Below are 288,358 nucleotides of genomic sequence, written 5' to 3' on the forward strand. Positions count from 1 at the left end.
ATTTCATTGGCTATACATATTTTCTTACCGCTTTCGCGTCGAATTGACTGCAGTACCTTTTCGCACAGTGACAAGATCGGACGTTTTTTTTTTTTTTTTTTTTTTTTTATTCTGCGGCTGGTCGCTACACTACTTTCTCTGAATTTACAACCAAACATTGTGTTACGCATTGTAAGTGACTTCATTGGCCAACCGATATTTTACACTTCTGTCTCTATTCATGTGAGTGTGCTTGTCAAAATGTTTGAGTAAGATTAAAAATGTTTGTCAGTTTCAAAACGCGAACCAGTACTGTGGCCGTTTAGTATTTGATCTGGTAAGAAGAAATGGTACAATACGCAACAAAGGGTTTGTACGTTTACACTCTCCAATCTGTCTGCACTGCAATGGTAACAACGCTCTTGCGTTGGCATTATTTTGCCACACTACTTAAGAAAAAAACAATGCATCACTCATCATAAACGATTTCATTGGCTATACTTATTTTCTTACCGCTTTCGCTTCGAATTGATTTCAGTACCGTTTCGCACAGTGACAAGATCGGACGTGTTTTTTTTTTTTTTTCTATTCTGCGGCTGGTCGCTACTCTACTTGCCCTGAATTTACAACCAAACAATGTGTTGCACATTGTAAGTGACTTCATTGGTCAGTCGATATTTTCCACCGCCTTAGCTTCAGATTGGTTTCACTTGTTATTCGCACCGCGAGATGATCAGACGCGTTTTTCTGTACCTGACCATTAGCAGCGGGGGGGGGGGGGGGGGGGAACAGACCACTTTAGGGAAGGGTCACCCTTGTTATACAAAAAAAAATAGTGACCCTTCATAGAGGTCAATACCACGTCTACGATTATTGTTTGTCCCCAACATAATTGTAGACAAGCCCCCTCTGTTGCTATAATTAAATCATTATGTTATAATAAAATGGTACATCCGGAATCTCATACTGCAAGGATAGCTCGAGAACGATTAGAAGCAATTAAAAAATTTCTTCCTGTTAGAGATTCATTTAGAAAAAATCTACAAGCGCAGCAAGAAGCACAAGTTGAGTACGAAGAGGACACTAAAAAACTGTTTAAGCCCGTCACTGCAGCTACTGAACAAGTTGCAACAGTCATCAAAGAAGATCTTCTTCCGGTACCAAAACAAACTGCGGCGCAGACTAAAAAAATAGCAAGAAGAACTAAGCAGACAAAAAAGATTTTACGAGATCTTCCAACTGATATAGCTGCAGCTCAACCTCCACCTGTCGGTGAAGAAATACTTGAAGGTATTGGAAAACTTCGTACTGAAGTCGCCGATGTGAGAAAAAAACATGCATCTGAATCCAAACCAGTAGGAGAAAACTTAGAATTAATTGCAAGATTTAACGAAGGGGTTGTTGAAGATATTAGAAATATTGAAAGAGAAAAATTACCTGAAATGATATTATTTGGTATATTTAATAAATCTGGTATTTTAAAAACCAGTCATGAAAAAGTAAATGATGATAATTTTATTAAATGGATATATCGCGTATATTACAACAAAAAACAAGCTAGAGGTCCAGAATACGAGAGTCTTCATGAAGAAGTAAAAAGACTTTATAAAGAGAGAATGAAACAACTAGAACAAGAACAACTCTCTCAGTATCAACTTCCTCCACCTCTGCAACAGATAGAGCAACAACAGTCTTCTTCACCGCAGGAAGAGATGATGTTGAAATCACCTATGGAGAAAATAAAAAAGGTGGCGAGAGAAGTAAAGCAAAGAATGAAGAAAGGATTGAGAAAAAAAACTAAACAGACGGGGCAATTACGTTCACTGGGTGAAGAAAGAGATCCTGACGATGATCCTCCTGGCGCTGTAGGAAGTGGTTTTTTTGACTGCATCAGGAGAAAATAATTTTGTTTGTCCTGATAATATCCTCAATGAGGTGTCACGGTTAGAAGTTCTTATAGGGGGAAAACGTGCAGGAAATAACTCAACAGAAATAACCAATGAAGCAGCTGATATTTGCCGGCGACTATTTCAAGGTGGCATCATGGATATCGGCGTTTACCGAGAACTTATTGATGAGCTCGTTGATGATTAGTCACCGCGATTAGATAAATGGTAAATAAAATAAGATGATCGTACACAATAATCATCGTAAATCCGTATCGGTCAGAGCGGTAAACTCACGATTACCAGTCTATAGGGTTATTTACGGAGATGGACTTGGTGATGTCATTCAGGGATTATTTACAAGGTTAGCCCCAAAAGCAGCGCCTATTGCAAAACAATTATCGATGAAAGCTATTGATATTGTTCGTGAAAAAGCTCCTGGTGCAATTGTCAATGTTGCTGGTAAGGCGTTCTCGGCGATCAAAGATAGACTAGCACGATTATTGCGACGAAAACGACAACCATCAGTGAAACTGGCAAGTACTGATATTATGCCCGCAGACGTAAGTAAAATAATAAATCAAGCTGCAAATCAAAAACTAGCAGCGTTAGCAGATCAGGGACTCGGTGAATTGGGAAATAATATCTCAAGTTTGATATCCGGAAGTGGAATTTTCCGAACGCGGTAATCAACGTGTTAGACGAAATAATTATAATAAAATGTTCAAGCGCGTATCCGACACAGCATTTGACATGGAAGCACCTGTCCTTAAAGATGAATCGGTACGTGATTATCAGTTTTATTCTTATGACGCACGATCACCAGATCAACGTGGAAGAATTGAACTACAAGAACATGACACAAGTAGATACTTTTTACCCGCTGAGGCCTTTATTGAGGTAGAAGGTACAATTATAAAAACGGATGATACTAATTACGCAGGTGCAGTAAAAGTTGGTTTTGTCAACAACGGGATCATGGCATTATTTGATAGTGCCACGTATATGATTGATGGAAAAAATATTGAATCGATTGAGAAAGATGTAGACGTTGCTACAACAATAATTGGTCTAGCAAGATATTCTGATGATTATACAAGATCAGCAGGTCCCACAATGATGTTTGTGAAAGATAACTCCAATAACCCTGAAAGCGATCCGTATAATATAAGACGACCAAGAAACTTCGCCGATAACAATGATGCTGATGTGGCACCAGTGGTTCATGGTTCTAGTGAAAATTTCAACTTGGGATTTGCAACGCGTAGAAATATGTTGTCAGGAGACAATAGAGGTTTTTCATGTACAATTCCACTGTCGCACATTTTTGGATTTTGTAGGAATGTTAAAGGGTTATTTTTGGAGCTAGACACACGGTTGTTCTTGTAAGAAAGGTTAATGATAACGACGCTCTGTGGAGACCTGTTGGTGATGCTGGTAAAGTAATATTATCGAAACTTTCACTGTGGATGCCGGTAATGACTCCAATGATCGCAGAAGAACAAAAATTGATTTCTTTCATGGACACAGGTGGTAAATCCTTGTTGTCATGGTTGATAACAAGCACAGATAGTATGCAAAGTAACGTTAACGGTCAGTTTACATGGCATATAGCATCACAACAAGGTGTTTCTGCACCACGGCATATTTTTATTGCGTTTCAGGAAACTAATCGTTTAAACTCACAAACTCACTCTCATATGATATTTAACCAACTAGGTCTCACAAATATTTCCTTGCGGATAAACGGACAACAAGAACCAACAGAAAATATACAACTAAATTATGCACAAAATCATATAGGACGTGCATATCATCGTTTGATGTCATTTATGGGACATGATCAAAATGTAGATACTGGGTTGCAAATATCACAATATGATTTCAGAACCTTGTATCCGATTTATTATTTCTCACTGGAGCATCTTGATCTATCAAAACAATCTGTCGTTGATATACATCTTAAAGCAACATTAGATACAGGTGGTGTTGATTATAGAGCAATCGCGGTTATTCTCAGCGATAAAGCCATGTTACTTGAAGGTGGTAGTGGTCGAATGAGAGTCGTTGATGCACCAGTGGAAAATCTTTAATCGTGTTATTTAAAAACACGAGTATTATCATAAAATGCCATATCAACACGTTAGTGTCAGTCTGACTCACGGTCAGATTAAAAACCTTCAATCAAATTCAGCAAAAAGCTGCGGAATGAAAATATCACTAAAGCGAGATCAGATCACGGGTAGTCAAAATAAACTATCATTATCAGAACGCCAGCTTAAACATTTCAACGACGCTAAACAATCAAAAACAGGCGTCAAACTCAATCTCTCTGCGGGTGCGGTTAAAGACTCAATTAAAACAAGCGGTATTTTTCCACTTCTCGCGGCTATTCCAGCGTTAATAGCTGCTGCCGCGCCAGCCGTAGCAAAGGCAGCCGCGTTAGGTGCTGTTGGAACAGCTGCTGGAATGGCTCTAAAGAAAGCAACAGGGCAAGGATACAAAAAAAAGGGACGCGGCTTAAGATTGCCAGGATCTCGTTGGGGAAGAGGTCTAAGGCTTCCACGTTAGACGTTCCAGCATCAAATTTTGATTTACTTGATGCCGCTAAACGATTAAAAATAAAAGCTTTTAGAGGTGTTTTCATGCGAGATCAATTACCAAAACAACCAAACAAACTCGAAACAGGTATTATTAATCTCGACGAACGTTCCGGACCTGGTACTCATTGGGTATCATACGCGGTTGATCCACGTGGAATTGTTTATTTTGATTCATACGGGTTAGCTCCGCCTGTTGAATTTATCAAGTATGTTGCACCACTTCACGCAAGAACCTCTGGTTCCAAAGTTTGGTATTCAACGCTACCCACACAAACAATGACAGATCCGCCAATATGTGGCCGTGAAGTAATTAATGTACTTGACGCTATATCAAAATCATCCAGGCCGCCACATAAAGTCGTGCATGATTATACAAGCAACCGATTCGTTTTAAACAACAGGTCTTATTATAATGGTTGATATTTACGGAAGATCTTCTTCACGTGTTAAGAAAAAGCCCGGCGACGTTGATCTATCGAAGTACGCGACTAGGGATGACCTCGCTGATATTATGAACCTGGCTGGAGTTGACCCAGATGAGGTTGTTATTTTTCAGGATCGACATGGTAAACTAAAAAGCAGCAATATCAAATGGAATGATATAATTCGACGAGTACTTGGTGCAGTTACGGATAATATACCCGTGTTTACTGACAGCGGCAGAATCAGGGATTCAAGTATATCGTTTACAACCATCAGAAATCAAATTATGGCAGCTGCTGCTAATCGCGTAAAAAATACCAGTGACACAATGACAGGTGAACTTAGCATGAACGGAAATAAAATAGTAGTTTTAGGAGATCCAACATCCGGTGAAGATGCTGCAACGAAAAATTATGTTGACACCGTAGATAATAAATTATCCACGTTGCGAGCCGAGTATGATGTTCACGTAGGCGCTTTTGGAAGATTTCGAAGAAATTTTCAAAAAACCGACGAATCCATAGATAAATTCTTCGGTACTCCGCACGCCGTTGACATGAAACTCGTTGATATCAAAACTAACCTAGACACGATCAAACAAACACAGCAAAACATCGTAGCGGGAATTCCTGAAATCGTTAATAAAACCAGTCTGATTAAAATTCCAGCCGGAATAACTTCCGGGCATATTACCAACATCGTATGCACGGTATCATCGGGATTTGCAACATGGTCGCAGCAAAATAATACTATCAAATATACTGCAACAGTCACTGGCGTGTACAGGCTGTCTGTGTTTAGTGCTGCAAAATTTGAAATATTTACAACGTTTCCATGGCGTCATTCAACCGATAGGTTTTCCGGGGTTGTATCTGTTATATTAAATAGCGGAACCGAAGAAATATTTATTCTCGAGGCAGCTGATAAGAAATTAACCGCAACATCCTTCTGGTGGTGTTTGGAATTTGTAGCTGAAACACCTCAATTGGTTACGGCATAAAATATAATGAGTGCTATCGACGTTCAAGGATTTAGGTACAATCAAGCGCGTGAATGGCAGGCAGCGTTGAAAGATCGAGTCGAACAATGTACAGTAAAAATAAAAAAGTATCAACGACGATTAGTTATCATCGACGTTGTTGTTTATTCGGTATCCGCTGTTGTTGCCGGAAGCGGAATAATATTATCCGCGGTAACAATGATGGCACCAGTAGCTGTGACTATTTGTGTTTGTGCAACTACGACAATTGCAGGTGTGCTTAATATCGTTGCAAAAAAAATATGTACTTGCACGAATGAAAAATTATCCGATTACAAGATAAAATTACACATAGCAACTGTCGCATACACGAGGTTATCCTCGTTGTTATCAGCGAGTCTCAATGATGGAATTATATCCGATTTTGAGTTTTCGATGATGATCAGCGCATACAATTGCGCTGGTATTAAAGGTACGAGTATCAATAATGACGGAATTACTGCAGCAGATCGTGACGAACACAACCCCGCACAAGACCACGATGATCTCGCTAAGCTCGATTAATCCTGAATTTAACATCAATTTTCCAACTGCAATTCGCGCGAATGAAATTGCACTAGCACAATTACGAGTATATTACAGCTGGCCAAACAGCAGATCGAGATCGTTTAATGGTACACCAGCAAATAATTCGCTTGTATTTGCTGATAAAAACAAACCCGATGGAACACCTGATTGGGTTGTTGTTGGAATACCAACTGGTAGTTATGAGGTCGAACAAATCAATGATGAATTTGCTCGTAGAATAAAATCAATAACAAGAAAAGAAGCAAAAATATCAATTAATGTTCATGAGCCGACCCTGTCCTCGACGATTGAAATAAACTCTCCTGATTACGTCGTTGATATTTATCAGTCCACGATAAGATCCGTACTAGGTTGGCCTGATATTGCGCCAGTGTATGAAGGACCACAAGAACCAAAATTAATTAATTTTATCACTGACAATGCCGGGTTTATAACAACTCCAAAATACCGAGATTTGTATCCATGGACTGATAGGGATTTTCGTATTACTCGTGGTGATGGAAAATATTATCCTATGACACCGTTTTCTATCATTGATGTTGATGTGAAAACATCAACTAATATTGTTTATGAAAGAGATTTCAGATCAAAGGCTAGCGAAATTAAAACTGAATACACAACTACATTAACGATACTAGCACAGTTGTTTAAAAACTATATCCTGGAGTATCCTAATGACGATCTAAGACATCAGATCATTGCAACGATACAACATATAAATCAAATTGTATTGGATCTTAAATATTTTAATCAGACCATTATTGAGGTAATAAATGCTCTTAATTTTATAGATACAGGAGAAAAAAAAAGTGTCAAACAAACATACATTGATCATTATAAAATAACTGAAGCAGATTTATTAAATTTTACACTACCAGGATTTGAAACTGAAGAATTGATAGGATCACTCAATGATCTTGTCGCGAAAAACTTTTCTGAAGTACTAGCTGTGTGGAGAAAAATAGCCCCACCAGCAACTGTTCTCAGACATAATAATGATCCACTCAGCGGCGGTAGACACATATCTCCGGGAATCGTTAATATAACGTCGACGATCGCGGTTAATCTAGTTTGTGACGTAATCGAAGGCAATTATCAAATAGATCTTGGAAAATCAAATCAGGCTCAACAAGGATACATCCTATACACGTTCACACCACAAGTCCCCCCTGGTGATTTGATCGTACAAGTACCAACCAATCCTGTTTATCTACGCACACATAATCAGTATTTGTCACGAATAAATTTCAAACTCACGGACCACCTTAATCGCTTAATTGACCTACTTGGAGAAGAGCTTGTAATAAATCTGTATGTGAAATCGTAGAAAGATCCAGCACGTGAGGGTTTTTATACACTTGAAAACGCGCGTTTTCACAAAACATAGAACAATTTAGCCATCGATGAACACGGAAACGAGGATTTCTCATTAACACAAGAACAGTTAGATGAACTCCGTCGAGAGAGATCATTTGTAGCAGAGATCAGGCACATTCCTGCATTAAAGTCGATCAACTTAAAAAAATAATATTCCAGAATGAATAAAATAAGGAGCGGATTAAGAAATATTTTATTTTATTTTATTTCATCAGAAATATTTTTTTTATTTTATTTTATTTTATTTATTTTATTTTATTTTATTTTATCAGAAATATTTTATTTTATCAGAATTATTTTTTTCTTCTGAATTTCAGTGAAAAATCAACAAATTTCGTGTTTTTGATGGGTATTTTAGTCGATTTGTCAGGGAAAATTTGTCAAATTACAGTTTTTCGTCAGGTCAAACCTCAAGCGGTTCTCTAATTGATTTATCGATAAATCGTCAAAAACCCTCATTTTTTTCGAAAACTACCAGAAAAATTAACAAAAATCGCATGAAAAATCTCATTTTTTGAGCTAATTTTACTGATTTTTGACGATTTATCGATAAATCAATTAGAGAACCGCTTGAGGTTTGACCCGAATGATAATGGAAAATTCATCAATTTTCACTGACAAATGTTGAAATATTTTATTTTTTTTTTGAAAATTTGATCATTTTACATAAATCTGAGTACCAAGTAACCCATCAATTTCAGAAATAAATAATAATTCAGAATAAATAATAATAATTCAGAATAAATAATAGTAATTCAGAATAAATAATAATAATTCAGAAAAAATAAATAATAATTCAGAATAAATAATAATAATTCAGAAAAAATAAATAATAATTCAGAAAAAATAAATAATAATTCAGAAATAAATAATAAATCTGACTACCAACTAACCCATCAAAATTACGAAATTGATCATTTTACATAAATCAAGTACCAACTAACCCATCAAAATTACAAAATTGATTGGTTTGCATGATTCTGAGTACCAACCAACCCATCAATTTCAGAATAAACATAATAATTCAGAATAAATAAAATAATAATTCAGAAATAAAATAATAATTCAGAATAAATAAAATAATAATTCAGAAATAAATAATAAATCTGAGTAACAACTCACCCATCAGAGTTATAAATTGCATAAATCTAAGCACCAACTCACCCATCAAAATTGCATAAATCTAAGTACCAACTAACCCATCAAAGATCTCAGTCATCTTCATCGGAATTACTACTTTGGACTAGGTTACTCGCTAACATAATTTTTCTTAATAGTCTTATGCGAGTACTAATTGTTTTCTTTTCCTCGTACTCGTGGGATAACAGCGATCTAATTTTTTCCACTGCGGCAGAGAGAGGAACGAATTCCTTCACCTGATTATCTTCTACGGTAGCTAGCGACTGAAACATTGCCGCCTGAATCCGTTTCATGAGCTTATATTCAGATGATAGTGTGTGTATTCCTTGGTTTTTACGTTCTTGTAAAATCTCAAAATCAGAAACTATTTTTTCAGGATTTAGTTCATTAGATACATTAATTCCATCTTTTTCCAATTTTTTAATAGCAGAAATAATGTCTTCGATATTTTCATGGTTCATTATTTAGTATATAAATCTTTAAAATAAAAAAATTTATCCCTACAGAACCCCTATCGAGTGTTTAGAGAGTTCGTCGGGATGTTTCAAGGACAGCACAAACATATATTATGAAATGTGAACCTCTGTTCGAGTCTTTTAGCAGGTTTAAGTATGCAATGAATGAAAGACAGTACAGCCAAGAACTCATAGCTTGCCATCGCATTCTATCAAGTTCACCAGGCACATGAAATATTCCTTCTACGAGAGCTTCTAACCCGTCAAACAACGGTCTAGAGGCCCAAGAAGGGGGACGGCACAAACATATATTATGAATGAAGAGCCCCTATCGAGTCTTTAGCGAGCTCAGATTATGCAATGAATGACGACACAAACATATATTATGAATGAAGAGCCCCTATCAGGTTCAGTAAATATGTAATTAGATGTAATGAATGAATGAATGTAATGAATGAATGAATGAAATGAGGCCATTTTCTCCGCTGTCAGAAACACCCACCCACCAAATAATCAACCCGTGGGAAATACAAAAACATGTATCTACCACGTTTGACATGGTAGGATGGTGTTCTGACAGCGGAGAGAGGGCTGGCGGTGCCCCAATTAATTATAAAAGTCGCTAATATGCGTAACCACCGACCAATTGTCAGTCATGGGATTCGATCCTGGACCGCGAGCGTCACAGTCCAATTCGATACGGATTGAGCTATCAAATCTTGTTACAAACATGTTTCGGAAGTTAATATATAGCTACAGCATTTCTGAATTAAAACAGCGGAACAGTTTCTACATTTAAATAACTGTTTCTACATTAAAATAACGGTTTCTGAATATATCTGTATTATAACAACGGTTTCTGAATATAACAGTGTTTTTCGTAACAGACTGTAAATACAAACCTGCGTGCAGAATACACCTGCATATCGATTTGTGCATAACAACGGTTTGTAAATGCAGCATATACAGCTACTTGCGGATCAATAACAACGGTCAAGTTACCTCAGTTTCTCGCTATGTTGTATGATGGGAAATTTCTATTTTGTAAGTTAGAAACCATAAATATACTTCTACGAGTAATTAATTACGACGTAAATGGTTAATCTGACCATAAAAATCGGAAATTTACGAAGAAAACTATATATTACAAAGTAATCTCCCTTTTGCATAATTAAAAATTCAGTAGTATAAGGGGGACATACAGCGACTAATATAATTCAATGTGGTGATGATACTGAAAGGTGATTTTCTGCTTATATTTCTTTGAGAAAGTAGATTTGGTTATATTTTCTGCGATGTATTTTACCACACGCGAGTTAATATCAAAATATTTCGCAGCCGCGTTCATAGACTGAAATATAATTTCTTTGCCAGTTTCTGTGTTTGTGGCCTTGATCACCCTTCTAGAAACTGTCTTACATCTTCCAGTATTACCACGCGCAGAGTTCACGCCTTGCGTGACAACACGAAGGTTGGATAAGGAGTTGTTCTGAGGATTCCCGTCAATATGATCAATAACAAAACCATCTTCGATCAATCCGTTATGACACTCATACGTAAATCTGTGACACAGATAATGTTTCTTTCCAGCAGTAAACATTAGATAACCAGTATTAATGACAAAACCAACCGGTCTTTTAAGCATACAATTTCTGATCATACCATAAATATTTTATTCGTAGTTTGTTATTGTAGGATGTTGGACAAATTCATTTTGCTCCATATATCATAATATTATTTGTTTAAATCATTGTTTGTCTGAAAACTTAGTTAGATAATCCTCCACGGATTTTATAGCATTTTCACTATTATTATTTTTTTTGTCATAATATCTTTTAAGCTCTCTGAACCGTTTCCCCCCGCACTTTCCACATAATTTTGTTTTTCCTCGCACTCCAGTACCACATCGCAGACATGGTATTGGTCCTAAGCTTCCACGGTTAACGCACTGCATGTGTTGTCCGCAGAGCACCTTTTTACAGGATTTATTACAACGAGTTAATGAACCCACCATGAGCCATCTGCATTGAGACATTGTATACATAATATTTTAATTTAAATACTTGTCTGAAATATAGTATGAACGAATTCGATAGATTATCCCGAATAAAGCCCTGGAGCGTGGATAAATTCAACCTCGACAGAATATCTCCAGACTTACCAGTACGAGATCTGGTTGATCCGAAAAATAAAAGTTTGATTAATAAAATTCACGACGCCAAGAAAGAATTTTACACAGATGGTGCATCTCATGTCTGGTCAACGTTCAAGATTATACGCAACGGCGCCATTAACGCTATGATGAACGACAAACGAGCAGCAATTATCATTAACTACCTCTTTGATATTCATCAAGGTAATCGCAAGTATCTTTTCAGAATAAAATTCGTGGTGTTGACAGAAACAAATGATTGGATTATCCGTGACAAATATGATCCTGTCCATGGTAATAAAAAAACTGTCGTACTAAGTAAAGATTCCAAACCAGGTCTATTGACAGGTATTGACAAACCGTATTATGAACGAGCATATCCTGTGACCGCGGTTATTTATGGAATCTATGTGATAAATGAAAAACCTAGCGTCGATAAACTAGCGCCGATGAAATTTTCAAAAATAAATTGTGTATCTGAACGAGTAACAGAACATTTTACCGTTTTGACTCGTGGAAACGGTCTAACGGATAAAAGACGTAAAATAATAAACACGTGGGGAGAAATGGTTAAAGATACTGGTGCGTCTATTAAAGATGTCGCTGAGTTAGGAAAAAGATTAAAATTTCCAATAACCGTAGCGACGATAACAGGAGAAATTTTGTATGAATCAAAATATAGATCAAAAGGAGCTTCGATCGAAATTATTGATCATAACTCACACGCGTGGACTAACGCAGTAACAATATTTCCACGAGATCGAACTGTTAAATGTTATCCCGGAGGCATGTTTGATTTTATTAACGAAATAAGTAAAAACGATCCTGTGTCAGTATGGTTATTTCATTCTTGCGTGGAAGAAAATAATCAATTTGATCAGTTTGTGAGACCAAATGGTGTTATTTATCGAACAAATCATCTTCACGAGAAAATGAAAAATCTTGCACTGCAATATACTGATGACACTGACGAATTATTGAGCAACTGCTTTACTGTTCCGTCAGTTGCGGCTCATTTTGCTAGAAAGAAAAATTCGTGGAAACCAACTCGGTTTGATTTTCTCAATGACATAGTATCCAGTTGTGTCGAATATGGACACGGCGGACTATGGAATACTAAATACGATCACAGAGATGTTATTTCAGTTGATATGGTTGCGTGTTATCCGGGAAGTTTTCTTGGATACGGAGATTGTTCTGTGTATTTTGAGCGATTCGGTCATCCCACGCACGAAATGACGCGAGTATCGATAAATGGACCATTACCGGATTTTGATCTGACTGGATTTGCTCGTATCGAGTCTTTCGAAATGTCTAAAGGACTCCATGCAATTTGTTATGTTTGGTTTGGAAAACATTTTTCAGAAAAGATGTGGACACCAATAGTACTATTACGGTATATGCTTGATTGCACGATGTTAATATCGCTGACGATCAGCGAAGCAATTATATCATATCGAAAACAAACCGAAGTTTGGTTACCACATTCGGATGAAACCGATTCGAAGGATCTTGGTAGAAAAATAATTGGCAAATTTACCCAAGGAGCAGCATATGATCACAGACAACATTGTACAAGATTGATCATGGACGACGCTGAGTTAGATTTTATAATCGCTGATACAACGAACAAGAACACGTTTGTAAGTCGAGAAACAGCTTTCTTGTCAAATGGAAATAAACTAGGTACCATTGTGAACTACATGGACGGTGAGTCACCTCAGTATACTCATTTAAGATCATCGATGCTCGCGTATGTTTCAATAAATCTATTATCGATGATAAATAAGGTTTCTACGCATGCCGTCAGAGTTGCTACTGATTCGTTTTATATAAGTAAAAAACATTCAATACAGTTAGAAAAATTAAACATAGGCCATTATGCATCGTGGGGTTCGTGGAGAATAAAAAAGGAATATATGCTCGATTATTCCGAATCCGCTGATGTTGCGGTTAAAGATATTTACTGTAAAAAATATCAAACGTTGACAACTTCGTTGTTACCATCGGTATACGATCCAATAACTAGACACAAAACGGTTTATCTAAACGGACCTGGCGGCAGTGGTAAAACCACTCGAGCTATCGAACTATTTCAGAACTCGGATATGATCGTGCTAACACCCACACATAGACTCGCGCGAGAGATGAAACAACGCGGTGTTAATTCCTGTACTTATCACAGCTTTTTTCGATGGAAGGGTGATACATAGACATCCTTAAGGATGGGCGAGAAATACATTCCAAGGATTATAATATGGGATGAAATATGCACTGTACCGCTAGAAACATTAAAAACATTTCTTGATTGGTTGTTAACAAGAAATACTGCTGTGATAATGTGCGGCGATCACGGTCAACCACCACCTGTAGCTGGACCATCTCCACATGATTGGCTGAAAAGTTTCGTTGATCACGCTGAAGAAATAACTGATGATCATAGAGCACTTGACGCAGCGTTGAAGGAATTTAAAAAATTAATCAGACTGCAACCGAATAAAATACAGTGTGAAATAATGCGCGAGATAATTTCAGAAACACCCATGAAAGACTTTATGCAAACGTGGCGACCAAACGATTTGATAGTTGCAAGTAGAAAGACAGTTCGTGATACACTTCAGCGGGAGTTGTTTCAGTTACAACGAGAAAAGTTTCCAACGTTGTCAGTTCCACTCTGTTATCGACCAGCAGATACGCGACGGCAAAATATCGACGTTGATATACCAGGAGAGTCAAAGAGGAAACAGAATCTTGTATTGAATGATATTGTTGCCGTCGACGTTGATGTTGTTGAAGATGCTCTACGTGCTGATAAATCCCCGTGGACGCTCGGATACGCGATGACGATTCATTCATCTCAGGGATTAACTATTACTGATACAGTTGTTTGGATCGTTGATGATCACATCGAATGGTCGAACTTGGTTTATCTTGCAGTGTCTCGAGTTAGAAAAATATCTCAATTGAGACGGATCGTCATGGACACGTCAGTGATTAGTGATGATGATGTTGACGGTGATATAATAAGAAAAAAATTATCTGGTTATAAACAGTGTGATAAAAAAAATAAACGCAATTTTGATCTTGATGTTGATTTTATTAATGCGCTAAAACAACAACAGAATAATCATTGTGCAAGTTGTAATTGTATAATGTTATGGCGGTATCTGAAAAATGATCCAAGACAATTTACCATAGATAGAAAAAATAACAATCTTGGTCATACACGAGAAAATATCATGTTGACCTGTCTTGAATGTAATCGACGTAGAGGCGCCAGCGCCTTGGGTGCTAGTTAAGTGATTTGGGTGGTAATTGTGTATCCGTGGGGATTACTTGTAATTGTTCACGTACAAATCCGCGTTGAGGAGCAGCCGAATATAGTCTGTAGATTGCGGGTCTACCTGGCGATCTTGTCACGGTGGATATCTTATGCGTGGTAACACTCCAAATAGGATCAGTCGCTCTTTTTTTACCGCCTTCAAGTTCGCCGGGCTCATATAAATACCTTGCAGTGATATTACCTAATAATGGTTGTGCTAAATCACGTCGTTGTGTAGGTATGTGCGCGCTTGCAATTGCATTAATAGGTTTCATGTTGGTCGTTCGAGTTACTTCATTATTTAACGCTGCTATCACATTTGATAATCTTGCCACCCATTCACGAGATCTTTTATCCTGAATCAATTCCTTCGCGTATTGATATCCAAATAACCGCTCGGCAAGTGTTCGATTAAATCGCTCAACAATTGCCTGATCACGATGAATTGCAGTATGCCCTCGTCGTATTTTGGTATTATGTTGTTTCATCAACGATGATACTGGACCAAGAAATTCCTTGCCAGGATCAACCTGTAGCAGCTGTGGCCATCGTAATGGTCCTCGTTGATAAATTCGTTTAAATGCGTCGGCTACTTCAGCAGCTGTTTTAGTCGCTAACGGTTCTGCTTCTTTATATCTACTTGCAACATCAACAACAGTTAGCGCGTATTTGTACGTTTTTCTACGTACAGTATCATATGGTAAAAATAAAATATCAGCTTGATGAACTTCATTAGGAACACTGACACCGAAATACGCGTACTGAATTTGTTTAGGACGTGGTAGATAAATTTGCCATATTGCCTGCCTGGACAACCACGTTTTAGCGGCAGAATGTTTAACCGCTGCTGCATCAGCGAGTTTACTAATTGCTGCTTTACCCTTCCAGTATCCAATTGGTGAATAATAAATCGATTCCATTATATATTACCAGCCCCTAGCGCTAATTTACTTTTCATCGCAGATCTTACTAACCAATTAGCTAATGATTCTCTGATATTTTTATTTTTTACGGAATTTAATGCATGAATTAATTTCACATCTGCAATATGCCTATCTTGTAGATGTTTACTCTTATAAGCTACATCATGAACATGACAAGCTCGATCAATGGCGTTTATTGGTTCCTCGCCTGGTTTTGGTTGATCCTGATTATCAAGCCTGATATCGAGTCGAGTACCAGGACCGCAATAATTATATCCTGGTAGATGTTTTTCTCCGCTGTATTTAGCCCATGGAGCACCTGGAAACTTTGACATCAAATTAGCAATATCACCACCGCGCCTATTAGGTAAAAACGAAAATTTCTTTCTACCGCATACAGAACATTTTCCACCATACGCTATTTTTTTATTTTTTGTTTTAACCGTAGCTAAATCAGTGGTTGGAGTTTTAACTTTACAGCGTAAACAATATAAATTCATGTTATAATATATATGGATATAATTGATTTCTCAGCAACTCGGCAGCGAGAGCCAGTTAAACACCATCCTGCACTACCGAATTCCATCAGAATGATTATCATGGGACCATCTGGATCGGGTAAGACGCAATTATTACTTAATCTGATAATGAGATGGTTGAAATGGGATAAGTTGTATTTGGTAGCACCATCCGCTGATGATCAACGATGTTATGAAGTACTTAAAGATTTTAACGAAAACGCGCGATTACTGGACGAAAATAATGATGTTATAGAGTTTATAATAGATATTGATGAAGCACCGTCCGTTGATGTTTTAAACGGATTTATTAATAATTTAGTTGTGTATGATGATGTGATGCTAGATAAACAGTCAAATCCAGCTAGGATTTTTTCCCGTGGTAGACATAAAAATACCGATGTTATTTATGTTACTCAACGATACACACAAATACCAAAAGTGATCAGAGATAACTGTAATATTTTAGTTGTGTTTAATGGCGTAGACACACACACGTTGCGAAATATTCATCAAACCTGGTGCAGCGGTGACATGGATATAATTAAATTCAGAAACTTCTTTTCACGAGCGCAAACTACTCCGCACGGGTTTATAACAATAAATTTGCACGATCCTAGAACAAGATATCGTATTGGACTTGATAAAATATTTGGATAACAGGGTGATGCTAAAATTAAACTGATATCATTAATATAATGAACAATTGTGCGTGGCTGCGTCAAGGAACCACTAACAAATGTGATAAAAATGTCGTGGAGAATATTGCAAAAAACATAATTATCTTATAAAGAAAAACCCTCATGCTGGTCCACGAAGATGTGTTGGATGTAACAACGGCGTTAGAGGATTATATCAGATTTGCAAAAATTGCGGTGGAGATCGATACAGAAGTTTAATGATATATTACAGAAAAAGAAAAAACATAAATCCAAAAATAGAAAAAGCACCATCAGAACTTGAATATTACTTGAAACATGGAACAAATTCCCAGGATTCAGATGAAGATTCCCCAGATTATTCAGAATAACATAGCAGCAGAGGGGCCTTGTCTACAATTATGTTGGGGACAAACAATAATCGTAGACGTGGTATTGACCTCTATGAAGGGTCACTATTTTTTTTGTATAACAAGGGTGACCCTTCCCTAAAGTGGTCTGTTCACCCCCCCCCCCCGCTGCTCCATTAGTCACTTCACAAACAATAAAACTAACACACAAATGATCACGCCATGGGCGACTCATGGAAATTATGTTAGTCATGTTACGAAATATATCACGACTTGTTTGGATGTACTTTTCTGTGGTCACTCTTTAATCACATGCGTCTTCAGTTCACTCTTGTGATATTTTTTAAAGGGTGTATTTTTTCTATGGATGTGATTGTTATGTTCTATATGTTCTTTTATGTTTTCAGTGATTTTACTTTATATCTGTATTTTAATTTAGATGTATAGACTATGTAGTCTGAAATAAAGAATTCTTATCTTATCTTATGTAAGTGGAATGAGTTTTTTCATAAGGAAAATATACCGTAAAAAAACAAACGTACGTGTCGTGATATTTTTAAAGTAGGAATACATGCTTTCTCTCTCTCTCTCTCTCTCTCTGTGGTTTTGATTTATACCCTAATGAAATATGTTCCCGTTTGAAGATATCTCTCCAAAAATTGTGATCAGTGGTCACCATAATTACGCGAACTGTTCCGTTTGTCATCTTATTTTTTTCAAAAGTTTACACTCTAAAAAATTGGAGAACGATTTTTTTTCTTCCATCAGTAAATCTTTGGATAAAATAAAAGCTTGAGTTTGCACAATTCTGGTATCTTAGGAGGATAGGACGAACATTGTTACATTTTTTCCTGAACCCATGTTTTGACTTTAGAATTCAGAGTTAACCATAGGCAGGGTTATACAGTGCAATGTCGCTTGCTTCATTCTTGAAAAAGCCGTGTGATTGTCTTTTTTTTTCTGAAAAACTGTATATCTAATGTTAGAAGAAAAAAAATTCCGTGACATGTTGCAGTTCCAAAATAGAATAAAGTTAAGATACCAGAATTGTGCAAACTCAAGCTTTTATTTTATCCAACAATCACATCCATAGAAAAAATAACCCTTTAAATAATATCACAAGAGTGAACTGAAGACGCATGTGGTTAAAGAGTGACCACAGAAAAGTACATCCAAACAAGTCGTGATATATTTCGTAACATGACTAACATAATTTCCATGAGTCGCCCATGGCGTGATCATTTGTGTGTTAGTTTTATTGTTTGTGAAGTGACTAATGGTCAGGTACAGAAAAACGCGTCTGATCATCTCGCGGTGCGAATAACAAGTGAAACCAATCTGAAGCTAAGGCGATGGAAAATATCGACTGACCAATGAAGTCACTTACAATGTGCAACACATTGTTTGGTTGTAAATTCAGGGCAAGTAGAGTAGCGACCAGCCGCAGAATAAAAAAAAAAAAACCACGTCCGATCTTGTCACTGTGCGAAACGGTACTGAAGTCAATTCGAAGCGAAAGCGGTAAGAAAATAAGTATAACCAATGAAATCGTTTATGATGAGTGATGCATTGTTTTTTTCTTAAGTAGTGTGGCAAAATAATGCCAACGCAAGAGCGTTGTTACCATTGCAGTGCAGACAGATTGGAGAGTGTAAACGTACAAACCCTTTGTTGCGTATTGTACCATTTCTTCTTACCAGATCAAATACTAAACGGCCACAGTACTGGTTCGCGTTTTGAAACTGACAAACATTTTTAATCTTACTCAAACATTTTGACAAGCACACTCACATGAATAGAGACAGAAGTGTAAAATATCGGTTGGCCAATGAAGTCACTTACAATGCGTAACACAATGTTTGGTTGTAAATTCAGAGAAAGTAGTGTAGCGACCAGCCGCAGAATAAAAAAAAAAAAAACAAAAAAAAAAAAACACGTCCGATCTTGTCACTGTGCGAAAAGGTACTGCAGTCAATTCGAAGCGAAAGCGGTAAGAAAATATGTATAGCCAATGAAATCGTTTATGATGAGTGATGAATTGTTTTTTCTTAGGTAGTGTGGCAAAATAATGTCAACGCAAGAGCGTTGTTACCATTGCAGTGCAGACAGATTGGAGTGTAAATGTACAATCCCTTTGTTGCGTATTGTACCATTTCTTCTTGCCACATGAAAATATTAAACGGCCACAGTACTGGTTCGAGTTTTGAAACAGACAAACATTTTTAATCTTACTCAAACATTTTGTCAAGCACACTCACATCAACAGAGACAGATGTGTTACAGTACCAGGTGTCAGTTTTTTGTTATTTTTTTCCCTTCAAGCTAGTGATTTTGGGGTTTGTATGAAGTAAAGAAACTAAAAGTACAGTGAACCTCAAGGATGATAACCCAAGCTGTCTATCCATTGATGTATGTATTTACATCAGAAGAAATATGATCCTAAAACAAAAAGATATAAGGCAAGCATGATTAGAACGAACACAAAGACAGCAAATTGTAGTAACAAAGGTATGTTTTCCTTCACGTCCGCGTAACTTAAAGTTTCAATCCCCTTGCAAGACAAACTTGGTACCTTTTGTAGACCTTGAAATAAAAAACTGAACAAACTTAAACACTTTGCTATAGATACATGCATTTTCTTTTTTGCAGCAACAGACTAAACAACATAAATAAATTAAATCTTCTAGCAGAAAAGAAATACATCATAAAAATAGAATTAAAGATTAACGATGACTAACCAACAAAACCGAATTTAACAAAGGCAATGACATGTGTAGAAATGCCTCTCAGTTTGAGAAAGTATTTGGATGTCATATGCCATGTACCAACAGCTTGAAAAAAAAAATGTATAAACAGAGAGAAACCTTAATTCAAAATTTAATTTTGTTCCAAATTGTTTGTGTTTTTAGGGAATAAACCTAAGCACTAATAAAGAGTGGAACAGGGAAGATACACATAAAAGCTTTGATATTTCTGAAAAAAATGAGGTGATATTCCTACAGTTCTTAACCAGCTATATATGCTGGGACGGGTCTGTTGGATATCCACAAATAAAGAAGTACAGATTCTGGTCACGTTGCAAGTGTGTGGGTGTTTTGGAAAATGGTAAAACTCGGATACACTATTTTCTCGTGACACTTATAAAGTGAAGAGTCTGTACAACTGTCAGAAGCCAAAGTCATATAACTTTTGTACGGCTTGTAAAGATTTCCACTTTAGAAAATGTGAAGTATCACAAGTTATTATCACAAACAGAAATGGAACATAGGGCTTGACAGTTGTTGTTTAGACACCTCCGCTCAACTTCACAACTTACTTGCTCTGTCTCATATTTTGATCTTAAGGAAAGATCATCTTTGTGCAGCAACAGTGGTAACAGCAGGAGGAGACGCCGTCACTGCTGTCGAAAAAGGGTAGTTCTTTTAAAAATGCGTTTAGTATATTTTTTTAAAATATCAGATGAAGAAACGTGTGTTAAAACAGGGTTGGTAGAATGTATTCAGCGACAAAGTAGAAGTGACTGAGAGAAGGAGACAACGTTGTCGAGTGGCGTAGTTTTCTGGAGTACGTACGTGTCCCAGCGACACAGTGCCGGCGTCTCTAGCTCTCTTGAAGACACCAACTGTCTGGGTTTTTTTCTTGCAACTTTTTTCTTTTGTGGTAGGGTTTGAATCGAAGGGTCATCAAGATGCATGAGGTGTTTAAGACGCACCGCTGTCGTTGGGCTCCTATATGCTTGGCTTTCACTTGCCCTTGTGAAATATACCAAGTCATTGTGACAACAAGAGGTAGAGAGGGTATATACGGAGAGAATGAACTTGGTTAAATCATTTCTGAATCAGCAATCGAGATGAAACGATCGCACGATTTCAGTGAGAGAGAAGAAGAACGTAAGAGGCAGCGAAGTGACGTATCGCCTCACACACGAAAAGAAGTGTTCGCTCAAAACGAAGACATGAGCAAACCTGAACCAACACCTTCCACGTCTGCGACCAGACATAGAGAGCCCACTCCAAACCAAAGTCCACCAGTTAACCCTGAAAAGTACTATCACATTCGAGAGACGGAAAAGCGACCCTCTAGAAAATTTAGAACCACGACTTACACCTACACGGTGAAGTTTAAAGATTTCAAGTCTGACGTACCATTGGAGAAAGCAGAAGGGTTTATCACCGAGATGTGGGATTCTTTGCTCACCACACTAAAGCGACAATGTCAACCCAAAGAAGACGATTTCTTGACACTATCCATAGATCACGACAGCTTGAAATCCCCTGTTTGGATCGAGTTTAGCAGACCCGCAGAACTAACCCCTTCCAACGTCATGGACAAGATTCAACACGTACAACAATCTAATGATCAGTTTGACATCACCGATGGTAAAGCCACACTGAAAATGGCCCACGTCTCTCCTCCTCAAGGGACTGGACGCAAAAAGGTCTTATTGGTGGACGACCTTCGCAACACCAAAACAAGTCTCGTCCGAATTAACAACCCTCAAGACCAGATGTGTTTAGCCCGTGCCATCGTGGCGGGACGAACCTATGCCAACAAGAACGACACGGTAGAATGGAAAAGAACCTGGAAAACTATTTAACGATCCGATCGAGCCACACAACGAAATGAAGCAGAACTCCTGTTACAACAAGCCGGACTGTCCAAAGACACACCCTGTGGCATTCCTGAGATGCAAAAATTACAAGATGCCCTAGCTCCACGATACACCTTGAAAGTGCACCCTCAAGAAGTGCGCGGACCTCTGTTGTTTCGAGGCCAAGACTTTAAGGACGGAAAATACATTCATGTCTATTATCACGATGAACATTTCGATACCATTACCGCCATCCCCGGATTCCTGGGATACAGATATTACTGTGAGAAATGTGACCGTGGTTATAATAATCGAGAGCAACACAAACATTGTGGATCGAAATGCCCAGGATGTTTGGCCTCTCCACCCTGTCTGAGCGAAGGGCAAAAACCATTGCATTGTCCTGCTTGTCTGCGCACGTTTGTCAGCCCTGCCTGTTACCAACAACATCTGAAGACGCAATGTTCACAGCAGAAATGTGCTTGTCAACTCCTGAGATTGTGCCCTACGTGTGGACAAGGCATACGTACCAATAGTACCAAGGCACACGTATGTTCAGGAAAAAAAAATGTCACATTTGTCATCACATCGTGGACTTGAAACACCAATGCTACGTGCAAAAATACCAACCCCAACCAGAGAAAGAGGATGGTCACAAGAAGAAAAGCAATTTCATCTTTTTCGATTTCGAATGCATGCAAGAGACTGGCATTCACATTCCTAATTTCTGCGTAGCTCATCGAGCGTGCGAGAAGTGCATTCAAGAACCTATCTTCAGTCATTGCCCTCACTGCAGCAAGATTCCTGGAGGACGTGAAAAAATCTTTCGGGGACCGAACACGCTAGCCGATTTCGCTCGATGGGTCTTAGACCCCATCGACAAGACGTGGAGCCAAGAGGACATCGAACGTTACGGAGATTGTCATCGTCATGCCATGGTGATGGCTCACAATTTCTCCGGATACGATGTACAGTTTCTTCTCAGATACTATACGGAACATGGCACCGAACGTCCTAAAGTGACTTTGAACGGAGCCAAAATTATTTTCATGCAAGTGGGACAAGTACAGTTTAAAGATTCGATCAGCTATTTGGCCATGCCATTGAGTCGAATGCCTAAAACGTTTGGAATGACAGAAATGGCTAAATGGTACTTTCCACACTTTTCAATACGGAAGCCAATCAACACGCCGTTCTACCCCATTTACCTGAGACTCACTATTACGACCCCGACAACATGCGTACCGAACAACGAGAAGCTTTCTACGCTTGGTACCAGGCTCACGCCTCGGACCCTTTCGACTTTCAGGAAGAAATACTAAAGTATTGTCGTTCCGACGTGGACATTTTACGGCGTTGCTGTGGAAAATTTCGAGAACTGTTCATGGAACACGGAGGGGTCGATCCTTTGAAAGAAGCTTGCACCATTGCCAAAGCGTGTTCCTTAGTGTATCGACAACGATTCATGCCTGAAAACACCGTGGCTGTCATCAGCCCTCAAACGACCAACTTTGTCAAACGTCAATACTCGGTCAAAGCCCTACGTTGGTTGCATTACTTGTGCGACAAGGAAAACAAATGGATTCAGCATTCCCGCAACGGAGGGGGTGAAAAGACCATCGGAACGTATTCGGTAGATGGCTGAGACTTAGAAAACCCAAAGATCGTGTACGAGTTTAACGGTTGCTTATTTCACGGATGTCCCGTCTGTTACCCTGATCGTAGCACTAAAAATCAGTTGTTACAACGAACCATGGAAGACTTGTACCAGGACACTTGTCAGCGGCGCCTAAAGTTGGAATAGGAAGGATACCAAGTGGTGGAAATGTGGGAACACGAGTACGATCACCGTATGAAAACCGATCCCGAGTTTAAACGCCTCGTGGAAAGTTACCAGTTCATGGACCCGCTGGACCCGAGGGATACTTTGTACGGAGGAAGGACCAATGCCACCTGTTTGCTGTACCAAGCCGACGAAGAGAAAGGAGAAGAAATCAAATACTTGGACGTGTGTTCGCTGTATCCCTACGTGTGCAAATATTGTCGCTTTCCTGTAGGGCACCCGCAATTGTTAACGGAACACATCGACCTGAAAAACATTCGACAATACGAAGGCTTGATCAAGTGTAAAGTTTTGCCTCCCACGAACCTATACCATCCCGTCTTACCTCACCATTGTCAAGGCAAACTGATGTTTCCATTGTGCCCTACTTGTGCCGAAACGTGCAACCAAGACCAACCTTGTCAGCACACCCAGGAAGAACGTGCCTTGACGGGAACCTGGGTCAGCGTAGAATTGTTCAAAGCTCTGGACATGGGATACCAACTGTTAGAAGTGTACGAAATTTGCCACTTTCCCAAGACACAACAATACCACAAGGGTGATCCCAGTCAGAAAGGCATTTTCGCTGACTACGTGGATGCCTTTTTGAAACTGAAACAAGAAGCCAGCGGCTATCCTTCCTGGTGTCACACTCCCGAAGACCAAATACAATTCAAAGAGAAATACTATGAACAAGAAGGCATCTCTTTAGACCACATCGAGAAAAACGAAGGCAGGCGATCGTTTGCCAAAGTGATGTTAAATTGCTTGTGGGGTAAAATGGCACAACGACCGTGTTTACCCAAGACGGAATATTTGACAGAACCTTCCCGCTACTTCCAGATGATTCACGACAAAACCAAATACATGAAACACGTGGACGTCGTTCGAGAGAATTTGATCTTGGTCAATTACGAAGAAGATCTGGACTTTGTACAAGACGACCCTTTTGGAAATGTCATCATTGCGGCTTACGTGACAGCTCATGCTCGCTTAAAATTGTACGAAGCTTTAGAACTGTTAGGGGAACGCGTCCTGTACTTTGACACGGACAGTTGCATCTACATCGATCGACCGGGTCAGCAACACCCTAACATCGAAGAAAACCGTTTAGGAGCCTGGACAGACGAACACCCCGACGACAAAATTCTAAGTTTCGCGAGTGGCGGTCCTAAAAATTACTGCTACCAATACCGGGACAAACAAGGAGAAGTGCACACGGAGTGCAAAGTGAAAGGACTGACTCTGAATTATCGTACCAGTCGAGTGGTCAACTTTGGGGTATTGAAAGAAGCCTTGCAATCGGGAGAGGATGGAAACTTTAAAGTGACCACTCACCAACCGAACAAGATTGTACGTTTACCCACTCACCACATCGTCAGTCGACCCCTGGAAAAAATCTATCAAATCGTGTACCAGAAGCGAGTGAGACTTCCCAATCACTTTACGTTGCCGTACGGTCACATCGATATTGGTCAGCATATAAAAAGGGACAACGTCCAAGACCAATAGTTCATTGTCACTACCAAGGCCAATCGACAAAAATGAATCCTTTCAAACAGCAAGTATAGAGTGTAAGACTCAAGTCCAACGAGAAACTCGGGTGTGATTCTATGCTTCACGATCACATCACCAATGCAATACCACATCTTAGTTGTTATGTACTAATGCCATGATAAACTACGTGCAACCAGTGAAACTTCCAGACCACAAAACTTTACCTTATGGACATGCTGATATCACCCAGTATAAAAAGGGACGACTTCCAAGAACGACACTTCATTGCGAGGACAAGCGACGAGAAAGATGAATAACTCTACGCAGAAGAAAAAAGAGAAGGAACAAACATCATTGACCTCTTTCACCACCATAACGTCACAGCAAAGTGCGTTCAAGAAGGGAAAGGATTCAATAGACCTAAAGGAGTATTTTAGCATCCAAATGACCCAGACAGCGACCTCGAGAAAATTTAGAACGACAACTTACACCTACACGGTGAAATTTAAAGACTTCGCGTCTGACGTTCCAGCCGAGGAAGTATCAGGTTTCATTACGGATCTACTTGACTCACTGTTAGAGGAACTCAAATGTCATTGCCAAGTCAAAGATGAAGGTCGTTTGAGCCTATCTATGTATCACGACAGTTTGAACTCGCCTGTATGTCTCGGATTTAGCACACCTGCAGAAATAACTTCTTCCAAACTTTTGAGGGCTATTGAAGACGTGCGGTCGTTAAGAGAAAAATTTGACATCACCGATGGAAAAGTGACTATTCATATGGCATATGTTGTACCTCCATGGGAAGAAGACGATCACTGCTCTTGATCTGCTTACCGGTAAGTGTACCTAGCACGATGAACGTAACAGCAGATTTACGACTGACAGAGAATACGAGATCGGAAACATCTATGCTGGGACACAAGTGGTAGCTGACCAGATTTTAAACAACGTGTGTAACGGATAGAGAGACAAACACGAACTTTCTCTTATTTGATTGTTTGTTACATGTTTTGTTTTAACTTTTTCTTATAAACGAACATTTAATGTAAATTCGTTGCATATGAAGTGATTTTAGAAAGGAGTGAACGTTAATTTTAAACATTAGTTTACTAGAGTCAATAACTAAACAACTCGTAAATATGTTTTTTTTTATGTTCAAATGTTTATGTATTTAATGGATAGTGCTTAGACCAAAGCACAGGCCAGAGAGCCCATGTATATATGTACTTGAATAAATGTTTTGAACCCATACAACAGACTTTTCTTTATCGAGTCTCTATTCTATCTGTGAGTCTTTCTTTAGAATATTTCTGTCCTCTTTTCTGTGTGTTTGAATGTGTATTTGTTTGTTTCTGTATGTCTATGTTTGTCCCTATCAACCCTTTGTCCCTACAAATACATTTCACCCTATAAAAGGTTTTGACCCTATAAACCTATGACGTTACCAATGTTTAATTCCCACTGATCCCCAGGTGACATTCCCATGTTCAATTTCCATGTTCAATTCCCCTTGTCGCTAGAGTGACCCAGGGCTTTTCTCCATGTTAAATTTCCCTTGTCGCTAGAGTGGCCCAAGGGGTTCTGTAATGCTAATTCCCATTGTCGCTAGGGTGGCCCCATATACTACTAATGATGTACATTTAAAACGGTTGTTTAACGTTGCGTTATTTAGCTTCATTTTGAACGGATGCCAGTGAAGATGTTGGTTAGTTTTAAGTCTATAATACAAAACAAAAAAATCTGATTTGTTTGTGTTTGTAAACGATGATTTTGCAGCATTTCGGAATTCCAGATAAACAAAATTGGAAAGAAACTGTACGTTCGAAACTTTCTGGTTTTCGTTACTGTATATATTAGTGTTTGTTTGTTTATTTTTGGTGGGGTTTCATATTTACTTAATGCAAGTGTTACGAGTCTATGCTCTTAAAATAGGTAACAGAAAAGAGTGAAGACAACACGCTTTGTAAAATTTAACAAGTTTATGACTGTAAATAAGTGATTTATTGTATAATTATTACACCAAGTACCACGTGCTTGGTAGAGCCTGCGTAAGGTCAGTGGTAAAAGCAGTTAGATCAATGGTAAAAATAAACATGGGTCTAGTTCCTGAAAAAACAAATATGTCGCATGGACGTGTATATTTGGCTTGCAAGTACTGAACAACCTTGCGATCAGTAGTTGCATGTTGTAGAGCGAGTGCGGTGTATATTTCATTGCGTGGGAACATATTAAGCAAGCAATAGAAGTCACTGGCAGAATGAAACTCGCTAATACTTCCGTTTGATTTCTTTTTCTTTGTTTTCTTTTTTATGTTGGTTTAACAGCAGAATCTCTCTCTCTCTCTCTCTCTCATATTACAATTCCGATAATTAAACTTTGTATATATTGTGACACCCCTAAGCAGTCTCAGCATTCTTTGCTATGAAATCTTTAATCTCTCGCAATACATGTACGTGATTGCGTTTTAGTGTGCAAGTCTTTGAATATTAAATGGCAATGTGTACAACTTAAAAAGAGCAATCTGCACTGTGTACTGCAGCTGAGCCGACATATACGTTCCACGAGCCGTAGTGTATGTCCACGATTACATAATTATGATGTCCACGATTACATAATTATATTGATGTCACTTCTAACTAGCGCAATACAATTCAATTCGCCCGTAACAAGCCATAAAAAGCATGAAAAGACGTAAGGCCCACCGTGGGAACGTGGATTTTCCGTAAAACACGAAGCGTGTACTGTACCTAGCAACTTAGTTACGATGTCGTAGCCTCAACTTGATTTGTTGTGGTTGAGGCTACGAAATGATCCCATATCATGTAATGGAGCAAATAAAATCATCACCAAAGTCAGATAAACAAACAGTGCAGAAATCTACTACATAAGTATAATCATGTTGTGAAAGAAGTTTAGCTTGATTTGAATTTCTTAAGCCCTTACACGATAAAATAAATTGGCATGGTTACACTAACCTAATCGTGTCCGCCATGACAGATAACGCGAGACTCTCGCCGTGACCCCTTTTCTCCTTAAGGCTTGCCAAACCATTTTTGGATATTCTACGCTATGTTTTTATCAATCAAGTGGCGAATAATGGCTTGTTGGTGGAATTTCAAAGTTGCCGATAAACCGTATTTACTTTTAATGCTCAGAATTTCCGACTCAAACCGCGCCAAATTGTTACTACGATTTGTTTACGTTTCCAAATAAGGCCCCAATGTCCTTATATGGCACACAAACGAACGAGGCCGAGAACGGAAGTCATTATCTGAACTGATATGGCGGACGAGCTAAACGAAAATATCGGATAAAAAATGTAAACAAGATTTTACAACTATTTCTACAATGATTTTCGATACTTCCGGTATTAAATAAGAGGACTACTCAATTTACTGGGTTATATCCAAGGAATATGTTCAAATTGAGGATATTAGGCTATAAGAGCGCCGGGTGTGATTCACACGCGGCTTGCTCCATTAACACGTATATGCTCATGTTAGTATCCTGTCCACAAAGTAGGAGTAAGGGTACTAATATTAGTACTACTAGCAACCTACCTACCTACTACCTGCATTCATACATAAATATATACTTGGGGTAGATTTGTTCAACGAAGCGATATTTTCACTGTAACATTCTGATAAAATTATATTGATAGGACACATGATATAGGAATACTTGTCTTTTTCATTAATACAATATGGTATCCTATCGGAACAAACATCATTACATCATCATTGGCTGCTCAGTCTCGAGAGACCATATGCGAATAGCGCCCTTGGAGTGTCATCTGTCTCTGGGTTGTTGGCATCGTCTACTGAGGCTGTGCAGGCCTATGCGCGAGTGACAGTCCCTATTGCGCTCTTCTTTCTCTCACGTTTCTCTTCCGCCAACAGGCCTCTTCTATGCCCTTGCTTAACGTCAGTCTCCAGATGCCACGGTCCTCGGCCAGCATTACCCAGCCGTCGGGTGAAATGTCGCATGCCTTCATGTCTCTCTTGCACATATACGGTGTGTTTTAGGCACGGTATATGGAAGGAGTTGAACCGGGCTCTTGCTCCATCCATGTTATATATATATATATATATATATATATATATATATATATATATATATATATATATATATATATATATATATATATATATATATATATATATATGTGTGTGTGTGTGTGTGTGTGTGTGTGTGTTACACAGCAGAGTAATGATACATGCGTTATACAGCTGAGGAATGCAGTATTTGTGTTACATAGCAGATAGTCTGTGAAAGAGCTAACATCGACTACAAGGGTCTACATTAGATGTCGCTAGTTTTGTGCCAGATTTCCCTTAGTATTACAAAACAACACTTGAATACAAATCATTGGGTTTCTCAGTAATATGAAAATTGTAATAAAACATGATTTACCCAGCTATTCCACTTACAAATGCTAATATGACTATTCGCTAAAGATAAAATTGTGACATTGTCTCTCTTAGAATGAGAGAGGGGATAGAATTTAGCGGCTGGCAACATTAACTCGTATCCAGATGATAGTTTCAAAACACTCGTACGGTTTACCATTGCATAACAGTTTGAGTAATATACCTATGACTGAAACAATAAAGCAAATGTATTGGGGTGCTTCTGCTGTGGATAAGTTGTATACATAGAGTGACAATATCATGATTGTTACTACTAATGCAGCTGTAGCCACCATTCATCTTCCAGAAGAGGATATCATTACTTCAGCTTTGGCTGATTTCCTATTGTTTCCGCAATAATCGCTGCCTGTGACATTAGTGCTACTTTCATCTTCCCCATCATTACAATGGGTGGATGATTTCAGATAAGACAGAAGGAATAATTGTAGAATTTTTGCAAAGACAGAAATAAGCAGAACAAGCATTTATGCAACAAAACAAGAAGCGGCAACGGAAACTAGAAGATCAAGCAGAGAAAAGGAAAACATTGAATTGTGAAGGACATAAAGAAGGGAGAGAAAAACATCTGGTCGAGTTTAAGTGTCTGAGACAAGTATATCAGAGTTTTTGAGGTAAGCCAAAGAGAAAGAGACATTTACATGCCAGGATAACTAATCCTTTCATCGCTACATCCACTCTCATCGCCACTGAGATGCCAGCAGCAGCAGGAGCTGTAGGTAATACTACCACTACTAAAGCAACAACACTGCAACAAGAGGTAGAGTAGAAATTGGTTTAAGCTGATGATGTCAAGTCAATGCGTTTTTGTTTTCCTTTACAGGACCACCTATATTTTTAGAAAAGAGATACTAGTCAGGGATTGCCGAAGTCAAATAAAACTGAAATCTCTTTTTCTCTTAATTCGAATGTGTGCGTGTCAGTGCGTCTAAGTATCGTGCTGTTGATACATTTACCTGTCTGATATGTTTTCTTTGAATCAGAATTACAATGAGAATTCCATAACACATGACAAAACTCAATTTTCTTCATCTTTCTCTCGTTCACCGTCTGTCTCTCCTTTGAATTTCTTCACTGTTATGGGCTCTTCCTCAGCACTGTAGTTTAGATGTCTTGCATTCGTACATTTCTTGATGGGTACTGGTTCTGTTTCTGAAGAACACTCACTTTGCATTCCTTCTGCTTGTCACCTTTTTCTTAGGACACTCTCAAGCCCAAAGTCTTTTGTTCTCCTCACAATGATAACATGTGTCATTACGTTTGTCTCTTTTATCTCCTGTTGTTTCTTTGCTTTGACGTTGTGAACATTTTGGAGCCAAATGTCTTTTCTCTTGACAAATATAGTAAGCACCTTGATTGTTACCCAAAGTACATGCAAGTGGTTTTGAAAATGACATGAGTGATCCTGAACCTGTACCCTCTACCTCCTCTGCCACTAGACCATGTGAGCCCAGTTAAACCGGCGTACATATACACGCTGAAATTTAAAGATTTCAAGTTTGATGTTCCACCAAGAAAGCAGCAGGCTTCATTACAGATTTGTGGGATTTCTTTTTAGAGAAACTCAACCAAACGACAGTGCCAAGCTAAAGAGGAGTCGCTTGAGACACTCTATCCAATTATGACAGATTGAAGTGTCCTATCTGGATCGAGTTTAGTACACGGGCAGAATCAACACCGTTCAAAATCATCAACAGAATTCGAAACGTCAATTACTCCAATATCGAGATTAACATGACCGATGGACAAGCCACTCTTTACATGACCCACGCTTCACCTCCTAGAGGTAGCGGACCACGCAGAAAACTTTTATCGGTTGACAAAATTCGTAGTAACAAACTTAGTCTCGTCCAAGTTAACAACTCATACGATCTTGTATATGTTGCCGTGTCATCATCGTGGGTCGAATGTATGCCGAAAAAATGTGACCCAAGAATGAGAAAGATCATGGAAGACCATTCAAATATCGGACAGCTCCAAAGAATGAAAATAAGCAGAACTCTTTTTGCAGCAGGCATAGATTTCCAAAGAGATTATTTGTGACATTCCTGAGATACAGAAATTTCATTATTTTTTGTCCCCTCACTACACGTTGAAAGTAATCCCCGAGTGGATCGTTGCGATGTCGTTTTCTGAGGACCCGATTTCCCAGGCGGAAAATATACTCACGTGTATCATCATCAAGAGCATTTCATGTATCACATGATCTCTTTGATATGGAAACTGTGGCTGTAAATGTGGCAAAGGATATTGCCATAAAAACCAATACGTTCATTGAGGATAGAGATGCCGGGGCTGTTTAGCGTCCAAGCCATAATTCCTGAAGGAAAATAATGAATTTATTGCTAGACTTGCAAGTGAACAATACATCGGCCCCACTTGTTGCGAACAATATTTCAAAAAACAAGTTCAACAACATAATGTATTTGCAAATTATTGAGACTGTGCTTCACTTGTGGACATCTTATTCGAACCAATAATCTAAAGGCACAAGTTTGTCCAGGAAAGAAACTATCCAGTTTTTATGACAAAATCGTGAAATTTTAACATGAAGAAAGACCAAAAGAAGAACAAACAAAAACGAAGTTAATTTTATCTTTTATTACTTTGAATGTACACAGAAGAATGACATCCACGCCCCATATTTTTGCATGGGTTATTGTGCTTTCGAGACGCTCAAAAATGTATCTCTATTTTGTCACTGTCCCAACTGTAGTAAGATTCTTGGAGTACGTGACAAAATCGATTGTGGGTCTCATAATCTTAACGTTTTTGCCAAATTGATCTTAGACCCTATCATTGACACTTGGAGTGAAAAGGACAATCGGCGTTACGGGGGCTGCCTTCGACATGGTATAGTCGTGGCTCACATTTTCCCGGGATACTACGGATTGTATCTTTGGAAATATTATTTAGGATAATGCACCGAATGTCCCACAGTTACAATGAACTAGTCTATAGGAGGTGGGACATGTACATTTAAAATGTTCCAAGAGCTATATGGTCAAGCCCTTGAGTAGCATGTCTAAACGACTTTGAATGACAGGAATGGCCTAAGGTTCTTTTCCACACTTTTTCAATGCCGAAGCCAATCAACACAATGTGCTCAGGCCTTTATATGACGTTCACTATTAAGGCCTCGACTTTATGCATACGGACCAAAGAAGGGCATTCAACGACTAGAACCAAACTCACTCAATCGGTCTTTTGAAGAACGCTTCTACAGCAGCTTACGTGACAGCCAATGTCTATTTAAAATTGTATGATTCCTTCAAACGTTTTGGACACTGAGGTCTTTACTACTTTGGCACCGACAATTATACGTACATCCATCGCCTCATAGCTATCACCAAAATTCGAAAGGAGACCGTTTAGAATCTTGAACTGACAATCATCTGATTACCCTATTTTCAGGTTTGCAGTGGTCCCAGCTATTACTGATACCAATACAAATGTTGACAGGGAGAAATTCACACCAACTTCAAAGTCAAAAGGACTCACAGTGAACTATTGATCGAGCCATGTAGTCAACTTGGATGTCTTGAAAGAAGCTTTACAGTCTACACAAAATCAAGACTTTTGCTTGAATACACTGGACTCACACAAAACTGTGCGTTTGCAAGAACACGACACTTTACCGTACGGACACATAGACCTCCAGCAAAAAGAAGGAAACGTTTCAATAGCCAATAATTCATTGTGAATACGAAAGTCGACAGAGAAAGAAGATGATCAATTGAACACAGAAAACTAGTGAGTGACCCACCATGTGGTCCAAATAATTTCGAGGCCAACACACTTTCACCGATACTAATGAACTCGACATAGAAACCGAGTGAGCGACCCGCTACACTCAAAGATCGATAATGAACCCTTCAAAGAAGAATACATGTTTCATGTGGCTTTGCTTAAAGATCTGGATGGAATGTTCAGTACCAAATCGTTAGCCAGAATCGAATTTGTCTACTCGGGACGAGGAGACTACGTACATTGTTTCATCTGAGGTTTGATGACTCATGGCGTACAGCCACATACCAGATGATCTCCATGCTCTACTATCTGTAACATTTACCTGTGACTTTACGACAATACAGGACATGCTGTAATGTGCCTTTCAAGTCATAGATAATGATAATGTATGAAGAAATAAGCATTTTATATCGTAATTATCGGTAACTTGAGTTAGTTTTAAGACAATACCTTGCATCATATATGTTTTTACGTTACGTCCTATTTGAATATTTCAGATGTTATTTAACTTATTTAACGCAACTGCAGAAAGAGTAGTTGATGTGAGTTTTCTACAAAATTTAGTGAAGGCAAGTATAGACATGAGCAGCAAGCTGCTTTTGAGCAAAAGTGTACACGCGGCGAAATGTAAAAAAACTGAAATGAAATTTTCCTGAAATAAAGGAACTGAGAATTGTCCGAAAATGGCAGTAGTTAACATGGAGTGATCTCCCTTTCCTGGATATATGCATACTTTGTAGAGTATATGATTGTATCTCTGTATCTATTTATTGAATTATATACTGCTACTTTACATATGTCGACAAAGTTAAATCAGAAAACAAATTACATCACATGCATACAGTAAAAATATCATTCTTTTATAAATAACGGAATATGTTGAGTCTAGTACACTGTACAACATTAAATTTCGTCAGTCACGTACATGTTGATTAACAAATTACCTCCGATCCAAATGTTCATCTTGGTATTTTAATGTATGGGTACTGTGAGGGAAGAGTACATACCTCACAGAAAACGAACTCTAAGCACCTAAATCAAAAACACGTTTTCATATTTTAATCATTAAACAAAAATAGCTGAAAATGATTACTTGATAACATCATATCAATGTACGAAACTTTCCCATGCTAACTATTATACATGTACATGTTTCAGCGCAAATCCCTCGATTCAATTATAGCTTGACCTAATATTTTTTTAAAATAAATTATTGCCTCGGACCTAAAAAAAGAAACAAATTGTACTTCCTCCTTGGGCCACGGTGGTGTAGACAAAGGAATGTTCTTTGTGCGAGTAAAGAATTTGTTGAAGTAGACTCCAAGGTTAGTCTTTGTTGCACTGTATACATGTTATGTCATATCCTGGATCAAATAGATGTTATATTGTGTATCAAACGATATAATTGACCAGATCTTCGAGACTGACCCTTAGATGAGGTTACATGGATGAACGTTTGACAGTTATAACCGTAATCAGTGCATAATAACCGTACAGGAATGTCAGTATTTCACAATTTAGCCAATCTTAAATGTTGCTAGTTGTTTGATTAAACGTTGTCTGGAAAGGTGACTGACAAAAATAGTATATTTCGTGAAAAGTTTCACTCCCTATGCAAAAACTTTCCGGTTTTCACACGTCATACCCGGGGGGGGGGGGTTGTTTGATAAATCTCATTTACATTAGGCAGTAGCGTCACTGGGAGGGTGGGTGCGGACCGCACCGGGTGAGACCATCTGAGGGGGTGACACCAAAATGATTGTCTATAAAATGTTTGAAATTTTGTGCAGGAAGGAGGTCCATGGAGTTGACACCATGAGTCACAGGGGTTTGTTACAAAGAAAACCAAGGGATGGGGATTCTAACCTGTAATAATATAACACAAGGGAAGAAACTCGAGTGCGCAGTTGAGCACTAAATACGAGCAGACGAGAGCAAAGAAAGAAATGGACAATTTTATTGTGCCATGGTAAAATTAGATTAGTAGCGTAGATACTGCTAATTATCTAAATGTAAAAGTGTGTTCAATATTTTACAGACTCGAGTTTGTTCGGATCTTACCTTTCGGTCAATGGTGAAATCCAAGACTGTCCGAATGCAAAATTGCACTTCTAGTCGGCCTGTTGTCCAGACGTTAAGATCGTACATGACTGTTTATAAAATGTTTGAATTTTTGTGCAGGAAGGGGGTCAATGGGGGGTGACACCGTGAGTTACCACACATGACTATCAATACAAAAAATAAGAATTTTTGTTCTAGGAAGGAGGTCCATGGGGGTGACACTATGAGTTACCGCACTGGGTGACACCAACCCTAGTGACGCCACTGACATTAGGTGTGATTATTGTATTCATCAGTTTATTTCATTATTTTGTAAATGATGCATGTGCCATCTTGTAGATAATATATTTCCTCTCGAAAATGTGTCTAATCCATGTACTCTTGTGAAATGCTATCCAGTCTTTACTAATATATGCTTTCGCAAATTTTTGTGAGAGTTGTTTTCTGTTTATATTTAACATATGAGTGTTTTCAAAACAAGGATTTAAAGGTAAGATCAGTTTTTGCACGAGTTGTCTTCCTTACATACTTAACCTAGTAATGCAATTGAAAAAAAAAACTTGAAATGTAACGCCACTGCCCGTCTAAGTCTGAAAAGATACATTGGATTTCATGCATGTCAGTGACACATGAAATGATACAAAATCGTTACTTTTTCTTGTACTATTATTAAAAAAATAATGAGTTATAGCATTGACCTTAGTAATATTCTTTCTTTCTTTTTTCGTTCATTCTTTATTTTAATTGATTTATCTACTTTCACACAGAAAAGGAGTTACCCGAGAGGTTGTAAAGCAGCTCCTTCAATCTTCTGTGACACTAACACCAAATCATGGATGGCCTAACTGATTGTACAGGATGTAAAAGGTTTGATGAGGTGCGATTGATTTGCGTAAAACAAACATAATAATAATAATAATGATAATAATAATAATAAACAAGAGAAAGAAAACAAGTTTAATACACAGATATGTGTCTGCGTGTGTGTACAAAGAAGTATTAACAACGTGGTATAAAATGATTTCTCAAATATTATAAGATCTTGCACAGTTCTTGTAAATATAAATAATGTTGTGCATACCTTAAAAATGCTTGTTACTCAATTGCTTATTGCAATATATGTTTATTGATCTTTAGTCTCAATATATTTTCGTCGTATGCAATATTTTCATTTTTAAATATTATAATGAAACATTTTGTATTACTACTACTAGTTATTATTATTATTATTATTATTGTTATTATTAGTATTATTATTATTATTATTAGTATTATTATTAGTATTATTATTAACCTCAATCCTTAAAAGTATCTTGTGCATAAGCAGAAAGGTTCTCTGAATAATACTTTATAAATACATACTCTAATGACAAAAGTGAGAGGATGATAATTCCCACACAGCAATGAGAATGCATTTTTGTCTCATCCGTTTTACTTATAGGAAATGAAGAAACTTTCAGCCAAGGTCGAGAGCATTGAAAAATATTTGTAGCCAGGGTACAAAATATGGAACAAACATTTCTTAAAGCTACACAAGAACTGCATACCAGACTGAAGCATTCTATTGTATACAGGTGTCATGAGAGTTCGTCCAGTAACTCAGAAGATATAGGCAGTGATCCAAGAAAAAGAAAACCACGGAGATTAAAGAGACTCCCTCAGAGCTGTTATCGCTACAAGAAACCTGTAGAGTTTTCTAGCCGCCGTAAAGGAAAGAAGCAAATAATGAAAACCGATGCTGATGCCACCGAGATCGTAAATGGTAGGACAGGTGACTTACATGGGGTTATGGGGTTGGTGGGGTTATAAATGCAATCCTTCTGTTCCAGATGATAAATATTATATATAACTATCATCGTGAAGTGAAAGTGAAAGGAGTAGGATTATTTTTCCAATCACCATCTCTCATTTCAAATAACAACGATCTTTCATTAGTAATGAGATGATTGTCATTTACACAAAGAATGCCCACCTGAAGATACGGAATAAAATTATACCAAGGATAGTAGAAAACTCATATGGTACAAATATGTAAATTCCATATTTATAATTCCTGCACATGGCGTATATATTGAGTTGAAAACTATTATTTGGTTTTTTCTTGTTCATTCAGATGGAGCAGAATGCGAAATCCTTGGGACTGACAAGTGGTGGTTACTTGCAGAAGCTATACGGGAACATTCTGTGCCTCTTGTAAGTCAGCTGCCATTTGATGAAAGTGAACTTTCTGACATGCTGATACCAGATTGCTTGACAGAAGACGAAAATCAGTCTATTCGAAAATTGCCCAATAGAAGAAGCAAAATACGATCACTACTTTGTCTCTTGGCTGGTAGGGACTATGATGTTTTAAAAAAATTTCTTTCTCATGCCAAGCGTTTTGACGAGGCTCTTGTAGAAGCAGTGTGGAAGACCTTTGACGAGAAGGTAAACATGGGAAATATTTATCCACCAATTTGCATTTTATGCAGCATAAAAAATAACGTTGAGGTCAGCTACGTCATTGACCATCTATACAGCAGAAATGTTGTTACGAAAAAGCTTCTTCAAAAGACTGCATACAGCAGGTCACGGATCAATGAATCTTTGTGGGATGAACTTTATGAAATTTGTTTGAACAATAGCGACAAGCGGGCCGCATTTGCATTTCTAGCTGAAGCTCTCGAAGCAAAGGGACATTATAAACATCTGTCTGAGAAATTAAAGAAATCTGAGGCAATAGACCAGCGATGTATGTGTCCAAAATTACCGTCTGTCTACCTATTTGCCCCTGTGGGAAACTCCTCTGCCCCAGACAGCTCTGACTCTCCGTTTACCTCCCTCTCTATCCAGAGTACAAGCTCATTCGGAGAGGACACTAGCAACGAGGATATTATGGATCCAGCTGTGTCAGCCACAATACGTGAAAAACATCAGGAAACGATCATTAATGGTCAGAACTGTTTTAGTAACGGTAAGTCTGGGGTGACATCAGAGAAGGAAAACATCAAGAGAAGTGACACTAAACAGGAAGAATTGATAGTCCAGTCGTTAGATGAGACAAATATTGCTGTGATTGAACCAAGCCACTCAACATTATATAGTCATACGGACATTGTTCATGAAGGATGTCGTAGCGTTCAAATGACACTTGTTGATGAAAACCCAGAAAGAGAATATCCGCTAAAAGATGTAACTGGTCAAGGGTCCATTAGCTGTGATAAAAAATGTTCAGGAGAACATTATGTTGAATTTTCTTCGCACGCTTCCAAAGGAAATCATGAAAAAGAGGAGATGATGGGAATGTCTATTTGTCAAGATGTAGCAAATGGCTCATCGTACGCAACCAATCTGAAAAAAAAAATTATATCTACGAAGATGCCCACCTCAGGACCAAAGGTGAAGATAACAAGTACTTCGAAATCAAAAGGATTGGAAATTGATCCACGACTTCAAACATCCGATGGCACTAATGCTAGAAGAACAGAACTATCTGGTTCGAGCCCGGTTCTTCCATCCTTACATCCGTCCTCGGAAGCATCGTTTCATGATAGAAGAACTAAACGTGTAAAAATATGTGATGAAAATAATTCGAATCGTCTAAGATGTAATGGGCAACACAAAACACAGAGAGGTGACATTTACAGGAGGAATACGCTTCTAGGAAGCAAATCAGCACCTGGTTCTTTAGAGAACTTACAATTGATTCGAAGTAGTAATGTAACAAAAACTGATACAAATACTGACAGTGAGAACGCTCGATCGAGTTCATCTAAGTCGGAAACAAACAATCAGACCGTTACCTGGAAGACAGACACACATTTCACAATTTTATACAGAGATGCACATCTTGGAGAGGTGACACAGTGTCAAGAAGATAAAAACAGTCAATCGAGAAAACCAATGAAAAAAGAGACAAATCATCAGTTAATTGACGAGGCCACTCAAACATTATCAGACCAAAGTAGTCAGAATCAAAGTTTTTTCAATAATAATTTTAATATGTGCCTTCAATTTTTGATTGCTTTCATTTTGGCTACACTCCTATTCATAATCTAGTTGTCTTAAGATTAAAGAGTATTGCCCAGCGTTCTCCAAACCTCTGGTCTTAAGAACATGAAGTCTCTATTGAACACTACTCTATAACGAGATGTGCGTGTGTATGTTTACCAATATTCTACACCATGGCAAAAATGCTTATGGTACATATATAATGGAATGTTTAATACTTTTTTTCGCAGCACTAAGAGATACAGTTGTCAGGAGGAAAGATCTTCTGGGAAGCAAATCAGTACCAGGACATTTGGAGAACTTTCATTTGATCCTAAATGGTAATGTCGAAACACTTGATGCAAATATTGACTGAGAGTACGCTCGACCGAATTTTTTTTAAAGTCTGCATCACTTGCACATTAGAATATATGATATTGTCTTGTTTTAGTTAAGTGTACGTGTGACTATATGGACTGTACATGTTCACCTAATCCATCAGGGATAACCATACACGTTGAAGACAGAATGACTGCGCGCTGAATATACTCAAATTATACGCTTATAACGTTCCAACACATTGCAAAATGCCCGTCATACCTACGCTGTGGTTATTTATGTTCTTTTTGTAGAAATGTTGTAGCCCATCTGATGTTGATCAGATAGTATTCGATTTTAAGATCTAGTCGACATACTTCGACAAAGAAACACTGATTATAACCATGTTATGATGCAGATCATTAGGAATATGTCCGGTCGTTGAGGGAATTCGGAATATGATGTTACATTTTACGGTTCGTAAATGGCAACAGTGGTCGCTGATCTGTGGGCTAAGAAAAGAAATCGCAGAATGAAAATGCAGTTATCACATATTAAATCAAAACCACATTTAAAATTACATCAGTAAACAAACATGCAATTATTTTTCTTTACGCTAAAGATTAATTACGATTTACCAGCTTCATTTCTTTTCGTGTAATTTCCGTAATTTCCGTATTTAAAATATATTTAAATTCTGAACACGACTAAATAAGCAATTATCTAAAAGGTAGGCATGGTACTAGAGTTGCCGTAGAAGACCAATATTTATGAATAATTCTCAAACCACAGTATGTATTCAAATAAATACTAAATTTCAGATGTAAGACTAGTAATGCCTGAAAAATCAAGGTTAATACTTTTAAAGTATGAAAACTTAATTATTAAAAATACTTATAGCACATTAATGTAAGTAATAATGTCCAAACTTAATCAAGAAAAAGTTTCTCTTGCTAATTAATCTTCCTTATAACTAGATACAAATTTCTAATAAAAGTTAATCAATTCGTGACACTCACAATTGCCGTATGAATATACACGGTGTTGCTATTATTGAAAACCTTAAAAATATACAATTAAATCGATGATGGTATAGTTTATTGACATTAAGCACTAGATAATCAGCTCACATGTTTTTAAAAAATATAAAAGATCTTATCATAGTATTGAAACAAATATATAAATTCTACCTCATGAAAAGTTTGTAGCTGTCGTTACAACTCATGTACCCAAAAGACAAGTGATTTCAAAAAGTTAGGACGGTCAACAAGAAGGGTGGAGTAGGTAGTGGATGGTGGGAGGGAGTAAGATACATTGCTTTAACGTTACCTTGCAACTCTTTCTAGAGACTTTCCGCTTCCTTCAGCTCAAAATCATCACACCATATGGCACAAATAAGAAACAAAACGGTTTTGGAAAAGAGGCAATATATTCATTTATTTTATTATTATACCTCAAAATATATATGAAACTATAACTGATTCAACAACAAAATTTAATTTTTAAGTATCTCATCCAAATTTACTTTCTTGCTCAAAAAGATAATATATGTTAGGTCCAGAATTGATGGCATATATATTTAGTAAATGAAATTTTTAAAAAAAAGTGAAATCTGTTTTTCTTGGAGTATTTTTGCAGTTGTTCACCAAATAATACAATTTACAGAATATCTGCTAATAAGGTAAAGAACACGGACAAATTTGGTCGGGTTGTTGATGTGTCTTTTTCATGATGAATTAGCAAAACTGAATTAACTGAAACGAACTGCATAACGATTGGACTGTATTACCGTAATTTCAGAGGCACATGCACTTCTGTGCGCAAGCCTCTTTAATTCCATTACTTAACTACCGTAATTCAAAGCATTTGACAAAATCATTAGAAAAGGGCAGACAAAATTCGAAGAAATTATGAAAATGCTCTTGACAAGTCTGAATTACCTCCCAGTAGCTGTGACAGTCAGTTGCCAACGCATGAAATAAGAACAAATGACTGCATACCACAATCACGTTGTGTCGAAGTAATTGCATAAACACAATATATTTATTACAAAAATCGATTTTTACTAGATCAGACTGACGTATTGTTTCTTTAACGTACAAAAAATAAAGTTTAAAGGAGAAAATAAAGAAATCTATCTTTGTTGATCATTTAACTATGTATTTGAACGTATTCCGTCATGTTCATTGTGACCGATGACTATATTGTTACTCCCACTGGCCAATGTGTTTATGAAGTATTATGTAAGCTGTTCTGATTTATCACTACAATGTCATTTTTATTTGGATTAAGTGTTTCAAAATCCTACGATTATATTCTATACCTATTTTTTCGTCGCAATAAGTGAAATAAATACGGTTTTAACTTAAATGACAGGATACGTACTGATGTCACTTCAACTACAAACATACAGGACAGTGCAGAGCGTCTTGCTGAGGGAGTTCTTTGTGATAATTTTCTTTTTGTTAACATTTATGTGAGTAATACCAAAGTAAATATGAACAAATTCCTTATATTCCATTAACTGTACAGGAACAGTAGTTCATTTTGATTGCTTTGTTTTTTTTATTAACACTGTTTTTACTTTTCACGGCTTTTCGTACATTATTTGTGAAAAAAATTGTTTTCAATGGCCAATTGCAAATTTCTAATAAATAAAAATGTCTGGTATACGTTTCGATTAATTCATGTATTCTTTTCTGAAGTAAGCCTTAATCCTGTTTACCTCAAGTCTCTCCTGTCTTCCTCAAGTCCTTATTTCGTTATCCTGTCATTATTTCCAGTCACCTTGTCCTCTTGTTCCGATATATCAAATGGACCTGTTCGCACAATCTTACATTTTCTCTACTTGCGTACATTTTCTGCTCTGCTCCATGCATTACAATATTCTCCCTGTCCGAATATTAATAAAATTTGACCATTATTGGCCTTATCTTCGTCCTATCAGTAACATCGTCGAAATCATCGCTCGGTTCGTCATTAATATCGCCAGCCACTGTTGTCTCCATCCGTTTATTCGGAACTTCACCAGAAACCTTCTCATATTCTGTGTACCAGCCTTCCGACCATATGAGCGCGACCGATCTACAGTTTCTTTACTTCTTTGTGCTTAATCTCTTAAACGGTTCAATAAAACCCTCTCACATCGACTGACTCTCTAGCCAAAGCAATACAGTTTTCTCCATCAATAGGTTCTCTCTCAGAGACCTAGTTTTATTTTAATCCGGATTACGTTTGCATCTAATTTTGATTTCTCGTTCTGTAGCTCTTTTATAGCTGAGTCAGTGTAAATAGTAGATTTTTACCCAGAGTAGAGAGTTTGGATTTTATTTTACTGATTAAAGACATTGAACACTCTTTAAGAGCTTGGAGTAAGCATGTAGACTGGCTTCGAGTGAGTCGAGTCCTGAAAAAATATTATTTATGCAGAAAACTTTGACTATTTACTTTCAAAGTTTAAACAATTTCATCAGAATAGAAAGAAACCAACAATAACACTCTATTAATGACAGTATCATTCTCTAAACTGCATTTTTAATATTCTGGACATTTATTTTATGAAAGCTTGCAAATTTTAACTTATAAAACAATTTCTGAAATTGGTCAAATTATATGTCCAAAATCAAGACTGAAGTTCAGGAGTTACCGGAAAATTACACATTCTATATACACGATTGTTTGATGTATTCACATATGATCACAAAATGGAAAGATAAACACTTGTGAATTATGATTACCTTCCTTGTTTTATTTAAATTGAAAATATGTACTTATTAAAATGCAGTATTTTCAAGGCAATTCACTGATATATTGGCTTATTTTGCAACTTATAATATTTTTTAAAAAGAATAGTATTTTTTTTGTTTTCTTGATATTAAGATGTGTTTCGACTGTGACATCATACCGTATTACTCTGTCTCATTTCTATTGTATAGTGTAGGAATCGGATGATATATAACTGGATGCTGAGTAGCAGATAACTCGGTAATCGTCACTTTTAAGGGAGTGTTGGTATTGAACAGTAAATCACTGGGTGCTGGAAAGTAGATATCTGGGTGAAGGTCACTGCAGATGGAGTGTTTGTAGCGTAGACTGAATATGTAATAGTAGATGACTCGGCGCTGAATTGCTTATAACTGTGTAATGGTCACTCAAAATGGCGCGTTGCAGAGTTGATGGCCGGGTGTTTGATCGTAAATAACTGGGTGATGGTCGCTCCAAATGGTTTATTGAAAAGTAAATATGGGTATTAGATATTAGATAACTGAGAACTGGATTATAGAAAACTTGGTGTTGAATAGTAGAAATGTAAAATTCTCTTTTCTTATCTAATTAATTAAATTGTTGTATTCTGTATACGGGGGCTTTTGTTGTTTTATTCTCTATCTCTACTCCGATCTCTGTTATGCCATCCATAACTTCGCATTTTAATAATAGCTGGATTCAGGCTATAACACCGAGGTCGATCATCCTCTAGATATAAATAACCACCATTTAAAGAAAAGCCAAGACACCCATATAGACCGCCACATGTTAACACAAGACGCAACGTTAATTCATCGTTTGATTTCGTTTATACGCACACATATTAAAGCTACAACCTAACGGTGTGATATTAAATTTTCTATAAATTCCGTAAAGGACTCCAAATGCTAAACATATGAACTAAATGCGTAATTTTAAATTCCACTAAACTCTATACAGGCCAACACCTTAAACCTATAGGTTTTGTTAACATTATGTTTGTCAATGCGCTTAATTGTTTTAATATTATTTGACTAATTTTTAAATGAAGCATTGTAAATTCAGTCCAAAAATATAGCAAGTGCTTCAGAATTTTCCATACATATCTTTACTGGCTTGAGAACAAAATAAATATGGAGAGAGAGAGAGAGAGAGAGAGAGAGTTTATACTCTATATCTCTCAAAATCCTTCTCAGACACCTACAAGCTCCATGTTATATTCTCTTCCCACCTCCCTCCCTCTCTGGAGGTATGAACACTGACAGATACATGGAAAGCTACGGTTAAGTCCTGCCAAGACTGTATACGATTGTCAACAACAGAACAAAAAGAGAACATACGCGATCACTCATTTCTGTTGAAGATGTTTGATCTGCTATTTCATTTGTATCAAACCAGGTTGTCCCGCCAGTTAAAAGTGCATATGTTCAAATACAAACAAACTGCGCGAGCCGCGTTGAGAGACGCCACATCATCGATATACTTTAATGCAATATATTTACTAAGCAAAAAAATTTAAAAAATTAATAACATGGCAACTACTGCTTTTAGGGAAAAATTGCTGCCAATGAAGTGGCTAAAACAGAAAATCACTCCATCTAAACAGATAGAACATATTAGGCTGTTGCAGTTCCAGGCAGATAGACTCGCCACACATGATAAATCTACAACGCAGTTTTAAATTTAGTCAGAAGACAGACAATTCTGACTGATCACATATCCAGTAAAGCAAACGTAACATATTACGCTGTTCCATTTCCAGCTAGGCAGACATCCCTTGAATGAATCAATTTTAGACAACATTTTGTCCTTGGCCGGCCTAATTTTAAATTAACATTTTGTTATCTAAAAGTTTTATCTTGTTTGACATGGGTGTCCCGTTTGGCTCTAAAGTGTCGCACTCTGCTGCTGTACTTTAATCGGCAATTTTAACTGAATTTAATTGTAAATGTAGGACTAAGTCGTATTTGAGACCCTTTTACTTGCAGTGCCATTTTTGTCACGCCGAATGTAAAAAAAGGTATTCTTATTAAAATTCAATATTTCAGCAGCTCTATTAGTAACATGTCTCCCTAAATATCGGTCAGTCGTAAATTCGAGCGCATAAATATCCGATTAGCGATTGTCGGCTTTGAAACTAGATAATTGGAATTAGTGAAGTTTAGAGATGAGAAATGTACAATTTTTTTCTCTCAATAAAGCACTTTTGATAAATATTACATTTTCCACGTGTTTCGTACCGGGTACATCTATTAGGACTAAACTAGAACACTGAAATATTATGGTGCCCCCCCCCCCCCTTATACAACTCAAAAAGAAAAGAAAAAATTAAAATACCAGTGTTGCCATCTTCCCAGATCAAAATGCTCGTACATGTAGATCAAAATGGTCATAAATACTTCGTTCAATTTTATCATCAACAATTAATCTGATTCTTTTTTTTTTTTTGGTGCCCTAAGCACGTGCTTAGTGTTCTTAATGGGGTCATCTGGCATTGTCACTATATAATAGGTATCGTATCTTGCTTCTGTAACGTGGCAATTAATTTGTGAAAATATGTCCTCTGTTTTTCTGTAAATTTCGTCCATTTTCTCAACTGCTTGGCAGATTATATTACATGTGGATCTCTCTCTCTATCTCTTTTGCTAGGGCACAATGACTCGAGTTCGAAAACGTTGTTTAACAAACGTGGTGAACACTGAAGTCTGTTATACCAATGTTTTAAGCAAACTAAATATCGTTTGGTAATATTTTCAAAAACGTACATAATCTTTCATATCGATTGCAAGCTATATAACAATCAGGTGATTACCTCCCATTGTTAGAATAGTGTTGCATGATGGGTTTGAGCCAGATACTGAACAGGCCATTTGCTTGAAAGTCTATTTATGAACATAAAACCTCATACGAAAAAAAAAAATGAAAAATAAAGGTCAATAACGTCAAACCGAAGCCTCTAACTGACCAAGAGATTTTCTAATTGCGTTAGTTTTTTGTACTTTGTCGTTTGTGTTTTTCAAAATTTGTGTGTTATTGTTTACCTTTGTGACACTTATTTGTGGTCGCACCCTCTCTGCTGCTGCCTTTTTATCCAAAGATTTTATAAAGACCCATACGATATCGTGATCAAGGATCATGTAAATGTGTTGTTGTAAATCTTTGTGTAGCAGATTGTGGTTTTGAAAAGAAGTTTTTAACTTAAACATGTCCCTATCATCACTACACCAAATCTGATTAATATTTCACAGAGTATGTGTATCAACTCCATTAAACACAACTGAAATATTACTGTTATCTCTGATCAATTTAGGTATTTGTGTATATCGTTGAGTAACATAAAATCACGTCTGTATTTTTATGTCTACCTTGAGAAAATATTCTTGTTGGATTTGATTGTTTGTACAGCATTGCATTATCGTATACTACGAGGTTATTAATAAATCCATCGAGGTCATCTACGGATGTAGCTTCATCAATATAGGTTATAAAATAAATGATATCATTACAATCCTCGTCCAACAATTTTGCATTTTCATTAAAATCTTTAAGCACATCGTAGCATCGCTGATCATCTACGGATGGTACCACTAAATTCAACTTATGCCACTTGAGCCATCTCATTATGAAATTATGCAGTAATTATGTTTTACCCGATCCGGATGGACCTATTATTATCATTCTGATGGAATTCGGTAATGCTGAAATATGTTTTACTGGTCTTGCTTTTGTGTTGCTGAGAAATCAATGACATCCATGTTTTACAAATATAATAAATAATATGGATATATATTGCGTTTGATGTAGAGCATCCACACCCTAAAGTGGATTAACAACAATAATAACAAAAAATAAAAGGCGTGCACTTACAGGTAAATGTGTAAAATGTGGTACATAAAATATAAATTTCTTTCCAATAATAAAATTGGCGGTGATATCGCTCCTTCATTAGGAAAATTACCAGGGACTCCATCGACTAAATATCCAGGAGAAAAAACATCTTCCTGGATCATTGTGGTCCTGGAACTAGACTTTATTTCCGACGTGACGAAAGAGATCAACCAAGACCTGGAGGGTATCCGATAAATGCAGTTGATCATGCATATCAAGTTCGTGATGTCGCGTATAAAAATTCAGACTTAAAACAACGACATACTGCACATGTAAAGTTGATTCACTAGTTAAATTCATAAAAATAAATCTGTTAGAGAATCATTAGCTAATTGGTTGATAAGACCTGCCATGAAATGTAAACTAGTGCATGGGGATAGTAATTAATCATCCAATTATTAAAATAATGGTATCGATTTATTATAGTCCAAGAGGATATATGAGGGGTAGAGAAGTGATTAGTAAACTTGCTGATGCAGCAAATGTTACACGTTCTATTGATGAAAAATGGTTAGCACGATAGGAAATATGGCAAATTTATTTACCACGACCTAAAAAAATTCAGCATGCACATTTTGATGTCAGCATTCCTAATGAAGTTCATCAAGCAGATATTTTATTTATGCTACACGATACTATTAAAATTGGTAGACGTCAATCACGTACATATAAATACGCGTTATCTGTCGTTGACGTTGCAAGTATATATAAAGAGACAGAACCGTTATCAGCTAAAACAACAGCTGAAGTTGCATCTGCTTTTGAACGAATTTATCAGCGAGGACCCTTGCAATGGCCACATGTACTACAGGTTGATACTGGCAAATAATTTATTGGTGTATTATCATCTTTGATGAAAAAACATAACGTCAAAATCAGACGAGGACATATGCAATTCGTCGTGATCAGGCAATTGTTGAATAATTTAATCGAACAATTGCTGAGCGGTTATTTGGATATCAATATGCAAAGGAAATAATTCAGAAAGATATGTGATCTCGCGAATGTGTGATAGCTGCATTAAATAATGAAATTACTCGAACAACTGCCATGAAACATATTAATGCGATTGGAAAACAACACATACCAATACAACGACATGAATTTTCAAAACAACCAGTATTAGATAATGAGACTGTAAGATATTTATATGAACCCGGTGAACTAGAAGGTGGTAAAAAAAGAGCGACTGATCCTATTTGGAGTATTACGACACATAACATTTCTAGTGTGGAAAGCTCTACGGGTAGACCTGAAATCTACATATTAGAATCAACTGCTTCTCAGCGTGGATTTGTACGCGAAAAAATCAAGTAATTCTTGAAGACACACAACTGCCACCGCATTCACTTTTGTGAACTAACACCTCGACGTCGATTACATTCAAGACAGGTTAACATCACATTTTCGCGTGTATGACCACGACTACTATTAATTCTGTCTATGGTAAATTGACCTTGAATATTATCTAAACACTACCACAACATTACTGTGTAACAGCGCGTACAATGATTATTTTGCTGTAGTTTTAATGTCATGATAAATTCAGCATCGAAATCAAAGTCGCGTTTTTTTGTTGTTGCTCATACTGTTTATAACTAATTAATTTCTTCTTACAATAACATCGTTAGTTTCCTGACTTTATTCTTGTTTCTGTGAAGTCTATGACAATTCTCCACAGCTGAGATATTCTTCTGACTCGAGACACTGCGAGATAAACTAAGTTTGACCATTCGATACGATCATCTACGATCCAAACATTTGTACCAGAGATGGTTGATCCTTGTGACGAATGAATTGTCATTGCGTATCCTAGCGTTCACGGAGTTTTGTCCATAGTTAACGCGCTCTCAACAACACTGACAGGAACTAAAACAATATCATTTGATATAATATTTTGTTTCTCTGACTATTCTGGCATATCAACGTCTATATTTTGTCGCGCGTATCTGTTGGTCAATAACACAATGGCACGGGTAGATTTGAAAATCTTTCTTTATGTAACATATATAATTGTTGTTGAAGTGTATCACGAACTATCTTTTTACTTGCCACTATCAAATCATTTGGTCTCCATAAATACCAAATATTGTTAATAGGAGTTTCTAAAATTATCTCACGCATTATTTCACATTGAATTTTAAATTAAAATCGAGTCTTTACCTGAACCAGCTGAAAAGATTAAGTCTAACAACGGAATTTGAATGTTTTGACGTCATTAACGTGTCTGAGTTGGCGTTCACTTAATGATAATTTATTGTGACCGCCTTTGAGTTGTTCTTTTTTTAGTTAAATGTTAAATCACAATTTGTATTTGCTGATGCTTGAATATTTTTATCGGACCAGGAGTCATACTTACACTAACATGATGATATGACGTTTGTATAAGTATCGGTGCGTCAACAACTCGCATTCTCCCGCCAGTGCCTTCAAGTAACATTGCTTTATCGCTGAGTATAACTGCAATTGCTTTATAATTAGCACCAGCTTCGTTTACACGAGCTTTAAAATGAATATCAACAACAGACTGTTTTGATAATTCAATATGCTCCAATGAAAAATAATAGATCGAATATAGATTTCCAAATCTAACTGTGATATTTGTAAACCAGTGTCTATATTTTGATCACGCTCCATAAATGTCTTTAATGATATGCACGTGCTATATGATTAAATTAGAAAATGTAACAATATATCTTCAGATGGTTCTTGATGTCCATTTATCCGTAAAGAAACTTCACTAACTCCAAGATTGTCAAATTCATTTGACTAGATACTTTGGAATTTACTCGATCTGATCTTGTAAAGCAATAAAGATATGCCTTGGTGCAGAAACTCCTTGTTGTGATGCTATATGGCATGCAAATAACCCAACAACATTACTTTGAACGCTATCTGTAGTCATTATCAGCCATGATAACAGTGATTTTCCGCCTGAATTCATAAAACTAATTAACTTTTCTTCTTCAGCAATTGTTGGAGTCATTACTGGCAGCCACAGTGAAAGTATTTTTCGTCTTACTTTACCAGCATGAGCAGCAAGAGCAGCTAGTCGCCAGATTACATCATTATCGTTAGCTTTTCTTACAAGTACAACTGTATTTTTAGCTCCAAAGATAACTTTTCTGACATTTCTACAAAATCCAAAGATATAAGATCGTGGAATTGCACACGAAAATCTTTTATTATTATCCTTTTACATTGATTTACGTACAGCAAAGCCTAAATCATATTCTGGATTGGTGATAATAATCATGTTTTCAATATCAGCGTTAGCAGCGCCTGCATTGTTTCTTGGTTGTCTGATAATCTTTAACAAACATCATTGACGGACCATCTTATCGTGTATAACACTGGACAACAAATTTTTACAAAAGTCATGTTACTGAAATAAAATTAGTCAATTCTTATCAATTTTTATGTGCTGAACACGAATATGACAGTCAAATTGCAAAATTGGCTCTAGTTTTTTTGTAATCTGCAAGAAATTAATGTTTACATAACGAAATGCATTCCAATAGTAAAAGGTCAACTGTAATAGCCTACCTATAAAAAATCAAGTCATTGGCTACATCTTAGATTTCTTCGCCTGTCTCTTGTACAGCTGTTCGGGAGCATCTCTGAGGAGTGTCCAGCAGTAGTCAGCCAGCATTGTAGTGGACCATTTTCCCTGGTATCTTTGTTCCATTGTTGCGATATCTTGATGAAAACGTTCGCCGTGTTCATCACTAACAATACCACAGTTGCTAGGAAAGAAATCCAAATGGGAATGAAGGAAGTGAATCTTTAGAGACATATTGCAGCCAAGTTTCTTATACTTCATCAACATGTCTTCTACTAGTTCCTTATAGTTTTCTGCCCTAACATTTCCGAGGAAATTTGTAGAAACTAGGCGAAAAGCATTCCATGCTTGTTTCGCGTCACCTTCCAGCAAGTTGTTGAACCGGTCATCTTTGAAAAGCTCTCGAATCTGAGGACCCACAAAAACTCCCTCTTTAATCTTTGCTTCGCTGAGTCGAGGGAATTTTTCATGCAGGTATCGGAATGCTGGCAAAGTCCGGTCAATGGCTTTCACGAAGTTCTTCATCAAACCTAGTTTGATGTGAAGGGGTGGTAGCAAGATTTTCTGAGCCTCAACCAGAGCTGGGTGTTGGATATTCTTCTCTCCAATGGCTACATTCTGCCTGTGAGTCCATTCCTTCCTCATGTAGTGCATTTCCCTTGCTCGGCTATCCCACTCGCATAAGAAACACATGTATTTTGTATATCCTTGCTGCAGTCCCATTAAAAGGGCAACTACCTTCAAATCACCACAGAGGTGCCAGCTGTATTTGTTATACTCAATGGAATTCAGTAGCTGCCTTAAGTTATCGTATGTCTCTTTCATGTGGACAGCATACGCTACTGGAATAGATGGAAGAATGTTTCCATTGTGCAAAAGCACAGCCTTGAGACTCAGTTTCGAAGAGTCCACAAATAGTCTCCATTCTTGTGGGTCATGAGTGATTTTTAAAGCATTCATGAGGCCCTCAATATCGGAACAGAATATCAGATTACTTTCCTTTCTGAAGAAAGGCTCCAGTTGCTGGTGGCGCTTTCGATATGCAGTAATTGTGACATCTTCTTCTAGAAGATTCCATTGTTGGAGTCTTGATCCTAGCAATTCTGCCTTGTTCTTTGATAAGTCCAAATCACGAATCAGGTCATTTAGTTCTTCCTGTGTTATTCTGTGTGGGGTTGATGATGCACCACAGTGAAAATCTGGATCACTGCATGCTGATGGACCAGGAGAAGAACAGGTCGACTCACCTTTGTCTTCGTCAGATGAATCAAGAGAATATTCTGCTGGAGGTTCTGGAATAGGAAGTCCCTCACCATGTGGAACTGGTCTCAATGCAGACGGAATGTTTGGGTAGACTATTCTCGACTTCTTTCGCTTCGTTATTCCGCCGGAAAGAGGAGGAACCAAGCAGAAGTAACAGTCATTTAGGTGGTTGCTTGGCTCTCTCCACACCATTGGGACTGCAAACGGCATTGATGACCTTTTGCAATTCAACCACTGTGAAAGCTGTGTTGTACATGTAGCACAGCATATATGCGGAGCCCAAGGCTTGTCTTGGTCACCAACCTTGCATCCGAAGTAAAGATGATATGCCTTCTTCACTTGAGAATTGATACTTTTCTTCTGGTTGGCAAATGTCACTTCCCCACAAATATAGCAAAAATTGTCCGCGGTATTAACACACTTTCGAGGCATTACTGTTCTTTATTGTACGTAAATGGATAAAATAATAAGTTTTATGTAACAGTAGCTTGAACTGTCTCGCACAACGTCTAAAATATTTTAAATGCTGAACCTATCTGATTGGGCTTTATATAGTACACTGCTTACGTCAGCTTCAGCAGCCGCCTGGCATTAGTATAATAGGCCTACACATGTATAGTACACTGCTGACGTCAACTTACTTCAGCAGCCGCATGGCATTAGTATTGCATTGCATCAGAAAATGATGCAATCAACTGTGGATGATGTGAGCATGATGGTATTATGCAATGTTACATCATTATTCCGGATGTTGCTGCAGTCCTACTGGAGAAATTTACACAGTGAAACATAGAAAATGAGGTATATGAATATCTTCAAAACGAGAGCCAATACAAATTTTTCACGGTTATATTCGTGTTCGGCACACCAAAATACTACAGATTAGGGCCTTTTCAAGTCAGTAATGATTTCACTGTTGACCAGTGTAATCATCTAAATATCTTGCAAGACCAAGTATCGTTGTAGCAATATCAACGTCTTTTTTAATTGTTTCAATATTTCTTCCATCAATCATGTATGAAGCGGTGTCAAACAACGCCATAACGCCATTGTTAACAAAACCAACAATGTCATTAACATTATATATCGTATCATCTGCATTTACAATGTCACCTTTTACTTCGATAAATGCTTCAGCAGGCAAGAAATATCTGCTTGTATCTTGAAATTGTAGTTCTATTAGGCCACGTTGATCTGGTATACGTGCCTCATAAGAATAATATTGACAATTGCGAACAGATTCATCTTTACGAATTGTGTGTCCATATCAAACACTGGATAGGATATTCGCTTGAATGTTTGATTGTAACTATCTTTGTCTAATACGAATACCACGTCCTGAAATAAAACTTGTATTTGCTGGCGTAATTCCATTAGTCCATTTTGGTAATTTTCCATTAGTCAACTTTGCTAATTTTTCATTATCAACCAATTCTTCTAGTTTTTCATTAACATCAAACTCTGCTAGTTTATGATTGGCAGCTTGATTTATTATTTTACTGATATTTGCAGGCATAACTTCAGTTCTGGGTAATTTTTCTGGTTGTGGTTTTCTTCGTACTAATCGAGCTAATCTTTCTTTGACTCATTCAAGTGCTTTATCGGCAAGATCACCAGCATAACGTAATGCTTTATTTCCAACGAACTCAATATCTTTCATACCTAATTGTGTTGTAATCGGTATTGCTTTTGGAGTCATCTTTCTGAAGAAACCCATAATGACATCACCTAGTTCATCTCCGTAAATCGCTTTGTGCGTTGGCAATCGTGGATTTACTACTCTAACTATAACAGGTCCACGTTGAGCATTGTGTATTATCATTTTTTCAATAATTAATTGTTTTCAGTCTCTGTAATAATCATTGACAATTTCATTAATGAGAGAGTGATAAATGTTACGAATCATAACACCGCCTGTAAATAATCTTCGGAAAATATCAGATATTTCATTAGCAATTTCTGGAGAATTATTTCCTGCACGTTTTCCTCCGATCAAAATTTCTAATCGTTCAATATCGGCGATAACACTGTCAGGACAAGTTCCTAATCCACTTTGGTTTTCGGTTCAGGAGCATCTACCCAGCCAAAAGCATCTTCTTCTTCTCGTTGTAATTCTTGTTTTCTTTCTATTGCTTTATCATAAAACATTTTTAAAATAATTTTTCCTTATCCCCGTCAAGAGAAGGATCAAGACCAGCATTAATATAAAGTTCACTTTTAATCCAATGATTTTATAACAAAGATCCAACATATTCAGATTTTAAATATTTATATCTTTCATCACATTTGGCAGCAATATCTCTTATTTCATCACCATCTGTTATTTTTCTAATATTTATTAAAGCCTCAGGTGTAAATTTACTTCTAACTTCAGTTAATTGTTGTAATCTTCTTTCCTTTCTTTCTTGGTCTTGCTTAGAATATTGTGGCTGAGGAGATTGTTGTAATGGCTGCAGAGATTGTTGTAGTGGCTGAGGAGATTGTTGTAATGGCTGAGGAGATTGTTGTAATGGTTGAGGAGATTGTTGTGATGGCTGAGGAGATTGTTCTAATGGATGAGAAGATTGTTGTAATGGCTGAGGAGATTGTTGTAGTGGCTGAGGAGATTGTTGTAATGGCTGAGAAGATTGTTGTAATGGCTGAGAAGATTGTTGCAATGGCTGAGGAGATTGTTGTAGTGGCTGAGGAGATTATTGTAGTGGCTGAGGAGATTGTTGTAATGGCTGAGGAGATTGTTGTAGTGGCTGAGAAGATTGTTGTAATGGCTGAGGAGATTGTTGTAGTGGCTGAGAAAATTATTGTAATGCCTGAGGAGATTGTTCTAATGGCAGAGAAGATTGTTGTAATGGCTGAGAAGATTGTTGTAATGGCTGAAAAGATTGTTGTAATGGCTGAGAAGATTGTTGTAGTAGCTGAGGAGATTGTTGTAATGGCTAATGGCTGAGGAGATTGTTGTAATGACTGAGGAGATTGTTGTAGTGGCTGAGGAGAGTGCTGTAATGGCTGAGAAGATTGTTGTAATGGCTGAGGAGATTGTTGCAGTGGCTGAGGAGATTGTTGTAATGGCTAATGGCTGAGGAGATTGTTGTAGTGGCTGAGGAGATTGTTGTAATGGCTGAGGAGATTGTTGTAGTGGCTGAGAAGATTGTTGTACGGGCTGAGAAGATTGTCACCATTGTTGTGGTTGTGGTAATTGAGGAATTCGTGGCTTAGAAGGTAATCCTTGTTTTTGAATTTCCTGTAATTGCTTAATAGCAATATATTCATCTGATTGTTGTAAATATTCAGCCAATTTTTCAAATCGTGCTTGTTTTATTTTATCATGTACACGAAACACCCATTTACTCCATTGATCAAAAGATACACCTTTAACATATCCAGGTTTTAAAGATTTATCTCGTTCTGCATAACCATCCACAGAAATTTTATATAATTCTTTAGTCTCTCTTATATTTTTAATACCTTCTGGAGTAAATTTATTAAGCATTGCAACTTTTTCTTTGTTTTCTTTTTTCGGTTCTAGTTCTCCTCCAACAGTGCCTTCAAGTTCTTCTTCAAGTAAAGGAGTAGGTGGTAGTTGAGCAGCAACTATTTCACCCAGATGATCTCTTAAAATGTTTACTGTCTATTTGGTTCTTCTTGCTATCTTTTCAGTTTGCTCAGCAGTTTGTCTTACTGCCGGTAGAAGACTTTCAGTGACTTCGGTAACTCTTTCCGTTGTCTTTGTAACATGTTTAAAAAGTTGTTCCTTATCCTCTGCATGATCAACTTGTGCTACTTGTCGTTCATGCAGTTTTTGTTTGAGAGCATCACAAACAGGAAGATATCTTCCAATTGCTACTAATCTTTCTCGAGCTAATCTACTAGTCTAAGATTCCATTATTGATATAATAATGATTTAATTACTCACACATTTCCATATAGGGTGCGACCACAAAAGAGTGTCCCGACGGGTAAACAAAATTTAAAAAACACAAACAACAAAAATGAAGCAACAAAAAACTAACCCAATTAGAGAAACGCTCGGTCAGTTAGATGCTTCGGTTTGACGTTATTGACCTTATATTTTCATTTTTTTTTCGTATGAGGTTTCATATTCATAAGTGGACTTTTAAGCAAGTGGTATGTTCACCCTCTCTGCTGGTGTTTGAAATTAATTTACCTTAAAATATGACCACTGAGATTGCATAATCACGATCTGTTAGGTGTCGTCTCTTGCTTCGGTAACTTTGAAATTTATTTATGAAACAAATCTTGTTTTTCTATAACTTTCAGCGTTTTTCCTCAACAGACTGATGTTATTACCCCCCCCCCTCCATCTCTCTCTCTCTCTCTGGGACAATAGCTCAAGTGGTCAAGAAGAATCAGTTTCTTTAGACAATCGATAAAATGTTGAACTTGGGATTTCGTTAACGCTCAAAAGGTTCGATTGATTTCTCAAAAGTGGTGTAATTTGACGTCTGTGAAGAATGATGATTGGGTTGCAAGATTTAATTCCCCTTTTTACCTCAGTCATTGTACACGTGCACCTATCAACGACATTGACTATTGTTTGTTAAAACGAAACAAATCTGAGTATTTAAAATCGACCTGAGCCAATGTAACAATCAAGGATCACCTTCCTTCATTAGCATCCGTTTTTTCTGTTAGGGTTGAAATTCATTTAGTCTAAGATATGGCTGCATATGTCATATGAACTAGAATAGTTTTGTTAAGCTGGATAGTTTGCTTCTTTGGTGGAAAATGTTATCGTTTTGTCATTTATCAAGCTGCCATATAGAAACATATTCCTAGATATTTTTTTGGCAGGTGTTTTCAAGAAGAGGTGCTTTAGACAATGAATATTTATTATGAAAGTAAAATTTGATTTCAGGTTATTGGCAACTAAGAGCAATGACACCGGTCTATTATGAGCTGTCTTTATTTTGCAGGTGAGGCAAAAATGTTATAAAATGTGCATACATACTCTACGGAAGAAATGGTTTTATTTTTCCATTTTGTTTCTTTAATTTTTATCAATGGTCAATTTCAGTAATACCGTAGCATAATTGTTCTTCAATATCAGACAAAACCTCGGGTCAGTCATTTTAACCATGGAACCATGTGCTGGAAGGAAACCAAAAAAACCCCCAAAACCCACCCACCCCCAAACAAACAACAACAACAACAACAAAAAAATACCCCTCCCACACAAAACCCCAGGTTCCAACAAATCCGGTCCTCACATTTTCCGGGCAATTCGAATGCTGGGTCTTGGCTACCATATAGTCATAGACAATTAATTATTACATTACCTATGAAACCAACTTATATATGGTAATATATGAAATGCCTTATATGAAAGAATGAAGGGCGCTGATTGTCTGAAAATAGTTATTGGAAAACTTAATGCAATGTTTTTAAGAAGAAACCCGTGTGTGGGTAAATTGTACGCATTAGTAAGTTTGAGCCTAAGTCTATCTTTATTTATCTCTATCACCAAACAGGTACTAAGTGATGTCAACTGGTAGACCTCAAAGGGCTGGATATTTCAAGTGGGTACCTACATAAGATATTTTGTCAACAATAAGGCGCACCGCATACATTTTCATAGTTTTATAAGCGTGGCGTGACGGGTTGTTATGCCGCCACTGTGGTAGGTGTGTTATGGTTGGAGTGGGGTGCTACCAATATTCTATTTAAATTATTATAGAAGTCCCAACAAGGCTCGATTTTAGTTGGAAGTTAAATTAGTGGAAGATAGATGTAAAGCTCTTAGCCCCCAGTCAGCAATACCGACGGTTAAATGATTGAATATACAAAAAAGTGAAATTTAACAAATAACAATTTAATAATAATTCAAGTCAAGTGCTTCAAATTTCCCAAGTACTCTCCTTCTGCTCGACCCTGTGATAGCCTATTGCATCAGTTGGTTAGTAGGGTGAGATAGCTTTCTACCTTTCAGTGTATTCTACTCATCTTCTTATCTCCTATTCCTCCAATTCCTTCTCCTCTTCCTCCCGACTTCCCCCAAATTCCTTCTTCTCCTCGACTTCTCTATACTCCTCCTCCTTCTCCACTTTCTCCTCCTCGATTCCTTTTCCTCCTCCTCCTCGACTCTCTCTCCGACTAGACTTGTCGACTCCGACTGTTCTGCTAGTCTCACTTCCGTCTCCTCTCTTAGAGAGTCAGGACTCCTGAATCGGAAGTTCTGTTCACCCAAAAGCTTCCTTTACGAAGCTTTGTCTTTCTTTAGAATCTCCTCTCTAAGTTTTACCGCCAAATTGCGAGTGGCTTCCTCGGAGTAACCCTATATTGCTCATCAATCTTACTTGGCGATACTAAATTTTCGCTTGCTAGTTAGAAGTTATAATTCCGATCGAAATTGTTATCACACGCTCTATCTCAATTCCGATTGTGTGTCGTTGTGACTCGATCTAATCAAACTTAGCGGATAATGTGCTCTTGCTGTCTCTCCACGTGGGGACAAACTTAAAACACGCCCCGGTCCCTCGCGGTTCCTCTGATCTTAGGAGAAAGCCGTAACACAGAGGTATATAAAAATAATAAAAAAATAAAAATACAAATTCTTGTCTTCAGCCAGGTCAGGACAGACTTTACTTCTATGAAAATGAAAGACATAAGTAATGATAACCTGAAATATAATTTTTTTTTTATAATAGCACGTGAAAATCAATAGTGTTAATTCAAATTACCAATCAGCTTTAATAATAAAAAATGACATTTATTTGACACGCAGATAAAGATGTTTCAGCTTGGTTTAATTATATTCTTCAAAGATGAATCTATATATATGGTTATGTTTCATCAGGAAAGTAGATAAAACGGAATGTTATTCTCGAATTATGTTAATTTCCCTATAAGCTGTTTCATGCCTCTTTTGTACGTTTCTGTATCTTTCGTTTTCTGTGGGTACAGACCTAACCCTGGACCGAGACTGGCGAGGTGCTCCGATTGCATTCAACTAGACGACAGAAACGTATTTTCGTTGACAAGGTGAAATGATCTGTTCCGTACCTCAGTACCTGTAAGTCTCTATATAACATAATGTGAGTGTCATTAGCTCATTTTTAGTATGACATGTACATGCTATGTCTCAGTGTCCCAGAATATATATATCTTTTTTCCCCATCGTTTTATAGGTTAGTCGTCTGTGTTAAAATGTTTCTTCTAGACTACTGTACATTACTGAGTACAGTAGAGGTTTAAGAGTAAATATTTAAAAAAAAAAGCCTTCTCGTAAGCAGCCATGTCAATGTCACAAATAAATAAATAAATAAAAAGTCGGAGAACAACTTGTTCTAAAAAACACCCCCCCCCAAAAAAAAAAACCAACCTTGGTTTCAAAATGGGGGTGGGGTGGAATGAAATAATGATGTCTTCTCTGACCCTACCAACCCCATTTGTAATAATTGGACATCTATGTTGAGGTGTAGGATCAGAATTATTTGCCTATCAAAAGATGGAATTCACAGACACTTTGTGGTGTTGGCATAGGGTAGCTGCTTACTGGCCTCCTTGACCGTTCCGGTGGACTAGGGGTTAGAGCGTCTGCCTCGCATGCGGGAGGTCGCGGGTTCCAACCACGAGTTATACCAAAGACTTAACGAAAATGGTACTAACAGCTGCCTCGCTTGGCGCTCAGCATTAAGAGGTTAGTGTTAAGACTGGTTGGCCTGATGTCAGGATAATGAGACTGGGTGGGACATCATGCTGCATGTCTGCAGGATGATGCCCCAGTTCTAGACATCACTATAAACTGTCAGACTGCAGACATTGTAGTGATATGACTGAAAAATTGTTAAAGCCATGTTAAAAATCTAAAATCTAAATCAAACACACACACACACACACACACACACACACACTGGCTGCCTTCTTTAACTCAAACGACCTTACATCGAGCCACACCAACATGTAATGGATAGGAAGATGGTTTATTTTATCAGAAATTTCGAGTACAACATTCCTTTTGTCTTCAGTCTGCATACAGATGAGATGAAACTCCAGAGGATATGAAATGCTAGTCTCGTGACTACCCAAATCTCGAAACCTAAATGTCCATGTCATCAGTGGTTCAGCAGTCACATGATATCAGCAACAGACCAGTTTTCAATGTTGTTGTAGAAAACCAAATAAATAAAACATAACTGAAAGTAAACATTGATTAGAAACCTGTCATTGCTGTCAGCAAATTGGAAAATCCAGATTACCAGACATCAATGCATTAGTTATGTGATACCAACAAAAACATTGCTGTCATGTGCACAAGGTTTGATAAATCTGAGATGTGGGGGCCAACTAGTGAGGACTATATTACTATATCTTCAACAGAGTTTCGAGATGAGGAGTCCACACATGGAACTAAAGAGTCTTATTTACAAGAGTCCCTTGGGGTTACTCTCTGTCAAAAGAAAGGAAAAAATGAAAAATTATATCAAGGTTCAAGCTAGACTTGAATTTTAGGGAAAAGTGATTTCTTTGTTTGGAGAGAGTAGGAATAAATGGGAGCAAGCAAGAAATGCAATATATATATATATATATATATATATATATATATATATATATATATATATATAGAGAGAGAGAGAGAGAGAGAGAGAGAGAGAGAGAGAGAGAGAGAATTATCAGTATACACCAAACTGAATGAAAAGTGCTATCCCTGGATTCTATAGAAGAATGCTTGATAATTGTTAGCAGAATTAAGATTTTAATACAAATAATACTATCATACAGGTTAGATAATTTTTAATTTGTACTATACGGAGATTTGAACCCAGGTCTGTGGGTAAATGGCACCATCACATTGCCTACACACACGATCCCATATTCCCTCACAACTAAGCACACAACACCAAAAAATGATTTTACTCAATCGGCATTATATACATTCGTTTGTAGCAGACACACTCGCATGACAACCTAGCAATTAGTTGTCATGTATCTACAGGGTCATTCCAGATTCCTATGAAAGAAATCAAGGTGTATAGAATTAAATATAGAGAATTATAAATATACACCAGACCAAATGGAAAAGTCCTATATCTGGATTATATAGAAGAATGCTTGATAATAGTAGGCAGAATTAATATTTTAATACAAATAATACTATATATATATATATATATATATATATATATATATATAATTGATTGTGCAATGAACAAAGAGGATACTCCAATCTCCAATATTTATCAATTGTCAGGCCTATACCAGATAATGAAGGATTATATTGTATTATTAAAGGAATTAAAAATTTTCTCCTTCGTCCATTTTGAGTGAGATTATGGCTTTGTTCAATGCACAATCAGTTAGATGTATAGGATCATTTGGAAATATATTTTTTATTTATTTAAAGAATTTTGTGATTGACTATCATCTGAAATGATATGTCTGTATCTTTTGGCCTGGCTATAATGTATACCATTTTTACATGACCTGGGATGAGAAGAAGAATATTCCACATCTTGATGCATATTAGTTTCTCTTTGTAGAGATAGTATTATCAGAATTTTTTATTACAGTGATATCAAAAAATGATAAATGCATAGTACATGCAGTATAAGTTAATGTAATTGTTGGGTTAAAATGATTTAGGCAATCATGTATATATATATATATATATATATATATATATATATATATATATATATATATATATATATATATATATACATACATACATATATATATAGTACATATGCTGTATCAGTGATATACCACTAGATGTATACATTTTTCATTAAAAAGGAAACAAGGCTGGCCTGAGTTTCCTTTTAATGAAAAATTTATACAACAAGTGGTATATCATTCATACAGCATAGTACATACTATACATATATTTTATTTGTATCAGATACAAATACACATATTTGCACTTTGAATGGAGTTACAATATGCTCCTGGCAAGGCAACTGTGTATTGACTAAGTGAATGAATGAACTCACATCCCTCTGTGTGTGCTACACAATGTAGTTCTATGATTTTTCTTCTTGTACACAATGACAAATGCAAATTTATTAGTTGATAGTTTTCTTTTTCAGTTTCTATTATTTACATTTATTGAATCAGTATAAGACACACTCATGATTTAAACACGAAACATGTTTTTTATAAAGATAGTAGTGCAATGCAAACACGGTTAGCTTCTTATACACTGAATCTGTACTGTCAGGCATTCATGTACTGCCATATGGAAATTAGTGTGGAATAGAAACTAAGTGAAATAACGAACAAACAAGAAGTAATTAAAATAATTTAATATATTGACAGTATATCTAAATCATTATTCAGCTTTTCTCTCTCTCTCTTTTCTACCTTTGGACGGCTTGATTAACATTGCCATCATTCATAGGTCCAGAGACATCGTTGAATGACACAAGCAGAAATCCCCAATCTCTCAAAGACAGAGAGAGAGAGAGAGGGCAACCATTTAGACATTTTTATATTTAATAAATAATAATCATTTTTTAGAACTAGGTTTAAGAAACAACAACAAAGGATTAAAACAATGCAGCATGTGTGCCTCGTAACCGACAAATTTAACATCTAGGCCTAGTGTCACTGACTGTTGCAACTATGTATCACTGATATTATGAACGCTGTAGATAGATCCCAAGGAAAGCATAAACATACCATTACGATAAGCCAGATTAATGTAGGTTACTTGGTACAAGTTCATTTTAATGTTTTCATCCAGCACAATATGTTTTTCTCTCTCACTCCAGATTTGTGCTTATTTTGTCATTTACACACGAGGGGGAATGGAAAAAAGAAAGGATTCCAATGAAATTGTGTACTTATTTAATATCATTTAGAAAACAGGGACTTTTAATACATTTTGTCGTTATTTTCATATGTCATTTAAAATGATTTATGATTAATGAATGAGTAGAATTTCATCATTGATCTATAGGCCTGCAGTTGAAAGAATGTTTATATATATGTATTATTGCACCATGGCAGATCACAGTTTGATATAACAATAGTATTGGTTAGTATTGGTATATCAATTTGCTTTATACCAACAATTTAAATGCCATGTTATTTTTAATGTGTAAATATATATATATATATATATATATATATATATATATATATATATATATATATATATATATATATATATATATATATATATCTATCTCTGTGTGTGTGTGTGTGAATGTGAGTAAATATAGCATCTCTGTTCCCACGACAGAAACTTATATGAATACACACCTATCATTACACTGTACAGTATATATGAATGTAAATTACAGTCATTAAAGAAAACAAAGACAAAATGATAAAAGGTGCCTAGCAGTATATGTGCACAAAACCAATTTAAAAATAAAGTGTAAACAGTGTCCGGTTTAGAAGGCTCTTTAGAAAAGTGGTGTGTGTGTGATTTGGATTTTTACTGTAGTTTGAACAATTTTTCAGTCATATCGCTACGATGTCAGCAGTTTGGCAGTTTATAGAACTAGCTCTGGGGCATCATGCATCATGTTCCACCCAGTCACATTATCCTGACACCAGGCTGACCAGTGCTATCACTGACCTCCTAATGCTAAGCGTCTAGTGTGGCAGCTGAATGTACCATTTTTATAAGTCCTTGTTATGACTCGGCCTGGGTTTGAACTTGTGACTTTCATCAAAGGCAGATGCTCTAACCACTTAAACCACCAGAGTGTTCTTGAAAAGATGAAATGATCTTGGTAAATGTACAGTACAAACATTGTTTGAGAATATAAATGTGACTAATTCACACTAGCTTTAGGTACTGATGCTTGAATACTACCAAATATCACCAGTCAAGTGGAACTTAAATACCACCAAATGTCATGTCAGATGGAACTTAAATACCACCAAATATCACCAGTCAAATGGAACTTAAATACCAATACATATCACCAGTAAAATGGAACTTAAATACCACAAAATATAACCAGTCAGATGGAACTTAAATACACCAAATATCACCAGTCAAATGCAAATTTTGTCCATTTTGTTCCTATTAATGTCATTTTTATCACAAGTCCATTTGCCAAAAAATGAAAACAGATTTTGCTGACTCATTTTGTGAGTCAATGTACTTTTCTGTCTTTTAAAAAACATAAACTGTTATTGTAGGGCACTAGGCTAAATCACATGTACTTAAATGACAGTTATTATTATTATGGCCTATCTACTGTTGGAAAGACCCGAATATTCTCACCTCTGTCTGCGTGGGTTCGAGTCTCAGAATCGGCCAATGTAGGTATGTGAGAAAGCTTGCCAGTACCTTCTTGTGGGTCAGAGATTCTTTCATGGTTTTCCTGGGTCTTCCTCCACCATTAATACTGGCTGCCATGTAAAGCCTATCGTATGCTGAAAAATGGTGTTAAACCTTACAACAACAACAACAACCTACTAATCTCATAATATTTCTCAATATTTTGCAGAGAACTCCTGATTATGACATTATTTCTTTTGGCTTTAATTTCTCCAAAAAGTTCTACATAAATAGATATATTGTATGCAATCCACATGAGCCATGTTCTATTTTGTCACCTGTGAATATTTGTGTAAAGTTGACAGGTATACCATCATGGAGGTCATGTATACATGTTGTATTTCAACTATGGATTTCTTTGTTAGAATTTGAACATGTATATCAATAAATGGCAATTATTCATTTTATTTTGCTTGCTAAAGTATGTGGACATTTTGAGATGAGGTTAGCCAAGATGTGTGATACAGTGGGAATGGATTGAATGTCATGCAATGATGTTACAAGAAATGTGCCTCGTATTGGTGAAAAAGGATGATACTGCCATTCTGTTCAGACCTGATGTCTTCTTTTTGCGTCCGAGTTTGTTATGCAGCTGTCATTGTAAAAGTCAGAAGGCATCAGTAATTTTCACCTGGAAGCTTTGTGATGACAGCTTATGCCAGTAGTTTCTCGTGGGTTGGTGGTTCTTTCCGGGGTTTTCCTGGGTTCTTCCTCCACCATTAATACTGGCCGCCATGTATAGCCTATTGTGTGCTGGAAAATGGCGTTATACCCTACAACAACGACAGCTAATATACAGATCACTCAACAATCAGGAATGAACAAACCTTTGTAAAATTTTATTAGTTTTTAATTTTAGAACAGCAATTAATATTCTATTTAAGATCAATGAAGGATCTTGCCTGATAATGTTAATATATGTAAATTGGTAAAATTTGTACTTACATGTACTTGTGCTGCTGTACATGTACCTCTGCACAGTTGATTTTAAATGGGAACACACTCATACAATTTCAGGACTGTAGAAACAGATGTACATGTCTCCGAAAACTTTTGAACTTGGAGGATAGGTCACTATGACATGCTTTTAGTTAGTAGTATCCACCTGAGGAACATATGATTTAACAATGCCTCTGTAAGATTGGTTAGCAGTCACCTAGAATTTTGTTCAATGCACGTTAGTGTATCAGTGCAACACAGAGTTTCTGGCATATCTTTCTGCATGTAATTTCAGTATGTCTAAAAACTCTGTTTTGCTAACTATCATCAGTACTTTTAACTACTTACATTTAATTTCTTTCACTGAAAAAATTGTTTCAAAACCAGATGTTTTTAAATGACTGTTTTGTATAATATGGCCAAGCACATATTCCACCTTAACTACACACAGGAAAAAAGAAAAGGGACAATACATCATTGATAAAAATAGTTTGTTGTCATGTGCCTGTTTTCTTTACATTGTACATTTACATTGTACATTTTGGATACATGTCTAGTATTGTTGGATATACTTTTCTTAATACATTGTAAAATATATTGATTATTTTATATTTCTGAAAGATGAACAAAAGTTTAGATGGCTTCAGGGTTACTTGGCCATCACACACAAAAGATGGCGCTGACTGGAGCAACACATTGTGAAGGAAAATGTACAGATATTATGAAACTGAATTTGGCATTTATATGCTAAACATTTAAAAACAATCTCTTTATTAATTGAATACACCATATCTTTTGAGAATTGAGAAAGAAATGAAGATTATGAATACTGATTTAAGTAAAGGCAAGGCAAACGAGATGTTACCAGGTGACATTTCTGAAACTGAATTTTTATGGCCCATGGTGGCTGAGTAGTCTATGGCACTTGCATGACATCTCACCTCTGTCCTCGGTTTTCACTGGATGGCTGAGTAGTCTAAGGCACTCGCCTGACATCTCACCTCTGTCCCTGGGTGGCTGAGTAGTCTATGGCACTTGCCTGACATCTCACCTCTGTCCTTGGGTGGCCCTGGATGGCTGAGTAGCCTAAGGCACTCATCTGACATCTCACCTCTGTCCTCGGTTTTCCCTGGATGGCTGAGTAGTCTAAGGCACTTGCTTGACATCTCACCTCTGTCCCTGGGTGGCTGAGTAGTCTATGGCACTTGCCTGACATCTCACCTCTGTCCTTGGGTGGCCCTGGATGGCTAAGTAGTCTATGGTACTTGCCTGACATCTCACCCCTATCCTCGGGTGGCCCTGGAAGGCTGAATAGTCTAAGTCATTCACCTGACATCTCACCTCTATCCCTGGGTGGCCCTGGATGGCTGAGTAGTCTATGGCACTTGCAAGACATCTCACCCCTATCCTCGGGTGGCCCTGGATGGCTGAGTAGTCTAAGGCATTCACCTGACATCTCATCTCTGTCCCTGGGTGGCCCTGGATGGCTGAGTAGTCTATGCCTGACATCTCACCTCTGTCCCTGGGTGGCCCTGGATGGCTGAGTAGTCTATGGCACTCGGCTTTGCAGCTCAGTATCACCTAACCTCTCTCTTCTGGGTTCAAGTCTCTGGCTCAGCCAGTGTGGCAATGTGAGAAAGCTTGCCAATAGCTTCCCATGGGTTGGTGGTTAACCAGGGTTCTTCCTGCACCAGCTACACTTGTCTACATTGTATAGCCTATCATATGCTGAAAAATGGTGTTAAGCCCACAAGAGCAACAGACTGAGGTTTATTTGTCTGAGAGGTGAAGCTGAGGAGACTTCAGTTTGTCAGTTGTATAAAAAACATTACCACATACATAAATTTGAAGACATCAAAATTCAAGACTTTTCCCCATTGTTGACGCTGACAAACTTGATTTAAATTCAGTTAACACTGTATTGCATTGACATATTAGATCAACAGAGAAGATTATTTGTATATATTGACGTGTGTTAGTGCAAAAGCTCATTTTGATTTTAAAATGGTTTACTTAGCAATCAGCTAACTCTTTTTTGACATCATTTGGAATTTTATTCAACTGATAGTATTTACCTGTTATTTAACAAAAATACGAAAAGATTAATTGTATAAAGTGTCCTCAGTACTTATTAGCACTAACTTGTGATTTTTAAAAACAATTTTTGTTGAAAACTAAAATTTTGATTTGGAAGTTAATTGTACATTAGATCTTTAATTTTAGTATGTTCCAATTTAATGACCAGTATAAGAGATTACACACAATTAAAATATTTCCATTCTGTGAAATGATTGGGGTATATAAATATTTTCCATGGATTTTTGCACAAAAGTGGCATTCCTATTTTTAGTATAATTTGTGATTGCTGGGGTTGACCTGGATATGAGACAAGACTAAGAGCAAATCATAGCGAACACTGCAACCAGAAATTATTGACTGATCAGTTATGGATGACATCTTTCATGATTGTATTTCTTGAAATACTGTCAGAATGTGGCATAGCCTCTTGTGGTTCGATGGTTCTTCCTTGGGTCTTCCTCCACCCTGGCTGCCATGCATAACTGGTATTGTGCTGAGAAATGGCATTAAATCCTACAAAACCAACCAACCCAATCAGAATATTAAAATTAGTTTACAGAAAGTCATAATACTGATCAAGGGGAAAGTTTGTAACATGGCAGCAATTAAATTTTTACTGTGTTCATTTTTAAAATATCTTGCAGAAAGGTTTATATACTGCAAGTCACAGAATTATAGAATGCATACAATTTAATTTGGTGAGAAAGGTAAATGTTTTGCTGAAATAGTATCCAGATTAAATATTCGTGACAGGATCATGCTAGCAATATGTGATGTAAATGCCGATGAATAATGATGATTTTTAACCTGTACAAGTACAGTTCTTACAAATCTGCATATCAACTAGGTGATGATGTCTTGTTGCTGTTTTCATGAAATATCATAAAAAAGTGTAAGCTGTTAAATTAGACTTTTTTTTCTATCATGTATAAATGTCCACCAAAAATGTATCCTGCTAATAAACCGAAATTTCAAGTTTTTTAAATACCTGTACCATTTATTTACAGGAAATTACACTAATGTATTCTTGCCTCTTTTGCAGATAAAATATAAATAATAAAGCACTGTGATTTACAAAGTATGTACATGTACCATAAACAGCATCTCTTGTCCCTTAAATCTCTGCTGTTCCTTGTTTACATGAAATCGATGATGTTTGATGGGCTTTGATGGGCTTAGATAAGGTGTTTCATCTCTCTGAATGTTGCTAGAGCATTGGACTCCAAAGGTTGCTGGTTTGATACCTGCTAATGCCAGCCCATATTGTCTACCAAGGTTATTCTTGAGAAAGGCACATAGCTTCCATTTCCTTAGTATGATATAGCTAATAATGTGTTAAAAGTGCAATTCAAACCAAGCATCCAACAACTGGGGTAAAGTTAGCCCAGGCTTTTATGGTTTTTAAACTCATCAGATCCTATAAAAGGACAAAAGTATGCAATATTGTAAAAGTGATAAAATGTAATGTAGGAAGAAAAAAAATGAAATTCAAAACTATCTAAATATGATTTGTTGAAAATGTAAACAAATTTAAACACAAAACTTGTATTGTAGGATAAAAGACAGAGACAGAAAGCTAAAATTCCAAGAAGTAGATGAAGTCAATACCACATGCTGAAGAAAATGCTTTTGGCTAAAATATTGGACATGCATCCAACTTGGCCTTTGAAAACATACAGTATGGTTACAGATTAAAACCCTCCAAAAACTGAAAGTTTGTTTCTTGCATTTTATGGAGCAATATATTGTACTAAAAATGAAATTGCACAAGTGAAGTTGTATGTAATGCATGTTTCTTCTTCATGCATTTATACATGTGCAGTGAGTAACACATTGTGTAGTACAGGAATAATGGGATGGACCATGAAGCGCTATTAGGCGTTCGTTACTACATGCAGACTGATTAAATTTAAGACCTCTCACGTAATGGTTTTTTGATGGATACTTTTACAAGGTCATGTTCTGTTGACTTTTGTTTCACCAATCACGTTACAGCTTTTACATTTGTGAAAGTGAAATACTTTATTCGGAACATATCATTTGTAATAATAACTCTCCACTACGCAAAATTTGATGCTTTATCTGACTGGTTACTAAAAATAAGTGGTCAAGAATTTTGTCAACCAGCAGAACATAGACTTTCATCAGCCTGTCAGATCTCCTTGTTGTAAGTATATGTAAATTTTAATCAGTGTATTCTCATACATCATTTGAAAGTGTTCGTACACATTTATCTTTCCTTCACATAAATTGCTTGAAATTAGTTTTTCTTGTCCTCTAATTTTTTGACATGAAAAAGGAACATTTTTCAAATGAAAATGACCAAATTTTAGGTATGTGCTTAAGAAAAATATGATAAATATTAATTTTGTATCAGTAAATATTTGTACACTTAAAAAATTAATTTAAAATATAAAAAAATAACAGCTAATAGGGCATGTGACATGAAAAGAATTGTAGTCATTTGTTTTCCTGGTCCCATGACAGTTAGATCAATTATCATTTGAGAATACATGTTAGTTTGTTACAGACTGCTCCTTTGGCCTAAGTGGTTAGAGTGTCCACCTTGGATGGGGAAGGTTGTGGGTTTGAACCCCAGCAGAGTCATACCAAAGACTTATAATAATGGTGCTTGCAGCTGCCTCACTTGGCGCTTGGCAGTAAGAGGTTTAAGTGTTAGGACTGGTTATCCTGGTGTCAGGATACTGTGACTGCGGCATGATGCCCCAGTGCTAGATATCACTATAAACTGCAATACTGCAGATATCAGAGCGATATGACTGGAAAATTTATAAAGCTACATTAAAAATCCAAATCACACTCACACACTCAGTTGTTACATTTATTTTGATGTAAGAATGACTAGAGACCTCAATCTGATTAAAGTCAAGATCTGCTTGTAAAATAAATGTCCCCATTTGCTTTTTGAAAGAGAATGGGTGACAATTGGTCTGTTATATGGGGAGTTAAATTATCAATGTTAGTACCAGCTGTTATATTGTTTTATAATTTAGAAGATTATCAGTAATTAGAGCTAATTAATAAATATGGCTGATAGCAACAAAAGTTTGTCTTTGGTGACCTTTGGAATTTTTCTGGCCAGTTGTTTTATAATAGATAAACATAAGGTTTCACATTAATGAGACTTGTCATTAGCAACACCATGTTCCAAATGGCATGTTTAACTTTCAGCTAGATGAATGATGTAATTCAATTGTTGAATCAAAATGTCAACAATACATGGCCTCATATTGGTGATAAGTACATGTAGATCTTGATTTAATCAGACTTCCAAAGGCCTTTTACCCATACAGAGGTAGAAACTGTACATACTTCCTTCCAAACCCTTGCTTTAGAAACAGGATGCTTCCCTTTAAAGTTGCAAAGCAGGCATGTACAACCTGACCTGATTTTAGGCATGTGCAACTTATGGCCCACTGGCCTGATCCAGCACCTGACATAGTTTTAGGCATGTACAACCTATGGCTCACAGGCCAGATCCAGCTCCTGATTTTAGGCATGTGCAACCTGTGACTCTCTGGCTGAATCCAGCCCCCGACTTAATTTTAGGCATGTGCAACCTGTTACCCTCTGGCTGCATACAGCCCCTGACCTGATTTTTTCCACCTACCTGTTGACATCATAGAGTGTGGCATTAACAACCACTTATCTATCCCATGAGGAAGTTGAACATGCCTGGTGTAAAGACATAAAACTTGTGGAATTTTATTTAACATAAGCTGTTTGACATAATTAACAATACATCTACATAGTTATTATCCATTGACATTATGAATGATATGTCCTTCCATTCCTTGTGATTGAGGACAGCATGCTGGTGAATGATATGTCCTTCCATTTCTTGGGATTGAGGACAGCATGCTGGTGAATGATATGTCCTTCCATTCCTTATGATTGAGGACAGCATGCTGGTGAATGATATGTCCTTCCATTTCTTGGGATTGAGGACAGCATGCTGGTGAATGATATGTCCTTCCATTCCTTGTGATTGAGGACAGCATGCTGGTGAATGATATGTCCTTCCATTCCTTGGGATTGATAACAGCATGCTGGTGAATGATATGTCCTTCCATTCCTTGGGATCGAGGACATCATGCTGGTGAATGATATGTCCTTCTATTCATTGGGATTGAGGACAGCATGCTGGTGAATGATATGTCCTTCCATTCCTTGGGATCGAGGACAACATGCTGTGAATGATATGTCCTTCCATTCCTTGGGATCGAGGACAGCATGCTGGTGAATGATATGTCCTTCCATTCCTTGGGATTGAGGACAGCATGCTGGTGAATGATATGTCTTTCCATTCCTTGGGATTGAGGACAGCATGCTGGTGAATAATATGTCCTTCCATTCCTTGGGATTGAGGACAGCATGCTGGTGAATGATATGTCCTTCCATTCCTTATGATTGAGGACAGCATGCTGGTGAATGATATGTCCTTCCATTCCTTGGGATCGAGGACAGCATGCTGGTGAATGATATGTCCTTCCATTCCTTGGGATTGAGGACAGCATGCTGTGAATGATATGTCCTTCCATTCCTTGGGATCGAGGACAGCATGCTGGTGAATGATATGTCCTTCCATTCCTTGGGATCGAGGACAGCATGCTGGTGAATGATATGTCCTTCCATTCCTTGGGATTGAGGACAGCATGCTGATGAATGATATGTCTTTCCATTCCTTGGGATTGAGGACAGCTTGCTGGTGAATAATATGTCCTTCCATTCCTTGGGATTGAGGACAGCATGCTGGTGAATGATATGTCCTTCCATTCCTTATGATTGAGGACAGCATGCTGGTGAATGATATGTCCTTCCATTCCTTGGGATCGAGGACATCATGCTGGTGAATGATATGTCCTTCCATTCCTTATGACTGAGGACAGCATGCTGGTGAATGATATGTCCTTCCATTCCTTAGGATTGAGGACAGCATGCTCGTGAATGATATGTCCTCCCATTCCTTGGGATCGAGGACAGCATGCTGGTGAATGATATGTCCTTCCATTCCTTGGGATCGAGGACAGCATGCTGGTGAATGATATGTCCTTCCATTCCTTGGGATCAAGGACAGCATGCTGGTGAATGATATGTCCTTCCATTCCTTGGGATTGAGGACAGCATGCTGGTGAATGATATGTCCTTCCATTCCTTGGGATTGAGGACAGCATGCTGGTGAATGATATGTCCTTCCATTCCTTGGGATTGAGGACAATATGCTGTTGAATGATATGTCCTTCCATTCCTTGGGATCGAGGACAGCTTGCTGGTGAATGATATGTCCTTCCATTCCTTGGGATTGAAGACAGCATGCCAGTGAATGATATGTCCTTCCATTCCTTGGGATCGAGGACAGCATGCTGGTGAATGATATGTCCTTCCATTTCTTGGGATTGAGGACAGCATGCTGTGAATGATATGTCCTTCCATTCCTTGGGATCGAGGACAGCTTGCTGGTAAATGATATGTCCTTCCATTCCTTGGGATTGAGGACAGCATGCTGGTGAATGATATGTCCTTCCATTCCTTGGGATCGAGGACAGCATGCTGGTGAATGATATGTCCTTCCATTTCTTGGGATTGAGGACAGCATGCTGGTGAATGATATGTCCTTCCATTCCTTGGGATCGAGGACAGCATGCTGGTGAATGATATGTTATTCCATTTCTTAGGATTGAGGACAGCATGCTGGTGAATGATATGTCCTTCCATTCCTTGGGATTGAGGACAGCATGCTGATGAATGATATGTCCTTCCATTCCTTGGGATCGAGGACAGCATGCTGGTGAATGATATGTTCTTCTATTCCTTGGGATTGAGGACAGCATGCTGGTGAATGATATGTCCTTCCATTCCTTGGGATTGAGGACAGCATGCTGGTGAATGATATGTCCTTCCATTCCTTGGGATTGAGGACAGCATGCTGGTGAATGATATATCCTTCCATTCCTTGGGATTGAGGACAGCATGCTGGTGAATTATGATGGATAGGCTGAATCATGAGTCCCCAGTATTTTTTTGGAAATAGTTTTGGATGTCTATTGGAGACAACAAATATTATTGTAGCAATATAGTATATACTTGCTAATAAGTCTAGCTGCAGAGAATAATATGTTAGCAGATCAGTGTCTGTGTTGTTTATTCTACTGTTGACTACTAATTGTCTACAGATAACAAGATCTGGGTCTGTGCATTTTGCAGTTCAATTTGACTTATACAGTAGTCTAAATTATAAAAGAAAATTGCAATTTGTGTCACACATTTAGTGTTAAATTAATGAGTTACTGCTCATAATTTGCAGGATGCTGTAGCTTGGTATGACATCAGGATGGCCACATCACAAGCTCAAGATGAAAATGGGGCTTCTGATGTTTTGCAGCAGTACATCCAGTGTGGACAGAATCTGTTAGAGAGATGTCAACAGCAGAAACATGTGCAGGGCATCCAGAAGTTGGAGAAGAAATGTCAAGCGGAGGTCAGATTTCTGAAGTCTGTGAGTACCTCTGTTAGGCATTTACATTTTATAATTTTCATTTTGTACGGTTTGCTTGTTAGTTTTTTTTCTTCTCAGCTCAATATGCTTCGAATATATTATGCAGTGCTAAAATAAGTATTTATCCTTTTCTAATGACACTAGGGTAGCCAGTCTGGGCTGATTTGATGGAGGGATTTAACTTTGTCTAATGACATTAGGGTATCCAGTCTGGGCTGATTTGATGGAGGGAATCTAGCTTCTTAAAGACTGAGCTGCAACAGATCCACTTTTCATGCATTTATATAATTCACTCACATGTTTGACAAATATCAAGATCCACTGGTAGTCCAAACCTGGTTGCCCATCCTGTACTCAGTGCCCAAAGAAGGCAAAAAGAGGTACTTGAATGTGTGAAGCATAGTTTCATACTTTCTTTTGGGTCAAAAATAAAAAAATTCCTTTGTACCATATTTTTGTATATATTTTTTTTAGCATTTTGTGCTACCTGGCTTTGCTATATACTCATAGATAACTAACTCAGTTCCCACAGAGGGTAACATTAATATTCTGCCAAATTGTTTTACTTTGTGGTAAAATCATCAAATCATGCTTACACCCTGTGACTGATCTGTCCAGGAGGAAACTTCTAAAATGATAGAAATAGGACACTGCATATTGCATATTTGAGACAAAATCCTAGGTTTGTCAGTACCACTATAAAACTCAAGCTTTGTGAGATCTTTTTGTTTAATTCCAATGTACATATGCAATGACAGAGATAAAAATCATTTGGGTCCAGAACTTACTAATTTGTGCAATCTACCCATTCTGAAAAATTACACACTTTGATTTTTCTGGCAATTATATTCAGTCAATCAGTGATCTTCATTCTGTTTAATGAGGTTTTTAATATACCACCACATATATGTTGGTTTTATAGCTCACAAAATAATTAGTTGCCTGTAACTGTATAATAGCCCAGACCCACCATTTTAGTAGCCCTTGAGATCTGGTCACAAGATTTTTGTTAGAGCCTGAGCTGTTTTACACTTGCAACACATGTATGCTCTCAGTGGTTCCAATGACTGACATGAGACATTGTCTGAAGTAGAAGAAAAAAAACTGTTGTCTTGGCAATTATGGAATATACCATAGATCAAAAGTAAAATAATAAAAAAATCTTAACAGAAAAAGTTGCACTAAAATATGATTTCTTCAGCAGCTCATTTTAAAACATCTTAGTCTCACCTGCTAAAGCCATTAAAAGAGAGATCTTTGCAGACACTAAGGTAGCATATGAGAAAAGCAAATAATTTACATATAATTTGTGACCAGTTTATTTCATTAAATGCTGTAGATAATAAAGCATTGTATCTAGTGGCTCACCTTGTCAAAATTCAGAGACAGTTTTGGTAAACAACTTTTTTGTCCTCAGAGTGACGTCTTCAGCTGCGTCAAGGACGTTTTTTTGTTATATAAATAGAGCTATACAGTACTATGTGATTTCCGTTACATGCCTGATAGTAACAAACTGTCTATTTTTTCTAGAACAGTGAACTTTTGATCCTCATCTGGGGTTTTGTTTTGAAATTATTCAGATTATTTCTTCTCTGGAAATACAAATGTGCTCTGATAACAATTTTGGAATAGAGACTGGAAATTATAATCAGATTTCAAAAAATAAGGATTTAATTTTTGGATTGTATTATTGTGATCCAAAAAAAAACAACAGAATATTGGCACATCAACACTTTACAAGCCATCACAGGCATATCAACACTTTCAGCATTGGGTTTAATTTGGATTCTACTGATGTTTAATCAGAACGTTTATTATTAGGACTTGTATCTTTAATTCTTGGATTGTTTGGGATTTAATTTGCAATACTGTAAATTCTTATTTTGACATTTTGACTTTGTATTCATGGGAAATAAATTATTTCTTAAATTTTACAAAACTTGTTGCTTATCATTCTTTTCTGTTACATCTTTTTAGACTCGCAACACAAGCATATATTGAAAGGGAACTAATTTCAATCTATTATGCTTTAAAGTATGATATGCAGAGTTATGTCCCCTTGATGTTGATTCTTTCCTGTTGTGTGAATTTTGTAACCATATCAATTATGCTCTTGTGTTTAAGTTCAAAGGTCATGATTTTAGGCAGTCAAACATAATACAATATGAGGCCACTCCCTTGTGTGTGGCAAAGATATCTAAGAGCAGTAGTTTCTGGTAAATCTGACAAAATGATAACACTACACTACCTATCAATACAGTGTCCTCAATCTCAGTAGTGTGGCCTTGCATGTGGGACAGTTACAGGACGACAGGGTCTCTTTTTATTCCTGATATGTGCTGCTTAGCATCTAGTATATCAAAATATTACCATTTTACATGCATCTTTGGTAAAACACCAAATATGGGTTGTCGATAAAATGAAATCACGTAAATACAGTTTGGGATCATACTTAACAGAATTTTAAACAATCGTAATCCACAGAAGTATGAAAATTCAAATCATTCATTTTCTAAGTGACAATAAAATCATCATACACTATAATATATGGGTTTTTAATGCTAGTAGCAAGTGACACTATTTAATAATTCTTTTTTTCTTCAGAATGTAATTTAAAGGCCATTTATTGGAGGATCAGTATAAATATTTATTAAAAAGAATTCCATTTTAATGAACTTTAATGAAATGAATAAACCTTCATTTAAAATCAGACAGTGCTTTTTCTCCTTATATAGTAGGATGCTATGGTTGTGGAATTTTTCTGGGCGTATGATCTATTTAACTTTATTTATTCCTATTACCAGCAGATTTGCCTTATACAATATTTATTTTATGGCATTAAAATTACTTGCAGATTTTTTATACTACATTTACCTTAAAGTATTACAATAACCAGCAGATTTGGTTTATACTGTATTTAACTTTTCTTGATGCAGTTACCAACAGATTTGTTTTGTACTGTATTAGTAGTAAATGGGGGCACCCTAGCGTCAAGAGGAATTAGCATTACAAGACCCCTTGGGCAACTCTAGCGTCAAGGGAAAATTAACATGGAGAAAAATCGTGGGTCACTCTAGCGACAAGGGGAATTTAACATGGAACTATAGTGTGGGTCTGTCTAGCGACAAGGGGAAATTAACATGGGAATAGAGTTTGGGTTTGTCTAGGGACAAGGGGAATTGAATATGGGATTTTTTTTTTAAAATTTAAATTTAAATTTAAATTTAAAAAAAGGGGTAGGCAATGGAAAGGCTATCTCTTTTCGAGAAATATGGCTGGCCCTGAAAAGGGCCTTTGGGTTTATGTTAATATTAATATTAACATAGATGGCATCTGTCACATCTTCTTCTTCTTCTTAAACTCCTTCTAACTGCCGGTCCATACACAAGTACCCTCTTGAGACATCCTTGTCTTTCTATGTAAACTCTCCTCATCCATTGACTAGTATCTGTCCTATCAACAACAGTCCACTTGGACCTGACATACATGAGCATGTCCGTCCTAAACATCATGGAAGACACAAGGGTGGATGACTCAACTGTGGTCCACATCTTGAAGCGACGAGAATAGGTGAATCAATGCAGTGAACTGCGCTTATTTATAGGTACAAAATTCAGTCAGCTCGCATCCAATCCGAAGAGAGCAGTCTGTGACGTCACGTGGTCTATATAGATTCGTTAGCGCTTGTGTGCAGTCAATCTATGCGACAGTGATTCAACATGACGGAAACTCAGAAAACGATCCATTGGGGTGCACCAGCAGGGGAGACTGCCCAAGGGAACCCGGACTTACTTTCAGAAGAGGTACATTGGGATTTTGTGGATTTTCTTACCTCGCAAGAATTTGTTCCGGAACCTTCGTTACCTTCTTCATTACCGCAAGTGGAGAATTTTAGACAGAGACAGAAAGAAGAATTGGAGAAATTTATGCAGCGACAAAAGGAAGCGGAACAAGCTTTTCTCCTACAGCAACAGCAACAAGAAGAGGTAAGAAAAAAACAACAGCAACAACAGCAAGAAGAAGTAGCAGCAAAGAAACAAGAGGGTGAAAATCAAACAGCTACGGTACTGTTGGACATTTTAGCGGAGTTAAGAAGTCTGAAACAAATGTATCAGACTTCTTTATCACGACCGAAGAGAATACGACCTTCCCGAGCTAAACACGCCAACCCTGTGACTAAGCCTATCGTACCACCCTTAGTGATTTCAACCCAATCATCAGAAGTAGGCCTTGGCCGTGGCAAAGGCTTAAGGCAGTTAAAGTTGATTGGTTAAACTCACCCCTACACCAAAATAAAAAGGCCCTTTTCAGGGCCACCCACATTTCTCGAAAAGAAATACAATTTCAATTTGCCAATAACTCAAAAATAAACCCCACCCATTTTACCCTTATAGTACGTGTCTGTGTATGAGTGCGTGAGTGTAGCTTCTTATTTTAAAATCAAAACTCAAAGACACTTACCTTATATCATTCATGTATTCTTTTATCCATTTTTTACAATCCAATTCACAGCACAACACTTTAATTAAAAGTTCATTGACTTCTTCTTTCTCCTTGTTTAGTCTCTCTGTTTTTTGAATTTCTTCACCGTTTTTTCCTCATTTTCTTCCCTTCTTCTTTTCTTCTCCTGTTTCTTTGCTTCTTTTAAATAGAATTGTCTTCTTTCTTCCTCTGAAGAATCCCTCTCTTCTTTCGAAGAATCCCTCTCTTCTTCCGAAGAATCCCTCTCTTCTTCTGAAGAATCCTTCTTTTCTTCTGACTCCTCTTGTTTCTTTTTTGGGCAATCTGGAGACCAATGTCCTTTTTCTTTACAATAATAACAGGTATCTTGACTTTTGTCTTTTTTAGCACCTGTTTTTTTTTTTTTTTTGACGGTCTGGACACTCTGAAGACCAATGCCCTTTCTTCTGACAGATATAGCAAGTATCCTGACTCTTATCTCGAAAGGAAGGAGAGTAGTCCGTCGGCTGGTCTGAAGAGAATTTTCTAATGACCCCTCGCAAAGCTCTGACGAAACGTTCGATTTGGCTAGTCTCTTCCATTGTTCTCCTCGGTTTGAGAGTGAAATGAATAGTGAAAGGACAAGACACACCCTTTTTATATACGCTGGTTTGCCATGACTATAAATTAGTATGTGGTGTTTGAACTTGAGTCATTTGACGTTTTGCACTCAAGATGAAACGATCCTATTCATTCGAGAAGAAAGAAGAAGAAGAAAGTAAGAGGCAGAAACGTGATCTATCGCCTCGTACCAGGGCTGAAATCTTGGCACAAATTCATGCCAGTGATTTTGAAGAGGACATGAGTGAACCAGAATCCGAACCCTCTAAACCAAGTTCACCACCCTTAGTCAACCCTGAAAAGTACTATTCCATTCGAGAGACGGAAAAGCGCTCCTCTAGAAAATTTAGAACCACGGCTTACACCTACACGGTGAAGTTTAAAGATTTCAAGGCCGACGTACCCTTGGAGAAAGCAGAAGGGTTTATCACCGAGATGTGGGATTCTTTGCTCACCGCACTCAAGCGACAATGTCAACCCAAAGAAGACGATCGCTTGACACTATCCATAGATCACGACGGTTTGAAATCCGCTGTTTGGATCGAGTTTAGCAGACCCGCAGAACTAACCCCTTCCAAAATCATGGACAAGATTCAACACGTACAACAATCTAATGACCAGTTTGACATCACCGATGGTAAAGCCACACTGAAAATGGCCCACGTCTCTCTTCCTCAAGGGACAGGACGCAAAAAGATGTTATTGGTGGACAACCTTCTCAACACCAAAACAAGTCTCGTCCGAATTAACAACCCTCAAGACCAGATGTGCGTAGCCCGTGCCATCGTGGTGGGACGAACCTATGCCAACAAGAACGACACGGTAGAATGGAAAAGAACCTGGAAAACTATTCAACAATCCGATCGAGCCAAACAAAGAAATGAAGCAGAACTCCTGTTACAACAAGCCGGACTGTCCAAAACACACCCTGTGGCATTCCTGAGATGCAAAAATTGCAAGATGCCCTAGCTCCACGCTACACCTTGAAAGTGCACCCTCAAGAAATGCGTGGAACTCTGTTGTTTCGAGGCCAAGATTTTAAGGACGGAAAATACATTCATGTCTATTATCACGATGAACATTTCGATACCATTACCAGTATCACTGGATTCCTGGGATACAGTTATTATTGTGAGAAATGTGATTATGGTTATAACAATCGAGAGCAACACAAGTCTTGTGGATGGAAATGCCCAGGATGTTTGGCCTCTCCACCCTGTCTGAGCGAAGAACCAGTGCCTTGTTCAACTTGTCTGCGCACGTTTGTCAGCCCTACCTGTTACCAGCAACATTTGAAAACACAAGGTTCACAGAAGAAATGTGCTTGTCAACTCCTGAGATTGTGCCCTACGTGTGGACAAGGCATACGTACCAATAGTACCAAGGCACACGTATGTCGAGGAAAGAAAAAATGTCACATTTGTCACCACATCGTGGACTTGGAACACGAATGTTACGTGCAAAAATACCAACCCCCACCAGAGGAAGAGGACGGTCACAAGAAGAAAGGCAATTTCATCTTATTCGATTTCGAATGCATGCAAGAGACCGGCATTCACATTCCTAATTTCTGCGTGGCTCATCGAGCGTGCGAGAAGTGCATTCAAGAACCTATCTTCAGTCATTGCCCTCACTGCAGCAAGATTCCTGGAGGACGTGAAAAAATCTTTCGAGGACCAAACACGTTAGCCGATTTTGCCCAATGGGTCTTAGACCCCATCGACAAGACATGGAGCAAAGATGACATCGAACGTTACGGAGATTGTCATCGTCATGCCACGGTGATGGCTCACAATTTCTCCGGATACGATGGACAGTTTCTTCTCAGATACTATACGGAACAAGGCACCGAACGTCCTAAAGTGACTTTGAACGGAGCCAAAATCATTTTCATGCAAGTGGGACAAGTACAGTTTAAAGATTCGATGAGTTACTTGGCCATGCCTTTGAGTCGAATGCCTAAAACGTTTGGAATGACAGAAATGGCTAAAGGGTACTTTCCACACTTTTTCAATACGGAAGCCAATCAACATGCCGTTCTGCCCCATTTACCTGAGGCTCACTATTACGACCCCGACAACATGCGTACCGAACAACGAGAAGCTTTCTACGCTTGGTACCAGGCTCATGCCTCTGACCCCTTCGACTTTCAGGAAGAAATGTTAAAGTATTGTCGTTCCGACGTGGACATTTTACGACGTTGCTGTGGAAAATTTCGAGAACTGTTCATGGAACACGGAGGGGTCGATCCTTTGAAAGAAGCTTGCACCATTGCCAAAGCGTGTTCCTTAGTGTACCGCCAACGATTCATGCCAGAAAACACCGTGGCTGTCATCAGTCCTCAAACGACCCACTATGTCAAGCGTCAATACTCGGTCAAAGCCCTACGTTGGTTACATTACTTGTGCGACAAGGAAGACAAATGGATTCAGCATGCCCGCAACGGAGGAGGCGAAAAGACCATCGGAACGTATTCGGTCGATGGCTGGGACTTAGAAAACCCCAAGATCGTGTACGAGTTTAACGGTTGCTTATTTCACGGATGTCCCATCTGTTACCCTGACCGTGACACTAAAAATCAGTTTTTGCAACGAACCATGGAAGACTTGTACCAGGACACTTGTCAGCGACGCCTAAAGTTAGAACAGGAAGGATACCAAGTGGTGGAAATGTGGGAACACGAGTACGATCACCGTTTGAAAACCGATCCCGAGTTTAAACGCCTCGTGGAAAGTTACCAGTTCATGGACCCGCTGAACCCGAGGGATAGTTTGTACGGAGGAAGGACCAATGCCACCTGTTTGCTGTACCAAGCCGACGAAGAGAAAGGAGAAGAAATCAAATACTTGGACGTGTGTTCGCTGTATCCCTACGTGTGCAAATATTGTCGCTTTCCTGTAGGGCACCCGCAATTGTTCACGGAACACATCGACCTGAAAAACATTCGACAATACGAAGGCTTGATCAAGTGTAAAGTTTTGCCTCCCACGAACCTATACCATCCCGTCTTACCTCACCATTGTCAAGGCAAACTGATGTTTCCCTTGTGCCGTACTTGTGCCGAAACGTGCAACCAGGACCAACCTTGCCATCACAGCTAGGAAGAACGTGCCTTGATGGGAACCTGGGTCAGCGTGGAATTGTTCAAAGCTCTGGACATGGGATACCAACTGTTAGAAGTGTACGAAATTTGCCACTTTCCTAAGACACAACAGTACCACAAGGGTGACCCTACTCAGAAAGGCATTTTCGCTGACTACGTGGATGCCTTTTTGAAACTGAAACAAGAAGCCAGCGGCTATCCTTCCTGGTGTCACACTCCCGAAGACCAAATACAATTCAAAGAGAAATACTACGCACAAGAAGGCATCTCTTTAGACCACATCGAAAAAAACGAAGGCAGGCGATCGTTTGCCAAAGTGATGTTAAATTGCTTGTGAGGTAAAATGTTTACCCAAGACGGAATATTTGACAGAACCTTCCCGCTACTTCCAGATGATTCACGACAAAACCAAATACATGAAACACGTGGACGTCGTTCGAGAGGATTTGATCTTGGTCAATTACGAAGAAGATGTGGACTTTGTACAAGACGACCCTTTTGGAAATGTCATCATTGCGGCTTACGTGACAGCTCATGCTCGCTTAAAATTGTACGAAGCTTTAGAACTGTTAGAAGAACGCGTCCTGTACTTTGACACGGACAGTTGCATTTACATCCATCACCCGATTCAACAGCACCCTGACATCGAAGGAGACCGTTTAGGAGCCTGGACAGACGAGCATCCCGACGACAAGATTCTAAGTTTCGTCAGTGGTGGTCCCAAAAATTACGGCTACGAATACCGGGACAAACAAGGAGAAGTGCACACGACGTGCAAAGTGAAAGGACTGACTCTGAATCATCGTACCAGTCGAGTGGTCAACTTTGGGGTATTGAAAGAAGCCTTGCAATCGGGAGAGGATGGAAACTTTAAAGTGACCACTTATCAACCGAACAAGATTGTACGTTTACCCACTCACCACATCGTCAGTCGGCCCCTGGAAAAAATCTATCAAATCGTGTACCAGAAGCGAGTGAGACTTCCCAATCACTTTACGTTGCCGTACGGTCACATCGATATTGGTCAGCATATAAAAAGGGACAACGTCCAAGACCAATAGTTCATTGTTCATTGAAGTAACTTACCATGTCGTTGACGAAGAAGAAACCAGATTGGTTAGGAGGCAAATGTTGGACATCACCGAGACCAGGGTTTTGAGGCTTGGACACAAGAGGTGGCCCAGTATGCACGAGAGTTATTCAAGGAAAAAAGTTACTTTTCAACCTGTGTTAGTGACGGTGCCAGAAGAACCCGTCACCCAGGACAGGACTGTCGTGGACAGGCCTGAAAGACCCTTTCGGGAGGACACTTGTGTGACCTTACCCCCTACTATAGAACTGGTTAGAACTTCACCCAAAACATGTGGTTGTTGTACAGACACTTGTTTTTTATTCCACGTTCATGTGCCTTTTATTCTTGTACTTAAGCCTTTGGCTTTTATGTATTTTTGTCTTTCGTATTCATGTTTGAAAAAAACATTCAATAAACGTGTTCTGAAAAAGTATATAAACTCTTGTCTTGTTTGTTTTTTCGTGTCACAAGTGACATTCCTCACACCATGGCTACCTCTACTGTCTCTGCTCCCTCTTCCTCTACTGTCAAAGTCATCGACGAACACTTAGATCGTGCCAGTTGGGAGGCTTTGTATCTTCGCCATCCCTTTAACATGCTCATTGCTGGACCTAGCGGTTCTGGCAAAACTGAATTCGTCAAATGTTTGATCGAACATAAACATCATTTGATCGATAGGCCACCTCAACGGATCGTGTGGTGTTACAAAGAGTGGCAATCGGCGTACAGCCTCTTGCGAGAAAGTCAAGGCGATTCCATCGTGTTTGTGGAAGGCATTCCTAAAGAAGACGACGGCATCGTCTCTGACTCCCGTCAAACCCATTTGGTCATTTTCGACGACATGTTAGGAGAAGACGAAGAAGAAATTAAACTGTGGTTCACGCGCAAAGGGCATCACCGTAATGCCAGTGTCGTTTACATCACCCAAAATTTGTTTCAACAAAGTAAAGCCCATCGCACCATCAGTCTCAATGCGCATTACGTGGTCTTGTTTAAAAGCCCTCGAGATAAATCGCAAGTGCAAGTCTTAGCCAAACAGTTAGGAACGCCTTGGCTGACTCAGGCGTACGACGATGCCACTCAAACGCCACACGCCTATTTACTCGTCGATTTGAAACCTACGACTCCTGAGGATTTGCGATTTCGTACCCACTTGTTTCACCACTGGTGCCAAGACGGAGGGCCTGTCCTGTACACGTCTCCGTCCTCGACTTCATTTCACTCCCCATAAAAAAATCTATAAAAACCTCAGACCCTTTTTCGTCTGTCTCACACAGTGCGAACATGACGTCCCTTCAGTCGCATCTTCCCGTCAAATTGATTCGTGCCTTGTATGGCATCAGTCGAGAAAAAAATCCACAAACACGAGCTCGTGTCTTAGAAGCTAGTCTCAAAGAAGTCTTACGATGGTCCACGGTGACGGCACGTCAATTACTCCAAGGAATCATTCAGATTCCTCATCAAACCAAACGCTTTTTTGATCGAAACAAAGTCGCTTTGGTCCAACTGGCCGATCCCCGCATCGACACTCAAACCAAAAAACAAATCATTTTGAAACCTGGAGGGAACCGTACTCTAGGAGGGGTCATCATTCGCTCACTCTTAAGATGGGATCCTAATGCCCCCAAAGTTATACCCAAGACAAAAGTCCAGCGAAGCCCCAAGAAGAAAAAGACCAGGTCCCCAAGGAGAACTTCTCCAGTGGCAGGACTCTCCTCTGACCAGACACCACCACCACCCCGGAAAAAGAAAAGAAGCCCCCAGAAAAAGAAAAGTCCACAGAAAACTAGTCGCAAGAGAGGCACTTCGGCCAGGACGCAACCTTACACTCGCAAACCACGACCTGCCACGGCGGTGACTGCGTCTCCGGCAGCTTCACGTTTGTCCACTTCTCCGTTAATGACACCCAGAACTGAAGAGTACTTGGAGACGTTGATCACACCAAGAACTTCTCCGTTGATGACCCCCAAAAGAACTTCCCCAGTGGCAGGACCCTCCAATTTAGAGGCAGTGGCTGCTGCTCACAAAGTACCTTCTCCCAAAATCAAAGTTCAAGAAAGATCGGGCATGTTACAAAGTTTACTAGATTTGTCCAAGCAAGAACTGGCTCGATTTAGTCCGTTACGTACCCCTGCACGACGTGTCATGCCTGTCCTCAAACTAATACGACGTAAAGACAATCAGTGGCGACGCGTTCCAGTATAAAAAAGGCCTGTGACCAAGTCGGGTATCAGTGTTTTTTGGTGCTCCTGAAGACTCAAAGATGTCACCCTCCAGAAAACCCCAAGGAAAGAAAAGGAAAGGACTGCCACCACGTTTAGCCAAACATGGGGACATGTTATCTGTCCTGTCCAAAGCTTCTCCATCCCTACGAAAAAAACTCATTCAAACAGCCTCCAAAGAGGTCATCGATACCGTGTGCGAATGTTGTTTGAACGTTTTGAAAGGCACGATCCCTTTGTCCAAACACCAGAAACAATGCTTAGGCAAACATCGTCACGTTCTTCGCCAAATGGTTCAAAAGAAAATTCCCATTCGTCAAAAAAATGATGTTAGTGCAACGTGGAGGTATTTTACCTCTCTTGTTAGGCCCCATACTGAAAGGAGTCTTGGGAACCATGTTGGGAGGACTGGTGGGAGCAAGATAAAAAGGCCTCGGAAGTTCCAAGATCTCAGAATCGACCCCTGACAACCCCATGGAAGGACGAAAACTAGCTTTAGTGCCTTACAAACGATGGATGGAATACCATCGGTGGCAAGAACAACACACCCCGCATTTACCTCCCAATCCCCATTTGAGCGAGATGTCCCAGTTACAACACGAATTGCAGTCCTTGATGGATCGCCAAGATTTGTCCGAAACAGAAAAATCGCAAAAGTACGGTCAACTCTTGCAACGACTGCAACTCTTTCACCAGAAAGCTTTAGACGAAACAGCTCTACCCACTTTGAAAGATTTTAAGACCTTGATGAAAAGTCCAGCACCATCACCAGTACCAGTACCAGTACCACCAGTACCCGTGACCAAGACAGAAAAAGGAGAAGAAGAAGAAGGGTTTCAAACTCCACCAGAAAAAGTACGCAAGTTAACAACACCACCTACCTCCAGAATTGGATGGATTTAAAAGATGATGGCCACCCCTTCTTCCTCACAAGAGAAAAAGAAAGTGAAGACAGAAGTGAAACAAGAACCGATATCCCCCGCTCAGACATCCTTCTCCTCTTCGACACCTATTGCTGGCCGCACACGCAAAGCATTGCAATCCAAGAAAATACCCCAAGAGAAAAAGAGTAGCATCCTCCAAAAGAGGGTGTCTTATTAACACACCAACCAACACAAAAAAAAAATGGAAAAAGTCTTAGCCAGCATTTACTACGATCCCTCCCATCCTGCAGGTTACGCAGGAGTTCAAAAATTGTATCGTGCTGCCAAAACTCGACTGAAAAGTCTCCGTTTACCTCAAGTGCAACGATGGTTACAAGAACAAGCTACCTACACTTTACACAAACCCATTCGACGCAAGTTTGCCAGAAGTCGCACCCGAGTGGAAGGCATCGATCATCAATGGCAAGCCGATTTAGCCGATGTCTCTCATTTGGCCAGCTACAATCGTGGCTACAAATATTTGTTTTGTGTCATCGACGTCTTTTCCAAATTTGCCTGGGTCGTGCCCTTGACTTCCAAATCGAGCAGCGAGTTAGTGCGAGCCCTGCAACGGGTGTTGAAACAAAGCGGTCGTCACCCTCTTCGATGGCAAACGGACAAAGGCACCGAATTTCTGAACCAAGCTTTCCAAAAAGAATTAAAGAAACGTGACATTCATTTTTTTACCACCGAGAATCCCGAAACCAAAGCCAGCATCGTGGAACGTTTTCAACGCACTTTGAAAGAACGCATGTGGAAATATTTTACGCATCACCACACTCTGAAGTACATCGACATCTTACCGCACCTGGTGCAAGCGTACAACCAATCTTACCATCGAAGCATCGGACGTGCCCCGCAAGACGTGACTCCCGACAACGAAGTGTTGGTGTTTGAGCGCCTGTTTGGTACGTCCCCGACGAGGGCTGTGCCCAAGAAAAGTGGAGTGTTGGCCGTAGGAGATTGGGTGCGCATTGGCAAAACCAAACGCACTTTCGACAAAGGTTACTTACCTAACTGGACGACCGAATTGTTTCGCGTTACTGGACGAGTGCATGGCCGTCATCCTGCCGTCTATAAATTGGAAGACATGAACGGAGAAGTGCTCAAAGGAACGTTTTATTTGCCCGAGTTACAACGTGTCACCAAAAAAGAAGACGACGTGTACGACATCGAAAGCATTCTCGAATGCAGAACCCGTAAAGTGGGCAAACGACGTGTCAAAGAAGTCAAAGTACGTTGGAAAGGATATCCGCCCAGTTTTGATTCTTGGATCGACGCTTCGCAAGTCATCGACTATAAAAAGAAGTGACCATCATGCCTTTTCACACAGACGCAGCTACGTCGACCACTCCTCCTTCACCCAGTTCTTCTGTGCAAGATTTACAAAAACAACCCTTGTGGGTGTGGTGTGGAGAACGTGTGCCTAAAACGCAAATCGTCTTTTTCTGCCAAATCTTCGTGGTGTATTGTGTCATCGGGGCAGCCATCGCCAATTTGAGTTTGCAACAAGGAGACAAACAATTGTGGACCATTTTATTGAGCAGTTGCATCGGTTACCTGCTTCCTAATCCCTCCCTGAAATTCACCTCGAACGGGAACCACGGGAACCTTGTGTCCAGTGCCAGTGCCAGTCACCACTCCAACCACAACCAGAACCCCATTTTGGGCGGAGACACGCCTCTGACGTCCACTAACCCCTCGGACAGCCACAGAACTCGGGAATTATGAGTCACCAAAACCAGTTTTACTTAACCTTACCCAGTGACAGTTCCATGGAGGTGTTTCCCAAGAACACGTTGTGCTGTTACACGGCCAAATTACCTCAAGCCATCCTCTTAGATCACGAAGCCCATTGGGAAGTGGCTTTAGTAGAAATGATTCACCCGACCCAAGTCCTCAATGTCCTTCCCAATCAAAATTTTTTTGATGTGGAAGTTCATGACGAGCAAATGCAACAGTGGATGGATAGCAATGTCAAATATGACAAGAAAACCCGTACACAAAAGTACACCACTATCACTTGTTCATTTCCCCAGGCTATTATTTTAGTGGTCAACATTTGGTCAGCACCATAGCCTCCAGGTTTAATGCCGTGTTTCTGAAAGCTTTGGAGCATGTTAACAAAAGTGTCACCATGGAGTACCACAAAACAGCTCGTCGCTTCTTGATGAAATTTGAACGGAGTAAAATCCTGTCCATTTTATTTTGTCCTGAATTGTATGACATGTTGGGCGGAGACATGAACCTGAGAATGAGCATGATGAAGAAAAGCGAATTACCCATCGTTTACGACGAGTCTTTTAGCAAGTTATTTCGTGCCCCGGTAGAACTGAACCAAGGACTGAATTTGATGTTTGTATACTCCGATGTGGTGGAGTATAACGTGGTGGGACACACCTCCGTACCGTTACTGCTTGTCATTCCTTTCAAAGTGGATTCTGCCACGAACACTGACGAGGAAGGTGGAAACACTTACCACGTCCACCGCGAATTTGTACATCCTCACTATTTACCTGTCAGTAAGTCGTATTTGGACACGGTCAACATTACTATAAAAGGAGATTTGGGACAAAATATTCCATTCACCAAAGGAAAAGTCACGGTGAAACTCCATTTTCGAAAACGGTTTTCTCACGATTCGTAAGTCATGTATCCAGTGTACCGAGGGGTTGCTCGACAGCGAGGACACGGTTTAGGAGATATGTTAAAATCGGCCTTTCGTTCGGTGGCCCCGGTGTTGAAACCGATGGTGACACGCGGATTGCACGCCTTGAAAGATGCGGCACTGACGCAAGGCAAAGAATTTCTCCAAAATGTCATCATCGACAAACAAAACCCTAAAGAAGCCTTCATGAGGGCAGGCAAAAATGTCTTGCTGCAAACGGGCAAAGACATTTTAGGCCAACGAGAAACACCTATAAATGCCCTGCACGCTACCGAGTCAGGCATTCAGCAAGGACAAGGCAGAAAGAGACGACGAAGAAAACACCCTTTCACCAGACTTCAAGCGAGAAAGGCCAAGAAAAGAAGAACCGTTCGAGACTTAGACGTTTTCGATTATTGATAAAAGAGACAAAAAAAAAGATGCACCGAGAATCTTGCGCTTGTTCCAAGACGGAACTGGATCTGTTTGCCATGCCCCCCACGATGATGACGATGCAAGAATCCCAGTGGGTGGAATTTCACCCCGTCTCCTCACTGACCGATTCCGCTCTCATCGAGTTTGAAATCAAAGGACAGCCCGAAGATTACATCGATCTGAATAGCAGTTACTTGTACCTGAAAGTCAAAATTCTAGATAAGACTGGAGGTGCTATAGACGATGAAGCAGTAGCTCCCGTCAACAATTTCATGCATTCCTTGTTCAGTGGAGTGGACTTGTACTTGAATAACAAACTGGTCAGTAGCAGCATGGATACTTACCCTTATCGTGCCTACCTGGAAAATCTCTTGACGTACGGAATAGATGCCAAGAACACTCATCTCAATGCCTGTGTGGTATGGGAAGCTGACGAACCTACCAAGTTTGAAATATTGGAAACTGATGAAAAGAAAGACAACAATGATGGATTTGTAGAACGAAGAAAGAGAATCACGGGAGCCGACACAAGTTTAGAACTGATGGATCGTTTGCATTTGGACATGTGGTTGCAAGAAAAGTATTTGCTGAACGGGGTGGATGTCCGCCTGAGACTGAATCGTAGCAGTGCCGCTTTCCATTTGATGGCTGATAGTGACGGTTACAAAACCAAAATCCTAGAAGCCAGACTCTACGTACGCCGTGTGGAAGTGTTACCTAAAGTGGGAAACGACATCAGTTTATTCGTTGAGCAGAACGACTGCCAAGTATCCCATACGACGCGTGGAAGTGAAAACCTTCACCATTCCCAAGGGACAGCGATCCATGATCGAAGATCATCTGTTCCAAGGACAGTTACCCAAACGTTTGATCGTTGGTATCGTCGAGAATACAGCCTTCAACGGAGCTGCCGAAAAAAATCCTTTCTACTTTCAACACTTTGGCGTGTCCAAAATCGAAGTCAGTCGCGATGGCAAGACCTTGTGTACCCGACCTTTCGAACCTGACTTTAAAAAGAAGAATTACTTGAGATCGTACTTGTCCTTGTACGAAGCCACCGGACAGTTAGGAACCAATACCAGTCACGGTATTACGTACGAGGATTATGCAGGAGGCTACGCTTTGTGGGCTTTCGATTTCACTCCAGACCAAGGCAGCGACGAGGGACATTTCCACCCTATAAAATCCGGCCAGATTCGTGTGGAAATTCAGTTTAAAGACCAAGACCCTGATGAAACGGTGAACGTCATCCTGTATGCAGAATTCGATAATACCATAGAAATCAACAGTTTGAGAGAAGTCATCCTAGATTACTAGAAACCATGGAAGACTGTTATCCCTCTTTACCTAGTGGAGAAACTTTTAGTGTTGCATTGTTGTAAAAAATGTTAGAGTTGTTGTTGTTTAGTGTTAAGTGATTTTTGAATAAAAAATGTTGTGTTTTGAAAAAATTGTTTGATGTTATATTGTTGGATTATTGTTAAAAATGTTAGAGTTGTTGTTTAGTGTTAAGTGATTTTTGAATAAAAAATGTTGTGTTTTGAAAAAAATGCCTTTGTCTTTTGTTTAGCTATAAGAATGTTGGATTGATGCTCTTTCATTTCTTACTATCCCTCTCATGACACTCACTAAACGTTGCGACTCAAAAACCGTGTGGGGGATGTTTTCCTTCACGTCCGCGCTTTGACTTTAAGAACCGGGTTGTTTCCAGTCTAACCATCCATTGTCGACTCATCCTCCTAAGAAGATGTGCTCCAAACTAGCTAAACTCAACGAAGCCTACGTGAATTTGCATAGGGTCAGACACAGTCTGATACCGAAGCCAGAAGAAATAGAGAATGTGAGAATGTTAAAAATCACTGAAGACCTGATAGAAGAGCTCTTCAGAGAAGAAATGAACAGGGAAAAAGAAGAATGGACAGAGAAGTACAGACTTCAGAGACAGCAGCAACAACAACAACAAGAGCAGCAGCAGCAACCTGAAGCTGACAGAGGCTTTGTCGATTGTCGTATCGACACCAAAGAGTTCTTCTTCTCTTTCCGAAGAAGCAGACCTATCGCCAGAAAGTCTATCATCAGAGGACATCGCATTCTTAGAAACTAAAAAGAATGCCATAGCAAACAAAAAAAAACAGCCCTTTTCAGGGCTACCCAATACTCTAGAAAAGAAATAACCATCAATTTGCCAATGTGTAGGTAGAGTAGTGTGAATATAAACACTAACTCTTTTTTAAGATAGTGTGAGGGTATGTGTTTGTGTGTTGGTGCTTGTAAGAGCTAAGGTATGTTTGTGTGAATAGTAGGTTATGGGTTTCTTTATTGTTTCTTAGCGTATGTGGAGAGTATAGTTTGGGTTTTGTAAGCGCTCACGTACGATTGTATGGATATTAGATTATGGATTTTGTTTAGTGTTTCTTAGCGTATGTGAAGAGTATAGTTTGGGTTTTGTAACCGCTCACGTACGATTGTTTGGATAGTAGATTATGGATTTGTTTATTGTTTCTTAGCGTATGTGTTTGTGTGTTTGTGTTTGTGTGTTTGTGTTTGTACCCGCTCACGTACGATTGTGTGGATAGTAGATTATGGGTTTGTTTATTGTTTCTTAGCGTATGTGGAGAGTATAGTTTGGGTTTTGTAACCGCTCACGTACGATTGTGTGGATAGTAGATTATGGGTTTGTTTATTGTTTCTTAGCGTATGTGGAGAGTATAGTTTGGGTTTTGTAACCGCTCACGTACGATTGTGTGGATAGTAGATTATGGATTTGTTTATTGTTTCTTAGCGTATGTGTTTGTGTGTTTGTGTTTGTGTGTTTGTGTTTGTACCCGCTCATTGAGTCATCCACCCTTGTGTCTTCCATGATGTTTAGGACGGACATGCTCATGTATGTCAGGTCCAAGTGGACTGTTGTTGATAGGACAGATACTAGTCAATGGATGAGGAGAGTTTACATAGAAAGACAAGGATGTCTCAAGAGGGTACTTGTGTATGGACCGGCAGTTAGAAGGAGTTTAAGAAGAAGAAGAAGAAGATGTGACAGATGCCATCTATGTTAATATTAATATTAACATAAACCCAAAGGCCCTTTTCAGGGCCAGCCATATTTCTCGAAAAGAGATAGCCTTTCCATTGCCTACCCCTTTTTTAAAATTTAAATTTAAATTTAAATTTAAAAAAAAAAAATCCCATATTCAATTCCCCTTGTCCCTAGACAAACCCAAACTCTATTCCCATGTTAATTTCCCCTTGTCGCTAGACAGACCCACACTATAGTTCCATGTTAAATTCCCCTTGTCGCTAGAGTGACCCACGATTTTTCTCCATGTTAATTTCCCTTGACGCTAATCTGACCCACGATTTTTCTCCATGTTAATTTTCCCTTGACGCTAGAGTTGCCCAAGGGGTCTTGTAATGCTAATTCCCCTTGACGCTAGGGTGCCCCCATTTACTACTTGTATTTAACTTTTCTTAATGCAATTACCAACATATTTTTTTAATACTGTATTTACTGTTTCTTATTGCAATTACCAACAGATTTTTTAAATGCTGTATTTACCTTAAAGTATTGCAATTACCAGCAAATTTGTTTTATTCTATTTGTACCTTTTGGTATTCGTATTACCATCAGATTTGTTTAATACATTATTTACCTTTAGGCATAAGTACCACTAGCAGATTTGTTTTATACTATCATTACCATTAGGTATTACAATTGCCAGCAGATTTGTTTTATACTGTATTTAACTTTTCTTGATGCAGTTACCAACAGATTTATTTTGTACTGTATTTACCTTTTCTTAATGCAGTTACCAACAGATTTGTTTTATACTGTATTTACTGTTTCTTATTGCAATTACCAACATATTTTTTAGATGCTGTATTTACCTTAAAGTATTGCAATTACCAGCAAATTTGTTTTATTCTATATGTACCTTTTGGTATTCGTATTACCATCAGATTTGTTTAATACATTATTTACCTTTAGGCATAAGTACCACTAGCAGATTTGTTTTATACTATCATTACCATTAGGTATTACAATTGCCAGCAGATTTGTTTTATACCATAATTTACCAGCATATTAAGGTAGTCCGCGTTTGTAAAATAAACTGTTATTGTGCTGCTCAAATTGATGTGATCATTACATTATGATATGAATATGATGTCATTAATATGATGTCATTAATATGACTTTGTTTTAAAATGTTAAAATCCAATGGTTATGTGAGGAATTTAGTTTCTCATATCGTCCCGTACACGTTAGAGAATTTTATTGAAAATATTCACTGCTAGATGTATGGCTGGTGCAGATGCGCAATGTTTTTTTTTATATATACTTTTTTCGCTTGTCAGTGTTCCTGGAAAATTCATGAAAAATTGGGATATTTTGAGGATTCAGTTTATCACTGCTTTTCATCCTCCATCCACTGGAGGATTTTGTTGAAACTTTTTAGGTTTAATATATGGTGTGTTTATTTTGTGGGAAATGTCTTGAAAAATCGTCAGAAATGTTCCAGACTTGTGTTTTATTTTCCATATAGAAAACATACTAGAAAGAAATGCTTGAAGTGCAAGTATTTTCCTGACTTATTGCATGTACTTAATAGTTTATTGTATTTAATGCAACCAAGAAATGGGATCCCGGGTGGCCAAGTCTTCTAAAGCAACCGTCTTTACAGATCATTGACATTCATCTATGTCCGGGTAGGTTCGAGTCGCAGGCTCGACCATTGTAGGTATGTGAATAAGCTTGCCAGTTGCATCCCGTGGATCGGTGAGCTGGCCCGGCCTTAGGATGTGCGGGGCCAAGGCAGCATGCGGGGCCCAAGGCAGCAAGTCGTGAGCACGAGGCCCCAAGCACAACAAAATTGCATTGCGAGTTAGCGCAGGGCCCAAGGCGGTTGCCTCGTTCGCCTTGCCTAGGGTCGGGCCTGTTGCTGAGTCTTTGGCTCTTCATCGACCAAATATACTAGTCGCCATGTTTAGCCTATCATGTACTAAGGGATGACATTAAGCCCATAACTACGAAAATAACGTCAAGAAATTGTTTGAAATTTTTTCATTTACACAGGGATTACTTTCGGTCACATAACTTTAAAACACATTCACAAACTTTTACTACTTTCCACCCCCATTCATCAGTGCATCTGCCGTCTAAAACAGGAATGGGCGACTTCTTCCTGGGTGCGGGCCAGATAAGTGATTTTTAAAGTAATGCTTAATGATGTAAATTGACGGATAAAACCAGGTCATAGACCAAATCCGGTCCGCGGGTCGTATTTTGCCCACCCTTGGTATGAAAGATAACATTTACTGTTATCAAGCCTCCTGTTTTTTTAGGAAAGGTGACTCAAGTTTATATTTTCCAAGATGATTTTACTATACACACACTTTGCCATTATCAGTATGCACTTTAGTATCGTACTCTAGATGTATTTCATGCTTTACCAATATTTGACATATATCTTTGTTTTCATTCGCGAAAGCTAATACACATTCATTAAAGTATACCGAAATTTCACAGATTGCAGAATATTTAGGAGAGTCCGCAACATCATCTCAAGTCCGATAGAAATCCACACATTCAGTGAAAAATCCCAAACTTTTGAAAAACTCCGCCGGTGGGGTAACCATGGTAATAAATTAATAATCTTTTTTCCCCAATAAAACCCATTTTTCATATCAACAGGTTTACGTTTAACCTCTCTCTGTCTCACACACGCACACACACACACACACACACACACACACACACATATATATATATATATATATATATATATATATATATATATATATATATATATATATATATATATGCTTTTGTTAGTATTTGTCTCTATTAACAACCAAACCGTTGCTATAGAAGACAACATAATGCGCTTTGTTGGTTGGTCTCACATAAAAAGAAATTACAAGGATATGACTAGATACTCCTATAACTGTCGATGAAATGGCAATGAAATGGACTGCTGCAAAATGGGAAGGCAAGATATCATTCATGCTTTGGTGCATTATGCTGGTCTCTTTATTGCATTTGTGTAATGAGTTAGAAATTCCGTACACTAAACTAGATAATTAAAATAAACCCCAAACATTGCGAAAACATGCATATCTATATTTGATAGTCTTAGTTCTAAATAATGGAATTTTTTTATAAAGACATCTTTCATTCCGGTATATCCTGCACAGGAATCCAAAATCTGGACAAATTTCAATAACACAGATAGAAACCAAGATGTGCATCTCGTAAAAATTCAAAAGTACCACCAGACGATTACAGCTGTTCATGTTCCTGCGTTATCCCTTTTTGTCCACTCCTCTGTAAGCATATATACAGCGCTCATTTTATTTCCGCTTAACATTTGATGAATCGACACAAAATTTAGTACACTTGTTTCTATCCATCATTTTAAGGTTGAGGTCGAGATTTTATTTTGGTTTCGAGTATTTCGGCCATTATGTGTTGTGATCTTTTCTGCCAACCGTAAAACAACGTATCACAAAATGACGTTCCTCGCCTTTCTGTCTTTTTTTTTTTTTAATTTCCTCAACTTTCTAGACCACTATCCTTCGCGAGACTTCGTTGAGTACTTAAGGTCAGGGAAAAATTGTCGATGTTGGAGTCAAAAGATCAAATATCAAGGTAAGTATGACTTAAAGAACATGTGTTTCCCGATAACTCGTTTAGATCTATGTGAGATAGCTCAGCTAAACTATGTTGATTGCTTGCGCTTGGGGTAATAATGGCACTATTTGTTTTTGGTGTATAGATTAAAGGTCAAGGTCATAGCGAATCAGATAAGGTCAAAATGGTATTCACACACATTAATTGTTGCAGATTCCATGTTTATGGGGCAAAAAAGAAAATATTGATTTTAGGGTCAAATGGTCGAGGGTTCTGTGACGCAAATAGGAGAATCCATTCTGTATAATACAGCTTTATTATACAATATATAACAGCACCAAACTCATTGGATATATTTGCTGATGCCAGGGAAGAAAGTTAAAGGTCGAGGTCAGTGTAATCCAAATAGGACCGTTGATTTCAGCATGATATATTGTAACGTACACCATTTTAGGGTTAAGTGGTCGAGTGTTTGCTGGATATGTTCGCTGATGCCAGGGAAGAAAGTTAAAGGTGATGGACAACACAGGTTAAAGATTGAGGTCAGTGTAATGGAAAAATTACCGTTGATTTCAGCATGACAGATTGTTATGTACACCATTTTCTTAAGCACAAAATCATAACATTATTTGCCATTATTCCAGAACGAATCTGTTGTTTATATCAGTAGGTTAGCAAACAGTTCTGCCCCTCGACCACCTATAAAACTGACTTTTTTTTTAGCGCCGACATTTAGTAGTATTAAATACTGAGTAGGCGCATAATATACTTTCCACGGTACGTTTGCTTCAGTAGAGTTTTAGACCCCGAGATTCTAGTCCCATCTGTGTCTAACACTTCAGAGAAGTTGTAGCTATTGATTCTACATATTCAGTAAATGTTTAATATATCCATCTAGTAAGATTGGCATCATTTTCCATTAGTGTCAGGTTTGATTGTTTTTTGCATGTTGGAGTAATACTCACCAAGGATATGCTATCATACTGAACAATTCAGCGTGCTGTTGCCTAAACTATCATAACCTTTAACAATTGATTTTGGTATTATATATATATATATATATATATATATATATATATATATATATATATATATATATATATATATATATATATATATATATATATATATATATATGTATATTTATTTATTTATTTATTTATTTATTATTATTTACCTCCAATAGGTGTTCAGCATAACCTTTGCGGAAATGAAGGTTTTGAGGTTTATTTTACTATCATGATGGTCACAGATGAATTTATTACTTCTCTTAAGGGTTATAACAGTTATAAGATATTGTCTTAATTTGAACCAGATTTGTCCCCTCGGTATAAATTAACAGTCCTGAGCAAATGTAATCTCCGTCTTTGTCCTTTAGGCTGTTCTATTTTTACACTTGAACAATTATATCACATTAATATTTGATGAAATATAGTCTGCGATACCCTTAGGGACGGTTTTAATAAAATTTATTAGATTGCTCAACATAAGGCCTGGTTTCACTCGCGCTGTAAACTATGATTCTGTCTGCATACAATTTCGAAGCAGTGGGGAAAGAAAATGTATCTGGAAAGAAACGTTTTTCAGATACGATGCAATTTTTTAAAATTTTTTTTTAAATCTCACGCTAACGCTTAAAAACATTGCACTAGACTCAACTGCGTCTATATATAAATCGTTTTGATCGTTGTTTCAATGAATATGCCTAGACCTCATTTCTTGGTTAGCAAGTTTTACAATTATTTCAAAATACTTACACCTTTGTATAAACAAATGCTGAAGCTAATATTATTTTCACATATTATTATCTTCTATTTTCCATTTCCTAATACGTGATTGAATTGGCTGTAAATAGTGCGTATAAAGAATAACGGAAGTATGTAAAAGTTAGGTCTGTCAAATCCATTAATGCGCGTTGCGAGATAAAAGCTAGTAACCGTTTGATGTCATAATTTTCAGTTTCCAGGTCATGGATTAAACACATTTTTCTCTTTGTTTTTATATAATAGCATTACATTTTGAAAGCTTTAGGCAAAATTCTTAACACTCATTTTCTGTGTTTCACAAGCGGCGATGATGGAAACAGTCGACATAAGTTGAATCAAAATTTTACTTCATGTAGCAGTATATACTTTATTGTTATAAGGTTTTCATGACTGAAACGCTTGTCCGACATTGTAAACATGGACGAGACGCAAACGCGGACGGACTTGGGGATGCATGCGCCATTTAAACCGCTTCTAGTCTAGTAATTAGAAACAAGTCTGCTATTTTCTCTGTTAGAGAAATACTTGTTTAGGTGTATGCGAGAAAGTGAGCACACGCATACACATGCACACACATTCTACTGTTTTTGATTCCTTTACAAGACTTTTAATTTTTTTTTATTGATTTTCAACCCTTTTTAACACATATTCTACAGAAAGTAAAGAATAACTTTAGCGTGTTAACTCTTTCTTGAAACGTATACTACAAAAAGTAAAGAATACTTTTAACAAAGATCTGTATAGATCAGGGGTGCACAACCTTTTTCGGCCGAGGGTCAGATTGCATTTTCTAAGACCACTCGAGGACCGCAAACACTCGTTTCTTTAATATAAATACTGTTCACCGGCCAGTTTTGTGTTGTTTTAATTTGCCGGATCCGCGGGCCACGGGTTGTGCACCCCTGGTATAGATCGTACGTATTCCGTTGAAACTGGATCTGGATATTTCTGAAAGAAAATGTGAATTATGTACCTTAAAAGATATGGGACATACATACACACACACACACACACACACACACACACACACACACACTGTTGACGTATTTAAAGTAAACTGTTATTTTAAAAGAATACTTTTAAGATTGTGGTTTGAAGGAGATTATTAATGAAATAAAGAAATGAAGGTTTCTGCTATTCTAAGAAATCGGAGGACGAAGACCTTAACATATTTTACTCAATTGAAACTACTGATTTTATTCATTCCATTTTTTGAATAAATTATTTAAAATGTAATTCATGTAGAGTTTACGACAGGAAATGGCTTGTTTCCTAAAATATCGTCCTAATAAGTTGTACATGTAAAGGCACTGAAATATCGAATGCACAGTTACATCACTAATAGGTCAATATGTCATATTAAAGGTGACTCTTGTAGCTTATAGTAAACGTAACCATGTCGCCGATTTGGAAGACTTCTCATTAACAGAATGTACAAAAAATAATTATCTCTTAATTATGTTTTTGGAGACCAGTGTTTTATGCGAGTCTATTAAAGTAAGCAAACTTCATAAAATCAGTAAGAATGTCAAAGGATATTCAGCTCGCAAACATGTAACCTGTCCATTGTTGATTTCTATCAGTTATTACTTTATTGGATGAATTTTGCCAGCAAAATATCTGTCGCCAAATTTTTCAACAGTTTTGCATACTTAGAAAAATATATAAAATCTAACCTGTTTTATTCAGGACCCGTGAGCCACAAGTAGCAGGAAAACAGGCAGTTCACTGGCATAACGAATAGCTATTTGTCGTTATTTTTGATGAAAAGATAGGATAAAAACTGTATATACATATACACAATATAATATCATAATACGGAGATAGCTGAGAACAATAAAAAATACTTTCGTTAAATGACAACATATTTTCTTTGGAAATTGTTACTTTGAAAATGTGATCATTACAGAGTTTACCAAAATCGCACACAGGTGAGAAAATAGATAATTTAGTGTTACTTCTGACTGAGAGAGAGAGAGAGAGAGAGAGAGAGAGAGAGAATCCTAGTTTAAAAAAAGTTAGTGTTATCATTTAGCATGTTACCCTTTGTAAATTTATTGGTTCTAGCGGAAGTAACGGATTGTAAATGAAACCGTAGAATTGTTTGCATGCACTGAATCTGTGTGGGGCCCCGAGTGGCCGGGTGGTCTAAAGCGCTCTCCGTTACGGATCACTGCCATCTCACCTCTGTCTGCGTGGGTTCGAGTCTCGGATTCGGCCAATGTGGGTATGCGAGAAAGCTTGCCAGTAGCTTCTTGTCGGTCGGTATATTTTTCCGGGGTTTTCTTGGGTTCTTCCTCCACCATTAATACTGGCCGCCATGGATAGCCTATCATGTGCTGAAAAATGGCGTTAAACCCGACAACAACAACAACAACAACTGAACCTGTGGCTTTGATTGAATAATTTGTAATTTATTCTTCATTAGATTTGTGAATCTGTAGACTGAGAAAAGGACAAAACATATATTATTCCTATCATGGAATTTTGCTATCGAATGAATCAAAGTTTACGTTTTTAATTACAAACACATAGTCTGATAAACAATTCATGACTTCAAGCCATAGCTTATAGTTATGGACAGGTAAGAGAAAATATAATTATCAAGGGAGGCCACTCAGATGTTTGGTTAATGTCTCATCTTCATTTACACCCACACGTTAAATTGGCATGAATATTTGCGAGGTAACAGCTACTGATTTCCCTTTGGAAATCACGAACTCTTAATTCACGTCATATTCTTCAAATTTATTATTAAAAAAAGAAACCCATTTGGAAATAACTATATTATTGTTCTAAGCGTCAGAATCACAACCGCTAAATCAAATTATATGGAATTGTTTAAGCTAATGACTCTGAAAAGTTCTCGTTCTTCAGAAGCTTATTTGGAACATTTTCTCATCTTGCAGCCATCCTTCTAATTTTTTTTAATTTGCCCGTTAGACATCTATTAGCCAGAATAGTGACGCCAATCCCATTTGCGCCTCTTGTTTTATGATTGCCATGTATTCCCATATTTTTCCAAAAATAGTTTTGAAACCAAATGCCCACTGGAATCCCTGTAATTCTGTATTGTATGGCTGGGAGACTTGGATTAATCGAAGTTTATGTTTCAGCTGTAAAGCATAGGCTCCAGATATTATTCTGTCTCCCTCCTTCAAGTTCTTGTCATTGTCGTTGTTTGTGTAAGGATCCTGGTTAAACTTTTCTATTTAGCTTCATTTCCTCCCTTGTACGCAGAGTTACAGTCACATATTTCAGGCAGAACTATTAATGGTGTCAGACGTTCATTCATCATTAAGAGTAGCAACTCACTTGTTTTCAGTTTTGGTTGTTAAATGTTCCATATCTTATGCGTCATAACAGTTTAGTTTCTTTTGATTTCTAGCGTATGCAACTCCACATCCTGAACTTCAACCTAGGCATAATTTGTGCTGTTCGGAGAAGAAAAATAACCGTTGCTAATAGTTGCACAGGATGTGAAAAAGCTATGAAAAATTCATTTTATACTCTGCATAGTCATGCCTAAGAATGCTTTTTAAGCAGTGATCTTATTCATGTTTTTTCGAATGAAATAACTATTGTATATTCAACATTTGATGATGTTACAATAAGTGCTAATAATAATAATAATAATAACAATATCCATGGCTGACCATCTTAAATCCTCGTGTTATTTGTTTGTTTTTGCTGCATTGAACCCCAACCTCCCCAGTCAGCGATTCAGAGCCATAATCCTGAATATATATATATATATATATATATATATATATATATATATATATATATATATATATATATATATATATATCGTCTCCCTGCGATGACTGGGTGTATAACATCTGCTTAGAAATAGGACAAATGGTAGGGAGCTAAATGAAATAATAAATATCGCAGGATTTGTATCGTACTTACATGATGACCACAAAGTTTCGTGACTTCCCACTGGGTGTTATTTGCCAAAAAATTGGTAAGAGGCAGACGTGGAGGAACATCTTAAGCTACCACGATGTTCCCACACTTCATTCTAAAGCAAAATACGGCCTACCGACTGTCCGTGACCTAGTTTTATCCGTTAATTTATCTAGTCCGTGCCTTGGAGGAAGTTGGACATGCCTGTTATAAAGCGTAATAATAATAATAATAATAATAATAATAATGATAATTAATAATTATAATAATAATAATAGCGATCACCTTATCATTCGAACTTTTACAGTTGTTTTTATAATAGAAACAATAAGTTGAAGAAAAAATATCGACAAAATAATTATTCAACAGGTAATGAACAGGAAAGAAACATAATGATTATTATGATCACTTTCCAACATGTTTACATACATATTGTATCATTCTCACAGTGGACTTGCATGGCGTGAATGGGGAAATATTCATAGTGTCCTTGTAATGATCCGTATTGGAATGCTATATTTGCTGATGTCACTTTACTAAGTATTTTTACGGGAATTACTCATCCACATTATCCGAAATTATGAAGCGCTGGGCTCTCCGCTGTTATCGCGTTCATTAAGAAGTAAAAATATGTTTGATTAAAATTGACAAATTGACTTAAGAAAGTACGTATTGAACATATTTTAAAAACAAAGTCCATTCACATGATTTAAGTTGGTGGAAAACTGCAATAATACGAATGACTCACAACGTGAATATGTTTTCCAGATAAACTCATTTGATTTATGCATTATAATTTAACTTGAAATGTGATTTGCAGAAAAAAGTTAGGTATCTCAGGAAGACGATAATTAATTAGATAAGAAATTAGACAACATGCTCATCAGTCTTATTCATGTCCGGTAGACTGCCAATTCCATCTCTTACTGCCATTTCTACTGCATGCATTTCGTGCCAGTACTGAGCCTCAGTATATGGATCAAGCCTGCTTTTCTCGGGTACACCCCCTACAGCACCGTCACACGTTTCAAAGTTATCGTCTAGAGTAGTTTCCCTTGAAAAGCTTGTCTTACGAAAGGTTTTGTTCGACTTTCCTTCTGCCTGAAGTTCCAAGGTTTGGCCCTTGCTTAGCAGCGGAGAGTCATCTATAAAGACGATATCTTCAAGTTTGTCCGTTAAATAAAATTCATCACCACCTTTTTGATTGTTGATATGATTCGCAGGAGGATCGTTCAGTGGATATACATTTGGAGCTTCGTATTGTAATGCTTGTTTTGCCCTCTCTGACTTGAATTTATACAACAGTATCTGAGTTGGGGAATGTTTCCAGTGTCCTCTTTGAGTCGCTTTGTCGCTTTCTTTTAATGGAACGGGAGGTAAAGGATAATGATGGTAAAGGTGGTGATGGTGATGTTGTTTATCTTGAGCAAAGATTGAAGATTTTCGATGACTTTTGCGATCTTTTGACTCATGATGATGACTATCCTGTTCGGTAATAAAGACTGCCGGAGAGGAAGATTTACGGTTTTTCCCGTAGTTATTACAAAAACCTAGGTTTGGATTCCCATTGCATAGTCTCTCACATGTACTACGACGTCCTTTCGACTGCTCTTTGGTTTCACCCAGAACGGCGCTCTCGTCCTGATTTGAAACAAGATCATCCTCGTGTCCTTGTGTTGTTGTGTTGCTAAAGTCATATTGGTCATCTTGATAGTTGGTGGATATTGTGTCATACTGGTCCGTGTCCTTTTTCAGTTTGCGCTTTAATTTTATCGGAAGCCTACAGCGTGTGAGCAAAACAATAATTACGATGAAAGAAAGCGCAAGTACTGCACCAATGCTGCTTTCTATGGATACTGGAAGGTGCCAGTTAGATGTTGAAGCATCTACACATTCACGAATAGGAGCTGTCGCGTTTCTGTACGTAACCAGGCACACTTTGTAATACGTGTCAGCAACAAGATTTCGTACTATGTACTTGGTGGCTGTTGCTGTGAGCATAGGTCCATATTGAATGTATGTACTGGCGGCCTTTTGGTAATGTACTTGAAAACCATTAACGGCAGTTGCAGATTTGTCTCCCAATTTCCATTCAAGTGTAATCGATGATGAAGTAAAGTCAGAAATGTCCAGAGTTTGAAGAATATCGTCTGTGGGTGCTTGTGACGTATCCATCACTGGGAGTACCAGTACCATTTGTTACAAAGATTATGTTTTATAGCAGAATTTTAAAAAAAAAGAAAGAAGAGCATATGGTACTTTTCCACAGTAAACTTGAATGAAACATTATCCATTTTCCATCCTCAGAAACACCACGCAGTTAAAACATAGCAGATCATGAATATAGTCGTTGTCATTTACATTCATAATAGTGGCTGGAGTACTTTCGTGTTGTCTTCATTCGAGAAAGTTGTCTGAAAAATACAAAGTGAATCTATTAGATGATGTGGACTGGATTCTTTTTTCTAATGTTGAAGACTCAGTCTTCCATAATAGTATATGCATTTGTCATAGAAAATGTTAACTCTCATCTACTGGATTTTTTTATTCACTGATCAGCTTCCATGAGACAGGTCTTATCAGATGAAACAATATTTTTTACCTTGTAACTTGTATACCTCCCGCACCCCCTCCAACAACGCCGCCCTATTCCAGAATGGAAGCGAATTCCATTCTTCCGTTACCCCTTAAATGACCCGTACTTAAGACGTAAATTCATACATTCATGCATATCTTCTCATTGAAGAAATGCATATGAAATTATAACCGAATGGATGCATGTAATGGCACGTACGTCTTTTAAATGATATTTCGCCCTAATGGTCATTGTGAAGAAAGTCGATTATTATCGAAATTTAATCACAAAATGCCAAATTTCATAGTTATAGTTCTGTGTTGGTACAGAAACGCGAGATATAGACTCCGTAAATCTTAATTGAGATTGTTTTTATTGAGGCGCCATGCAGACGTTTGTTCATAATGCAAATACTATATTCCATTATCTATATTATGATACACGCGAATCAGTGGTGCTTGAATAAGACAGCTACTGATAAGTTAGGAAGATTTCAACTGATTACTCGAAGAATTAACAATTTCATCAAAATTAAAACTGTATGAGCTAAATACGATAAATACATAGGTGAATATTGTATCATATTTCATTGGTTGCTACTTGATGAATGCTGGGATAGCCTGGCTAAGATGGCGCACATTAAGCTGGGGGATAAACTGCATTGCTTCAAATGTTCAATTAGTTTCACTAGACAAATTGAAGTGTTATCGGTGAGTTCAGTCGTGTTTTTTCCCCACATAATTCTCTTCAGAAGTAGGATATGTGTTAACGAGGCTAATTTTTATAATCCTTTTTTTTTAAATGTCACTTACAATTAATGTTTTTCCAGAGCTACGGAACCAGTCTATTGGAGGCGGTACGTACAGTATCGTATTTAAAAGAACGAAGACTTCTTTTTGACTGAAAATAATGCCCCTCCCCCGTTCGTTTAGAATAAGCCTACATATATACATATATCCAAATAGTTTGAACATATATATATATATATATATATATATATATATATATATATATATATATATATATATATATACACACACACACACACACACACACACACACACACACACACAATGGGATTGGGCACAAGTTCTAACAGCTTAAATTAGCCCCCTCCCTAGATAATATAAATAACATATTCAACATGACACCAGTCACTCATAATAAAATAATTGAGAGAGAGAGAGAGAGAGAGAGAGAGAGAGGACAACAATCACAGTCTGAGTACGTTACTGAAATCATCGGGTATCGGTTATATATTTGCATATGTGCTGCTGATTTCTATATCTTTCATTTGCATCATCCTTTCCCGAAAGCAGTAAATCTGAACTAACAACTGCATATGGCATTGTGGGTCATTTTCTCATCAGCTCAGTTCGTTGTCTACTATACCTGGGACAGAACATGAAGAAATGCATTGGGGTTTCAGTTCCAACGCAGGAACAAAAAGGTGTGTCAAGGGTTAGATTGATAAAACTGGGCTTTTTACCATGAGTAGATTGTACGCATTAGTTGACTAGAACCTAAAACTATGTTTATTTTGTTACTGTAGCCACACATGTACTACTTCATCGAAACTGCAAGATTTCACCGACTGGGTTTTAGTAGTGGACATAAAAAAATGACTGCGTTTCATATCAATTTCTTCATATTAAAACTTGGGAGAGTCACGCACAAAATGTAAGCATGTTTTGCCGATTTTACAGCAAACGCATAGTAAATTTGACAAAATAACAATGTAGTCAACTGGAATGGAATTAGTTGTCCGTACTCTAAAGCAATATTTCTAAAGTAAGAACTAGCTATAGGGGAAGACTAAATATGTAGTTTTCACTCGTTTTATGTACTTGCTATTTATCTCAAAATGTGCTCTTGCGGTAGTAATAGTGATGAAATCACCGACTCTACAGTGAGGGCAAAGTTTGCTCCCCAAACCTATGACAATAAATCATATGCATAAAAAAAATTCTGCAGTTTACTTACACGCGCGTATGTTTGTGATTTGGATATTTAATGCAGCTTTAACAAGTTTTCATTCATATCGCTACGATGTCTGCATTGTGGCAGTTACAGTGATGTCTAGCACTGGGGCATCATGGCGCAGAGATGTTGCATTATGTCCCACCAGTCATGTTACCTTGACACCAGGCCGACCAGTCCTAACGCTAACCTCCTATTGCTGAGCGCCAAGCGAGGCAGCTATTAGTACCATTTTTATGTCTTTGATATGACTCAGTCGGGGTTCGAACCGGCGACCTCCCGTATCCGAGGCGGATGCTCTAATCACTAGGCCTCCGGAGTGGTTCAGTAAGGTAATGTGAGCTTACGTTATGGCCCAGCGTAAGGAACAGTGGTTATTTTCAGCTTATTCTTTTCATGAAAAGTAAATGAATAAATAAATTGCCAGATCCATTTAAAATCTAAACTTGGCTCAGAGCCTGCTGACATGAAGGTCTTTCAAGTTAATACAAATGATGATCGTGCAGGTCCGCCAACAAATGTAGCTGCCGTTTATAAAAATAAAAAACAAAAACAAAACAAAACATTTTTAACTTTTTCTCTAAAGCTGCTTGATAAAATTTGATCAAGATATGATAGAAGGCATCTTGGCATGAAGACCATTCGTGTTGATGCAAATAATGCTGATCCGCCATCAAATATGGCCATCGTTACCTGTTATATTACATTTAATTTGTATTGTTTTTTTTTTTAATAGTTTTTTTCCCTCCACGATTATGTTTATTTTATATTGCATTTTGGACTTGACTTTGTCCAAAACCAAGTTCACTGTGTTCCTGACTGGATACACTGATGCAGTTTTGTATTAGGAAACATTTGGGTCTGGGTCATGGTTATTGGAAATCCCCCATACAATACCGGGTCTACCTGATGTTTACCATAATCTGTTTTATAATTTTAGTAACATAATCTTCTAGAATTAAAGTTTCCATTAAGTAATGTTTTATTTTGTAAAATGATGACTATGACCAAGGTCAAGTAGAGGGATTTTTAGTGGGAAAATTATTTATTCCTGCAATAACATCTGAAGCAGAAATCAGTCTTATTCTTATATTCATTATTTCATTTGGGCTGGAATTTATTTATTCAAATTATTTATTCACTGGAAATATAAAGAATTCATAAATAAAGTTCTTGGACAGAGACATGAACTTTGAATTATGGTGAATTCAGAGAAGGACTTCTTGGATTATATTATTGCGATTCATCAAAAGCATGTCGGCACACCATTACTCTTAAGGCCATTAGTATATTAGTATATTAGTACATTCGAGACTAGAGGCCACTATTGGCACGTCAGCACATACAGCGATGGGTTTTATTTGAAATACTACGAACGTTTATTCAGAACTTGATTCATTACGACTTGTGTTAGACATTCTTGGATTATTTGGGTTTTAATTCAAACTACCTACGTTCTATTTACATTTTCACTTTGTATTCTGTGGTAATAAATTATTTGCTAAATTTTACAAAACTTCTCGTTTTTGTTCATTTATATTACTTTGTCTAAGACCACAGAGTCGTAATATACTAAAAACAGATTAGAATAAAATACGAAAACCCTCTCACTAATCGACCTCCTTTCCCAAAATAAATAAAAATGTAACTGAGCTTGATAAAAAGCACCCTGCTATGAAAGCATTTCATGTTTTTTTCTTGTTTAAATGATGCCGATTCGCCATTATATTTGACCACCGTTGCCAGAAACATGAAAATCTCTAAGCGACTACTCAGAAATGTTGAATAGAACGGGAAGGGCAACTTCATGGAAAGCATCAAGGCATGTGTGGCTTTCAGATTTATATAAAAGATTCCTTAGGTCGTAAAATATGGTTGTCGTTACTTTCCCTCCGTAAAATATGGTTGTTGTTACTTTAGGCCGTACAATATGGTTGCTGTTACATTGGGTCGCTCACCAGTTATTATGTACATTTGAGAGAGTGACATGATTTAAGGTGAAGTTGTTTGCATTACAAACATGCACTTTGGAGAAAATGTTGGCATTCATCTATGCTACTTTGATGTAATGTGGCTGACATTTCATTGGATATTGCACTTTTGGAAATTGTAAATGATCTAAGGACACTGCTAACGAAAATGACTGCTCCCTTGTGCTCCAAAACTCAGCCTGAAGTTGTCTAAAGTACATTATCCTTAGCAGCTATTAAAATATGGAAAATGAATTTTGACAGACTAGACAATACCAGCTTTTGAAAGTGTAACGAATGAATTACCAAATATATAAAATGTATAAAAAAAAAAGTAATCGGCTCTTTTTTTTAACAATGTAACTCTGAAGTTCAGGAAGTGAAAATGGCCCAGTGGAGCTGAAGGCCAAATTATACTTTAACCCATATTACACCCATCAATCATACACCAACATAAAGGGAATTAAAGGTTCTTTGAACAATACTTAAGATATAAAAGGTCTTTTGTTTAAAATAGCCAGTATAACCAGTGAGGAAACCCGGGGAAATTCTTTTCTTTTAAATTCTAACCCTATGCGAAATACGAAACTCCAAAAAATATGGTTGTCGTTAATTTAGGCCGTAAAATATGGTTGTCGTTACTTTAGCCGTAAAATATGGTTGTCGTTACTTTAGCCGTAAAATATGGTTGTCGTTACTAAATTTAAGCAGTTAAACATTTAAACAGCTGTTAAAAAGAAAGAAAGAAAGGACGAAAGATAAAAAGAAGACAACCACTTAGCAAAATTTGACCAACAGCGTCGCGGCAGTGTTCAAGAAGTTCCATAACATGTATTCTACAGCACTGGCAAAAATTTCAACTCAGATATAATCCTGACGATCCAGATTTCTTTACTGACTTCACTTGCATATGGCTGCTAAGCATACGTCAGCCATCTGAGGGATCAGGCCCACATGGGTCAGCTGTTACAGAATTTGTGGTGGTTATTATGATTAATGTGCTAATAGCCACAATTTATTATAATTTATCGAGGGTGGGTGGGGAAGTAACCCGAACGTACTATACGTCAGCTCGAGGTAACAAATTCATTACAGGTTTGTCACCTTTTTGTACATTTTCTATCTTTTTAAAACCTGATATGACAACATTTATTCGGCGGGTTGAGATAAAAAGCTTCACACAAACCCAACCTGATGGAGCCCGATCTTATTTGTCGGTTGCGATGTATAGCTCATAAAACCCCCATTGAATAAGCCAGATGTGGATTCGATGCATTTCAGAGACAAAAGCAATTTAAAGATGAGATCTCGCTTGATTAGAAAGCTTAAGTTGCAGACCTCATCAAGAGAACATAGTGTACACCTCATTCTCAGAGGATTGATAATGCAAATTATTCGGCGTAAATGGTTCCCCATTATCAAGTCTTTTTTTAAATTGAGAAAGAAAATACATCTGAAGGAAGTAAGACAATGTTCTTGTCAGATGAATTAGATATCGAATGTCGGATATATTGGATATACTACTCGGTGCGCGCGCGTGTGTGTGTGTGTCTGTGTGCTAGAAATAGAGACGACATATTCCATCAGATAAAAATAGGAAATAATATATATCTAGTCTTACAATTGCGTTTTATATTGTTTTAAACATCAATTGGCTCTACAATACCCAACCATAAACATTTGCATAAAAGTTATCTTCTGTTTCGGCTATATGCAAGCTGCAGCAGCTTTTTGAATAAAGCTATGTATGGTGAAATCGTGGTTATCGGAGAAAATTGAATGTGTATAAATGTACCGGTACATTTGTAAAATCCTTGGTGTGTATTAATCTCGTCAATAAGTCTGTTGAATGCAGGTTTTTTTTTTCTTCTATTTATCTTTATTTAGTTAGTCATCTACAAGTATAAAATGTAGAAGACCTCATATATAATCAGATATATCATTTAACAAAACTTTGACTTGATTGGTAACCGCGGGAGGTCGTGGGTTCGATCCCTGGTTGAGTTATACCAAAGACTTATAAAAATGGTACTAACAGCTGCCTCCCTTGGCGCTCAGCATTAAGAGGTTAGTGTTAGGACTGGTCGGCCTGGTGTCAGGATAATGTGACTGGGTGGGACATCATGGTACATGATGCCCCAGTGCTAGACATCACTATAAACTGCCACACTGCAGACATCATAGCGATATGACTGAAAAATTATTAAAGCTACCTTAAAAATCCAAATCACACACACACACACACACACACACACACACACACTTGATTGGCTTCGATATATTCTCATTACTGCTCAATTTTATCGGTGTTTTAACTGTTATGGTCATAAAAAACGCATTTTGATGATGTATGTAATGAAATTGATGAAAATAATATCATTCCAAAAGTTCATAAACCTATTCATTTGCGTCATTGTGCCAAACATTACATCGCGTTGTATTTCCTACGGTGTACCTAAAATCGTTTGCTTTTTACATTCCTTGTTTCAACGTTGTTTTGAGTCTTCGAACCGGGTGGATTATTTGCTAAACCTTTCCAATCTGAATTTTGTTGTCATATCATCTGCGTTTTCTTTTCGTTAATGAGGTGAAGAACCCAGTAGAGACTGCTGTGCTTTGTTTGACAAAGCATTGAGTTCATTTTTAACCGGGATCGACGGCGACTGAAACTCTTATGGGAATTTGGGAGTATCATTATTCCATTATCCCGAAATTTCAGCGACGAACCAGGATATCGTTTTCCTTGCGCGTCAGTCTGTCCGTACGTTCCTCAATCCGTTCTTGACAAAACTTATATTCGCTTATAGTATATCCTCCCAAACGCTTGGCGGTTTTATTCACACTTTATAAACTAGATATATGGTTGGTGCAGATGCGCAATAAGGTTTTGTTATTTAACTCTTGTCTACTTAGTGGTAAATTGTTTTCAAAATGTGTACAATATAGTAATTTTGGACCGCTTGGAGTATTTTGTTCAAATTGTGTAGGCTAGATATTATTTATTGAAGCGCCGGTGTCCTAAGTGGCTTGAACATCCGCCCCGATTGCGGGAGGTCACGGGTTCGAACACCGGCCGAGTCATACCAGAGGCTTTTAAAAATGTTGCTAGCAGCTGACTCGCAAGGCGCTCAACATTAAGAGGTTACTGTTAGGTCTAGCCGTCCTGGTGTCAGGATAATGTAACTGGTCTGGACTTCATGTCACACGTCTGCGGCATGATGGCCCAGTGCTAGACATGACTATAAACTGACACACTTCCAACATCGTAGCGATATACTCAAACTGTTAAAGCCATGTTAAAAATCCCCAAACAATATATTATTTATTGTACATGCACATTTGGGTTTTAATTTGTGTTGCTCACCTTTTTTGCGATAAGCGGGTTACGTATTATGTGCGTTTCCATCCGTCCGTCCGTCTGACTATCACACTTCCGCTTCCGCTGCAGAGCATTAAACTCGTTGTTTAAGATTATGATATGAAGTTCACATTTTGTTTTATCAGCAGTTGATGGTTCGTCGCATATCTCATATGGGGTCCAGTCTCGTCTTGTCGGCTGAAGTATTTAATGTTTTCCGTCGCACTTCACTATGCGCATTATAACGTTTTGTCCATTTTGAAACCTGAGCGGGTTCGAGTCTCGGATTCGGCCAATGTGGGTATGTGAGAAAGCTTGCTAGTAGCTTCTTGTGGGTCGGTGATTCATTCTGGGGTTTTCCCGGGTTCTTCCTCCACCATTTTTACTGGCCGCCATGTATAGCCTATCTTGTGCTGAAAAATGACGTTAAACCCTACAACAACAACAACAACAACTATTTTAAAACCAAGGTATGAAACTTGGTATACCTATATGTCGCTTACATCACCAGGGGTCCTATTTTCAAGGTCAAAATCACAGTTCAAGATTGTATTAATTTTTCCTTACTTTTTATTTTTCTCTCTAACGATAGACCTGTGTGAATCTAAGGGATGATGCTAGCCATACTTACAGACCGTCATTAAAACACGCTTCGCATACCACATTCAATGTTATGATAAGAAGTGAATTTTTAACGTTTTCCATCGCATTTTCCATTTAGCCATATACCTTTAGAGCCCTGTCAGCTTTAGGAATGAACCTTTATATACGTATATATTATCATTTTAAAGTGTATTATGTAACTCCCATGGTATCCATGTCGTATATTTTATTGGCATGGCCATATTCATTACACCTTCCTTTCCGACTGATAATTAAAGAGCCGTTTGTGATTAAGAGATGAATTTTGGTATACTTATACATTGTCATTAGCTTCGTTTATCACATTGGGGTTCTATTATCAAAGTCAAGATCATGAGTCAGCACTGAGTCATGAGTTTTCCTTTATCCTTTCCTTTACCAAAATATAACAATTGAGTCATTTGATATCAAGTGATGAAACTTGCTGCATTTTGCATTGAACACAATGGGGGTTGGGGTGGGGTCATATCTTCAAGGTCAAGGTGACAGTCCAATATGCCACCAGTTAGAAGCATGTGCTCTACTATTAAGGAACATACGAGATGCTTAAGATAAGTGAATGTACATTGTCGCCAGAAGATAATGTCGCATTCCACATTTGGAGTTTATAGCTTCAGGGTCAAGGCAAGCCGTATATATTTACTGTATGGTTGCTTTTATTTCTGCTTTATATTTTAAAATCTGTGCGAGGTTCAGGAATGAACCTTTGTACAATTATAGGTCTCTGTCTAATGGCATATCTTGTATCACCGTCAAGGTTTTGTAATTAAAGGCATGGCCATTCCCCAGTTCTGCAGATTAACTCCAATGCCATTTGAGATCGAGACCTGAAACTTGGTTACCGGTATTTTCTATGTTCGCAATGTAATTCTGCAGCACAATAAATAGGTGCACATCAGAAGTTCATCAATGTATATTTAATGATCTAAACAGTGCTCAGGAGAGAAAACAAGCCCCCACCGAATGTTTGTTGTACTCGGGACTGCTCTTTGTGAAATTTCATGAAAATGTATCAAAAAGATGAACTTTCGGAATTTAGTTCGTCATAGTTTTTTTCTCTGCAATAAATTTTAGAAGACTTAATTTAAACTGTGTTCGCTAGATATCTGTTTAGTGTCGATGTTCATTAAGGCTATTGTTAGTTCTCAAGGTATGTGTTTGCTGTCGATGTGCAATAAGACTGTTGTTAGTTCTCAATATATGTGTCGGTGTCGATGTGCAATAAGGCTATTGTTAGTTCTCAAGATATGTGTTTGGTGTCGATGTGCAATAAGGCTATTGTTAATTCTCAAGACATGTGTTTGGTGTCGATGTGCAATAAGGCTATTGTTAATTCTCAAGATATGTGTTTGGTGTCGATGTGCAATAAGGCTATTGTTAGTTCTCAAGATATGTGTTGGTGTCGATGTGCAAATCGGGCTTTAGTTTGGTGGCCAGATATTTGTTTGGTGCCGATGTGTCAGCCAGGTTTTACTTAGGTGACTTGCAATGTGTTTGGCACCGGTGTGTAAACCACTTATTGTCTTTGGTGTTTGGATACGCGATACAATGTGCAAACCAGTCTTTACTTTGGTGTCTAGATACGTGATACAATGTGCAAACCAGGCTTTCGTTTGGTGATTAGACAGGTGTTTGGTGTACATCAGCAGTAAAGTTTTACTCGTTTCATCTGGTTAATACTTTGTAAATATTTCTTCAAGCAAATTATCACAAAGTTGTATTTTGCGAACCTTTTTGTCATCCTTCCTCCTACGTTTTGTTTTTATAAATGCGCAAATACAATTTGCTTTCCTTGACCCATGTTTAAATTTTTTCTATGTAAAAATTTAAAAGAAAGTACATTTTGTGAATTCAGTTTGACATCGCTTTTTCTCCCGCACTGCTCAGAAGATTTTATTAAAATTATGTTTATTGAAATTATGTTTCCTAGATATTTTATTGGAGCATATGCACTGTAATGTTCTGCGTTTACATTTGTTGCGAATGTTTTTGAAAAAGTTGTCCAGAAAGGTGGGTATTTTGAGAATTCATATTGTTGTGACTTGTTCTCTGACACCGCTTGGATAATTTCATTATCCCTCTTTCAACGAAGAGAGGGGACATTGTGGCTGTACCCATACGCTAATCTGTCCATTAGTAATATAGCCTTTTCAAGCCTTTTGAAGGAATTCTATTGAAACCTTGTAGGCTAGATATATGGTTGGTCTAGGTGCTCAATTAAATGGGGCTTTTTTTACCTTCAGAAGATTGTCGGAAACTTGTTAAAAATGGATTATTTTGATAATTTCATTAATCGACTTCGAACCAACAACACTACACGAAGGATGTCATTGAAACTTTGTAGGCTACGTGTCTGTTTGAAGTTGATATCCAGTAAGAATGATCGTGTTTTCTTTTCGTCATTTTGGACTTGGTTTTGTTTTGTTGGGTTTAACGTCATTTATCAGCACATTGTATGATACACATGGCGGCCAGTATATTTGGTATAGGAAGAATCCGGGAAAACCTCGGACCTACGGGAAGCTACTGGCAAGCTGTGTTACATACCCTTATTGGCCGAGTCGAGACACGAACCCACGCGGACAGAGGTGGGACTTCAGTCATCTGCAAAGGCGACCATATTATGCCACTTGGAGACCGAGGGCCCTCGCCCATTTCTGTGGAAGTTTAAGAAACATTTTTCGAAAAAAGGAGTATTCTAGGAATTAAGATTGTCATCGACTCTTTTTCCACACTCCATGGAGGATTTTATCAAAACTTTGTACGATAAATATATAGTTGATGTAGATGAACAGAAGGCGTTACTTTCTTCCTCTAATCAAATTTTAGGGGCAATTTCTGGAAACAATGTCAGAAAAGGAGGTACATGGTGGAGTTCAATTGATCATGACTTATTCTTTCATATATTGTTCGGAGTATTTTATTGAAACTTTGCAGACGAAATTGGAGGATAGTGTACATGCGCAATAAGGTTTAATTTGTGCCTGTTGCTCAGTTGTGAGCAATTGTCCTGATGAAGTGTTTGAAAGTGGGTATTTTGAGAAGTCAACTTGCAGAACAGTCTTGTAATCAAATATCATCCCATGCTGCTTGAAACCTTTTTTCGTAACCCTTATCGGCCAAACGATTAGTTTGCTTATATGCGCATTACGGATTTACTATGTTTCACTTTTGCGTTTCTATGCTGTTTTAAGAAGTCATGTGATTTTTGGTTATCATCACTTTATTCCGAAACTTCCAAATAATTGTAGTGAATATTTGTAGGCTAATCCAGTGGTTGTGAAGATACTCTAGAAGGTTTTACTTGTGTCCCGTTTTATGGTGGGCATTTTTTGCTTTCCTTTTTTAATCTTTTTGTTTTTTGGCTTTAAGTTTCTGAAAGGTTTTCAAACGAGTGTTTTGAAAATGCGTATCTTTGGCTACATGTACATCAAATTTTCATTGTTAATAACAGTGCTTACAGTAATAATTATGGTGAAGCAAGCCTTCATTCTGACAAGACAAGAGAGAGAGAGAGAGAGAGAGAGAGAGAGGCAGCCATCATATTTTTTGGAAAAGATTTGATTTATTTGTCAAAGTTATATTTTCTCTCCAGTCTCACTTTTTGACAACAAACGACATAATGATATTTGCACTCGCTGGAAAGTTTGACTTACCGATCTATTGTGTTATCAATTATATACAAAGCTGTACTCCTGGTGTCAGTCCTAATAATAAGCGAAGTATGAAATAATCTCATTTTGCGATTGTTAGGAACATTAAAGAAAGAGAAGGAAGATGAAACCGAAAAGCTAATCGAACAGATCGAGAGTTCTGGACATTTTAGATCTAATGGCATGAAAGAAAACCCACATATTCTTGCCAGCAGCATAATATCTGTTTTTTTTTTTTAAATTAAGCTTCACGTGCAGGATTACAGAGTAGTGTTAGCGTCATTATTTGTCGAATCGTGACATGTTTGTCGCACTTTTATGCACATGAGCTTTCAAAATAAAGCCAGATATATTTTCTTCATATCTTGACAGGCCAACTTAAGGGAAGGAAGTAATGATGCAAGTCAGTATTTGCTGTAAGGAGTATTGTTTAGAAGGTAGTAATGAGATAAAAACCACCGTTTTCTGTAAGGAGTGTTATAGAGACGGTAGTAATGAGATCAAAGCCACTGTTTGCTTTATAGAGTATTGTTGAGAAGTTAGTAGAGATAGAAGTCGTTGTTTGCTTTAATGATTATTATTGAGACGGTAGTAATGAGATAAAATCCATTGTTTGCATTAAGGGATATTTTTGAGAAGGTATGAATGAGATAAAAGCCATTGTTTGCATTAAGGGATATTGTTGAGAAGGTATGAATGAGATAAAAGCCATTGTTTGCTTTAAGTGATATTGTAGAGAAGGTAGTAATGAATTCAAAGCAATTGTTTGCTTTAAGGAGTATTGTTGAGAAGGTAGTACTGAGATAAAGTCATTGTTTGCGGTAAGGAGTATTGTAGAGAAGGTAGTGATGAGATAGGAAACGTTGTTTGCTTTAAGGAGTGTTATAGAGAAGGTAGTAATGAGATAAAAGCCATTGTTTGCTGTAAGGAGTATTACTGAGAAGGTAGTGGAGATAGAAGTCGTTGTTTGCTTTAATGATTATTATTGAGACGGTAGTAATGAGATAAAATCCATTGCTTGCATTAAGGGATATTGTTCAGAAGGTAGTAATGAGATGAAAGCCATTGTTTGCTTTAAGGGATATTGTAGAAAAGGTAGTAACGAGATAAAAGCCATTGCTTGCTTTAAGGAGTATTGTTGAGAAGGTAGTACTGAGATAAAAGTCATTGTTTACTGTAAGGAGTATTGTAGAGAAGGTAGTGATGAGATAGGAAACGTTGTTTGCTTTAAGGAGTATTATAGAGAAGGTAGTAATGAGATATTGCCATTGTTTGCAATAAGGAGTATTGCTGAGAAGGCAGTAATGAAATAAAAGCAATTGTTTGCTGTAAGGAGAATTTATAGGGAAGGTAGTAATAAGATAGAAACCATTGTTTGCTGTATGAGTTTTCTGTAGAGAAGGTAGTAATGAGATCAAAGCCATTGTTTACATAAAAGGAGTATTGTTGATAAAGATGTAATGAGATAAAAGCCATTCTTTGCTTTAAGGGATACTGTTCAGAAGGTAGTAATGGGATCAAATCCATTGTTTGCTGTAAGGAGTATTGTTGAGACGGTATTAATGAGATAAACACCATTGTTTGCTGTAAGGAGTATTGTTTGGAAGGTATTAATCAGATAAAAACCATTGTTTGCTGAATGTAGTATTGTTGAGAAGGTAGAAATCTGACAAAAGCCAGTGTTTGCTTTAAAGAGGATTGTTGAGAAGGCATTAATGAGATGGAAGCCATTGTTTGCTTTAAGGAGTATTGCAGAGAAAGTAGTAATGAGATAGAAGTCATTGTTTTCTGTAGGGAGTATTGCTTAAAAGGTGTTAATGAGATAAAAAAAAATGTTTGTTGTAAGGAATATTGAATAGAAGGTAGTAATGAGATAAAAGTCATTATTTGCCGTAAGGAGTATTGTAGAGATGGTAGTAATGATGCAAGTCAATGTTTGTTGCACAGAGTATTGTAGAGAAGGTAGTTATGATATAAAACTCATTGTTTGCTGTAAGGAGTATTGTAGAGAAGGTAGTTATGAGATAAAACTCATTGTTTGCTGTAAGGAGTATTGCATAGAAGGTAGTAATGTAAAGTCACTATTTGCACACATGTCTACTTGTCTCAGAAACGAATCTGGAAATTTCAAATTTGACGGTAAAGTTTCCTTCTAATTGTAATTGTAATGCATTTATATGATATTTATAAAAGAGATTCTTAACTTGGCATGACATTAACAAAATTATTTGATTTCTCTTTATATAGTTTTGGAAATGCATTTAAAGCGTGTACTTTCATTTCTTTAATGGAATTGTCTGTTGTTATATGAACCGTGCACTTCTATTCCAGTCTCCTTTTTGGTATATGGTATATTCTTATGTATATTTTGATATATGGTGTATGCTTATGTATATTTTGGTATATGGTGTATGCTTATGTATATTTTGGTATATGGTATATGCTTATGTATATTTTGATATATGGTGTATGCTTATGTATATTTTGGTATATGGTGTATGCTTATGTATATTTTGATATATGGTGTATGCTTATGTATATTTTGGTATATGGTGTATGCTTATGTATATTTTGGTATATGGTATATGCTTATGTATATTTTGATATATGGTGTATGCTTATGTATATTTTGGTATATGGTGTATGCTTATGTATATTTTGGTATATGGTATATGCTTATGTATATTTTGATATATGGTGTATGCTTATGTATATTTTGGTATATGGTGTATGCTTATGTATATTTTGGTATATGGTATATGCTTATGTATATTTTGATATATGGTGTATGCTTCTGTATATTTTGGTATAATGGTGTATGCTTGTGTATATTTTGGTATATGATATATGCTTATGTATATTTTGGTATATGGTGTATGCTTATGTATATTTTGGTATATGGTGTATACGTATGTCCTCACTGCCCTGATAGCTGATCATCAGAGTTGAAGTTCGATGCAGTTTAAAAAAATAAAGCTCTCTGTGTTTGCTGCAGTCTTTGGGTAATGCGAACACGAGTCAGGATTTTGAAAATTGTTACTGCATAGTTAGCATTGAAAGTCATTTATTAGAAAAATGAAACGTGACGCTTGCATTTGGAACATTTCTTTTTCCTAATAAGTACAGAAAGTAAAACTAAATCTCGTGTCAGAAATACACGTCGACATATTTACGCATATGTGATATTTTGTTTTCTAGTCGGTCATTTATATCATTATGCTGTGGTTTATTGGTCATACGAGTAAGTGTGTGTGTGTGTGTGTGTGTGTGTGTGTGTGTGTGTGTGTGATTTGGATTTGTAACGTAGCTTTAACAATTTTCCAGCTCTAATGTCTGCAGTGTGGCAGTTTAAAGTGATGTATAGCACTGGGGCATCATCCCGCAGACATCTAACATGATGTCCCACCCAATCACATTATCCTGACACCAGGTTGACCAGTCCTAACACTAACCTCTTAATGCTCAGGCAGCTGTTAGTACCACTTTTAGAAGTCTTTGGTATGACTCGGCCGGTGTTCGAACCCACGACCTCTCGCATCCAAGGCGGACGCTCTAACTACTAGAACACTGAAGCGGTACATACAAGTGTCACTTTGTACTTGGATAGATTTTAATCAACAAGCTTTTACAGTTCGCTTATTACTGCTCTGTGAGAGAGCGACTTGCTATACTTCCAATGAAGATTTACTTTTTTCATTTCCACTATATTTATCTCATTTTATATATTGCTATTCAATCCTGTAATCCGGATTTAAATTAAAAATCAATTTTTACAACAAAAAATGATCTAATTAAAGAAACTACGTGTAATTTATTAATGTATTTAGTGAAGATACGTAAGCCCTCTAACCACTCGGCCACCGGAGTGGTCATTAAGTTTGTCTTATATTAAAAGTGAATAAATTTAAACACTTACCAAATAATATAATATAATATAATATAATATAATATAATATAATATAATATAATATAATATAATATACTTACACATGTAACTCTTTTGTCTTTGATTACATTATGATATCAAGATCTAAGATCTTTATAATAAAATCCAGGTGATAAAATATATTAAAAATCTTAAGATTAAAATTAATAAAAAGTATAATAAGAAGAAAGAATATAATTAGTTAGACTTGTAAAGCTAAATAACTCAATTCCGGTGTTTAAGATTGTGAGTTCTTTGTCGACGCGTTCCTTTTTTTATCACGAGACAAATGCTTAGTTTGATTTTCCTTTTGCAATCAACATATACACAGTCAGTGAAGAGAAAACTTAATTGGGAAAAACAGAATTACCATAAACTTTAAAATAGATTACCATACATGTTTTGATAGAATAGGTAACACAGCTGTAGTTCCCCAAAATCACGCCCATTTTAAAAGGATAAATTATATAAAATACATGCATTCTAATTTTACTCTGTAGACCCCCCACCCACCCACTTGTTTAAATTAAAATAAATCGATGCCATAAATCTGGCTTGAATTGAAAAAAAATTGAAATTAAAAAATTTCAGAACCATAAAACGTGCGCTTTATATATCCAGAGAGAGAGAGAGAGAGAGAGAGAGAGAGAGATTGACTGATGAGGAAAATTACTTCTGCTTGGGCAGATTGCTACAAATTGAGAATTTCTAGCCCTGTGTCGTAGATTGTTTGAGATAACAAAACCGTTTACTTGGAGAATTTGCGGACTTTCAAGTATAATAAAACTTGTGTCTTTTTCATCTAGCAAGGATTGTCTCCACCATAAAATGGGATATTTGTACAAAGTAATGACCTTCCCAGTCAGCAGATTTCATACCTTGTTTAATTAAGAGCCTGTGTGTTAATACTTAATATCGTCAAGAAACATTAATGCCAATCAGTTAACTGCAAATAATTACCCATATTTTTTATCACCATTAACGCAGTTCCTGACCCACTGTTTAATTAGAGATAAGTGAATCAGACAAACAGTTGTTTTTGTTATAATCATGTAACGTAATGGAGAAAAATGTTGCATCAAGATATCTGTTTTGTATGACGTATACAAACAAAAACATGTACCAACGTTTATACAATTCCAATGACTGCATGGAGCCTATAGTTGTATCTGTCTATAAGATTTGGATAGAGCTGGGATACATGTGGGTAATTCAGTATGAAATTAACACAATCTCTTCTCAGTTAGAAGCACTCAGAGTGTTTGATAAAAAATTGTAATTGCTATTTCAGACATTAATGCAGTTAACTCGTTTATGAAAATAACTATCTTGTTTCCCAAGTCGTCCTGCATTTGCGAGTTGTTTGAGTCCATCACTGCAAATGATACAATCCTCGTCTAAAGCGATGCAAACATTACACAAGACTGTACGGTCATTTTAATAGGAAGGTTTATCCTGTTTTTGGCCCGACGGATCGTCTCGGCTTACATATTTACACGACTCTTTCTGTCATCAAGAATTGTTCGGGCGCTTGTACTGAATTCACCTTTTTGCTAAAAGTAGACCATGACATCACTGTGCTCGGCTACCGCCATATTGTTTTCGGACAAAGCACCGTGGGATGCTTGGAAACATGTCGTAATTCACGATATATAGGCAAAAATAAAGTTTGTATTTGCTCTCCCCTCAAAGGGAATGTAATGTTTTGATATGTTTGATATATTCTGCTATAATATATGAGTGTGCACAGTAATAATTTTGTACATTTTATTTCTTTGTCATCCTTTTGTATTGTTGTCAAATCTACGTTGATTAAAGCTGTTGTATGTACACATTACAGGAATATGTGTGTGTGTGTGTGTGTGTGTGTGTGTGTGTGTCCCAAATGAATGTGTTGAAACCAGTCTCTACTTTGTGTTCTTTTCAGTTAGTTTTTGTGTGTAAAATGCGTATCATTTTAAGGGTGGCTGATGTCATTAGGGACAGACGTTTTTTTATTTCTGTTTCCATCAATACGTGCATACAGTTATGCTTCCCACAAAATGTAATTGTATATATCCTTTAATTAAGAAATGTATTATCCACGTAGTATAAATATAATCAACTAGTGCTGCTCTTTTCAACACCATAACTCTAATGAACATAATGTATTCGTTTATGTTCTAAACTGTCATTCAGAATTACGATTTGTTTGTAATTTTTTCTTAACTTTGTTAGCGATTAAAACATCGGAATCAGAAAAGGTTAATAAAATAACTAAATCATGATACAAAAAAAAAAAAACATTGATACATTGTTTTTAAACTTATGTAATATATATGCAACATTTCTAGATTCTACATTCATAATATCACATCAACTAAGCAGAGCGTAATTTTATGCTCTAAACAAAATAGAAGAAATAGTCACTTTCCTACATACATCCCTTTCTATTTTAATGTTAAAACATGAATTACATATAAGAATACTTCATCGACATTTTTTAATTGGGGAGTGGGTGGTGCGGCTGGCAGTTTCCTTGGAATTTTCATCTAAAAATATTCAGGGTATATCTGTTGGTGATGAAATGCAAGGAATTTGTGTATTATGCTGTTCTTGAAAGATTCATCCAATTTGAATGTATGTTTTATGCAGTCTGCATGCTTAAGCACCACTGTAACTAAATAGTGGAATGTACATCCATATTCAGATTAACAATTTTAACGCCTGGTACATGGTTTTCGGTAAGAACTATAATAAGAATACTAGCACGGAAAAGAAGACTGAACGCCATATCGCCGGTTGGCCTGGTCCGAATGGCTATTTTTAGAAACTGATATTACTGCTTGTGACGTTTCACGGAGGTAACAAGTACAAGCGCCAATCATTATTTGATTTGGAATACACTTGTTTATGTTTGAAATGATGCGTACGGAGGTTTACGTACGATATAACAGTCTTCAACCCGGATCGGACTGTTTTTGGAACATTTTTTTCTTTTTATCAAAGCCAGATTATGAAAGAAACAAAGAACAAAACAAAAGCAGCAAAAAATCCATATCTAAAATAAAAACAGTTTAAACGGGTGTTGATATGTACCACACTTGTACTGAATCGCATGAGTAATGAATGTTTGTCTAACTGTACCTGTTGGTGTTACCGATAAGCATTTCGAAACATTATCTGAATTTCGAAGGAGAAGAATGAGCTATCGACATTTATCCATTTGCTCGAACTGATTACAGAGCGTTATATATTCTGTTCAAAACTTCTTCATGTTGTATCAGAAGAACTCACTATAGACTTATGTGTCGTAAAATGACTTTTTTGCCTAGGATTGACCCTGATTTCATATATAGCTTGACGCAAATGTTACCTCGTGTGCGTGATTTTAACTATTCTTAGCAGATGGTTTCACTGTTTTTTTGTTTTTGTTTTTTTAAAAGGTGAAAGGGCTGAAGATGAAATAAATAAATGTCTATTTGACTTACATTGTTGAATGTGGCATACGTTTGTGTCGTAGTCAAGTTTGTGTCGTAGTTATGAGTATCGTCTTACATTACACTGGATGGTTTCAGTAGCTTAAAGGTTATTCTTGTTTTAGGTTTAACGCCATTTTATAGTGCAGGATAGGCTGGCTATACATGGCGGCTAGTATTATTTGTAGGAAGAACCCGGGTAATGCCCAGCAAGAGACACCGACCCACTGGAAGCTATTGTTAGCTTTCTCACATTCCCACACTGGCCGAGTCTGAGACTCGAGCCCAAGGGGACTGAGTTGAGATGACAGTGATTGGTAAAGGCGGGCGCTTTAGACCACTGGACCTCCTGGATTCTTAATAGCTGAATGGTGTATGGGAACGAGCACTTTGAAAAGAATCTGAACATCATTATATACTCCCTTATAATTCCACACCCATATCAGTTGATGGGAAGGACAGCATACAACTAAACAGCTAATCCCATTTTAGAATAGGGCTTCAGCAGTCTTAAGAAAATATGTGTCCTGATTGTTGTTCTGTTGTAAGAAATAGGTAACACGAATAAGATTACAGGTTTGTTATCATTAGCTATATTAATATTAGCCAGTAATATTAATACTTTGATATAGTTTTGTCAGTCTCATTATACAAAGAATCCTTTTGGGGAATAGCCGCAGATCGGTAATATAGTATTGCATCAGTAGTTATTTGTTGATTCAGCAGTGAAAATAATTTTTATTTCATATAGAAAACGTCCCAAAAAACTTTACGACATCTATGAAATTATTGTCGTTATTGAGTTGTTAGTTACTTCTAAATGAACGGTTCCCTTTGCACTAGTCAGCTATATTCAAAATTGAACAATACAAAATATACGAATTACATGCTGTGAAGGAGATAATAATAATAATGATGATAATATTGCAAAATAGAAATTATGTACAGTTTTAGCAAAACATTAGGGACTAGGGTACTTGTCACTTTTCCCAATCATTCCATTGTGTCAAATACTTAAGGTTTCGGATCCTTTTGCAGTAGCGCATCCGTCATCGAGAAACGCAGTTTTCTTTCAAACTTGTTTTACTTATATCATTTCTTGTTTAATATAGTGATTACAGACACAATCTAGTCGTTACAAGTAAATTTAGAAAGTTGATAATTTTAGAGAAACTTAAGGCATGAGAAGGTTCAGAGTATCGAACAGACGTGTAAAAATGGCAGTTTAAAGCGAGAAGAGGTTCCGAGTGGCATGCAAACTTGTAGTGGTATGCGGTGTATCATGGGTAGTTTAATACATGTAAAAGTTCCGAGTAGTGGATCCCGTAGAAGCGGTTTAGGTTATGTGCATTTGACTGGTCCCTGCTAATGGTTTGTTTGAAGTATCTGATATTGTTGCCTAATAGTTGATTGTGACGTACGTCGTTGAAATAAGGATGCGGAAGTGTATATAAAAGCATATTATATGAAGCATCGTAAGTGAAGCAGTAACTGGTTATTTAATAGCTAAAAGCACTTTGAATGGTTCATTAACTCACCTGGCCGTTAGGCTAAATGAGCTTAAACTATAGCCTTGCGTTTGTTATACGTTAGTCAGCAAGTAGTTATTGTGTCCTCTTTCCAGTTTAATTTAGATCCAAGAGTGTCTTGAGATGTTGACATCAAGGCTTTTGAAGTGTGTGCCAATGAAACTCATTCGCCGTTTATATGACGACCGTTTCTACTTAAAGACAAACTTGTTTTAAAAAATAAATTAAAAAAATAAATAAATAGAAAAATAAACAAATTCGTTGTTGTTGTTGTTGGGTTTAACGCCATTTTTCAGCACACGATAGGCTATGCATGGCGGTCAGTATTAATGGTGGAGGAAGAATCCGGGAAGAACCACCGACCCACGAGAAGCTACTGGCAAGCTTTCTCGCATACCCACATTGGCCGAATCCTAGACTCGAGCCCACGCAGACAGAGGTGAGTTGGCAGTGATCCGTAACGGTGAGCGCTTTAGACCACTCGGCCACTCGGGGCCCCCAACAAATTCGTAATAAACAGAGTTTGAAAAAGTTTCACAGTCCTTCGTATGTATTTAAATCATGGGGTCCACCATCACAAAATGGATGAAGTTTATTTAGTACTGAGGAGTCAACTGCATTGACTCAGGACATAACACGGTAGGCTTTCTGTACGATTCAGGTTGTAGGATTCGAACCCGCACCTTTTCAGTCGCGATCCCACGACACTGACAATCGAGCCGCCTCGGCTCTTTATTTGATCTTCTTTGTAACACCCTACTTATAATTGTTTTTAAAAATAAAATTTTACGGAGAACAATACGCTATCAGTGCTTTCCAGGCATGTTGACTACTTCTAGAATAAACAAACAAAAGCAAATACACTCTTCAGCTCACATGCAATTAGTAGAGGTTAAGCTGTTGCACGATAACATTGGTTGTATTTGGTGTTTTAAGTCTATATCTCAAGTTCTCTTGATCCTAGAATCATGAAACGTAATGCTAATATATATCTCTTGGTTACGTACACTTACCAAAATAGGATGTCACTATGCCCTACATTGTATATTTTACTGGTTTGGGTTAAGGTTTTACGTACTCTTACCAAAATAGGATGTCACTACGACCTACATTGCATATTTTACTAGTTTGGGTTAAGGTTTGTATTTAGCTCATGAGCACGTGGGTCTTGTTACCCTGTAAGATTATATATATATATATATATATATATATATATACACACACACACACACACACACACACACATTCATGAAACTTGGTGTGGGAATGGATCTTGATGCAGATCACTGTGACTTCATTTTGTTTTACTGGTTTAGGTTAAGATTTGTATTTTGCTACTAGCGTTCATGAAACTTGTTGAGTGAATGGATCATGTTGAGCAGTATATTCATTACAAATGTAGGTCACTGTGACCCACAATATGTGTTTCACTGACTTAGGTTAATGTTGTCTTTTAGTTATTGTTTTTTCTTCTTCTTCTTAAACTCGGTCCGTGCTAGAATCATGAACTATCAGTATGCATCTCTGATAGTACCATACCCTTACCACAAAAGAACGTCATTGATCTACATGTCACATTGTGTAGGTTTACCGTTTAATGTTAAGTTTTGGGATTTCTCTCAAAACCAGATAGTTTGTTTTAGCAACCCGCCTCTCACTACAAGGATCAAAACGATGCGCATTCCTGAAGATCTTGCTATTTAACGAACGTAAGGAAATGGCCGAGCGATGTTCCCTATCGCATGTACAAAATAAAAAAAAACATTTGACAAATCCAAAATTAGGATGAGAGATTTACTTCTTCCAGCCGCAATCATATATCACATCCTCGCACTTAAATTTGCTGATGAAAATCTAGATATACCAAAAGTGACTTAGTAAATTAATTTTTTATGAAAGCTGATAAATTGTTTATGAAAATGGGCTACGACTCTTTTCATTTGTCTTAAATTCCATAATATTAACACTTAAATCTGACCAGTTTACAAGTTCTGTTATAACCAGTTAAAAATGTATAACGTACGGTGAAGCTTAAGGGAAAATACGAATCTTGAGAGTGTAATATTATTCCCCCAACCCCCACTCCAAAACCTATGACATCATATTTTCCCATACAAATGCAATAACCTTTTTATTATATATTCATTTCTTTTTCCTACCTAATTCTTAATAATAAACAACACTACCAGAAATAAAGTAAGTGAATTTAGGCTTTATTCCAAGATACATACACAACTGTAGATTCATCAATACACGATAACAATATTAATGCGTACATAGCGCCGCCCAGAGTCCTTTGAACTGCATCGCGCGACATTAGTTTTAGAAATAACTCTCGTTCTGGTATACTTAAAATTGAAATTTAGAGTCATATTTTGAATGAATGCGCATTGAAAAAGCGTTTCCAGTTGATCTGGAACAGATAGATTGTGTTTTCCTGTTGATCCAGCTGAATTCTGCTTTCTGCTTATGATGGACTGGATATCGTTAACTTTATCGCTTATCTACTTTCAAATGGACGAAAGAGCATGTTTAGTTGATCCACGAACAAATCTAATAAACCATAAGCTAATACGTGTACTCATTGAGCTTATAATTTATGTTTACTAGTTTGTTTCTAATACACTATACTATTTTTAGATACACACGTCGTGCAGTGTGAAAATTATGGAAAAATACTGCACGATTCTGACAATATAATGGCAACGGAGAAAAATCTGAGCATATAATAATGCATATAATAATGCAGATTATTGTTGATTTACAGAGAGAGAGAGAGAGAGAGAGAGAGAGAGAGAGAGAGAGGGAGAGAGAGAGTCTTCTGCACAAACGTTCATCTGTAATATCATTTTAGCACTTGCTCCAGTTCTCTTAATGGCTGTTCCGGTGGCCTAAGTAGTTAGAACATTCGTTCGGGATGGGGGAGGTCGCGGGTTCGAACCCCGGCCAAGTCATAGCAAAAACTTATAAAAATGGTACTTGCAGCTGCCTTGCTTGTCGCTCAGCATTAAGAGGTTAGTGTTAAGACTGTTCGGCCTGGTCATGGGATAACGTGACTGGGCGGGACATGATGCTACATGTCTGCGGCATGATGCCCCAGTGCTACACGTAACTATAAACTGCCACACTGCAGACATCGTAGAGATATAACTGGAAAATTGTTAAAGCTGCATTAAAAATCAATCCAAATATCACACACACACACACACACACACACACACACTTATACTTAGATATTAGATACCGTGTTTACGTGCATATTAGATATATTGTTGGTGTGTATAATAGGTACATTGTTGGTGTGTATAATATGTTGTTAGTGTGTATAATAGATAAATCGTTGGTGTGTATAATATATACATTGTTGATGTGTATAATAGATACATTGTTGGTGTGTGTAATAGATACATTGCTTACATGCATATTAGGCTCAATTTTTAAAGGTTCGTTGAATAGATTATGTAAATTACCAAGTACACCATTGTGATCACATTACACAGTCTCATATGTTATTACTAACCTCGTTCTTTGTAAGAATTTGTACTTTTATCAAACGTCAATTAAAAAAGTTTTTTGTGTGATTTCGAAAAGCTAATCGTTTTTCACAATTAATGATAATTGTTTGTAAAAATGAAGAACTGATTACATATTTGCGGATAAATGTACGTTACTCATAATAATGCCTCAGCAGCATAATTGTAACAGGATGAATATGTTCCATGTTGGTACTTAGCCTTCTCAGGGGCCCCGAGTGGCCGAGTGGTCTAAAGCGCTCATCATTCCGGATCACTGCCATCTCACCTCTGTCTACGTGGGTTCGAATCCATTGCTCGGCTAGCGTGGGTACGTGGGAAAGCCTGCCAGTAGCTTCTCGTGGGTCGGTGGTTCTTCCCTGGGCTCTCCACGTTTCTTCCTCCACCAGTTATACTGACCGCCATGTATAGCCTATCTTGTGCTGAAAAATGGCGTTAAACCCAAGAACAACAACAACAACTTAGCCTTCTCTATAGATGCCGGTAGCGGGTTTAGAATTCTTCCTTTACACATTTTAACTGTCTTTGCTTTTTTAGGCTAATATGTTTGCAAAACATATTTTCGGATTGGTTTCTTTTTGTGCAAAATAAGATAAATTTGGATAGAGTTAGACCGCTCAAGTGGCCTAGTGGTTAGAGTGTCTGCTTCGGACGCGGGAGTCACGAGTTCGAACCCCGGCCGAGTTATACCAAGGACTTCTGAAAATGGTACTAATTGCTGCCTCGCTAGGGGCTCGGCATCAAGAGGTTTGTGTTAGGACTGATCGACCTGGTTTCAGTATAATGTGACCGGATGGGAGACATCATGCTACATGTCTGCGGCATGATGCCCCAGTGCTAGACAGCACTATAAACTGCGACACTGCAGACATCGTAGCGATATGTCTTAAAATTGTTAAAGCTACGTTACAAATCCAAATCACACACACACACACACACACACACACACACACACACACACGCACTCACGTGGATTGATTTAATTTTATACTTATAAATTTGATTAGTTGAAACATGGTACGTTCCTTATTTTTCAAAAATATTAGGAGCGGGGCCGGGTATTTAAAAAAATATGATAGCTTGACAAAGATATTCTTGCTCTGGTTTGTAGAAAAAAAGAACACAAAGTATCTTTAGGCAAAATCCACTCCATCCCACTTGAAATAAATAAAAAAGTAAATAAATAAAAAAGTACATAAATAAGTAAATAAATAATTTGTGGTAGATCCTTTAGCGTCTTATTTGATTTCTGGTTGTCGTGTGTTTGTAAATTTTATAATGCAGAGGAAACAATAAATGGTTAGTATATTGCCTAATGCAGTAGAGGACTGGTTTTTCATGTGACTGTGACTTCTCAGACATTTAAAATAAAAGACAGACTTAATGAATTACAGGTTACTACCTACACATTCTTGCGTATATATGATTTTATCCCAGGTTTATCTACATGATGGCGTCACGAGTAATCGGTTTCCAGAAAATGACACGTCCTACGCGATCGCAACATAAATAATTCTAAATTTGTTGATATAAGTGGAGATGAAGTATTATAAAATAATCGTCAACAATTACAGCTAGTATATAGTTATCATGCTAGTGCGTAATTATCGTCCAAAATCATTTTTATCGATGCATTGTTTTATTTCTGTAAGAAGAAATAAAGGTTATTCATCTTATGTTTCCGAAATAACTAGTCTTTGCATAAATAAATCTCGATTGCAATATTGATTTCATACGAGATGTATGTTGTTGTTTGGTTTTAGGTCTGTTAGTCAAACAACAAAACAGAGATTGTGTAATTGCCTTTTGTATGACATTTCACAAGCTTGTTATTCATACGGTTTGGACCTGAATTCACCACTATTGAACTATGGCATCATGGAAACTCACTAACACTAAGCTCTTCCTATACTACAAAAAAAAGCGATTAAATTTGGCACACAGTTTCATCTTGTGGTCGCATTGATCCTAAATGAAATGAGTGCACCTTAAGCATCCAGAATGCCCATGCCAGTTTTTTTTTTTTTTTTTTTTTTTTTTTTACCCTGGCGCGATTCCTGCTAGAAGTCATAAATTTACCCCAGATTTCCAAACACTTCCATACAATTTCAGTTGTAAATTAGAAAGCCCGACGTGTCCATTCCATGCATAAATTTTACTCTGATCAATGCAATACCACAGATCTTACAAACCGCACATCTGCATCGTTTCTCTTCGTTAGGTTTCCGCACCGCCAGCAGATGTCGCCGCAGAAACTACGCAACCGTCCCTTGGCACAGGGAACTACATTAACTACGCCACCTTAGGCCAGTCAAACTATGGTTTTCAGGCACTTTTCTCTAGTACATCTGCATCACCTTTGCCACCATGGCGACATAAACGGTATTTGTCGAGCCCCTTCTTATTGATTCCATTGTGTAAATTTACCGGTTCCCTACCGTAAATACTGCCACGGCAGTCACACCACCAATGTACACCACTAGATTTTAGTAGGGACTTTATTATATCATGGACACTCATTCGCTTTGGACCTGAATTCACTACTAGTGCACTATAGCATCATGGAAACTCACTAACACTTTACTCCGTGACGTTTGCTTCTAGTAATTGGCCGTTTATTTCGGGCAAAGGAATATTTATATTGCACCGAATTCCAATAATCAGACAAGTAATCTGAAAAATCAAAGAATTCCTTAAAACGGGATGTTATAACGAAATACGCATACTCCAAATTTATTTCATTAATCCCGCCCTTAAAAAGATCACTCGACCTCGAGTGACACAAACGTCACACTTCTTTGGTTTAATCAAAATTGATGACTTTGCCGAAAATCAACCACCAACCCGATTAATGATTCCCAAACATGATTTTACGACAAAACTCAAAATCAATGGACTTGTTTTTGTTTGCCCGTCACTCAACATCCGCAACTAAACTTTTTTCTGAATCACTAATTGCTTACAAGTAACCTAAATGTCAACAATAAATACAAATTAACCAAGCTGAATTCAACATGAAAATGTTCCAACAAGTTATTCGGGTTCAAACCCTCTCACAACAATCCTTGGAATTCGCTGCAGTAAAGACTTCTCAACACATAGGTCGCTAACAACAAATGTAACACAGGACCATTCCTGTTTACCCCCTTCTCCCCCGCCCAAAAAACAAAAAAATCTGGTCTGGAGTTTGCGTTTCCACCAGGAACATGTCTTCCAATATATCATAGCTCACTTGCGCATAATATATTTTTCGACGCAGTCTGTGTCAGCCGATCCGATCTACTTACAACTATCTCACTGCTAACTGACCAATGATACAGTCCGGAACACAGCCATAAGAAAACCTACTCCCAAAAGCAAAAGCTTGGAACACCATCACATAAACGATTCAACTGTACTGTGGTGTGCAGTACTATTACTTCATGTTGCTAATTAACTTTTAAGGGCTATGCATTGTCATTCGGAACCTCCCAAATGGACACTACTCCATCCAAGCAGACCAATCAAACTGAACATGATGGAAACCACACAGGACCGTTATGATTGTCAAGATGGTAGCGAACAATTTTTAAAATACACTGTATGAAGCCGTTTCCAACTGGCACGTCGCTAGCACATCAATGACAAGATAACACTAGACCCTTCCTGTGTACAACGAGGTTAGAGAATGCGTTCTTCAGAGAATAACACGTCTCTTACGAACCTCAAAAACAAGTCACCCATGACATCAACGCCCAACTGGCGCGACACACATTGTCATCCACATACCATCGCTAGACCTTACGCTGCCGTCAATCAGCGGTTCACCAAAAGTACCAACTCTACAGGGACAGAAAAACAACAGTCCACCAACCTCCAAACTATCATACATAACACCGTCACCTTCCCTTCTCGATTTAGGTCTGCTTCACTCACAGCACAAATCAAACAGGGGGCCGCGTGGTCTAAAGCGCTCACCGTTCCGGATCACTGCCATCTCACCTCTGTCTGCGTCGGTTCGAGTCCAAGACTCGGCTAGCGTGGGTACATGGGAAAGCCTGCCAGTAGCTTCTCGTGGGTCGGTGGTTCTTCCCTGGGTTTTCCAGGGTTCTTCCTCCACCAGTTATACTGGCCGCCATGCCTTATCTTGTGCTGAAAAAATGGCGTTAAACCCTAGAACAACAACAACAACAAATCAAACAGATAGATCTAATTTACCAAACTCTGCTTTCCAAGCAGCAAACAACTTCTAAAAATGTCCAGAACGACAATGCACACGATCAGTCTATATAACTTTTCCATAAGAACATAAAATATTGTACATCTGTCATCACATAAGTAATTCACTAGAATCACACTATTTACACAGCCTGATATCAAATTTTCATGTTTCCATACTGAACGCCTTGCTGTAAATTGTGTTTTTATTAAATCAGTCCCAAAATATTGCAGCGAAACGGATTTTTTGTATGTTTTTCGAATTAGATCAGTATTTTGCCTTTTCTCAGATAGTCACGTACCTGAATTATTTAGGGATTGCACAGCGAGCGCGTGCATTTGTGTTTTAAATGGGCGCTGTCGCCCAGTACAATTTCAAGGGACTGATTCTCGATGTCCTTTTCGGAGTTTTTTTTTTCTCTCAATGCTTCCAGGCTATACATTTTATGGCGACACGATTGGCCCTTTGCAAACAGTGGTACCAAGGTACCCATTACAGCGCAATATGCACCATTAAAATTCCACCCCTCCCCAATATTTATTTTAGTAACCAGGCGAGCCATATTATAATCCCTGGAATAATCTCTACCTATAAGTCTCAACTTCAAATAATGTTTCCAGTCAGGTGCAAATAAATGTTGAAACCACGTTAGTGTTATTGTTGTTATTACTATTGCCAAATCTGTTATGGGGTTCCAGTAAATTCAGAATAAAGCTTACTAACTTAACACAATAGAGCGGGGTGGGTGTGGGTGATGTTTTGTCAAAACACGCATTCTTCTTTAGCGGTTCTTCTCGGTTAATTTTGGATTATACAGCCGAATTCATGGACGTGGTATGCATTGGATTTCATGGCCAACTTTTCTGATCATTTCTGTTCGTTAGAACTTAGTTTTTGGGGGGAAAAAAGCAGTCATCTCTCCCAGCTCCATTTACCACGTGTCGAGCATTTAATACGCCGCTTATGACTGACTCTTTCTGCGCCCTCTAATAACAATCTTTCTGTATGATTGTGTATCAGATTCTAGATAAAATATTCAGTCTTGATTGGACATGTGTACTCAGTATAACATATTTCTTAAGAGCAAATAAATATAATTACTTTCGCATCTAAATGCCGCAAAAACAAAATGAAAATTTTAAAAGTGCTGCATCATTAATATTTATTTATTGTTTAATTTTATAGGACACGTCTTTCTTTCCAAATTGCGAACGAATAGTCTGCTCTAAACATAATAAAACCAAATCACTTGCAACACTATGACAGAACTATTCAAATATCCCACCGCGGCAAACCAGAAATTTTCTTCACAATTTGTGAACCATGGTATCATGGAAACTCACTAACACTTTACTTCGTGACGTTTGTTCCCAGCAATTGGCCAGTTATTTCGGGCAAAGGAATATTTCTATTGCCCCGAATTCCAATAATCAGACAATTGATCACACAAATCTAAGAGTTGCTTAAAACGGGGCGCTATAACCAAATGCGCATACTCCAAATTTATTACAATATATATGGTCCTGAATGAAAATGATAGCGATATGACGTTCGGTATTACTTCCAAAGGATCCATCTTTCTCATGCAAGGAATAAGCTATAGATGGTCCTAGATGACAACGGTGGCAAATTGGCTCTCAACTTGGCCTTTACGGCGGTGTTCTTGAAAAGTGTATCGTTTTCTTTTCTTCTTTTTTTTCTTCTAAAAAGACGTTCGCATTGAAATGGGTTTTTAAATCCCCATGTGATATATCAATGCTTCTAAATGGAATGGGGGTGACATGACATCCAGCATGGTTGCCTTGTTAGCCATCTTGAAAATTGCTTTTTATCTTGTACGGATGCTTATACTATTCACTAAACTACGTCTTATGACATGTAGATGGTCCTAATTAAATTTGGTACCGAACTGACTTTCAGCGTGGTATTATTACCTCCTCGTTAACGGTTGGTCAGCTTTTGCCGTTATAGCGGCAATATTTAAAATCTTGTTATCACCACTACTCATGAACAGATGGTGATATTGACATGGCATTTTCGGCACAAGGCTTCTTATCATATATAATTGGTGCCGGATGAAAATGACTCGGAAATTACCCCCTCCCCCAATCTGGTCGCTACAGCAGTTGTGATGAAAATCGTGTTGTCGTTACTCATACGTAAATCGTATTTACATAATATTTTAACGAAAATATTTTTTTCATATGTAGTTAAAATGTGAACTATTGCTAATATGACACCTGTATAGTTGCCTATGTGGACTTTTGTGGCCATTTTCAAAATATTGTTTTGCTTACTTCTGAATTGTGGTTGTATCGAAATGGATATTTTACTAAAACAATATAGCACTTTGTAACACGCCATGAAGAAAAATGGTGGAAATCATAACGTTACTATATCAACCATAGTGGCCATCTCAATAATCATGTTGTCAGTACACATCTTGAATAAATAATAACATCGACACGGCGTTTTACTAAACCGCCATTTGCAATATGTAATTTGTCCCCAGTGAAAACAGTGCTTATTTGACTACCAGAATGTCACCACTTCTGTACTGAGAGTTTGCGAACTGAACCTCCTTGACCTTGGCGTCAAGTAAGAAGACATCGCTTGTCTCTTCGAGTCCATGGCGCTTGTGAACACACTAGCTAGTTAAAGTTCAAATGAATTGTTACCGGACTTAGTTTTTGTTGTTTTCGCTTCATTGATCCATGTACATTTGTTGTTGTTGTTGTTGTTGTAGGGTTTAACGCCATTTTTCAGCACGCGATAGGCTATACATGGCGGCCAGTATTAATGGTGGAGGAAGAACCCGGAAAAAAACCGGAAAGAACCACCGACCCACGAGAAGCTACTGGCAAGCTTTCTCACATACCAACATTAGCCGAATCCGAGACTCGAACCCACGCAGACAGAGGTGAGATGGCAGTGATTCGTAACGGAGAGCGCTTTAGACCACTCGCCCACTCGGGGCCCCTGTGCATTTGTTTATGTCATGTGTAAAACCTTTCTCTGTGTATGATAGTTTTGAGTTTTAAATTAAATTCTAGTTCATAGCAGAACTTCTGATCCAAGAAACACTAATAAATAGCTGAATGCTTTTTCCAATGTTAAACTCTAACATGCACTGCGTCAGAACAAAAAACATGTAACTCAGTTAATGGGAGGAAATTCGCTGAGATAGCAGTTTCGATTAATCTATCTGCGAACCTTCTAGTTCGAGTATAACATTTCATGGGTGATTATAGCCTTTCATCCTTTTTCGTTGCATTAAATCTTAAGACTCCATTCCTTCTTTGGAGAGCTTAAAGTAGGCGTAAACTTTGCAAATTATTGATCTTTAAGTAGGAAATGGCCTTCAGTTAGGCGTTGGTTTAAACCGTTCTATCGTGCCTGAAAGTTGAAGTTACCCGTGAAAACCAATTATGTGCAAATGTACTATGAAACTGAGCAGTTCTTTCAGACTCTTTTTGATCTTTTACAATCCATTTAGTTCAGGTCTGTCCGGCATCTTTTAAGTGCTTGGCAAAAAAAAAAAAAAAAAAAAAAAAAAAAAAAAAAATAGAATTAAGAAATAAAGAAGACAGGAAATAGAAGTTGGAAAGGAATAATAAATTTTGTTCAACTCTCAGCTCGGCAGAAAATAATTAGTTTTATGCGCCCCTAAGGCACGGAATCCTCCTCCAAAATTCATTCTTGTAAGTATGTCTCCGTGGGTACTACACTTTAATATGAGAATTAGACGTGAAAAACAATTAGAAAGCTAAAACAGATTAAGTGTGAAATGAAAGTTGACAAGGAAATAAATCAACGAGATCCCAGAAATGCTTTATGGCGCGCTAAGCCGAACGATTTTTTAAAATAAAAATCTCTCAAACAAAAGCTGTGAAATGCCTTCTTAAAAAATAAGCTTGAACTCGTGTGATGTCTGAAAATGGTTTAAGCAGTGCTAGAACGTAAATGTCTTAGTTTACTCTTGAATAAAAATTGAGTTAGTGGCTTATTTGTAAGGGCTGAAAATTATAATACTTTTGATTCTAGCCTTGCAGAGGGCTTTTGTCGAAATTACTGTTTCTTTTTAAGGATTGCAGTTCCTCTGAAAGAAAAATTCAGAAATCTTATTTCATACCGGAGAGGACATTTTCAGCTTTTACTGGCATTTTACATTAACGAATTATGTGAGCTAAGCAGGTTGTCACCTTATTAAGCCGTGGATATCTTATATAAGATGATGGACTTTACTAAACCCACGCGAATAGAGGTGAGATGACCATATATTTTGTTGCAGTAAAGTACGATGTCTCACTACATCCAGCATGACGCAACATTACGTATATCGGTAGTACACCACACTATTCCTATTAAATTTTTTATTTTTTTGTCCAAAAATAGTTGCGTTTTCTTAAATGCTGGGAAACGTAATTGTACAGCACTATTTTCTTAATACCAAATGTGTGTGTGCGTGTGTGTAAATATTAATTTTTAGTGTACGTTGACTATCGTGGTCCTCCCGAGGACATGGGACTCACAGGCTCGCTCACTTGTAATTCGCTCTCCCCGACAATATTAAGCTTAAAATCAGTATGTAGTGTTTCAAAGCAATTTTTTTTTATAGATATTATACATCGATACCTCCTTGATCGTCAAATAGACGAGAATATACGAGAGTTAAATTATCGGATGCAAAGGCCATATCTTTATAACCCTACAAACACCACTCCGTTGTCAACATATATAACGGAGGAAATCCGTTCTTCGTTGCCATTTTAAGTTTCTTGATTGACAATTGAATCTGGTGTAAAATAGATCTTTAGTTCCAGTGAGGATACAATTAGGAAACCATTGAACCTAATTGCATCACAAATGTTAAACTGAACGAAAGAGTATGGAAGATTTGCCATAAGATTTTACACAACTGAGATGAGATTTGTTACGATTGATACCAGTCTTAGTGTAGTTTATTATCTCATAAGGTGACATGGGTAAATATCGAGCCAAGCAAATAGCCTTAAATATGCTGAGTACACTGTATTTGTTGCTTTTTAATTGTTGTTTTCATTGACATATGTTTGCTCAGTTGACTAATGATACCAGATGTTGGGGAACCACGTCTGATACACCTAAAGAACGTTGACCAATTTGTTGAAATTATAAAAAATAGGACTTAGGTGTAAACGACGTCTGGGTGACCTTTGAATATTATATCCCTTTACTGGACCAAGCTAATCAGAGTTGGAAAAATACTAAAAACAGGCCATCATTTGAATTCAGTCTGTATAATTGAAATAAATAATTTTAAAGCGTTTTGTTTAAGTGATAGATTAGTGTTTAATTTGTACATGTTTACTTATAATTTTCTAATATTCTTAAAGCTGTAAACTCTGTGTCATCTATGAAGAAAATGCAAAGGCCGTTAAAATGATTTGTGATCTTTAATTATATATTTAATGAAAATCTGGTAAAGAATTTTTACGTGTTGTGCTCTTTGTATCCTAATATGTTTCAAATTCAAAAATACAGTCTCATAGTTTGCATTTTTGTTGTTGGGTAAAATGAAATTGTCATTACTAAAGTGTAAGTTTTTATATATACACGAATCATTACTTATTATTTAGGAAATGTGCAACATATGTACTCAATTTTGTGTTAAATCTTAAATTCAAGATGAACATACAAGCCAAAAAATAGGCAATTAAAGCAACGAATGGTATAAAACAAAATGAATCATGTGACAAAAAGTGAAATGCTTAAGTCTAGACTGTCTTGTGTGAAAGTGAACCTACCTTAAAAGTAGTTCGACATAAGATATCCAAAGCAAATTCAATACTGCGATGTAATCCAAGCGGTATTGATATGATAACTGCACTGCTCTGAGTTTCTAATTAACTAGCCGCATTTCTCCACGTGCTGTTTCTTTTGCTTGCTTGATTCTCACCCTCATCTAGTAGCATGACGTTATTGATCCAATGTTTACGATGCTTTGTTCGTTATTCCTTGGCAGGACGAAAGGGAAATGAGAGCCTGAGTACAATACCATACAATGGTTTGTTCTTTCTTTTAACACCGACGCACACTAGGAAGCTCAGAAGTTTGACATGAATTCATTCGTTTGAATCTAAGTCGCACTGGCCGGCTGGGAATGTTGACATGTTTTCTTCATTCGGTATTGTAGTTTGATTAAGGACAGCACAACGGTCCCGCTTCAGGACAATTTCGTCCATAGCCAATTCATATGTATAGGTAGTTGGGCGGATACCAAGAATGACAATTATATTCAACAAATTTACATTAATGATTATTTTAAACTACCGATGGAGTGTTTTGACCTCTTTGAGAAAATTATTCTTAAGGCCAGAAAGATGATCCAAGAGTGAAACCATAAAAACACAATAGTGAATTTTCAAACTTTGATATGCTTTTTCTCTCTTCGCTGAAACCGTATTACTTTATTAACTAAATTCAAACTTAAATTTTGTAAAATATTCAGCTCCGTTGAGAAACATGTCCAGAAAAGTATTGCTTGCTCTGTTTTCTTCACAGTTACTTAGTCATACTGTAACACCTGGGCTGTTGAATATTTATCCGTAATATGTTGCAGTTTAAGTTAATTACAGCTTGAAATTATCCAGCTCATGTTTCTGGCCGATTGATTTTGAATGTTGTTTAGGCGATATAGAAAGACCAGGTTCCATTCCGCCTTTTGAATACTCTCAATTTACTTGGTGAGGCTGAGCTAGTTTGAATGTCTCCATATTTAATAATAGAGATTGTAGTAAACTACTGTAAGGGTGGACGTTGATTACGGTTAGACTAAAACTTACATTTCATTTATCACATTTAGTAGCAGATACGATCACCATGCCTTTAATATAATCAGGCTCCGTGATCTAGCAGTCACTCAAAATCGGGCCTAATTTCTTCCTTCAACATGGATCGGCTGCCTGATTGCATCCACGGGTAACATTTAGTTATCATTTTCTCAGCTTGATGTACCACATTAATATGTTGAAGGTGCCGTTAGAAAATCAAACCAACAATAACAATCTGTATTGCAGGTTAATTGTTTTTATCCCTTGGCTTACGTTTGTTTATTTCCTGTTAGCGCCAAAATGAGAAGAGCTACTTTTTTGTGTGTTAAACGAAGTCGTATTTACCTCACCTACAAAATAGATGTAAGGTATTGTACTATACCCCCTCCTCAGCCCCTCTCCCTCCGGGCGGCGTCACATATAAATGCATATACATATGTATTTCACGCTTCACTAAATGATGACCATTTTTTTCTTTCTATGGTCTGGACAGCAGTTTCGAGTCGGTTTCTCATATACGGAAGCCGTCACGTGCCACAGGTAACAAACATGCATCATCTGTTTTGTATGAAACTAATTCAGTATATTGTGTGTTTGTGAAATTATTTCTCTAATGAGTAGACAATGTTTGTTATACCAACAGTACGCGACGGTTCCATTACCTACCCAGTTTTCTTTGAAAAATAGACTTATCCATAACTCAAGGACCAACATAGTGGGTTGTATGTACAAAGACCATTCTTTTTCAGTATGTATTAAATGAATGGTGTTGCGCTGCATATCGACAGGAAATGGCTTTGAAATTAATTGTGCGGAAAGCCTATTATGGAATTTTTGCAAGCTTTCGATATATATATATATATATATATATATATATATATATATATATATATATATATATATATATATATATATATATATATATATACGTCCTAGCTTACGCAGATGACTTTTTGTAACCAGCGCAATTTGATTTAGGAATAAGCATGTTTGTTCAGTGATTAACGTTCCACATGAACCTGATATTGTAAAAATTTAATATGTTATCCTTAGCAGGACAACTGTGTGTTGTACGTACAAGGGACACCAGGTGGTCTAGCGGACGAAGATGCTGGCCTTTACCGATGACTCGCACTTCTCGCTTCTGCCCGCGAATGTTCGCGTCTCGGATCGACCAAAGTGAGCATATGACAAAACTTGCCAGTAGCCTCTCGGGGGTCGGTGTTCTTTTCACGGACATTTTCTCCATTAATATATATTGACCGATGTGTATCATGTGCTGAAACTGGGCGTTAAAGCGCACAAACCGTATTGTACATTGGAATGAGTATGAAAGTAGACGAGTAGACTGCTTACTGAATGCTTTTTATGCCAATTATCTCGGAGAACAATTTGTTTCGAAAGAACGGCATCTTGTTTAAAATACGGGCTACCTAGAAAACATTAAATGGCCAACTCACAACATGGTTCATCATGGCAAATATTGGCTGATAACTGCGATGCTGACAATGATTTTTAGATTTTTGAAGTGTATTAATTAATTGGAGCTTGGAATATTTGACTGGAAAAGCCAGTGTGTGATTTTAAATCCGAAAATGATGTCGAATACGAGTCTGATATACATTCTAAATGGACAAAAAGAAAAGAGACTGCTTGCTGGTTCAGCGGTATTTACAAATTTAGAAAAGGCAGAATATCAAGTCTGAGAAAAAACCAGGCAAAAATTTAAAAGTTGTGTAGTTTTCATAGCTTATCAAAAGCAATTTAGTCACGAAGCACCCTTTACTGCAAAACAATAGAAGATTAAAATAAATTGAGTTTTTTATTATTTTTTACGTAGCTTTAACAATTTGAGTCATATCGCTACGATGTCTGCAGTGTGACAGTTTATTTTTATGTCTAGCAATGTCATGCCACAGAATGTGTCATCATATCCATCCCGGTCACATTATCCTTGCACCAGGTCGGTCGACTAGTCCTAACACTAACCTCTTAATGCTGAACGTCAAGCAAGGCAGTAGTTTGTACAATTTTTGCAAGTCTTCGGTAAGACTCGGTCGGGGATTCGAACCCGTGACCTCCCGCATCCTCCGCGGACACTCTAACCACTTGGGCCACCATATCAGTCTGAGATATATGGAATACATAAGAATCTCAAGAGAAATTAATACGTAATTATATTTATTTGATCGAAGTACCTTTGTCAGAGTAGCAGATTATTGCATTTTTGGATCGTACAACCATAATAAAGCAACATGGAACATGAAATAAAGTATGCATAGTATTCATTCATGAAAGCGAAACTTTGGCAGAGCTAACATTAGTGAAAATTCTTATTTTGGAGCAGAGATTTCCAAGAGACAGTCGCTGCTGAAATTTTTACACAACACGCATAAAAAAACCGTTTCTCAGCTACGTTAGCATTATGTATGCCCCTTCAGACAACAGGCTGCGAAAGGCGGTGGTGCTGGTCTGCGCAAAGACGCATACAGAGATAGCTTAGAAACAATCAATAGATTAATGCTTATACAACTCGACGCGGTATCTTTTATGGAGTCTGATTTCAGTAGAGCTCTTACAGAATAGGGTGGTAAGAAAGTGTTCGATAAAGATTGAAATATTGCTGCCCACCCACCTTTTTTCTTTTAGAAAGGAGGAGCCACCACGCCTTAGATAAAATCATGCCATCATCTCTGAGCCTATTCTTGAATAATATTTCTTTGTTTATTCCCACGTTCATTGAAATGATTCGTATTACACTAACACAAGATTGTTTCTTTGGGTGCTAAATTATGTATTGCTGCACATTCCGTTATGAAAAGTATATTGCATTATATTTTTTTTTGCACAGCCACAGCTTTGGATTAGGCTGATATACATCAGCGACTGAACGGAATAAATAACCCTTACAGACAACAGCACATGCACCTAAGTATCCTGTTGAAAAATATGTTGTTTTTATTAAAACATGGCACTATAAGTAAAGTTTGATGTCCAGTATAGCTATTGTTAGCTTCATCGTAGAGTTTACTTCCTTGCACTTGTACTGTCCATTTCTCCATGCGCAGTGGTCTTGAGCATTTAATCAAACTATAATTGTGTATTTTTTCTTACTTTTTGCTGCTTATTCATAGTCGCATAAGATTGATTTATTTTCACCATGAAATATTATATTAGCGTGCGTGCCGTTAAGGCCAAAATAGAAATGTCTATTTCTGGTCGGCCAACCGTCCTTGTTTTTCTTGCCGACCCTTGCAAGGTACATTTAAAAAAACAACAACCCTAAATTAATTTGTAGATCCAATAGAGCCAGTTTTATACACTCCTTGAAGAACTGTGCATTGTGTATAATGATCATTATATATATATATATATATATATATATATATATATATATATATATATATATATATATATATATATATATATATATATATATCCCCTAAGAGTTAAAGACTGAGAGTCAAACATCTCCTTGATGTCAGTATTGGGGGGCAGCCTGAGTAAAAATCAAACTTGAGCATCAAATCTGGGGGTCAGTTTAAAACTTTGGGGGTCCCTGAAGCACAAATGATGGTCAAGGGAAACAATATATATATATATATATATATATATATATATATATATATATATATATATATATATATATATATATATATATATATATATATATATATATATATTAAACTACCTACTTACCCTAATTCTAAAACCAACATTATAGTAAACAAAGGTTTGTTTTGACCTTAGCGAAACTCCAGGTAAGTACTCTACGATCATTAGGCGATAGATTCTTTTCCACATTAAAAATTCTTTTTGTTCTTCAAGTTATTTTTTTGTACTTCGGAGTACCCACCTGGAGAAAAAGCGTCCTCTAAGCCAGTTTGAATGTTTCCCATCTGGTGCCTAACGCCACACTTTGTGAACTATTTCAGTGAGAAGATGTGAAGCACACAATGGCGAAGCGCATCCATATACAGTAAAGAAAGTTCGAATTAACAGATATCAGACTTAACAATACTTTTAAAAAAGGATGAAAGTAAAGGTAATTAAGAATGAATTGTTGAAAACAAGATATGGGGGTATACTTCATTGATGGCGAAATACATTCCTAAGACACTATTTCATTTCAGTTGAATTGGAGAGATTCATTTTTTTAATTATCTGCCGTCTTTAAGACATATTAGCTGATTTTGTTAAATCTGAACACGTCACGAATGGCTTGATAAATTTCTCTTTGGTGGAATTATTTTCTTACATTGTGTATCTATAATTTAGTGCTATGATGACATCATAAATCATTAACCCCATCAAGTAAATGTGAACTGTGCGACCGTAAGAACTGTTTATGCATCATGTGTTTATTATACCATTATAAAAATAGAAAAAACGGGATGGTTCTCTTGGTTTAATCTATATTTACATTGCAGACACATTTATGTCTTTTTTATGTCAGTGAACGGGAAGTTGGTCGTTGATAATTCGAATTGTCAGATAATTTAGATGATTGCATTTATTCTTTTGATTCGATAGTGTACATTGAAGAATCAAAGGGGTTGCCCAATCCAAATGAAAGCACTGTTCTGGCTTGATATTTAAGTAGTCTTCATTTCCTGGCATGTGTTGTTACATGGATATATCTGCATCACAGAAACACTCAAGGATGGTTTGTAATTGTATTTTCGATGACATAAAATAAATCTTATATGTTGTTATGTCCTTAAAGATCTATTGCGCTCCGCGAAGACAAGAATTCTATAGTTTCGTTATGTTCGGTTTTAGTTCTTTAAATAGCTGGTTTTGTTTCCAAATTGGTTTGAACTAGAGTCAAGCGTACATCAGAGTTTTTAAACCCAGGTAATGCACTTAAGGTTTATATATATATATATATATATATATATATATATATATATATATATATATATATATATATATATATATATATATATATATGTGTTATGTCCATGCTTTATAACATGTTCTCTAGCTCGAGCATGCGATTCCTGTCTATGGTTTTAACTTTGTTACATGTCCAGTTAAAATCTCTTCAATAGAAAGTAAGACTTAGGTATAACTTTCTAGGACATTGCCAGTAACAGTCTGGTGTTCGAGAGGTCCAAGATTTCTTTGGTAGTTTTATTGTATCAAATTGAGTTTAAGCATCAATGTACCACCAAATCGTCGTACAATTCCTATTCTCATTGGAATGTTTTATTGAGAAATAACTAAATATATTACCCTAGTCCGCTAAATAAAACTGGGAGGAATAAAGTCACTATTACATCATAATTTGAGACCTTTTTGTCCAGAATTTTACAGTCTCAACGTTTTCCTGAGCAGTGAAATGTAGTTTTTCAATTCCATGATTAAAGGGTTATTTTTATTAAAAGATCTTAGATCCTTTTTCTCTGGATTCCTGGAGGGTCATTTTATTTATCTGTATAATGTATATGACTTAACGCAAACGCAGCAGGGTATAAAGCATTCTTGTATACATAAAAATCAAAATGAAACTTGCTTCAACAGTCATCTGAAGTCGAGACTCTTAAATCGAATGTTATGGATTACAAGATGTAATTCATTATAAGCAGTCTTCTCGTTATCAGTTTAGGAAACTTCGTATTCAGGGCTTATTAATACAAGCTATGTCTGTGAACGGTTTGGTAAAGATATTTTCTGTTTTGGATATAATACTTTGCATCGTCTAGATTGAGTCACGCCGTTAGTGATATGTAAATAAAACCTGTGGTTACAGGAAGCCTATTTCCCATTTTGACTGAATAACAAAGGATAGCTTGATGTAGAATCCTTTCAGCCATTAGCCATTTTTTTAGTGCCGGTAAATTGTGCAGACCTATGAATCAGCATAGCGCAACAGGAAACCCAGTCGTCGATGATACTGTGATTAAAATATATATTTAGAATGCAGAAGATCACAAGGTTTACCAGCAGTGGCTAGAAGATATGTTTAATTTTGCCGTTTCTCTGTAATAAAAAATGGAAAGTAACAACCGATGACGTACTTCACAATACAAGAAGCTGTCTTTTTTTTGCTCGCAAATATTTTGCTAAGACGGTTGTTTACTAAACTCTTCATACCATGTGTTTTTCTTGATGTATAAAGAATCGTTGTTCGAGTATTTGTTTCCGTGCCTAAGGTGTATCATGAATATTTGTCTGCTGATTAAACCAATCCATAATTTGTTTTTTTTTCTTCTTAAAAATTGCTTCCAAAAATGGCTTATTTTGTCATTATTTTCTTCAATCAGCCTCAGATATAGACGTTTGATATCTGCACGAATGCTAAAATCGAAAACTTATTGCAGAGTACATTGGACCCATCAAAGTGATATTTTCTCATTTCGTTTCAGATGGGTGATCGTTCGCCACCTGTTTTGCCAGCTGTTAGATAATTTTGCATGTACCAAAAAGTAGTTTACGCAGTTAGAGTTTCAAAATTACCGATATCTCCATTTTTAATTGGCATTCTAACACCTTTATTAGAAAAGCGGTGACAGCACACATTTCTTCTTACAAGTGTTAGTTTAAATACAGAGTTTACTTTCTCATATTTTGCTCGAGCCTTAAATCTGAACCTATGGATCCAAACATAAATCGCTTGTTGCAAGAAGTTTTGTAGCCAATACACGACACTTTAGATTTTAGAATTTCACAGTAACCTTATCCGTATACAGTTCAGTTTATAAATTCATATAAGGAGTCATTTCTGTTTTCGTAATCCATTAGCTTATTTGGTTTTGTTAAAATGCATTAGCCAGTTATATTCATTGGCAGCAGGAAGCATATAGTCTGTCCTGACCCAAGGATGATGAATTGGTCGGATGAAATCTTTTGAATCATTACAGAACCTTTTTACGTTTATGTTGATTTTGCAACGGTATGAATAGGCATATGTTAAGTACGCTTGTTATAGGGTCTAGGAAAAGGAGCCGACATAAACGCAACAATTGGAATCTATACTTAGCTCGCAGACACCGATTTATGCATACAACTGCTTCACCAAGAATTTCGTTAATGGCTTTCACGTCATTGGATTGAGAGGAATAATACATCACTTTGTATTTCTTCGATATGAGATTATAATATAGCAAAATTTTAAATATTTCAAATAAATATGTATACGAAAAATTTGGTACAAGCTCCGTATTACGACTCTATGGTCTTAATCTAAGTAACAGAAACTAGCGAAAACCAACAAGTTAGTAAAATTCAACAAATAATTTATTTCTCTAGAATACAAAGTGAAAAGTTTAAAAACAGAAGTTACATGATAATGAATTATATTCCAGATAGTCCTAAAAGTTCTATCACAAGTCCAAATGTAACAAATTCCAATTTAATTCCAGCGCTATTTCAAATAAATTCCGAATCTGACTGTGTTGAATGTGCCTGTAGTCTTGATTGTGATAATGTGCCAGTGGTCTGGATTGTGATTATGTGCTAACAGTCTTTTGATATATCACAATACTATAATCAAAAATGTCCTTGTCTGAATTAGCTATCATTAAAAATTAATGTATCTGTCCAAGAATATTGTTGAGTGAATAATAATTTGAATAAATAAATCCACCCAAATGAAAAACTTCACATCAATAAGGCTAATTCTGCTTCAATATGTTATTGCTAGAATTAGGGTTTTTAGATAAACAAGATTGTATATCCCTCCACTTGACCTAAATCGCAATTACAATTTTCAGAAAATACACAGTTACTTAAATGACATTTTCCGTCCCTAATGATCATCAGGCCATACTCAAGACTATCGTTTAGCTCAAATTCTAGTAAATATATTTACATTAATAAAGACCTGAATATTTAATTCACATGTATTATGTATATTGTTGTTTATTAAATAAATGTCACTGGTCAGGTACACTAAGAACTTGATTTTGGACAAGGTCAAGCTCAGAATACATACTATACATAACATATACACAAATGGAAGTGTACAGACTATGTGTTACTTATTGAGTGACCGTCAGGAATGGTTCCGTATGTTCGATATTTATTTCTTATTAGGGAGAGTGCCGAGTGAGTGGCCATTCCTTGCGGGATACGTGACCGTTGAGGTGGAAGCATTACTAAAATAAACAGTACATTGACATATACGCCCAAGTCCAGAGAAGACCTGAAATAGGTCATCATTTAGTATTTTAAGGAATCAGTTAACTTAATGCACCCTGTTTTAAAGATGCCCGATTTTATGGTAGAAACTATATCGTTAGCAATTTAATTCATCGCTTTACAAGATTTCGATTCCTGGTATTTATGCGCCTAAGTAATATAGTTAGTGTTAGCACTCATTTATTTTTAATATTAAATCTGGATTATAGCTAATTGTTAGGGTTAGTCCAGACTGGTTATGCAACTTTCGTACATGTTAAAACGGGAATTCGTGAATAACGTACCTGCCCAAATTAAACATTGGTATATTATAATTCATACCCTGTGCTGCAGAGAAAGTAGAAAACGAGAAAACTATGCATGTATGTATGTATGTATGTATGTATGTATGTATGTATGTATGTATGTATGATGCATGCATGGATGTAGGGATGTATGCTGTTGTTGTTGTGGGGTTTAACGCCATTTTTCAGCAAACGATAGGCTGTGCATGGCGGCCAATATTAACGGTGGAGGAAGAACCCGGTAAAACCCCGGGAAGAACCACCGACCCACGAGAAGCTACTGACAAGCTTTCTCACATACCCACATTGGTGTATGTATGTATGTATGTATGTATGTATGTATGTATGTATGTATGTATGTATGTGTGTTTGTATGTATGTATGTGTGTATGTATGTAAGTTTGTGTGCATGTATGTATGTATGTATGTATGTATGTATGTATGTATGTATGTATATATGATGCATGCATGGATGTAGGGATGTATGTTGTTGTTGTTGTTGTGGGGTTTAACGCCATTTTTCAGCACACGATAGGCTATGCATGGCGGCCAATATTAACGGTGGAGGAAGAACCCGGTAAAACCCCGGGAAGAACCACCGACCCACGAGAAGCTACTGACAAGCTTTCTCACATGCCCACATTGGTGTATGTATGTATGTATGTATGTATGTATGTATGTATGTATGTTTGTATGTATGTATGTATGTATGTATGTATGTATGTATGTATGTATGTATGTATGTATGTATGTATGTATGTATGTATGTGTGTTTGTATGTATGTATGTATGTATGTATGTATGTATGTATGTATGTGTGTGTATATATGTATGTATGTATGTATGTATGTATGTATGTATGTATGTATGTATGTATGTATGTATGTATGTATGCATGTATGTGTGTATGTATGTAGAAATGTAAAATCCTTAAAACATATAACAGCATGACAGTTAGGGTTAGGACCGGGCGTGCTAATATGGGCCAAAACCATCTCTACCCTATGAATTCACACACATTTATCCATCCCGTAACATGCATGTGTATTATTTATTTGTGCATGTGGTGAGACTTGCAACGTTAGTGTAAATCTTACAAAGTTTGTGTAAATTGTCATAGCTATTATGAAGACAAAACTACTACCAAAGCTACTACTCCTACAGCTGCCTATAAAATCATGTTCTAAAAGGACAAACAGTTGCTCACATCCTATAAAGTTTGTTGTTTTTATTGTATGGTAGAGATAAATGTTCTTGTCGTAAGATACAGGTATCTTCAGAAAAACCTAAAATTACAGACAGTTGAATAAGTGTCGCCTACGTTTATTCCGCAACTATATGTCTAGTTGTTTTTAATTTAACTTTATAAATGACACTGAGCATTGCCACCCGTTTTCAAGTATCATATAGCGTTTCGTAATAATTGTTGCGACCATCGTCAAGCGTTAAGATAATTCGCAGTAACGGTGAACAAAAATGATCGACCGTTGCGTTACCGTTGCGATACGCTGTGTTTTCGTTATGTATGCGTTGTGTTATCGTTCTGTTGCATTTGGTGTACCTTGCGTTGCGTTGTGTCACTTTTACAATTATAACGTATTTAGGTGTGTGTGTGTGTGTGTGTGTGATTTGGATTTTTAACGTAGCTTTAACAATTTTTCAGTCATATCGCTACGATGTCTGCAGTGTGACAGTTTTATAGTGGTATCTAGCACTGGGACATCATGCCGCACACATGTAGCATGATGTCCCACCCAGTCTCATTATCCTGACACCAGATCGACCAGTCCTAACACTAACCTCTCAATGCTGAGCGCCAAGCGAGGAAGCTGTTTGTACCATTTTCTAACGTCTTTGGTATGACTCAGCCGGGGTTCGAACCCGCAACCTCCTGCATCCGAGGCGGATGCTCTAACCACTAGGCCACCGTAGCGGTGATTTACTTGGTACACTTTGCATGTAATGTGTGCAGTTTAATATTTTTGATATTATAACATGCGACATATCACTTTATGTGGATCTGAGTAGTATGGAATCCACGATTTATACAAGCGTGGTTTAAATGTTAACTTTCAGAAGTAAATAAATTCACGTTTGTTCACGGAATAATGTGGACATAAACCTGTGTCCAAACTGACAAAATTTTATCCAACCACTGCATATTTACGCTGTAAATATGTGATGCAATCCCGACTCAAAATGAAATTTGTTTATATATTATGTAATCTACTGTTCCAAATCAAGTACTGCAAATATCCGGTCGCAAATATATTACAGTATATATGGAAATTTCTGCATCCAGTAAAGTTTCTTTCACCTGAATATCGCAACAATTAATATTTAGGTGTGAAAGCGACACCTTAGGTTACATAAACATAAATCGTCTACTGCAGTCTAACGGGTACTACATCAAACAATGCGACACCAAGCGCATTAGACATTGTGTGTTGAAAAATGATTTTGTCTATTTGAAATGTTCTATTTATTCGGAAGGACGCTTGCTATTTTATCTATAGTTTGTAAGAAAGTATAAACCACTTTTAAATGTAAATACTAGTTCTACTTTGTTTGGGACTATTTTTTTACGCATACCAAATGAAAGGTGCAGCGCCTGTCAGAATGAACGAAATTATTCGTTCTTCTTTTTATCTAAATAATTTCCACTGAAATAGAAACTATGTGATACATATAATCTCAGATGGGCAATGATTTAATATTAAATCTGTGAAACTCATTGAATAATGACCATCTTTTGCTTGCCAAGGCTCTCAAAAGCTGGACCTTATTCAACTCCTTTCATAAATTCAGGATTAAATCATTACCCATTTGATATCCTCTATGTATTAAATTTGACTTGACCTTGATTGGAAATACTTATGAGGTATGTATTTTGTCCAATATTTTCGTTTCTTATGGATTTTATTTTATTTTTACAGTTGGAAAATACAGCTTTTGACGAGTGCCGACTAAAGAGTAGTAATCTTGGTCACTATGCTGCATTGGTGCACGCTATAGAGAATGCTTCTGATGTGACACAGGTAGTACAACCTTTCAGCTGCACAAACAGAAAAGAAAGTCTTTATGTTGATGTTGTTGCTTTGAAGGGCCTCGCGTGGATAAAGGTGGTTGCACGAAAAGCACAAGCTCTTCATTTAATATGGGCTGGTAATTATCGATTTAATTCAATATTTTCTGTGCCGGTATGTATGTATGTATGTATGTACGTATGTACGTACGTGTATGTATGTATGTATGTATGTGTGTGTGTATGTGTGTGTGCGTGTGTACGTACGTATGCATGTATGCGTGTGTGTGTGTGTGTGTGTGTGTGCATTCGTGTGTCAATGTGACATATCAAACACGGTAACTTCATCATTTTGTTGCATAACATGCATGGTCCAGATTGTTAGAAATATAGTTCGTAAAGCAGTTGTAGAAATTCAAAGACTTTACAGTCATTTTTAATGGCAGTGCATGTGTGGAGGGGGAAACGTGGTGGCACTAGGGTAGTGGACCATTCAGAAAGGGTCAGAAAAAAGAACTACTTTTAGTGAAGAAGACCGAACAAGGCTGGGAACATTCAGATATGTACCTGCTGATAAAGTAAGAATAATTAGACTTAAATGAGTGCTACGGTGGCCAAGTGCTTAGAGCGTCCTCCTCGGATGGGGGAGGTTGCGGGTTCGGACCCCGGCCGAGTCATACCAAAGACTTATAGAAATGGTACTAACATTTGCCTCGCTAGGCGCTCAGCACTAAGAAGTTAGTGTTAGGACTGGTCGGCCTGATGGGCCTGGTGTCAGGATAATGTGACTGGGTGGGACATGATGCCACATGTCTGCGGTATGATGCCCCAGCGCTAGACAACACTATAAACCGCCATAATGCAGACATCTTAGTGATATTACTGAAGAATTGTTAAAGCTACGTTAAAATCCAAATCTCACACACACACACAATACACAATACACACACACACACACACACACACTGTTTGGCGAGCTATGAAATGATGTTACATTTTAGATGTGCATGCATGATGACAGATTTAATGTAAGTTAACTGTAGGATTTCTTCATGCATATGTTTTATTGTCAAAGGTTTTGGGAGCAAAATTTGCCCTCACTGTAGAGGTAATGATTTCAGCTCTATTACTAACGTAAAGAGTACGATTCCAACATTTATTTTGAGATATATGTCAGGTTCATAAAGCGAGGGAAAACTCTACAAATTTGGTCTTCCCCATATGCTAATTCCTACATTAAAATATTGTTTTAGCGTATGGACAGCTAATTCCATTCCCGTTGACCATAATGTTATTATTTTGTTAAATTTACTATGCATTTGCTGTAAAACGGGCAAAACATGCTTACATCTTGCGCTCGATTTTCCTAAGTTTTAATGTGACGAAATTGATATGAAACGCGGCCTTTTTATGTCCACTACTAAAACCCAGTCGGTGAAATCTCGCAGTTTCGATCAAGTAGTACATGTGTGGCTACAGTAACAAAATAAACATAGTTTTAGGTTCTAGTCAGCTAATGCGTACAATCTACCCATGGTAAAACGCCCAGTTTTATCAATCTAACCCTAGATATTATCCTTACTAGATTACGACATATTGTAAATTCACTTAAAGCTCATCTTTACCGTGTTCAACTTGTTGACACACCTTTTTGTTCCTGCGTTGGAATTGAAATCACAATGCATTTCTTCATGGTCTGTCTCAAGTATAGTAGACAAGGAACTGAGCTGATGAGAAAATTACCCACAATGCCGTCTGCAACTGATAGTTAAGATTCACTGCTTTCGGGTAAGAATAGTGCAATGAAAAATACAGAATTATGCAACATGAACTTAAATGAGAATAACGGAAAGAAAGAATGGAGGAAGAAATTATATTTAGCAAAGCATTTCGATAAAAAATGATGGAAGCAGTTCCTTTGTTCAAAGGAAAATTGCACCTTTCCATTCAATACTTCGCTTTCTGGCACTGTTTGCACGAAATAATTGCTTTGGTTTGGTGTTTCATGACATATCAATACATGTTGGTTATTTTGTGCTTAGACAAGTGGAGCAAAGTGCTTTGCTCTAGGACTTACCACGGAAGCTGACTCGGGCTTTGATTGAGACCCGCACACATTTGATCGCGAGTCCGGCACGGTAAAAACTGAGCCACAGTGCCCGAAGTGCCTATCAGGGCGTTATGGGGATGCTTCAGGCAAATTCTACCGTCCAGAGCCCGCAGGCTGTTGCCCGAAAAGAGCAATTACTGTTATGTTTTCTTTGGTGCGTAATCAGTTATTGTTTTTTTTTCCCTGCCACTTTTAAATGCAGGTCGTAGAAGAACGAACTTTTCAAAATAGCGATAACCTTTAAAGGGTATCATGTTTTACAAAAGTACTTTGTGAAATCTTGCACGCATGACCGTGCTGTGTTTTTTTCTCGTGCACGCATTACCGTGCCATTAAAAACAAAAAATGCGGACTCAGCTCATTAGCCAAATAAAATTCGGATTTTTTAGAAAGGTGTCGATGTTATATATATAACTTACTCGTTTGAAACGGCAAAATCATATTCCTCTTTAACAAGTTACTTTTATTCTGACTAAACAACCGCAACGTCTTTAATCAGTGTTTCATTTCCATCATTGTGTTTTCATCTCAGATTTAAATTGTATTCAATGTACTGTACTTTCTTTTCATGAAAATACACTATGTTTACTAAGGTGATCCATAGGAAAGTGTTGTTGTTGTTGTTGTTGTTGTGGGGTTTAACGCCATTTTTCAGCACGATAGGCTATACATGGCGGCCAGTATTAATGGTGGAGGAAGAACCCGGAAAACCCCGGAAAGAACCACCGACCCACGAGAAGCTACTGGCAAGCTTTCTCACATGCCCACATTGGCTGAATCTTAGACTCGAACCGCCGCAGACAGAGGTGAGATGGCAGTGATCCGTAACGAAGAGCGCTTTAGACCACTCGGCCACTCGGGGCCCCTAGGAAAGTGTTACATAACTGTCAGGATAAACGCATTGACTGAATGCCAGTAACGTAATTAGAGCGAGCTTTATTATTAGTACGGAACACATCAAATGATTCCACTAAGGAATTCCATTTATCACACAGATACGAAGAATCTATTTTATTGCTAACTAAACCTAATCATTAATAACATTTTATGTTAGCTTGAATTTTCTGTTTTCTCAAGTCGCTGTCAGTCTAGAATTAATCAATTTTGTTCCTATTCAAGGGTCCTGTGTGGCGGAATGGTTTAAGGCGCTCGCCTTTACAGATCACTCATTCTCCTATCTTATTTGTGGTCGCTTGTGTTCGAGTCTTGAATAAACCAATGCTAGTATTTGAGAAAGCTTGCCAGTAGCTTCCCATTGGTCGGTGGATCTTCCGGAGCCTTTTCAGACTTTCCTTCACCAAGTAGACTGGCTACCATGCATGGCCTGTCATGTGCAAAATTGGTATTAAACGCCAAAAATCACAAATCACTGTTCATGTCAATTCATGCAGACGCCATGCTTGTATCAGAATGCAGATTTATTTCTTTTACCTCGCAGCATAAACGAGGGGAGACAGAAATAGCGTCATTCCGCTCGTCAGTCCGTTTGTGCACAATCATGTTTTTATATCGAGGATTTTTTCTATTTGATATCAGCCTGATTTTCGTAGTAGCTTCACCAGTGCACGGGTGAGGATGAGTTCGATAAAGAGAACGTTATGCGTGTATCTTCAAGAGTTAAGGAGTTTTTGTTAGAATTGGCATCCCGCCGATTGTCAACCATATATACATACATACGGTATATAGTCCGCATTTTATATTGTTTGGATCTTAGATTGACTTACATCAAACTGTTTTCTTAAATTATGTTACTGACATTTGTTGTTAGGTTTAGCCACATCGGTTCCATAGCTTTTTCGGGCCCCGGGGGTGGCTGAGAAGTCCAAGGCGATTGCCCGTACAGATTACCGATGTCTCATCTTGTGAGAAAACTTGCCAGTAATTTCCCGTGGGTGGGTGGTTCATTTCGGGGTTTCCTTTGTTCTTCCTCCACCAGATATAAAAACCTCCATGTATTGTGTGTCAAATGTTGAAAAATGGCGTTAAACTCACAAAAATACAAACCAAACCAAATCTTCTTCTTAACATGGTATTTGATGAGGTTTTTGATTATCAGATTTATTGTATCCTATTTTACGCCTTTCATGATCCTCAGTGAAATGAGAAAAGTACCATGCTGGCTTGTAAATCTATATTCACTTTTTCTAGCACAGATACCATTCAGTACTGGACGCATAATTAATTTTTAGGTTGTATATGAAGGTACAAAGTCTAAAGAAACCTTGCAACAGTTATTTCATATCATACGCAATCAACATCATTGGAGCAGTTTCAACAGAAATCATCATACTGACCCAGATTTATTGGCCATCTGTCAGGCATGTGACAGCTGAGTGATTGATTGATTGTGATTGTGTTTTAACGGCGCATCAGCACTATTGGGCTATTTAGCGCCAAACAAAATGTTATATGTGTAATCTTTTAAAAATTATAAAAGTCTCATATCGACCAGGATATCAAAACCAAATAGTTGAAATTAAGACGATAAGATGGTAACGGTGAAAAATAGAACTTCCCGATCAACGAGGGATGTAAATGGTGTATGTTAATGAAGAATGATTATAAGGTATTAAAAGAGGGACGGTATATATATTACATAAAACTGCACAAGGTGATAACATAAAAGTTAGAGTTTAGAGTAAATATTCACTGCTTTCAGGAACTCTATAATACAAGTAATATTTATTGTATCAAAAAGTTCCTTCATGTCATGCACATTGTAATACTGATCGCGCTGACAGCTGCGCGATATAAGGCTCACTTTGCCTCTTGTTTGCAAATTTAACACGTTTTCTGTAAGTAGAATAGTCTGGGCACAGATACGTATAAATGTGGTACAGATAATCATATGCATTTGAAACAGAGTCATAAACATTATCATAAATGCCGAAATCGCTCCCGAAGAAATATCGTAGTATTTTATCAACAGTGCATGTATTGGGGACTGTCCTTATCTAATAAGACTTGCTTCGTATACGTGTTGTGTGATTCGATAAGAGGCTTAATCAGTGATGAACCTTCGCCTAATTCTAAAATGTGTTTATTTGGTTAGTGAAAAAAAAGTTTATATAGATATAATGATATATGACGCATTCTTTAACACTTATGGTCAGTGACAACTGTTTTCTCATAAACTGTCGTCAACTAGCACATTGTTGTTCTCACTTTAATATGAATGTCGAGAATTAATATAATCTTTGAAACGACCTTACGTTTTCACTGTAGAACACAGTAACATTCCTCTGCTTCTTGTGTGTTCTTTCTTACACTGAAAAATTTCTGCGTTTTATTTGATCCAAGTTTTGATTTCTAGTCCAAGATTTATTACTGGAAATCGGTTGCAATCAGTTCTTTGCAATGCTTAGACTATATATATATATATTTTACAAGCTGAGATCCAATGAATACGTTCAACAGCTGTTTTTTTTTAAAATACGTTATTGATAACGGAAAGAAAAAAATGTCCTTGCTGCCAAGTGATATTACCTTTCTGCAAATCATTATTACTTAGCTTCCCAGTAGCATCAACTTTCAGCAATTCGCTGTTTCTTGGTTGCCCAGTACTATCATCTTTCAGCAAATCATTGTTCATTGGCTGCCCACAACAATCACTTTTCAGCAACTTTTTGTTCCGTGGCTGCCCAGTAGTACTACCCTTCAGAAAATTGTTGTTCCATGGCTGTCCAATACTATCACCTTTCAGCAAAGCATTATTCCTTGACTGCCCAATACTATCACCTTACTATTCATCTTTCAGCAAAGCATTGTTCCTTGGCTGCCCAATACTATCAACGTTCTGCAAAGCACTATTTCTTTGCTGCTCAGTACTATCACCTTTCTGCAAAGCATTGTTCCTTGGTTGCCCCATACTGTCACCTTTCAGCAAAGCATTGTTTCAGTAATTGTTTTGAAACAGATTACAGCGGCAAAAGAGTTTGCCTCTATGTATAAATGTCACGTGTGTGTGTGTGTGTGTGTGTGTGTGTGTGTGTGAGGGTAACACATTTTTTAAGAAAGGCGCGAAACAGGATCTAAAGCTTTATATCACTCAGCTATGTCAATTCAGTGCATTGCTCGCTTGTATATTGGATACTTTCTTCTTTGCAACATATTTCAAGGAGACGAACTAAACATATTTCCCCAGTATTTTTTGTTAATATGGCAGCAAGTTCTTCTCTGTCTGATATATTTTTGGCAAAGATTATGTGTAAGCATTGTAAGCATTGGTGCCAAATAAAAGAATGCCGTAATTCTATTTACCGTACTATGGTAACAATGCCGGGCCTCTGTATGGAGTGACGCTTGATAGTGATTAATTCCGAAATCAATATCCATATATTCTATCAGCTTTCTGGCATTGTGTTGTGTTCTTTACTTAACAGTGCCAACTATACATATGGGAATTTGCTCAGATTAATTCGTTTAACCGAGAAAACCTCCAGTATATGTAAAAACTGTTCTGAATGACATTTCTAGATTTGTCTTTCCATAATAAAAAGCACTTTGTAGTACATATTGAAGTCTGTTTGCATACTTTCCTTTTAGTAATAGCACATTTTAAAAACGTTCTGATTCTACCGATAACTTATCTCAGAGAAATGAAATATGAATTTTAAAAAAACACAAATTAGGCATAGGAGTTTTGCTGTCAGTAACGTACTCATCAGAACTGTACGTCGGAATAATGTTTTTTTATTTAAAAAAGGTGATTTGACAGTCGTCTTAAGAGTACACGAGTACTCTTACAACGAATGTCACATCGCTTTTTTGAGGGGTATGGGGATAAGAAAAGGACATTATATATCATAGAACCGACTGTGTACAACAAGTATAGTATAGCACGGTAATGAGAGAAGTAATAGTTGCCAGTTGACATAAAAGTCACATGATTTAAAGTGACAATGGGCAAATCTCCATACTCTGTCCACCTACCATTTGTTGTAAGTAAATTGTTGTTTATACTTTGATAGCCCCTCTTAATACTCAGCGTTTTGGGGTTTATTATGCAATCAGGCCAAGAGCTCGAAAGGGATATATTTATGCCGCCACGCATACCAATTTATTTTCTTATCCGCAAACTGTTGCTTGATGCTTGTGATGTTACTCTCAGAAAACACGTTATTTAGTTCATCTGATTGAAGGCCTTGAGAACATTTATTTTATGGCCCTCATCCGCCGTCTAGCAGTTGATTCTTTTAGCTGTTTCTCCTAAACTACTTGGAGGAGGGTAAATGACACACGGAACTAATTGTATGGAAAAATGGGAACCAGCCTGGAAATGGGTGAACATAAAACAGAGTATATATGGGTTTGGGTTGCCAGGATTGGTTGACAATGTGAATTATATGGTAGGAAAACGAAACTGTAAAAATAGAGACATCGTTTTCTTGATTGAATTTCAGTTCTTAGACTGTCTTGAGCTTGGAACACTCATTGAAATTAGCACCTGACTCTTTGGTGCGGAATTGAACGCACATGTTTCAGACACATATAAGTCCAGAAAAAGCCGAGGCGCGGATACTTTTTTCTGCACAGACGCTGACCATCCAGGTTTCATCTATATTGATAACTATAGGTTTGATCATGAGGACTCAGAAAATTAAAGTTACTGAATTTTTAATATCATGGTGTTTGCATAGATTTACTATGGGAACTGAATTAGTATCTTGAGTCTTATAGAAACATGGCATCATGCATCAGCCTGAGGCTTTGTAGTATCTGAGAGAAAATAGTGCACCTCAAACACCCAAAATATTCACTATGGCGCCGTGTCTTGGAATAATCGCTACTTTTGAACGGATGGTCATATTGTCATGGAGTTTTCACTCAAGCTCTTCACGACATATGGATCGTCTTAAATGAAGATGGTTTCGATTTGATTTGGCGGCCATCTTGAAATCCTGTTATTACTAATTTTCCTGTTCTAACTGATATGGATTTTGTGAAATTGTTCTTGTGATATGCAGATGGCAGCATTAAATGAAGATGACTCTGATCAAACACACACCAATGCTACTATGGCGGTCAAGTTCAAGCTCTTTTGATCGATACACCTCCTGAAGCAATAGGAAATTAAAATTAAATATATTCGAAAGTTTATTTCTCCCCAAAATTGTTATAATTTTAGCTGACTACTGTATTGACGCAGCATTGTTCTTATATATATATATATATATATATATATATATATATATATATATATATATATATATATATATATATATATATATATATATATATATATATATATAAGCGAATCTATCAGAAATAAGTAGGTACAGAATGAGACCAGTTGATACATTTAAACTCTTTTCATCGAAAACGAGATCTATGTAGAGTGAACTTTTGATGATAAATTTGTTCTTGTTAATATCAAGGAATGACGGCCCGGATCTCAAGAAAACTCAAACATTTGAAGAAATATTTTTCTTCAAATCTTTGTTTATAGATCATAATAGATACATGCTAAATTTAATTTGGGCTGTAAATCATCGATACACCTTGCATAAAGATCTGCAAGGCAAGTGACATGCAACGATTTGGTTTGGTCATGAAATTTCGCCTATCTTTTGATTGTTTTTATTTTTGTGGTGGGGGGCGAGCGAGCGGGATGGGTGAGGGTTGATGCGTTTTCGTCGAAATTGTTATTATTGGGACCCCGCACAAAAATTTGGCGAAACGTTATAGTAATAATGGCATTGTCAGTCAGTCCATCCAGCTGTCGGCCCCCATGTCCTTTCTGGAAGATAATTTCATTGCGAATAACTGGAAAGTAACTAAAGCGTGTGAGACCGCTCCGGTGGTCTATTAGAGCGCCCGCCTCGGATGCGGGAGGTTGTGGGTTAGATCCCTGGTCGAGTCATACCAAAGACTTACAAAAATGGTACAAACAGTTGCCTCGCTTGGCGCTCAGCATTAAGAGGTTGTATCAAAAAAGGTAATGCAGAATGTGCCAAGAGCAACTGGTATGTGTCAGCCCAAGAAACAATTGCTTTACTTCATTCAGAAACAAATTTAAACAACCACAACGTAAAACGCCTACTACGCGAGTGTACAGGATTTGTTTACAAATCAAAAGTGCTGGCGTCTGCGTCCATTATTTGTTTACAGTAGAAAGTAGTTCCTTTATGCACGTGAATGCAATATGAATGTGTGCAGTATCGTAAAATACTGAACGATTCTGACAATGTAAAGTTAACGGAGAAAATAATGAGCATATAATAATTATGGTGCCTGACTTCCTTCCATGGGACATTGGTTTCGCGGCATTACTTTACTAAACTACTCGATTTCAACAGAATTATGCTTGCACCTTTATCATAAAAAACCTTGAGCACGTGTTTTATTTCGTTTTACGGCATAATTAGACAATTAATGATGTTATATTCTTGCATTCCACGGTAACATTTACTGGAATTATTGCCCTTGATTACTCTTCTCCTATTGTTTAGACTTTCGCAGCATAACACTGCCAATAATTATTGGTTTTAAACAAAATTTGGTCTGCAAGAATTCGCGAGTTAATTTTAGAATGTTCATTTGTAAGAGTTACGGTGCCAGCTTGTCCGTTCCTGTACTCAAGTCCGTACTCAGGTCAATGGCGAAAATGTAAATTTTAGATAGAGATTGCAAACTTATCATATTTGTTCTGTGTTTAGCAGCAAGATCACAAATATAAACTTGTATGTTCTCAGAGAATGTTTGCAAACTGACTATAGTACATACAACAAATAAAACTAAACATTGCTTTTTGGAATTGTCTTTGGTACAGCTATTGCATATGTGTATTAGTTTAACTTTTTTACTAAAGCATGACTGCAGTTGACTTCGTAGAATGAATGATACCTCATGTTTTGTTAGAAACATTAATTACTGCTTCACAAGTTTTAACAATGAAACACGGCCGGCATCTTCAAACTCTTATTCTCGCCGCTTCTCCTGAACGAATGGTCATATCAACATGGTGATTTCACGAAAAGACTTCTCATGGTGCCTGTTTGGCCCTAAATGAAATTGGTGCTGATCTGAAGTTCAATTTGGCAGATGCAAGGGCCATATTTAAAAGCTTGTTATCGCAATTTCTCGTGAAGAGAATCTCATACTGAGGTGGGGTTTTCACTAGAATACTTTAAAGATGTTCATTTGGTCTTGAATGAAAATGGTGCTGGTCGGAAAACCAGTATGGCTTCCACACAGCGACCATCTATAAATTATTGTCATAGCTAGTCCTCTTGAATGAAAATGGTGCAAATCTGATGCCCAGTATGGACGCCACAACATCCTTTCAGAAAATCTTGTTAGAATGACCTATCTCAATCGGACGGTCATATCGGCATGGGGTTCTCAAGAAAATGCTTCTTATTATGTCTGGTTGGTTTTGAATGAAAATGGTGCCGATCTCAGGTGTAATTTGGCTGCTACATTGACCAGCTTGAATATCATGCTATCTCTATTTCTCCCGAATGCGTCATCAAATCATCATAGGGTATCCACTAAAAGATTTCTTATTATGTTTACTTTGCTCTGAAATAAAATGTTGCCGATCTGACATCCGGATTGTGACCATCTAGAAAATCTTGTTTTCGCTGTTACTTTTAAATGGAAAGTCATTTATTTATGCGGTTTTCACCAGGAGGGTTCTTATGGTGTCTGATTGGTCCGAGATGAAAATGACTAACTCTCAAGATGGCCACCTTAGTGATTATCTTGAAAATATTGTTATCTCTACTCCATCTAAATGGTTGGCTATATTAACATGTGGTTTTCACCAGTACTTTTCTTATGATAGCTATTTGATCCTGAAGTAAAACGGTGCAAATCGTTCATCCAGTATGGGTCCTACGACAACTATCCTGAAAATCTTGTCACTCATCCTCCGAATGGATGATCGTTATTGTACGGGGTTTTCACCAAAAGACATCTAATGATGTATGTTTTACCTTCATGCGAATGGTATCAGTGTGACATCCAGTATGTCCACCACAGCAGTTACTTTCAAAATCTTGATATCGCTGAAGAATATTACGCAGTAGTCTCAACACTGTGAAGTTAAAATCAGTAAATTTCTGGAAATTCTGTTCGCTCATTTGTGTCCTTTCGATGAACCCTTATTATTATCAGATAGTTCGTACAAGGTCTATTCAATGTTTGCGGTTTAATATTTCTGATATGTCAGCAGTTTAACGTATCAATTTCTTTGAACATATTTGTCCAGATAAAGCCCATACAATTCTAGATCTGCATTATTCTTATTGATTTGCTACTACCGTGGGAGCATTTTTTTGTCCTGCCTTTTGGAATATTTATTCTGTTACTGTCAACAATTCGGCCGCAGTATTTCCAGCCTGTAGCCCATCGGGCATTAGGATAAACGGTCTACTCTAACATAAACGCCCAGTAATTGTTACTTATGTCGGAACATGCCCAATTTACCCTACGTAGAATTCACTGAATGCCAGATTAGTTTTATAAATCTACGACATGATTACATTGCACTCCAACGCCAGGACAGGCATGGTTTAAATGTCAACCTATAGGAATTAAATAAACTCAGCTTTATTATAAAAAGAATATCTGCAGATGGTGGTGTCCTAACCAACAGACAGTTGCCATTGCACAGCATTCTTCCATATCAAATAATGCATATTATGCTGACTCAACAAATCTGAATTTGGCATGACTGTTATACCTCTCAACATCTTTACAGTTTGGATTTAGTAAAAGTTTCTATGCATCCAATAATCATTCATTCACACGAATTCCTATTAGCTCCAGTGCTGTTTTTTTTTCTTCTGCCGTATCTAATAATTCAGCTGTTGTGAATGTCCATATTGAAATAAACACACTTTTCAATAAAACCTTGTGAAGAATGTTATCGAAAATTCAAGTATATGACGCATCAGCTGCTGATGCTGACCTGAACCAAGTGATCTGTCTGAAATCACACAGGAGATTCAGTGTTGAAAAATTATGTCCTTGTAGAATGTTATATTGATATGGAAGAACAGTTTCTCTTTCAGTTATAATTTATAAAAACAAAGAATTAAAAATCTACTTTTAAATACCACTGGTTATCGGATCGTGCATAATCTTCAACTCGCGTCTGGGACTACTTTTTCATGCACAATCATTGAAAGATGCAATTTCTAAGCCGTAATTAAAGAATTTCCGTAAATTATCTGTTATGTCTATACTCTTTTCGCTAAATATAAATTGTGTGATAAACTAAATCTCAGTGGGTAATGATTTCATATTAAATTTACGTAACTTGTTACTAGCTTACAGCTGTTTCTCGCCAAGGCGTTCAGAATCTTTATGTTATCGAACTCCTGTTATAAATGCAATACTAAATCGTATCCAGTTTAGATTTTGCTTCTCTCCGTTTTTGTTCTATGCATTAGTACAAAGTAATAATTATCACACGACTACTATGTTATGTATGTCAATATACACACATCAGTATATATATATATATATATATATATATATATATATATATATATATATATATATATATATATATATATATATATATATACACACACACACACACACACACGCTCACACGTGATTTAACAAATCATAACCTCACAAATGACGTCATAACATAATGCAAAAGATAGGCGTAACGACCAGGGCATCCAAATGTATGGCATTCATTTCACTATTCTGCGATTTGATCAAATAACATCAATATTTTCCGTCATGCGATAAATGCAATCTTTAATTTGTGCTCATTTGAAATGAAATATTGGAAACCCGTCAAAAAATTATTTGCTTGCTAAGGCTTGCAGGAGATAGAAACTTTTCGACTCTTTTCGTAAATTTAATTTGAAATGAACAGATGTAAGATCCTTTATTTATCAATAGTCCGTTTAATCTGTATAGAATTTGTTTAATGTATTTTTTTAATTAAATTTCCGTTAGAAATTGAATCAACTGATGGTTTGCAATTCCTATCTACCTAAGCAATCGATTAGTCTGTACTAAAACTTGCACGGTTGTTGCAGGGAGCTGCCTGGCAATGTATAATTATAGTCCCATATTGTGAAATGCGAGAAAGTAAGTTTTAAGTATTGTATGGTGGCTTAAAAGCAACCCATACCAATCTTTGTTTTAAGAACGAGCGCATGACCGAACGCTAATGCTTGGTAATTGGGCGATAGTTGCTGAAGTACCTAGCTCACGTCCGGTACTTGATTGGAATACATTCTAGGTCACTAATATTATGATTATATAAGCATCATCTCAAATTCTATATATGTATCCTTATAAATATATTTCTCATTGTGTAGGCCAAGGCCAATTTGGTGAACGTGATCTTCTTTTTCAAGCTCAAGATTTTGTCGATTGTTCATCCGAACACCCAGTGAATTTTACTATCCCGAGGGTTGTTTTTTCCTTTTATAATGGCATCACGATACCAATGGCAAAAGCATTGGAAAGTATTGGTGTGACAGTTCTAGGGCAACAGGTACCGGTGGCCCCAGATATAGAGGAGAAGCTACTGGAATTGTCTTTGGGAGATACTGAAGATTCGGAAGATAATGATTCAGAGTTCAGTGATAGAGATGCGCATGTAACATCATCACTTTCTATACCCCACCATTGCATAGACACAATGGAGTACATACCTTTCTCCAGTTCCAACGATAATATTGAACAACAAAGTGGACAAATAACTAAGGATTTATGCACACAACAAAGTACTTCAGAAGAATTGGAGTCAGGCACTGACTCAAATCATATGCACGGTGAGAGAAGTCGTCCGAATCAAAATCAGTGCATGGAGGGGGTAACCTCTGTGGACCAATTCGTCAAGAAAGAATTGTTGACGTGTGAGCACATTGACTACGAGCACATGCTTTGTAGCATATTTAGCGATAGAGATAGTGACATTGACAGCATCAAAAATGTTAATCTTGACATCACTGCGCTAATAACACTGGTGTCAGCCATGACACATGGGCGATGTAATTTCATTTTTCCAGAAAAGATTCTTTCACAGCAAGCGGCCGAAGAAAGACAAAGACCTGCATTGCCTTCCTTGAAGAAATTTCTTAAAGGTAAATTAACGATTTTTAGCTCACCTGGTCATAACCTTTTTGATAGGACATTGTGTCCGTCGAGCATCATTTATCGTGTACCGTATATGGTATATCATGCATTGTACACTGTCTCTCGTCCTTGATACTGCGAGCATACATCGATATTTACTGTTTCAAAGTTCTCAAATCGCACGGCCTATTTAGAGTTAATGTCAGAAGCCAGCCCTCTTAAGTTTATACAAATTACGTAAGCTTCTATCAAGTATGGTCGAAATTTCGAAACGTTAAGCTTAGAAACAACCTTTTTTATTTTAAAGAAAGCATCATGACATTAAACTCTTTCATATTGTTGGTGCAAATGATACTGATTCACAATGAAATGTGATCACCATTCTTAAAAAATAGGAAGACTTAAAGACACTTTTCGAAAACGTACTAACATAATTATCCGAAATTTAATAGAGGCCACGATGTTTTAAGAACCATCCAAATGTGTGCAGATATTGCCAATCTAGCAACACATATTGGTTTGGTTATTTTGGTGATTAATGGCACAGGAATATAAGTAACTTTACTGACGAGACAATTGTAGTAAAAAGGATTTATCATAGAACACACCGATTTAGCCAGCACTACTAGTTATCCGATGATAGGATTGGCTCATTTAGGTTACGAGTCCGGCATGTAAGCCAGAGAGTCACCGCCACTCGCCTTAACAAATGGAACCATCTTTACTAAAAGGAGAATACTTTCCCTCTCTCTCTCTCTCTCTCTCTCTCTCTCTCTCTCTCTCTCTCTCTCTCTCTCTCTTTCCACCGCTTCTTACAATTTGTGAAACGGAAATACATCACAATTACAAAGATATATTCTTGGCGTTAAGATCATACTTATTTACTCAGATACTGCCGTTTTGACCTCAAATATTCCGCCACTGCTAAAATTCAATAATTTTTGCAGAGATCATCGTGACTTCAGGTACTTTGTAAGTTTGCAGAAACGGTACCGATCCACCAAGAAATATAGTCGCATGTACTGAAATGCATATACTTTTATTTGATCTTAATATGTTTGCTTTCTGAAAGCATATATTGACATTTTATCATAGATGCTCAGGATTCATAGCTACCAGTGTGTATGATTCAGATAACAAATTCTCATTATTTAAATTCCTTAACAGGAAGGAATTGAAAACGATTAGATTTTGTCATTTTTGAAACGAAGAATACATACATACGTACGTAGTACGTACGTACGTACCTAACTACCTACCTACACACGCACGCACGTACCTACCTACCTACCTACCTGCCTACGTACGTACCTACCTACGTGCATACATGTATATGTAATGTTATATTATATTATATTATATTATATTATATTATATTATATTATATTCAGGAAAAAAACAGTTTGCCTGCCAAACAGCTGTTGATAGTTTTCATGAAATATTAGATATGCTTGGCGGTAAGAGCGAAGTAGAGAGAGCCAAGGAATTGTTAGAAAAGGTGACAGTTGTGAATGACAATCCTTCACAACAGGCTATGAACTTACCAGAAACCAGCAAGATAAAGAAGCGCTCGAAGGTAAACTATTGACTTGATAAGAATATCTTTTCTACATAAATAGTAATAGTTGCTTACTCGAGCACGTAGAAGCACATTGTCAAGTAGTGCTTTTGTATATAACACGCGGACAGACATAGGTTAAATTTTAATGTTTACAGAACAGTCTGCTGCTTATAGATGAATGTATGCTGCCTTGAATATAATTATCTTTGGTAAAATATTAAAGGAAAACATGACTGGTACATAATGCTCTTTGCATTTGATGTACAAATCACATATTACATTTAGTACTAAATTTAAATATTGAAAACTAGTTCAGTCATTACGGTAATTGAACTACGTACTCGAAATAGATGTCTCAGATAATATAAAGTTTATTCACGCTGTTATTCTAAGAAGTAATTATATAGCTTTTCTTTCTGCCTTCGTGGAGAGGAACTGCTCAAGTTCTAGAATACAAACCACACAATTTATTTTCTTTCGAAGTAAGCAATGTGTATGATGAATATTTCATTTGGAAATGTTACAGATAATCTTCGGAACTGGTGATACACTCAAAGCTGTGACAGTTACTGCTAACTCCGGATTTGTCAGAGCAGCAGAACATCAAGTAAGTACATTTTTAGAAGAATTCATTTTTTTTTGTCATTTACGATTTGCTCCTTTTTAACATTTTCAAAAATACCCAAAGCGTTATACTATCAGTTTTAGATAATAATAGTACAAAGTCTGGGAAAGAACATACATGGGGACAAGAACAATTCAAGCTTGCAGATCAATGAGACTGAGACCAAATGGCACAGGTGTTTGTACTGCAATGCTTTGTACTATGTCGATAACGAGTTCTTCATTTTTTTTTCTCTCATTAAAATACATGATCTTGGGAGGGTCCTGGTATTGTTCTGTTTTATATTTCCTTATATGCTGAATCGACTTTCTTATTGAAATGTCAGTGTTAAAACGGTTATCCCCGTTTATGTCAATCACGTGGGGCTAAATCTACAACACACACAGTAAAGAGTAGTATTGAGAGTCAGTTGAAATTCAAAGATAGCTGATTAGTTCATTATAAACGATCGACCATTGATTTTCAGTGGATATATATATATATATATATATATATATATATATATATATATATATATATATATATATATATATATATATAATTGTTTTGGTCAGTGTCATTTTCAAATACTTACTAATTTTTTAAATTACTTATATTCGTAAATTTGAAACGTTTATTAATACATATTTTGTTGTATACCATTTTGTGAGGTCTTTGGTTACACTATCAACGGAAGGCTATATTTTTTAAATTGATAGGTACGTAATTTTTCCTGGCAGATTTCGTTCTAAAAATTTCGGACAGTTACAGAAAGTTTATATATTAGTATTGGAAATCATAGTCGTTTGACGATTTTGGTAATTGGACCGATATTTTGTTTAATCGGAGTACTTCTAGTACCGAGGTATCATTTTTGTCCGCTGTTTGCTGAAATATATATCAGAAGAAAGATCTAAACGGTGATACTATGACCCGTCATCGTTGCTATGATATTGATAGACGCCTTAACAACGGTGATACTATGACCCGTCATCGTTGCTATGATATTGATAGACGCCTTAACAACGGATGTACAGCTTATATGCTGTTACAGTTGTCCCATTCACCATTATACCAGCAAAGTTAGCTTTTCAGGGGCATTGGCTATAAACAAGAACAAAAATATTTTCAACTGATTGTGTTTATTTTCACCAAGGGCTATATGCTATATTCTGAAACGTGAGAAAATCGCATTAATCTTGCTCCGAGATACTTCAGAATGTGCCAGTCTAGCAAAAGAGGAATCGAACTAAAATGCTAAACGGATGTACTCTGCTTTCAAATTATAATTATGTCCATTTATAGAATTTATGAATGGAATATGCCTTTGTAATAGATTATGACACATTTCGGGAAAATGTAAATGATCCATCTTAGCTACACGTGAGGTTTAAAACATACGCTTAGAATATGCAACACTTGTCACTTTGATTCCTGAACAAGAGAACTTGCAGGAGACTACTGCCTTAAGGATATCCTGACATATTAGCAAATGATTGTCAATTTCAGCACGATGTCAATAATTCAATTTATATTTTGTGCAAGCCTCGTGCAGTGAGAGGAATGATAAAATAGCGGTGTTTTTTCCTGAAAAATGCAGGCAAATTACTTCTGACAATTTCTTAACTTATTTGTGTACTTTTACATTAGATTAATTTGTTGTGTGAGGAGGTGTGGTTGCAAGATTTGCTCAGCTTTAGTGGCAATATGCATTTTTAGATAATGTATTAAAAGGGATCATTTAGCTGTCATGTTACTTGAAGATACTATCTTGCCGGCGTCGATTGTAAAATGATGTATGATAGATATACTGGTCTACAGTGTTTTAGAAGTCGTCTTCGTCATAGATCAAATGTGCTATTTATTATGGAGTTTGATGTGCTGAATTCAAATATGACAATTAAAACAACTGATTGGCTACTGTTTCCAAGATATTTAAGTTTTTAAATGTTTACGTTTATGTATATTGTGTAGATAGCAGAGGTTTAATCATAACTTGTAAACCTAGGTCTTGGGGCCCCGAATGGCCGAGTGGTGTAAAGCGCTCTCCGTTACGGATCACTGCCATCTTACCTCTGTCTGCATGGGTTCGAGTCTCGGATTCGGCTAATGTGGGTATGTAAGAAAGCTTGCCAGTAGCTTCTCGTCGGTCGGTGATTCTTTCCGGGATTTTCCCGGGTTCTTCCTCCACCATTAATACTGGCCGCCATGTATAGCCTATCTTGTGCTGAAAAATGGCGTTAAACCCTACAACAGCAACAACAACAATAAACCTAGGTCTTTTCATGTGTTTATGGTTACGTTACATCATAATATTTCATTTATTTTTTTTATTAAAAAAAGCAGCAAAAGGGTTATATAAATAATATTTATTACGAAACTAAAGCCAAAAACTGTTATGTATATATTAGTACATAGTTAAGTCCTTATTCAGTGTCTACTCGGCGCTTTTTGGCTTGTCTCTTGTATTCATTAAATGGAGCATCCTTTGTCACTGTTCAGCAATAGTCTGCTAGCATTGTTGGCTCTATTTGCCCTTATACCGTTTCTCCATTGTTGAAATTTCCTGATGAAATCGCTCGCTGTGCTCGTCGCTCACTGCTACTCAGTTCGGTGGGAACAAATCTAGATCTGAGTGCAAAAAATGTATTTTTAGTGACATGTTTCAACTAAGGCTTTTGTAAGCCTTGAGGAGGTTTTTCACCAACTCCCTGTAGTTGTCTGCCTTGTTGTTTCGGAGAATATTTGTTCATACTTACTGGAAGGCTTTCAATGACGTATTTTCCTTGCCACGTAGTGCGCGGTCAAATGCATTATCTCGGAGAAGTTCACGAATCTGAGGACCAACAAAGACACCTTCCTTTATCTTAGCTTCACTTAACCTTGGACATTTTCCAGTGAGGTACCTGAGAGCTGCTTGTGTTTTGTCCATGGCCTTGACAAAGTTCTTCATCAGACCCAGCTTGATGTGCATGGGTGGTATCAAAATCTTCCTTGATTCAACAAGTGGTGAATGCTGAACGCGTTTCCTCCCAGGCTCCAATGACTGTCAGAGAGGCTAATCTCTCTGGATGAAGTGGAAATCACTCGCACGACAATCACATTCGCAGAGAAAACAGTAGTACTTTGTGTATCCAGTCTGCAGTCAAAAGTTGCTTCATGTTTTCATACGTTTCCTTCATATGGACTGCATGACCAGCTTGAATTAATGGCAAAACATTGCCATTATGCAGCAAAAGAGATTTAAGACCCGTCTTCGATGAATCAATGAACAGTCTCCACTCATCTGGATCATGATCAATGTTGAGGGCTGCCATCACAACATCGATGTTTTTGCGGCTACAAGATCTCGTTCCATGAAGAAGAATGGGACAAGATCCTTTTGACAGTCACGAAACATGGAAACCCTAACATCACCTGCCACGATATTCTATTGCTGTAATCTGAAGCCCAACAGCTCTGCTTTACTCTTGGACAGTTCCAAATCCCTGACATTCAGTTCACCTTTTGTTATTAGCTGTAGTTCAGAGGAGGAGAATGGAAGAAAATATGGATCATTTGACATTGATGGTCCGGAATCAGAAGTTTCATCCTCTTTCTCTCCCATGTCTGACTCAAGTGAGAATGATTGTGGTGCATTAGGAACCGGCAGTCCTTCTCTTTGCGGTACTGAATGTATAGTTGGCGGAATGTTTGGATAATGCACAGTCCACATTTTGTTCTTTGACTCACCTTTCCTAACTGGAGGCACCATGCAGAAGAAACAATTGCTGATATGATTTTTTGGGTCTCTCTAAACCATTGGCACTGCAAAAGACATAGTTTCCATTTTCTGTTCAACCACTGGCTACGTTTATTATCACAAGTATTGCAGCATATATGTCAGGCCCACTTCTTGTCCTGATCTCCAATTTCGCATCCAAAATAAAGGTGATAGGCTTTCTTAACCATAGTGGTTAGACTGCGCTTTTGTAATGCAAAGGTCACTTCACTACAAACATAGCAGAAGTTATCTGCATTGTTCACACAAGTCCAAGGCATCTCTGCTCACTTTGGCTCAAAGAAATGTGTCCCATTGCAAAATCAAACACTGACAAACAAGAGATCACGACACTTTAGTTTTCTAGAGCTGATATAGGGCAATTTGTTCAGCAGAGTGATTTAAGCTTAGTTATAATTACACCATCCATGACTTCTGGGAGTAACATGATGCAATTCATATCATATATGACGCAATACCAGCTTCTGATTGCATCATTAATTGTTTTGCCTAAAAAGCAAGTACCGTCCAAGCCCAGGCATAGATTTATTCATCGATCCAGTCAAAGATGTATTATAATCATTTCTGGTTCAAATTGAGACCCTTCCCTTTATCACTCACGTATCCTCCGCCATTTCGAACTTACGGTTCGTATATACTGACCCAGTATTATATCTATGAAACGAGAGCCAATCAACAATTTAAACATCTTTTTCCAATGAACCGACTTATCTCAGGTAAGATATCTGCCCGATATTTGTTTCACTACTACTGTAAGTCAGTGAAAGCTAACAAGTATGCAAATGTGAAAATACTAAGTACACATAATGAAAACTCTCTCTTAAAATTTAAATAATTCTTCTTAATAATAATTCTATGCTCGTAAAGATGATATTTATTCCTATTTCGTATCCTTGACTCTGATCCCCCTTTGTCAGGTACCCCATACGGAATTATTACTTAGAGAAGGACGGACAACTAAAAGATTAAATAGCTCCGAGCTACCAGTCAGCAAGGCTGACGCTCTAGGTGAATACAATATATCAATAATAAGGTGAAAGGTAAAACAATTTAATAAACTAGATCACGGTATTCAAAAATTACTGGGCAATTCAACAATGCAATTACTTCCAATCAATACAAGACCTATTCAAATTGCCAGTTATTTCATCACGAGAAATTAAAGGTGAAAGTGATTCCTTCCCGTGTCGGTTCTATGTTCTTCATCTGTAACTTCCGCCTTGTATCTCATTCGGTATTTCCGGTATCCTTGTTTCCTTTTCCCAGCTCTCTTCGTCGGTACTTCTGGTACCTTTGTTTCCGTTCTCCCGGCCCTTCTTGTCGGTACTTCCGGAACCCTTTGTTCTTTTTGAAGTAACCGCTAATTTGACCGTAACGCAGTCGCTAAGTCAAGAACAGGTAGATTCATTGTTTCAGAATCGGTCTAAAGTCGTAATATTATATAACACGTATTGACATTACCCAAAGTGCTTGAAATACGAATTCTATCAGAAAATATTTGTAAACATGCGGCAGGAATTCTTAGCAAATTTTCTCACATGATGTGATACAAGTTGTAATCTAGTAATGAATTTTAGTTCGTATCGGTTACTACAGATATTCTTCAGTTTTCTGGATGATTTCACGGTGCCAGTACCTGCATGTCAAGCCCATGATTGAAGAATTAATGCAAATCGTGTGGTCTGATGAGTATGTCGTTGAATAAATTGTTTTAGTTTCGTCGTGATTAGTAGTCTTAAATATCGTCAAATTCCATCAAGGGGTTTTGAAAATATAAACCAATGAAAAACGTAACCAAAACCTTAGCACAAAGGTTTCGCATCGTGAATTGTCTTGGATTTACAATCATTAATTAAAACGTATGAACAAACCCATTTAGGGTTTTAGAAAATATAAACGTATGAAAAGCTACCTCAAAGCAAAACCTTACCTCAGATTTTCTGTGACTGCGGCCTTGTCCTCAAAGACAATAAATCAAATCTGTGTAGCCATACAACTCTTCATTCTAAGTATGACAAGAACACATACCATATATGTGTGTGTGTATCTATCTGTGTGTATGCTGCACGATTTTTTTTAAATCAGGGGTGGGAGGAAATGCCTATGAGAGCAGACATATCTTACGTTGTAGTGTTTGTTTTATTTTCATGTGCACTGCACGCTTGCTGACTAAAAGAGAAATGATAATTGATTAGAGAACAACGTAGTTTTATGATCATCCACGTACATGTAACATGAGATATAACATGTAATGGTCAGCATTTAAATCTAGATATTTACTCTAGTCATATGGAACAAAACAATAATGCATATTATTCTCATGATATTTTTGTTTTCTTTAACGGTGTTTTTATTATTATTATTATTATTATTATCATTATTATTATCATTATCATTATCATTATTATTATTATTGTTATTATTATTATTATTATTATTATTGTTATTATTATTGTATACAGTTTTCCAACATTTCTCAATTCGTAACCCATGGTGCGGGGTAGGGTCGAGTATGAAGATTTATGTACTTGTTTCCCTGTCTTTTCAATACCATGCGATTAAATTTTTGACTTATTTGTATCGGGTATGTTTTTCAAGTCTGTGAATGTGGACAAGGATGCTTATCATGATGTTTTAGTGCATTGATCAACTCTTTAAAAATATAATTTTGTTCGTCCTCCTTCTGTAGATTCTAAATTTTAGGTAAAACATAGCCGAAGTAAATCAATAATGACTGTCAGAACCTCGTCCAAGCCTTAGCACAGGTTAGTTATTGATACTCCCAAAATTCTCGGTGAACTGCCATGACACCTAGCACTCATTCACTCATTTTAAAAGTCTTGCTCTCGTTCCTTTTACTTAATGGATGACCATATCGACCTGGGATTTTAAAGCCACAAATGCTGGCATTTTTCCTACATTTCACCATTCTTCTTATCTATTTAAAGTTTAAAAGAAGGAAATAACTTGTTAGAAAGAAATATCTGACATTAACATTTCGTGGAAATAATCAAGCTGATAGGTTGAAACGACGTTCAAATATTCAGTTTTGAATTAAGAGGTGCCATTTCTTAATTCAGTACAAGACGTCGCTCGTAATTCTGTTCATTTCGAGAAAAGTAGTGAGGCGATACATTCGACAAATTCCGTTACTGACTAATCTAATAGCAACAACATTCGCAACTGGCAGAACAATTGATTAGAGAGAGAATGAAGAGAGGCAGGCCCGCTTTCTTTAAGCGGATTCTGAGAAGATAACGTGTGCATTAGGTAACAATAAGACTCGGGTGAATATGGCGATGAAGTTGAGCCAATATAATACTTTGAAGGACGAATTTTGGCTGAAAACAAACTCAGCTGTTGCAGATGTCCATATTAATTGGTAAACATACGACCCGGATTTGCAAAAAATAATGTACTTAGTTATGCCTTTGAATTAAAAGTATTAGTTAGTACTATGCCGAATTATGCCTCAAATCTAACTCAAGATGAGAATAGCTTATCACATGATGATCACCTACATCCGACACAGCGTGGATTTTGCTTTTTATGTTTACAACGGTAACGTCATCAACTCACGTGTTCCAGCGTTCAACTGAAATTCGTTTGACCAACGGATGTCGCCGATCAACATCGGATTAATTCGTACGCATGTGCAAAGTGGCCGTGATTCTAGAGCCATTGCCTAAATCATCATGTGATGAAACGTCGACATTTTCTAGTTTTAACGGCACCAAACTATACTTAGGACCAATATCCTTGAAGATTCAATATTATTCAGATGATTTGGACTTTTTGCACGTGACGACGGCATTGGGGCTTGAACTGAAAGACTAATTATATTGTCTGGTAATTCCTAAATGAAAATTCTGCCAATCTTTTTGGGAATATGACCACGATAGCAACATCTTAAAAATATTGTCATCGTTGCCGAATAGGTGGTCGTATCGACATACGGTTTCAGCAAACGCCATCGGACGAAGTCTTGTTGGTTCTAAAAATAAGTGCCAGTTTGATATCGACGGCAGTTATTTTGAAAATCGTGGGAGTTTCCTCTAAAAGACTTCCCATGATGTCTAATTAATTCTAAATAAAAATAAAACAGATTTGTACTTAATAGCCGCCAACGGTCATCTTTAAAATCATGTTATCTATATTTATGAAGAACAGATTTCCATATCAATATAGAAATTTTACTAAATGAGACGTTATCATTTACTTGTTTCAAACATGAAATCGGTGATGAGCAGGTGTACATGATGATGGCCATGGAGCCACCTTAAAACTTGTCATTAATAGTCATCTTAAGCGTTCTGTCGTATCAGCATGGAGTTTACATTTACACATCTAACCATATGTTGTTAATCCTAATTGAAGATGATGCCGATGTGCCCTTCCAAATGTGCTAAGTCTCATTACAGATGTTTCTCCTGACTGGATGACCATATCAGAGTATATTGTTTGTAATGTCTCTTCTTTCTTGCATGATATAGTTGTTCTTACATTACAATGGTTCTGATCATGCCCCAAAATGACTACCTTGATGACCAACTTGACAGTCTTCTGTGTCTTCTTTGTTGAAGTTCGTTTGAATTTGGGATTTCCAGAGCAACACGGGATAATGATTTGAGTGTTTCTGTATGAGTATTGTGCTTGTCTGACCTCCAACATGGCACCTTGTGGTCAACTCAAACAATTTTTCTTATTTTTTCCTCTTGATTGTTTGATGACATCGACATCTGGTTTCACTAAAACACTTTTTGCAATACGAAGTTTGTTCTCATAGAATATGGCGCAACTGTGACCATGAACATATCTGCACTTTTGGGAATTGCTTTTCAAAAAAAGATATATTTGACCTCTTGGTCGAATCAGAGTTCATTACTTGCAATTTAGTACTTCTATGAGCTTATGAACACAACGACTTCCACAAAAATATTAATTATATAATGTGGCCGCAGTGGCGTCGTTAGGGGGTTGCGGACCGCACCGGGTGACACCATCTCAGAGGGGTGACACCAAAATGAAAAATTGAAAATTTTACAGAGCACACACTGCTCGGTCTAGTCGGATTTCATAAGCGGATAACCGATCATAGTTAAATACATGACTTGCAGACACAGCAGTGGCGTCGCTAGAGGGATGCGGGGGGGTGGGGTGCGGACTGCACCGGGTGACACCATCTGAGGGGGTGACACCAAAATGACATTACTAAGGATTCTGTATGGTCTGTTACGGAAGGAGGACCATGGGGGTGACACCATGAGCTACCGCACTGGGTGACACCAACCCGAGTGACGCCACTGCATGTGGGTATATTTTTAGTTTGAGACAATTACGTTTTTTGATTTTCTAGTGATGATAAAGGTCAACGTCAAACGCAGTGAGGAAGAACGTTGCGCTGATCTTAATGTTTCTTATGAATATGTTACGTCGAACATGTAAGAAATTATTTTCTTTATCAAGTTTGATATCCTGGAGTTTCTCAAGAATATCAGAGATGGGTTCAATACTCAGCATTCAGAAAGAATTCAAGGACAGAAAAGAGAAAAAACCTCAGTGTGGAGTCATGGAAATTCCTTTTAGGTCAGTATTCTTGTCCAGCTTATGTCCCTTCTACAGACTGGTGTCGTATATACTTTTTCAAACAGGTAAGGATGAATTTCGGAACATTCTGTGTTTCCTGAATATATATGTATATATATATATATATATATATATATATATATATATATATATATATATATATATATATATATATATATATATATATATATATATATATATATTTGTGTATGTGTGTGTTGTAAACTACATTGATTTATTTTTGAAATTAGAATTTCCTAAAGTTTAGTACTTCATAGCCAATAATGTATTTTGTTTTCTTTAAAGGGAGTGAAATTTGCAGTGTTTTTGCATGCCTCGCGTGCCCTTACCGAAAAGAAGGAGCAATACGCAACGCCCATTCCATGACCAAGGTTTAAACTTTGCAAAGAATGGTGCATTCATTGGATTGTACCAAAACAAGAGACTCTGCAAAGCAACTGATGGGTTAACAAAGCTAAAGGATCCAAAAGGAACGACCATGAACATGAATGACTACTTACAAACTTTAGCTGTATCTTTGAGAATGAAATAAATATGTATGATATTTGGTCCTGTCTCGGTTTTTTAAAATTCTAAACGTATTGTGATGGCTGCTTTGTTCACCATATATTCATTATAAAAAAGGTTTCATTCTGAGTTCCTGAAGTAATAAAACTACGATATTTTTTGTTAAATTCATTAGGCAGTGCCTGATAAAACAAATACCAATATCCGTTGCATTTTGCTGGATGATCTCAATGTCCTCGAAGATTATTTGAATTTTAAGAACTCAGTGATAGCCGCTGAGGAATAGCAAGTTGCTAACGCTAACATTGCGCCATTGGTCTTTTATTTTGTTCTCATTTGTAGTTTTAGGTTGTTTAAATGTGACATTTTGTTACAAAACATTATCAACTGTTCACGTACGAATCTTTCTAATCAGTTGAATGAATGTAACATACATACATACATACATACATACATACGCACGCACGCACGCACACACACGTGTGTGCGTGCGCGCGTATGTATGTATGTATATATTTACTTTATATTGTGCTTGACCTTTGTACGTAATTGAGAACAGAGGTTTCTAATACATGAGTATTGTTATGTATTTGTCATGATTGAAGATTATAAATAAGTTGTTTACTGCTTTTTGTGGTCAAGGTATATTCTGGAAGCGAATTTGTGACCCACACACTGTTCAGTATATTGTCTTATGCTTTTGTACCGAAACACTGTATTTGGATTGTTGTGAATTCACTATATATTCTGGATTATATCATTGTGATACATCAAGAATGTCGGTACATAAACCTATTCAATACTATTGGTTCATCAGTACATTCGATATTGGAATTCATTCGGAACACTATACTTTTGGACTTGGAATATAATATTTAGGATTATTGGGGATTCAATACTGTTGAATGTTACAAAACTTTTGGGGTTTACTTTAGTGTTGCATAGTTTAAGACTATAGATTCGTAATATAGGCGACTCGTTAATTTATTGCATTTTCATATCTAGTCGAAAACCATCGATCAGTGGAATTGAAATAGTTGCTATGTTGTAGTCTGACATTACGTATGATACTAACAGACAAACATCTGAATTGAGCCAGATATTTAATTTGTGGTTGGCATTGGAATTCCTTCCTTATCACTGTGTCTTCAATTTTTTATATTTATTTAATTATTTATTTACTTTTTGAGCGGAGGGGGGAGTGGAGAGGTAAGCAGCGCATGTCAGGGTAGAACGTTTACGGAAGCAGTTAACGAAGGAAAAATAGCCAGTCAAGACAAGTCACGGCAATATCTCAAAAGTTTGGAATGTTATTCTCGATTTTCACTCATAAAATATTTCAGATTATCTACTCAGCATAATAGTATGCTTCTTTTGAAGAGTTTACATCATATTATTTTATTTTTTATCTTTTATTTTTGAATACGACAATATTTTTACAATTACATATGTCTGGAACGATTTACATTCCAGTTTCTCTCTTTTGTTGTGTTTTTGTTTGGTTATTGTGTTTTTTAGTATCTTTAATATTTTCGAACTCAAGTTTTAATTGGCATTTTACAGCCAGTATTGTGAACACGTATCATTTAACCATAAACATACATTAACATAATCCTGAAAACACTTCGCAGAGTAGGTCATGTTTGTTTGTCAGTCTAATGAATGTATTGTTAGAACAATTTTAAATACTAAACACACACACACACACACACACACACAGTTGTCAGGCTCTTTACGGTAGCACATTAAACGGACAGTAAATCTCTAGCCGGGAGTAAGTAAACAATATGCCTGGACATATTTTTTCTTTCAAGAAAGTGTAACGATGGTCGTGTACAATATTTTCCAGCAGTTATTAATACCATGTTGATACGCGACATCCAATACCATCGCGACATCCAATACCATCCAGACGCCTGTTTGTTAGTGTCTGTCTATGCGTTCGTGTGTGCGTGTGTAATCAAAAAACTGGGAAACGTGTTCATTGTTTCTGGAAAATCTAAGTTAATTAAATCGGGACTAAACTGTACGATTTCTTACAAGATGCAGCAGCGTCCGTTCGAAAAGGAGCGTGCAGACTGTTGTCAAGCAATTGTCACTAAGTATTACAAGAACCTGGCAAAGTGAAAAAAATTGCGGTGTACTGACCTAAAGGTTTGGTTTTCCGTGATGATATATATATATATATATATATATATATATATATATATATATATATATATATATATATATATATCTTTACAAATGAATACCTCAAACGTAACTCGGTAGTATGTTAAATGTCAATTTTCGCTTCGAATGTATTCAGTGTCACGCAGGAAACGTAGGCAATCGACATATATAGATAAGTAATGCTTGGAATGTCTCCTGAATATACGCACATTATGAAAATATCCATGCGCATTTGGACCATTAAGAAAATTTTAAAAATTTTCTCAGCTTGCAAGTATTACTGAACACTGACGACAGTTTGCGATAACATACGATATTAGACAAAAAACATGATGATAACAACAGCTACTATTCATACATAATCTAATAGATTTTACTGGATAATACAACTCTTATTTCTTCGGCGCCAGTACATCCTCCCATAATAGTGTAGAAAAATTAAATAAATTAGAATGTAAGGTTTATTAAATTTAGTATGCATGGTATTAAAGACGTATGAAACGAAGTGTTATTATTATTTAAATAGGAACATTTAAATATATAAGTAACATTATGGCTATAAAATGAATTAGAGACCGCAAATATACATTTTCATCTACTAGCCGCTAACGAGAGAGAGAGAGAGAGAGAGAGAGAGAGAGATTGGTAACTGCCCAACACGTTTAGCTAGAAAGGATTCGCAAAATAACAACAATTTACAAACACCAAGAAAAGACGTACACGCTTGTGAGATAGAAGCAATTTACAAACGCAAAACAAAGACGTAACACATTAGCCATGAGGAAATCTGAACTATGTAACTGCTTTAATGACCAGCACTGACGGATTAAGGCTTTCCAGGACTCTAACCATTGCAAATATTATGGTGCCTCCTCCCCCCCCCCCCCCCCCCGCCGCTCACAAAATGAATGTGAATGTCACCACCCACCACCCACCAAAACCCAAAGAAAGAAACAAACCGATATTAAAAGCTAAAAAGGTGGTGAAAATACCAGTGTTGCCACCAATCAATGTCAAAATACTCGTACATACAGACCAAAATGGTTATATATAATTCATTCAATTTTATCACCAACAATTAGAGTTTTTTCATGTGCCGCTGTTGAGCTAATGCCATAAGACCGTTCTTAGTTGTGCTTAATGTGTAACCTGCCACTGATGACATGCAAAACAACGTAAATCCAGTGTAATCAAATATAACAAAGCTTGTCCCATTGAATGTTTTAGTGATAAACTTTTTATAAATTTTTGTTGTCATGTAGAAGACAGAGCCATACTAAAGTTATCGTGACAGTGAAGTGTTGTCCCCTGTGATTGGGTATAAAAACCATAAAAAGAACTATATTTATGAAATCAATGTCGAGTGATTATAAAGAACCAGTTTCCCATTATATATATATATATATATATATATATATATATATATATATATATATATATATATATATATATATATATATATATATATATATATATATATATATATATACAACAAATCGGTAATTCTGCTTCAGAAGCTAGTTGTCATTGTACACCTGCTGCCACAACTTTTGACTTGGTTGAAGACACAGGCTTTGAGCATCCTTGGAGTGACAGACAGTGAGACAACCATTATTAGACAAGCCCTGCATCAACTGTGGCATTTCGCATGAAATAAATGAGATCCATTCATCTTATTCTCATTAAAATTTACAATACACAGAAAACAATATTGTATGTTCTGTTCTAACAGCACGTTAATCCAAATCTCTTCACTTATTCACCTGTGCAGTATCCAGTACAGGTTTCTCGTAATAAAAATTATATCCAGGATTGAAAGCTACATGGTGCCTTATTACCTGGTATCTTCGCAGTGACTACCTCATGCCAAACAGAAAAATGCTACCGCGTGAATCAAACTGCAAACAACAAAGATCCTGCTCTGTCGTAATTGCGTTATCTTGATCATGTAAAAAACCTCACTGAAGAACAGTTTCTGAACTGGAATAGTGCGAAACAAGGTAGATCGGTACAGTCTGGACTTGGAAGCCCACGCGCAAGATTGAATCTTTAGTAATATAATCTTATATATATATATATATATATATATATATATATATATATATATATATATATATATATATATATATATATATATATATATATATGTGTGTGTGTGTGTGTGTGTGTGTGTGTGTCAAAGTATGAACTAGATTACATATTATTTGATTTCAATTTAAGAGATAATTAGTTTCAGTACAACTGATATGGGCATCTTTTTAACTTTGATTTTGGTTACCCGAGCCTTTCTGAACTGTGACAAAAATTTACAAATCCTTTATTCCACAATTCTATTTGTTTCCATCAATTATAAAGAATAGATCCACATGACTATTTGTCTCTTTCCCTACCGCTAAGTGAATATGTCGACAGTGTCTTCGAGATTCACAGATAAGTCCAGTTAATTTTCAGATTCGCCAGTAGTGTCTATTTTAATACGGCATCAATAAAGCCAATATTTAGACCCCACAACATTATATTAGGAGAGTCTTTTGACATAAATTCTACATTTTAGATGAAGCATATATTATCTTGGTTTTGATGATTGGTAATATTTGCAATTTCTTCTCAAATATTTTGTAATTGTATGTGACCTTCCTCTCATTGGTTGTTGTTTATCTACATTTCTGCAAGCAATGTCAGCAAGTCCATTGAACCGAAATACCAGTTTGTATAACGACTTAAGTGTGACTACATAATTTTATATCCAAACAAGTCCATTTTACCGAAATACCAGCTTATACTACGACTTTTACGTGACTACTTTTGTATATCCAGTCAAATACCAGTTGGTTTAATTTGTTTATCGTGTTTTAAGCCTTTGTGCTGTAATGACACTACTTTTCATAGACTTAATACATTAATCTGTCTTCTTTTCTTATTCCAAATGTAATTGCTAAATCAGGGAAGTCAGTATATTAACCAATATCCTAAAAGTTTCAAATTACTCTGTTCCTTATATATGGTTTGAAAACGTTAAAAAATAAATGCTAATCTTGATCATTTACCCAGTGAATTATATATTAATTTACAGATCTTACATACGGTACCTTTATTCTTCCGGTAGGGTACTTTACTAATTTTTCTTCTCACCTCTGCCTGCGTGGGTTCGAGTCTCAGATTCAGCCAATGTCGGTATATGAGAAAGCTTGCCAGTAACTTCTCGTTGGTCGCTGGTTCTTTCCGGGGTTCTTCCTCCACCGTTAATACTGGCCGCCATGTATAGCCTATCGTGTGCTGAAAAATGCCGTTAAACACTACAACAACAACAACAACTAATTTTTCTTCTGCATTATGCTATTCTTCATCTGCTTGGAAGTTCGATTAAAGAGGGATGTAATGTTCTTGATTTAGCCTTTGGAATTGAGAATCCGTTATAGTAAGCAGTTATTCTATTACACTTTATTCAGTGCGAAATTAACATCAAATATATTATTCTAGTATAGTAGATCCACCCCAACCCAATCCACCCCTTTCATTGTTCATCTATACTCGCAAGTTGATGTGTTGGGTTTAACTCCATTTGTCAGGACAGGGTAGGCTATACCTGTCGGCTAGTACAAGTATTGGTGGTGGAGGAAGAGCAGGGAAATTCAAGGAATAAACACCGACCCAGGGGATTTACTAGCAAGTTATCTCACGTACTCACGTTTCCTGAGTCCGAGACTAGAACCCATGCAGACAGAGGCGAGATGTCAATAATCTTTAAAGGGGAGCTCTTTAGAACACTCAGTCACCCGTGCCCCCCCCCCCCCAAAAAAAAAACTATTGCAAGGAACTTTTCCCTAATTGTTTTCCGTCACCGTTATATTTCCTTCGTTACGAAACCATTTTAACGTTGTTGAAGTGAAATAAATGTTTACAACGTTTATGTTTCTTTTATTTTATCCTTCTTCCAATAGTTTTTAGAGTTGCATTTGTAACATCCAAAAGTATTCTTTTTATGGTTTGCACTCTTCACAGAAAAAGCGGATGTAATTGTTTTTTAAAGGTAGTTTGCTTCACACACGAGTTAATGTACTTAAATAATTGACGATTGCATTTATTTTGTTTGTAGAGATTCGTTAAAGAAATAAACTAGCAAGATACTAAATCTATTTTCTTTGGAATATTTATAAAGTGTTTTCATAAATTTATCGTTATCTCTTTGCAGATGTCAACATAAATATCAAATTTCTCAGTTATTATGCATCGAAATTTTCTTGTCGAGGAAAATTATATCGCAGTACGAGCAATGGAATGCAACGCAATTTCATAATACGAAAAGTCACAAAATATCGGCTACATAATAATTTGTTCGACATTCGGGGGTTCTCCTAATGTAGAAGTTACCCTCTTTACGTTGTACATTTATTCCACTATTATGATGTTTACAGCTAGTTCATTCCTGTTAAATGGATAGCTATATCTTCTCTTTATCATCATTACGTGTATTTGTACCGCCCGTTCTGTTCCTTTTCAAAACACACACACACACATATATATATATATATATATATATATATATATATATATATATATATATATATATATATATATATATATATATATATATACACACACACACACATATTCAGTATTTCCCTTTTATTTCAGTTTATGTACAATTGTGTAACTCAATATTTTTTGGCAAATTTCAAACTTCTATGTAAACACAGCCATTTGTTGGTTCGTATATATATATATATATATATATATATATATATATATATATATATATATATATATATATATATATATATATATATAAGACCGCATCCGTCAGGCCAGCCTTATATGTTTGTGGTTCTAAAGGTATTATTTGTCAGAGTGACTAAGCATTTTTTTCTGGATTTTAGTTAAGTTTTTTCTGTGCTTCCTTCGACAGGGGCCATGACTTTAATTAGTGTCGTTGTATATCTCGATCAGATAAAGGCAATATATCTATGTTACGATCTTGTTTCGTTTGAAATGTTTTCACAATCTTTCTCGTTCTGATTAAGTGATGACAATAACAGAAGCTTCGTGTCAGAGCATATTAAAAAATTGTTTACGTTTCATGTCTCCGGCAACTTCTGAATCGTATCCTATAAAAATCTTTCCCTGTACAGAATTCTATTATTTCTGGCTTTCGTATTTTATATTAATCGATTTTTTTTCTTTGGCATGTCAGCCTACATACCTTACGCTTAATTAACGCTGATCAGGTTACTTCGAGACTTAACAAATACTTCAATTAATCAGAACAATATTGGCGGCGGATGGATTTAGAGGGAAAAATCAGTATATCGATCGAGATACGATTATAGATCTGTGAAACGATTTTGCCTTAACTTGCTTTTGCTTTAAATGAAATCTGCTACAATAGTTATAAAAACTCTGCAATTGATTTGCAAATACTAAATCCAGCTGAATTAAAGCTAATGTTCTTGTCCATGTGTGTGGTAATAATTCAGAAATAATGAAATCAACATGATTGCACAAGATATAGAAAAGAAACCAATAATAAATTTCATCTAAGTGGGTTCCCAACTTTGAATTGAGGAACATAAAGGATCGTAATATTAGAAAACCTCTGTACGTCTTTTTTAATCTCGTATATGTCGTAGAGTTCACTGCAGCACATACATGAAGCAAGTGACATTTGAGATTAGAAAAGTACGCAGCCAAAATTTTCCTCGACTCGATAAGATAAATTGTGTGTGTGTGTGTGTGTGTGTGTGAGAGAGAGAGAGCATGTGATTGTATTGTTTGTGGTGGTGAGTATGTGATTGTGTTTAGTGTGTGAGTGAGCATTTGATCATATTGTGTGTAGATGAGTATGTGATTGTTTTGTATGAGTATGTTATTTTATTGTGTGGGGGTGAGTATGTGATTTTGTTGTGAGCGTGTGTATGTCATTGTATTGTGTGTGTTTGGCTGTTGTTGTTATTATAGGGTTTAACGCCATTTTTCAGCACAAGATAGGCTATGCATGGCGGCCAGTATTACTGGTGGAGGAAGAACCCGGGGAAACCCCGGAAAGAGCCACCGACCCACGATAAGCTACTGGCAAGCTTTCTCACATACCCACATTGGCCGAATCCGAGACTCGAACCCACGTAGGCAGAGGTGAGATGGCAGTGATCCGTGACGGAGAGCACTTTAGACCACTCGGCCACTCCGGGCCCCCACAATGCTGCTGTTTTCCTAACTTATTTCAGATGTACGCCACACTAATTAATACGCCTTCTAAAGTATTCTATTTTTCGGTAGAAAAAGATGGTAGACTAGCAAAGGGAAAGTCTTGTCGCTCTCATAATATTCCAGATTCACTGTATCTTAAAGCAAGAAAGGAAGCAAAGGGCATTAATTATCTCGAAGTCGGTCATCTTGCGTCTTATCCTTAAAGATACTAATATCTAGCAGTGTGTTAACTAAAGGAATTAAATCATTCTTAACTGTATAATCCTAGCTTTTATAGTACCATATAAGTCATGCATTTAAACGTTTCATGTTTGCATATGTTTTGCATTCCCCTCCTTTGGTTGGTCCATATCCACTGACAACATTGTGTATGAAGTTTCACGCCAAGAAGAGGAGGGGAATCCCATCTTTATGTTAACCTTTATTCACATTGAAAGTCTAAGGCGATGCATCGTTCTTTTGGTGTCATTCAGCAATTAAAGCCAATGAATTTAACTCAGTATAGAAGCAACTAACCTGGGATAAGCTTATTGGATTCAGCGTAGGAAAATCTAAATGTAAGACCCTATAAGGGTGAGTTTATGCCTAGGAAAAGCAAAGGTGGCGGCTGTCCATCCGTGGTCATCTTTATTTTTTGCAGGGTTCGATTCTGAAACAAAATTGCGAACACGATATAATATCAACCTCGCTAGAAACAATCGGACGAAAAGGTCAGCTTGGCGTATATAACTGTAAAGTGATCACTTCTGATTTAATTGTAAGGACGGCACATTATCGTTTTATCCGTGAATTTTGTTCAAAGAAACTATAGTCCTGGTTTTAACTATTACACACTCAGCCGTCCATGCGCATCGCTGAACTTGCCCGTACGTTTCCTGATATTGACAGGTTCACAGGCAGAGATGTACGGACTGAAAACAGCATAATAATAATAATAATAACCATCCTGTCGAGTCTGTCCAAACGAATATATTTTGGGTGTAGTTAAACAACGAATCTCAATGAAGTTAGTGGCCTGGAAATACGAGAAGAACTGACTGTTACATTTTTCTGAAATCTTGTCGCTTCGTAATCTTTGATTTTCACGCTTTGCTATCCGGGTTAATTTGAGTGTACTTTGTTGGAAATTCATGCTTTGCTATCTGTATTACGTCGGCTGTACTTTGTTGGAAATTCATGCTTTTAAATAAAGGAAAATACCGCGATCATGTCATTTTAAGGGTTGAATTATCTATTCCTTGAGAAAAGGGCTATTCACTATATTACATGATCCATTCATAATGAAATACTACCCTATAACATGATCAGTGTGTTTAAGCAATGTTTTAAATAAATTAGTGCATAAGAGCATTTTAGAACATTTATGTATGCAACATGTCTACTAAGAACAATCAAATGGGGTTTTGTATTATTATTCGTTTTCTTCCTAGAAATATATTCCTTCAAATGACATTTAAAGTGAAACAAGCGATATTGAAACATATTTTCCTCATTCCTGTGATCATGTTTGGCCAAGAAAAGATCCCGACATGAATGATTGGAAATACAAACTGAAATAATACCTGAAATGTACAAAATATCTACGTCTAATGTATTTTAGGACACTTATTCGCATTTACCCGTGGACAGCATGTAACGAAGTGCAAATAGCTTGTACCCATATGTTGTTATCATATAAAACTCTAACAAATGGCGACACATACTGTCTTCAAGAACCCTTTGGAAGACGGACAACACACACTCGCTGATTAGTTGGCGCAGTATATAAAGTGGATGTGAACACCACTCCACATCACATCAACGGACGCACATCCATGCTCGCGACATTGGGTTTTCTTTTCATAAATATTTCAGAAGTGAATATTTGACGTTAGACGTCACATCCCCTTTAACATAGCAACTGTTTGTGAACATATAAATAACTCAACAGTTGGCAAAGTCAGTAAAGAGCACACGCTATCCGAGTCCCATTGTTACCATCGTACATTCGTGCTTAAAATAACCTTTTCTACTTGCAATTCTTGCTTACAGTCTGAGGAAAGACAGTCTCGTTTTCAAACCAGACACGTCACTGGGTGTAATAAATGCTATTTTATCACGCAATACCGATGTTTCCTGAAAGCCAGATAAGGCAAAGTAAACGATTTACTTAGATTTCAGTTGAGAAAAAATTCACTTCTTTTACACAGCCATAGGCTACAGAGAACACCCACGTCATATTAGTTTTGAAAATGAGAAAATGATTTGGGAAAATAAAGCGATTCCAATATGCGTTTTTAGTTTGGGGGCAATAAACATATATATATATATATATATATATATATATATATATATATATATATATATATATATATATATAATTATTTTCAGAGCCTTCCAGATCGTTCACGACTGTCGCTTACTTACTTACTATCAGATACAAAGTAGGTCACGATATGTTCAGCTGGCTGAGGGCCGTATAGGGACTATCAGATACAAAGTAGGTCATGATATGTTCAGATGGCTGAGGGCCGTATAGTGATTATCAGATATAAAGTAGGTCACGATATGTTCAGCTGGCTGAGAGTCGTATAGGGACTATCAGATACAAAGTAGGTCATGATATGTTCAGTTGGCTGAGGGCCGTATAGGGACTATCATATATATAGTAGGTTACGATATGTTCAGCTGGCGAAAGCTTGCACGATTTACGTGGAAGAATTTGATTGCAATCAGCTAACAAAGCCCAACTTCTAATTTAGTTGTGAGTGGAAATTTTTAGGCATTGTTTAACTCTGACACCCAGTCATGGTTGCAGTGGTCATTAATATATATATAGGCATATTTGTGTTAAAATGTTTAATACTACGGACGGAGATAGGAATAATAGGTTATTATACAACGGTCTGTACAATATGAATTCATTGTACGAGTCATTGTTGATGTGAATATCCTCTGTTGGACATGACGCAGAATACAGCATGGACTTGTACAGAACATCACCTCTGCTATTTAAGTCAAACGTTTTACTGAATAGAATTCATTGTTTATAATCCAGAGAGTATTGAAAAATAGATATTTTTTTCTGTAATATGTTACCATTTATTTTGGTATTTCATTATTTCTTATTTTGGTTCTTTTTTGTGGCTAGAACCTGTTATGCCTAAAAATGTCGAAAGTGTGTCAGTAAAAAAATAATAATCGCATTTTTGTGCTTATTTTTAAAGTTTATTTTGTTAATTCTATTCGTTATAATAGCAACGCTGTATTCACATAAGATATAAAACAGCACCCCAATTATTTACCGACTTTGTGGGAACTAAATCTCACGGACTATTCCCTATTCCATCTTTAGGAACTTTTACTGTTTTCACCGTATATTATTTTCCAAGGGAAATCAACACTATAAGAAACTGCTTCTGTTCTTTAAATATATTAATTTTTAGCCAGAATAACACCCCTGTGGATAATATTAACGAAGAATTATGGAATGCTAAAATAGTTCATATAATCAATCGAAGTTTTGCTTTGCCTATAACTCAATAACTGTCTAGATCAGGAAGGGATTTCCTGTTTTTAACAGCGGTATATTCTGATGTTTTTATTTCTTCTTGAAGTTTAATTAAAATTTCATGAGATATTTTCTATTTTCTTTCCTGAGCGTGTTTTGATAACCGCAAACAACCACATAAATCAATGCAAGAATAGAGAATAGTAGAAGAAACAGCCATGCTAAATGTGTTCTGTTTCCCCCTAATTTTGTACTCTCTGGGTTGCATTGGTTTTTGACGTGTATTACTCAAATAAAAATTTTACTTAACAAATTCAGATGAGTTCCCAACCCGTTGTTATGACGACATTTATCATATCCAATAACTTCAGTTTTGCGTGGTTCGGAAAATATCGATCAAGAGTCGAACCATGAGTTTACTTTCTTATGTCGGGAAATGAAAGTAAACTTTTTTGTTATTATGGAAGTTTTTGGCTCGTTGATACAAAAATACGAGGGAAAATAATTTTGGCATGGTTTATCACGTATTTTAAATATATCTTTTTTTAGGTTGACACAGGGGGAATTTGTGTATATAATAAAATATATATATAAAGATGTTTTTACATAAATGAATACAACTAGATAGTACAAAGGTTCCTAGACATATTTTTCCTTGCTGAGAATGGACTATTAAGCCTGTGAAAATCTCCATTGATGTGGAAATCTCCGGTAATGTGTTGATCCCCAATAATGTGGATATCCCCGGTAAGGTCGAGATCCCGATAATGTATGATAACCGGTAATGTGGAGATCTCTGATAATGTGGAAATCCCCTGTAATGTGGATATATACAGCTCATAAATATTCAAATATGATGCTTAAAACTTGTGTACGGCGCCAAGTATGTAAGATCCCTAATTTGTTTTGTCAGAGGCAGGGAGTACGAATCTATTTATTAATTAGCATTATTACTGCACAGCGAGCTAAAGTTATATACCTTCCCCGTATCCCTTCGTCTGGTTATGCATTTTCGTCACTAAGTTGTATGCCATGAAGGCGTTTAAAAGTAAGAACCTTGTTATCTTTATAGCGTTTATAAGCATGACTCTTATTATCTTTCATACCGTTATAAGCATGAACCTTATTATCTTTCATACCGTTATAAGCATGAATCTTATTATCTTTCATACCGTTATAAGCATGAATCTTATTATCTTTCATACCGTTATAAGCCTGAATCTTATTATCTTTATAGCGTTGTAATCATGACTCTTATTATCTTTATAGCGTTTATAAGCATGGCTCTTATTATCTTTATTGCGTTATAAGTATAAATCTTATTGTCTTTATATGGTTTATAAGTATGACTCTTATTATCTTTATAGCGTTTATAAGCATGACTCTTATTATCTTTATAGCGTTTATAAGCATGAATCTTATTATCTTTATAGTGTTTATAAGCATGACTCTTATTATCTTTATAGCGTTATAATCATGACTCTTATTATCTTTATAGCGTTTATAAGCATGGCTCTTATTATCTTTATTGCGTTATAAGTATAAATCTTATTGTCTTTATATGGTTTATAAGTATGACTCTTATTATCTTTATAGCGTTTATAAGCATGACTCTTATTATCTTTATAGCGTTTATAAGCATGAATCTTATTATCTTTATAGTGTTTATAAGCATGACTCTTATTATCTTTATAGCGTTATAATCATGACTCTTATTATCTTTATAGCGTTTATAAGCATGGCTCTTATTATCTTTATTGCGTTATAAGTATAAATCTTATTGTCTTTATATGGTTTATAAGTATGACTCTTATTATCTTTATAGCGTTTATAAGCATGACTCTTATTATCTTTATAGCGTTTATAAGCATGACTCTTATTATCTTTATAGTGTTTATAAGCATGACTCTTATTATCTTTATTGCGTTATAAGCATGAATCTTATTATCTTTATAGCGTTATAATAATGATTCTTATCTTTATTGCGTTATAAGCATGAATCTTATTATCTTTATATGGTTTATAAGCATGACTCTTATTATCTTTATAGCGTTTATAAGCATGATTCTTATTATCTTTATAGCGTTTATAAGCATGACTCTTATCTTTATAGCGTTTATAAGCATGACTCTTATTATCTTTATATGGTTTATAAGCATGACTCTTATTATCTTTATAGCGTTTATAAGCATGACTCTTATTATCTTTATAGCGTTTATAAGCATGACTCTTATCTTTATAGCGTTTATAAGCATGACTCTTATTATCTTTATATGGTTTATAAGCATGACTCTTATTATCTTTATTGCGTTATAAGCATGAATCTTATTATCTTTATATGGTTTATAAGTATGACTCTTATTATCTTTATATCGTTTATAAGCATGACTCTTATTATCTTTATAGCGTTTATAAGCATGACTCTTATTATCTTTATAGCGTTTATAAGCATGACTCTTATTATCTTTATTGCGTTAGAAGCATGAATCTTATTACCTTTATATGGTTTATAAGCATGACTCTTATTATCTTTATAGCGTTTATAAGCATGATTCTTATTATCTTTATAGCGTTATAATCATGACTCTTGTTATCTTTATAGCGTTTATAAGCATGACTCTTATCTTTATTGCGTTATAAGCATGAATCTTATTATCTTTATATGGTTTATAAGCATGACTCTTATTATCTTTATAGCGTTTATAAGCATGACTCTTATTATCTTTATAGCGTTATAAGCATGAATCTTATTATCTTTATAGCGTTCATAAGCATGAAAATTGTTATCCTTCATAAGGTTTCTCAATATGAATCTTGCTATCTTTCTAGCGGTTATAAATATTAATATTGCTATCTTCTAGCGTTTATAAATATCAATATTTCTATCGTTCTAGCGTTTATAAATATTAATATTTTTAACTTTATAGTGTTTATAAATATTAACTTTGCTATCTTTCTAGCGTTTATAGATATTTATTTTGTTTATTGCTATCTTTCTTGCGTTTATAAATATAGATATTGTAATCTTTATAGCGTGTATCAATATTAATATTGTTATCCTTAAAGCGTGTATCAATATTAATATTGTTATCTTCATAGCGTGTCTCAATATTAATATTGTTATCTTTATAGGACACACGGTACTAATTATACGGAAGAATTGTGAACCAGTCTAGAAAAGGGTGAAGAAATAATAGAGTATATACGGGTTTGGTGGTCCATAATTGGTTAATAATGAAAATTAAAATTGTAGTAAAAATATCTTTTGAGAGCTTATCCTATATGTAATTTAAAAATAAATATAGACAAAATTCTATTGATGCAATTTTAGTATTTTTACAGGCTTAACTTAGGAGTACTCAATAATGAAAGTAGCACCTGATTCATTTGGTACAGAATCAATACCATGTGTTTCATGCACATGTAGATAAACAAAATGCCGCGGCTCATGTGGTGTTCTCCAACATAAACTTGCACCAAGGTTAGATGTGCATGGAGAATTATAGGTCTCATCATCATCACCCAGAAATTTTAAGTTATTGAATTTTGAATATGATGGTGTTTCCATATGTTTACTATTGGAGTTGAATTAGTACCGTGAGTCCTGTAGTGTTTATAAATATTAACTTTGTTATCTTTCTAGCGTTTATAGATACTAATATTGTTTATTGCTATCTTTCTTGCGTTTATAAATATAAATATTGTTATCTTTCTTGCGTTTATAAATATAAATATTGTTATCTTTATAGCGTGTATCAATATTAATATTGTTATCTTTATAGCGTGTATCAATATTAATATCGTTATCTTAAAATATAAATATTGTTATCTTTATAGCGTTTATCGATATTAATATTGTTTATTGATATCTTTCTTGCGTTTATAAATATAAATATTGTTATCTTTATAGCGTGTATCAATATTAATATTGTTATAAATATTGTTATCTTTATAGCGTGTATCAATATTAATATTGTTATCTTTATAGCGTGTATCAATATTAATATTGTTATCTTTATAGCGTTTAAATGATGACTGTCAGAGCTATTGTCACATGTTTCGCTCTAAACAAACGCAATTCGTTCATCAGAAATACGAAGCTTGAAATACAACAGTTAAATGGGAAATTATATGGTGAATAGATATATGAATAAATAGATATAGGGATGGAATGAGGGTTGGTTTTATACATGGTTATGATGATGATATACCATGGTAATTATAGTTATTTATTTTAGCTGAAGAAAATTACTTTTGAAAAATGTTGTTTCAGATACATTTGTCATGATACTCACATAAAATCTCTACATTGGATAGAATTTTATTATGACCGTTAGGGGTATTTCACATTATTACTCCTTTCAAATTTACGTTGCTGAAGATATTCGTCCATCTGTGTAGATGAGGACCATTCAATGTCATCGATTCACTGAGGGTGGGTCCGGAGATTTCTGATCAGTCAGATCCTGGCCCGGAAGAGTCTGTTGCAGTGGGGACATATATGTACAGGTTGCTGACTGGGATTTCAGGAACTGCTGTTGCTGGATTTGCGTCGATCACGTTTTTCCAGCTGAGTCCACCAGTCTTTTCTGCTCAAAGGCTGCCACACCGGAATTGACCTGACTGCGCCAAGCAGATCGATCAGCAGCGACACTATCACAGCTGTCAGGGAATATGCCTAGGTTCTTCAGCCAGGCCTTCAGGGTGTCCTTATACCTCTTTTTTGACCACCGTGAGATCTCTTGCCTTGCTTTAGCTCTCCATAGAAGACGTTCTACCGGCATGCGGACAACATGGCCAGCCCATTGGAGTTGTGTCTTGCACAGCATGGTGTGGATGCTTGTCATGCCGGCCTGAGTGAGCACCTCTGTGTTCGGTTCCATGTCCTGCCATCTGATTTTCAGTAGTTTTTTTCAGAAACCTCATATGGAAGTAGTTCAGTTTTTTAACATGGCGGTTATATACAGTCCAGGTCTCTCAAGCACTGAGGAGAGAAAAGATCACAACTGCTGCGTAGACTTTGAGTTTGGTGGCAAGCTTGATGCCTCTCCTATCCCAGACATTTGGTCGGAGTCTGCCAAATGCTACGCTGGCTTTGGCAATCCTATTGTTGACCTCATTGTCTATGTGTACTGCTTGTGAGAGCGTGCTGCGAGGTATACGAACCTGTCCACATTTTTGAGCTTTTGGCTATTGACAGTGATGGATGGTTCCAGGTAATCTTCTTCAGGAACTGGCTGATGCAGAACCTCAGGTCTTGCTGGTAGAGATTGCGAGTCCGACTTCATTGCTCGCTGTGGAAAAAAAGGTCAGATTTATGTTGCATCCCTTCCTCCATGCTGCAGCTGGTAGCACATTCGTCTGTAAACATGAGATCGCGAATGTTCTCAACTTGACCTTGGGTTTGGTTTAAATCCTCCTCAGGTTAAACAACTTCCGATCCAGATGGTATCGGAGACCTACTCCAACATCACTATCCTTGAACGCATCCAACAACTTTGCGGAGAAAATGAGGTTGAAGAGAGTGGGCGATAAGACGCATCTTTGTTTCACAGCATTCTTAACTGCAAAGGTTCGGAATAGTGACCCTGGTCCTGGACTCACCATTTCAATGAAGACTTACGAAGATCCAAATTTGGCCATGATCTTCCAAAGACCTTCCCGGCTGACAGTGTCGAATGCCTTAGTCAGATCCAAGAATGTGGTGTATAGCTGGACATTTTGTTCAAGAAACTGTTCATGCATCTGCTTATCTGCAAAGGTTATGTCGATGGTGCGTGCCTCTTTCCTTTCTGAGGAAACACTAACACTCTGGTTGTAGGTCATGATCAAGGTGCTCTGTCAGTCTGTTCAACAGTAGCCGGGCGAGGATCTTGCCTTCGATGCAGAGTGGAGAGATTCCTTTATGGTCGTCGCAGGATTAGCGATTGCCTTTGCGTTTGTAAATGTAGATGATGAATGCATCTTTGAATTCCTAGGGTATGCGTTTCTGCTTCAACATCCCACAGAACATCTTTGTTAGTCTTTCTACTAGCTTAGGCTATCAGACTTGTAGATCTCAACTGGGATGGAGTCTGCTCCTTGACCTTTCCCACTAGACATGACCTCAATGGCCTTATGAGTTTCCAGCACTGTTGGAGGGTTAGCCAATATATCGTTGATCTCCACCTAGGGTAGACGGTTGATCGCTTCATCGTTGATGGAAGAAGGTATGTTGAGGACACCGTCAATGTTCCGCACATCGATGCAGTATCTTCTCCTTCTCGGTTATGAGAGCGTTGCCATCGGAGATCAATAATGGGGCTGTGTCTGATGTTACTGGGTCATAAACAACACACAGTTCGTACACTGCTTCTTGGAATCCTGTCGTGTATGCTAAAGATGAACTTCCTCATCGCAAACATCAAGACCATCAAGCTTATGTCATCAAAATGGAAGACAGTCATTTCCCAGGAAGCCACTGGGTATCCATCTAGTTTCCTAACGATGGTTGTGTGGAGTATTTTGATTCGTTTAGATTGCCACCTTTGGAAGACGACATCATCGACTTTATGAGAAGAAATGCCCAGACAACACGATTCAATAATGTGAAATTACAAGGCACATATTCCATGGTGTCTGGAGAATATTGTGTGTATTTTCTTCATCAAACGCAGTCTTGGATATTCTTTAGAACATTTAGTGACTTATTTTGGCCCAATGATCCAAAGAGTTCCATCAGTGGAAGTCTGCCTTGACTTCACAACGTTGACAACCGTGCCAAATTTCTTATCTGAAAAATGTTTTATGTTTAATTGTTGGTTGGTTGTTGTTTAAATAAAAATGTGTTTTGAAAAAATTGTGTCTGTCGTTTGTTTTCAATTTTTATCCGTATACATGCTCTTTGACTTCTCTCTATCGCTCTTTCTCAAATCAAACTATCATAGCGTTCCGACTCTGAACATTGTAGGTATGTTTTCTATCGCGTCCGCGCTTGAACGATATAAGGAGATTCAGTCTCCAGCCTGACAATCCATTGTTGACGCATCCTCCTATGAATATGTGTTCAAGACTAGCCAAGCTGAACGAAGCTTACGTGAATTTACATCGTGTCAGGCCAAGCCTGATATCGAATCCTGAAGAGATAGAAAATGTCAGAATGTTGAAAGTGACCGAAGACCTGATAGAAGAGCTCTTTAGAGAGGAAATCAAGAAAGATAAAGAAGAATGGACGGAGCAGTACAGACGTCAGAAGCAGAGAGAGAGAGAGAGAGAGAGAGAGAGAGAGCAGTAGCAACAGCAGCAACATCATGAACCAGAGAGAGGATTTGTCGACTGCCGTATAAAAACGAAAGAGTTCTCTTCTCTTCCCGAAGAAGTAGGTCCTATCCTGTGTTAAAGCCTGTCGCTAGACGCAGACGCAATCTTAGACGACAAAATATTGCCTTAACTCCCCGTACACAAAAACAACCCTTTTCAGGACTATCCCAATACTCTAGAAAAGAGATACTAGTTCAGTTGTCTATAATCACTTCGTTTCTTTGTTTTATGCACACAAATAGAAGTGATTCTATACGTACTTCGTTTATGTAGCTTGTCAAAACATAGTCTGTGTTTTTGTTTGCAGTTAGTGATTGTAAGTAAAAAGTGAGTGAGTGTTTATGTTAGGTCCGCGCGTTCCATGTTTAGGGTGATCATATAAACCTTGTTAATTTTGGCGTCAGAGGATGTTTTCCTTCACGTCCGCATTCCACACATATAAAGGGAAGCGCTCGTCAGTCTGGCTATCCATCGTTGATTCATTAACTTGAAAAATAAGCAGACTCACCAAGATTCTGGAACGTTGATGCACCTATAGTACGCACGACACCTGCTGGATAAGCTGGCTATGAATGCGATTGCAGAAAGTGCAAAAATAGAAGAGGTAGGGGAGAAGAGAAAAAAAGAATTAGGAGGAGGAAAAGAAAAGACCTATATTTGCTCATCTCATCCTGAGACAGACCAGCGAAGTCAAAACCTATGGTGAGGACACCGCCACAGTGACAAGCACCACAGCCACTAATACCATCAAGACCCGGGGTTCCCAGACGGAAGACTGGGAAGAAGAGATAAGTAGGTCACAGCATCCACGAGTGAGGCATAGGAGAAGGGAACAAGAACAACTCTTCAATATCCCTCAAATGGAGGAGTGGGTTTAGTGAAGCCACTCAAGCCCTGTCTGTGCTTCCAAGAACAACTGTGAATTGGGGGCAAGATTGGAGCCGACGTTGTGCATGTGGTGCCCGGCCTGGGAGGTGCCAGCCTTAAGCTGATGCATCTAAAGTTCGAGAAAACAGCCATTTTCAGAGCTAAACAAATATCTTGAAAAGAGACTATTCAAGTTGCCAATCGATGAGAATGTGTATTAGTGTGATTATAAGCACTCCTTTTCTGGTGTGTCTGTGTGTGTTTTTTGTACTTATATGGGTTAGCGTAAGTTTGTGTAGATAGTAGATATTGTGATTTTTTCCTCTTCCCGTGTGTGGATTGTAGATGTTTAGGTTTGTGGATGGTATATAAGTTTTCCCTTCTTCCCGTGTGTGGATAGTATATTTTGGGTTTTGTATGAGTTCGCGTACGTTTGTGGAGATAGTAGATATATGAAGCATAAAGTCAAGCGTCCGTCATTCGCGTCATTCTATACGGAATACTCAAAGAAGGTGACTTCTAATATAATTAGTAAAATGAATACTTTGCAGAAAGTCGTTTACAATCTGGGGATGATAGAAGAGATGCTGATAAAACTGGATTAGGATCACTATTCTTAAAGTCCCCATCGAGTAAAGATGGAAATAAACAATTTGAGAAAGTCTAATGAATCACTAAGGGAAGTGATGAAACAAGAAAACGAAGAGAAGGAGGATGAAGAGGGTAGACGAAGAAGGAGAGAATGGAATGAAACAATAGAAAAAGAAGAAAATGAGAAGAGGAGAAAAGATGTGGAGAAGGAGAAACAGGAGGAGGAAACGAATGAGAAGAAGAAGACAAAACGTGTAGGACAGAAAATAAGAAGCTGGTGGAACAATAGAAGAAGTTAGAAAAAATAGAAGAAAACGAAAGGCTCTTTTCAGGGCCACTACTATGGCTTGAGTTTGTTTGCTGTCTTGCCTAAACATTCTTTAGTCGGTTGTATAGTTGTTTGTCTGATAGATTGATGTTCATCAATCTTATGTACGTGTCGTGTGTCTATGTATCTGTCTATGAAGAAGTTCTATGTCCCGCCCCGCCAAGCGCTGTTTTATTGGTATAGTTTATAACCTAGCTGAACTGACCCGCCACCCGCTACCCGCTGAACTAACTGAACTTACTCGCCACCCGCTAGCCGCTGAACTAGCTGAACTTACCCGCTACCCTATACAACAACACCACATTCCTTTGACGCTATTCAGGCCCAATATTCCCATGTTCAATTCCCCTTGACGCTAAACGTCCCGAGGGGTGTGTGTGTCTGAAAGGTCTTGACGCTAAACGTGCACCCGACCTTCTTGACTGGGATTTCCATTGACGCTAACGTGCCCACTGTACTACGAAAGTGACTTTTGCTGTGCACGTGTCACACTTTAGAGCGTAATGGGGGATACAATCATGCTACAATTGTTGAAGTTAAGGTCAAGGCTATATCTGAATTCCTAATGCCTGTGAGAAAAAGTAACTGAAGCGAATTTTTGGGTATGTAAGTTTTTTCTCTATTCCTTCATCCCTCCTTTTATCAACCTGCTTATTTATATTCATCTTTCCACATCTCACTTGGATAGACTGATTTTTCGATGAACACACATGTTTGAAAAGCATTCCCATTCTGATTAGAGATGAGCACTGCCTCTTTATTTGACAGCCATATTTGGTATGATTTTATTGCTGCTATGTTTTATTCGTAGGAGTCATAAACTGCATACAGAACATCGAATATGTGATTGATTTCATTAAAAGTTTTCGATACATCAGTCAAACCATCAATATTTTTCAGCATTTGAGTTATTCTACAATAAGCACAATTTTAATAACGTATAATTTGCAAATATGTGCACGCCCACATGTAATAACGAATGGTGAAGCGATATCAACGCGCGCGCGCGCGCGTGTGTGTGTGTGTGTTATCCAATGGAATTGCAAGAGGCCCAAATTGGAAAATGACGATAATGTTTACTGACACAGTGCATGTTTTCCCATTGAATGCATTGCGCATCCAAATGAACCGTGTGTATTAAAGAACTCGTGGCGTTATGCAGAAACTACTTTAACAATAATATTTCGATATTGACATTTGAAATTAATCAATCTATTTTTGTTTAAAACATCCTTACTAGTAATAACCAGCTTGATAGTCTTCAGACTGCTATAAGAGACAATATGATTTACCAACTCTGCTCTGCCCATAATAAAAAGGAAAATAAATTGAGTGCCAAGAAAATGGGATTCAGCAAATAAAATAACTTTCCTCCCTGGTTTGCTCTCCATCCCGAGATTGAAATAATAATATAAATCATTGGCAGGATAAAAATAATTTCAAAAGAAGATGATTACAGCTTTTATTCTTGATTTGATTTTCACATTATTAATCAATATTACCCCTCCTATCGCGGCGCTTTTGAAATTAAATTCACACCACAAGAAGATCACCCCCTTTAGCTATCCGAGGGAAATAGAATTACCTTACTTGTGATGTTTCTCTAAATCAAGTTGTTAAGATACTATGGCCGTAATCTAAGTAACAGAAAGAAGCGAAACCAGCAAGTTTATTAAAGTTAACAAATAATTTATTTATCCAAGCTCACAATGTGAAATTTTAACAGGAAGGTTCAGTATTTCAATTATATTCCAAAATAATCATACATGTTCTATCAAATATTCAAAGGTTTATCAAATATTAAATGTGATGATGTACGAATAGTCTTCATTGTTCTGATTTAACAACAGTCTTGTAATATCACAATGATATAATCCGGAATGTCTTTGAATGAATTCACTATGATCCTAAATTAGTGTTTTTGACCAACAAGTCAATGAGCACTTTGTAATTCCAATGAACAATTTAAAGAAACGATTCTTCTCAAATTATATCACGTGAATATGGTCAATAGTTACCTAGACTGAACTTGAAAACTGGAACGAATAGCTGTTTTACTCACACTATATATACAAATCTCACCTGACCTAAGACAAAATATAATACCCTAGCTGTGGATCACTTTAAATAGAAAATTCCATCAAAATATATGCAAGTCTATCTAGCCCAGAGCGGGCGACTATGTTCTGAGCCAAACCTCTGTGACGGGCAAGCTTTCACAATCTCTTTCAGATGAAATCTTGATTGGTCGAATTGGGTCTTGCAATATCCTAGGAAGGCCGAGAAAAGGCAAAGATTCGGCCAAAAGTCAGAACTTTCGCAAAATTGGACCGACATCTCTTCCCACGGAGAAATGAACCAAGGATGGTCCTGGCCACCTCGTCGAAGGGGCATTTTCTTATTATCAGTTGTATTGTATGTTTTGTAGGTCGTCTTGTATGTGGTATAGGTGTCCTGTAGGTCTTCATTCCTGTGAACAATCACTAGCATCTCAGGTTTGAGACTGCCGCAATTCTCTAGTATGTCAAACTCGTTCGTTCCCGCTTTTTGCGTCATGTTTAAGGATCATTCCGCTCTTTCCAAAGGAGTGTTTCCGCGTATTTTACGTTTTGTCCGAAATCTCGAGTTTAGTGGCATAGTAGTAAGTTCCCTACAAATACTCACGCATATTGGTGGCGCTCACCAGTTTCGTATTTTGCATATGAATTTTAAAGAAAACGAATTTCCCCAGGTGTCCTCACTGGTTATACTGGCTATTTTAAAAGGACCTTCATGTACTGCGGCTGAAATTTCATTGGATATTGTACTCGTATTGTACTATCTTAGGTACGATTCAAAGAACCATTAATTCCCTTTATTTTGGTATATAGTTGATTGGTGTAATATGGGTTATAGAGTATACAGCTCGGTCTTGCTTTTAATGCGTACCTCTCAAAGAACCGCTAGCTCCGCTTGGTCAATTTCACGTCGTGGACTTCAGATATAAATTATGCAAAAAAGAGCCGGTAACCATTTTTTATACATTTTATAAATTTGGTAATTCATTCATTGCACTTTCAGAAACTGTTATGCTCTATTCTTGCAAAATTCATTTTCCCTATTTTAATAACTGCTAAAGATAGTGTACTTAAGACTAATTCAGGCTGAATGTTTAGCCCAAAGGAGGAGCCATTTTAGTCAGCTGTGTGCTCAGATCATTTAACATTTCCACAAGTACAATATCCAATGAAATTTCAGCCACAGTACATGAAAGTAACATAGAGGTATACCAACATTCTGTCCATTGTGCATGTTGCAAATGTAAACAACTTCACCTTACACCCACCACTTTTGCAGAAGTTCATAATATCTGTATTATTTGTCACTAGCTGTAGGCATAGCTATTGCCATATTAATTGTTAAATAGGTGATGAGATCTTCACATGCTGATACATCTCGGCAGCAAACTGGTCCATTGTCTGCTTTTCTGCGTAACTTGTTACTATCAAGTGGGTGACATAACCGTGTTTCTAAGTGAGTACTATTTTTACAAGAAAGGAATGGATAAGGGGAACAACACCTTGCCTGATGTACCGAAAGCAACGCTTGCAAAACTCAGGAGAACACCCACAAAAACTACGATCACCCACCATCAGCCAAGATCATGTGTTACTTTGAGTATATTTGGGAATATATTTAGCGGTACAATATTCAATAAACGATAATTCTCGCATCCGCCATCTTTATTTGCGAGCGCCCAGACTGGGTGGGGTGATTCACTCCATTTTGTTTGGTGGTACATTTGTGTTTAATGCACACATGAAGGGATAGGGAACCATGTCGAAACAGGGTGGGTGGGATCCCCAATTAATTCACTCCCACCCGCACCCAAAACTCCTGCAGAAAACGAACCTTAGACCTAAGGAATATGCTCTTTCTTTTCTAAGATGTACCGTCTGTTTGTTGCATTAACTATCATACAGAGGTCGTACCTTTTAAAGTATTGATCGTACACATTTTGTATTAGACTGGTAGAATGGTAGTGCCAAATTCATCTATTTACGTATTCATTTTCTATGCATACACTTCTGTGAGTAATTACAACTTTCAAGTTGAAGCTCTAACATTGATCTAGCTATCTATCAAAGGGGCATAATATATATTTTGTTAAGACGACAAGGTCTTTTATCTTGATCAGAGAGAGAGGGTTGGCGATACCTAATTAGCAATTTGTATAAGAAAAATATTGTTTATTTGGAGACCATTGTTTCTGTTTAAAGATGCAAATAACAGTCGTTGGTATCTCAAATAAAACCTCTATTAGTTTATGGTAACACTATCAGATGTCATTGATTCCAAGTTCTAGAAAAGGAAGTACTGTGCGAAATGCTATTAAAGTTTTAGAAGAGTCATCAATAAAAACAAGATTCGATTTTGCGAGTTTGTCAAAGAAAATTTCCTGGATCAGTCGATTAGGTCGGCATCCATCGGATGTATTAACTATTTATTGGTCCTCTATGAGCACCGAACATGAACACAAACGCTTTTGATGATCTACCGTAGACTGCAAAGAGAGTAGCAGACATTTTAAAGTGAAGACAAATATAAAACCACCCTCAGTACTTCGCCTATGACACCGGGTTTTCATCAGGACCGAATGCATAAACACTAAGCAAAATACAAGCAGCAGAAACATGTTGTCAGAATAAAGTATAAGAAAACGTCTACTAAATCAAAAAAGAGATATCGTATGTATAGCTATAACTATATAGATAATTCATAAAGGATGCTGCTGTTGGAGTTTTATTTCATTATCTGATATCTTTTTCGCCGTTGAGTTTGTTCGCACGCTATTTCCTGGTTTATTTGACTGTGGGCAAAATCAAATCTAAATCTGTGCAGCTCAAAATGTTATAAAGGCTTAAAAGAAGTATCTGCTTTTTATTATGCATGTCCTTATTCAGTCCCTTCACGAGACCAGTGATTTCACTTACAGTTTGAGCCAAACAGTGCTACCTCTGTATTAAGTACTTTTATGTAGATAATGCTGAAAATAATGCGAACTAGTGGAACTTCGTATTTTTAGTGAATACTATCACGTCCAGTCGTAGAAAATACAGATGTAAACAGGTACTCTGTAAACAGGTACTCTCATTATTCCGTAAAGAGTTTCCTATGATCCAGTGCAATTAAAATTAAACAGTTTAAATTCATAAAATGCAGAAACATCTTTCAAGCTCAGATGCAACTATCACCAAAAGGTCAAAGTTTTGTATGGTCACATTATCAAAACATATCAAAATTGAAAATTTCATTCTCAGAATAAATAATTTTGCACATTGACTCATTGTAATAATACATTGACTCGTTGTAATCAAACATTAACTCATTATAATCATACATTGGCACACTGTAACCATACGTCGATTCATTGTAGCCACACATTAATTGATTATAAACATAAATTAGCTCGTTCTAATCATCAGTTGACTCATTGTAATCATATATTTTCACGTAATCATATATTGACTCATCGTAATAATGTACTGACTCATTGTAATAATACAATAACTCATTGTAATCATACGTTGACTCACTGTAGACATACATTGACTCACTGTAATCATATATAGACGCATTGTAGTCACACATTTACTCATTGTAATCATATATTGACTCATTGTAAACCTACTTTGATTCATTTTAGCTACACATTGACGTATTGTTGTCATATATTAAAGTAAACTGAAGAACATTTATACCAATAATGCAGCATGATTATATCAATGCGAAGAAAACATTAAAAGCGCTGAACGAATCTGACATGGTGGCATAATAGTGGCGTACTAAAGGTAAATGTGTGTGTGTGTGTGTGTGTGTGTGTGTAATTTAGATTTGTAACATAGCTTAATAACGTTTCATTCGTATCGCTACCATGTCTGCAGTATGACAGCTTATAGTGATGTCTAGTACTGGGGCATCACGCCATAGACATGTAGCATTATGCCCCACCCAGTCACATTATCCTGACACCAGGGAAACCAATCCTAACACAAACCTCTTAATGCTGAGCGCCAAGCGAGGCAGCTGTTAGTACCACTTTTTAACAGTCTTTGTTATGACTCGGCTGTGGTTCGAACCGGCTACCTCAGCTTCCGAAGCCCGCGCCAACTATAATGGCCAACCCCAACCCCCCTCCTTCCATCCCGTTGGTACCTTACTGGGAGCAACGGTTCATTTTTAGCTATATTTCTATATGCATGTTATGAAGTATACAAGGATAGGGACTACTGTCATGTGTTTGAGAATTTGAAGACATTAGTTGTAGTTTCATCTTCGTATGTATTCCTCTATACTAGGTCCTGTAAAGCGTAGCCATTAAAACTACTTGAGACAGTGAAATTGCCAATTACCATTAGTGTCTTCAAATCATCGATACAAAGCTGTTATCAAATTACTGATGACTGTTGAGATTCTTGAAGAATGGAGAATGAACTGCTTATCACATTTTTATTTCGTTGTGCAGAATTGAAATGCTTGGTAACCGTATGTTAAATTCTTTTATTTTGCTAGCAGTATCTATTAAAATTATATATGAAACTGTAGTTAAATATATTATTATGATTCATACTGATAAAAGCTTTTCGAGATAACAACATTGTATCCTTTGGTGTAAATACAGCGCGCAAAATGTTGCTTTATCATTGTCGATAATAATCTTGATCACCTGTGCCTGGAACACATTGTCTGCTTAATTGGTGGCGGAATCGCGTAGAAAGCCTTACTGGAAATTGATCACCAAGATGTGCATTTGCTATTAAAGAGAGGGAGAGAGCAGGGGCATATATCGGTTGATAATCTTCTGAATGGATTGACTGAGGGAACATTAGTAACTTATAAATCTATATTCACTGTATACAATTCAGTTATATTTGGATTTGAGTTATATTTTCAGTTGCACTGTGCCATTGTAAATGTATTGTTTTCCATCTGCCATAATTTGCATGTAATTATTACGGAGAAAAAAAAAAAAACAGCTGATATGGGAGCTAAATGTAACAGTTCTGCACACACGAAGATAATGAATGTCGTCCCAAGGAGCAGAATTTAACTTAGTAACACCATCACACTCGGTATGACGTATATGGAAAGATATGCCCCATACTGGCTTCTAGAGCGTCACTACCAGATTTCTTACCACTTCCAACACACTGCCAACACTCCAAGCCAAAGCTACAGTCAGTCAGTTCGGGATGGGTTGGGGTGGGGTGGTTGTCTTAGCACTATGCCTGTACATTATACAGCAAATAGTTCAAAGATAGATTCCTTATAATTGTTCTACGTCGAAGCTTGTTTTTATCGCCTATCTGCTTTCTGGCTAGCACGGTATATAAGGAGAAATACTATCATTAGCACGTTAATAAGCAAATACGAAACGTCGAAATATGTGCGAAAGTAAATAAAAATTTATATTAAAAATCGATTTTTTAAGATTCTGTCTTTAGATTTTTCATTTCTTATTATAGCTTGTTCTATTGTGAGGAAATGTCGTTGAGGTGAGGGTGAAACCTGAAAATGTATTCCAGTCTCCAAACGGCGTTTGACAAAATATTACAAGCGTATTGTTTTCCTGAGCTTGGCAATGTATAATAATGGTGTTTCCACCAAAATCTAAGCAGGTTACAGTGTTTAATATTCAGAAAGCATTGTTTGCTGGTCTAAAACTAGCATTATTTATGCATACAGGCGTAGATAGTTTGATAACGAGATTCCCTTTTTCTAATTTGTAAACAGACAACTATGTCCATATGAACGTCTTGAATTTTTAATAGATCTCTCCTACCATTTTATAAATAGACTAAGTTTTGGGTCGGGCACAAATAATCCTTTTTGCGACATTTATGCAATGAGAACACATGCTTTCTTTGATTCCGCTATTTGTTTCTTGAATCTTGCGTATTTGTGTTTAAAATGTCGCCACTGTTCATTGATAGAGTCACGAAATTGCGTCATTCCATTATCTAAATTATTTGCCTAGTGAATTCCGATTTAAGATAAGAAACAAACACCCTTGTTGTTGTTGTTGTTGTTGTGGGGTTTAACGCCATTTTTCAGCACACGATAGGCTATACATGGCGGCCAGTATTAATGGTGGAGGAAGAACCCGGGAAAACCCCGGAAAGAACCACCGACCCACGAGAAGCTACTGGCAAGCTTTCTCACATACCCACACTGGCTGAATCCGAGACTCGAACCGGCGCAGAAAGAGGTGAGATGGCAGTGATCCGTAACGGAGAACGCTTTAGACCACTCGGCCACTCGGGGCCCCCAAACACCCTTGTACATAAACTGTACAAAATCATCTCGTTCATCATAATTTTTCTTCCTATTTTAGTAGAGATTGTTCCACAGGAGGTGCTGCTATTTTTATGCAAAAGCCGCTGTTATCAAAAATTCATTTATGAAAGAATTTGCAACACAAAAAGAAATATAACGAAATCATTATCTTCTCCTTTCAGATCTAGCCCTGTTATTGTAATTTCACTTCTGTGTGCTGAAACATGCATTATACATCTTTTTTATAGCGTTGTTCTCTCTTTGCATCAATAACTGACCCAGATGTTAAGACATGTGCTCCGTTAAAAGTGTCTTGCCAAAAAACGTACCACTAAAGGCTGATCGAGTGGTAGGATTAGAAACTACTAAACAAAAGGGCACGGGTTCGAATCCTACTATTTGATCACCCCTGGTCGGCTAAGCTGGAGTATCTTTGGGCAAGGTCTTTAACTCCAAATTCCCTTAGCACCAAATAACATACATGTGTTGTTGTACTGTAAAACACACCAAGCCAAATGAAAAACCAAATCATTTAAGGGAAAACATGTTTTTCTTTTCTCTGTTTAAGTTTTATCAAAGACATCTATGCTATAGACGTATTTGTTGTTCTGGTTGAAGTACTTTTTTTAAGACTAATCGATGATTGTCTGTTTCAATTTTTGCATTTTACAGTATATAACTACATAGAGAGCACTGCCTATATTTTACAAGAGATTCTCAAAAGCAATTCACCACTACTAAATTTGCTTTAAACTCATATTTCCAATTCTTTTATCATTATTTTACACACTAGGAAGAATAATGTTAGGACTAAGGTAGAAAACATTAAAACCGCTCCGGTGGCCTAGTGGTTAGAGCGTCCGCCTCGGATGCGGGAAGTCGTGGGTTCAATCCCCGGCCGAGTCATATGAAAGACTTACAAAAATGGTACTAATAGCTTCCTCGCTTGGCGCTCAGCATTAAAAGGTTAGTGTTAGAACTGGTCGGCCTGGTGTCAGGATACTGTGAATGGGTGGGACATCGTGCTACATGTCTGCGACATGATGCCCCAATGATAGACATCATTATAAGCTGCCACACTGCAGACATCGTAGCGATATGACTCATAAATTGTTAAAGCTACGTTAAAAAAGTCCAAATCAGACAGTTAACATTAATGTCATTTCACCAGTCATATTTTCCTTTAATTCATAAAATTTAACAAACAACGAAACCCGTGCTAGCGCATGGACATCGTGATAAACTACGATTGATAGGACACGAGATACTATCGTACTGATTCGTTCATATGCTGTTTTATATACTACTTTGAAGTACTTAGTAACTTCTCAGCTTAGAGAGAAGTAGTCAAGGAAGCATTAGGGATGATGTTCTCAATATAAATGGACAGTCCATTGGAAAATGTAAGTAAGAGAGTGACTGAAATATTACTTGGAAAGGTGGTTGAAATATTGATTGAGAAAATGACTAATATATGAACTGAAATGGTGCCTGAATAATTATTGCATTAACTATTATCCAAAATATGTGCAACTGAGTCTTTAATTGAGCTTATAACCGAGTTTGTCCCTGTATATGTATGTGCCCTGTCAAAATCTAATGTGCTTAATTTACCTACTATACGCAATATGCAGATCTCATCCAGAATACACGCAAAGTAGAAAAGGGGTCCAATATACACATGGTGAAAAAAGGCGTTTTGGTAAGGAATACTAGCAGACCTTAGAAGTTCTACAACAATAGTGGTTATCGTTTATAAAGATTCTAAGTCCATTTAATCATTTTACACCAATGCTGATGACTAGCTATGTAGTCCGATTGGACTACTTTAAGAGGGAAATTCATCATCATCATCATCACCACCATCATCATCATCAGCAGCAGTAGCAGAAGCACCGGATGAATATGCTGGAGATAATTATGAAAGAATTTATATGGACAACTCCTGAGAAAAAGTTTTAAACTTGTATAGCTTTTCTATCAGATATGTTATGCTATTCACTTCAAATGAAACTATGACTGTTAACAACGGTAATAAAAATAGCAATACCCTATAGCGATAATTATTGTTATGTTGCATTTGCCAAATGTTAATACTTCTATGATATTTTGGGAACAACATCCGGAAGTAGGGAAGTAATTTGAAGTAGTGAAGAAAGTCTCCATAAAATATTTTCTAAAATGACTTATCTAAAAGGACAGTAGATTCAGATATGCGTCGTGTACCTCTCCTTTTCCATAGAATAACATATGTCATCAAGCGAAATAAATACCTTATGTTTGGGAACTTTAGCATTCAGAGCTTGCAGAACGTTTTCCATTTTAGCGTTCAGAACGTGCAAAACGCTTTTAACATTAGCGTTCAGAGCTTGCAAAACGTTTTCAAACCTCAAAAACTCTAAAAAGCATAACTATTTAGAATAAATATTGTTTTAAGCATTAAATGAGCCGTCATTTCAAAAACCGACTTACGGATTAAAATTTAACTACGACTGTGTAAAAGTCGAGTATTGTTTTGTTGATGTTTTTGCAAAAGCCAGTTATGCTGACAACCGGTATAATAATGGATATGCAATATATGTTTGGACTGCCATAGATGTTTCTCAAAATCCCCATGGGTCGGAAAAGGAAAAATCTTAACTCTCAAATAACGTATTCGAAACACCTATGTCTATCTAATGTCAATATGGCCGCTATCGCTTAACCGGCTTGAAGCAGCTGTTCTGTTTTTTTGTGCCGTTTTTCGTGATATATGTGCTTGTTGTCTGTCTTCGTCTACGTTATTATGTTCATCATGCATTGGCTGTTCAGTTCGTATGTGTTTCTTCATCTCCTTGTTTTAGAAACGAGAACAATTAGACGTTTTCTCAGCTGCCTTGCTCCGCTGCTACAACTTCCTTTGTTGTTGAACAAACCGCCATCACGTGATACTCGCATGTCAACCCATTTATGCTATGATGGTCCCTCACTAATTGCTTTAAATGACCACTCCTTGGCTCCCAACACTAAAGTAGTTAATTACACTCTATCTGCTTTGGATAGCGGAAAGATAACAGTCCTCACCCTCCTTGATTTGTCTGAAGTATTTGACACAATAGAATATGAATTTTTACTGCACCGGCTTCAGCATGTATTAGGCATTCATGACACAGCTTTACTGTGGTTTATGTTCTACATGGTCAACAGGACACACACTATATCTGCAAATGGAATACACTCCAGCCCAGTTAATATATGTTGTGGTGTTCCACAGGGGTCGGTTCATTATATATACTCAGCCGCTCTAATGTGTCATAGCTCATCATCCAGTGTCTCACCGATTGTACGCTGACGACACCCAAATATACAAATCTAGCCACCCAACTGAAATTGATGCTACCATCCAAGGGGTAGAGAGGTGCATTTCTGATGTGAAATCATGGATGACATATAACAAGCTGCAGATGAATGATGATAAAACTGAGGCCATTCTGATCACAACACAAAGACTTTCTCAGTCACATCCTTTACCTCAAACAATAAATATCAGCAACGCCAACATTAAATTCACACAGTCAGTACGAAACCTAGGTGTCACTTTAGACAGTACTCTCACGTTGCACCATATCATGGACATATACAAGACTGCACATCTTGAGCTGAGGCGCATCAACTCCATTCGCAAATATCTTTCAGTTGATGCCACTAAAACACTTGCATGTTCATTAGTACTTTCAAGACTGGACTATTGTAACTCAATTATGCATGGTTCATCTCAATATCTACTTCAGAAACTTCAAAAGGTTCAAAACACAGCTGTACGTATCATACTTACAGTGCCACGATCAGAGCACACCTTCCCACTGGTCTGTACCCTACACTGGCTATCCATTCGATCCAGAATCAAACACAAAATTCGTTCTATGTGCTACGTTTCACTGACGGACTCCAGACCAATATACCTATCCGACCTCACCCATGTGTACACACCAGCAAGATAATTACACTCCTCTTCTGACAATCGTATACTCATTATTCCCACTACGAAAACGAAGTCATATGGACAACGTTCTTGTGCATACCAGGGCCCAGCAACGTGGAATGAATTGTCCACTGAACTTAGACACAAAGACACAGTGATCCCATTCAAGAGTGCTCTTAAAACACACTTATTCCGACTGCAACAACAAACTTAAAGACCTAATAATGTTTCCTACTTTAAATATTTTCAGGTAGTTTTTTATGTTTTCTGATTTCATGGTCGTTTTTTTTCTTCAATAATATTATTATATATGATTTTATGTTATAGGTATTGTCTAATGTTGTAAAGCGCTTAGAGTTTCATAAGATTAGGTGCTATACAAGATTAGGTGCTATACAAAGTCCTCAGTATTATTATTATTATTATTATTATTAGATACATTTTGATGAGCTTACGGCATTTTACAATCTGAAGGTAATGGAATTATTCGATAAGGAAGGCTTATGCCATGTTCCTGTCACTCAGAGATCAGGGAATCTGTAGTGAGAAATTCAAAATAACTCTAAGGACCAGAATGTTGAATTATTTAACCCAGAATGATAATGGAAAGTGGAGAGATGTGTACATTTCTGGAAGGTTACAGCAGAACGTATCATTCGTCTGTAGCTATGACTCCCACAAAACCATAGATAGAGAAAAATAGAAGTAAAGTTAAAATAAATCAATGTGGCTATCTTTGTTTTGGAAATCATACTTACTCCTGCGAAAAATGCCCATAGGACTTCGAAATATTGTCCTGAAGCACATCAATATTGGTTTCGTAGGATTTCCCTTAGGGTTTAGAATAGTGGTGATTCTGAAGTTGACTTTGGCATATTTGTAAATCTATAAATCATTGGAGATAACGGAGACAGTACGGTCACTCCAGACATAATCACTAATTAGAAAGGATTCACTATGTTGCTTTGATACTAACTTCAGACATAGGAGTTATTATTACGGGAAAAAGAATGTATTGAGACTTATGTCACGACCGGTAAATAAGTATAGATGTAAGAAGTTCTTGCTTCATTTGGACATCACAGCTAAAATGAATGAATATCAGCTTAACATAAGAATTGCGGAGTTTTTAGTAGATAAAATGGGCAAACGAAAGTTCATACATACCATTACAAGCTTATTATTTTATATGTTCTTTCCGGTTGTTTTGAAAGTATCATGAAACCTGTACATCATTACAAAAGGTATAATGGAACCCATATAACATTACCACAGATGTCATGGAATCCATATATCATTACAAAAGTTATCATGGAACCCATATAACATTACCAAAGATAGCACGGAACCCATATATCATTACAAAAGGTATCACGGAACCCATATATTATTATAAAAATTATCATGGAACCCATACATCATTACAAAAAGGTGTCATGGAACCCATATATAATTTCAAAAGATATCACAGAACCCATATATCATTGCAAAAGTTATCATGGAAGCAATACATCATTACAATGGTATCATGGAACCGATACATCAATACGAAAGGTATCACGGAAACCATATATCATTACAAAAGGTATCACGGAGCCCATATATCAGTACAAAAGGTATCACAGAACACATATATAATTACAAAAGGTACCGTGGAACCAATACATCATTACAACGGTATCACGGAGTCCATATATTATTACAAAAGGTATTAGTGGAAAATTACTCTAATCAAGAAGTGGCCAACGCTCCAAACAACGACGAACAGTATCTTTGAGTTTAATATATTTCATTGTTGGCATATTTGTTAATGATGGCACAAAAATAAAAATCACAAAGACAATTTGGTTAGTAAAAAAAAAAGAATTTAGTGGGCAATCTTTATAACAGTTCTTAAAAATCTAAACAGATTACAAATTCATGAGAAAAAAAATCCCACTTTAACATGGAACCTAAGCACAGGAGGAAAGATATTTATCTTTATAAACATATGAATAACTTCGATAGATTTTTTAAAATGACTTTGCAAACATTAAGCACCTTCTATGTATCGCTCAGAGTGAGTACCATTTCCCAAGAAGACTTTCGATATGTTACATATGTAGTGAATCAGAGAGTACCATTTCCCAAGAAGACTATCGATATGTTACATATGTAGTAAATCAGAGAGTACCATTTCCCAAGAAGACTATCGATATGTTACATATGTATTGAATCAGAGAGTACCATTTCCCAAGAAGATTATCGACATGTTACATATGTAGTGAATCAGGGAGTACCATTTCCCAAGAAGATTATCGACATGTTACATATGTAGTGAATCAGACTACCATTTCCCAAGAAGACTATCGATATGTTACATATGTAGTGAATCATCTTAATCGACATAACCAAATGAGATTAAAATGAATACAATGTAAACGCCATTGAACTGTTTGACAAGGCTAAAAAGTATAGGACTGTGTGTATGCACAATTACTGCAAACTATTATGGTGCACCGGCTTCAGTACATGATGCATCTGGAAACGTTCGCGATGCGGAGGTGTAAATTTATTGTGATGATGCTTCTCGTCTTAGAAAGCGGAATTAAAGGTGGAATATTTACTCTGCCATGCATATATGAACAAGCTGAACAGCCATACCATACCGGAAATGAAGGTAAATTAACAGATGACTCACACTTATAAGCTAAAATAAATAATCGTGTATCTAGATTATTTAGATTATACCAACAGTTATGACTAATCCATGACGCAGTAAATATCTCTTAGAAACTTTAAATGGGCAATTGAAAAGCATATTAAAATAATACAAAACGTTTTGATGTAACGAAATTGAGATAAGACTGTTGGTTGTCATACTTAAAGTTGATTTGAAAGTGGCTATACAATTGCATGATTATTTCAATGACTGCCAATAAGCCCCGGAAAGGTTAGTGCCCCAAGATGAACAATTGTTGCCTTTGCTGACGAAACTAATGTATGATGCTAAGGGTATGAACCCATCGTTACCCAGGTTATTATGTACACAACTCAACAAAAGAACGCTTTAAAATTCACAACGGCAGGCATTTGTAATGTACTGCTAGGAAGCTGCACCCTGTTCGCAACCTGGTTTTATCCGTTCACAATTGCATAATATTTTATGGCGTTGAAAATCGTTATTTGCCAGCACTATAGAGGCAGTTGTACACGCTTGCACTAACATAACCTGAAGTAATATTTCTAATTTGATTTGATAATAACAAACATGCGAAAAGTCATCCAATATTATAATGAACCATTGTTACGACTCCATGGTCGTAGACAAAGTAACAGCAAAAGCAAACTCAACACATTTTGTAAAACTTAGCAAATAATATAATTATCATTTTTATAAATGAAACTTGCAGTATTATGAAGTAAATCCAAAACAATCGTAAAAGATGCTAAAATCCAAAAGAATAAAATGTTCTGTATAAATTTCACAACCGGAAATTCACCGTCCGCCAAGGATCGTGAAAAAATTATCAAAATTGCGTTGTCCAGAAATCTTTTGAATAATTTTGAATAGTTCCAAGATTATATTATAGTCCAAGGAGCACTTTCTATTCCACGGAATCACCTACACGTATTTTTCCTCACGAATAATATCTACGTACAACATAAGACACGTACACAAACGTTATGTTGCAGCTGAAACACAAGAATTAGAATGACTCCAGAAACAGTAATGACTCAGATTGCTCATTTCGCTCCTTATATACACCATTAAGAGTCTAGTACGAATCCGTGTCGCAATATATCGAGGGTGATATATCTTACTACTCCATCTAATGTTTAAAAATATCTATTCATGTGGGTGGCATACCTCATCCAATGGGAATTAACCTAATTCTTCTGAGACAACACCTGTCCAGTGTGGAAAAAGGCCAAATCTCGTAAACATATTTACTAATAATGTTGTTATTATTAACTGTCCACACAGGCGTAAACATATATTTAAAGATCAGATGCAATGTTACTTTCTTTAATACCTTCAAATAGACCATATGCACGTACGAAATCCAGCTATAGGTAATCGCTACAATTTAATGCCATTAATACAAATTACAAAAATTATACAAAATCATGTACCAAGTGTGCAAAAATATAGATATACATAACACCAAAGAGGAGATATGAGCAAATAAGAAAAAGGTCTTTAAATTGTTTTGATCTTAAACTATGAAACATAAATTATATGAAAGCAACAATTTGATTGATACTCAAGAAACAATGTATTTCTCTAAATTACAAAGTGAAAATGTAAGCATTTTAAAGCATTGTCAATTCAGTCCCAAATGATCCTAAATGTCCAATCACAAACACAAACGTATATAACGTTCTGAAAGAATTTCAATAGTCTTGACTCTGTATTGATGTATCACAATGATGCCGTCCATAATTGTTTTGAATGAATGGTCAATACTCTCAAAGTAGTGTTTTATTCCAAAAGCTCAATAAGCACTATATAATTCCATGTATAATTCAAAATAATTTTTCTAGAATTACATCAAAACAATACAACTCTCTTACCATAGATTCCTAAAGAATGATATTTAAACGGGAATAAATAATTGTTTACCAAATCTTATATATACTAATTTCACTTGGTCTAAAACACCGTAAAATAGTCTGGAATTCTTGAAACTATGAATCTTGTCAATTAGAAATCTTCGCCAAATTGTAAACAAGTTTGGTTTCATACTACACTAAGTTCGTAAATAAGGCTAGGCATTGAACTCAGATTCAAGTAAACATCTTGTTTACTTCCTAAAATCATGACACACGTCTGGTAGCTATTAATTCCACCATACTCCACACCCATTACGGAAAATATGTAAGCAATCAATACAAATAAACATAACAAAATTCCTTAAAATTATTTATTTCAAGCATAACAATCTCTGATGAGGATTTAATATTAGTCAGCATTACAAACAACGAGATCAAGAGTATCAAAATCTGGTAGATTGTATATTACAGAGTTAAGTAATGCTTTAATTTATGAGTTCTACTGCAATAGGCTAAATAATTAATATGGAGATGGCATTACACTAAATTATACAGATGCAGTTGTATTATGCCGAACTATTGAAATTTATAACTTTTACAAGGATATGAAACAAAACATAAGTTGGTATGATAACAGTAATTTTTTAAGAGATAACACATATGTCATACCGTTGATAAATAGTAATGCTTTAATCCTCTGTAAATGTTGCATGCATTATGTTCCTAGTCAGGAATTCCGTGGTTTGATAAGTAAACCGCTTTTTTGAGAGACACAGAAGAAATGAAAATTTGCAAGGAATCAAAATGACAATGTCATAAATGCATTTAATGACCGAAATCTATATAATTTAAAACATACCTATTTCATATTACCTGGATGATCTGGCGCTCGATATTTAATTTCTTATCACACATCTAACATTTCCGTATTGCCCAAACTGACTGGAACAACTTTCACAAATTAAAGTATTAAATAATAGTCCACTATTAAAATATCGGGAATGATTTATTGCTATAGTTTTTAAATTATTCAAAAATGCCAACCACGTTTGTAATTTTAAGAAGTGCAATTATGTTTGGTGTAAATGGCCTCTTTTGGAGCTGGAGATAATGCGAGAGTACCTTAAGTAGCAAACGGCGGTTGATATGCATTTCACTGCATCCAGGCCGAGAAATTTGATTTTTGTTGAGGCGGACAGCAATATCGTTGACAATGTTTGACAATGTGTTCTCAGATGAAGATGGTTTGCAAAGTGAAATTAAACATGGGAGAGGACTTTGCCGCTGAAATCTTGTATTGCAATGTTAAAAAATGCTCACAAAATAAGAAATATTCGTGGAGTCATGTAACGATTTAAGGCATGGTAAGAAATGTCCCACGTTTGGCGCTCAGCATTAGGAGATTGGTGTTAGGGCTGCTCGGCCTGGTGTCAGGATATTGTGACTGGGTGGGACATCATGCTACTTGTCTGAGCCATGATGCACAGCGCTAGACATCACTATAAACTGCCACACGGCATACGTCGAAGCGGTATGATTGGAAACTTGTTAAAGCTACGTTAAAAATTCAAATTACAGACACACACACACATACACACATACACACACACAGTCCCACGTTTGAGCACATCTTTTTACTCAATTCCCAAGAGACATTTCACAATGTAAATGATATAAAATACCAAACATAGCTAATATCCATTTCAGCTTCAGAGTTTATGAATTATGGTCTGCTGAAATATATTTTTTTTAATGAGCAAATTTAAGTGGAGGGATATACAATTTATCTGTTCAAATCGCAGATAAATCGATTTGTTTAGTTAATCTGAAGCTTAAACTGACAACCATTTGCAACATAAAGGTAGACGTATCACAGAGAGCAGCAAATATTTAGTTTCTAACCCAAATTACCGTTATGTCCAACGATATCGAGATCGCTGCGGCATAGTGAGGGAAACGTGTTTACATTTTGAATTCTTGTTCAAGTAGAAAATAAAGAGAAAAGAGATCAATATTGCAATATTGTGTAGAAAGTTATTGTTCAAATATATCCCAATCAATATTAAAAGTCTAGTCCGCATGTTAGAAAGAGACCGAATATTTGATTTGTTAATATTTATATTCAAAATTTGACGTTAAGTTCAATATATCAATAATTGCGTGTCTTAATTGAAAACATAAAAAGGAAAGTTTTAATATAATGGAAACGAATGAGCTTTCTGTTTTAACCTGTGTGTATTTAATTACTTTTAGTTTGTAAAATATACTCTCAAATTTGCATGGAGGAAAGTGGTCACTATTGGTTCAAGAACTATCTTCCATTTGAAAAGTAAGATAGGAAAAATTAACTTGCTTGGGGCTGCAGATTAAACCCATTAATATGCCCCATTATAACCTTATTAAGCTACATAGTAAATACATATATTTCATGCAGACAGACTGATGACGCAACCGTCACAGTACATATATAGGCTTAGCAAAGGGGACGTGCAAGTACATGTTGAAGGCTGTAAAATATCGTTAATAAACACCAAATGCCTAATTAAGTTGTTATTAACATCTGCATTACAATTTGTTTAAAGAATGTGTTAATATAAAGGGAAAAGGTAATAAATACAAAACCACGTAATTGTTTTATTCAGAACCGGGGAAAAGAACTATTTTGATACGGCGTAAGAAAATTGTCTTGGTCTGACCGTTACAACATTCCTACGCCGTATCATTCCTCCTGCTCGAAATAAAAGACATGTAGTTTTCGTCTAGGTATCTTTTGGATCACAACATCTATTATGGAAGTAAGATTTACTTCCTTCATGCAGACATGAATTTACTTAGGTACTAACGAATATGGCTATATTATCTGTCTTTGATGACAAAAGTTATTTAGTAGATAACATACATTTTATTCATCGGTCATTTAAGATGTCAGAGTATTACAAACGTATATAGCACATTCGGTATGTACATATCACACCCACTCAGAAAATAACTTTAGGTTTATGCAACTCAAGAATGATCAAACATATTGGCTTGATATTTAGAGAGGCCAGAAAGTTAAAGATAATGGCAATAACATCAGTGTGTGCTCTCTTTTCAAATACATAGGCGAAACCTTAGGGCATCAAACAACTTCACACTGATCACCTCAGTCGTTATTGTAGCTTTGATCTCTGAAATAGGGATGAACAGTGCTTATGATTTAGCTTGGAGGCTTAATTTAGGACTGATTGTTCAAGACACAATTTCCTTGAAGTCTCTAAAGCACTATATGCTATTGAGATACAAATGCAAAACAAGAAAGCAGAGTGATATGTAAAAGCACTTCACTTATTACGCCTCACTCATGGCGCTAATATATTCTCTACTAACGTTATGGACATACCTCCATCTTTCTGACGTCTGGGAAGTACTTCCAAAAAGTCAGTCGCCTGGATTTACGTAGATGACTGTGTCACCTTTACAGTGTTACCGTCTATTACTGGCTCTATAGTAGATGTGGAACAGATGATTATGATGCAAACGAAGAAGCATGAACAGTTATGAAACCACGGGACGAACGTAGGATCTCTGCCGCTTCTCCTGACAGTTTAGAAAGAGGTGACCATCGCATGGATTAATTATAAAGTCACTAGACTATTCCATTTTGTATAGTTAGGATTATTTCGGATAATAATCATTGCTATGGTTATTATAGATGTTTAACGTACCGTGGGCGACAAAATTTACATGTAACTTAAGAGAAATATCATAGTTTATTTGCACTGAAGTGTTATTTAATAGAGGTAATATCTAAATTTCGCTAGATACTCAAATGTAAACTCAGTCGTTCAAAAAATGACCGGTAAAACAAAATAATTCACTTCTTCAATTGACATATTGAATGGTGATTCATCGTTGAATTCTAGTAACATATTTATCACCATGCTATAGCCAACGTTCCACGTTTAGCATTGTCTTAAATATGTTGTTTCTCTAGCATATATCTAGGCGAAATGCTTTAGCAAAGAAGTTGCGATTGACGTCTCCAAACGGACTGCGTATCTTTGAAAAATCGAAGAAGAACTAACGAAGAATTATTTTAAAATATTATCGAAAAAAGACAAATCTAATAACAACAAAACGAATTTAGCAACTGAAAAATGAATCATTTCACACCATGAACAATCATTGAATTTTTCGGGCATGAACACAAAAGAATATGCCATCGCTTGAAAAATCTGAGATACACGAGGACAAGCAGGAACAAGAACAAGCTGCCACTCGAGCAAACAATCAGAGGGCATTATATTAATTTAGAAAATATAAAAAGCCACATTATAACAGAAGTGTATTTGAGTTGTCCTATTTACCATTTTCTTTTAACACAATAGGGTTTGTAAAGGTTAGACATCTATGCATACGACCATGTAATTTAAAACGACCTTTATCCGCGGTACTAATGATTTGTTGTGTAGTACTTGGTACACATTTAATATATATGATATGTGCAACCTATGGGAAGTACGTCGGAACTAATAAGAAGTCTCCATAGATTTCTGCCTATTTTCAAATTATTCTATCACGTCTGTTGCATATACTTACTCCTTGTTCACCCAGTTGTACATGTTAGACAGTCACCTAACACTTAACGTTATGCCTTAGTTAAATGATAGCTATCCTGTGAAATATCTAATGCCATTATTTAGTTGTCGTGTAGTTATTCCGGAGGTCTATTTACAAAAGGTATAGATTGTCTACTGGTTGAAACGTATACACCACAGGTATTAAACATATGGTGATAACATCATATAAGATTTACACATAACTTTATATTTTCACTTTACTTGGTCTTAGATTTTTTGTAAATCGTTTTCACTCACTGTAGCAAATAAAGGCAAAATCGTACATTGATTTGAATATCAATAATATGAAGGATACGCAAAAAAAAACTACACTTAAACATTCTTGTGTGCCAACATCAATAATAATATAATGGTTTAAAGACAGATTAGGTAGGGGCCCCGAATGGCCGAGTGGTCTAAAGCGCTCTCCGTTACGGATCACTGCCATCTCACCTCTGTCTGCGTGGGTTCGAGTCGCGGATTCACCCTATGTGGGTATGTGAGAAAGCTTGACAGTAGCTTCTCGCGGGTTGGTGGTTCTTTCCGGGGTTTTCACGGGTTTTTCCTCCACCATTAATACTGGCCGCCATGTATAGCCTATCGTGTGCTAAAAAATGGCATTAAATCTAAAACAACAACAACAACAGATTAGGTAGACTGAGAGATAGCAAACCATTGGAACCTACTATTACGCAAAATGCATAGTCTGTGTACCAGTGGAAATAAAGATGCAAACAATACAAACGAAACATTATACTTGCAGGTGAGAGAAAAGAATAGATGAATTTATGAAAGGCTTGGAAGCGAATAAATACCGGATAGACTTATAAATCTGTAATCAAACATAATATAAAGGCTTTTCTTAATAGGTTGTACCGTGATGAATATTATGAAATGGTTGAAAACATACACGTATACGTTCAACAAACATATCTATCACATAAACAAATAGATTATTAACGAAACCGACAATTATACATCAAAGAAGTCGCAAATACTGTTGCTGTTTTGAAAGTTTGTGAGCACAAATGCTTGGAAACAAAGAATATCTAGACAACAAGTGAAGTTTACAAGTGAAAAGACATATGCAAAGTTATAGAAAGACTGGATGAAAGGCTTAAACAGTTGTTCGAAGAGAATAATTTAATCATTACCACAATTGCTGCAGCAATATGATTGATTGTTACTACTCTTCCATGAACATTTACTAATATAGTTAAAATTAATGCAACATTAACATATGTTTTTCTTTCACTTTCAATTGTTTTTCGCCAAATATAATCACAGATAGAACGGAGCAAAGTTTGATAAACATTGCAGATTATCTTAAAGTTGGCTCATAAAATAATAACAACCGCCACCACCCGCCAAAAAAACCAAACAAACAAATGTTACAGAATCCGGTAGTATCAATAACCAGTGTGAACGATTTTTCTTATTTCTATTGTGATCTTTATTCCGTTTAAAATATAATATGTCACGTGTTGTTATTATTATAAGGCTATTGTCATTACATTTGTCGTACTCTATTTTGGTTCATTTTGTTTATTATCGATCTTAAACTAGCTGCCGAAATAAATTATTTGTCACCAAAGATATTTACACTGTTCAATCATAGAGCAAATTATCGATGACTACTTCTTTGTACCCTACAAGACGACCAACTTTCGTAACAGGATCGTTAAGTAAGTGAAAGATAATATCACCACCAACTATATATTGCTCAAATTTACGCATCATATTTGAATCTTAATCTTAAATTTGTTGACTCCATACTAAAACCTCTATTCACTCTTTTTCCTTGTATAGAAGCCTCAGTCCGAGTTTTTAATTTAGTCTTTATAACAGAACGAATGTTCAATATCGTAATAATATAGTGTTGTGTGAAGGTAATAATGCTCAGGCCTGTATCGTATTTACCGTTATCTATTCCATTTTTTGTATTCCACTTAAATCATTAAAATTCAAGTTCTCTATTATAATGCAATACATTTTAAGGCCATTAGTAACAGTAAGGTGTCTCCAATCATGACATGAATAATAAAGCTGTTGAAGATTATGTTGAACTCTTGTATTCCGATATGAATGATCATCTGGAATAGGTACTGAACATTAAAATAAATGTTTTGTACATTGAAAGTAACAATGTAATATATAAATAAAATTCGTTAATTATGGCATTCTTGAATTGAAAATGTATAGTGTTACCAGTCTATGCTCTTAAAATAAGTGACAGAAAAGAATGAGGACAACACACTTTGTAAAATTTAACAAATAATTTATTTCCCTAGAATACAAAGTAAGAGTGAGAAGAAAAACACTTACGGTATTACGAAATAAATCTAAAAATAATCCAAGAAATAAAGACACAAGTCCTAGTAATTAAAAGTCCTCAATAAAACTCAGTTAAAGTCCCAAAGAGATTTAAAATTGAAAGTGATGTCGTGTCTGTTGTAGCCTACGAAGTGTTGAATCACACAACTATTATACAAGGTTTGAATTCAGTATAAATTCCAGTGAATATCTTATCCAAGAATTTTGTCAGAGCACGTTTGTATTTCCAGCGAAAATAATCGCTTGAATTCAATAATTTGAATAAAATAAAATTCAGCTCACACTAGTCACAACATAATATAACTTAAAGCGCTAGATGTAAAAGCACGAAGGGAAAAATCCTCACAATCACAAGGTAATATATTTCTTTGCTTGACCTCAGGTCACAATTAACATTTTATAAAAACAATAATTTGATAATAAAAAATAACCTTCTAGAATGATCTAATGAGCCTTGTTTATTTACAGCACAATAGCCTATAAATTTCACTTAGGAATCTCCAAAATCCCTGACCTTGATCAACGTATTTACTCCTTTGTTTATCTGAATAAAAATCCAGATAATAAGCTCATACACATAGAAAGTAACGAAGCTTTTATTAATTGTTTACATAAATGAAATAAATTACATTTTTTTAAAAAAACTACAACCAGTTCAAGCAGAAATGATCTCAATTTAGGACAAGGTCAAGTCCATTATACAATGTTTCTTTACAATAACATGCAATGAAATAACAAAAAATTAAAACTAACACAAAAACAATTAAATTAAATATTTATAACATTTCCTCTCATAAAGAACAATAAAGATTTACACAATAAAGCTTTCTTTTACTATAAGTCGATTATGCATGTGGCGAAAAAATCCCCACATGATGATAGCTTGTGAATGACACAAAGTACGTATGAAACAATATATTTCTATACACGTGAAAGCGCACATACTGTTAATTTGTTTTTTCCCTTCATGTGCCTCATGTCAATATTATATTCCTTCAACAATAAACTCCTCCTTAATAATATCTGACTTTTGTTTTCCATCTTGCCGATGAAAGTAATGGGACTCTGATAACTAAACACAATAATCTGAGAAGGAACTGAACTAATATAAACTTTAAAGTGTTGCAATGTCACTATTAAAGCCAAACGTTCCGTCTCGATTGTGGAATAATTTCCCTGGTGCTTATTTAATTTCTTAGAAAAAAGGCACACAGGATGATCAACACCATTTTTATATTTTTGAATCGATACTGCTCATTTGCATCAACAGACAGTTCAAATGATTGGCTAAAATTTTAAGGTGTAAGAAATGGTGCACTCTTACGTATGGCTTTTAACTTATCAAAAGCCTTCTGACATTTTTTAGACCAACTAAACTTGTTTTACAATCTCAATAAATTTGTCAGTGGTTCAGCAATTATGGAAAAAATGGAAAAACAATTCCGTTCGTATCCGGCCATATGCAAAAAAAAATGCAACAGTTTCTTTTTACTGATAGACAAATTTAATTCAGAGACAACCTTGACCTTAGCAGTTATATTTTTTAACTTGTCCATCTCCCACGATATGTCCTAGAAATATTACACAAGCACGGCAAAACTCACTTTGGATAAATTAATTCTCAAAATTGCATCAGTGAGTCTGCCAAAGAATTTCATAATTGCTCCGAATGTTCTTTCCAGGTGTAGTTGTAGATGATGACATCATCGATGTAATTATCACAATTATCTAGACCAGATTTAATCATGTTCATTAAACGCTGGCAAGTACTTGGCGAATCCTTTATCCCAAGTGGCATCACTTTATATTGATATGGTTTATTTGGAGTCACGAATGCCGAAATTATCTTTACCCTTTCCGCAAGTGGAATTTGTCAAAATCCGTTCAGAATGTCAAATTTGGTGACATACTTTCCATTTCCAAATTTACCAATGCAGTAGTCGGTTCTTGGTGATGGAAACGAATCTGTCTTAGTCACAATGTTCACCTTTCTATAATCAGTGCATATGCGGAAAGTATTATCTGGTTTCACATCAAGTATACATGGTGAACCCCAGTTACGTTTACTCGGCTCTATGAACTCATTATCCAGCAAATGCTGTATTTAGTTCTTCAAACATTCCTGTTTGAGAGGTTCATCCTCTACGGGTGTTGTTTCACAGGTGTGTAATTTACAATGTCAACTTCATGGTATATTGTGTTTTTTCTTGCAGAAACACATGGAAATAAGTGCTCGTATTCAAGTAAAAACTGTTTAAGTTGATTCCTTTCTTGTTGTTACAAATTTGAAAGTTTCTGGTCCAGATATTTCAGCATTTCTAAATTCCGAAAATTTGTTACTCTAAAATTAATAGGGTCCGATTGCATTCCTTTGCTTAAATTCTCAGTGTCTGAGACAGTACAGCTAAATAACTGCATGATTAACTTGACTATCTCTCTCAACGTACTGGTACTCACTCTATTTTATTTAAATCTCAGGAGTAATATTAATATAATTTAACTCACTCATTTTCTTCTTAACCTCTAAGGGCCGTAATACCCAATCTGAAGAAAATTTTGATGAATGAGCAAGAGAGACAGATCTCTTTCACAGGACTCAAAAGTTCTCTCCATTGAAGTTCTGTGAAACCATAATTTCACTTTTGACTTGAATTGCTGAATGCCACGTTCTAGCAATATAGATTGGAATGTTCCAGACCTAACATTTAACCGGTGACACTACTGGATAGAGTTAGAATGGCTAAATTGAGTAAAAGACTTTATCAGAGCTGTTACTATTGTTTTAGATTTTATACTCCTCAAGGGAATTGCCTCCGGAAACCTTGTTGACGCACACATAATGGTCAACATGTATTGGTTACCTGACTTGTTCTTAGGTAAGGGGCTAATACAATCTATCATAATTCTACTGAATGGTTCGTCAAAGGCAGGAATAGGTTGCAGATGAGTCTTGGGAATTTTCTGATTTGGTTTTCCTACCATTTGACATGTATGACAAGATGTACAGTATTTACCAACATCACATTTGATTTTGGCTAATAGAATTGAGTTAAGATCTTGTGATAAGTCTTATTAATCCCTAAATGACCAGTCAAAGGAATTTCATGTGCCAGACCAAGAACTGCCTGTATGTACAATTTTGGAACTACAATTTGATAGGTCACTGACCACTCGTCATCAGCAGGTACCTCGGGAGGACTCCATTTGCTGATAAGAATATCATTTGTAATGAAATAACTAACATATTCTTCTGTTACGTCAATTTCACTAATGGCCCTTTTGGAAACAAAAAGAGATCTCAGGATCTTTTTCCTGTTCAACGACAAGAGATTGTCGCTTGTCATCCTGATTAGAAAAAAGAGCATAAGTAGTTAAAAGAGGATTATCGTGATCATTACCTTTTGATTGATCCAAACAAGGGAAGGAGTGAACGTGACCTCATCAAAAGCCTGACCAATACATGTGTCAGCTAAAGGAATACTTTCAACATCATTCTTAAGAACTTTTTTGCCATAGCTCTAGCGATTTCACCAGCTGTACAGAAATCAGGTAATTCTTTTTCAACAGGATCTACTTTCTGATCCAAGCACTGTTCTGACTGTCACGGGTCCTGAGACTAAATATGGTGAAAAATAATTTACACAATGGACAGGAACATTAAAAAGGCCACACTCTACTTAGTGAATAAGAAAACTCTCAGTAGAAGAAGACTTCTCAGAAAAGGGCAATGTACATGATAATAAAAGACTTTGAGAAGCTCCTGTGTCCCTTAACATTTTAATAGAAATAGGATTGGCTGAATCACTCACGAGTGATATAGAACCTTTCTACATGAATGGTTCATAATTCTCCATAATAAAATCAGACTGGGGTTTGTTAGTAGCAACAAATGTATTGCTTTCAATACATGACTGTGACCTTAACCTCTTAAAATAAGTTCATTTGGATTAGGTCTGTCTTGATTCTGACGCTTAATGTTCAATTTGTAGCAATCAGAAATAACCTGTCCTTTCTTCTTGCAATAGGTACACGTAGGAAGAGATAAGGATTTCGGATCAATATTATCAGAAACTTGAGATTGAAATTCAGAATGGCTCATGTTAGGCTGAAATATGTTTTTACCAGAAGACTGCTGAGTGTAAGATTTACTTACAAAAGAAACTTTATGAGCTAAGAAGTACTCTAAGGTTTAGACCGTCTGCTCACCAAGATAAGGCTTAATGTCACTATGGACCAAATTCTTGAACTCTTAAAGTAATGCGAGTTGTCTTAGATTGTCGTAAATTTTATTTACCTTTTAAGAAAACATCACCTATCAAACTTTCGTCCCAATAAAATGTAAAGACCACGAGCTTTACCAGCATGTACACGTTGTAATAATAGAGTCCAGTACTCTCTTTTCACTTCACAATTTGAGCAATATTCTCCAAAAGAACAACATATTGATCTACTTCTTTTGTCCAGAAAATGGGGTACTAACTTAAAATTTCTTAAAACATCAAAAGTGGGGAAGTGTTTTCCATTTGCTAGCTCTAATTCTTTTAATCTAATCTGAGATTCCCTCCTTCCTTCTCTCTTTCTCTCTACAATTCTCTGTCTTCTTTTTCTTTTTGCATTTGCATTTGTCTCTCTCTTTCCTCTTTATCCAATTGCATTTGCATTTGTTTTTCTTCTCTCTGTAACTGCATTTGTTTCTCTCTCTCCTCTTTCTCCAATATCATTTTCCTCTCTCTTTCCTCCTTATCTAACTACATTTGCATTTTTTTCATCTTTATCCTCTGAAGTTCACACTTTCTCAACTCTAATTCCATCTTGTAGTTTAATTTTAGTTTCTTTACTTTTATAATAAAGTCTGATACAGACCTACTAATCAAAACCAAAGCACTTTATGTCAAACTTTCTTTCTACAAAATATGGGACCAAAATAAGTTTTATTTCTCGCTTCGCTAAAGAAGCTTTTGCCTCAGAAATATCATATTTTCTGGCCAGCTAAATCAATTAATCCTTTTTCAAGGAATCTGATTGTTCCTGGGTAGGATTTGAAATGAAGATCTCCACTTTTGATGACGTTGTGAAATGCTTACATTAGGGCCAAACTTCTGATGTCTGCTAATGTTAGTTGCCCATACTTTGTCCATATTTCGTTGTCATAAAATGTACACTTACTACCTTTTTACTTTGCAGGTAATGTGATATTGGTATGTTAAGTGTATTAGGTTCAGGCGTGTTTACAGACTTTAGTACGATTAAAGTAAAGACTCAGTTAAAGAGATTTTTAATTCTACTTTATGCCGCAATTTTCCAGCCACCTTTTGAAGCTAGCTACATTATCTTCCTTTTCTGCCAATATTCCAACCACCTTTTCATGTAATATTTCAGTCACTCTCTTAAATACTCTTCGTTAGTCTGTCCATTTATATGGAGCACGTTGTATTCAATGCTTCTTTGGCTTTTTCACTACGCCAGGAAATAGTGAAGTAGTTCTAAGTAGTATAGGAAACAGGCAGACCAACTGATTTCTAGTCACATTAATTTAAGTTTATCACCCTCCGTGTGATAGCAGAAAACCCATTTAAAGTATACCTATGAAATAATTGAAGGGTAGGATGGGGAATTGGTATTACTGTTTTCTGTATACAACAATTCACCCAATACTAAGCGGTACAATACTATCATAAATAAACGTAACATATAATACAATGTTTAGATAAACAGAAAACATGAAAATAGCTACGCCTATTGTTTCCCTAATAGTTAATACGAAATACAATGGCCATTGTAACTGAAAAGGATGTAAAGTTTGACAGTGACAACTAGGGGTAGCTACGTTTTGAAACTATCCATGGTCACTTTCCTGTAATAAATGCCAATTTTATTAAAGTCATCTAATTATTATTAAAGCCATTGTATATATTGCAAAACAATAAAATATCCACTTGTAGTTCCTAAATTTCGTGTTCATAAGCATGTTCCTTTCATGTCATGATCTATATAACTTGTGGTAAACGAAACAGAATATTATAGCAAACCCTTATTTTGATAGAAGATATATTAATGCTATTGGTAGAGAAAATTGCCTTTTGAATTTTTCTTAAAGCAATAAATTATGCACTTTGTCTAGATTCATCATTTTAAACCATAACATAATATTAAAACTGGTGTCAGCAGGTTGAAATTTAATATCTTTTTTGTAATACACGGAACTTTATTGCATTCATTTCTTGGAGCCTTAGTTATTCTTGATACAAAATTGTCTGATCTAATGATTTAAGAAAAGAAAATAATCGAAGACGCGTTACTATTTTTTAAATTTTAAGAAAAAGCATTTGAAACATCACCTAGATGAAAATAAAAATGGCGAAATCAAACGAATAATCAAACAAGTAATCGATTGGTCCATTCCTTTGCCTCCAGCAAATGAAAGAATGAATGAATTAATCAAAGCGATGAATCTATAATACAGACACTATCTAACACTGGCATGGGAAGCGAAGTCAATGTCCGATAATATAAATCTAGTATCAAGTTTCTGATAACGAACGATATTTTCTGTGGAAAACGTTTTCTATCGTGGCAAACATCAGATATGTGTAATTGACCCTAATACAGACCAAAGAGTGACAATTCATTTTCTTATCGATGGTATCAGCAACAGAAAGCCATTGCTATGCATTGATTAATGTTGTCCGCCAAGCTACATTTTCACTATTTATCTATTATTTAATCTTTTCATTTCGTCTATTTCCCTGCCCATCTATCTATTTGAGTCTTTTTGTCTGCCTCTCTATTTTCTTCAATAAATAAATTGGTGTTGGAATACATAGTTACATAGAAAAGGACTGGCTGGGCGAACGGATGAAATGAAGCATGAATGTATAAATGTATGATGACGATAAATATGGAACAGTCCTAAGCGTCCAGCGAAGGTGAATTTAAAATCTTGTAATCATGCGCTTGAGGCATAGGAGTGAAAAATTATCTTTATCACAGTACTTATAGTTTATATTATTTATTTTTTAAAGGTTTGCTCGGTGTAGTTTTTGATACCAAAAGAAACTTTTATACCAAAGGAATGTTCTTATTTCAAAGCACCAAACTGAGTTTGTTCTATTTCTCATGTAATCAATCAGTCAATCAATAATAAAAGATAAAACAAAAGATATGTTCTTTTTTCGAAACACCAGACTGAGTTTGTTCTATTTCTCATATAATCAATCAATCAATAATAAAAAAATATATGATTATTTTAATACAATATGTAGTTCGTACCTAATACTAATGACGGATATATTGATGTTGTTTTAAAATTATAGTGTTGGGGTCGTTCATGTTATTCTGTTTTCTTTTTAAACAATCAATGTCTCGTTTACGATATGTCATTTCCCGAGGAAGTATAAGTAAATGCAAAACTATTTCCCAACGATGTTGCGCGTGGATTCGTGGTTGACAACGACTAGTGTCGCCATATTATTGTTCTTTAGATAAACATGAAATTAACCTGAATTTGACTCAACCTTCTTCTACTTCTTTGATGGCACAAAATGTAATTTTTATCTCACCCAAACAATTCTTAGTGTAACTGAAAAGCTATTACTAAAATAAACTGCAGAACATAGGTGACTTCGTCTGGGGCTCTTTATAGCCGATTTTTTTAGTTTTTATGAAACTGGATTCTGCCGAAATAACGCAGTTTTTGTGAGCAGAATACAGGTTTAAATTACCCCCAAGTGCTTAGTTGGAATAAGGCTACATTGCGAAAATAAAAAGACCACCGCAAATCCTTGTCTTTAAATCAATTTTGGGATCGGAGGAAATTAGGAATAAATATTCAGACCAAGGATATACTTTGTCATTGCGTTCAATTAAGAGCATTTGTTTCGAATATTGTCTTAAACGTGCCGTACGAAGTGGGTAGGAGTGTATTCATGGAAACATCAATATAGTTGGAACTTAAACTAGTCGTGTCTCTATATAGTATATCCACCACAAAGTTTGTTTAGGAGACTGGATTACCTAAATTAGTATGTTCAATATGAACATTTCATACTTATAAATGCATGCATGGTATCAGCCAATTCCAGTCAGAATAGTATTGGGGTTTATTAATAATTGGAATAGCATTTGCTTATAAGTCAACTTTTGGCATCAAATCAGACCGTCTAGATGGTATGTTTAGCTGATTTAATTTATATTTGATTTAATTTAATTGTCCGTTTGTAAATTGTAATTTTTTCATTTCATTACATGACAATGCAATGTAATTTTGTTGACTAGGAATTTGATATTTTCTAGAAAATTCATTTTGACCTGAATGTTTTCATAATTACCTAATAATAGAAACACCTGTTTCTATTTTTGTCTTTGTTCCTGACCTTGATTCAGAAATCAATGAGACAAGTAAAGAACATTTTATTTTTATTTTATTCTCGTAGTAAAATGATTGGTTTTTATCAAGGTCATACTGGGAGTACGTAATTTTATATGTAAACAGCCTCTATTTCGCAATTCAGGGTTTTTCGAAATTGCGCAGTATTCAGGTTTTATACCGATGTCGATAGAGAAATTAAGTAGTTGGGCTTTTTCACTGGAAAGTGTGTGTTTGTGACCAATTTGGAGTTATATTTTGAATTGTATTCAAATTATATGGATTCTAAAGATATTAATTCATTTTCCTGGAAATTTTATTCGGAAATTCAAACACCGGAATATTATTGTTTGTGAATCAGCAAAGAACTGTAGACACATATGTCATATAAAGGCTATGGTATATATCATCGTCTTCTAATTTTGATTATTCGTCGGGGATCGAACTTGAATTCCTTAGATCATTTATTTACTATGACTTATCACATTTAATGCGTGGATTATTCTTCGATTATTTTTGGATTTGATTCTTAAGACCGTAAGTTCTTTTTTCATTTTTAAAGTGTTTCCAGGGAAACTAATTATTTGTTGTTTTTTTTCAAGACTTGTTGTTTTCACTCTTTCGTTTGTTACTATTTATTAGCGCCTAAATACGTAATATAAGATTGCCTTATAATATAAAAGAAACGCAAAAAACCAGTCCTAAACGTAAGTATATAAATGTCAAAATTACTATTTTGAGTCACGACAGGCAGTTTTTCATTTGGTACCAGAAATATAGCGCACCTGTCTGATTATGGACAATCATTTGAATATTCTGCTCCACACTAATGTATGATACATCAATTTACATTACTTAGTCGGATCGTAAATATTAAGGCGATAGTGGTATTCGTTACATCTGACTTTTCGTATGTATTACAAAACATCTGAGTATACAGCTCCAATACCAATTCGACTTGTGAGACCAGCTATAACAGAAATATAATGCCGAACGAAGAGTGAATGATAGATGGTCATCCTTGACTATTTTTTAGAAACATCTATTAGACGCAGTCTTTGAGCATACGTCTCAGTTCCGCTGTACGAATATAAAGAAAAACGCAATATCATGTTCGGTTTCAATTTCTATCTCAGATAATCGTATTGAGTCCAAAAGCTGCATTTGAATTGATCCAGTGTCTGATCCACCGTCTGGGAAATATATGAAATTCAGTTTCAATTAAATTGTAATATGTTTCTACAGCTTGGACACGGAATATAACATCTTGGCGAGGATAATAAGTTCAGTTCATCGGCCATGGTCCCACGAATATACTCATACATATAAAACCTGTGCGTGCTCGATGTGTCTTAATTTCCTTAATTCCAGGAGAGTAGACTTAGCTATATCTCCCTTTAGAAGCTAATTGCCTCTTATAAGTTAGACGTTTTAACAATCTTGATAGTATGGTAGATATTGACGCCCACCTCAGTAAATAATGTTTTGCAGGGATTGTCCAAACTTGTTGATTTCTACATGCAGCCTAAATTAACTTAAGCAAAATATTTTAGTGAATGCCTGAGCATAAATCATTCTCGTTCCGGGTATGAGAAATACTGAAAATATACCTGGGAATTAATATTAATCTCAGGAAACTAATGAAGTGTTTACGGATAATTTCGAAAAATGAATAAAACTTGTAACTATTGTTAACGTCTTGCCACCATTGCGTTTGTGGATATAAAAATAATACCAAATGTACATATAGAACTTTCTTAATATGTTATAAAATGCACATTCATGTAGGAATATTTAGCTGCTAAACATATGAGCATCTACGCAAAACAAATACCAAATAAACTTACTATAGACAGCACAGACGGCATAAATGCTTACCAACTGATAGGCTCAGGAAAATATAAATATATTATTCTACAGTAATGACATAGCTGCGATGAAACTCGTCATGAAAGTTAGGCCATCAGCTATTTTTGTATATGTCTTGAAACAAATTTCGAACTTTTAATTATATTTCTACATGATATAGTTTATGAAACTAACATCAATCAAGCTCACTTAGAAAATTAAAAAGATAATGAATAGCATTAGGCTATCAGAAAAACAAAGCTAAAAGCATGGTAAAGATATAATAATATTTCCCTATCGCATACCCTTTCCATTATAAGCAATCAAATCACTGAGAACAATTTATTTTATGCCTTAAAATATTCATTTAATTTTGCAAACCTATTCGTGTAGCTACTGATGTTGATATGAAAAGTTCATTATTATAACAGCGAACACATATTCATTAGGAAATTATTCTCTATGCCTTTCAGATCTGCAGCTAGATTTCCAACGAATAGAAATAAATTTCATTTGAGTCTTGTCAGAAAAATACAAACATTGTATTCCACAGTTATAATATTCATTTCCGCATAACCTAAACCGATTGCACTTCTGACTTGCAACATAGTATAATTGCATGTACATCATTTTGATGAATACTGTTTATTTAGTTTTTATTCCTATTTTCGCAACGTAAACGGAAGCGTGTGGGTATTTGTACTTCCGCTTCCGTTGCTGCGATAGTCAGGTGATTATCAAGATGAATATTTCTTGATAGCAGACGAATTCATATCGGGAGTAGATTGCCAAGAAAATTTGAATGCAAAATGTCTATGCTTACGATGTAAAATACTTTTTCCTCTTTTAATACCAACTATACAAAATTAACTAGCACACCGATAATCATAAGCAATTCTGTCTGCTTCCTGTTCTTCCGTAGACTTTGCTATGCATTTGCTAAACATTTGTGTTTATATTTGAAATTATCTCTTCTGTAGAGTTTCTAAGCGAGTTAACTATATTGCCTGACAAATAAAAGAAAATACAACTAGTTAATTGGGGCGATATAGCGTCAATGGAAAATGCATTACAGACCCCCTTGGGCCTGTATAGCGTCAATAATTTTTAGATCACTCTGGGCACGTTTAGAATCAATGGAAATTGAACATGGGGAATATTGGGCCCGAATAGCGTCAAGGAAACGTTGGGTTGATGCATGGCGATACTAGGAATGGAACAGATGAGGTGACGTCACTGTACTGGACATTGGTACCAATCTAGCAAGGGGCTGACCTCAATTGACTGGCAACAATGTTGCAAGTGGCTGACCTGAATACGCACTACTCTAGGGAGAGACAAATACAGGAGAGATATAGACATATACATATATAACACATACAACACGCAGACATATACCGTAGGGCAAATGAGAACATATACTACACCCTGGAAACGTACAGGGACAAGTGGAATTTAACATGGGGTAATTTAACATGGGTGAGACTATAGCGGGACAAGGGAAAATTTAACATAGGTTGGGACTGTATAGGGACAGTGGGGAAATTGTATAGGCCTGTCTAGGGACAAGGATGGTAGAGGGTCAAACACAACAGAGACAGATAGAGACATATGCTACTATAAGCCCTAGGTTTATATAGCATTGCCTAGACCTGGAATTATGTTGGCGGTGTTCATAAATTTGCATAATTGTAATGATGCTATAAAAAGCTATGTTCAAGGAAAAGACCAACGCCAAAATGGATGTGACTAAAAGTAACGGTAAGATGACGAAACTGTCCCGGAATTTAAAGGAGTATAAACATATACCCGAACATTCGATCGTGGATAAACACTGATGTATCTATTTATAGCTATAACCTGTTAAAATTCCTATGAAATCCTACTATCTATTTATAGCTACAACTTGTGTGACGTTCCTGTTTAAAAACCCTGGTATCTATTTATAGCTAAAACCTGTAGTAAACACCGTCTGTATTTATAGTCTCAAAATTTCCAGTTTCAATGACGTCACTGTACTGGACACAAGGGGAATAATGACAACTATTTTGCAAAAGGATGACCTGAATACGCTCTACTGTAGGTAGTAGGTAGGTGAAATGCATTTGTTAGGGATAAATGTAGATTTATAGAGAAAAACAAAGACCAATACACACATAAACATACGCACGCACACATACACACAAACAAACAAACACACACACACACAGACGCATCACATAGAGGGAAGAAGAAAAATCAAACCCAAATATACTATCCACACAACGTACGCGAACTCATACAAATCTCAAATATACGATCAACACACGGAAAGAAAAATGACTAAACCCTAAATATACTATCCACACAGAGGGAAGAGGAAAAAACCTACAAACACACACTCTACTATCCACACAGAAGAGAAGAGTAAAACATTCAATATCTACTATAAAATATACCCCAATATTACCTATGAAAATATATACTACCCACACAAACGTACGCCCACGCATACAAACACACACTCTATTATCTACACAAACGTACGCGTACGCGTATAAACCAAATATATACTATCCACATAAACGTACCCGACGTACACACATACACACACAAACGCACAAACAATCTTACGTGAACTCATGCACACACACACACACACACACACACACACACACACACACACACAAGTAACAGTAATTGACTTAGTGCTAATAGTCACACTTCTCCAAACTCACACAAACTGGCAACTTGAAAATAGTCTCTTTTCTAGAGTTCTGGTTAGCCCTGATAAGGGTTGGGTTTTTTTAAAACTTCAGATGCACCCGGTTAATGTTGACATCTCCCAGACCTGGCACCACATATACAGATACAACTGCGGCTCCAATCTTCCTCCCAATTTACAGTTGTTCTTGGGAGCGCAGAGGCAGCTTGAGTGGCCTCATCATCCCAGTCTTCACTTTGAAGGATAGTGAAGACGTCTTTCCTTCTCATATTCCACACCCGTGGATGCTGAACCCTTACGTCCTGTGGACGGTGAGGCTCCCGCTCTTGCCTCTCCGATTTCTTGGTCCCAGTTCTCTGTTGGTGGGACCACGGGTCGTTGTGCTGGTAGTGACTGTGGTACTTGTTTCTATGGAGATGTCCTCACCATCGGCTTGACTTCACAGCTCTGTCTTAGATCTGGTGAGGCAGGATCATGTCTTTCATTTCCTTCTCCTCTTCTTTCTTTTCCTTCTCCTCCTCGTATTCAAGCCTGGTAATTTCCTGGATTGCCTCCATGGCCAGCTCATCCAGGAGACGCCTGGCATACTCCAGGTGCATCTGAAGTTCCAATAATTTGTTGATTCTACTCATCTTGAATGTTAACAAGTGAACTCTTGGTAAGCCACACTGGTGATGATGATGATGATATTTTATTAGCGCCGCTTGCGTGCATAGTGCATGCGCGACGGTTTATATTCCGCAATGGCTGACTAATTAATAGTTTGAGGGGAACGGGAAAAGAGCCTCATCACCCAACGATTTATGGCGCTCAAAGAGTGCTTTTTAATTCAGATAACAAGTCATGAGACAATAATGTCCCAATCGATATAGTCGCAATCGACTTGTTTGAAGGGCTCTCATGAGTGGGAATGGACGACTGACAAGCGCTACCCTTTATATTTTTTAAGCGCGGACGTGAAGGAAAACATACCCATGGCACCAAAACTTGTTAGAGCCATAGTTTTACACACACAAAAACAACATGGAAAGCGCGGGTCTAAAAGAAACACTCACTCACTCTTTACCTATAATCACAAACTACAAACAAAAGAATACTTACTATTTGACAAGAGAGAGAAAGGAAGTGTTGACAGAAGCACTTCTGTTTTTTATGACATAAAACAAACAAACGAAGTGCTTATAAACACACAAAATAGTATGATTAGCAACTGAACTAGAATCTCTTTTCTAGAGTGGGGGTTATGGTAATTTTTTTTATCGTTTAGGATTGCGTCACCGACTGGTGGCAGGCTTTCCTACAGGATAGGGTCTGCTTTTTCCGAAAGAGAAGGAGAACTGTTTAGTGTCTACACGGCAATCGACAAATCGTCTGTATGGTTCCTGCTGCTTCTGAAGTCTGTACTTCTCCGTCTATTCTTCTTTCTCCTTTTTGATTTCCTCTCTGAAGAACTCTTCTATCAGGTTTTAGGTCACTTTCAGTAGTGTGGCATTCTCTATCTCTTCAAGTTTTGGTATCAAACTTTGCATGGCACGATGCAAATTGACATAAGCTTTGTTCAGCTTGGCTAGTCTTGAGAACATCTTCATAGGAGGATGACTCAATAATGGATGGTCAGACTGGAGACTGTCTCGCTTTATATGGCTCAAGCGCGAACGCGACATAAATCAGGGTTGGTAGACATCATGGTCAACGAGAAAGTAAAAGTGATAGAGAGAGAATGAGACATCGTATTTGAGTAGCGTGGTGTTCTGGCGTACGTACGTGGCCTAACTAGCACTCTTAATGACATAAACTGTCTGTTTTTTTCTTCTGCATGCAATATTTCTCTTTCATGGTAGGTTTCAATCGAAAGGATGTCAACTTCCAGGTCACAGAAGGTAGAAAGACACAGAAAATGGTAGAGATATTTCAGTGAAAGACACACAGAAAAAATGGTGATTCCAAAAAGAAAATTATGTTGTATGGGTACAAAAACATTTATTAAATTACATACACGAGCTCGACGACCTGTTCTTCGGTCTAAGCATTAACCATTTAATACATAACTATTGGACACGTAACAAATATATTTACAAGTTATGTACATATTCATCTGTATATCCCAATGCAAAGTACTTTCCACATTTCTCATTACTCAACACTATTATTTTTATAACTCCCAAATCCCATTTACACCATGATCTCACCAGAATCCTTATACAAATCATATATATATCAGTATTATTAGTATATCAATTTGCTTCATAGCAACACCATGCTATTTTTTAATCTATCTATCTATCTATCTATCTATCTATCTATATATATATATATATATATATATATATATATATATATATATATATATATATATATATATATATATATATATATATATATATATATATATATATATATATATATATATATATATATATCATTGATATAATCTTCACGTTAATCCCTATAAAGTATGTACATATTTCCTTTCCATTTACTACCCTTATCCAAATGTAAAGTCATAAACGTTCGCTGTCTTATCATTTCTACTTTTCAATTTAAAACCCTTTAGATTCACTCAATTTCACATTACAAACGGTAATGTTAAACTTTGATAGAATTACTGAATTAGCCTCAAAATTCTATCTTCTAGTTCCTTGTCTTCTTCAGAAATCAAGTACTCTACCTCATTCTGCTTTTACTTCATTACGCGCTCATTGAAGTAAATCTTCAAAGTACATATCTGCACACGTCTCCAGTAAATTCAATAGGCTACTTCGAGTGAATATCCTGATGGTGTTGATCTGTCAAATCTGTTCTTGACAAGCTCCAAAAGAAAGTTTTAACAAATATGAATCGAATATATTGGTTCACTGGTTTTACCTTTCTCCTATGCAACTCTTGACCAAGATCATCTTTATTCACTAGCGTGAACTTCTCCTCTCTCCCTGACTTGTAATGAAAATTGTAGATATGATCCTGTATTTCAGTTGGTACGATTTTGATATTACTAGTTACATTCCCACCAGTAATGGAACTTTCACTCCAATCTAGACCATGCTAATTCCAATGCAGCTAACCGGGCAATGATCAAAAAGCCTAAAACCTCTCACTCAGATATATTCCATATTTGTTTTAAAAATCACTTTCGTATACAACGTTAGATTAAAACTTCATAAAAGAATGCGTTCGTACGGCAGAGTGAAGTGTCGAAGCCGTACTCGCTTCTGTCACACGATTTGATACACTTTTTTCCAAAGGTCGGCTGACGATTTGGTGTGTGAATAAACGTACTTCTTGTTGTGGGTCTCGGTATTCGTAGCAGTAATTTTTTAGGACTGCCACTAGCATAACATGGAATCGTGTCGTCGAAGTGCTCGTCCGTCCAGGCTCCTAAAAGTTCTCCTTCAACGTCAGGGTGGCGTTGGCCCAGGCGATCGATGCAGATGCAACTGTTCGTGTCAAAGAAAAGGACGCTATCTCCTAACAGTTCTATAGCTTCTTACAATATTAAGTGAGCGTGGGCAGTCAAGTAAGCCGCAATGATGACATTTCCAAATTCTTCGGCTTCTACAAAGTCCAGTTCTTCTTCGTAATTGAATAAGACGAAGTCCTCACCAAGGGCGTCCACGTGTTTCATGTATTTGGTTTTGTCGTGAATCATCTGGAAGTAGCGGGAATGTTCTATAAAATACTCTGTCTTGGGTAAACACGGTCGTTGTGCTATTTTGCCCAACAGGCAATTTAACATCACTTTGGCAAACGATCGCCTTCCTTCTTTTTTCGCCATGTGGTCTAAAGCGATGCCTTTCTCCTCCCAATATTTCTCTTTGAATTTATTTTGGTCTTCTGGAGTGTGGCACTAGGAAGGTAACCCCTGCCATCTTGTTTCAGTTTCAAAAAGGCATCCATGTAGTTTCAGAAAATGCCTTCCTGACTCTCGTTTTCCTTGTGTTATTTTTATGTCTTGGGAAAGTGGTAAATTTCGTACACTTCTAATGGTTGGTATCCCAGGTCCAGAGCTTTAAATAATTCCACGCTGACTCACATTCCCTCTCCAGTCGTGTTCTTCCTGAGTGTGCTGACATTGTCGGTCTTGATTGCATGTTTCAGCACAAGTACGGCACAAGAGAAACATCCGTTTTCCTTGGCAATGGTGAGGTAATACGGGATGGTAGACGTCCGTGGAAGGCAAGACTTTGCATTTAATCAATCTTTCCTATTGTCGAATATTGTCAAGGTCGATGTGCTTCGTCAGCAATTGCTGGTGCCCTGCGGTAAAGTGACAATATTTGCACACTTACGTATACAGCAAACACACGTACATGTACTTTATTTCTTCTCTTATCTCTTCGTCGGGGTGGTACAGCAAACTGGTGACATTTTCCGTCCTCCGTACAAACTATCCCGCTGGGTCAGAGGGTCCACTAACTTGTAACTTTCAACGATACATTTGAACTCGGAATCTGTTTTCTAAAGGTCATCGTACTCGTGTTCCCACATTTCCACCACTTGGTATCCTTGCTGTTCGAACTTTAAGCGTTGCTGTCAAGTGGCCTTGTACACGTCTTTCATGGTACGTTGTAAAAACAGATTGTATGTGTCACGTTGAGGGTAGCAGAGGTGACATCGTTAGAATAAGCACCCGTTAAACTCTTACACGATCTTGGGGTTTTCTAAGTCCTTTTCATCCACCCAATATGGTCCGAAGGTCTTTTCGCCGCCTCTGTTTCTGGCACGTTGAAGCCATTTGTAATGTAGCCAGCGTAGGGCTTCGACCTAGTATCGACGTTTGACAAAGTTGGTCGTTTGAGGGCAGATGACAGGCAGGGCATTTTCAGGCATGAATCTTTGGCGGTATACTAAGAAACAAGCTTTGTTGATGGTGCAGGCTTCTTTCAAAGGATCGATCCCTCTGTGTTCCATGAATAATTCTCGAAATTTTCCACAGCAACGCCATAAAATGTCCACGTTGGAACGACAATACTTTAACATTTCTTCCTGAAAGTCGAAGGGGTCCGAGGCGTGAGTGTGGTAGCAAGCGTAGAAAGCTTCTCGTTGTTCGGTGTGCATGTTGTCGGGGTCGTAGTTGTAAGCCTCATGCAAATGTGGTAGAACTGCGTGTTGATTGGCTTCTGTATTGAAAATGTGCGGAAAATAACATTTGGTCATTTATTCCAAACGTTTTAGGCATTCGACTCAAAGGCATGGCCAATTAACTCATCGAACCTTTAAATTGCACTTGTCCCACATGCATGGAAATGATATTTGGCTGCATTCAAAATCACTTTAGGACGCTCATTACTTTGCTCCGTATAGGATCTGAGAAGAAATTGTCCATCGTATTCCGAGACATTTTGAGCCATTACCGTGGCATGGCGATGACAGTCTCCGCAACGTTCGATGTTCTCTTGGCTCCACGTCTCGTCCATGGGGTCTACAATCCATCGGGCAAAATTGGCTAGCGTGTTTGATCCTCGAAAGAATTTTTGACCTCCTGCAGCAATCTTGCTGCTGTCAGGGCGATGAGTAAAGAAAGGCTCTTGGATGCACTTCTCGCACCCTCGATAAGCCACGCAGAAATTCGAAATGTGTTTGGCTCGGTCCGATTGTTGAATAGTTCTCCAGGTTCTTTTCCATTCTGCCGTGTCGTTCTTTTCGGCGTACGTTCTTTCCACCATGATGGCCTTGGGTAAACCGATCTGGTCTTGAGGGTTGTTAATCTGGACCAGGCTACGTTTGATGCTACGAAGGTCGTCCACCAATAACACTTTTCTGCGTTGTTCGGTCTCTTGGGGAAGAGACACGTGGGTCATGCAAAGTGTCGCTTTTCCATTGGTCATGTGAATCTGGTCGTTGGATAGTTGCACGTGTTGAATCTTGTCAATGACTTTAGAAGAAATCAATTCAGCCGGGCTGCTAAACACGATCCAAATGGGCGACGTCAAACTGTTAGTACCATTTTTGTAAGTCTTTGGTATGACTCGGCGGACCTCCCGCTTCCGGTGTAGATAGTAGAGTGTGTGTTTGAATGCGTGCGCGTACGTTGTGTGAATAATATATTTTGGTTTATGTGGATAGTAGACTGTGTGTTTGTATGCGTATGGATATTAGAGTGCGTGTTTGTGTGGATAGTAGAGTGTGTATTTGTATGCGCGTGCATACGTTTGTGTGGATTGTGGATATTGTGTTTACATGCGTTCGCGTACGTTTGTTAGGACAGTATATATTTTCTTTGTATGCGTGCGCGTCCGTTTGTGTGGATAGTATATATGGGGTTTATTTTTTCTTCTTCCCATGTGGGGATAGTATATTTTGGATTTGTATGCTTTTGCGTACGTTGTGCTGATAGTATATGTGTGTTTGTGTTTTCTTCTTCCATCCATGTGGCACGTGTGAGTGTGTGTGTTTGTGTGTGTGTGCGCACGTATGTTTGTTTCTGTGTGTATGTATTGGTCTCTGTTTGTCTCTATAAAACTTCATTCATTCCTAACAAACACATTTCCCCTACCTACCTACCTACATACCTACAGCAGCGCGTATTCAGGTCAGCAACTTGCAACAATTTTGCCATTATGCCACTAGTGTCCAGTACAGTGACGTCATTGAAACTGGAAATTTTTGAGACTATAAATACAGACTTCGGTTTGTCCACAGCTTGTAGCTATAAATAGATATTAGGGTTTTTAAACTGGAACGTCACACAAGTTGATGCTAGAAATAGATAGTGGGGTTTTCCAAAGGAATTTCCCACAAGTTGTAGCTATAGAAAGATAGGGGATTTCATCGGAATTTCAACAATTTATAGCTATAAATAGATATATGGGTGTTTATCCACGATCGTGACAAAAGTTGAGACTATATATAGTTACAGGGTTTATCTATTTTAGTCTAAACCAATTTAATCTGATGTTCGGGGATATGTTTAGTCCCCTTTAAATTCTGGGTCAATTTCGTCATTTTAGCGTTGGTGTTGGTTTTTTCCTTGATTATAGCTATTTATAGCAATTATGCAAATTTACTCAAACCTCCAACATAATTTCAGGTCTAGGTATTGCTTTATATATATATATATATATATATATATATATATATATATATATATGGCTTGTACTAGTATATGGCTGTATCTGTCTCTGTTGTGTTTGGGCCTCTACCATCCTTGTCCCCAGACAGACCTATACAATTTCCACATTGTCCCTATATATTCCTATCCTATGCTAAACTTTCCCGTGTCCTGCTATAGACCCACCCATGTTATATTTCCTCATGTTAAATTATCCATTTGTCCCTATACGTTCAAAGAATGTTTTTTTTTTATATGTTCTCATTTGCCCTACGGTATCAATCTATGTCTGTGTGTTGTAAGTGTTATATATGTCTATGCATATATCTCTCCTGTATTTGTCTCTCCTTAGAGTAGTGTGTATTCAGGTCAGCCACTCGCAACATTGTTGCCAGTCAATTGAGGTCAGCCCCGTGCTAAATTGGTACCAATGTCCAGTACAGTGACGTCACCTCACCTGTTCCATTCCTATTATCGCTATACATCAACCCCACTTTCCCATGACACTATACAGGCCTAATATTATCCATGTTAAATTCCCCTTGACGTTAAACGTACCCAGTTTGATCTGGAAAGCCTTGACGCTATACAGACAGAAGTGGGTCTCTAATGTATTTTCCATTGACGCCATATCGCCTCCATCAACTACTAATACATAATCTAGTAATTATACGAAGTTTTAGAAGGTATTTGCCTTACAAGGGACAATTAACGAGTACAACCTATTAACGTTATCTTTTGTTACGGTACAGCCATATTCTCTTTAGTCTAATGCAAGGATACAAAAGTGGTAGAAATTGACGTAGTTTTTACCCGCCTGTCCAAAACGTTAAACTTGTTACGGTGTGCTGGGAAGTTTTAAAGTCATCAATAGTTGCTTTTTTCTTTTATCCTAATAAAATATCATCTCACAACCCATTCTTGGAAACAGGTCAGCAAGAGATCGCTTAGGCTCAACACATAGGACAGAGAAGTTCCGGTGTTTGTGAAATTAGTCGCAAACGAAATGATTGCTTCTCAACTTGTACGTTTCTTTAATGTTTATCTCAACCTATATAAAAGCACTTAAAGAGAGCTTAGGTTTCTGAATTCGTCTAGAACTTTCAGTCGTTAATGATCCTGTTGTAATACCATTAATTATGGCGAGATGTCTGCCTGTAATTCGGTGTTCTGGATGACACGAAAGCACAGCTTTCTTGTACCAGGAAAAACACAATTAACATGCCATTAGTGACTGCTCTCAAATATTGGCCAGTACAATGTGTTAAATGGCCACTCCTATGATAGCAGAGGCGTATGCACTGGAATAGGGGCTCCTAATAACAAATAAATTCAACATTGAAACATGGTCGGAAAAAAGACTGCTCCTCTAATTCAGAAGTGCTCGTTTAGAAATCCCAAATTTTTTATATGTCTTTACATTTTAAGATACATAATTACAATGATTGCGCATCAATTAGAAATTTAAAGATGCATACATTTTCTAGAGCTGTATGACATGCCGCATTTAAAAGTCTCTGAAAATTCAAATGAATATAGCTAATGCAGCGCAGTTGATATTATATCAGAGGTTCTTTGGAATGTTGGCATAGTTTGTGTCAATTCAACTAAAATCTCACTGGACGGTTGGCATACATTGTGTCACGCCAACAAAAGCATTATTGGAACGCTGGTATACCGGGTATCAAATCAGCTAATAAAGGTATGACTGGTGTCATGTCAACTAAAGCATCATTATAATAATGGCAGACCTGGTGGTAAGTCAGCTAAACCCTCAGTGGAATATAGGTATGCCTGGTGTCATGTCAACTAAAGCATCATTATAATATTGGCATACCTGGTGGTAAGTCAGCTAAAGCCTCATTGGAATATAGGTATGCCTGGTGTCATGTCAACTAAAGCCTAGTTGTAATATTGGCATACCTAGTGTCATACCAACTAATGCCTCATTGGAATATAGGTATGTCTGGTGTAATGTCAGCTATATTGGCATACTTAGTGTCATGTCAACTGAAACTTCATTAGTTAGTCAGTTGTTGTCATTGTTCCAACTTATTCAATTCTGATATATCCCATTACGCACAGTAAAACAATCAAACAGTTTTTTTAGGGTTATGTATCGTCCTTTTGTTTTAATTCATAATCGAACCAGTGCGCCGAGAAAGGGCAACTATTTGCAGGTTCACAAGTCCTAGCACCCTGACTTGTGTGCTAGTGCTTGCAATCAAGACATTGTTTGATATATTCATATCATTGATGCATACATGTCATTGATATACGCATATCATTGATATATACATTTCATGCCTAGTTCACGCTTTAAAGCAGCAACAAAATGTAAAGCTTTTAAATATTAATTTGAAACATAATTGCGATAACAAATAATCATTTTAGCAACTTTGAAATTAGGTGTAAATCCCACAAATGAAAGACCTGGCTTGTGCACAACGATACAGAAATATTTCACCGTGATACAGATAGTCTGAAGAATTCTCTGACATCCCAGGTTGTATTACTATAATTTCAATATTGCTTCGAAGGGATGCATGCTATTGATCAAAAGAATATGGAAATTAAATCATTAATTGGGGTTACTGGACCGTTATCGTGTTCGCTTGGAATCAGTTCGCATCCAGTCGATGATGTTGTTTATTATACAGAATGCCTTCAGGTTCAAGAATTTTTTGACAGTGAGGAAATAGATTATTGATCCACGTTCCCCTTCGGTTATTTCATTTCTTTCTTGTTACACGCAGAGCAGAGTTCATAAATTTTATCGAGAAATTGTGTCAATTAATTACAATAAATCCTGCTATTTGTGAAGGGATTATGATAGACAAAAATACGAATTCAAATCTGCCGTCAAGCAGACTTAAGTAGCTTCAGTTTTTGTCATCTTTACAATATTGAATGTTTAATATCTTTCACCTTTATTATTATTATTATTATTATTATTATTATGTAATGGTATAGAAGGGTGTGTGGGTGTGATTTGGATATTTAACGTAACTTTAACAATTTGTCAGTCATATCTCTACGATGTCTGCAGTGTGGCAGTACTTAGTTATGTCCAGCACTGAAGCATCATGCCGCAGACATGTAGCATGATGTCCCACACAGTCACATTATCCTGACTCCAGGCCGACCAGTCCTAACACTAACCTCTTAATGCTGAGCGCCGAGCGAGGCAGCTGTTAATACCATTTATGTAAGTCTTTGGTATGACTCGGCCGGGGATCGAACTCTCAACCTCCCACATCCGATGTGGATGCTCTAACCACTAGGCCACCGGCGCGGTCGGTACAGAAGGGAAATATAGAGAATATTCTGTTGTGTGACTAAGGAGCAAAAACCTGTATTCAATCCAAGATGATTTTGACATACTCTTCTTCTCTCTTAATGTACACAGCTTGTGAACCAATTCATTGCCAAATGTAGTTTTGGGTAGACCACACATCTTGTGAACCAGTTCACTGCCAAATGTAGTTCTGGGTCGACCATCTTAATATACACATCTTGTGAACCAGTTCACTGCCAAATGTAATTCTGGGTAGACCATCTTAAGCTTGGGACAACACGGGTAAAAGTATGAATTTTAAAATATGTAATGAAATGTCGATGCGATTCGTTATTACAGTGAACGATAGTAAATAGCATCGTTCAATAGATACAATTCTTCAAATGTTGTAGAGACTGAAAGAGTTTGCTGGATTCATCTTATAATCCAGGAATTTTCAAAATTGTATTAATTTTTGTAATACAACACGGAAGAATAATGACCTTCATCAAGGTTTTCAATGCTGCAATCGAAATTTACTGCATCACATGCTGCAGAATAGATTTAGTTGCGCAGAGGTTTCTTCCGTCACAGCTCTCTGTACTTTACACGTGAACATCGGGCATTGCTCATGAAACTTATCTTAAGAACAGAAAAATGAGGGAAAAGCAAGCAGAGTATGTTTCAGTGTATATTCACTGTGTATCCGCTTCTCCTGTTACTTAAAAATTAACAAGTACTGTTTATTACGTTTTTTTGATTTTGGGTTAATGCTAGCCTGTGCAAAGTATAATTTTCTTCTGCTTCAGTTTTCTTGGGCAGTATTTACTGTCAATCTGTAACAGGCGGTTAAAATTTAATTAGACTCGTGTATTTCTTGGGGTATAATTTCGAATATCGAATCGAGGGTAAATTGTACAAAACAACGTTCTGGCAAAGCCATCCATGCATCCAGGCACTAAACATTATCAACATTCTATTAGAGCCAATCTGATTTTGCTTCATAATTGTGGTTCCTATAGTTAATCTAATCATTTTTTTTCCCCTTTTTCCCAAGCATATGTGCCCATGAACAGATGTTCTTTCGCACCTTTTTAAATGCTATTCAACGGTTTATATGTACAAGGACGTAACTTGTCGCGCATAACTTTTTTATAGGTTTGAAAGCCAGATGTTACGTAGTAGTCTTTCCTAAAAGTGTAATCAGTCGTTCCGATGTCATTTACTTTTGTGATACGAAGGATGGGTTGTCGATCTGAAGTTTTTTTGTGTGTTTTGTTTTGGTTGGTTTTTAACAAATTATTGGCTATATCATACAAAACAAAACAGGAGCTAAGTTCACTTACGAGGATGCACAGAGGCAGTCAACCAGAACTGATCTGGGCAAGTATAATTTCAAGCAGATATATCATATGTACTAAAACGAGGGATGGACGGGTACCCGGAATTGCAACCAGATTCAGCCAAGTATTTCCACTATCCGCTAATAACCGGTCCGTCGGGTTTTAAAGAGCCCCCGCCACGCCGGTATGTAAGGAAATAAAACCATTTTTTTTGTTTTGTTTTTAGTTCACAAAAATGAGAGTAAGATAAAGGGTGAGGAAAACGGACAAAATGTGAGTGGAGAAACCCGACCCAATAAAATCTGAATCCAACCTAGTACCCGGCAAACTTTCCCTACCCGTTCATCTCTACGCAAAACCAATTACTGCAATATAAAAAAAAATAATCCTGGCGCTGTGTTTAAAACAATTTTTGAACCATTTTGAGTGCTTTATCAAAACAGAATAGATGAGATAATACCACAACACAAAATATTATCTCATAAGTGTTATGGACAAGTTTGTCAATTCCATTACAATAAATCTTGCTTTTCGTGCAAATAACACAATAAAATACATAATTCATATGCAATCCATAAATGCATAAATGGATGAATAAAGGAATGGAAAATGGTGATACGAAATGTATGTATACTTAACACCTCTCACAGAGTGAGAAAGAGAGAATCAAAATTGAAATGCGAAAAGCAATATTTATTGTTTCTTCTTAATTTGTTTTAACATATGTTTAATCTTCATTTTGAAATAATTGTAATAGTTTATATGTCATGACTACTCCCAATAGTAAGGTTCAATGTAACATTTTTTAAGATATATATATATATATATATATATATATATATATATATATATATATATATATATATATATATATATATATATATATATATTTGTACAGTACGTACCCTGTATCAATGATGTAAAAAAATTATATTAAAGGATTTGAGGCTTGCCGAGTTTTCTTTTAATGAAACATTTATACAATGAGTGGTATATCATTGATACAGCGTGCATACTATACATAGATTTATTTATATCACATGCATATAACAATATTTGCCCTTTGAATGGAGTTAAGATATGCTCTGTGCAACTATATATTGACAGAGTGAATGAACTCACATTACTGCGAATGTGTCAGCTACAAAATGTAGTTCTATGTATTTTCTTGTTATTCACAGCCACAATTGCAAATTAATAAGTTGATTGTTTTCTTTTTAAGTGTCTATTTTTATTCACGCCGTTAAAATCAGTATAAGACACACTTATGATTTGAACATGAACGATTGCTTTCATGAAGAAAGCAGATGGCTACAAACACGTTTGCTTTTTATACACACTGAACACTCAGGCATTCACGTACTTGTGTACTGAAATTAGCGTGGAATAGAAACTATGCAAAATTACGAACCAGCAAGAGGTAATTATAATATTTAAATGTATTTACAGTTGATCTAAGTCAAAATTCAGCTTTAATTAACATTACTACTGACGATACAATTTATCTCTCTCTTTTTGTCTGTCTCTCCATTTCCTTTGGACGGTTTGACTTAACTTGACCATCATTCATAGGTCCAGAGACATCGTCTTGCAACACAAACAAAAATCCCCAACGCTCGAGTTTTGATGGATTTTTGCCCGTTTTTGTTTTGTTTTGCTAATCCTGAGAGAGAGATAGAGAGGGGTGGGGTGGGAGGGAGGGGGCCGCCGTTTGGGCACTGTCATATTTAGTTAATGATAATCTATTTTTAGAAAACCATAATAGGCTTAAGAAACAATAGCAACAATAAAGCATTAAATACGTACGGTTACATTATGTGTACCTCGTAACCAACAAATTAACTTATAGTGTACACATGATATTGCAACTATGGATCATTGATATTATGATCACTTTAAATAGATCGCAAGGAAAGTGTTAATATACAGTTACGACGAACCATATTCATGTAGTTACTTGGTTCAAGTTTAGCTTCAAGGTTTTCATCCAACCCAAATTGTTTTTCTCTCTCACTCAATAGTTATGCGTATGTTGTCCCTCATGCAACAACAGGCGAGATGGGAACAAAAAAAAAAAAAAAAAAAAAAGAAGAAGAAGAAGAAGAAAGGATTACGATGAAATTGTGTACCATATTAAATTTTATTTAGAGAATGGGGACTATTAATACTTTTTTACATTATTTTCATACGTGATTAATGATCAATGGGTGAAAATTTATCATTGGTATATAGTTCTGCAGTTGAATGAATGTTTACATATTCGTATTATTGCGCCATGGGCGGATCATAATTTGATATGCCAGTATTATTAGTATATCAATTTGCTTCATAGCAACACCATGCTATTTTTTAATCTATCTATCTATCTATCTATCTATCTATATATATATATATATATATATATATATATATATATATATATATATATATATATATATATATATATATATATATATATATATATATATATATAAAGAGTGAGAGAGACAGACAGACTGAGTCACAGAGAGAGACAGAGAGACAGAGAGTAAGGCAAAATTGTATTAATCCTCGACGTCATTATTTATGTCAAGTAAATATTTCCTTTCATACTGCTCGTTTGTTACATGTCTTCCAATCTTGGTACTGAATCGTCGTTTTGCAACCCTTGGTTCATTTAAAGATTTTCTCTTGACTGGTGTTAGCAACTATCCTGAATTAAAAATAAATCACAAATTATTTTCACTGGAAATTATATTTTTTGGTACTAATACACGTGCATTCCTTGCTTTGACACCTTGTCCAGTAATACTATCTGTAGTACATTTAAACGAGCCTTTGCTGGTAACAAAAAGTCATATATAATTAGATTTATCCACATTGTCTAGAAAAATCTCTGTACTCGTGTATAACGTCTTGTCTTCTGATTCAGCTGTTCTCTTACATAATCGTAATACATTTCAGCAATACTAAAGACTTATAAACAATGGTACTAGTAGCTGCCTCGCTTGGTGCTCAGTATTAAGAGGTTAGTGTTAGGACTGGTCGACCTGCTGCCAGCACAACGTGGCTTGGTGGAAAGGGCGTACCTAAAGTATTTGGCATCCGGGGCGAATCCATCTTTTGGCCCACCCCCAACAAATAACTTAAAAATGCGTCGTAGATAAAATATACCATGCACCCTGTCGTGTTACAAACAAGGGCGCGTAGGCTCAAGGGTTAATTTTTTATACTTTGGCGCATTTTTTATTTGGTTTGAAACATTGTACTTGTATTTCAGCTCTCCCGTGGTACCCCTTTTCCGGCTTTTACTGGGGACGGACTGTTCACTCCCATCCCCCTAAGTACGCCACTGCTGGGTGGGACATGATGCTACATTATTGCGGCTTAATGCTCCAGTGCTAAACATCACTATAAACTGACACACTGCATACATCGAAGCGACATGACTGGAAAATTGTTCAAATCTACATTACACACACACACACACACACACACACACACACACACGTTTTTTTTTTTCTTCTTCAATATTCATCGTTCTAAAGTATAACTACTGAACAGATGTTTTCAGTAAAACACGACAAGGTAAAAAAGTTGTTCGGTGTTTAATTTTTGTACATGATTTTGATACGTACATTTATTTAAATGAGGCTCATATGATAAATATTTCTTACTTTTATTATTATTATTATTATTATTATTATTATTATCACCTGAACTAAAGGAGAACTAGATCTCCAAGATATCAATTAACGAACTGATTCGTGGACCGTATTTTTCTTACGATGAATAAAGTATTGATTAGTTTACTGTTTTACTTGCTGAGTTTTCACCACTGAAGAATCTGATCTCGAATCTAGAAAGCATACCGTACAAGTTTCTGGTTTCCGACGACATTTTACATTTATTTCTCAGTTTTATCTCCAAAATGTCATATGCCTGCTTCTGCAGATCTCGTATGAACAGTCAGTCGTTTTCCATAAAAAAAAGCGATAAAAGGAAAATAAAGCTGACGAATGCCAAGAGTGATATATGAGTGAGGATAAAAGTGAATACAGCTGCAAGCCTATGTCTGGGCAAACGTATTGCTTCTATGATTATTTTGTTGCAGCTTAAATCCATTTTGTCCAATGCTGATCCACTAAACCAGTCTATCGTCTGCGATAACAGGATACCTATACACGCAAATAATCTACGTCAAAGATAAATGCACAGCATCAGAAGACAGACTGAAAAGCCGTTTTAATGAATAACACTCCAATATATTCAATTTGTATTACTTTGGTAAGCGTTGAAGAACAGAACAGAACAGAACTTTACTGAGATGACGTACGTAAAACGCACATGGTCTATAACTATACATTTTTCTTATACATTACATTTTGCATAAGTAAATGAATGAGTAAGTGTGCAATAGTGATCGAAACCTGTGTGCAAATAAATCCAGAGATATATAGAGAAAAAGAGAGAGTGACAGACAGACAGTAGTTAGAGATGTCCAAATCCATTAGATACATATTTTCAGATGTATTTTACAGGTGTGAATTCTTCATTTTAAGTAATTGTAGTAGCATATACATGGCTGGTTTCTGCCATTAACAAGGATCAATCTATGATTTTCAAACTGAGAAAAGTAGAGGACAGATTATAACAATTTGGCATTCATCTTCTACCACATTAGTTACACAAATTTAACATTTCCTTTCTTGCCGTTCATTTTTTACTGTTACATGTTTAGGCTCTTCCAAACAGTAACAAGAAAAGAGTGAAGACAACGAGTTTTGTAAAATTTAACAAATGATTTTTGTCCGTAGAAAAACTAATTAAAAATAAAATAGAACTCACGATTTAACAAATCAAATACAAAAATAATCCAAGAATTAAAAAAGTCTTAGCAATAAAAAGTCCTATTGAAACTGAGTTCGAATTCCGATGAAATCCAAAATGGAAGGTGATGACGTCAGCGTCGTACTAATGTATCAACAGTTCTTTGTTGAATCACAGAAAATAGTATTCCAGTGTTTGAATTCTGTGTAAATTTCGATAACTATCCTTGTTCAAGAATTAATTTAGATCACAAGTATTTCCAGGGAAAAATAATCTCTTGGAATCCAAATAATTTGAAGAAAGCAAAATTATTAGCCCCAAAACTGGTCACAACATAAAACACTTTAACTTCTTAAGTGTTAAGGCAAGTAATGATTATTCTTTCTCAAGATATCAATAAAAAAATCTGGTTGCGACGCAAAACAGTTGCCTAAATGTGGCTCAATCCTCTGGAAAAACCTAACTGATGCATGCTTTTAGTCTCGTACTCCAACTATGGCCTCGATTTCACGTTATGAATCTTACTCTGAAAGAATAAAAAAAAAAAACGATGTTTACTACAATTCTTACTGGTTCTGAATCAAGGTCAAGAACTAGTTCAGCATTAGATAGAAAGTTTCTATTATTAGTTGTCTACAAAAAAACAGTCAGGACAAACAGAACTAAACTGAATTTCTCGACAACGTCAAATCCAGTAAAAGTTAAATTACAATAGCATGTAATGGAATAAAAAAATTAAAACTTACAATCAAACAATGAAATTACATCAAACATGACATAAATCAAATATACATAACACTACATCTTCACAAATCTCGATTCCTAATATGCACGATGAAGTCAATACTTTACTTACAGCCTTTCTGTGCCTGTTATTGCCAATTATTCTAAGATAGTGTTACGTATGTAGGCTCTTACAAAACGTAACAAGAAAAGTGAAGTCAACAAGCTTTGCACAATTTAACAAATAATTTGTTTCCCTCGGAAAACAAGTTGAGAAAAAGAACTTACGGTTTTACGAATCAAATCCCCCAAAAAATTCATGAGTTTCAAAAAATGGAAGTCCTAGTAGTATAAAGTCCTAATGAAACTGAGTTCGAATAACGATGAAATCCGAAATGGAAGGCAATGTCCTATTTTGTGGTCAGTGTCGTACTGATGTGTCAACAGCTCTTTGTTGAATCATAGCAAATAATATTCCAGTTTAAATTATGTATAAACTTTTATAACTGTCTTTCTCGAAGAATTAATTTAGAGCATTAGTATTTCCAAGTAATATAGTCACTTTTTTAAAAATAAAATCAAATAATTAGCATATAACTGATCACAACAAAAAGCTCGTTGACTTCTCAAGTGTTAAGGCAAGTAATGACTCTTCTTTCTCAAAACATCAATAATAAATCTAGCTACAACGCAAAATAGATGCCCGGACGTGGGTCAATCCTCTGGAAAAAAAAAACAGAGTTTGTAACAATTGATACATGTTATTTGACACATAGACCAGATATAGCCTTGATGTCACTTTATGAATCTTACTCTGAGAAAGAATAAAAATAATTTTAAAAAAAGTTGTTTACTTGAAACCATCACTGGTTCTGAATCAAGGTCAGGCAATAGGTCAGCATTAGATAAAAAGTTTCTTTTATTAGTTCTTTACTTTGAAAAAATAAGTCAGTCAGAACAGAACTCTATTCTAGTAAATAAAGTTACGTTACAATATCATGTAATAGAATAAAAAAATTAAAACTAGCAAGCAAACAATTAAATTAAATCAAATATACATGACAATAAGAAGCGGCTCGAATATATCATTTATATATTTCTACATTTATGAAGTCTTCAAAGCATCTGTTGAACTCCAATCAGAATAAAATTTGCCTGCATTTAAGAAACTGCCCTTTATACGACGATTTATGGATTTTGTCCTTTATACAATATGGCAAAGTCAACATAAAATTGCTTTAAAAACTTATATATAAATAAATCCTCAAGAAACACTTATCTTTGTCTTGATCTACAAATTACACATCAGCAGCTGTTTACGTGTTAAGACGCATACAAGTCCAAATAAAATGGAATATAAAATTTCCTGTACGCCATTACTTAATCAAAGTCCAGCAAACAAGATTCATGTGACTGGTGCATAATCGTATGATTAGCAATGTTCGTGTGAAATATATCCTTTTATTATACAGCGACTATGTATCAAACTTTATTTTGTTGAAGAGGTATTTAATTTTTCTTCAGAAAAGCAATCTGTCTTAGTACAGCTAATACAACTAGCGTGCGCTTTAAAATGTATCTATTTCCTTACTCACTGATCAGGCAAGAATTACGAACATAACATTTTTGACTGTGCAGCTAAGTCCTATGGAGACAATAGAAACTGTTACCATTAATTTGAGCAGAGAAAACCGTGAGTGATCTGCATAATGACTCAGTCAGTAGAGAAAGTAAAAGATAAGGAAACAATCGTTTAATTTATGGAAGTACGCCTACGAAATTAGACAGATCATATATTTCTAATGACACGAGATTTTTCGCCACTAAATATTCCTAAAATTCTCATCAGCATCTTATATACGTAATTATTCAGGCTACAGTCCGTGGTTATATTGATACACGTAATTAATCAGGTCACAGTCCATGGCTATATTGATATACGTAATTAATTAGGTCACAGTCCTTGTATATATTGTTTTACATAATTACTCCGGTCACAATCCAAATGCATATAAATGGCCGTGCTGTGGTGCACGAGAGCTAGACGATAGTTGCCATTATTTACAGCATGGGTTCATTTCCTGCTTGAAACGAATTATGACTATCTAAAATATTATTTCTATTATTATTATTATTATTATTATTATTATTATTGTTGTTGTTATTCTTGGTGGTGTTGGTGATGGTGGTGGTGTCGTTGTTGTTGTTTTTGTTGTTGTTAATTATTGTTATTGTGATTGTTTTTGTTGTTGTTTTCATATTCAATCTATTTATATCTACTTCTGACTCATTAGCTGGGTCGTTCGTCGCACAGTAAGCACGTTGGTTGGTTGATTTGTTGGATGGAGTTTAAGGGTATATCAACACTTTTAGGATATTTCGTGCTGAAGTAAGCTGAGTAAAAAGTGTCTTGCCCAATGATACATGACAGTAGCCAATACGGGCTGAATTGAGAGTGGGAATCCAGCCAGGAAGGACTTGAGTTCTTTTGTATTTTCTTATATATAGTTGCACGCATTATGCATGCATTTAATATTTATTTTAACTATCGCAAACTTATAAATGGTAATCTATGAATTGTTTTATTATCAACAACATACACTGAAAGGACGAACCATATTGGCGCATGGATAGTTTTTTATTGTAAAAAGAATGTTACGCTCAGAAACCGTTATCATGTGGCGAGGTATAAATGATTTTATTGAAAAACTAAGAAAAATGAATACTCATCCTACTCCATTCTTGTTATGGCGGTAATGGAAAGAACCTTTTTAGTTTTAATTAAAAAATTTCCCATTATCTCCAAAACCAACAAAGTACCGTTGTGGGCAAGAAGTTTGCTGCATCTTATGGAAATGTGTATGCAGCAAAAAGAAATATTTCCTGGAGCTCAAAATCTACCTTTTTTTTCTAATTTAGGTTTACTGAGTATAGTTTCTTCATTTGGACCCATTAGAAAGATGAACTAAAGAGTTTCATTACCAGTTATAGGCACAACAATTTTAATAGAATTAAACGTAACAGTATCAGGGAAAATGTAGACGTCTTTGATATAACAATGTACAAGAGAAGACACTTGCAAATTACGCTCATCAGGATACTATAATAAATTTCAAAAGAAACTGGAACTCTTCAATTATGACAAAAATATTGTTATTTCTCGGCATATGTTCATTAGCATTGTTAATGGTTGATTGCTTTCTGCTGGACTACGATAAACAGGATATACAATCAAGGAAGTTAGGAAAATGAAATATGTGGCATTAAGAAGAATAAATATTCGCAACAAAGCACAAGAAAGAACTCCGTTCATTGTCAATGCAATCAACATTCATTCTCTCTATCGATGAATGATGAAGACAATTTTAGTGTTTCGCAAACTTTCCTGAAGCTTTTGAAACACACGTTTTAGTTAAAGCTTACAAACGACATAAGAACACAAAGGAATTTTGGTGAGATCCAAACAACCAAGTATCTACAAACATGATTCGTTTCAAGCATGAATTTAGTGGCTCCAAGTTGTGTTACTTTTCTGCAAAATAAAGAAAATAATATTTATTACAAAAGCAGACATAGTAAATATCGCTAAAACAATTAGAAATTCAAATATTAAATAACACATTTCTTGTGATTTTCAAGAAGACAAAACCCATCATCTGTCCTGACAGTTTAGCACAAACTGTAGTAACTTTCATTGACGATGAGCACAACGTTGACTGGTAAAAAACAGACATGCAAAATAAATATTCCACCGGCGATGTAATCTCAGTCGTAGTCTCGTGTAGGTTTATATTTTAACTTTATTTGGTATAGTTCTTTATTCAGAATTTATTATTTTTACTAATAGTGCGGGGACATTCTGATGGTATGATTCAGTTGTATATATTTACCTGTCCCACCTTTTTCTTTTAAATGGGTTGGTTGCTTCAGTCGTTTTTCAAAATGTACGTTTGTTGGTTGATGCTTTCGTGCACATCAGTACTTTTAGTTTATTTTGTGCAGAAAGCCGATACAAGCTGTTTCGATGGTGGAAATCGAACCCAGAATGGCACGGGTTCTTATGTAAGCACCCAAGTTGGAATATATAAAAAGTGTTGAAAGAGCTGAAAGCGCTCAGGCTAGTTAGATACTATATATATATATATATATATATATATATATATATATATATATATATATATATATATATATATATATATATATATATATATATATATACATACTCATTTGCATTTTAAAACTATCATTAGTGTAAGCTGTGTAACCTTTGATAGCTTTTATTATCCTACACATTTGTCCCTATGCGGGAACCAATAACGAAACATTCTTAAGAAATAGAATGAGATGCATGAATATATTGAAAATGTATGTATATAAAGATAGAACAATAAAGGAAGGAGGGAAAAAAAATTAATTGAATGATGAATGTGTACTCATGTATGTATATTGATGGATAATACTGCTGGGAGAACCCATAAATATTGTTTATGTAGGAACAAACACAAGGGCTAGGGGTATGTGGGACAAATAATATGGTGGGAGCACATTGGTTGATGTCCGTGGTGGCTCAAACATTTTCCGCGTTTTTAGAACAAGCTTTCAACAATGAAATTGTAAAGTAAACATACTCTAGAAAATGTTCCATTCGTTAGATCACTCGGTCCGTCCATGGATGCTGCCCATTATGAGGACAATCCTGATGATTCTTATGTTTGTAGTTTGCTTCTGCTGATGATTGAAGAACCTGCTGTCCACCAGAAGAATTATCTCTTATGTAGAGGTTCGACGTAAATCAAAATATTGTAATCGAAGGTTCCATATTGTATGGATCACTCTTTCATCAAACGTTCTGAAGTATATACGGTTGGACTTTTTCAAAGCCCTCCAGGAAGACAAGATTTTCCCCCTACACACATTGTTTAGAATTTAAGCTTTCCCAGTAGCTGTTCTTTTCCCTTGATACTTATACCTATAAGACATTATTTTAATAACAAAGACGACATATATGCATACAATTTAGTCGGAAAGTAATAGTTTGCGTCGGACTACACCCTTTTTATAGTTCACTGGAAAATGAATGGTGACGAATCGATAAGTAGGATGGTATCCCGGTTGCAACGCAGGTTGTGTTAGGTGTTCCCGGTCTCAAAACAAACTTTAATTAAAGTTAAGTGGCAAAGTTAATTGTATACTCTGGTTCTGTACAAATATTTCGAAGTAAAATGAAATCCAAATTTTATAATTTTGCTATTAATTCGAAGGAAAAATCCCCAAAAATATAGGGTCCACGCGCATATAATGCCCCACAAATTAGCCGATTTAGATTACCGTCAGTTAAGCAGAATATAAAAACAATATTCTCAATAAGACCAGATCATCTATTCTACAGCGGAAATAAACAATCTTTCAAAATATGTATAAACATAACAATAGTAATTTCATTACTAATTAATTATATCACAGAGAGGTTGTATTATGGGCCGGCTCCTTAATGGGCCAAGTATGTTATGGTGGAGATTTCTACATTCACTTTGTATGGGCAGAATCTGTAATGGATATTCTTTGTTCTAGGCTGACTCCTTTATGGGCCGAGATCTTCTGTTACCATTACCACACACCCAGACACCGACTCCATCTAACGTATCTATACACCCACTCCTTCCCACATATCCAGATACCCACTCCTTCCCACATACCTAGATACCCACTCCTTTCCACATACCCAGATACCTACTCCTTCCACATACCTAGATCCTTCCCGTATACCTAGATACCCACTCCGTTCCACATATACACGATACTCATTCCTTCCACATACTTAGATGCTCACTCCTTTCCGAAGAAGGTCACCATTTGTCATATATCTAGCTTATTTATATTTATACCTAAACTATCCTACGTCCACATCGGTGTTAAAACGTTCGTTGGATTACGTCGGAGAATAATGAAAGAATCGAAAACTATATTGACTGGGGTCAAACTGCTTCTTTGTGAAAACGATTAATGGCAGAATCTAAAGCATTCTCTGTCCTTCCACGTCCTTGTGAAACGAAAACCAAAACTCGATCTTGAAAATAAAATAGTAAGTTTCGACAAATCAGCTGAGATGATTTATTATGCGTTGTTTTGCTTTCTTTTAAACTGACAAATTACTGGATTTTTCAAGACGGTTTTAGTCAATTAACTGACCCATTTAAAGGTGGATTTACTGTATAAGTATACTCAAGCCATTTGTTGTCGCTGTCATTAATTCAGACGTGGATGACGTCATCTGGAAAATACTTAGCTCTATTTATTGCATGAATCTGCATATTTGTTTTATGCTATTTAATGCTTACATTTACGATGCATATGACGTTGCGCGCTTGGTCGTTCAATAGGAATTTTCTTCTTAATGGGGCTGTCTTGTACGGTATGGAATTTATTCGGATTGATCAAAGGAATGTGGTTGATGAATCTAATTAGAATATAGTCATACATCGGGAAAACAAAAAGATTTTGGAAGAATGGACACAGACGGAAGAACATAGTCATAAATATAACCGATGCTAATATTATGTTGAATAGAACACCATTAGCTGGGCATTCGTCTTTTCTCTTTTATTATCAACCGCAATGATACATATTCCTACACTTTCTATTTTGTACAGTGCATTTTGTTATCTGTATTTGAAATCTTGAGTCAACGTTAATCACTTGAAACAGCATCTTCATTTTTAAGAAAGATGTAATATCGTGGGATTGTTATTACTTTTGACTGACAGGTATCAACATATAGTACATGTTTTATCATATATTACGACTGTACAATAATCTAAATACTAAGTCACAACAACTTTATTGAACATATTCTGCAACCTTCTGTACGGAGACCTTGACCACGTTCACCTTAGAAAACAATCTCCCTCTCTGTGTCTCTAGCTCTGTCTGCTACTGCAAATTACCATGTTTGTTTATTTTATTTTCTCTTCGTACGAATAGAAGAAAACAATAATGTATTTCATTAATTCTAGAAGAAAAAAAATGCAAGGAAAGACGACCATATATTGACAGTGTAGCTCTTATAATAGCCATTTCCTAAAGACTGTGGCATCCAAAAACATTGATTAGACAGGATGAGCAATATATTGGTACGTGTAGATTGATAATTCTTGTTTTATTTACACTTGATGGCTTTGTTTTTGATTTACAAAGTGTAAACTAAAATATAGCAGGAGCACCAGACTATCAATCAAACTAAATTCAGTATAATTGTGTCCATAAAAAAAATATTAAAAACAGCAAGAACAGAAAGAAGAACACAACTATCCATTATGGAGCACTGATTATGGCTAGTAAACTGTTCGAATCCAGGTTTAATACAATCTACTACAAATATGTTCTAAACTTTTTCTCTGCAATATATCTGAAAATAAATAAAGCTATTTCTTTCCTATGTAAGTATAACATTTTCTCAGAAACGTTTGCTTCATGTGTGGGACGTAAGGCGAATGTCGATGACATTGATATATTTGGTCTTGTTTTGTTTCAGAATCGCTAAAACTGCATTAATAACCTCTTTATTTGTTAAATTTGAAAGGAAGTGAATAAATTATAAATATCACTAAACGGCATGTTTAAGATTAGTGTTGAGTGTACAATATAGTTAAAAGTAATGTTTGATGCTATATATATATATATATATATATATATATATATATATATATATATATATATATAATAACCAAAATCCTTCGATGTTCTAAACAATTGTTTGATTTCTGTTTTCGCTAATATAGTCGTAAAAGAGCGGAAATAAGTTAGTGTGAAGTAACGGTTTAATTGCCATTGTCTTTCTGCACATTATCTCCATTTCCTATTTCTAACGAATTGTGATGCATGAAAGGCATTTGTGAATGGATGGGGAAGATGTTGATATAAAGAGAAAATATTATTGATTAGTTGTATTATTATTCTTTTACCATAATTACATTGTCGCTCCTGGTCTAGCCTAAAAACTAAGTAGTTTATGTCAATATGTCAGTATCGCGACAATAAAGATGCCATCCATGTAGGGTGGTTGTTTAAACAAACAAAAAAGCCCAACTAATATAAACCAATGTCTACGAAAGTGAATTATTTCAAATTGATTCTTAACTCCGATAATGTTGTTCGCTTAAATAAGTTATAGTATACATTTGTCCATGGCTTAACTTGAAAAATACCTAATGATCTACTGTATCATTTTATTAAAGTAAGTACTAGGCACGATTGCCAGTGTGCTTCAAAGTATGACATAGTTTGTTAGTTTATAAGTTGAAAGGTAACCCAGTGAAGGGTTTTTATAAACTGTACCCGACATAAATACTCAAGTAAAGAAAATAGCTAATATACGAATTTAATGCAACCTTCTCTTACAAAAATCAAGGCATATAGCAGTTATATACATAATTATAGCAGTTATACCAGAGAGGAAAGTTATCCATAGAAGGATGCATGATACTGTCAGTTTAAACTAGATACTGAGAAAGAATATTATAATACAGACAAGATTTTTTGTATACGTATCCACTGAGAATCCAGCACTGCGGTTTTCGGCGCTGACGAATTAATTGCTAATAGACGACAAAATGTCAAAAATGCCGATACACTTACCAGATTCAATGGTTTCCTACATTGAGGTAACACTCTCAATGCTGTCTTAGGTAATACTTAATCAAAGATAAAAGAAAATAAATTACAACTGCCGAAATATGCATGAATGGCAAGGGTGCACACTATACAAAACCCAAAACCTCTCTAGCCAAGTCATATGTTTTCTTTGCATCACTTGCTGCAAATTTTTAGGTCAGGCTATATTCAAGATGCTGCTAAGTGTACACTGATCAAATCAAGAATAATACTTATCCATGATGTGACACTTTGAAATGATATTTCACTAAATGAATCTAATATTCAAATAACTATTCACGTTTGACATGACACTGTATTGTATGTACTTACGTAATCATGCGATTATATATATATATATATATATATATATATATATATATATATATATATATATATATATATATATATATATATATATATATATATATATATATATATATATATATATATATATATATATGTGTGTGTGTGTGTGTGTGTGTGTGTGTGTGTGTGTGTGAAATTCAACATATTATTTATTTCTCATGACTGCAAATAGAAGATTTATAAGGAACTTGAAGTATTGCGAATTAAATCCTAAGTTGAGAATTAAATCCCAAGTGGTCACAAAAGTTCTATCACCAGTCTCACACACACACACACACACACACACACACACAGAGACACACATATATATGTATGTATGTATGTATGTATGTATGTATGTATGTATGTATGTATGTATGTATGTATGTATGTGTGTGTGTGTGTGTGTGTGAGTGTGTATATGTATGTATGCATGTATGTATGTATGTATGTGTGTGTGTGTGTGTGTGTGTGTGTGTGTGTGTGTGACTGGTAATAGAACTTTTGTGACCACTTAGGATTTAATTTTCAACTTAGGATTTATTTCGCAATACTTCAAGTTCTTTATAAATCTTCTCTTTGCAGTCATGAGAAATAAATAATATGGTGAATGTATGTGTGTGCGTGTGTATTTGTCACCGTATTTCATCGATATCTAACGTTTCAATATATTGCTTGATTCCTCGTAAAACTGCTGGATTTCAAGGCAGGTATAATATCTTAAACTGCGTAGCTCTTTAAATTAAAAATTTGCTGTCTAAAATAATTAAAACAACTAAAATATTTGTTAAATTAAGAACGATTTAAGCCTGCCAAACTTATATGCGTTATACCTTTTTCAATTAATTGTTTTTTCTCAATCATTGTATTTTTAGTTCATTCCCAATACCTCTGCATTCTTATCTTCTGTGCCTACGAATATATTTATTGCAACATTTTGTACATTTTTTAAGAAAGAGCCTGTTCCTTACAACAATCAGTTTTTGCGCTCTGTTGGACTGCATTTGATAGTGTGTGTGTGTGTGTGTGTGTGTGTGTGTGTGTGTGTTTGTTTGTGTGTGTGATCTGGATTCTTAACGTAGCAATAAAACTAATTTCAGTCATATCGCTACGATGTCTGCAGTGTGGCAGTTTATGGAGATGTCTAGCACTGGGGCATCATGCCGCAGACATGTAGCATGATGTCCCACCTAGTCTCATTATCCTGATACCAGGACGAACAGTCTTAACACTAACTTCTTAATGTTGAGCGCCAAGCGAGGCAGCTGTTCGTACCATTTTTATGAGTCTGTGGTTTGACTTGGCCGTGGTTCGAACCCGCTACCTGACAATATGGAACAAGTTTCTGCTGAGTTAAGCCTGGATTTTCCTGTCTAATTTGTTTCTCGCGAATACTACTTAATGAGTTTAGAAACCAGCTATTAGGACAAGAACTCTATTTGATAGACCATCCTTTTGTTTCTTCTTCGGGCACTGGAGTCTTTTAGTATGCATTGGTTTAATTTGACAATATTGCTCATGTATCTATCTGCAGATCGATCCAGAATGGGATTAATCATTAGAGTTCCCATTGTACGAGGAGTAGTTTAGTTTGACTCCATTCATACCGTAAATAGCAAATCATACATTATCATTCTTTTCGAAAGAAGCACTTCTTACTGCCTGTCAACTACCGTTATAAATTTGACTTTGAAATTTCAAAGAGTTTTGAATAACACAGACATACGATTATTGTTGTCATTGTGTCCTGACACGTAACTTTATTTTGTGTACTAGCAAAAACTCTTACCTCAATTTGTTTTCCTGAGAACTCTTAAACATCCACCCTTTAAAAGAAAACAATAAATATTTGACAGTTATTGTTTTCAAATGAAACCTCTGAATTCGAGCAGGGAACTTCATTGCTATAACATTTTGGAGTTAAATTTTGTAATCGCTGCCTTTCTGCGTGAACTGAATAGAAGTCATATATCATACAGAAAACACGACATTGACCTTAAATTGATCTTATAATTTGATAAAAGAACCATGCGCTGCGTTTTCTGTAAAGAATGATTGGCTATGCACATTTAACGTCCTGGTGCAGGTGGTTAGCTATATTGATCTACGCCTCAACAAGCTTCCGCCACATTAAACACTTGTGTATTGTGGATGATAGATCAGAAACAGCTCCAAAGTTCAATTTTAAGAGAATTTCCCATGTACTGTATGTGTCATGCGATCTGCCTAGTAAGTGCCTAGCAAAAATGCGTGATATACTGTTGTATAAAATTGACTGGAACTGCACTTAAGAAAGAGAATAGAGTAGGCGCCATTGGATCATATCGCAAATTGATCTCTTTTTTGCAGCGTTAATGACGAGCATCTTGTATATCTGGGTTAATGTTCATTTTGGTTCTTTGGGTTGGCTTCTTTGATAGGAAGTAACTTCCTGGAATTGTAGGCTTTGTTACACGTAGACAAGTTGTCTGCAGTAGGAACAAGGCTAATAATTTAAAATCAGGCGCTGACATTTTATCATTCTCCCTGCACGTAAGATTTGAACGGCTTTATAATCTGTTTAAGATAGGAAAACTCAGAAAACTGCGGTAGAATTCCCAACAGCATTGAACTAATCAAATAAATGTAAACACTGACTTCGAATTGGACCTTCAAACGAAAAATATTGCGTCTGTTGTGGAATATGAATTGATTATGTGTAAACCCTAACTTCCAAAACGTTTTATACAAATACAAACAGAAAATGACAAATATGTATGTAAGGTAGTCAGACTTACGATCTTTCTCTTCACGGAATTCTTCAGAATCATAGAAGTTGCGTCTTGCACTACACACTAATACAATACAATACTCTTTTCTGAAAATATTCACGCAATGCATTCGTTTTAAGTAGTGATTTCCTAAAGTTGCAGTAATTTCAAAGTGTTCCCTTGCGTTGTTTTCCTTCGACGTAGCGTCACGTTTCTCAAATGGTTGATTGCGTATATTTCTCCAGAAGTTTTACAACGCAACTCAAATTGAATCAGCTTTCCAACAGAACACGTATGTGCTTGTTGACGATTTGATTGTATAGCTTTATGGTTCTTAGTTTTTAAACCTCTATATATTTTATAACTTCAGTGGCTGCATACATGTTTTGCAAACACATATCTAGTGTATAGGGCATATACAATTTCTTTGTTAGTGGTTTTATCAAACAATCAGCATATATATTATTTGGAACCCAAAGTTTTGTTGGCGTCGTAAAACATGAAAGTTACAGAAGTTAATATGTCATTCTTTGAAAAGGCAATGGAATTTAAATGATTTAATTTGCTTTTATCAAGACTTCCCCTGAGTGTGAAGTTAAAATAATTAAAAAAGCCGATTAGGGCCATACAGATTCCTAGACATAGCACAATGCACATAGTTTGGGTATAATAATTCATCTCATCGATCTACATGTGTGATTTAATCAGAGTTTAAATTAAATTTTGCTCCTTTGTAGATCGCTTATTAGCCCTGTTTGTAACTGAAAGGCTCTCAAAGGATGATTAATGGAATGAGAAAACTTACTTTGTACATTCAATTACTTTATACCAAAATAAATACACAATAAGACAGGCAAGACAATTCATTCTTTCAACTGTTGAAATCTTACATGAATAGCAGACACATTTCCTAGAAAATGTAAAACAAAATATTGCAAATTATCTGAAATTATACTATCAACAAGTTAATTAATCTTTTTAAGGTGTGCAATGCAAATAGAGAATACATTGCTTGTGTCAAATATGGCAGAATTAGTATAAACAAGCAATACAAAGCCAACTAAACAGAAGTAAACAGCTTATAGTCGTGTATATGGCACGAAAGCTTATGGTATTTCATACATAATGATATTGTGAGTTAGAGTCTCAGATTCGGCTAATCTGGGTATGTGAGAAAGCTTGCCAGTAGCTTCTCGTGGGTCGGTGGTTCTTTCCGGGGTTTTTCCGGTTTCTTCCTTCACCGTTAATACTGACCACCATGAATACCTGAAAACTGGCGTTAAACCCTACAAAAACAACAACAACAACATCATGCTATGGAGAGTAAATACCACGTAGGCTCCTTGTTTTTGAAAGAAAGCGGATCTTTGGAATATATATATATATATATATATATATATATATATATATATATATATATATATATATATATATATATATATATATATATATATATATAGATAGATAGATAGATAGATAGATAGATAGATATATGTTTATTTTGTGTTTATTTTGAAGAGACATGTTTTCGGTCTATTTTATCAAATCATAAATAAATTGACTAATCGGTGATTGATTGATTGGCTGATTGATCGATCGATTGATTGATTGGTTCGATTGATATAAAGTTGCACGATATTCCAAAATAGACAGCAAAATTGATACACACACAAAATAACTACAAAGATGAATAGAATTTTCAAACGCTTTCAAAGGAATAACACTTGTAGAAGTAAGTATTTTAATCTACTTAATGGACCGACGTTAAATCTCGTTTCAGTATAATTTATACAGGTGTCAGTTGATAATATTCCTCGAAAGTATTTGTTTCTGTGGGTTATAACGGTTTCTTGAGCATGTTACAGGCTGAATCATAGCAAGGAAATGGGAGCCAAGTGTCTTTCCCAAGAACACAGCCAGACAATCAGCTTGTAAGACTAAGCATTATTAATATGGCGATATTTCAATTATTACACGGATAGATTTTCTTCCGGATTGTTTTCTTGCTTTGCTGAATGACGCCTGTCGTACCGCCCCCAGTAGTCAATGTTAATACAAAATGATCCGTATAAGGTGATCAGAACCCATTACAAGTTTGATGGATGACAATATGACTGTCGAAGAAAGAGAGAACCATAGATAAACACTAATTTATACTTGATGACATTTCTCAAGACATTAGGACTTAAGAACTAAATTTTTAAAACAAAAATCATCTTTTTGGTTTGGTATGTTAATTTATATTATATATAAGTGCATGAGCGTATCGATTAACGTTTGTTTTAATATTTTGTCATAGAATGCTTACGTTTTAATACAAGAATTATAGGTTACTGCATTTGTGCGGGAAAATATGAACGAGTTTTGCGGATGGAATACTACACGACCGTGGGAGCGCATTACATCCATCCATAATACGAGTTCACATTTCCCCATACAAATGCAGTAACCATTTTATTAATGCTCATTTTCTTATTCTACCTAAGGCTTACATATATAAACAAAATACACTAAAAGAAACAAAGTAAATGAATGTGTGCCGTATTCAAAGCTAATGACACAAGCGCAGATTCATCATTACACAATAACAACATTATTAACGCTCACATAACTCCGCCCAGAAAAATTTGAACTTGTCGCACGCTAGACATAAATATCGAAAGAACATTGCGTTTTTGCCTACTAAAAATTGAAATTTGGAGTCATATTGTGAATGAATGCGCATTGCAACAAGTTTTCCATTTGATCTAGAATGAATAGATTTTGATAGCTTTGTCGATTCTACGAAATTTCGTGATTAAGGACTGGATTCATCTATGCAAATTGTACCTGATTTACATAGGATTAAAGCAGCGCGGTAGAAACATGTTGACATCTCCAAGTGTGTTTGTTCTGTCAATGCCTATTTTAAATCATAATGTTGGAAAAATGTGAATTCTTTCAATTGCATTTATCAAAAAGACGCTATTGACTTTTATGTTTATTTCAATTTGAGTGCAGTAAGGAGGATGTAATTGCACTTGGAATATAGTCGAAATTACAATACAATTTCGAAATGTGTCATCAAGCATGATAACTCATAACATGGCTCATGTAGTTCTTATCTGCAGAACTAAGAAACTACATTTTGAGGAAATTCAGGATGTAAAACTCTAAGTATATATTTTGCCATTCTTATTACCAGCTAAAGAAGACAAGTTTATGCCTTATTACCTGAATATTATTTGTAAGGATCCTGTCTTGCGTCTACTGTATAGCTAGCCCAAATCCGAAACATTGTATCAAAAAAGTTAACACGGAATGTAAGAAAGCAGCTGGTATGTGGCAGTCCACGAAACATCTGCTTTAGTTTAATCAGAAACAAATTTCATCAACCAAAAGGTAAAGCGCCTACTATGCGAGAGTACATGATTTGTTTACAAATCAAAATTGCTGGCGTCTGCGTCCATTATTTGTTTACAATGGAAACTAGTTAATTTATGCACGTGAATGCAATATGAAGGTGTGCAATATTGTAAAATACTGAACGATTCTGACAATGTGAAGTTAACGGAGAAAAAAATGAGAATATAATACTATAGTGTATAGAAACTCATGGCAAGTGGGGACAGAGACAAGAGAATAGGCCCAAATTGGTGTTTTCCATGTAAAAAGACGTATACAAGGTAACACTCCGTTATTTATTGCACTCTAAATACGCACAACTACAATTATTATTATTATTATTATTATTATTATTATTATTATTATTATTATTATTATTATTAAAGTTGAGTATGTTAAATAGTATGACTTGCGCGTCTATCCCGCTATGCCAAACATAAACTGTAGTGCTGTGAAATAAGTTGGGAGCTTCTCGTGAAAATGAGGCAGCCAACGCCAAGACTCAAACTGTCGCAGAATACAGACGAGATAGAAGAGGTGAAGAGTCGCATTGAAGATTTACCAACCTAAGCTATTTTAAATCCTTGCAAAATGTATTATGAGATTGCCTGAATACAAAACTCAAAGCACTGATCATTTCAATCATTGTTGAGCTTAATATATTCAGAACCAAAGACAAAGATTCAGGTAAAAGACTTGATTGAGCAGAACGCTAGACGCATTTCAGATATCGAAAATCGGTGCAGAAAGTTAGATCAGAATGACGTTGATTGAAAATACATAGAAATGAGGAAACAAGATAAAGCTCTTGCCAGTTGAGTTAAGTCATGCACAATCTCGCCAAATAAAAAGGGCCTATCCACCCCATAAATAATATTACATTTGCTGGTATAATAGAGATAAAGGAAGACGATAATTTGCTTGGAATTGTTGATATCATATCAATACCACACTCGGTGTGCAGTGAAGATGTGGATGTTGCACAGAAGTTGCATAGGAGGATCATAGGAATCAAACGACCAGACCAAAAACTGTGAAATTCAAAGCCATGCAAATGACGGATACCACCATGTAACAGAAGAAAAAAATATAAAGTCCTGGAAATCTGATTTTGAGATAATTAAAGATCTATTTAACGGTACCATACAGCAGCTGTTCGATTTGTGCGAGCATAAGCAAATCAAGGCAGTTTGGCCATTTCAGCGGAGAAAATATAGAAGAACAAAACTTTTAGAGGGCAAAAGCAGGGTTCAGCAGAATCTATCAAAATTCCACTACATTTATTTTCCAATATCGCAACATGTCTTGGTGGACATGTGGACATACATGCTACATACGCGTGGTGTAATATATTATTAAACTTCACGTATAGTGACGTATACTAGAACTATTGTTGGATAGTTTTATTTCTGATAACTCTGTACTTTTGACAACTCCTTGCACATCTACTCCATCTCTAGTAGTTAATGGGGATACTAGACGTACAATGGGAATTAGCATTACAGACCCCCCCTGGGTCAATATACGTACAAGGGGAATTTAACATGGGAATAAATCGTGGGTCAATATACGTACAAGGGGAATTTAACATGGGGAATAGAGTTTGGGCTTGTTTAGGGACAAGAGAATTGAATATGGGATTTTTTTTTTTTAAAAAAATTTTTTAAAAAAAGGGGTAGGCAATTGAAGAAGTCATTCTCTTTTCGAGAAATATGGCTGGCCCTGAAAAGGGCCTTTGGGTTTCTTCTAACACTTCCTCTTCTTCAACCATCTTCTCACTTTTGTCACTATTCCTGTCTTCTTTTTCTCCTTTTCTGGCATCCAGTCAGGATGACCTAGAGCTCTAAACTTTTCCTGAACTTTTATCCAATTCTGATTCAACCTCTCAAACTCTGCCTGTTTCTTTTTGTTTTCCACATCTTTTCTTTCTTCCCTCCATTTCTCTTTAATCTTCTCTACTTCTTCCTCCATTACTTTTCTCATCATATCTTCCCCTTTCTTCACCTTTTCCAATCCCCATTTTACATTTCTCCACTCTGTCCAGTACAATATTTTTTCTAGGAAGCACCGGACTTTGATGACATTATCCAGTGCTTCCTTCAAACTTCCCACTCTGAAGTAAGGTGGGTTAATGAAGCCTCTTGACTTATTGACTTCTTCTTCAATCATCCCTGCTATGATATCTCTTGCTGTCTTTAGGCCTTGAACTTGACTCGTTACAAAGTCTTTCATATCTCCATGCCTCCATTCCTCTTCTATTCTTCCTAAAACATATTCTACATCCATTATCCAGAAATAGATGTCTCTCAATAGATTAAATAGAACTGATACTTGAGTCATTTTGTCTCAGTTATTCCTTAGAATGGTTCCAACATCAAACTTTGTGGGTTCTTATACTTAAAGCGCGTACGTGAAGGAAAACATTCCCCTGAAACATAAAATTGATCTTACCTAGATCATGACCAAACAACGCGCGGACGTGAAGGAAAACATCCCCACTTTTCTCATTTCATATAATAAAACCCAAACTATACTCTCCACATACGCTAAGAAACAATAAAGAAGCTACTATTCACACTAACTTTACTTGAGCAGTTACTAACACAAACACAAACACTCGCACTATTAATAAAGAGTTAGTGTTTATATTCACACTACTCTACCTACACATATTGGCAAATTGATCGTTATTTCTTTTCTTGAGTAATGGGTGGCCCTTAAAAGGGCTGTTTTTTTTTTGAACTCCAGATGCACCTATCTAATGATGGCACCTTCCTGGCCTGGCGCCACACACGCATCTTCTTCCCCAGTCTCCTTTCACCTTTCTTCTGGGGAGAGCAGAGGGAGGATAATTCGCTTCAGCACCCCAATCCTCTGTCTCGGGAATATTGTACGACATCCTCTCTCCTATTTTCTTTTCCTCCTCTTCCCTCTGTCTTCTCTCCTCCTCTTCCTTCTTTATTCTTTCCTCTTCTACTATAGCCTCCGCGGCCAGTTCATTTAACAGGCGCCTGACATATTCCAGATGTATCTGGAGTTCAAGAAGTTTGCTTATTCTGCTATTCATTCTTGTGTTGATCAATCAACAAGGGTAGCTAGACTGCCCAGCGAGTTTCAATTTATAGTGAAAGCGCGGACGTGAAGGAAAACATCCCCTAAAAAACATAAAATTGATCTTACCTAGATCATGACCAAAAAACAACGCGCGGACCTAAAAGAAACACTCACTTTTTATGCTACCCATTCCTATTCAAAAATTTTTTTTATTAACCACTTCAATAGACTATTCACATACGCAAAGCAATCCAATCTAACCCCTAATATACACCTCAAACACCAAAAAGACATCATTTTAATCTACTATCCATACCAACGTACTTGAGCACTTACAAACACAAACACACAAACACATACCCTCACATTTTTTAAAAAAGAGTTTGTGTTTATTTTCACACTACTCTACCTACACACATTGGCAAATTGATGGTTATTTCTTTTCTAGAGTATTGGGGTAGCCCTGAAAAGGGCTGTTTTTTTGTTTACTATGGCAATCGTTTTTAGTTTCTAAGAATGCGATGTCCTCTGAGGATAGACTTTCTGGCGATAGGTCTGCTTCTTCGAAAAGAGAAGAAGAACTCTTTGGTGTCGATACGACAATCGACAAAGCCTCTGTCAGGTTCAGGTTGCTGCTGCTGTTGCTGCTGTTGCTGCTGTCTCTAAAGTCTGTACTTCTCTGTCCATTCTTCTTTCTCCCTGTTCACTTCTTCTCTGAAGAGCTCTTCTATCAGGTCTTCAGTGACTTTTAACATTCTCACATTCTCTATTTCTTCTGGCTTCGGTATCAGACTGTGTCTGACCCTATGCAAATTCACGTAGGCTTCGTTGAGCTTAGCTAGTTTGGAGCACATCTTCGTAGGAGGATGAGTCGACAACGGATGTTTAGACTGGAAACTGCCCCGGTTCTTAAAGTCAAAGCGCGGACGTGAAGGAAAACATCCCTCTACGGTTTTCGAGTCGCAACGTTCAATGAATGTCATGAGAGAGATAGTAAGAAATTAAAGAGCATCAATCCAACATTCTTATAGCTAAACAAAATACAAAGGCATTTTTTTCAAAACACAACATTTTTTATTCAAAAATCACTTAACACTAAACAACTCTAACATTTTTAACAATAATCCAACAATATAACATCTAACAATTGTTTCAAATCACAAACATTTTTTTCAGTTTACAGTCTACTTTAAACAGGGCTGACAACGTTGTGAATGAAATTGTGATTTCCACTGTTTGAAGTCATTAGGCCATTGATGGACACTACGTTTCCTAGCTTGAGACAAAAGATAAGCATAATGGTCACAGAACCATCGATCTACTTTCACATCGTTTCTAGTAGAAGAACGAGGATCGAAATGAGTCACTAAATGTTCTAAGGAATAGCCCAGGCTGCGATGATGCAGAAAATACACACAGTACTGTCCACACACCAAGGAATCTGTGCCTTGTAATTTCACATTATTGAATCGGGTGGTTTGAGCATTTCTTCTCATAAAGTCGATGATATCGTCTTCCAAAGGGGGCAATCCGTACGAATCGAAATATTCCACACATCCTTCTTGAGGAAAGTAGACGGCTACCCAGTGGGTTCCTGGGAGATGACTGTCGTCCGTGTTGATCACGTAAGCTAGATGGTCTTTAGGTTTGCGATGAGGGATTTCATCTTTAGCACAGACGACAGGATTCCAAGAAGCCGTATACGAACTGTGGTTCAAAAGGTAATAAAGTTCCCAGGTATCCATTGTTTTGTGTTTTTTTCTTCACAGGTAATAATAAGTCGTCAATTCGATCCTGACTTTTTGCTTGAAAATGTCTGACAAGTAACCGTTTCTTCGTTTCGTCTCCTCACTCTGATTCAGGAGAGCTTCGATACGATGGATCTCTTGAGTGGTTAATGGTGGACAAGAATGTTCACGCAAGTCTTTATGCCACTGGTGCAACACGTCTTTGTTCGAGATGAGACTCCAAGCTTCGTCCAGATACTCGTCCAATTTTTCTTCTTGACTCAACATCAGGCATTTATCGTGTTGAATTTGACTGGGATGATCGTTTTGACATCCATAGCAATTTTTCTTGATCAATTCCGTCATTTTGTCGACCAAGTGTTTGGCAAAACAGGAGACTAAATGGGCTTCTTGTTCTGGCCATCTTGACTTCATCATGATCACTTGTTCCACAGTCTCCTCATATTTCATGTCCAAAGTTTCTTCACTAGGTAAAGAGGGATAACAGTCTTCCATGGCTTCTAATAGTCTAGGATGACTTCTCTCAAACTGTTGATTTCTATGGTATTATCAAATTCTGCATACAGGATGACGTTCACTGTGTTCTCTGGGGGTAGTGGACTCGCAAATTGAATTTCCACACGAATCTGGCCAGATTTTATAGGGTGGAAATGTCCCTCGTCGCTGCCTTGGTCTGGAGTGAAATCGAAAGCCCACAAAGCATAGCCTCCTGCATAATCGTCGTACGTAATGCCGTGACTGGTGTTGGTTCCTAACTGTCCGGTAGCTTCGTACAGGGACAAGTACCATCTCAAATAATTCTTCGCTGCTGCACCAAAGTTAGGCTCAAAAGGTCGGGTACACAAGGTCTTGCCATCACGACTGACTTCGATTTTGGACACATTGTAATGATGAAAGTTGAAAGGATTTTCGTTGTAGGCTCCGTTGAAGGCTGAATTCTTGACGATACCAACAATCAAACGCTTGGGTAACTGTCCTTGGAACAGATGATCTTCGAACATGGATCGCTGTCCAGCAGGAATGGTGAAGGTTTTCACTTCCACGCGTCGGATCGGATACTTGGCGTTCGTTCTGCTCAACGTCTGACTGATGTCGTTACCTACTTTAGGCAACACTTCCACACGTCGCACGTAGAGTCTGGCATCTTCGATTTTGGTTTTGTAAGTGGCATCATTAGCAGCCATCAAATGGAAAGCGGCACTGCTGCGATTCAGTCTCAGGCGGATATCCACCCCGTTCAGCAAATACTTTTCTTGCAACCACATGTCTAGATGCAAGCGATCCGTTAGTTCTAAAACACGACTTCTAGCAATTTTCGTTCGTCGTTCTACAAATCCCGATAAATTTTGAGCATCCCCAGCAACTGTAATGCTGTTGAACCTAGTCGCTTGGTCAGGTTTCCATACCACGCAAGCATCCAGGCGAGTGTTCTTGGCTTCTTTTCCGTACGTCAAGAGATTTTCCAGGTAGGCTCGATAAGGGTAAGTATCCATGCTGCTGCTGACCAGTTTGTTATTCAAGTACAAGTCCACTTCGCTAAACAAGGAATGCATGAAATTATTGACGGGAGCTACTACATCATCATCGGCTAGGTCAGCGTTGGGTGGTTCGATCACTTTCACTTTTCAGTATAGGTAACTGCTATTCAGATCGATGTAATCTTCGGGCTGTCCTTTGATTTCAAACTCGATGGAAGCGGAATCGGTTAATGAGGAGACCGGGTGAAATTCCACCCACTGGGATTCTTGCATGGTCATCATGGTGGGGGGCATGGCAAACATATCCAGTTCCGTCTTGGAACAAGCACATGACTCTCGGTGCATCATTTTTTTCTGTGTCTCAATAATCGAAAACGTCTAAGTCTCGAACGGTTTTTCTTTTCTTGGCCTTTCTAGCTTGAAGTCTGGTGAAAGGGTGTTTTCTTCGTCGTCTCTTTCTGCCTTGTCCTTGCTGAATGCCTGATTCGGTAGCGTGCAGGGCATTTATAGGTGTGTCTCGTCGGCCTAAAATGTCTTTACCCGTTTGCAGCAAGACATTTTTGCCAGCCCTCATGAAGGCTTCTTTAGGGTTTTGTTTGTCGATGATGACATTTTGGAGAAATTCTTTGCCTTGCGTCAGTGCCGCATCTTTCAAGGCGTGCAATCCTCGTGTCACCATCGGTTTCAATACCGGGGCCACCGAACGAAAGGCCGATTTTAACATATCTCCTAAACCGTGTCCTCGCTGTCGTGCAACCCCTCGGTACACTGGATACATGACTTACGAGTCGTGAGAGAACCGTTTTCGAAAATGGAGTTTCACCGTGACGTTTCCTTTGGTGAATGGAATATTTTGTCCCAAATCTCCTTTTATAGTAATGTTGACCGTGTCCAAATACGACTTGCTGACCGGCAAATAGTGAGGATGGACAAATTCGCGGTGGACGTGGTAAGTGTTTCCACCTTCCTCGTCAGCGTTCGCGGCAGAATCCACTTTGAAAGGAATGACACGCAGTAACGGTACGGAGGTGTGTCCCACCACGTTGTATTCCACCACATCGGAATACACGAACATCAAATTCAGTCCTTGGTTCAGTTCTACTGGGGTACGAAATAACTTGCTAAAAGACTCGTTGTCGTAAACGATGGGTAATTCGTTGTTATTGAGTATGGTCATTCTCATGTTCATGTCTCCGCCCAACATGTCAAACAATTCAGGACAAAATAAAATGGACAGGATTTTACTCGAGAAGCGACGAGCTACTTTGTGGTACTCCATGGTGACAGTTTTGTCGACATGCTCCAAAGCTTTCCCAAACACGCCATTAAACCTGGCAGCTATGGTGTTGACCAAATGTTGACCACTAAAATAATAGCCTGGGGGAATGAACAAGTGATAGGTGGTGTAATTTTGTGTACGAGTTTTATTGTCATAGTTGACTTTCTTATCCATCTCCTCTTGCAATTGCACGTCATGAACTTCCACATGAAAAAAATTTTGATTGGGAAGGACATTGAGGACTTGGGTCGGGTGAATCATTTCTACTAAAGCCACTTCCCAATGGGCTTCGTGATCTAAGGGGATGGCCTGAGGTAATTTGGCCGTGTAACAGCACAACGTGTTGTTGGGAAACACCTCCATGGAACTGTCACTGGGTAAGGTTAAGTAAAATTGGTTTTGGTGACTCATAATTCTAGAGTTCTGTGGCTGTCCGAGGGGTTACTGGACGTCAGAGGCGTGTCTCCGTCTAAAATGGGGTTCTGATTGTGGTTGGAGTGGTGACTGACACTGGCACTGGGCACAAGGTTCCCGTGGTTCCCGTTGGAAGAGAATTTCAGGGAGGGATTGGGAAGCAGGTAACGGATGCAACTGCTCAATAAAATGGTCCACAATTGTTTGTCTCCTTGTTGCAAACTCAAATTGGCAATGGCTGCCCCGATGACACAATACACCACGAAGATTTGGCAGAAAAAGACGATTTGCGTTTTAGGCACACGTTCTCCACACCACACCCACAAGGGTTGTTTTTGTAAATCTTGCACAGAAGAACTAGGTGAAGAAGGAGTGGTCGACGTAGCTGCGTCTGTGTGAAAGGGCATGATGGTCACGTCTTTTTATAGTCGATGACTTGCGAAGCCTCGATCCAAGAATCAAAACTGGGTGGATATCCTTTCCAACGTACTTTGACTTCTTTGACACGTCGTTTGCCCACTTTACGAGTTCTGCGTTCGAGAATGCTTTCGATGTCGTACACGTCGTCTTCTTTTTTGGTCACACGTTGTAACTCGGGCAAATAAAACGTTCCTTTGAGTACTTCTCCGTTCATGTCTTCCAATTTATAGACGGCAGGATGACTGCCATGCACTCGTCCAGTGACGCGAAACAATTCGGTCGTCCAGTTAGGTAAGTAACCTTTGTCGAAAGTGCGTTTGGTTTTGCCAATGCGCACCCAATCTCCTACGGTCAACTCTCCACTTTTCTTGGGGACAGCCCTCGTCGGGGACGTACCGAAAAGGCGCTCAAACACCAACACTTCGTTCTCGGGAGTCACTTCTTGCGGGGCACGTCCGATGCTTCGATGGTAAGATTGGTTGTACGCTTGCACCAGGTGCGGTAAGATGTCGATGTACTTCAGAGTGTGGTGATGCGTAAAATATTTCCACATGCGTTCTTTCAAAGTGCGTTGAAAACGTTCCACGATGCTAGCTTCGGTTTCGGGATTCTCGGTGGTAAAAAAATGAATGTCACGTTTCTTTAATTCTTTTTGGAAAGCTTGGTTCAGAAATTCGGTACCTTTTGTCCGTTTGCCATCGAAGAGGGTGACGACCACTTTGTTTCAACACTCGTTGCAGGGCTCGCACTAACTCACTGCTCGATTTGGAAGTCAAGGGCACGACCCAGGCAAATTTGGAAAAGACGTCGATGACACAAAACAAATATTTGTAGCCACGATTGTAGCTGGCCAAATGAGAGACATCGGCTAAATCGGCTTGCCATTGATGATCGATGCCTTCCACTCGGGTGCGACTTCTAGCAAACTTGCGTCGAATGGGTTTGTGTAAAGTGTAGGTAGCTTGTTCTTGTAACCATCGTTGCACTTGAGGTAGACGGAGACTTTTCAATCGAGTTTTGGCAGCACGATACAATTTTTGAACTCCTGCGTAACCTGCAGGATGCGAGGGATCGTAGTAAATGCTGGCTAAGACTTTTCCCATTTTTTTGTGTTTGTGTGTTAATAAGACACCCACTCTTGGAGGATGCTACTCTTTTTCTCTTGGGGTACTTTCTTGGATTGCAATGCTTTGCGTGTACGACCGGCAATAGGTGTTGAAGAGGAGGATGTCTGAGCGGGGGATATCGGTTCTTGTTTCACTTCTGTCTTCACTTCTGTCTTCACTTTCTTTTTCTTTTGTGATGAAGAAAGGATGGCCATCCTCTTTTTAATCCATCCAATTCTGGAGGTAGGTGGTGTTGTTAACTTGCGTACTTTTTCTGGTGGAGTTTGAAACCCTTCTTCTTCCTCTCCTTTTTCTGTCTTGGTCACTGGTAGTGGTGGTACTGGTACTGGTACTGGTGATGGTGCTGGACTTTTCATCAAGGTCTTAAAATCTTTCAGAGTGGGTAGAGCTGTTTAGTCTAAAGCTTTCTGGTGAAAGAGTTGCAGTCGTTGCAAGAGTTGACCGTACTTTTGCGATTTTTCTGTTTCGGACAAATCTTGGCGATCCATCAAGGACTGCAATTTGTGTTGTAACTGGGACATCTCGCTCAAATTGGGATTGGGAGGTAAATGCGGGGTGCGTTGTTCTTGTCAACGATGGTATTCCATCCATCGTTTGTAAGGCACTAAAGCTAGTTTTCGTCCTTCCATGGGGTTGTCAGGGGTCGATTCTGAGATCTTGGAACTTCCGAGGCCTTTTTATCTTGCTCCCACCAGTCCTCCCAACATGGTTCCCAAGACTCCTTTCAGTATGGGGCCTAACAAGAGAGGTAAAATACCTCCACGTTGCACTAACATCTTCTTTTTTTGACGAATGGGAATTTTCTTTTGAACCATTTGGCGAAGAACGTGACGATGTTTGCCTAAGCATTGTTTCTGGTGTTTGGACAAAGGGATCGTGCCTTTCAAGACGTTCAAACAACATTCACACACGGTATTGATGACCTCTTTGGAGGCCGATTGAATGAGTTTTTTTCGTAGAGGTGGAGAAGCTTTGGACAGGATAGATAACATGTCCCCATGTTTGACTAAACGTGGTGGTAGTCCTTTCCTTTTCTTTCCTTGGGGTTTTCTGGAGGGTGACATCTTTGAGTCTTCAGGAGTACCAAAAAACACTGATACCCCCGACTTGGTCACAGGCCTTTTTTATACTGGAACGCGTCGCCACTGATTGTCTTTACGTCGTATCAGTTTGAGGACAGGCATGACACGTCGTGCAGGGGTACGCAACGGACTAAATCGAGCCAGTTCTTGCTTGGACAAATCCAGTAAACTTTGTAACATGCCCGATCTTTCTTGGACTTTGATTTAGGGAGAAGGTACTTTGTGAGCAGCAGCCACTGCCGCTAAATTGGAGGGTCCTGCCACTGGGGAAGTTCTTTTTGGGGTCATCAACGGAGATGTTCTTGGTGTGATCAACGTCTCCAAGTACTCTTCAGTTCTTGGTGTCATTAATGGAGAAGTGGATGAACGTGAGGCTGCCGGTGACCGTGTCACTGCCGTGGCAAGTCGTGGTTTGCGAGTGTAAGGTTGCGTCCTGGCCGAAGTGCCTCTCTTGCGACTAGTTTTCTTCTGTGGGCTTTTCTTTTTCTGGGGACTTTTTCTCTGTTTCTTTTTCTGGGGGCTTCTTTTCTTTTTCCGGGGTGGTGTCTGATCAGAGGAGGGTCCCGCCACTGGAGAAGTTCTCCTTGGGGACCTGGTCTTTTTCTTCTTGGGGCTTCGTTGGACTTTTTTCTTGGGGATAACTTTGGGGGCATTAGGATCTCATCTTAAGAGAGAGCGAATGATGACCCCTCCTAGAGTACCGCTCCATCCAGGTTTCAAAATGATTTGTTTTTTGGTTTGAGTGTCGATGCGGGGATCGGCCAGTTGGACGAAAGCGACTTTGTTTCGATCGAAAAAGCGTTTGGTTTGATGAGGAATCTGAATGATTCCTTGGAGTATTTGACGTGCTGTCACCGTGAACCATCGTAAGACTTCTTTGAGACTAGCTTCTAAGACACGAGCTCGTGTTTGTGGATTTTTTTCTCGACTGATGAAATACAAGGCACGAATCAATTTGACGGGAAGATGCGACTGAAGGGACGTCATGTTGACGTTGTGTGAGACAGACGAAAAAAGGTCTGAGGTTTTTATAGATTTTTTATGGGGAGTGAAATTAAGTCGAGGACGGAGACGTGTACAGGACAGGCCCTCCGTCTTGGCACCAGTGGTGAAACAGATGGGTACGAAATCGCAAATCCTCGGGGGTGGTAGGTTTCAAATCGACGAGTAAATAGGCGTGTGGAGTTTGAGTGGCATCGTCGTACGCCTGAGTCAGCCAAGGCGTTCCTAACTGTTTGGCTAAGACTTGCACTTGCGATTTATCTCGAGGGCTTTTAAACAAGACCACGTAATGCGCATTGAGACTGATGGTGCGATGGGGTTTACTTTGTTGAAACAAATTTTGGGTGATGTAAACGACACTGGCATTACGGTGATGCCCTTTGCGCGTGAACCACAGTTTAATTTCTTCTTCGTCTTCTCCTAACATGTCGTCAAAAATGACCAAATGGGTTTGACGGGAGTCAGAGACGATGCCGACGTCTTCTTTAGGAATGCCTTCCACAAACATGATAGAATCGCCTTGACTTTCTCGCAAGAGGCTGTACGCCGATTGCCACTCTTTGTAACACCACACGATCCGCTGAGGTGGTCGATCGATCAAATGATGTTTATGTTCGATCAAACGTTTGACGAATTCGGTTTTGCCTGAACTGCTAGGTCCAGCAATGAGCATGTTAAAGGGATGGCGAAGATACAAAGCCTCCCAACTGGCACGATCTAAGTGTTCGTCGATGACTTTGACAGTAGAGGAAGAGGGAGCAGAGACAGCAGAGGTAGCCATTGTGTGAGAAATGTCACTTGTGACACGAAAAACAAACAAGACAAGAGTTTATATACTTTTTTTCAGAACACGTTTATTGAATGTTTTAAACATGAATACGAAAGACAAAAATACATAAAAGCCAAAGGCTTACGTACAAGGATAAAAGGCACATGATAACAATTAACGTGGAATAAAAACAAGTGTCTGTACAACAACATGTTTTGGGTAATGTTCTAAGCAGTTCTATAGTAGGGGGTAAGGTCACACAAGTGTCCTCCCGAAAGGGTCTTTCAGGCCTGTCCACGACAGTCCCTTCCTGGGTGACAGGTTCTTCTGGCACCGTCACTAACACGGGTTGAAAAGTAACTTTTTTCCTTGAACAACTCTCGTGCATACTGGGCCACTTCTTGGGTCCAAGCCTCAAAATCCCATTCTTTCCAGGCACGGACATCTGTCCAATGGGGATGTAAGTCGCAAGCTACACACAGATCGTCATACACGTCTTCGGTAGCTAAAAGTTGACGAATCTTTTTTTCCCGTAGAGGTCGAGAAGTATCCAGATGAAACCGCAAGGCTTTGAGCAAAAGGAGTTTTTCGTGACCATTTAAGGCCATTGAGGTGGTAAGTACTGATCGTAAAGAGTCCACAAAGAATCGGCTGGTAAACGAAATCCCAGAAAACAAGTCACTAAGACACACACCACTTGTCGTCCCAAATTGAATGGATACAGTTCTTGTAATAATCGATGGTAATGATCCACGGTTCGAATATGGTCATTGAGTTCCTTCCACGGAATCTGTTCAATGACATGTGACATAAGTCGTGGCATGGCAGCCTGTTTTTATATTCTCTTTTTTTCGGATGCAATACACGTACTTTCTAGCCAGAGATCTTCCTTCTCCAGTAGGGAATTTAAATGTTACATACTGTAACCGAAACGTCAGAGTTCGTTTAGAAGTTTCGTCTTCCGCTAAGCAGATTCCACGTAACAAATGTTGGTAATCCTTTAACTCGTCTTCCTCAATACGTTGCAGTAAGTGAATGTCGAAGTAACCAAAATTATGAACATGTACATCATTGGCGACCTCAAAGTTTTGAACAATGTCTGACCACTGAAACAATTTCTGACGAATCAGTTTTCTTATACCATTCAGGTACCAGTGGTTAAAGATCTGGTGACGTAACGGATGCAATTGTTCTTTACGTTTGACTTGTATTTTCACCAGTTCTCCGTAAATCCTTTCTCTCAACTCCTTAGGCAAGCCCAAAATGTTCTCTTGTAAAGTATCCATAAGTATATACACTGTTTTTGGAATCGTTGGGTGGTGGCCAATAGCCTCGTTTAACTTTGTGCCTAATGTAATATCCACTCATAATCAGTCTTCTTGTACTGTGGAACAGAGCATAATTTAAAAACGGTTGAATCACTTTGAGTTTGCGTTTCACTTGTATTTTGATCAGTTCTCTGTAAATACGTTCTCTCAACTCCACAGGCAAAGCACGAATGTTCTCTTGTAAAGTATCCATGAATAGGTCATACTAAATCCTCTTTGGTCTGACACAAGAAATGTACTGTTTGCACAGACATGGTTTCAATTCATTGTCGAATCTAAATCGTTCAGTCACTAATTTACACGTTACAATTCGTTCAGAAGTTTCCTCTTTCACCAAGTTGACATTGTGTACAAGATGTTGGTAATTCGTTAACTTTTCCTCTGGAATTCGATGCAGTACGTTTACAATGTAGTAGATAGAATCGTCAATACCAAACCATTCCTTTTTAAAACCAGGGGCTCGTTGATCAATGTCTGTCCAATGGAACACTTTCAACTGAGTCAGTCCTTGTATAGCATTCAGGTACCAGTGGTTCAAACACAGGTGACGTAACGGATGCAATTGTTCTTTACGTTTCACTTGTATTTTGACCAGCTCTCGGTAAATACGTTCTCTCAACTCCACAGGCAAAGCACGAATGTTCTCGTGTAAAGTATCCATGAACAGATTATGGTAAGAAGTTACTTCAATGTCTCGGTCCCACTAAGGGTAAGTAATGACAATTCGGTGACCATCGAGCATGTTCTACGTAGGCCGAATCTTGCGGTTCCCAGTGATGAAGTGACACACCGCAACTGAAGCACTTGACTTTATCCCCTTCGCCCAAGTAGAAAAATCTGGCTCTGGCTAATTCTTCGGGGGTCGGTCCTCCCAGATACTTAGGCCATTTTCCTTTGAACGATTGAAGACGATTTTCAAAGTCGCAGTATTCCGACAAACGCACAGGAAACGAATACTCGTCTTTCACAGGTTCGTTTCGATGAGGGTTGGGTGACATGAACAGGAGTTTGCTCAGGGCTGTATGACATCCGTAGGGGGGTAGACGTGAAGGTGAACATTCCCCTTTAAAACGAAACCCAGTAAAATGTCCAAGAGGACGAGCAGCATCACTTTCGCATCCCTCAGGTTTGACACGCACAGCATCACTTTCCATGATAGGGGTAGTGACACTAAAGTTCCCATGATGCTTTACGGCATCGCAAAGGTCACAACGTACAGCATCGTACCCATCGCAAGGCTCACAATCGCATTCCACTTCCGAAGCCTCACACTTGAATTGTGCCTTTCTAAACAACTTGTTCTGTGTTTCTCTGAAAGTATTCATCTTGTTCGCTCGGTCTTGGTAGTGCCAATGAACTATCGATCTTGCCTAGAGTTCCTTTTTATATACAGACCAATACCGACGTGTCCATACGGTAAGGTGAAATGATTGGGAAGTCGAACTCGCTTCTGGTACACGATTTGATAGATTTTTTCCAGGGGTCGACTGACGATGTGGTGAGTGGGTAAACGTACAATCTTGTTCGGTTGGTGAGTGGTCACTTTAAAGTTTCCATCCTCTCCCGATTGCAAGGCTTCTTTCAATACCCCAAAGTTGACCACTCGACTGGTACGATGATTCAGAGTCAGTCCTTTCACTTTGCACGTCGTGTGCACTTCTCCTTGTTCGTCCCGGTATTCGTAGCCGTAATTTTTGGGACCGCCACTGACGAAACTTAGAATCTTGTCGTCGGGATGCTCGTCTGTCCAGGCTCCTAAACGGTTTCCTTCGATGTCAGGGTGATGTTGAATCGGGTGATGGATGTAAATGCAACTGTCCGTGTCAAAGTACAGGACGCGTTCCCCTAACAGGTCTAAAGCTTCGTACAATTTTAAGCGAGCATGGGCTGTCACGTAAGCCGCAATGATGACATTTCCAAAAGGGTCGTCTTGTACAAAGTCCAGATCTTCTTCGTAATTGACCAGGATCAAATCCTCTCGAACGAAGTCCACGTGTTTCATGTATTTGGTTTTGTCGTGAATCATCTGGAAGTAGCGGGAAGGTTCTGTCAAATATTCCGTCTTGGGTAAACACGGGCGATGTGCCATTTTACCCCACAAGCAATTTAACATCACTTTGGCAAACGATCGCCTGCCTTCGTTTTTCTCGATGTGGTCTAAAGAGATGCCTTCTTGTTCATAGTATTTCTCTTTGAATTGTATTTGGTCTTCGGGAGTGTGACACCAGGACGGATAGCCGCTGGCTTCTTGTTTCAGTTTCAAAAAGGCATCCATGTAGTCGGCGAAAATGCCTTTCTGAGTAGGGTCACCCTTGTGGTACTGTTGTGTCTTGGGAAAGTGGGAAATTTCGTACACTTCTAACAGTTCGTATCCCATGTCCAGAGCTTTGAACAATTCTACGCTGACCCAGGTTCCCGTCAAGGCCCGTTCTTCCTGGGTGTGCTGACAAGGTTGGTCCTGGTTGCACGTTTCGGCACAAGTACGGCACAATGGAAACATCAGTTTGCCTTGACAATGGTGAGGTAAGACGGGATGGTCCAGGTTCGTGGGAGGCAAAACTTTACACTTGATCAAGCCTTCGTATTGTCGAATGTTTTTCAGGTCGATGTGTTCCGTTAACAATTGCGGGTGCCCTACAGGAAAGCGACACTATTTGCACACGTAGGGATACAGCGAACACACGTCCAAGTATTTGATTTCTTCTCCTTTCTCTTCGTCGGCTTGGTACAGCAAACAGGTGGCATTGGTCCTTCCTCCGTACAAACTATCCCTCGGGTTCAACGGGTCCATGAACTGGTAACTTTCCACGAGGCGTTTAAACTCGGGATCGGTTTTCATACGGTGATCGTATTCGTGTTCCCACATTTCCACCACTTGGTATCCTTGCTGTTCTAACTTTAGGCGTTGCTGACAGGTGTCCTGGTACAAGTCTTCCATGGTCCGTTGTAAAAACTGATTTTTAGTGTCACGGGCAGGGTAACAGACGGGACATCCGTGAAATAAGCAACCGTTAAACTCGTACACGATCTTGGGGTTTTCTAAGTCCCAGCCATCGACCGAATACGTTCCGATGGTCTTTTCACCCCCTCCGTTGCGGGCATGCTGAATCCACTTGTCTTCCTTGTCGCACAAGTAATGTAACCAACGTAGGGCTTTGACCGAGTATTGACGTTTGACAAAGTGGGTCGTTTGAGGGCTGATGACAACTACGGTGTTTTCAGGCATGAATCGTTGTCGATACACTAAAGAACACGCTTTGGCAATGGTGCAAGCTTCTTTCAAAGGATCGACCCCTCCGTGTTCCATGAACAGTTCTCGAAATTTTCCACAGCAACGCCGTAAAATGTCCACGTCGGAACGACAATACTTTAGCATTTCTTCCTGAAAGTCGAAAGGGTCCGAGGCGTGAGCCTGGTACCAAGCGTAGAAAGCTTCTCGTTGTTCGGTACGCATGTTGTCGGGGTCGTAATAGTGAGCCTCAGGCAAATGGGGTAGAACGGCGTGTTGATTGGCTTCCGTATTGAAAAAGTGTGGAAAATAACCTTTAGCCATTTCTGTCATTCCAAACGTTTTAGGCATTCGACTTAAAGGCATGGCCAAATAGCTCATCGAATCTTTAAACTGTACTTGTCCCACTTGCATGAAAATGATTTTGGCTCCGTTCAAAGTGACTTTAGGACGCTCGGTGCCTTGTTCCGTAAAGTATCTGAGAAGAAACTGTCCATCGTATCTGGAGAAATTGTGAGCGATCACCGTGGCATGACGATGACAATCTCCGTAACGTTCGATGTCCTCTTGGCTCCACGTCTTGTCGATGGGGTCTAAGACCCATTGGGCAAAATCGGCTAACGTGTTCGGTCCCCGAAAGATTTTTTCACGCCCTCCAGGAATCTTGCTGCAGTGAGGGCAATGACTGAAGATAGGTTCTTGAATGCACTTCTCGCACGCTCGATGAGCCACGCAGAAATTAGGAATGTGAATGCCGGTCTCTTGCATGCATTCGAAATCGAAAAAGATGAAATTGCCTTTCTTCTTGTGACCGTCCTCTTTCTCTGGTGGGGGTTGGTATTTTTGCACGTAGCATTGGTGTTCCAAGTCCACGATGTGGTGACAAATGTGACATTTTTTTTTCCTGAACATACGTGTGCCTTGGTACTATTGGTACGTAGGCCTTGTCCACAGGTAGGGCACAATCTCAGGAGTTGACAAGCACATTTCTGCTGTGAACCTTGTGTTTTCAAATGTTGTTGGTAACAGGTAGGGCTAACAAACGTGCGCAGACAAGTTGAACAAGGCACTGGTTCTTCGCTCAGACAGGGTGGAGAGGCCAAACATCCTGGACATTTCATTCCACAATGCTTGTGTTGCTCTCGATTGTTATAACCATAATCACATTTCTCACAATAATAACCGTATCCCAGGAATCCGGTGATGGTGGTAATGGTATCGAAATGGTCATCGTGATAATAAACATGAATGTATTTTCCGTCCTTAAAATCTTGGCCTCGAAACAACAGAGGCCCACGCACTTCTTGAGGGTGCACTTTCAAGGTGTAGCGTGGAGCTAGGACATCTTGCAATTTTTGCATTTCAGGAATGCCACAGGTGTGTCTTTGGACAGGCCAGCTTGTTGCAACAGGAGTTCTGCTTCGTTTCGTTGTTTGGCTCGATAGGAACGTTGAATAGTGTTCCAGGTTCTTTTCCATTCTACCGTGTCGGTCTTGTTGGCATAGGTTCGTCCCACCACGATGGCACGGGCTAAACACATCTGGTCATGAGGATTGTGAATTTGTACAAGGCTACGCTTAATGCTGCGAAGCTCGTTCACCAATAACATCTTTTTGCGTCCGGTCCCTTGAGGAGGAGAGACGTGGGTCATGTCCAATGTGGCTTTTCCATCGGTGATGTCAAACTGGTCATTAGATTGTTGCACGTGTTGAATCTTGTCCATGACTTTGGAAGCGGTCAATTCTGCAGGGGTGCTAAACTCGATCCAAACAGGGGATTTCAAACCGTCGTGTTGTATAGAAAGTCTCAAGCGATCGTCTTCTTTGGGTTGACATTGTCGCTTGAGTGCAGTGAGCAAAGAATCCCACACCCCAGTGATAAACACTTCTGCTTTCTCTAAGGGTACTTCAGCCTTGAAATCTTTAAACTTCACCGTGTATTTGTAAGCCGTGGTTCTAAATTTTCTAGAGGAGCGCTTTTCCGTCTCTCGAATGGAATAGTATTTTTCAGGGTTGACTAAGGGTGGTGAACTTAGTTTAGAGGTTTCAAATTCTGGTTCACTCATGTCCTCTTCAAAATCACTGGCATGAATTTGTGCCAAGATTTCAGCCCTGGTACGAGGCGATAGATCACGTTTCTGCCTCTTACTTTCTTCTTCTTCTTCTTCTTTCTTCTCGAATGAATAGGATCGTTTCATCTTGAGTGCAAAACGTCAAATGACTCAAGTTTAAACACCATAGACTAATTTATAGTCATGGCAGACCAGCGTATATAAAAGGGTGTGTGTCTTGTCCTTTCACTATTCATTTCACTCTCAAGCCGAGCACAACGATGGAAGAGACTAACCAAATCGAACGTTTCGTCAGAGCTTTGCGAGGGGTCATTAGAAAATTCTCTTCAGACCAGTCTACGGACTACTCTCCTTCCTTTCGAGATAAAAGTCAAGATACTTGCTATATCTGTCAGAAGAAAGGGCATTGGTCTTCAGAGTGTCCAGACCGTCAAAAAAGAACAAAAACAGGGACTAAAAAAGACAAAAGTCAAGATACCTGTTATTATTGTAAAGAAAAAGGACATTGGTCTCCAGATTGCCCAAAAAAGAAACAAGAGGAATCAGAAGAAAAGAGGAATTCTTCAGAAGAAGAGAGGGATTCTTCAGAGGAAGAGAGGGATTCTTCAGAGAAAGAAAGCAGACAGGTGAAGAAAAAGAAACAGGAGAAGAAAAGAAGAAGGGAAGAAAGCGAGGAGGAAGAAGAGGAAAAGAGTGTGACGGTGAAGAAATTTAAAAAACAGAGAGACTAAACAAGGAGAAAGAAGAAGTCAATGAACTTTTTATTAAAGTGTTGTGTTGTGAATTGTGAATTAGATTGTAAATATTCATAAAAGAATAAATTAATGATATAAGGTAAGTGTCTTTGAGTTATGATTTTAAAATAAGAACGTACACTCACGCACTCATACAAAGACACGTACTATACGGGGTAAAATGGGGTTTTTTTTTTTGTTTTTTTGAGTGATTGGCAAATTGAAAGGCTATCTCTTTTCGAGAAATGTGGGTGGCCCTGAAAAGGGCCTTTTTTTCTTTATGGTGTAGGGGTGAGTTTAAGCAATCAACTTGAACTGCCTTAAGCCTTTGCCACGGCCAAGGCCTACTTCTGGACTGCGTAATGCTGATGATGATTGGGTTGAAATCACTAAGGGTGGTACGGTAGGCTTAGTCACAGGGTTAACGTGTTTAGCTCGGGAAGGTCGTATTCTCTTCGGTCGTAATAAAGAAGTCTGATACATTTGTTTCAGACTTCTTAACTCCGCTAAAATGTCCAACAGTACCGTGACCGTTTGATTTTCACCCTCTTGTTTCTTTGCTGCTACTTCTTCTTGCTGTTGTTGCTGTTGTTTTTTTCTTACCTCTTCTTCTTGCTGCTGTAGGAGAAAAGCTTGTTCCGCTTCCTTTTGTCGTTGTATAAATTTCTCCAATTCTTCTTTCTGTCTCTGTCTAAAATTCTCCACTTGCGGTTATGAAGAAGGTAACGAAGGTTCCGATACAAATTCTTGCGAGGAGAGAAAATCCACAAAATCCCAATTCACCTCTTCTGAAAGTAAGTCCGGGTTCCCTTGGGCGGTCTCCCCTGCTGGTGCACCCCAATGGATCGTTTTCTGAGTTTCCGTCATGTTGAATCACTGTCGCATAGATTGACTGTACACAAGTGCTAGCGAATCTATATAGACCACGTGACGTCACAGACTACTCTCTTCGGATTGGATGCGGGCTGACTGAATTTTGTAACGCGTGTTCGGATTGGTGAATGAACTCAATCCGTTTCAATCCTTCCTGTACCTATAAATAAGCGCAGTTCACTGCATTGATTCACCTGTTCTCGTCGCTTCAAGATGTGGACCGATGTGCAATCTTCTACGCTTGTGTCTTCCATGATGTTCCGGACGGACATGCTCATGTATGTCCGATCCAAGTGGACCGTTGTCCACAGGACGGACACCAGCCTGTGGATACGTAGGATTTACGTGGAGAGGCAAGGATGCCTCAAAAGAGTCCTGATTTACGGGCCAACAGTGAGACGCAGCCTAAGGACAAGAAGAAGACCAATGCGGTGCCCTTTATGTTAATGGATACATTAACATAAACCCAAAGGCCCTTTTCAGGGCCAGCCATATTTCTCGAAAAGAGAATGACTTTTTCCATTGCCTACCCCTTTTTTTTAAAATTTTTTTAAAAAAAAAAAAATCCCATATTCAATTCCCTTGTCCCTAAACAAGCCCAAACTCTATTCCCCATGTTAAATTCCCCTTATACGTAGAGTGACCCACGATTTATTCCCATGTTAAATTCCCTTTGTACG

At 37.0% G+C, this 288,358-nt stretch overlaps 3 protein-coding genes across 8 annotated transcripts; 2 read left to right on the forward strand and 1 right to left on the reverse strand.

The window, feature by feature from the left end:
* Positions 1 to 34,679: 34,679 nt before the first annotated feature.
* On the forward strand, positions 34,680 to 42,469 carry LOC149776370 (uncharacterized). 5 transcript variants are annotated; one of them, XM_089940739.1, is made up of 5 exons: positions 35,243 to 35,272; positions 35,704 to 35,779; positions 36,273 to 36,382; positions 36,947 to 37,267; positions 37,619 to 42,469. In XM_089940739.1, exons 4-5 carry the CDS (start codon positions 37,012 to 37,014, stop codon positions 39,541 to 39,543), a joined length of 2,181 nt encoding a protein of 726 aa, XP_089796865.1. In that variant the 5' UTR covers positions 35,243 to 35,272; positions 35,704 to 35,779; positions 36,273 to 36,382; positions 36,947 to 37,011; the 3' UTR covers positions 39,544 to 42,469. The 5 variants fall into 5 exon arrangements, with proteins under 5 accessions (XP_089796864.1, XP_089796869.1, XP_089796867.1 ...); XM_089940738.1 differs by lacking the exons at positions 35,243 to 35,272; positions 35,704 to 35,779 and adding an exon at positions 34,680 to 34,769; XM_089940743.1 differs by lacking the exons at positions 35,243 to 35,272; positions 35,704 to 35,779 and adding an exon at positions 34,680 to 34,769 and having other exon boundaries at positions 36,273 to 36,372.
* Positions 42,470 to 59,180: 16,711 nt separating this feature from the next.
* Positions 59,181 to 177,164, forward strand: LOC149776371 (UPF0415 protein C7orf25-like). Of its 2 annotated transcripts, none has more exons than XM_089940744.1 (7): positions 59,181 to 59,276; positions 73,849 to 74,040; positions 150,808 to 151,036; positions 164,301 to 165,071; positions 166,455 to 166,639; positions 167,151 to 167,231; positions 176,902 to 177,164. In XM_089940744.1, exons 2-7 carry the CDS (start codon positions 73,876 to 73,878, stop codon positions 176,980 to 176,982), a joined length of 1,512 nt encoding a protein of 503 aa, XP_089796870.1. In that variant the 5' UTR covers positions 59,181 to 59,276; positions 73,849 to 73,875; the 3' UTR covers positions 176,983 to 177,164. The 2 variants fall into 2 exon arrangements, with proteins under 2 accessions (XP_089796870.1, XP_089796871.1); XM_089940745.1 differs by having other exon boundaries at positions 59,209 to 59,298.
* LOC149776372 (uncharacterized) lies at positions 102,154 to 139,469 on the reverse strand. Its single transcript, XM_089940746.1, has 2 exons — positions 138,417 to 139,469; positions 102,154 to 104,223 (listed from the first exon to the last, which is right to left on the reverse strand). The coding sequence occupies exon 2, from the start codon at positions 104,003 to 104,005 to the stop codon at positions 102,677 to 102,679; it is 1,329 nt and encodes a 442-aa protein (XP_089796872.1). The 5' UTR covers positions 104,006 to 104,223; positions 138,417 to 139,469; the 3' UTR covers positions 102,154 to 102,676.
* Positions 177,165 to 288,358: the final 111,194 nt, after the last annotated feature.

The sequence above is a fragment of the Sinohyriopsis cumingii genome, chromosome 18 (genome assembly GCF_028554795.1).
Source record: "Sinohyriopsis cumingii isolate HCF-2022 chromosome 18, ASM2855479v2, whole genome shotgun sequence".
Classification (NCBI taxonomy): Eukaryota; Metazoa; Mollusca; class Bivalvia; order Unionida; family Unionidae; genus Sinohyriopsis; species Sinohyriopsis cumingii.

Coding starts and splice junctions, on each gene's coding strand:
- LOC149776370 (XM_089940738.1), top strand. CDS start 37,012: ATGGAACAAACATTTCTTAAAGCTACACAAGAACTGCATACCAGACTG. Junction 37,268..37,618: donor TGCCACCGAGATCGTAAATG/GTAGGACAGGTG, acceptor TTGTTCATTCAG/ATGGAGCAGAATGCGAAATC.
- LOC149776371 (XM_089940744.1), top strand. CDS start 73,876: ATGGCCACATCACAAGCTCAAGATGAAAATGGGGCTTCTGATGTTTTG. Junction 74,041..150,807: donor AGGTCAGATTTCTGAAGTCT/GTGAGTACCTCT, acceptor TTATTTTTACAG/TTGGAAAATACAGCTTTTGA. Junction 151,037..164,300: donor TCTTCATTTAATATGGGCTG/GTAATTATCGAT, acceptor CTCATTGTGTAG/GCCAAGGCCAATTTGGTGAA.
- LOC149776372 (XM_089940746.1), bottom strand. CDS start 104,005: ATGGTACTGGTACTCCCAGTGATGGATACGTCACAAGCACCCACAGAC.